The sequence below is a fragment of the Halichoeres trimaculatus genome, unplaced genomic scaffold (genome assembly GCF_033239565.1).
Source record: "Halichoeres trimaculatus isolate MK-OKI-2021-1 unplaced genomic scaffold, fHalTri1.1 fHalTri1_scaffold_10, whole genome shotgun sequence".
NCBI lineage: Eukaryota > Metazoa > Chordata > Actinopteri > Labriformes > Labridae > Halichoeres > Halichoeres trimaculatus.
Genome location: NW_027437187.1, coordinates 37,910,185 through 38,129,939, shown reverse-complemented (window position 1 = coordinate 38,129,939; position 219,755 = coordinate 37,910,185). Strand labels below are relative to the sequence as shown.

Sequence of the window (219,755 nt, the reverse complement as noted above, 5' to 3'; positions counted from 1 at the left end):
AGCTGGTGTACAGACGGTTAGTGGCATTGTTGAGTATCACCTTACGCTTACGTTGCTTCCAGCTGGCCTGCGGCTGCCAAAGCTCACTGAAATAGCCACCGTGTGTGTGTGTGTGTGTGTGTGTGTGTGTGTGTGTGTGTCTGTGCGTAGAGGAACCTGTGTGTACTTCTTTTTTAGATCAGAACACACACACACACACACACTGGTCAGAACATGCAGTGCTAACATGCAGACGTCTGCGTCGTAGCGTTTGGCGTCCTGACTTCGTGCTCTCACAGTCGGACAGAAAACAAACACACAGCTCTGAACCAGGAGGGACTACTTTTCCTGTCTGAGGCGGAGGGATCGGGGTGGGTGATGGCAGACTGAGAGCAGGTAGATCTACAGGAACGCTCCGTCTGATGGCGCCGGGTGTGCGTCTGATTCGTCGAGAGCTGATTCTCAGGATTAGCGCTGTGGGTTTTTGTTGCATGCACAGAGTTTTGTTTAAGTTTTTTTGTTTTGGCTAAAACACGATTAGATCCTTGAGCTGCTCGATGCAGAAGGCTGGAAACTTTACAAGACAGAAGAAGTTAATAAATGAAGGTTTTCTTTGTCTTAAAGCAGGGCTGTCAAACTCGTTTCAGGTCAAAGGTGACTCGTCACATATCAGACCAGTTAAACCAAAACTAGCTACTTCTTCTTTTTGCTCAAAGTATTTTTGACAGATTCAAATCATACCTACGAGTAAACAGATGGAATTACATGAACACAATACAACCCTATTTTCCCCCTTTCTGCTCAACAGAGCCCCATCCCTACAACAGTATTACTGTACCGTTAGATAATTAAATAATGATCTTATAAAGAGTTACTCTTGTTCTTACAAAAATAAAAGTAAGTTTAGATAACAGTCAAAAAATGAATAAATTAAATAGATAAATAAAAGTAAAATAATTACAATAACAGTCAAGATAATATGGAAGTATTTGGAAAATGATAAAAGGAAATAAAAATAGAAATAGAAAATATATATAAAAACAAATAAACACAAATGCATTTTATACATTTCAAATGTTAGTGTCATCTATTTTTTCTAAATATGTCAAAAAAGGTTGCCATATAGTATAAAACTTTTGGGCACACCCTCTTGTGGAGTAAAAAAAATTCTCTAACACCAAAACTAGCTACTTCTGAAAGACAACAAATCTGAGTTTTTCACCTTTTTCTTTGTGCAAAGTAATGAAGATATGTTATAAAAGTCTGCATATTTAATGACTGGTCTTCCTACAAAACATTTTTGAAAACTCTGGGCTCCTCCTCCTTGGCTCAGTGCCAGCGGCAGCCCACACCCACAGTCTCCGACCATGACTACATGTACGCACTTCAGCCCAGCAACCACTTGTAGCATCACGTTGCTACGTGGGAGAGACTCGAGAGCTGTGTACCTGGCTTAGCATGTTAGCACAAGCTAATCACCTGGTTAGCAGAAAGCTAACTCATGTTGCTCTTTGTCCCTGAAGCTTCACCCTCGTTTAGGAAAAAGCTTTATCTGTTTGTTTTGTTTCACTTTGTCTTTTTTTCTTCCTCCGTGCTACGTATGCTATCGTAGCTGCCTGATTAGCTTCTCCACACGCTAATCAACACACGAGGTCACTTGTTTTAAACAGTTTTTTTTTAGCATTTGAGTCACAAACTAGAGTCAAAACTCCATTAACTGTTTTAAAAGTGAGGACGTTTTTCCTGAAGAGCTCATTGAAGCTCACACTGCACCGTCTGATTAGCAACACTCACAGTAGAGCAGAAGAGGAGTGAGTGAGTGACAGGAGCACACGTAGAGAGAAGAAACTGAAACTTCACTATGGTCACAGATATGAGGCGCTGGAAATCAAAACATGATTTTACTTCAGTTTCCAGACTCCAGAGAAGTCGCTAAATTTGACGCTAGTTGCCCTAAACATTGTGACAAAGCTCCTCCTCCTTCTTCCACTGTGATCAAGGCCAAACGTAAAGTCCTCACTGAGCTTTGAGGTGAATCGAAGGAGAAAATCTTGACATGAAAAAGTGAATAAAAGTTGTTTGATCCACAGAAAAGTTTCAGAGAGTCCGGATTTTTTCAGATTATTGAGTTTGAAACTTTTTCCCTGAAGCTGGCTCCTCCTCCTGTCGACTTTTCTCCACTTCTGACGCTCAGCAGATCTCCAAATCTAATTCAGCCCATTACTGACACACGTCTCTGTCTGAGCTCTGCAGAAAGAGTGTGGAGGGAGGCGAGGAGAGAGGAGAGAGGAGAGAGGAGAGAGGAGGGAGGAGGGAGGGAACTGTTGTTTGGACGTTTGTGTTGGCGAGTTACACGTTAAAATATCGTAGACTACAAAGCTGAGTCTGGCACCTGCAAACAAACTGCTGGAGGAGGAGGAGGAGGAGGAGGAGGAGGAGGAGGTGGAGGGGGTTATGAATAGGAGGAGGAGGAGGGGGGGGAGCAGAGCAGGGCTGACTGACAGCTCTATCGTCGCACGGCGAAGTCTGGAGAGGGAAAAGAGAAAGAAAGATGGAGGAGGGGGGGGGGAGGGCTGTGCCAAACTTGATTGGTCCGGGAGGAGACAGTAAACGGTTGCGGGTCAGCTGGAGGCACGCCGTGCTGGCGGTGGGCGAGTTGTAACTGTGGTAATGAGCTCAATACGGAGTGGATTCAGAAAAAAGAAGTTGTTTGGAGCGTCACCATGGAAACGCTGGAGGGATGCAAGCGCCAAGGCGAGGCGAGAGCAGGCGGAACGAAAAGAGTCGGGTGTCTCTGAACTCAGAAACATACGTCCAGCAGCTCCAGCAGCGCCGACACACGCCGAGCGTTACACACTCTGCAGAGGAGGTCTCCGCCCCTCACACACTTTTTATAGTGATTAAACTTCTCTTTAATTAGTCGTCAGCCTCCTCTTTCATCCATCGACGCCCCGACGCGCCGCCTTTGTGCAGATACATTCATAAAGACCTTGCTTTGACTTAACTCCGCCGCCTGGAGTCAAGTGCCTCTCACTTTTTAGCTCCGCTTCAGACCTGGGTGAAAAAGCCACATAATGTCAAGCGTGTAATGGCGTGTAATGGCGTGTAATGGCGTGTGATAGCGTGTGATGCTTTCTTTTTAACTACTTCCTTTTTGTTGTTCCTACCTGAGCATCAGCTCCTGACGTCTCTTTAACCAGGCGCCTCCTGCGTGACGTGAAACCAAAGCGACAGGAGCAGCACAGTGCAGGAGGAGACAGAGAGGAGCTGGTGGTGTTTCCTCCAGGAGGCAGCCGTCCAGCGTCCGACCAGCGGGCGCGCACGCCAAACCTATTTCCATCAGGCCTAAACAAAGCAGAGAAAGCTCCTTACGGCGTCTGCCACGGGAGCTTTCAAGTCCACCAAAAGTAGACCAACCGCAGGGACCGTTTGCAGATTCTGACCCAGGTCTGCTGCTAATCTGCGTTTTGGATCGCTCTGCCTCTATTGATGCGAGCTCGCTGCTTTTTCCAAACTCTGCTGCTGCTGCGCGTTGGTTTTCCATCGCTCTCCTCCTGTTCAGCAGGAACATTTGGACACGTCCAACCGCTCACACACTGTTCTCCTCTTCAGGTTACTCAAACTCCACAAAGGAAAGGTGACGGCAGCTTTTTCCAGGTCAGGGGTCTGCAACTTTACCTTTCATAGGAGCCATTTTTCCTCAGCTCACCTGGATTAAAGTCGTTCAGGAGCCACAAAATCTACTTTATCTTCACTATAAAGACAAAAAAAGGTTAAAATTCTAAACACAGTAAATATCTAGTGGGTAGTTATCTATAAAATAAGTTTTTGTATTGATAAAATTGTACGTGTGAGGTCTTTTTTTTTTTTTGATACGTTTGCAAATATTTTCCAAAAAATTGAAAAACTGAAAAGTTAAGAAAATTTGCAAAATTTATGAAACCTTAATAAGTTACAAAAATTCCCAAATTTAAAATTTTCAAAAAATTCATTAATTTGCAAAGAAATAATTTTGAAAAATTTGCAAAATTTTCAAAAAATAAGAGAAAATTCTGAAATTTGAAAAAAAGGAATGAAAACATTAGTTTTTGCAGAAATAAAGAAAAATGTTAAAAAAAAAATTGAAAAAACAAAAATAGCAAAAAGTAAAGAAAATGATTTATTTCTGATTTAATTAATTTTCAAAGATGGAAATAAAAAAAATGTAAAAATAAAAAAGGAAAAAAAAATAAAATAAATTTGCAAGAATAAAAAAAAAGAAAATAGAAAAATTGCAAAAAAAAAAAATAAATCATTTTTGTCTGATTTTCATAATCAGCAAAAATTTGAAACATATAGAAAAATTTCAAAGATTAAAGAAAATTATTTATTTCTGATTTTAATAAATTTCCCAAAATAGAAATAAAAAATTACAAAAAATTAAAATAAATTTAAAAAGAGAATATAAAGAAAGCAAATAAAATGCAAAAAAATGAAAAAAAAAAAATTGAACAATTTGAAATATTTATCTTCCCAGGGCTGTAAAACTTGAGGTTAGCCACAGGTGCATGGAAAGTTGGTGGGCTGTTGATGTTGTAGGAGGTGAAGTAGAGCGGTGGCAGGCTTTATTGACAGATGGGATGAAGATTTAGTTCAACTAAATGTTAACACAGGATTTTATTTAGTGTCAGTGTCTTTAATCATCAATACCCTCTGGAAGAAAAATAACTATTCTTTATTTCAGTAATATTTTTAAAGCTAAAAAAGAGCCACTGCAGAGGAGTCAAAGGGCCACATGAGGCTCCAGAGCCACAGGTTGAACACTGATGGTCTGGAAGTAAAACTCTGGTCCTGAACTAAACTGGTCTGATGAGCAGGGACTGTTGTTTTCACCGCAGGCTGAAAAAAGTTCTGCCCAGCGCTTTATTCTGGTCTGAGGACGACTTTTCCATCCTCCTCCTCCTCCTCCTCCTCCTCCTCCTCTCTATCTCTCCTCGGTCCCTCCTTCCCTCCTTCTCTTTAGTCCTTTGTTAGGCGGTTGCTTCCTGCGGTGAGCATGGCACTGCCCAGGCACATGTTCTGCGGTGGGCCTGATTACAGCCCTGCCGTAGTGCTGACATTGGCCCGCGCCGACTCCTCATCTATAAACACACACACACACACACACACACACACACACACACACACACACACACACACACACACACAGAGCGGCCCTTAAGTTCCACCAGCTCTGCCAGCGGCTACCGCGGCATGACTTCACCCGGCAACCATTCCCTGCGTCAAACAAAATGCCTCTGTCACCAGAAAAAGGAGGAGAGCCCAGAGAGGAGGAGGAGGAGGAGGAGGAGGAGGAGGAGGAGGGGAGGGGAGCTGTGTGGAGGGCTCGATGTTTTCCACCACACTTTGGGAGCGTGGAGCAGTAATTTTAGCCGGACGGCCCCCAGAGGCAGCTGGCTGCGTGGAGCGATCCTGTCTGTGGAGTGGAGCAGGCAGACAGAGGATCAGAGAGGAGCTGACGATGATGATGATGATGATGATGATGATGATGATGACGATGATGAGGAGGAGGAGCACAGCCTTTAACTATGAGCGCTGGATTAAAACATAACAAACATCAGGTCTCGTTCACGTCAGGCGCTCAGAGACAGGAAAACAGTGACGCTGCATCCAGAACAGAGAGAAACAGATCTCGTTACTTCACTCTTTACGCCAGCTTCAACCCCACCATTAGTTTTACTGTGACTCAGTTTAAAGACGCCTGACATAAAGTCAGAAAGCTGAAAAATCGACTTTGGAGGCTTGGGGTCTTTTCCTTCACGTGCAGCGTCAGGTTGGTCAGGGGCCAGATGCTGCAGGGGGCGCCCTTCATGACTGAGGGCCCTGGTCTGTGTGGGAATAACTGGGTTTCAACAAGACAACGCTGCAGGTCACAACGGCCGCCTGACAAAGGACTTCTTCCACACCAAGGGTCTTCAACCTGTGGCTCTGGAGCCTCATGTGGCCCTTTGACTCCTCTGCAGTGTCTCCTTGTAGCTTTAAAAAAAATATTGACACAAAGAATAGTTATTTTTCTTACAAAGGGTATTAATGATTGAAGACACTGACACTAAATAAAATCCTGCTTTATAATTTTGTTGAACTGAGTATTCATCACCCCTTGCAAAGAAGAATTTAATCTTTTTTTTTTTTTTTTTTTTTACTTTTTAAAAATATTTTGAGTTTCAAATTTTGAAAATTTTAACAATTTTAGCAGAAAAAATGTTTTTTATTTCTGCAAATTTTTGCGCAAATTAAATTCTACTTTTAACATTTTTAATTTTTTTTTGAAAATTTAAAATTTAACAATTTTTTGAAAACTATTTTTTTACAATTAATGTATTTTTCTGCAAATTCATGAAATTTTGGCAAATTCTTGAAATTTCGAAAATTTAAATTTCTGCACATTTTTTTTTCATGTTTATTTTTTTTAAACTGGCCAATATTTGAAACATTAGCAACTAATTAAAACATTAATTTTTGGTATTTATAAAACTTTTGATATTTAATATATGTATATTTTTTTAATTCCTGCAGATGTTTTTTGCGAATAATTTAAAATATATTTTTTTTAATTCACCAAATTTTGAAATTTAACAATTTTTATTTTATAATTTTGCAAATACAGGAAATTTTGGCAAATTGTTGACACTTTTATAGTTTTGAATTATTTTTTTCAAATTTTGTAGTTTTTTTAAGACTTGCAAATTTTTGTAAAGTTTTGGAACTTATTGAAAATTTAAAACTTTTGCATATTTATGAAACTTTGATTTTTCACATTTTTTAAAAAGCTTTTTTTTTTTTTTTTTTTTTTTTAATATTAGCAAATTTATTGGAAATATAAAAACCTTAGACACCACACGTACAATATTAAAAATACAATAAATTTCTGATCTAGATAATTATTCCCTAGAGTTTTACTTTGTATAATATGTTAAATACTTTTTGTCTTTATGTGAAGATAAAGTAGATTTAGTGTCTCCTGAACAACTTTAATCCAGGTGAGCTGAGGAAAAACTGGAAGTAAAGTTTGCAGACTCCTGGTTTAGAGAAATGAGCTGACGCTTTGGGATCATCCTGCGTGTTCCCCTGGTCTGAATCACATTTTTTCCAAGTTGTTTCTTCTCATTTTGAGGCTGTGTTTACATCCTGATTACCACCTACCAGAGCCTCTTCTGACTTCCTGTCTCCGATCTGCTGGTCTCAGGATCTGGATCTGGGTGTCTGGATCTGGATCTGTCCCTGCAGCTCATGGTGCTGAACCTCTTGTGTCTTTCGTTGTGTTTCAGGAGCGGCTGCACTATGAGACGCTGAGCCAGCACCTGGGGAAGCTCGGGGAGGACGCTGGGAAGATGGTCCATCGAGTCATCGACCTGACCAGGCCTGAGGATCTGGACGGTGAGCCTCTTAACTTCCCATCATGCCTCATGTTTGCTTGGTTACGCTCTGAGCACGAGCAGAGGAGGTGTAGCAGGTCTGACGGCTGGAGCCTGGAGCAGCCGTTTCCTGCTCCTCTCGACGAGGAGACGACCTCCTCCAGAGAGCGGGAGCACGCAGGTATTCAGCGAACACAAATATTTATTGTGCTGCTCAGGAAGTCCGGCTGAAGGACAGCGGCCACGGCTAAACACGGTCCTCAGAGTCAACATTTAGCTCTCTTCAACTTTTATACTGTTATTATTCCTGCGAGGACACGGCGAGAGCCTGAACACGTCCAGTGTTTGTGACGCGGGATCTCATCCAGCACAAGAATGCAAACACTCGCTGACTGGACGAGCAGAGCATCTGCCGTCAGCCTCCAGAGTTTGGATCGGAGAAAACGTGAGCGTCCACCTGGTGGAGAGAATCCAAACCTCAGAGCTGGGTCTGACCTGTGACCCCGTTACTGACGAGGGCTGCCGGTCCCAGTCCTGACCCACCTGTGGCTCAAAGCTCCACTGTTAACAGGCAGCAAGGAGCAGGAGGAGCCACAGGAAGTGGAGAAAGATGACTGAATGAATGAGTGAATGACGTCCTCCTCTTTGTCTCTCAGGGAACAACGTCATGGAGGCGCGGGTGTTCAGGGAGGCGCGGGGCAGGAACACCAGCGAGCCGCACATCAAGCGGCCCATGAACGCCTTCATGGTGTGGGCCAAAGACGAGAGGAGGAAGATCCTGCAGACCTTCCCCGACATGCACAACTCCAACATCAGCAAGATCCTGGGTGAGTCCTGGTCTGAGCTCCAGACCCCACAGAGTCCCCACAGAGTCCCCACAGAGTCCCCACAGAGTCCCCACAGAGTCCTGACTGGCCCCACTGATCCAGGAAGACCTGGTTCTGGGTATCAGGACTTGCACCCTTGGTGGTATCGCTGGGTGACCCCCAGCCACAAGACCGAGGTCATGTGACTTTCACTGAGTTACTGCTGTGGGCCCAGGTGGTTCACTGATGTCATTGAAAGTGGGCGTGTTTTGCTGGTTTTCCCATCAGGCATTGGGTGTTTTCCACCCACTGTTAGTGATTAGGGGTTTTTATCGTTTATTTTTTGAAAATAAGGTAAACAAAAAGGTCCCACATCTACTCCAGAGGACGGTGTGTCAGACAGAGTCAGTGACGTCCAAGTTAATGAGTGAATAAGAAGTTCAGCACACAGACCGAAACATCCAGAGCGAAACATCACAGCCCACTGAGGAAACACTGGGGATAGGAAATAAACACATCAAACTACTGGAGATTAAAGTAAAAACATCAAACTACAAGAGAAAGATGGTAGAAACAAACTGCGGGATGTAAAAAGTAAACACATCAAACTAAAAAAATAGAAAAAAATAACATCAAACTTCAGGAGATATTAAGTTACGACTTCAAACTACAGTAGTTAGAACGTAAACACATCAAACTACAGGAGAAAGAAAGAAGAAACATCTAATCGCAGGAGATAGAAAGAAGAAACAAACTACAGGAGATAAGAGGAAGAAAAAACTATGGGAGATTTTAAGTTAAAACTTCAAACTACGGGAGAAAGAAAGTAAGTACATCAAACTACAGGAGAATGGAAGAACAAACATCAACTTCAGGAGAAAGATGGTAGAAACAAACTAGGGGATGTAAAAAGTAAACACATCAAACTAAAAAAAATAAAAAAAACCAACATCAAACTACAGGAGATATTAAGTTACGACCTCAAACTACAGTAGATATAAAGAAAACACATCAAACTACAGGAGAAAGAAAGAAGAAACATCAAGCTACAGGAGAAAGAAATAACATCAAACTACAGGAGATATTAAGTTACGACTTTAAACTACAGTAGATAGAAAGTAAACACATCAAACTACAGGAGATAGGAGGAAAAAAGACTATGGTAGATGTTAATTTGAAACTTCAAACTACGGGAGAAAGAAAGTAAGTACATCAAACTGCAGGGGAAAAAAAAAGAAACATCAAACTACAGGAAGTTGGAAGAAGAATCAAACTACATGAGAAAAAAATAACATCAAACTACAGGAGAAAGAAAGAAGAAACATCAAACTACAGGAGAAAAAAGAGAGAAACATCAAACTACAGGAGAAAAAAATAACATCAAACTACAGGAGATATTAAGTTACTACTTCAAACTACAGCAGATATAAAGTAAACACATCAAACTACAGGAGAAAGAAAGAAGAAACATCAAACTACAGGAGAAAGAAAGAAGAAACATCAAACTACAGGAGAAAAAAGAGAGAAACATCAAACTACAGGAGAAAAAAATAACATCAAACTACAGGAGATATTAAGTTACTACTTCAAACTACAGTAGATATAAAGTAAACACATCAAACTACAGGAGAAAGAAAGAAGAAACATCAAACTACAGGAGATAGGAGGAAAAAAAACTATGGGAGATTTTCAGTTGAAACTTCAAACTACGGGAGAAAGAAAGTTAGGGAAAAAAAGTCCATAGGGCTTGGAAAATAAACAAGTAATGAAAGGGTTAAAATATTACTGAATAAATCAATAGGTTAATTAAAATCTAAATAAAAGTTAATTAATTTAAACTAAGACGTTAGTTTAAAGTCGTATACGTGTCACATTCCCCTCGTCAGATCAGTGTTTAACGATGATCTAAAGCTGGTGTTGAAGGATGACTCTCATTTAGAGTCTTTGATAAACGAGCTCGTTAGTTCGTCCAAACGCCCTCTGCTGCCGTCAGGCTTCAACAAATCCATCTGTAGTTAAAATAAGCTCCATGAAAACCAGGCTGCAGACCGCCGTGCTAACAGGCTAACTAGTTTTACTGCCCTCTACAGGTCAGACGTAGTGCTGTAATGTTTGTTTTCCTCCGCACGCCGTTGGCCTGATCTGTGTGGTTCTTCGGGAACGCTCTGATGGAGAAACAGTTTTTCTCTCCATCAGCTCCGGCTCGTCAGGACAGTTCAGCGGGTTCTGAGCAGCAGGTCTGGGACTATAAGGGGGACCAGTGTGCTCTAAGACCTGGAGCAGTCCTCACACAGAGCCCTCTGTGTCCTCCTGACCGCTGTGATGGATGCATTCAGTTAAAAAGCAGCCGTGTTGATCCTAACAAGCCCCACACAGATAGCCATTCACGCGGCGCCCAGCGTGACGGTTGTTGGTGAAACGTTTCTTTAGACCTGGGCCGTCAGACCTGGGCCGTCAGACCTGGGCCCTCAGACCTGGTGCAGAGTTCACAGATCCCAGCTTTCTGAGGCGGGTCTGTGCTCCTGAGGGGGAAGTGTTTCTACCTCCATGTTTACGTCCTTCATCTGGTTTTGGCTCGCTCCACGCCGTTTTTATGGTCAGATCTGAGCGGTAGAAAGGTTTCACCTGTGGTTCTCTGAGCCCCTCGCAGAGTCCAGAGACCAGATAGACGGTTTTTAAGAGCCCGCTTGTGTACAATCCACGTCCCTCCAACATAATAACACAGCTGGACTCTGAGGAGTGGGTGGCAGGCTCAACAAAACCTCCCTGTGTTTCCTGTGTCACAGAAGTACAGAAACAGTTTGTGATGACCCGGATAAACAGAGCGACGAGGCCGTGTGTATAATCAGCTGTCGGACGGCGCCACAGATGTGCTGCGTTCCTGCGCTAATGGTCCTGGAGACCGAGCGGACGCTCATCTGAGCCAGGAAGACCAGGAGTACACAACGGACCAGTGTGGTCCTCACTTTTTAGAGCTGATAGACGGAGAAACAGCAGCAGGCGGGTGTTTTCTGGTGTGTGATGTCACGCAGCAGCGTGAAGCTGCGACGGGAAGCTGCGACGTGGAGCTGCAGACACAGACGTTAACGTCCTCACAGATTAAAAACATGCTCAGTCTCTGATCTTCATTCCTGAAACTCCTCAATCTGTGAAAGGCTCCAAACTCTGATGAGATGGGCCTTAATCACAAAGGGCTGCCCTTAGCCCCGCCCCCTGACAGGCCTCCAGAGGGCTGGCCAATCAGAGTGAAGGGGGTTTGTGGAGAAGGGAGTCTTAAAGCTGAAATAAGAGTTTTTCTTAAAACATAAAGTTGAGAAAATGAGGGATTATTTTGTTTAGAAAACTCTTTTTTTTTAATCTTAAAACTCAGATCCCAAAAATTAAAAATGTAGATTTTTTCCTCTTTATTTTAGCAACGTCTCATAAATTTCTCTCAAACCTTTAATTAATATTGTCTTTTCTACTTAACTTTTTTCTTATTATTTTTATTTTTTATTTCGTAATGTCACCTTGCATCTCACAATTTGCTTTCTTTTTTAAATTGTTTTACCTTTATGTCATTATTTCAACATTTTGATTCATGATTTTGACTTATCAACTCATTATTTAGACTTTTATCTCATTATTTACCTTTATTTCTTTTTTATTTTGGCTTTTTTTCCCGTCATAATTTTGTTTTACTTTTCATTATTTCAACATTTTGATTAATAATTTTGACTTTTTATCTCATAATGTTGACACACAATCTCATACTTTAGACGAATGAACTCATTATTTGGGCTTTTTATCCTCATTATTTTTCCTTTATCTTTTAATTTTGGCTTTTTTTCCCCTAGCAATTTTGTCTTTCATTATTTTGACATTTCAATTCTTAATTTTGACTTTGTATCTCATTTATTTTGCCTTTATTTCTTTATTGACTTTTCTTTATCTCTATTTTTTAATCTCATAATGTTGACTTGGAATTCCATACTTAAGACTTATTTGCTTATTAATTATTTAACTAAATTTTTAATCTCATATTTTTAATTTGTCTATATCATTTTGAAAACATCACTTTAAACTTTTTTTTTCTCAAAATTAAGATTTTCTTTTCTTAAATTTGACATTGTTTATCAAAATTTGACATATATATATATATATATATATATATATATATATATATATATTAATATAAATACATTATTATTATTATTATCATTATTATTATTACTATTAATAATATTTTATAATAATGATAATAATAATAATATTTTTTTTTTCATTATTAGTATTTATTTTATTTTTTTTATTATACAAGGGAAAGTCTCTTTTTATTTTTATATTACCAGCTGGACATGGCTTCACTACAAAATCAAATTTACTTGTGAACCTGGGGACAGTCTGAAGACATCCGGCTCACAGCCTGTTAGCTTGATGCTAATGTTAAAGGACAGTGAGCATATTCCACACAGAGAAACTGAATTCCCTCACAGTCTAAAGTGTTATCGGTCTCTAACAGCTGACTAACGCCTCCCTCCTCTGCTCCAGGCTCTCGCTGGAAAGCCATGACCAACCAGGAGAAGCAGCCATACTACGAGGAGCAGGCGCGCCTCAGCAAGATCCACCTGGAGAAATACCCCAACTACAAGTACAAGCCGCGGCCCAAGAGGACCTGCATCATCGACGGCAAGAAGCTGAGGATCGGCGAGTACAAGCAGATGATGAGGTCACGGCGCCAGGAGATGAGGCAGTTCTTTGTGGGGTGAGTGCAGACCTCCTCCTCCTTCCTCAGGCGTTTCCTGACGCGGGCTGGGACCTTCAGCTCCTCTGTCCTCGTCCTTTCAGAAACTCTTTCTCTGACTTTAGACATGCAGAGGAATGTCTTTGTCAGGAACTTCTCTGTAAAGTAGCAGGTAGCTTTTCAGACTCCGTCTGTTTAACGTACTTCCTCTTTGACGCGGCGCAGACGCTGTCAGGAGGAATTTCCAAGACGTCTTAAAAAGGATGATTGTGCATCAGCAGCGTGGAGCCTTGGTGATTGTTCTGCTCCTCTGTCAGACGGTCAGAGCGTCCACGGCTGTGTGTGCGGCCTTCAGCTGAGCGTGGACAAACAGCGGCCTGTGTGTGTGTGTGTGTGTGTGTGTGTGTGTTTGAGACCTGAACACAGTCAGTGAGGTGTCAGTGTGTGTCACATTTCCATACGGCATCGTGAGGACGTACAGCTCAGGAATTTCTCCAGCTTTTTGTCTGAGCGTGTCTTTCTAAACCACAGCAGCTTCTTTAAGGTTTCTTCAGGTTTTCTGCTGAGACCTCTTTTCCTCCTGGTTCTGGTTCTGAGCTGGTCCAGCCACTAAAAGCCACGTCTCTCCGTCTCTAGATAAAGTCTCCAAAGCGTCAGGAAGCTCTGGAGTAGATAACAAATCCACATTGATCTCTTTGAAGATGTTTTGTCTTAATGAAACACACGAGAAACTTTGGATCTTGTATTTTGGGTTGACTCTTTTAAATATCAGCCCACGCTCAGACGGAGCTGGAGCGCCTGATTTTCTAACCTTACCTCAGCACCAGGTCAGATGTGATCTGAGGAGCTGAAGCTACCAGGGTTTGGTCGTTAAAAGCAAAAAAAAAATTCTTGATTGATTTCAAAAGTTTGAAACAGAAAAAGAAAAACAATAACCTCAGCGCAGAGCAAATTGTGAGCAAGTGAATTCACAGCTTTAGCCTGACAATGACCATTAACCCCCCCCCCCAAACAGACCAGGATGAAGATTAAAGAAATTTACAAGAAATTAAAGAAATTCTGCTGCTTTCCCTGTCACTTTTTAATTGAATTTATTTAATATTTATATTTTATTTATTTATTTTAAATTTTATGTAAAGAAGGGGATTAGGGCTATTTTTGATGGAGACAATAATTTTGGGCAGGTCAAAATTAAAGTTGAAGTTAAAAAAATATATTTGAAAAAAAAAGCATTTTTTTTTTTTTGGATCTGGTATTTTTTTTTATTCCCTAAACATGACTTATTTAAAAGTAGAGGTGGGAGAAAAAAAAATCTATGTGTCGTAGTATCAATATATATATATTTAACTATTTTAAATCATGATTTTTTTTTCTTCATTTTTTTTTTTTTAATTTCCATTAAATGTAATAAACAGAAGAGGATTAGGGCCATTTTTATGGAGAAAATAATTCTGGCTGGTCAAAATTAATGTTAGAAATGCAAGAATAAATTTGAGAAATAATTTCATTTTGACTTTATCCTCGCAATTTCCATTTTATTCTCATCATTTCGACTTTAATCTCAACATTTTGACTCTAATCTTGATCTGCCAAGAACTGTTTCCACCATTAAAATGGCCCCAATCTTCTCCCATTAAAATACTTTAACAAGGTTTTTATTTATTTATCTATTTATTTATTTTTAGGATTTCATTCTAATTCCCTTAACATGACTCATTTGAAACTATTTTAAATCATTATTGTTTTGTTTAAAAAAAGTGGGGTTTTTATTTATTCCATTTGAATTTACTTACATTTTTTTTAATTATACGGTAAAGGATAAGGGCCACTTTTTATTATGAAATATTAGGAAATAATTTTGAGCAGTTCAAAATTAAAGTTGAAATTACAAAAATAAATTTGAAAAATAATTTTATTTTGACTTTAATCTCAACATTTTGAATCCAATCTTGACCTGCCCAGAGTTATTTTCACCATCAAAAATGGCCCGAATCCTCTTTCATAAAAATGTATTAATCCAGGAAAGACTCAGAGAGATTAAAAATCCCTTTTCAAGATTTTTTTTTTTTTTTAAATTTAGAATATCAGAAATTGTCATTTAATAACCCAAACATGACTTATTTAAAAAATAGGGGTGGGAGAAAAAAAAAAGATGGATCATAGTATCAGGATTTAATTCTTAATGATTTTAAATTATTATAATTTTTTTTTAGTTTTTAAAAGTGTTTTATTTTTGTTATCATTTTTTATTTTTATTTATTTATTTATTTATTTATTTTTTTTTACATTTAGGGCCTTTATTTCAGTCTTTGTTTACCAGCTAGGTTAAAAAAAGGCTGAGATGTCAGATACTCTGAGTAAATCCTGAAAATTGACTCACGGGTAATGCTAATTTTTTGGGATAAATTTCAATTTAAATCCAATCAGTATCCCCCCAAAAATCCTAAAAGAAAGAAATCAGGAGAAAATGAGATCATCCAGCCCTGATTAAAATCATCCTGTAAACGACACAGAGCCTGACGCTGCGTTGGAGCAGAGCGGTAAATCACAGCATCATCAGCGTAGAAGTTAAAGTTTGAGTTAAATTAATTAATAAAACTCGGTGTCATTTCTGCTTCTTTAACCCTGGGTCTGGACTCCTTTCCCCGGCTCGGTGAGGAGCTGGTGTGGCGCTGGAACCAGTTTTTCTTTGGTGGTCTAGGCCCTAAGAACTGGTTCCTGATCAGGGACTCTGTGGTGGAGGAGGGTTTATTGGATCCACTTCAGCAGCGCAGCCCTTTAAGCGCAGTCAGAGGAGCATTGTGTTGTGTTGGGGGGGGCAGGCAGTGCAGCCAGGGGAAAAACAGTGGCACTGTCATAATGGGAACCAGCTCTGGATGTGCTCGGCCGTCCCAGCAGCCCCTGCTTCAGATGGATCTACCAGAGGCCCGGCTGCACCAGGAGCCACTTTAATAGCTCGTCATTTATTAAATTAGGACAATGGCGGGCGCTTGCGGGCAGTGAAATTGGACGCAGACAGACGTGGTGGAATATGAAATGTAAGCAGATGTTTGAGTCGGAGCGAGGCAGACGTCACAGGCTCAGCGCCGCAGTTACTGCGTGTGGTCAAGAAAGGCAGAAAACAAAGAGAGCCTGGACTTTCAATCACAGCAGCAGCTCCTGGCAGCTCCCGACTCACTGAACGACTCCCCCAGAGCCGTGTTTAAAGAGTTTAATGTGAAAATGAGTCTGTCAGAGGGGGATTGTTCCAGAGCTGTGAGGAGAGGAACGTGACGGCGCTCCTCCTGCTCTCTGCGGCTCGCCGAGGAGCCAGAGGGCCCGTTTGACTGATGAGCGTTTAGCTTCATTCCACCTCCTCTGAACAGGTTATTTATCCGCTGCGAGCTGGCAGGGATCCGTGTCAGGACATGCTCCGTCAGATGAAACGAGCTGCCGGGTAAACCGAAGCGTCCTGAGAGTGAAAGTTTGGTTTGGAGCGGTTTCTTCAAAGGACGTCGCATCAATCAGTCAAACTCACATCTCTCCACTTCGCCGTATTAACTGCCGCTCTGACCAAATCATACAATTTTCTCATTACAAAACCATTTCTGAGTGTTTCAGTCAGTCAGTCGCTCTGCTGAGGGCAGAAACATCTCGGCAGTTCATCACAGATTCCCATGAATCCTGACCACCAGGCAAACGCCGCTGACCACAAACATCCGCCACTTCCCAGCGGCGTCACCGTGACGTGTCGCTCTGTGTCTGTGGAGGAATCAAAGCTAGAAAAGCTGAGGGACAAATGAGGTGAACACAGGCTTCACAAAGTGTTGTTTTAAGACTCAGGATGAGCCACACGTCCAGAAACACGTCTGACTTCAAGATGTGAAGAGAAAAGAGGACGCCTGGATTTAGAGATGACGCTTTCTGAAACATGTCGTTCAGTTTATCTGAGTCGGTTTGGAGCGTGTGTGTGTTCAGATCATATCATGTGCAGAAATCATTTGAAAACAGAAGTTAGACACCTGAAAATCAAAGATGGCGGCTGTTTCAATCAGTCAATCAATCTTTATTTATTCAGTGACAGATCATAACAAACATGATCTCACTCACTTTCCAAAAACATCCAGACCAGAGACAAGCTCTGCAGGAATCAAAGGGAGTGATAGACTCTGAGAAGTAAAGGTGCGCACTAAAACCATTTAAGGTGCTTTGGCTTGTCCTCATGGGGGAATTCTTCCTTCATATGGGGCTGTAACAGGAACTAAAAAGAGTCCTCCTGTGAACCATCCATCTTTGTAACCGTGAGAGAGGAGGGACGTGATGGATATGAGACCCTGCCCTCCTTTCAGATGTTGCGCTGGGGGCATTGGCTGTCTGTGCTCCACATGACATGGACTGGCTAATCGTCTTGTTACACTTCACTTTTAATATGGCCAACTTATCATCAAGACATCTCATTTATCAACAAATCATAGTGTTACAACCATCAGGTACGTGCCAGTTCGTGCCATCTGGAGCACAGACAGCCAGTTTGTGCCACGTGGAGCACAGAGAGCCAGTTCATGCCACATGGAGCAAAAAAATTTAATCAATGCCATGTGAAGCACAGACAGCCAATCCGTGCCGAATGGAGCACAGAAAGCCAATCCGTGCCGAATGGAGCACAGACAGCCAGTTCGTGCCATCTGGAGCACAGACAGCCAGTCATTGCCACGTGGAGCACAGACAGCCAGTCATTGCCACGTGGAGCACAGACAGCCAGTCATTGCCACTTGGAGCACAGATAGCCAGTTCATGCCACATGGAGCAAAAAAATTTAATCAATGCCATGAGAAGCACAGACAGCCAATCCGTGCCGAATGGAGCCCAGACAGCTAGTCAATGCCACGTGGAGCATAGACAGCTGATCAATGCTATATGGAGCACATACAGCTTGTGTGCAACACCTCACAGTACGTCAGGGTCTCATATCGTCGGTGTTCCTTTCTCACTGATGGTCGCAAAACGCCGTTACTACATCAACAACAACAACAGCTGCCCCTGCTGAGCCGTTCAGGTATGCCCACTCATTTTGTTTGCGTGGTTTGATCTGAGGATTAAAGACAAAGACATAAAGACTGTGGCAGAACAAGATTCAAGATTCAAGATTGCCTTTATTGTCTCAGAGTTAAATTTGTTTTGGGCCTTTCGCCCCTGCTGCAACCACATACAACAACAGAACCACGACTGTAAGATAAGGACAAAAACAACAAGAACAATGACTTGATAATGCTATTTTAAATACATCTACACTAAACACTTTTTGAAATATGAATAAACATTTGAATATTTGAGGGTGAGGATCTTCTAAAACCTGTTTTCATCAGCCCTTAAAGAACCACATCTTCCAAAAAGAGTGCTCTGTTGTGAAACAGTTTTTCCAGGAACCTTTAGTCTCACAAAGAATCCTTAAAGAACCCTGTTCTCTAAAAAAAGGGTTTTCAGAAGCAAATAGTTCTGGGTCATACTCCTACCTTTAACTCTAATAGTGTACCACACATTCATGTATGGGACACTTCCAGGTTTGGGTCACCTACATCCTGAAAAATGGCGGCCATCTTTAATTTACAAGTGTCCAACATCATTTTTCAAAAGAGTCAGAGAGTATTTGTGCCACATTTCATGCTAGCATCACTATTTTGAACTTTTTTTTTTCAGTTTTCTGCTCTAACAGCGAAAATATTTAACACAAGCTGTTCTCATTACCGTAACTCTTCAACTATTCGGGCAGGAGAAAAACCTGAAGCTGTCCCTGAGAGAAGAGAAGACGAGCTGATCTCTGACTCTGTTAAGACGAAGCGGTCTACGTGGTCTGTGTGAGACCTGGTTTTAATGGACTGGTTTCTCTCCTCAGGCCTCAGCCCCCCATCCCTCTCGGCAGCAGCCCAGGCGGAGTTTACCCCGGCGCCATCTCCATGGCCACGACAGCCACGCCGTCCCCACACCTGACCTCAGACTGCTCCAGCAACTCAGCCAGCCCCGAGCCCGCCATCCCCGTCATCCAGAGCACGTACGGGGTGAAGTCCGAGCCCGGCGGGGGCAGCAACGGCGGCGGGATGGGAGCGCTGGATCTGCCCAGCGACCCCGCCAACGGCGACGACGACATGGACATGTACGAGGACTTTGAGGACGAGCCCAAGTCAGACTATAGCAGCGACCACGAGACACGGGAGGCCGTCAGCGCCAACTGAGCGCGGGAAAGAGGAAGTGATGAACTCCTGCTCTCCTCAGAGACGGCTTTTAAAAAACACAGATTATCACAGAGACCGCCGCCGCCGCCGCGCTGGCTCTCAGGACATGCTGCGGCACGCACTGAGCATGCCCAGAGCGGATTCACTCTCAGAGAACATGCTCAGAAAGAGGAGGGCTGATGGGAAAAAAAGTGACCTGAGGAAACGAAGCTGGAGAGACTGAACCTCAGCTTCTGACAATCTGACAGAGCGAGCGCCAGGAGAGCGTGGGAGACGACGGCGAGGGACGACGGCGAGGGACACGTTGGTGTGTGGTTTGTAAAGAGCATGCATGGATTTTCAAGCATCAGGAATTTGGTCTTCAACAGCTCTTTGGTCTTAAATGTTTAAGGAGTGATTTAGTTTTTATCATCCTGTATTTACTTTCTGTGGGTTTTTATTTTCCTCCTTTTGTTTTTACGTTTTTGTTTTTTTCGTTGGACTGACGCTTTCTGACAGGTCGCTGCCTGGACGAACTCTGGACTGTCAGAACTTGAAATTTTAAAAAGTTTTAATATAAATCCTAGCTATTGTAATCTTATAGTCTTACTTTTGTTTCTTACCAACACAGAGCATCTGCATCTTTCTGTTTCCTGACAAACTGCTTACCTTACATGACTGTTTGTGTTTTTTTTAATATCCCAGCTCAGGTATGACGTGCCAGCTTGTGAATGTGTTTTTTTTTTCTTTGGATTCGTTTTCATACAAAAGGAGTGGTAGAAACTTAGACTGTCAGAGAACTAAAGGGAGCAAAATCCCTCCAATACCGTGTTATTATTATTATTATTATTATTATTATTATTATTATTATTATTATTATTATTATTATTACTGAGTCAGTGTGAACCCAGGCGTTGTACAAATTTTCTTCGATGTGCCAAACCTACATTCACATTCACTCCGGATGTCGTAGTCTTAACTTCCAATGCTGCAAAAGTCTTACACACACACACTCTGCTTTCTGGATCTGATCTGAACACACACTCTGCTTTCTGGATCTGATCTGATCTGAACACACACTCTGCTTTCTGGATCTGATCTGAACACACACTCTGCTTTCTGGATCTGATCTGATCTGAACACACACTCTGCTTTCTGGATCTGATCTGAACACACACTCATCTTTCTGGATCTGATCTGAACACACACCCTGCGTCGCCCCCTCCTTCACGGTGCTTTTCACGAACCACATTGCCCAGAGTTCCTTGCAGCCAAACATTCAGAAAGTTGTGGGAAAGTTACGCCTCTAAATAAAATCCTGAGACCAGCAGGAAGTGTGCAGAGTTGGCGTTTAGAGCTGGTGGATGGTCAGCAGGATGGAGGTCGAGCTCTCAGTAAAGAGGAGCTCCACAGTTATTTTAGAGGACATTCAAGAGTCAGGGCCCTCAGTCATGAAGGACGCCTCTTGCATCATCTCCACACAGCCAGATGCCTTTGATGCTGACCAACCCGAAGGAAAAAAAAGCCCCCAGTTCATGATGGCGCCCCCTCCAGGGTTTGAAGCCATCAGGGTGAAATCAAACATTATTACAGCCAAAAATAAAGCAGGAATGAAGTGGACAGCGTGACTCCACCTTTGACAGTTGTTGGGTTTTGAAACCATAATAATCCTGTCACAGGCGCCACCATCCTGCAGCCAGAGTCTGTGCATCTGAGAGGAGCCAGGTGACATAAATAATAATAATTATAATTAATTTATCTTCTAGATCAGGGGTCTGCAACCTTTACCTTCATAGGAGCCATTTTTCCTCAGCTCACCTGGATTAAAGTCATTCAGGAGCCACAAAATCTACTTTATCTTCACAATAAAGACAAAAAAGTGGATAAAAGTATAAATTAAAAAAAAGTAAAAATTAAATGAAAGATTATTGAAACAAGAAGTTTTTGCGTTAATAAAATTGTACATGTGATATTTAAGTTTTTATTTTTAATACATTTGCAATATTTTTAAAAAATAAAATCATAAATTTGATAAATTCACATTTTTTTCCAAAAAAGAAAAAATCAAATGGTTTTGCAGAAATTTACAAATAAAATCCCAAAATATCAAAAATTTGCAAAAAAGTTTAATAATTGTAATTTAAGAAAAATGGAACAAATAAAAAAAATTGCTAAATTCTCAAAAAAAAATTAATCCAAATAATTTTCAAAAATTTTAAAAATCAATCGAAATTTAAAAAAAAATGTGCAAAAAAAAATAAAAATTTGATGGCTTTTTTCTAAGATTTAGTTCAACAAAATGTTAACGCATGATTTATTTTTTAATTTGATGTCAGTTTCTTCAATCATCAATACCCTCTGTTAGAAAAATAAAAATTCTTTATTGTATTAATTTTTTAAAGCTACAAGGAGCCACTGCAAAGGAGTCAAAGGGCCACATGAGGGTCCAGAGCCACAGGTTGAAGACCCTTGGTCGAGAGTCTGATCTCTTCTTGTCTTTACGAGAACGTCAGATGTCAGTCATCGTTAAATGTGATGTGAAGCCTCCATGTTAACCTCTCATAACTATTGAAAATGAAACTTTTTAGATAAAAGAAAATCTGGAATGACTGGGGAGACAGAGTTTTTGACCTGTACTGCAGCCAGCCACCAGGGGGAGCAGTTTTTGTGAAGCCCTCCTAGAAACTGGGAATCTCTACCTACAACCTGCTGACCATCCAACAGGGACAAATGTGAATTCTTAAATTTTCCCTGGTCTTTAACTCTTGCTGAAAACTTGGACGTGAGCTCAGCGTCAGAGAAAGGAGGAAATGCAGAGCCTGTCTGCTGCAGGAGAAGTGTTTTTATCCCAGATCCCTTTACTGTATTTTCACATGTGTTTGAATCGGTACGAAAATCTACAAATGATGTACAAATGTTCTTATTTTTTATCAGCCCGTTGATATTTGTAAAGTCTCCTCAGCGTCAGAGTCAAACACCAAACTGAGTCAGAGGATTTCCTCCCACAGGTCTGTGATTTCGTAAAGGTACATTTTTCTACGCTGCGTGAACATTTGGAGGAAGTTATTCAGAGAAAACGGAGAAGAAACAAAAACTCTAGATCAGCCTCAGAAGTTTTTCCAGAGAGTGAAGTGAGACGTCGCCGTGAGACGCCGCCGTGCTCCACGCCGCCGTGCTCCACGCCGTGCTCCACGCCGTGCTCCACGCCGTGCTCCACGCCGTGCTCCACGCCGTGCTCCACGCCGTGCTCCACGCCGTGCTCCACGCCGTGCTCCACGCCGCGTCTGTGTTTCTGTTTCCACCTGTGACTCTTTCTTTTCTCTCTGACCGTGTCCACAGTTTCACCAGCTGGGACTGATGGATGGTTTCTGCTTTCATCACCTCTCACACACACACACACACACACACACACACACACACACACACACACACACACACACACACACACACACACACACACACACACACACACACACACACATCCTAAGCACTGGATATAAATTCTGTTTTTGTTTTTTAGAGTTGACTAATGTGAAGTTGTTGTTTGTTTTTCTAAATGATAAACTAGAACAGTCAAAAAGTCAAAGTCAGACTCTAGACGAGTAAATCGCCATTTTTCTAGAAACATTTCAACGATTGAAGCTTTTTTTTGTTTGTTTTTGTCGCCGCAGCAGCTCGTGCCGCCTGACGGGGGGGTGGCGTCACCTCTGATCTCTGAAAAAAAAAAAATTAACCTCATGCTCTCGTCAGTGGTGACCTGCAGACGCAGAACACACCTTTTTGTTTGTTTGTTTGTTTGTTTGTTTTTTTCTTCCTGGTCACGCTCATATTTTGTGATGAGTATTGTATTTGAAATTCAATTGTGCGTTTTAACATTTCATTGTATTTATTAGCCAGCTGTGGCTCTAAAACGTGTCAGTACAACTTGGTGAGAAAGACAATCAAAAAAATAAATAAAGAAATGAAACGAAGCCACTTCAGACTTTTATTTGGAGACGGAGACAAAACTTTAATGTTTGCTTTAATGTTTGCTGTTGAAGATAAATTTGGTTTGGGGGAGGGGTTTGGAGAGCATGATTTATATATTATTTGCATATTGTCTGTGAAGCACTTAGCTGGACCCCACAGGACTTAACAAGACCCCTGAGAGTAAGACGTCTACAGTTCACCTGGAGCTCTAAAACCACAGGTAGGTCAAGAAGTGAGTGGATCAAATGTTGGTTTAAAGAGGTCTGCTGGAACAAGCTAGCCAGTGTTAGCTAACAGGCGTTATCTAGCTAACCTGTGGCTAATGCTAACTCAGGATGAGTCCAGCTCTGAGGTGTCTCTCCAGGAGTTAGTGAGATAGAAAGGGCAGTGAATTGTAAATTTTCCTTGAAGATTTCAGAAAAATGGAAACAGCTGTTAAAATCTGCACTCAAATGTCAAATTTGAATCTCATACACGCTCTTTAACTTTGGCAGTATAAGGTCCCAATAAGTTTCGTCGACAGAGCCTCATAAACGTATCAACTTAAAAATATTCAGCAGCATCAAACTTCAGCTGCTTCACATCAGCAGGACGAAGATTATTACATCATTAAAAACTAACTTTAATCCACCTCACTTTCCAGTTAACAACAGAAGAGAGAAAAACAGACTGACTGAGGATTAGAAGCTCCAGGTGAACCTGTGGATGTCGTAGACCAACGGTCTTCAACCTGTGGCTCTGGACCCTCATGTGGCCCTTTGACTCCTCTACAATGGCTCCTTGTAGCTTTAAAAAATATATTTAAAATAAAGAATAGTTATTTTTCTTCCAGAGGGTATTGATGATTAAAGACACTGACACTAAATGAAATCATGTGATACCAGGTGATGCCAACTTGCGATCCAGCAGCTTCCTCACCACGATCTGCTGGTCAGCAGAAACCAGAGTCTTTGGGTTCCTGAGGGAGTGTGTTTTCAAAGCTGAAACCTAAAGGAACTGACAGAAGGGCGCCACCAGGAGTGGAGCCTAAGGCTAAATTTGACACAAGACGGGAACCTCACCCGCTCAGGAAGGATTGACAAATATCACACGTTTACATTTTGTTGGACTAAATATGCATCACATCTGTCAATTTCTTTTTTTTCTTTTTAGATTTTTCTTTAGTTTTCCAATATTTTCTGCATTTCAAATTTTGATTTTTTTGTCAAGTTAAGAACAAAAAAAAATTAAGATATTTTTGCAATTTTTTTAGTTTTTGTGCATTTTTTTAATTATTATTTTTTGGATAGTGCAAGTTTGGAAATTTTAAAGTTTTTTGAAAATATAACAATTTTTTTTTAATTAAATTTTTGTAATTTTTTGCAATTTATATTTTTTTATGATTGCATTTATTACTTAAATAATTTATTATTTATTACTTAAATAATATTAAATAATATGTAACTTTATGACATTTATCTTACATTTTCAATATTTTGTTCTAAAATATTTGCTAATTAATAATAAATAGAAAAAAATCTAAGACATCACATGTATGAGTTTATGTACAAAAAACTTCCTGTTTAGTTAAAAAAGTCTTAAGATTAGACTATGTTTAGAATTTTATTCACTTTTTTGTCTTTATTGTGTAGATAAAGTAGATCTTGTGTCTCCTTGACTTCAAAAACATCAGAACACAAAACTTTATAAAAACTGAAAGAATATAAAACATTTTATGTCTATGTTTCTGACTTTAGCCAAATGTTTTCAATACCATTTCCTGTTTTGATGCAATTATATTTTTTTTTAACACACATTCCCTGATACCAAATCTTGGTTTAACACTAAACATTGAAGTTTTGGTTTTGGCTCCACAGACGTGGTGTTTTGTCCCTGGAGGCTCCTGTAGCGTGGTGTCGAGCTACTCGAGCTCTGGGATGGAGCTCCAGGTAGAGCTGCACGATTTCTTCTTTCCACAGGAGCTGGAGCAGGAGCAGGAGCAGGAGCAGGAGCAGGAGCAGGAGCAGGAGATGAAGCGGGAGGTGGAGGTGGAGGTGGAGGTGGAGGTGGAGCGCCGTCTTTCCAGGAAAGTGAGACTTTCCAACACTTTCTGTTTCCAGCGCCGTGCTGTTCCACTCTGCTGCGTGTTCTGGTGGCCCATCACAGTAAATGTGGCCTATTGTTCCATTGTGTGTGTGTGTGTGTGTGTGTGTGTGTGTGTGTGTGTGTGTGTGTGTGTGTGTGTGTGTGTGTGTGTGTGAGGAAACACTCTGCCTGTGCTGTAGTGAACACGCCGCGGCGCCGGTGTTTGCTGCAGCCAATCCCAGCGTTTCAGGAGAGGAACAGAGAGCTCAGCCGCTCGCAGCCACATCATAAATCTGAGCCTAACTCCCAAATCAACGGCAGCGTCACCCTGAGAGGGGCGCCGGCGAGCGTGTGTGTGTGTGTGTGTGTGGGGAGGGGTGTGTGAATCATACTTGTGCTGCTGCCATGTTCGTCTCGTTAAAGAAGTCATCATAATTTACATTTCCTGCGCGCTCGCTGCAGGAGGAGCGGCTGTTTGCACGTTGACAGATTGTTCCTCGCCGTGTTCGCTGCAGCGGGAGCACAAGGAGCTTTCAGCGCCCCCAACCCAAGACGCTCCAGTTCACCACGGTGCAGTCGCAGCTTCAGACAGACTCGCAGGTAGTGACGTCAGCATCGGCTTTCCACGCTGTCTGCAGGATTCAGCGTTACCGGACGAGTTTCCAGAAGTTTTCAGGCAAATTTTCAGGCGAGTTTTCAGACGAGTTGTCAAGTGTTCAGGTGAGTTTTCAAGGTTTCAGGTGAGTTTTCAAGGTTTCAGGTGAGTTTTCAAGGTTTCAGGTGAGTTTTGTAGTTTTCAGGCGAGTTCTCAGGCGAGTTTTCAGGCGAGTTTTCAGGCGAGTTTTTCGAGTTTTCAGGCGAGTTTTTGAGTTTTCAGGTGAGTTTTTTGAGTTTTCAGGCGAGTTTTCGAGTTTTCTGGCGAGTTTCAGGCGAGTTTTCAGGCGAGTTTTTCGAGTTTTCAGGCGAGTTTTCAGGCAAGTTTCAAGTTTTCTGGCGAGTTTCAGGCGAGTTTTCAGGCGAGTTTTTCGAGTTTTCAGGCGAGTTTTTGAGTTTTCAGGCGAGTTTTTTGAGTTTTCAGGCAAGTTTTCAAGTTTTCAGGCGAGTTTTCGAGTTTTCAGGCGAGTTTTCAGGCGAGTTTTCAGGCGAGTTTTTCGAGTTTTCAGGCAAGTTTTCAGGCAAGTTTTCAGGCAAGTTTTCAGGCGAGTTTTCAGGCGAGTTTTTCGAGTTTTCAGGCAAGTTTTCAAGTTTTCAGGCGAGTTTTCGAGTTTTCAGGCCAATTTTCAGGCGAGTTTTCAGGCGAGTTTTCAGGCGAGTTTTCAGGCCAGTTTTCAGGCGAGTTTTTCGAGTTTTCAGGCGAGTTTTCGAGTTTTCAGGCGAGTTTTTCAAGTTTTCTGGCGAGTTTTCGAGTTTTCAGGCGAGTTTTCAAGTGTTCAGGCAATTTTTCTGGCGATTTTTCGAGTTTTCAGGCGAGTTTTCAGGGGAGTTTTCAGGCGAGTTTTTCGAGTTTTCAGGCGAGTTTTTGAGTTTTCAGGTGAGTTTTTTGAGTTTTCAGGCGAGTTTTCGAGTTTTCTGGCGAGTTTTCTGGCGAGTTTCAGGCGAGTTTTCAGGCGAGTTTTTCGAGTTTTCAGGCGAGTTTTCAGGCAAGTTTCAAGTTTTCTGGCGAGTTTCAGGCGAGTTTTCAGGCGAGTTTTTCGAGTTTTCAGGCGAGTTTTTGAGTTTTCAGGTGAGTTTTGGAGTTTTCAGGCGAGTTCTCAGGCGAGTTTTCGGGGCGAGTTTTTGGGCGAGTTTTCAGGCGAGTTTTTCGAGTTTTCAGGCGAGTTTTTGAGTTTTCAGGTGAGTTTTTTGAGTTTTCAGGCGAGTTTTCGAGTTTTCTGGCGAGTTTTCTGGCGAGTTTCAGGCGAGTTTTCAGGCGAGTTTTTCGAGTTTTCAGGCGAGTTTTTCGAGTTTTCAGGCGAGTTTTTCGAGTTTTCAGGCAAGTTTTCAAGTTTTCAGGCGAGTTTTCGAGTTTTCAGGCGAGTTTTTCGAGTTTTCAGGCGAGTTTTCAGGCGAGTTTTCAGGCGAGTTTTCAAGTTTTCAGGCAAGTTCTCAAGCGAATGTCAGGCCAGTTTTCACGTTCTCAGGGGAGTTTTCAGGCTGGAGTTTTTAAGTGAGTTTTTGAGTTTTCAGAGGAGTTTTCAGGCGAGTTATAAGACAAATCTTTTTCAACAGAGTGACAAATTTAAGGGGGACCATCCACCGAACCGGTGTCATTGGCTTGAAAATAAACTTCTTTCTTTCCTCAGCTCTAAATCTGATCAAACACAAATCAAACCTCTCTGAAGGAGTAGTTGCCCGTCTCAGGAAATTTTATTTCACTTTTTGTCCAAACTTTTATTTATTCTCAAAGAATCTGAGGAAGCATTCGATTATTTGTTTATCAAGTGTCTGTGATCTGGACGACACTGAAAATGAGGGTAAGCTCAATGTCTTTTCAAGAATAAATAAAGGTTTGAATGAATGAATGAATGAAAGAATGAATGCATTTTTAAAGTTCCTGAGCTGAAGATGGTCCCAGCAGCAACACGGCGGGAAATGCACAACCCGGAGCAGGTAGCAGTCGCCTTCATTTGCGCTTTGGTGCTTGACACTATTGTTTGACAATTTCCTCAACAATCGAAGGCGAGAACGTGAAGAAATCTGAGAAATTGGAGACATTTTTGTTGTTTAGTGTTGACTACAGTGACACCTGTGGACAAAATCGGTAGTGTTTTTCCAGGATAAAGAATAGTATAGAATATTCTTTAGTGATCCCCCTTGGGGAATTTTTTTTTGTCAGAAGCTCACAAAAAAGTGCAGTAATGCAATAAAAATGAAAATAGAATAAGGGTAATAGAATATAAAATTTGAATCTTGAAGAAATAAAAAAAATATAGAAAAGTAGAAAAATATTACTATTTACATATTTATACAAGAGCAAGATTGGTTCTTGAAAATGAAAATAAAGCATTAATAAAAAGTAATAATAAAGACTCTGTTTCCCATGAGCACCATCGCCCCCTGTTATAAAGATGTGACTCTTTCCGAAGACGAGTGTTTGTTTTAGAGAGAAGATCTTCTTCATTTCCCAGGATGCAAAGCAACAAGCTGTAAAACTGAGTCTGGTTTCCCCTGCGGTCAGAAAAAGGCAGATTACGTGGATTAAATAACGTCTGACCGCCGTCTCCACCTGCTGGATCAGGTGTTCCTCCTGTGAAAGGTGGAAACAGAAACAGCTCTTTGACTTCACCGCCCTCTTCTTGTGGTTTGGTGGGTGTCAGGGTGATGAGTTATAGCAGCACCTCCTCCCCCCTGCTTAGGAGCAGCACCTCCTCCCTCCTCTCCTTTCCTCTCTTCTTCAGGCCCTGTGGGCAAACTCCAGTTTTTGATTTTTACAAACAATCTTCAAGGGCACAAAGAAGAAACTCTCCCTTTTGGTCTCACCATCAGGCCTCAGATCACATCAAGAGGTTTTTAAATTGTTATTAGGGAAGAGGAAGCTGTCTTCAGACGGAGGGGGGGGGGCTCTTTCATCAGAGCGTTCAGGTTTGTGATCACGGAGGCTCCTCTCATTAAAACGCCACGCTGCCGTCCTCTTTGAGCTCCTCATGTTTCAGCAGTGAAAAGGTTTTGATATGACAGGAGTGTGTGTTTGACGCCTGCACTTCTTCATTTATCAAGTTAAACAATGAGTTTAATAATAAAAAGGCTAAAGGTCCTCTTAAGGTAAGAAAGATCAGATTCTACTTCCTCCACACGTTTTTTTGCTGCTCTATGTCTTCTTCAAATTTTGTCCAATTTTCACTTTTCTAATTTTAAACTATTCAGCGTCTTCAGGGTATGGGTGCTGTGACTTTTCCCATCTCTAACCCTTAAAATTTTTGATTTATTCAGCTTTTTCTGACCAAATCTGCCCCATTGAAATGAATGGGAAACTTCAGCTTTTTCGCCTTAATCTACCCAAACTTTGAGATGCTAAAACTTCAATGTACTTTCACTTACAGACTTCATTTTTGCTTTAAAATGTTCACAAAATTTCCAACTCTTCATGTATGATGTAACTTTTGGATATCTTTTATAGTTTTTGAGATTTTACCATTAAAGCGACACAAACTTTCACAGGAATCGCTGCTCTTAGAGTGTGTGACATCTTCAGTTACAGTAAAGGAAGCTCCCGCTGAGATGTTACGATTTTCTCAAACAAACTGCCACAACTTTCAGAATCTTCACTGTATAAACGTAAAAATACATAAAAGCGTTCCCTGACTTCTCATACTTCAAACAAAAGGAGAATCTTAGCCAAACGTTGTACTGTTTGGCCAAAAAATGCCCAAATATGAGACAAAACCTCATTTTCCTGTGACCTGCTGCAGTGTTATCGATGACCTACTTCTTCAGCTCAGCGTCATTCGTATCTACTTTTTAACTCGCTGTCCTGTGCTCATTTCTGGCTCTACACACATGAGAAACACATCATCGTGTTCATCGGAGTCTTCAGATTCTTACGATGTAACTGTTGGAAATTCAGACTCTGCTTTTCACTTGTTTCACAAACAGAAGTCATTAAAATCTGATGTCGTACCAGAAGCTGGAACTGGGAACAGATGGCGCTGTATTTTCACCGCTAGTCTTACGATGCTAATGAAATCAAAACATCCACGTCATGAAAATAAAAGTTGTCAATGTTTCTTAAACCACTTCAGTCTTCTGTTTTCCAAACCTTTAAATGCCAGAGTAGTTAAAGGAGACTAGTTGTTTGGTTGATTTCATGAAGGAAAAGCTTCCAGCTGCTGATAGCATGTGATGCTAACCAGCTAATGTATCAGATTTTTTTTTAGCATAGACTGAACACAGCTCACAGAGAGGCAGACATGAACCAAAACTGTGTCTGTTTTGTTTTGGTTTTCATCCTCTGTCTTCATTTCCTGCACATTCAGATTTGAATCTGGCAGAAATGTTTTCCTGAAAGCGCTGACCCGACAGGAAACCCGCTCTGTTTCCTTCTCAAAGCCCGCTATGAGACCGTTTTTCACTGTGCCAAACTTTGGGCTCTGAAAGTCTTTGATGGGTTTTTCAAGGTCTGTGATTGTATCAGAGGCATGTAAGCATGATCTCAGGGTTAACCAGGGACACACTGTGAAACTCTACACGGTATCAAATATCTAAAAAGAATAATTCAACCATTTCTTTGTATCATTCATATTGTATTACAGGGTCGCAGACACACTTTTCATTCACACTCCACAAAATCTGAGCTTTCCAGCTCCTCTTTGCTGGAGCACAAGACCAAAACTCACCCCAGTGACTTTAAGTCACAAAGCTCATATTTGCCAAACTTCTAAGACTTTAAAAATCCAGCGGAGGATCATGAAAATGTCACTGGTTTTGCAAGAATCTCATCAGAAAATGAACGATGATGGCATCAGATGAAAAGTCTTTGGAAGAGATCAGCGAAGTTCTGACAAATCCTCTCTAGAGGAAAATCAACGTCTGCACCAAATTTGATGTGAATCCATGAGAGAGACGAGAGATTTCTGAAACCACAAACGTTAACCTCATGTTGAGAGGAGAAGAAAGAGCAGAGGTCAGGAAAGTCAGAGGGATCGTTTGTAAGAATGATCAGGATACAACACAGAAAGAGACCACTGAGATAATCTGCCCCAAACACGAAGAATTAAACCATCAGAAAAAAAAACATGTGTTGGTAACGCTTGAGCTTTAAGTTCCTGTGAAAAGTTTCTGATTTTAAAAAAGTTTCCCTCCTCGCCTAACTGCTAGTAGAGAGAAATATAGCAGCTGCTAAACTACGCTACAAACTGACAAAGTTAGCTTGTTGTCAGGTTTTAAAGTGTAGCTCTACCTAACTGTTGATAAATACCTTACCTCGTGGAGCTGGATCTGGGAAAAAGTTAAATTGAATATTGTTCCAAAACAAAAACACACCTTGTTAAGAGTCATGTGTGCGCGTGAGACTCCAGGCCAAAGGGTGGCGCTGCAGTCCGATTAGAACAGATACTTTTCAAGGTATCTTTTGACTTTCATTTCAATTGTTTTCAATTTAGAATCTTTAAGTTTGAATAAGTTTCTCAGTTTGTCTCACTTTTAGTTTGGTATCTCACAATTTTAACATTTTTATCTTGCATATTTTAGTTTATCTCGTAATGAGTTTCTCATTGTTCTTAGTTTTATCTAATGTTTTTCACTTTTCAATCTGAAAATTTCCTTCTATTGTTACATAATTCCAGTTAAGTCTCATCATTTAATCTCAAAACTTTTTCTTGTATTTTCAACATTTTATCTCATATCATTGAAATTTTGTATCATACTTCAAATTGAGTAACTCTTAAATTCAGCTTAGTATCTCAATTTCTTTAAATTTCATTTAATTTTCTAAACTTTCTTTTTAAAAATTCGAGCTAGCATTTCATCATTTTGAAATATTTATCTCTATTTTTTCCACTTTCAATTTCACATTTTTGACTTTTTTTTAATCTCATAACCTTTTTTTTTCACACTATCAATTTAGTTAATTTTTTATTTTATTTAATTTGATTGAATTTAATCAATTTAATTTAATTTAAATTTACTATCTAAAATTTGTTGTATTTTGTCTTATAATTTTAATTAAGTACCTCAAAAATTTTTAACATTTTTTAACATCTTGCATATTTTACAATTTATCCAATATCTTTTGACTGTTTATCCACAATTTTATTAAGGTTTCACATTATTTTACATTTTCCTTTTTTTAAAATTTTTTTTGGATATGTAAATCTCACAACTTCAATTATATATCTCATAATTTCAGTTAGATTTCTTATAGTCACATAGATTTTACAATTCATCTCAGAGCTTCAATTTACCGTATATTTATGTCAGCAATTTGGGCTTTTATATCTTAATTTTGATTAGGTTTCTTAAGCATATATATTCCCTACCATTTTTTTCTCATTTTCTTGACTTTTAATTCACAATTTCACAACTTAGTCTTTATCATTTGGACTTCATGTCTCATAGTTTTTCAATCTGTTTTCACATCATATAATAATTCTTATTTAAAATATTTTCACCTCAATTGAATTTCACATGGTTTTAATTTTTTTTTTTTTATCTCATATCTTAATTAAGTATCCAACAGTTTGGACATTTTCATCTCATATTACTCTTTTTATCTCATAATTATAACTTTTTAAACTCATAATTGGACTAAGTATCTCATAATACTGAGATTTTATCTCATAGTTTTTTTTTTTTTTTTTTTTTTACAGTTATTAGGACAAGTCAACTATCAATTTAAATATGTTTTTGTTTTTTACCTGGTGTAAAGGGGCCTTTGTTGGTAGCCGTCTCTGGGTCTGAATGCCCCTGAAGGAGGGACAGTGACAGCTGAGGGATCCTGGTCTAACCTGAAGGAAACTGTCAGAGCTGTTTTCTTTTCAAACTGCCTGAACAGAGACAAAGACGGTGAAGCGTTTTAATGTTTCCTGAAGTAGAAGTGTTTATATTTGTGGACAGAAATCATGAAAAAGAGGGTGTTTAGAGGTGAACCTGAATAAAGTGGTAAACACTGGCTGCAGCCTGCTTTCAGATCTCAGCTCATAAAAGATTTAATAAACGCAGATCTTAAAGCGCTCGCTTTAATTAGAGCCTTCAATGAGTGAAATGCATAATGTGAAACCAGAGAGGGAGGCTTGCTGATAAAACTAAAGACTTTAATTTCTGAGATCGTGTCATGTACATTAGTGAGTGGATTATAAAACCTTACCTTGGATGTATTGTTGGAGAGTTTTTTGCACATTGGAAAGGATAACAATTATAAATTAAGAGGGGTCTTATTAGAAACCCAAGGGTCAGCAGCCTTGAGGAGCATTAAACAATAACTAAAAAGCTAAATGCAGCGCCTGAATAGAAAGGAAAGCACAGAGGAGAGGGCTCTGAATGGAGTTGCTTCAGCTGTGTCTGTGTTTCAATGTCTTTGAAACATTGCATAAAGGCCTATACTTCTTTTTTAATGCAATTAGAAGTGAAAGAAAGAATCTACAGCACTTTTTGGACTGGCAATGGACAAAAGGCCAATTTTTTCCCTTTTGAGGCAAAGTCCTTGGGTCTTTCTGAGTGCATTAGTCCGCTAATTAAAATATGATATGTTTAACGAAAAATGCACTTTGAAAAGCTGCTGGATTGTTTGACTCAAAGACACGGCTGCAGCCTTGATGAGCAGAACTGTGTGCGACCATGAGCAGGTAAAGAAGTGCATTGTTGTGGGTCCTCTCTCATTTCACCCGCCATAATCCCTCGGCTGATTTTACAATCACATTCTGCTTTGTGCCTGCCTCTTAGACAAAGACCCCCAGACACAGTTATGCAGAGGAAAGGACTCGTTGACATTGCATTCATCCATTCTGCGCAGCCTGATGTGCCAACGCATTGTACACCACTCAGGAGGCTTGAGGCTACCAGCTTGTTTACCAGACAAACGCGCGGCCTTGGGTTAAAACAACAGAGAGACGAGATGTTGGATCACACACACGAGCTCTGGAGCTTCAACGCTCTCCAAGCACCAGACAAGCAGCCAACATTTCAGCTGTTTACACACGACCAAACTGAGAACAGGAAGCAGGGAGAGCTGCGTTTGGTGGATTATTTCTTTGTTTATTGACAATTAATCTTACACGGTTAAAAAGCGTGTTTTTTCTTTCTAGAAAGATCCACATCTGTAAGGAACATGCATGAGCTGAGTCTGTGTTAGCAGCGTCTACAGCAGGGGCGGCGTTATGGGTGGGCCAAACGGTCCCAGGCCCACCCACTTTCTGACAGGCCCACCCTCAACATTACTTAGAAAAAAATATAAAAATATTTTTATTTTTTTTTTATTTTTTTTTAAATAATAATAAAAAAACATTTAAAGGGAATTTGTGTTAAATTTTTGTCCTTTATTATCTTCATTTTTTTTTTGTTACTTTTAGATGCCCTGTCTTTTTAAAATGAGCAGAGAGAGTCATTGTTTAAGCCTGTTGGGAAAAAATAGATAAAAATTAAAACAAATAAAAAACACTTGAAAGGTAGTTTTAATTTAAAAAAATTGTCCCTTTATTTTCTTCATTTAATTTACTTTTTTAGATGCCCTGTCTTTATAAAATGCACTGATTGGGTCATTTTTTAGCCTGTTAGGGAAAAAAAAAAAAAGACAAATAAAAAACATTTTAAGATGAATTTTTGTAAAAAAAAAATTAAAAATTAAAAATAAAAATTAAAAAACTAAACATAACAAAAAAAAACAAAAACAAAAAAACAAATCCCTCTTTTTTCTTCATTTTAAAAATTATTTTTAGATGTTCTGTCTTTATAAAATGAGCAGGTCGGTCATTGTTTTAGCCTGTTAAGTAAAAAAAAAAAAATTTTAAGTAATTTTGTTTAAAAAAAAAAAAAATAAATGTAATTTTGGTAAAAAAAAAAAAAAAAAAAAAATTCCCTTCATTTTCTTTACTTTATTATTATTTTAGATGCCCTGTCTTCATGAAATGAGCAGATCTGGTCATTGTTGTGGCCTGTTAGGAAAAAAAAGTAAAAATTAAAAATAAAACAAATAAAAAACATTTCGAAGGGAATTTTTAATTTAAAAAAAAAAATCCCTTAATTTTCTTCATTTTGTAATTACTTTTAGATGCCCTGTTTTTTATAAAATGAGCAGAGAGGGTCATTGTTTAAGCCTGTTGGGGAAAAAAAATAAAAAATACAACAAATCAAAAAACACTTGAAAGGGAGTTTTAATAATAAAAAAAATCCCTTTATTTTCTGCATTGGTTATCATTTTTAGTTGCCCTGTCTTTATAAAATGAGCAGATTGGGTCATTGTTTTAGCCTGTTAGGGAGAAAAAAAATAAATATAAAATAACTAAAAAACATTTCAAGGTGAATTTTTGTAAAAAAAATAAATAAATAAATAAATGAAAAAAAATCCCTTTATTTTCTTCATTTTTACATTTATTTTTAGTTGCCCTGTCTTTATAAAACGAGAAGAAAGGGTCATACTTTTAGCCTGTTCAAATTAAAATAAAACTAAAAAATAACCAGTATTGAAGTCCAGCTTCATATTATATTTATAGGACTAGTGAATGTTTTTGGGAAAGACTGTAAAGTTTTGTCTTTATTTAGCTGTGGCTAGTGTTGCTGCTCTTAAAGCCTGTAGCAAAGGAAAGTTGCGGTGGTGCAGCCTGCTGGTTGGTTAGAGCGCCACTCTTTGGCCGATAACACGGAGAGAAACTGCAGGAAGCAGGAAGGGAACAGTTTGTGAGAAAAATCAGACTTAGAGGATGTACCTGTGGCGTTGTGTTGTTCAGCTGTCTGGGAACTCTTTAGATTCAGCGTGAGCTCTGATGACGGCGGAAACAAAGTGGAGGATAAAACCACGAGTGTTGACAACTGAGAGACTTTGTTGCTACATTTAATAACTTTTCAGACCCCTCTGGAGAGTTTTTTAAAGAAGGGGAGTTTCTGGAGTTTGGAGAATCTGAGTTAATTTGTAATTTAGTGTCTTTTAGTTACTTCTGGGACAGCCAATAGTGACTTTCCTTACTGAGGAGCTGGCATGTTGAAACTGGCGATGTTTCCCTCAGCTTTAATGATGTTTGAAATGGAAAAACAGCCTCATTCTTTCAGCTTTTTCATGCCTAAACATGGCAGAATGGATTAAAATAATCTATTAATTTGCTTTAAAAGATAAAAGTAGCATTAGAACATATATATCTAAAGTTATCCACTAACTTTTTACTAATTAAAGGCCCACGCAGAGTTAGTTAGTCCCTGGTCTGAAGTCGCATGGATCGCCTTCACCCCACGTGACCTGAAGAAGTTCTTGAAAGAGCAGCGCTTCACTGAAATGCTAAACGCTCGTACACGTCTCTGCTCTCAAACCAAGAATGTGGAGCATTTGGTGAATTCAGTTAAGTATAAGTGCCACAAATAACTGTATAATACCTCTTCCTTTTTTCAGAGACTTGATTCTTGTAACCTGTTGCTGAAAAGCTTGAATTTTTGTCATTAGTGAGACTCAAACTGACAGAAAACTTCCAGAGATGCTCCACATTCCTCGCTGGGGTTCAGCAGACTGCCAGCTCTTCCTCACTCCTCTTCAAAATAACTAAACAACATGAAACAGAGTCTGAGGTAAGCGCTCACTAAACTCCACCTGGACTGTTCATCAGCTGCTGGTCGAAAGTTAAAGTTTGGACAAAGTTTTCCAAACTCCATCACACACCCTGCTGTGTGTTATTGTTCTTTACACAGATATAAAACAACAAGATTCTGCTGCTAAGAGCTTCTCATTGGTGCAGAACAGCTGCAGACAGGGTCGTACATGAAACCAATCCACGCTTAGCATTATGCTAACAAATAACATGGGAAATCCCATAGAGAAACGGTGAAGCTAGCAGAGTTAGCTAGCACCAAATATGAAAACTCAAATTCTTCATGAGCTCAGCGACTTAAACAGAGATGCTGATTTACAACACCTATAAACAAACATGGTGATGAGCTAGGCTAACGCTAATAAGCATCAAAGCTAAAGTATCTTAAAACCTCCAGAGCACATTTAAAACATCCTGACAAACACTTTAGGACGGCGTTAGCTACTGAATTTAACAGAGAAAAATATACAGCACCTGTTTGTGATGTGTGACATCACTCACCTGCTGGAAAACAGTGAGACACGCTAACAGGAAGTGGGTTTCCTTTCCTCATTTCTGCCAGTCTGAAGATGGGGGCTGTCAAACACACGTCTCAGCTGGAGGTTACGCCCCCTTGTGGCAAAGATTAAATCGGCTCTCTTAAGTCACACGACATCAAACTGAAATGAACCAAATAGACAAAAACAATGTTTCTTCTTTCTTTTCTATGCCCTTTCATAATTTCCTTCCTTCCTTCCTTCCTTCCTTTGCTCCTTCTTCCTTGTTCTGTCTTCATTTGGCCTTTTGCCTTCCTTTCCTTCTTCCCTCAATTTACTCCTTTATTCATCTTTCCATCCTTTCATACTTTCTTCCTTATTTTTTTCTTTCCCTTTTTCCTTTACTTCCTTCCTTTCTTTCCTTTTCCTCTTTTCTTTCTCACTTCCATCTTTCTTTTTTAATCCTTTTCTCCTTTCTTACTTCCCTCCTTTCCTATCTTCCATTGTCCTTTTTCTTTAATTTCTTTGTATTTCCTTTCTTTCTTTCTCCCTTTCTTCCTTCCTTCCTTTGTACTTTCTTTGTTCCTTTGTTGTTTTCTTCCCTTGTCTTCCTTCTGTCCTTTCTTTTTCCGCCCCTCCTTTTTTCTTGTCCTCTGTCTTTTACTCCATTCTTTCACTCTTTGGTTCATTTATTTCCTTTTCCTAATTTCCTTCCTTCTTCTCTTCTCTTCCTTCCTTCTTCCTCCCTTCCTTCCTTTGTTCTTTCTTCCTCGTTCTGTCTTCATTTGCCCTTTCCTTCCTTTCCTTCCTCCCTCACTTTATTCCTTTATCTATCCATCCTTTCATACTTCCTACCTTCCTTTTTTCTTTTCCTTTGTCCTTTACTTCCTTCCTTTCTTTCCTTTTCCTCCTTTCTTTGTCACCTACCTCTTTCCTTCTTACTTCCTTCCTTTCCTGTCTTCCATTGTCCTTGATTAATTGTCTTTAATTTCTTTGTACTTGCTTTTTTCTCCTTCCTTCCTTCCTTCCTTCCTTCCTTTGTACTTTCTTTGTTCCTTTCTTGTTTTCTTCCTTTGTTCTTTCTTCCCTTGTCCTTGTCTTCCTCCTGTCCTTTCTTTCTTCCTTCTCTCCTTTTTTCTTTTCCTCTGTCTTTTACTTCCTTCAATTTCAGGTTGTCTGCCTTTCTTTCTTACTCCATCTTTCCTCCTTTTTCCTTATTGTCCTTTTCTCCTTTGCTTCTTTTCTTTCCTCCCTTCCTTTTCAATATTTCCATACCTTTCCTTCCTTCCCTCATTTGTTCCTTCCTTCCTTCCTTCCTTCATTCCCTCTTTTATGTTTCCAGGTCAAAACAGTCTGAATCTGGAAGTCAATCCTGATCAAATCCAGATCCTGATCCTGCCATAAAACCATCCTGACATGTTTCCCCCACAGCGCCCCCTGATGGAGAACATGTTCCTTGGTCAGAAGCAGAGTTTGCTGATGTTAACGCAGCAGGTAACACTGCAGAAACTGACCTCTGATGATCAGGGACTGAGGGTATCATGACTTTAGAAAACAATCACCAAATCCAATGTAACATTTTAGTTTCACTGTAAACTCAAGTTGAAACTCTAAACTTTACAGCCCATGTTTTAAAGTAGATGAAAAGTCTTCAAACTTCTCTTTCAGAAATAAAAGAAGAAGAAGAGGAAGAAACTTCATGGTCTATTATTCCTTTTTCAAACTTGAACAGACTCTGACTACAACAGGAGTGAAGTTAAAAAGCAGCGGAGCAGCTGGGAAACCTTGGCCACGGTGGAGGGATTGTTCCTCTGATTTTTCCCTGACCAGAGGTCAAGAATGAAGTTTAGAATTTACCTCTGAATCCTCTCCTCAGGTGTCTCACTCATTTTCTCTGCTGGTGGCTGAAGACAGGTGTATTGTTGAGGAAACTCAAAGCCTTCGAAGCTGTGGAAGTGATTTGTGGCACTAACAAAAACATGGAGAGTGTTTCCAAACTTCGCTGAGCTTTAGGGAAAGTTTAGATTTTGGTTGAATGTTGTGAAGGTCGGTGCTGCGTGGAGCGACTGGAGAGTCCACATAATGTCTGAGTTAACTCCTTAATGCCAGGAGCGGGCTGCGGTACCTGTTACTGATTTTCACCTGTGTGAACACTCCTTGGAGGGAATCAGCCACATGAAACCCAAAAAGTCGACTTTGATCCCTAAGAGTCTCCCTCAGACAAAGAAACAGATCTTTCATCTCTAAACGTCTTCAGGCTCAGATCATTAAAGCAGCTCCTTCTGACGAGTGTGGAAACTTTTCATTACTCTGATTGTTTCTGTCTGCCTCCATTTATAATAATTACCCTCAACTGTGAGTGAAGTCTGACACTTTGATCTCCTCTGAATTATTAGGATAATATCTCCACACATTTACTGTATTTTAAAATCATTAATACAGGACCAGACTGATTTACAGCACGTCTAAGTCTCCATGACAACACCACGCCAGCTGATCAAGTTTATCAGAGAGAAGAGAGATCTGTGTTTTTCTCTGCTGAAAACGATTTCTGTGATTAATTTTGTAGTGATGGTGGACACTGGAGCCTAACTGTCAGACAGAAAAAGGACAGAAGAGCAGAAGAAAGAGAAACAGGAGAGAGATAGAGCACGAGCTAAAGGCTAACACAGGAGCTAAGGGTTAAAAAACTGGCTATAGAGTACAAGAACTACAGGCTAAAGCTAAAACACAGGCTAAGGAAACAAATCACACAGGCTAAAGCTTAATATGGGATGAACGCTAAAACAGGAGCTCAAGGCTGAAACATGAGCTAAAAGCTACAGCTTTAACACGAGCTAAAGGAAAGCAGAGCTAAAGGCTAAGTCATGGGCTTGAGGCTAAAACATTGCCTAAATGCCAAATCGAGAGCTTATAGCTACAACACAGGCTAAAGGCTAAAACACAGGCTAAAACAGGGGCTTAAACAGGCGCATAAGGTTAAAACAAGAGGTTAAAGGTTAAAACATGCTAAAGGCTTAAACGCAAGCCAAAAGCTAAAACATAAGCTAAAGGCTAGAATATGCTAAAGGCCAAAACATAAGCTAAAGGCTAAAACACTAGCTGAAGGCTAAAAGATGCTAAAATCTAAAACACATGCTAAAGGCTCAAACACAAGTGAAAGGCTCAAACATGAGCTAGAGGCTTAAACTAGGGCTAAAACACAGGCTAAAGATCAAAACACAGGCTACATGCTAAAGCATGAGCTAATGGCTAAAACATGAGCTAATGTCTCAAACAAGAGCTTAAGACTTAAACATGGCCTAAAGGCTCAAACACTAGCTAAACACTTAAAAATAAGCTAAAGGCTTAATAGGAGCTAAAGGCTAAAATTTCAGCTAAAGGCTTAAACAATAGTGTAAGGCTTAAACCAAGCCTAAAGGCTAAAACTTGAGCTAAAGGCTAAAACAAGAACCAATGAATTAAACATCAGCTAAAGGCTAAAACACTAGCTAAAGGCTAAAATACAAGCTAAAGGCTAAAACACAAGCTAAAAGCTAAAACAGGAGCTAAAGGCTAAATCCCTGGTTAATGTGTTTGTGCTAATGTTGTCTCCAACCCACAGTCAGCAGTTATTCTGCAGTGGTCTGTTCAAACTTGAGAGTCTATCAATAAAATGAAGAGCCAGGTTACGTTAGCTCTGCTTGGTGAGGTTGGAGTTGGTAGATGAACTCTGGTAGGACAGAACCAGGATTCACTAACGTTACATGTTACAGACACGTCTCAGAGCACCGGGCTGTGAGGAGAGAGAAATATAGCAGCTGCTAAACTACGCTACAAACTGACAAAGTTAGCTTGTTGTCAGGTTTCAGAGTGTAGCTCTACCTGTTGGTAAATACCTCACCTCGTGGAGCTGGATCTGGGAAAAAGCTGACTTGAACAAAGAAAAGTCGAGTTAAAAAGAAAATCTGATCTCCATTCATTTACAAAACAAACACACTTCTTGTTCAGAGTCACGTCTTCACCACAGTGTGTGAGACTCCAGGCCAGAAGGTGGCGCTGCAGTCTGATTCAAACAGATCCTCTTTTTTTTAATATTTTTTTATATATTTATATATAAATAAAATTTATATATTTTTTCACATTATTTACTGCCTGAGCCCACAAATGTGAGGTAATTGAAGCCTCTGATTTTTTCCCTTTTACAAGAAAAATAAGTTGAGAGCCTGAAAAAGGAATTGCAAAATAGAATATCTCAAGGTGTTTTTCTCATCTAAAAATCAAATCAGTAGAACGATCACTTTCGTTAGCATGAAGACGTGCTAAGCTAACATTTGGCCACTCCAAAACATGAGGTGTGTGAAGCCTATTTTTTTTGTCTTTGCACTTTTTAAGCAGCTTGACGCCACGTCTCCTGGCTCATAAGAGCCAGCCTTGATTTCCCAACCGTCAGAAATGACACCAGAGAAAAACAAGCCGCTTCTCTCAAGGACAGTGGGATGAATTATCACAGTATCTTGAGGAAAAAAAGATTTGTTTTCTTGTGACAAAAACAAGAAACTTTGAAAAAAAAAAATATTATCTGAAAGTTCTTTTTTTAATGCAAATTATTTTATTCTAAGTGATTTCCTCTTTTTTATTGTCACAGATGTAGATTAGTTGTTACCTTTTGATAATAATTTCACACTTTGTATCTCGATAAAGCACCAATAGCTGCTCGGTGAAGATGAATTAACTTGAGATCTATGTTTGTATGTCAAGAGGAGATGTTGGAGCTCCTTTCATTGACACGGAGCCGCTGCGCTGAAAGCAGGAGGTAGGAGCCTGTCGGCGCTCTGTGGAGGAGTTCTCGTCAGGTTACAGACGGCGGAGGGGACTCAGGGACACGGCGTCAGGAAGCTGCTCTCATAAATCAAGCCCTGCTTTCTCTGCAGGATTTTATTTGTTAGATAAACTGATTAATCTCTAATTCCATTTCAGCCACAGACACAGCACTGTGCGCCGGGTCATATGATGTTTACTGGACGTGGGTCAGGATCCATCTGCTGGTGTTGATCTGTGGTCACACGGTGAATAAATAATGGACCACATACGGTATCACAGCTAACTGCTGAACCTCCTCCTCTTCGACCTGTGGCGTCGCTCCAAGCAGCAGAATGAAATAATGAGTCTGTCGGTGTGATCGACTCGGTCTACAGCCGTCTGTGGGGAAATATTCAGACATGTTGGAGCAAGAAAAACACAAACTGTATCCATTATCATTTCACAGAGGTTCCCATCGTTAATCTTAAGGGGTAACCTGTCTTCAGAAAGGATTTACATTAAGTTTCTCAACATATTTTTTTTTGTATGTGTGTGTGTGTGTTGCATTTTGTTGATCTGTTGAATACATAAATAAGTCATTAGTGAGTTGACCTGACCTCTAGCGCCAACATCAGGCCAATCTTTTAAATCAGAATCAATGTATCTTAAAATGTTTTCTTACAAATCTTCTCAAATTTAATGACAGCAGTAGTGTATACTGGTAAGGTGGGCAGTGGTGGACGTATTTAGTCATGGCAGAAAGGCGTTCTTTCATTGATTCATTTTGCTGTTGATTGTGAGAGCTTTGTGAGACGTCCTTCATGCTGGTTTCACCTCCTCTGTCGAGGTTTCATCCCTTTTTAATGTGTGTGTGTAACACATTCCATTTTCCCGCCTTCAGTGAGTCACATGACCAGCTGCACGGAACTCTCAATCATTGTGACATCATCACCAACTGCTGCCCTCTCAGGAGTGAAAGTGACTGAAGTTTGGAAACCTCTCCTTCACAATTTCGACCAAATCTCTCTAAAAATCAGATATTTTTGTAGTAAATTCTGTCAGGAATCCATCCATGTCATTTTTAAAGCTGCACCAGGTTTTCCTTTTTTGTGTAGGGGCCTAACTGCCGCAGCTTGTGTGGAGCTGGATCCTCCTCTCCCATTCATTTTAACAGAGGTAGCTGAAAAGGGCTTCTTTAGGGTTCACTGACTTTAGGGGCTTGTTGTTCAAAAACTGTTAGAGAAACAACAAATTTAAGAAAAAAATAAATTTGTAGAGTCATAGATTTTATAAATTTGCAAAATGTATGAAATTTCAATAAGTTGGAAATTAAAAAAAAAAAAAATCAAAAATTTGTAAAATCAAAAAATGTAATTTAAAAACGTGCAAAATTTTAAAAAAGCTGAAATGTCATACATTTGCAAAAAAAAAAAAAACAACCCTCAATAATGCAATTTCGAAATTTTGCCTAATTTCCAAAATTTGTAAAAACTTATATATATATATATATATATATATAAATATAATCAATATTTGCTAAATCTTAAAAAAAAAATGTGATACTCTTTTTCCTAATTTGCAAAAATGAAAAAAAAATTGAGATAAAAAAAAATTAAAAAAAATTAAAAAAACTGCAAAAAATCACAAAAAATTAAAAGCTTTGTTTCAAGAGGCGATGCATTTTTAGTAAAAAAAAAAAAATTATATTATGTTTTTTTACTTAGTGTCTGTGTCGTTATCATTAATACCCTCTGTAAGAAAAATATTAAAAGACCTTTGTTTTAATGATAATTTTAAAGCTACAAGGAGCCACTGCAAAAAATTCAAAGATAAGGCTCCAGAGCCACAGGTTGCAGACCCCTGACTTAGGAGGAGACCATTTTTGTTCAGGGCCTTAAAATTTGGTTAAATTTTATTTTGAAAGGCATATCGACAGCTTCCTGTTTGAGATTGGTCAAGGGTGTCAACATATATAATTTTTGTGTTTCAATGAGACAAACATTTTGACTTTGGTTTGATCTCTCTACGACATTCCTACTGCTATTGAGAGCCGTTTTAGTGAGCCTAGGTGGCGCTAAAGAGCACATTTTGGTATGTTTGGGGTCAGTTATTGTACAGAATTTTTGGCTGAATCTGAGGTATGTACTGACTTTGGTGAGTTTTTGAGCATGTTAAGGGAATAATAAGAAAGAAACAGACTAAATACAGAAGTGTCCTCTCCCTTAGCATGAGGATGCTAATTAGCGTGTTTTGGCTCCAAAGAAGGCACTACAGCACATGGTTTTAGCCACAGTTACAGCCCCCTCTCTGTGCACACCACTGCAGCTAGCACAGAATCTCAGTTGCATTAAATTTCCTTACACATTGGTATGAAATCTTTAACATTTATTCAGAAATTTTCAAACATTTAGCCTCCATGTTTAAATAAAATTAGCGAGATGTGTCCCAGCCTGGTAGATCTGAAAGAATCTGGAGTTAGTGGATTATAAAAACCTGTCAGGGGTTTGACAGTTGATGAAAAGCAGATTTAAAACTTTATTCCTCAGGACTCAGAGGTTAAACTAACGCTCAGCACGCTAAAGTAAATAAGTCAAAGTGGAAACTTGTTTTCCATCAGGTCTGTGGCGCACACTGAATAAGCTCTTGAATAATCATCTTATGGCTTTTATAATCAGGCTGCGTTTGTGTGGCTTCATGCGACTCTGCTAAATGTGGGAACCATTAATGTGTTGCTGGCGTGAGCGTCGTCCCTCCGAGCCAAACGGGCTTATCGGCAAACTGGCTGTGGCAGAGCAAATATTTCAAAAATCACAGTGATAGCAAAACATGTGAAGTCAGCCTGCAGCCTGCAGAAACAAACAATGGGAAGCACACTGAGACGCTCTCTGCCTTCACCGGGGATCTGACCCAGGAGGATCTGGAGCTCTCCTTGGACTCTGCAGGGTCCAGTTCAAGGTCTTGGGTTTGTTAACCTTTGTTTTTCAGCACACAGTCAGTCTGAAGTATTCCTCTTTCTTCTCAAAGTAGTAGTTGAGGCGTGCCATCGCGTATCTGTGAAGAAGTTACAGAGATAAACCAAAGATCAGTTTCCAGTCTGTGTTAAAGTCAGAGTCTGTTTCCTGACACCAAACCAAAAGTCCGTCTCACCAGGATGGTTTGTGGCAGGATCAGGATCTGGACATCTCATAATTCCAGATCAGTTCTTTATAGTCTCATCAATTTTTTTTTCACATTTTTTCAACATTCAATCTCCAAGCTTCAGTTTTAGTTCTCATGATTTAAGTGTTTTATCTCGTAATTTTTGGTTTTTAAATCATAATACGAAATGAAGTTTCTCATAATCTCAACCTAACATTTCTGATTTTTTTATACACTGTATCTCATTTTCTCAACTTTAAATTCACAATTTCAACTAAGTTTTTATCTCATATTTTTGACTTTTTATCTCATAATTTGAAATTTTAACACATATTTCAAATTAAGTTTCTCATAATTTCAACAAGGTTTCTGTAATTTTATGACATTTATGTCATTATGTCAATTTTGAAACTCAAAACCCAAATTTGGTAAGCGAAAGTTTATTTTTTTTCCCCCCTCATATATTAAATTAAGTATCTTACAATTATTGCAGTTTTTTCTAACTTTTTTTTTTTTTTTTATCTCATAAGTTTACTTTTTTTTAAAACTCACAATTGGACTTGGTATTTTATAATTCTGACATTTTATCTCATAGGTTCAGATTTGTAATAAATAATAATTTATTTATTTATTAATTAATTAATTAATTAATTAATTTATTTATTTATTTATTTATATATTTTCTTTATTATTATTTTTAAAATTATTATTCTTACATTTTTTCATTTTCATTTAGTAGAAGCTTTTGTCCAAAGTGGTGTTAAACACAGTTTTATTATTTATTTATTATTATTTTTTTATTTCCTTTTTTTTTTTCTTCTTTTGTTTGTTTCAAAGGCTGCTCTCAGGAAACCTGATCTAAACTTTTTTCCTTCCTTTTTTTAGTCTGTACGATCGATTTTCTTTTCTTTGGATGAACTTTTAGCTGTGTTTCAGGAACCGTTTCAGAGTCCTCTCTAAGTACCCTCTAGCTCCTGTTTTGAGGTCAGACTGAAGGAGGCTCTCAGAGACCTGCTCTTAGTTTTTCACACACTCAGCGTTCAGGTATCCAAGTCGTCTGTAGCAGCGTAGACCTCTTTCAGTGCCGTGTCAAACTACCCTGATGGGTCTTTTTCTTCTTCAGGCATCAGCTCTGAAAAGTTATCAACAGAGAGTCTTCAGAAATCTGAATCCAAAGGACGTCTCTCAGTCAGAAAATCATTTTCTCAGATTGGATGGACACGTTTTTGTTTGTTCCACCAAAATGAGTCGACTGGTTCTGTTTGTAAAACAAAGGAAAGGGCTGTAAGTCACAGAGCCTCAGGAAGTCAGAGCGTTAATTATGAAGTCGTCTTTATTCAGTGTTAACTTCAGGTAATTAAAGCACTCTGAGTCCTTTTGACCACGTCTGACCTTTGACACGTCGTGACACTCGACGGCGCTCTGCTCTCAGCCGTGGAACATGTTTGTTGTCATTTTACAGAGAAAGGCTCAGGCTGTGCATCAGGTTATGTCAGTGCCTTACTTTCAGCGCCTTACTTTCAGCGTGGTATAAAAGAGGAGAGGAATAATAGCGTACATTTAGCAGATACAGACTCATAACGCCGACCATAATGTGTCTCTGGTTTCCTGCGCTGTCTCCGGGTCAGACCGCCAGCCCTGTTAGCAGCTCGACGTGGGCAAGGTGTTTTTTTTTTTAAATTATTCTTGTGTTTGTTTCTTTGGTGAAACTTGCATTACAACAAAGCATTAAATGTCTCTTCAGTGGAGCGGTGAGTCTGAAAGCTGCGTCAAAGCCTCGCTGCGTTTCAGAACTTAACTGTGAGGAAAGTGGTTTTGTATTTGTTCAAACCATATTATCGAAGGCTTCAATAAATCTGATGTCTGAGTACGCTGTTGCCCTTGGCCATTATACTATCCCCTTTGAAATGAAGTGAAGTTTGAAAAGCAGAGAAAATGGAGGCACAGAGAGGAGTTTGTCCTTTAATCAGTGCTTTCACTGAGCTGCTCAATGCCAAATCAGTTTTCTCTCTCTTACCGCTGGCGGAGACAAAAAGAGAATCCTGACACATGCCTTTTAGTTGCTTGTGTTCCACCACTCTGTTCCCCACCTGTATCTCTGGGCAAAACTGCTCTCTAATTATTGTGTCAGAGTCTGCCTGCTGTTGTCTGCCGCTCTGCTAAGAGACGCTTCGTTCCTCCACTTTCTCAGCGTCACTCTCGGCCCTACTTTACAAACTGGAAACAACACCCGCAGCTTTCTGTTAGCCAGAGGAGCTACGTGTGGAAACAACACCCGCAGCTCTCTGTTAGCCAGAGAAGCTACGTGTGGAAACAACACCCGCAGCTTTCTGTTAGCTAGAGGAGCTACGTGTGGAAACAACACCCGCAGCTCTCTGTTAGCCAGAGGAGCTACGTGTGGAAACAACACCCGCAGCTCTCTGTTAGCCAGAGGAGCTACGTGTGGAAACAACATCCGCAGCTTTCTGTTAGCCAGAGAAGCTACGTGTGGAAACAACACCCGCAGCTTTCTGTTAGCCAGAGGAGCTACGTGTGGAAACAACACCCGCAGCTTTCTGTTAGCTAGAGGAGCTACGTGTGTCTGAGCTCTCTCTGAAATCTCATTTTTCTTTTTATTTGATTTTTAAAAAAATGTTTGAATTCCATCATTTTGCAAAATTCCGTAGGTATTTACAATTTTAACGCACATTTTTAAAAATTACACTGTTAATTTAATTCTTTTTGGAAATTCATGAAATTTTGGCAAATTTTGTCAATTTCAAAGTTTCGGGATTTTTTTAATTATTATAATAATTGTAAATTTATTGAACAATTTGCAAGATTTTTTTTTTTTTTAAATTGAATTCTTTGCCAATTTGGGAAAAACAAACAATTTTTTTGATGATTTTGCACATTTTTAATTTTTTTTTCCAAAGTTCATTTTTTTATTTGAATTTTATCAAATTGTTTAAATTTCATTATTATGCAAAATTCTGTAAAAAATTGAAATTTTAACATTTTTGTAAAAAAAATCGCAAATTTTTGAAATTACACTCTTTATTTATATTTTCATTGTGCAAATTCATAAGATTTTGGAAAATTTGCAATTTCAATTTTTTGGCATTTTCATTATCATTGAAAATTGTTGAACTATTTGCAAGATTTTTGATTTTTTTTTTTAATGGAAATCTTTGCCGATTTGGGAAAAACATTTTTTTTTTTAAAGATTTTGCACATTTTTTTTAATTTTGGAAATTAAATTATTTTATTTGAATTTAATGAAATTGTTTGAATTCCATTATTTTGCAAAATTCTGTAAATATTTGACATTTAAGCATTTTTGTGAAAATTTTGCAATTTTTTGAAATTACACTCTTTATTTGTTTTTTTACTTTGCAAATTCATGAAATTTTGGTACATTTTTGGGAATTTAAAAGTTTTTGAAATTTTTGCAAATTTTGGCACATTTTTTCAATTTAATCTTTTCAAGATGACTGCATGTAAAAATAGCCAGTGTCATCCAGACAGTTTTATCATAAGCTACAGCCGTCCTAAAGGGGCTTTAAAGCTCCTTTAAAGATACTCAAGGGAGTGTTGATTCTGGCGCCCCCTTTTGGATGAAGAAATAGCTCCTACTTATATATATTGTAACACTTTAAATGTAGCACTAACGATGGTTGCCTGGTTGCCAGTTTTCAGACTTTAAAGCTCACCACATGAGCGTGATCAGTCCTCACAGCCAGATAAAAACTCCTGACAGGAGCTTTAATGACTCGAAGTGTTTTAATGGAGGTCTGCTCATTCAAAATGAGAAGAATTCAACACAAGACCAGAAAGAAAACAGTGTTTCTGGTGACGGTTGAACCCACACCCGTCTGAAGTCAAATTATGTCTGAGTACACTTATTTTAAAGACCAACATCCTTCAGAGGGGATCCTGTCCGTCTGTTTCTTTATTGGAGCTGACACCAAACCTCAGCGCGCTTCACGGTTCCCGTCCTCAGACGAGAAACCGAGACGTTTCCCTCTTTAGCAGAAGTGGGAGAAAATGAAGCCGCTGCAGAGCAGGTATTCTGTTTCACAATGTGCTTTTGTGCACAATTCCCCAAATTTAACAGCCGGGCTTCTCCAAACACAGGGCCTCCTCCTCCTCCTCCTCCTCCTCCTCCTCCTCCTCCTCCTTCATTTCCTCATAATAATGTCTTTGTCAAATAGCGGCTCACCTCGCCAACGCGTCCACAAATCTAAACCGCTGACTCGCAGACACTTTCAACACACGAATAAAATCACATAAAGAAAAGTAAATAACGAGAGCAGAGGGAGGGAAGGAGGGAAGGAGGGAGGGAGGGAGGGAAGGAGGGAGGGAAGGAGGGAGGGAGCGCTGCATTCCCCCTGTGGCTCCCTATTGTCACTTCTACATCTGGCTCTGGTTAAAGCACAAGGCCTCAGCGACGCCTGTCACTCGTTGGGAAGTCGGCGAGGATTTGGCTCAGGGGGAAAAACACACACACACACACACACACACACACACACACACACACATACACACACACACACACGCACACACACATATTTTCAGTTAACTTCCTATCTCTCTTTAACGGGTTGTCATTTTTCTCTGAGGTTGTGGTCATGACGAGTTAATTATGGTTGAAGCTGCATTCATCAGCGTTCTCGGCTCAGGTCATGTGACTGACTTCAGAGTTAGAAAAACACAGCTCACCTGCAGCGACCAACCAGAGAGGGAGATTTGATGACAAACTGTTTGCTTCATGCTAACTGCTGTGACACCGTGTGTGAGCAGAGAGCAGGCAGGTGGTGTTTGAGATGCAGACTGCAGGGACGAACGGCTCAGCCTCACAAAGAGACGGTTTCTCTATGAGGAGGTCACTCCTCAGCCAGTGACAAACACAGACTTTCTGAAGGGCAGGGCGAATGGAAAATAAAGCACATACAGCGTGTTCTCACCACTGAGGGGGGCGCTAAATCCTGCATGTTTACAGGGCACTTTAGCACACGTTAGCCCCTGAAGAGGGCACTTTGCACAAGTTTGGCTTCAAAGAGAGACCTACAGCACAAGTAAGACTTGTAAAAGAGCACTTCAGCACATTTAGCTCATCGGCTCAGAAGGGGCCGCTTAAGTGCATGTTTTTTAAAACAAAATTGAGCACTTTAGCACAAACAAAATGGCACTTTAGCACAAATTGGTCTCCCAAGAGAGCACTTTAGTACACATTCTGCTCCCAAGAGAGCACTCAAGCTCACATTTGGCTCCTAAAAGAATATTTTAGTGCATGTTTGGCTTCCAAGAGAGCTTTTAGGAAGTTTGAGGCTCCAAAGACGGCACTTTAGCACACATTAGGCTCCCAAGGGCGCACATTAATGCACATTTGGTGCCTTGGACAGCACTTTAGCGCGTGTGTTTTGGCTTCCAAAATAGGAGCTTTAGCAGTTGTTATGGACCAAGAAGGCACTTTAGCACACATTTGGCTCTGAAGGGCACACATTAACCAGCTTTGGTTCCTAAGAGAGCTCTTAAAAGCTCATATGGATCCCAAGGGTACACTTGATTCAACGGGGCACTTTAGTGCACTTGTTTTGGCCTCCAAAATAGGAACTTTCGCAGTTGTTTTGGACCAAGAAGGCACTTTTGGACACACTTGGCTCCCACTAAGGCAAATCAGCACACATTTGGCTCCCAAGGGCACATATTAACGCACAACTGGTTCCTATGAGTGCACTTACAAGCACATATGGTTCCTGAGAGTACACTTAACTCTTAACTCTTAACTCTTAACTTAAGGAAGCTATTTAGTACATGTGTTTTGGCTTCCAAAATAGGAGCTTTAGCAGTTGTTTTGGACCAAGAGTGCACTTTAGCACTAGTTGGGCTCCCAAGGCAGGACTTTAGCGCGCATTTGGCCTCAAAGAGGGCACTCTCGCACAAATATTACACCCTGAAGAGGGCACTTCAGCACACATTTGGCTGTCAAGGGCGCATATTAACACACATTCGACGCCTAAGACAGCACTTAAGTGCACTTGACTTGACCAAGAGTACACTTGACTCAAGGGGGCACTTTAGCGCACCTGTTTTGGCTTCCAAAATAGGAACTTTAGCAGTTGTTTTGGACTAAGAGGGCACTTTAGCACAAGTTGGGCTCCCAATAGAGCATTTTAGCGCACATTTAGCTTCAAAGAGAGCACTTTGGCACAGGCAAGGCTCCCAAGGGGACACTACTGCACTTTTTTTGGCTCACAAGAGGACGCTTAAGTGCACGTTTGCAACCCAAGAGAGCACTTAAGCGCATAAATGGCTCTGAGGAGGGCCCTTTGGTAGACATTTTAACTTAAAGGGGGGCTTTGACACAGGTTTTGGCTCCTAAGAGGAGGTTTTTCAACCACTGGGCCAAAAAGTTGGGCAACTGCCCCTGGTGCCCCCCTCCTGTACACACCACTGGCATGAAGAAAAGTTTTGACTCATCTCTGAACTTTGATTCACGTTTGTAGCTGCCAACAGGATGAAACTGTTCAGTAGCTTTTCGATCTAAAAAGGGCAAATATAGAAACAGGAGAAGGTAAGTCTTTAGAGTCATGAAGACCAAGTCTTTGATCTGACTCGAGTCAAGTCATGTGACTGGAGCCCCCTCCTTGGGATACTATGGTCCAATATTTCTCTAATGAACTTCTTTACGAGCTTCATGCAGACAGAGCAGGGTTCAGCTGAGGCTGATGGGAGCAGGACGGGGACGGAGGGTCAGCGTAAAGAGGAAACCAGCGTGAGACTCTGAACCGTACCCCTGAAACCAGCAGAGTGTCAGAGGGAGGAGCAGACGCTGAAGAGGTCTTCCTGTAACCATCCTGTCAGAGACAAAGCCAGCTGTGATAGACCAACCTCGCAGCCTCGGCTCTCTTCAGCTTCTCTCCTCTTTTGTTTCTAGCGTTCATCAGGTCTGAAGACAGAAAAACACCTTTTTAAAGTCGACAAACTCTCTGACTGGAAAGTATCAGTCGGTTGGTGATGAATCCCGGCGTGACCTGGCCTTTACGCATCCAATTAAACTTCCTGTGTGAGGCCTTTCACAGAAAACAGGACGCCGTGTTTCTTCCCGCTCTGCCAATGAATTTAAATGAAGCAGGTTGCTTTGTGCGCTTTAAACAAACAGCAAGGACGGCGTGCGAAGATGATGTTCTGATGTTCGGCGGCGTGCGCTGTGTTGATGTATTTCACATGAAAGCGTGAAAGCCGGGGCAAACTTGACCGTTGGCATCGGCACTGTCTGCTTCTTTACAGTGAGACAGTAACCAGCGCTGATGGCGGTCTGTGCAGATGTAATTATGCAGATCTGTGTGTGTGTGTGTGTGTGTGTGTGTGTGTGTGTGTGTGTGTGGACCTGGTTCACCGTCAGAGCTGTTGTTTTCCGACCTCCTTTCAGCTCAGCCCCTCGGCTCAGAAGAAAGGTAACCCGACCCTCACGGTGCACTTCAGGACGACCTCAGCCGGCGGCTTAGCGCAGCAGACGTCTCGCAGGCGCATGTGGCCCAGCCAGGGATGAGGGACGTATATGTAAGGCAGGACCGACGGCGAGGAACAATAGCCCCTCTGTGCCTCCGTACCCCTCTGGATCACATTTCCTCCGGGGTCCGGATCGAAATGAGGCGGGGGCCCTGTCGCTGATGTAGCGAGCGTGCAGGGAAAGCCACACAGAGGGAGGGTGCCGTGTGTCAATAGTGATTAGGATCACCATCACAACTGTGGCGGGGAGGAGGAGGAGGAGGAGGAGGAGGAGGAGGAGGAGGGGAGCTTTCTGCCCTCCTGAACTTTATTGTCTGGCTCCTGGAGGAGAGGAATGCCTCCTCCTGGATCTGTTTAAAGATCCTTCACCCCGCGCCGATCAGGAAACACATAAAACAAAGAAACTCACTTTTAATTCTTGCTGAAGTTTTCCTGACAGCGGGAACTTTAAGCTCAGACGTTAACGTCTCTGTAACACTCCATAAATCTGCTCCCAGAAGAAGAAGAAGAAGAAGAAGGAGGAGGAGGAGGAGGATGAAGGCGCGCTCCTCCTCAGATTTTAATACTGGTGGAAAAATGTGAAACATGATGAACAAAGTTCTCTGTGGTTTCACATCTTTCAGCGTTAATCATCTTTCTGAGGCGGCGTTAATGTGGAGCTGGTGTTTCATGTCAGCAGCGTGTGAATTTGAATGTTCACAGTTTGTCAGGAGCAGAGCTCTGCAGGAAACTGAGACGACGATGATGAAAAGTGACACACAGACACACACCTCTGACCACGGACACCAGGAAACCACGAGAAGACCAGATCTGCCTGACCTGACCACGGGTCTGAGACCTTCAGCCTCAGCTCTCCTGGTTTAAAGTCATTACAGAGCCACAAAATCTACTTCATCTTCATCATAAAGACAAAAAGTGTATAAAATTCTATTCATAGCTAAAAACTAGGGGATTATCATCTTAACAAGAAGTTGTTTTGTTTTTATAACACTGATTTTTAATTTCATAAAATTGCAAATTTAATGAAAGTTTATTATGTTGCCACTTTTTTTTTTTTTTAAATTGACACTTTTAAAAACTTTGAAAAATTAAGAAAAAAAAATCACAATTAAAAAAATCACAAGCCACACAAAGACATTATGAAATTCTAAATTGGCCATGAAAAGAAAAAATTAAAAATTTAAAAAATTAATACAAAAAATTTGCAAAATCTTCAAAAAAAGAATTAAAAATTTCAAAATTTGCTAAATTTCAGAATTTGATAAATTTTTAATTTAAAAAATAAATAAATAAATTTTTAAAAAGATTTTTTAATTGAAAAAAAAAAATTCAAAAAATTTAGAAGATTTGCAAAACTTTGAGAAAAATAATTCAAATAATTATCAAAATTTGCAGAAATCAAAAAATGAAATTTGCAAAAATTAAGAAAAATTTTTTTTTTTTTTTGCAAAATTACCAAAAGAAAACTTGAAATTGTATTGAATATATGCAATGCATATTCTGCATTTTCTAAATGTTCAGGCATGAGTTTATTTATCGTCAGTGTCTTTAATCATCAATACCCTCTGTAAGAAAAATAACAATTCTGTATTTGAATAATATTTTTTAAAGCTACAAGGAGCCACTGCAGAGGAGTCAAAGAGCCACATGAGGGTCCAGAGCCACAGGTTGAAGACCCTTGGACCAGAATTTTAAGATATTTCTGTACTGACCTCTGGAAGTCGAAGTCGATGGAGGAGAAGCGTGACTGCAGGATGGCCCAAAGACCCCAGAAGAAGTTTGAAGCCTGAGGGGAGAAAGTAAAAAAAATATCAGGACATATCAATCACTTCCTGTTTCTAAAGTGGACTGTTGTGTGTTGAGCTGTCTCACACTGAGCTGCATCATTAGCCGGGGATCAAAACTTGTTTCCTTTCTTGTATGAAGACCAACCAAAGTGAAACAAAACTCCAAACAGATAAAGATTTTTCATAAACGAGGGTGAAGCTCGGCTCAACTTTCACTTGCTTTCAGGAACTTGGAGAGCAACATGAGACAAAGAGCGGCATGAATTAGCTTTCTGCTAACCAGGTATGTGTTATAACACGTGATTAGCTTGTGCTAATATGCTAAATCTCTTGAGTCGAGTCTCTCCCACGTAGAAACGTGATGCTACAGGTGGTTGCTGGTCTACAGAGTGTGTTCATGTAGTCATGGTCAGAGGCTGTGGGTGTGGGCTGCTGCTGGCACTGAGCCAAAGAGGAGGAGTCCAGTTTGGATGTTGTGTTTACTAACAAGTAACAAAAACTGCTGCAGATTTTACTTTAAAAAAATAAAAGAGAGAGCCAGGAGAGGTTCTCCTGAGACAATCTGACCTGACCACATTTGAAACCGTGGATCATAAACAGCAAATATATAAAAGTTTGACTATTTTAAGATCTCTTTTAAAGTCCTGATGGTGTCTTCAAAGTCCTGCTAATGGATCCCTAAGTAACACAAGAAAACACAGAGCAAATAAAACAGTCTGAGGTGTCTGCTGTTTGTTGGGTTAAATCTACTTTTGTCCCTGAGAAGGAGTTACCGTCACGTTGGAAATCCGACTTTATTAAAATCAAACCTCTTCTTCTTCCCTACGCTAATCCTCTGACAAATAATCCCCAATCTTCACCAATTAAACTGTAAAATGTTCAGAATGTTCAGGAGAATTGTGTGTGTATAACTCAAACTTCTAACTCTCTTACTTTTCAAAATATTCCACATTAAAAAACAGAAATTAGCCCATAGAAATGAATGGGAAATGATCTGTCGCTATGGAAACCAGACAGTCCCTTTATCGTTGCCTCTGTTTGTTTACATTCAAAGTCAACGAACAGAGGTTAGAGACAGGACTGTGGGAGAGTCGAGCCGTGCTCCCCGTCACCATGGAAACCACACAGCTGATGATGTCATAAGGTGTTCCGGGTTTATAAAGAGGATTGGTGCAGCTAAAGATCTTTCTCCTGCAGGTGATGATGTCATAAGGGGTTAGACGGTTAGGGCTCAGCATTTCAGCATCCAGCAACTGCTCCAGAAACGCAGATTTTATTTACTTGTTACAAAAATTCAGACCTCATTTTGTCTTTGAATAACCTGAAATCAGACATTTTTCTGGACTGCTCAGGTGAATTTGTCTAAAAAGACATTTTCTACTGAAAAAAAGACAAAATCACTTGATAGGATTTCAGTTTTTGCAGTGTAGCTCCAGTTTTAGCAGGAAGTTGAGTGACGCGCTCGTCTGATGTTCCTCCATGATCCTATTAAGGCTGGAAACATTTCTCCCTCCCTCCCTGCAGGGAGGAGGTCACAGCGGGGTCAGATGTTTTTACTCGGGGCCAGAGAGTGAACTGCTGCGCTCTGGTTGAATAACAAACCCATAAATAACAACATTTATCTTGTCCGTGATGCTCCAACAGGACGGGGTGTAGCAGGAGTGAGCAGAAAGAAGTGGGTTGAATTGTCAGGACGGGAGTTTTCAGACGCTCAGGTTTGGGGTTTTTGGGATTGTGTGCTGTTTCTGTGGCACAGAGCGGAGCTGTAACAGTAGGGTGACCTCCAGCTGGGGTGTTAGAGCTGCTGCTGCTGCTGCTGCTGCTGCTCCTGCGCTGCGTCAGGATGACAAACCTCCGTATTGAATGGTTCCCTCCTTAATGGCTTTGCTCACTTAGGCTTGCGGACTTCCATGCCTCCATAAATTTCTGTTGTTCTCCACCCTTATTGTAAATCTTCATGGTAGGACCACTAATAGCGAGCCCTAATAAGATCCAGACAGGCCTCTGTTCTGCGGCCCAGTGATATAATCACATTTTTATTTGATAATCAAATAAAGGGCGGAATGAAATACTTGAAGAGCGATGTGCGGTTTTCCCTTGGCGCTCTCCCCTCGCTGGCAGATTTTCATCTCTAATCTGTGTCTTTAGCTGCAGGGAGGGATGGAGCGTGTTCCCATTATGATTAATAACTGCTCTCCATTAAGACGGCATTAGTCTAACACTAAGCAGAGCCCCGCAGTGACAGGGAGCCATTGAGAAAAACCCCGATGAGACGTGTGGGGGGTGACATCACAGCCACAGGCCTCAGACCCCGGAGAGGAGGGCGGCGAGGAGCGAGGGGGATTCCTGAGCGAGCGGTAAAGACCCCACTGCGACTTGGCAGAGCGTGCCACAGATCAGGATGTGAGGGAGCAGCTTCACGCCGCACAGCGCTGGCTCCTGGCCAGGCTCCAGCGCCGACGCTCCGTGCACTGGATCCTGATTCCTCCACCTCTGGGACTTCACTGCAGCCGGGGCTCAATGCAGATTAATTATTACAGGCAATTAGAGGAGGAACGACAGAGACACACGAGACAAACGCCATTTCAGCCCATTCACAGGAGGAGGAGCACAACAATGGTCCTCAGTGTGAACAGGATCAGGCTGAGCGTTCGTTAAGGCAGATCTGGAAACGATCCAAACACAATTACTGAGAGCCAGCGACGACGACGACGCTGCATCATCTGGGTCTGCCAGATGTGCCGAAAACTGCACTGTAAAAACTTCAGTGTCAGTAATTTAAGTTATTTTACAGTGTATGTTCTTTGATTTATCACAGCTCACACAGGCTGTCTCCAATTAAAGTGCAGCGCCTGGAGGGGTGTTCAAAGTTAACTGAAAATTAATAAAAAACAACTCAGTTTAAGTTTTTCTCCATTTCAAAATTGTCTGACACACTGTAAAAATCATTGGGTACATGGTCGGTGTCATGTTGAGAACAGACAGCCAGTCTATGACATGTGAAGCGCAGAAAGTAAGTACATACCATATGGAGCCTAGACAGCCCTGTCATGTGGGGCACAGACAGCTAGTCCATGCCATGCAGAGCACTGACAGCTGGTCTTTGCCATGTGCACAATCAGCCAATGGAGCGCAGACAGTCAGTCTGTGCCATGTGGCGCACAGACAGCGGGTCAGCCAGTGTAGCAAAGGCAGCAAGTCCGTGCCATGTACAGAACAGACAGGGGGTGAATGCCACATGAACAGACAGGCAGTCCATGCCATTGGAAACAAAGATAACTGGTCTGTGCCATGTGGAGAACAGACAGCCAGTCCCCAGTGTAGCAAAGGCAGCAAGTCTGTCCCATGTGGAGAACAGACAGGCGGTATATGCCACGTGCACAGACAGCCAGTCCGTGCTATTTGAAACATAGATAGCTGGTCTGTGCCATGTGGAGCACAGACATTTGGTCTTTGCCATGTGCATAGTCAGCCAATGGAGAGCAGACAGTCAGTCTGTGCCATGCGGAGCACAGACGGCTGGTCCATGCCATGTGGAGTACAGACAGCCAGTGTAGCACAGGTAGCAAGTGTGTGCCATGTTGAGAACAGACAGGCAGTTTGTGTCACATGAACAGACAGCCATTCTGAGTCATTTGAAACACAGATAGCTGGTCTGTGCAATGTGGACCGTAGACAGCCAATCCATGCCATTTGGAACACACAGCCAGTCAGTGACATGTGGTTTTTGCCATGTGGAGCATAGAAATTTGGTCTTTGCCATGTGCATAGTCAGCCAAGGGAGAGCAGACAGTCAGTCTGTGCCATGTGGAGTTCAGACAGCTGGTCCATGCCATGTGGAGAACAGACAGCCAGTCAGCCAGTGTAGCACAGGCAGCACGTCTCTGCCATGTGGAAAACAGACCGGCGGTATATACAACATGCACAGACAGCTAGTCCGTGCCATTTGAAACATAGATAGCTGATCTGTGCCATTTGGAACACACAGCCAGTCAGTAATATGTAAAGCACAGACAGCTGGTCCATGCCATGTGGAGAACAGACAGTCACTGAAGCACAGACAGATTGTCTGTGCCATTTGAAACATAGATAGCTGATCTGTGCCATATAGAGCACAAACAGCCAGTCAGTGACATGTGGAGCACAGACAGATGGTTTGTGCCATGTGGAGCACAGACTGTCTGTATTGTAACATCTCAAATGTTTTACAGTGCTGCTAACTCGGTCTTTAACGATGGTTCCTGCCCTCTGCACAGTGAACTTTAGCTCCGCCCCTCTGACGGAGGGCCCTGCTCCCAAAGAGCAAAACGAACACTTTAAAACCAACAGTCGCCTTATTTTACACACATGTATTTAAACATTTCTTCTATATCTGAGCTTTAAACTTTACCCTCAGCGTTTTTCAGAGCTGCTGCTTTACTGAGTTTTTAATTCTGATCCTAATGGAGGCTGCTTCACCCTCTTTTTATGTCTGTTTCTGCTCTAACGATGAAACCTTGAGCTCTTTAATGTTTAATGTTTTATCTTTGTCTCTAACGTCAGGGAATGGATTCTGTTTCCTCACTGACTGCAACAATAATCCACCTACAGGTGAAATAAAGTCACCTGAGCCTGAACCCAGAGGAAAGTTTACTTAAAATTAAAATATTTGGTCTACTTGAGGAACTAAACCAGGACATTTTTTTTGACCTATTGGGAGTTTTTTTGTTTTTTGTTTTGCTTTGAGCATTTCAGGCATCAGTTTTTACTTTTTAACATCTCAAAATGTCTTTTTTCCATTTTTTTGTGGACAATACAGAAAGTGTGTCAATTTTTAAAAGATTCAGCCATAGGAAAAAAAAATGTATTTCCTTCTCCTGCCTCTAAGTCGTACATTCTTTTTTTATTTTATCTAGAATTCAAAGATCATGAAGTACATTTAATTTGATTGATTTCTAAATCTAACACTGAAAAAATGCTTCATCTTATTAATTTAGATAGTTTAATATGGGATTTGTTTGATATAAATAAAAAATGTCTGATAGCCTCTGCAGGTTTTTAATGTTTCTGTTAATTATTGGAGAAAGATGAACAAATGAATGAACAGAAACATATTTATTATTGTTTTTTTTCAGTATATTTTAAAAACCAAATTATTTTTTTTCCAGCTGATTTTTTTTATTAATAAATGAGCAGAAATAAAAAGATGACAGCTCTCTACAGCAAACCCTGACGCTCTGTGCACAAACACGAACCCGTCAGGCCAACATGGCGGCGTCGTTGCTCCCTCAGACGCTGAAAGTCGACCCTGTTATTTTCCTAATTAACGGCTCACTCTGCCTCGTTTTGACGCGCCGCCCGTCAAAACGAGCGGGGCTGGAAACTTGGCTTGTTAAACCTGAGCGATCAGTTCCTCCTCCTCCTCCTCCTCCTCCTCCTCCTCCTCCTCCTCCTCCTCCTCCTCTGTTTGAGTCGTCCTCGGTTTGTCGGAGAAAATCTGATTTCAATCAACGTGATGTTATCGCCTCTCTCCTCCATTCCAGGCGTTATATCGCTCCCCTCCTCTGGCTCCCGCCTCTCTGGCCGGGGCGCCGGTTATTTTAAAAAGTAATATGCTTCCTCATCATTTCTGGGCTATTTCCAGAGACACTCACACCAGCCCAAATTGGCGGCGGAGCATTGTGTGGGTCTCTGAGCGCGCTCAGAGTGCGCTCTGAGGCTGATGGCCCAGCACCACTCCAGCCACCCAAGAATGAAAATTGTGGTCATGAGAAAAATAATTTTGGCTGCTGTCTTTCATTTTTCCTGCTGCAGCTTCTAATCAGCTCAGATGGAGTCCATCAGAGTCTGCTCTGGTCTGTTTCTGGAGCTGGGAGAGGAAACGGTTAAACGGTGATGGCGAGGTGATGGCGAGGTGCAGCCGGCGTCGGTTCACGCACACACTGAGCTCATCACTCTGAGAGGTTTAAGGTCTGCACCAGAGCAGGACGTTCAGAGAGGAAACGAGCTGAGAGCTTTGTCTCTGAGGCTCTTCATCACCACACAGTCAGGCTTTCAGCGTGAGCGTGGGCGTGGCGTGAGCGTGGCGAGGGTGCTGTCCGTGTCTTACCAGCGAGAACTTGCAGACCTGGACGTAGAGCTGCGTGACCTCAGCCTCAGTAACAGTGACTTCCTGTCCCGAGCTCTGCTTGTAGCTCTCCAGATACGCCGTCAGCCAGTCGCTCTGCAGCTCCCGGCTCGGGTACAGGCTGTAGTCCACCTCCTTCACACCTCGGACAGGGGAAACACACACACACAGGGACACACACACACACACACACACACAGGGACACACACACACACACACAGGGACACACACACACACACACAGACGTTAGTGGATCCACTGTCAGTGTGTGAATCCTCTAAAAATCTGTCAGAGCTTCAGGATCTGAGCACAGCTGCTTCACATCAGCTAACCCTCTCTGTCAACACGTGTCAGTCAGAGAGCTCACACACACACACACACACACACACACACACACACACACACACACACACACACACACACACACACACACACACACACACACACACACACTACATCTCTATTTAATGACATTTTCTGTCATAAAAAACATCTCAGCTGATTTTAACTCAGAGACTGAGAAAGTGCAAACAAACCGACGTGATACTCTGCTAAAAACTAAAAAAACTTGAGTGTTTTTGTAATTTTTTTTCAGGAGAAAGAGTTTTTTTAGACTCAATCTGAGCCACATTCACCTGAACAGACCAGAAAAATGTCTAATTTAAAGTTAAACTGTCTTAAGAGAAAAGTTGTTCTTGTTGCATTTGCAGATTTTTTTTACCAATACAGAAATTCAGAGCTCATTTTGTCTTTAAATACTCAACTCAAACTTTATTTATAGAGCACATTTAAAACAACCGAAGTTGACCAAAGTGCTGTACAAACACAAACAACACATATGGCTTAAAATATCTAAAACATAAGCAAAAGTCTGTCTGTATTCATTAAAATACATTAAAACAAATAAAAAATAAAACAAAACAAAATAAAAATAAAAACGAAGATGTGCTCTCAACTTTGATTAAAAGCCAGGGAAAAAGAAGTGAAAATAACTAAAATCAGACATTTTTCTGGACTGTTCAGGTGAATGTGGCTCAGATTGAGTCTAAGAAGACATTTTTACTTGAAATGAGACAAAAACATCAATCAGATTTCAGTTTTTGCAGAGCAGCTGATGGTTTATGTGTTTGATTTAAATCAGACAGCTTAATAAAAACTTTAGGAGAGTGATCTAATTCAGCTCATTTAAATCGAGTTTTTAACTGAGGTTTAAAATCCTCTGAGTAATTAAGAGAAAAACAGACCTGTTCAGGCTCAATTTAAGATTGTCAAAAGTTTTACATCAAGGTGAAAAACCAACATGTCTAAAGGAAAGTTGAAATCTTGATAACGACGAATAATCTGCAGTCTGTGATTTTTAACAACAACATAAATTAACATAAATCAGACGTGTGTCTGTACTGCAGCAGTGAATCAGGCTCACATACGTCTAAAGAGACATCCACAAGTGTATCAAGTGTTTTTGCCTTATTTTTCAGTTAAAAAAAAAAAAAAAAAAAAAAAGACAAAAAAATCATTTTTAGACTCAATCTGAAGCACAATTAAAAAAAGGTAAAAAAAAAAAAAAAAAAAGAAAAAAGAACAAAAGAAAACATCTTCTTTGGACTCAATCTGAGCCATTAAAAAAGAAATAAGAATAAAGAAAACAGAAAATATCTTTAGACTCAATTTTAGCCACAATTTTTTTTAAAAAAAGGAAAAAAAAAAATTTAGATTAAAATTGTTCCTCGTTTACAAAAAAAAGGAAAAGAAAAAAATGGTCTTTTAGACTCAATCTGAGTCAAGATTAGATAAAGGTAAAAAAAAAAAAAAAAAGAAAAAGAAAGAAAGAAAAACACGTTTAAGACTCATTCTGAGCCACAATTTAAAAACTAAATAAGAAAAGAAAAAAACATTTTTTTTTGACGAAATCTGATCCACAATTTAAAAAAAAGAAAAAACATGTCTTCTTTGGACTCAATCTGAGCCATCAAAAAAAAGAAATAAGAATAAAGAAAACAGAAAATATTTTTTAGACTCAATTTTATCCACAATTTAAAAAAAAAAAAGAAAAAAGGGAAAAAAATTTTTTTAGGCTTAATTTGTTCCTCGTTTAAAAAAAAAGAAAAAAGAAAAAAAAAGTCTTTTAGACTTAATCTGAGCCACAATTAAAAGACAGGAAGAAAAGAAACAACCTCTTTTTAAGATTTATTCTGAGCCACGATTAAATTAAAGAAAAAAAAACACTTTTCTTTTACTCTGAGCCACAATCAGAAAAAAAGAAAAAAAAGAAAAGAAAAATCCTCTTTGTAAGACTCAATCTTAGCCACAATTTTAAAAAGGAAAAAAAAAATCGCCAGAGGATGACAGAAAATCTCTTCTTTTATGACATTATTGTAATTTCTGGAAACTTGGTGATTGAACTGTTCTTACACCTGTTTTTTTTTTCTTTTATATAACTTTTTACACTAATTCAGATTTTTTTTTCCTCTTTAAATAATTTTAACTCAGAGAGTTTTTCTGGACTGATCAGGTGACTGTGGCTGAGACATCCTGGTACTTGAGACAAAACGACCACGACATGTGACCCACGCTCTGACCTCCTGAACCAACTCTGATAAACTACAAACACAGTTCCTACCAGTTTAACGAAGAAGCTGAATTTATGAATTTGATCAGGACGGTGGAGTTCAGCAGAGCCTCATATCAGAGTTTACAGCAGACACTGACGCGCCTCTGACAAACCAGGTCAGAGCATGAAAACCTCTTTATTTCATGGAGAACTCACTATCACTCAGTTTTCTGAAGTGTACCCTGACTCAGCCCATGAGCAAACACCCGACACACGTTCATACAGTTAGCAACCGGAGCTTTAGCATAAACGGAGAGTGATGACGCTAACACTGGAAACAGACGAGTGAAGCTCTTCTTCAGGAAATCACTGCAACAAACTGGAATCTCTTTAAAGAGTTTTTGTCTTTTTTTCCAGTAGAAAATAACTTTTTAGACCCGATACGAGCCGAGAGAAAAGTTGAGACATTTTTCTAGTTTCAAGCTAATTTTCTCTTCCTCCATTGGCAGATTGTATTTTACCCAAAACAGAAATTCAGAGCTCATTTTGTCTTTAAATAAGTTGAAATCAGACAGTTTTCTGGTCTGCTCAGGTGAATGAGGCTCATGTTGAGTCTAAAAAGACATTTTCTACTGGAGAAAAGACCAAAACACTTGATGAGATTTCAGTTTGTTGCAGCTGGTTTGAAGAAGAATGAACTCTGGTTTTAATGTAAAGTTTATTTTGCAGGAGGACTGAGGGTTTCTTTTAATTTGTGAGTAAAGTTATGAGATATTTTACTAATAAACGACAAAAACACTTCAGGTTTGAGTTTGTTGCTGTGAATTGTGAGGCTGCAGATTTATTTCTTCCATTTTTCTTTTTTTTCTTTGTCTTCTTTTCGTTTTTTAACGCAGCAGAGAAGATTGGAGCATCATTTGTGAGAATTTAAGAGCCGGGGAATTTCAATTTCTGCCCTTCGTGATTAAAATTCATTTATTCAAAGTCAAATTCAGCGAACATTTTCCTGCTTTTCACAATTTTTTAAACACAGAGCTCGACCCTGGATTCCTCCTCCGCCCTCCACATACCGTGGATTTATTAGCACCTGATGAGAGTCTCTGACGTTTCATCAAACTCACAACGCTCGGATGAAAAGTGAGCGTGTGACGGACTCATCCATCCTCCGTCTGAGCCTCTGTTCGTCTGTCCAACCGCAGGAAAACAGCTCCTGCTCGGCTCAGTGTCAGGGTCACAGGAAGTTTGAATTGCTCCAAAATTTCCTGCACAATCATCCGAGGTGTGTGAAGGTGTGTGAAGGTGTGTGTGTGTGTGTGTGTGTGTGTGTGGATGATTGTTCCCCAAACGGTGGCGTTAACCCTCGCCGCGCTGCGTCAAAGACACATTCATCAGCCTGAAAACAGCAATTTGTCCTGCTGCAGCGGAGAGGAGACATCAGAGGTAAATGATATCAGAGCCGAAGAGGAGACACACACACACACACACACACACACACACTCCTCCGAGCTCGTCTGCCTCCATCAATACGCCGCGTTAGGAATAAAGAGAAATCAATATCTGGAGGCAAATTGAGGTTATTTTCATCCAGCACAGACCTACCAGCAAATTCATTGAAGTGATTGCCAATATCGAAGGCCTGGTAGTTGTAATCGGCGTACTCGTAGTCGATGAATTTCACCGCTCCTGGAGGAGGAGGAGGAGAGGGGAGAAGAAGCAGCCGTTACCAAGACAACCTGAGCGACTCTTCCCGGGCGCAGGGCTCCGACAGAAAGCGGAGGAGTCTGCGTCTGTTTGTGGAGACAGAGCAAAGCCTTGTGGGAGTCAAAGCGCCAAGGAGGCTCTTTGACGCCGAGCGGCCCCGGGCGTCCTCGTCGAACACGAGAGAGAAACGAGAAGCTGAGAAAAGAATCCTGCAAATGAGGTGAGACGCCTCACAAAGCGGCGAGGTTTTGGAGGAGCAGAGGTCGGCGTGCGTGTGCCACATAAAGGAAGCAGACTCTATGCGCGGCTTTATGCCGGGCCCAGGGAGGGGGACTGGATCCAGACTCAGCTGCTCCAGTGGAAACCAGCACAATCACTACAGACCTCTCAGCTCTAAGACTAGGAGACCTGACAGCGCCAAACGCCGTGTCCTCACCCTCTGTGTGGCTGTAGATGATGTTCTTGGTCAGCAGGTCGTTGTGGCAGAGCACGGTGGGGGAGTCCAGGTGGGACAGGTGTCTCCTCAGGGACTCCATCTCCTGGGACAGGGTCTGGACACTGGGGACGTCTGGACCAGCTGTAGGCCTGAGGACAGAGGAGAGACGAGGCGTTTTCAGTTTTATTTTTTAAAGGTTTATAAACGTCTGTTTGCTCTAACACACTCTGACTTATACAGGTCTTCATGGTGAAGCAGATTTTAAAAACCAGGATCAGGATCAGCCTGAGACCTGAGACCTGAGACCTGAGACCTGAACCTGAAGGCCGCTCAGAGCTCCAACATCTCTGAAATCAAATTGAGCTTCACTGATCTTTCTGTGTATTTATTAAAAAACTTAAAGTCATTTCATTTTAATCTTTAAGAGTTAAAATATATTTATTTATCTTTTTTTTAATCCGTTTTATCTTATGATCTTTTTAAATTCTCTACTTTAAAGTTTTAGTTTAACATCTGTTTCTCTTTTACGTCATTGGTCTTTTAGTATTTTATTATCTCCTTTGTTATCTTGAGTTTTAACATCTTATTTCACCCTCAGTGTTTCTGCAGATCCTCAGTTCGTCAGCTCACAGTTTAACCCTCAGTGTTTCACTTTAATTTACCGACCTCTGTGGACAAAAGTGTCCTCTAAAAAATAGTTTTACCTACCTTGATTTATTAATTTATTTGTTACTTTTATTAATAAATCAATTTGATTAATTATTTTTAATTAATTTATTTATTTGTTTGATTTATTGATTTATTTAAATAATGTATTAGGTTTTTGTTTTTTAATTTCTATCTATTTTTTTTATTTACTGATTTATCAAATTAATTCATTTAGTTTTTGTTTTTATTATTTATTTATTAATTTATATTTTAAACCTTTAAATGCCCATTTGTATTGTTGAAGCTTTTTTTTTCAATTGAGAAAAGCAGGTGTGTTGTGTTCAGATGTCAGTGTTGGCTTTATTTATATCACACATATAAAACAACCTGCTTGCTTTAGCAATAAAAACTCAGAAGCAATAAAACAATGAAAGCTATCAAACAATGAAACTTAAAGCATAAAACATATAAAGCAACTAGACATAAAAGACCACAATGTACTGAGGACAAACTGTCTCATCCCACAGTAAACAGTAAAAAATTATAAATTGAACTATTTTATTCCAAAATAAAAAAACCTGACATTAGAGAACAGAGGATCAGACTGTGCTTTAATAAACTGTTTTAACGACAGGACCACGCTGTAAAGTCTAATTTTAATCCTTACTTTGAAGAAAGAGTGATTGTAACTGGTGTCTGCTTGATTTGTTGACTTAGACTTACTCAGTCCCAGTTTACACTCAGCTACAGTAACTTTCTGTTAATGAACGTAATAAAACTCATCAGGCTGAAGTTACTTTCACTGAAATACTGTGAGTGAAGATCAACCATCATCAAACTCCAGAGAAACACAAAGGAAACCGTCAGCTAACAGGTCAGTAAGAGTTAGCAGGTCAGCGTTAACATTATATCGTCAATTTAAGACTGGACGTGTGTCAAAAATTACACTGTAAAATAACAGTAAAAATACTTTACTGTTCTACAGTAAAGTAATTTATGGTGTTTTATAACCGTGAGCGAGGCGGGAACACAGTGCATAGAAGACCCTGCTGAACATTGAGAGGTTACACTGTCTGTGCCCTGCAGCACAGACCAGCTGTCTGTGCTCCACATGGCATGGGTACATGTAGTTAATGAGTAGTGATTTATGCAGTATGCTCAGTTTTAATGCTAATAAACAAGATGTGTTGATGGGTTCAGCTTAGGACAGACAGGACAGCTGGTCTGTGCCATGTGGCGCACAGACAGCCTGTGTCCTCTGTGCAGCAGGATCTCATATCCACCGTGTTCCCTCCTCACTCACGGTTACGACATGCATCACCACAAACATCACCATCTGAAGTCACATTTTATAGTTAACCTAACAACTGGTTTTCTGTCAACTACACTCGAGGTTCGCGCCACAACACAAGTCGTCTGAACACAGATCTTTTCAGTTTTAACAACTTCAAATTAATGATCTACTTTACTTTGTTTTTTTGACCTAATCGGTTTCCTAATTTTTTCAAGTAAAATCAACAAATAACATTTTACAGTGCAGATGGTGCATTTCTGTTCTCTAAAGTTTTCAAAGGGTCAGAAATTAAGAATATGACACTGAAAAAAAATTACACTTTAATGTAAGTTTCCTCAGCCCTCCAACATTTATCATATGAAAACAACTTATTTTATTTATTTATTTATTCATTTATGTCCCATAAAAACAGCGACATCATTTGATCAAATGATGATTTCATTTAAAGGGTTACAACAAACAAAAAGTAATTTTACAAAAGGAGCTCAACAAAAAAAAGTAGAAAAAAGTATTAATGTGTTTTATTTTTTTTTAGAATTTTTTGGTAGAGGACATTTTTGTCACACGAATTTTAAGATTTTTAATGAAAAAGAAAAGAGGATTATTTATGGAGTTTTTTACAGTTGACGTGTGGAAAAGAATCACTGAGCATCATGTTTGTGTTTTTCCATGTTGCTGTGAAGGAAAATTAAACCAGCGTGTTTGAATTTTAACATAAAGATAATCAGAGAGGGTTAAAACGTGTTTTCAGGATTCGTGATCATCCAGAAAAGAGTCAAACTGCTCCACTAACGACTGAACGACTCTTTCACCAACACGATGTGGTTAATAAGCAGCAAAGACAAATTTAAGACTTTTATGACTTGATTTTATTTAACCCTGCCCTTTAAAAGCTCCACACACACAGAGGAGTGAACGCGTGTGGAGACTAAAAGCCTCTTTGTCAGACGTCCTCTCTTTCATCGCTGAATGTTTTCTTATTGGCTCCGTTCTCAAATGAATCAATCTGAATAACTAACATTTTTTATATTAATGAATAAGCCACAGTGACTTTTCTTCACCTCCAGCTCAGTTTGTCTCCCGACGCTCAAACTTTAGACAAATCATCTCAGCGGGCGTTAAAGAAGCAAAGTAAAGTTCCTGAGTCTTCCTTCAGAGCGCCTGACGGTGACGACTGAGCACAATGACACGCCAGCCGCGCCCTGGGTCTCTGCTTCACTGAAAGACGCCGTGGAAACACGCTGACATATCTGACTCCTTTATCTGCTGTGTGTGAGTGTGTGTGTGTGTGTGTGTGTGTGTGTGTGTGTGTGTGTGTGTGTGTGTGTGTTATTCAGAGAGAAATGAGTCAAAGGAGCTAAATCAAAGCCATGTTGGACTTTCCTCTTGTTTGAACGTGAAGCGTGAGGAGGTGGATGACTGTAAAAAACGACTGATAATTTATGAGGAAAGTTCAGCCGTAAAATGATTTTAAGTTGGACGGTCAAATCAAAACCGTCGTCCAGTTTTGTTTCTGTCACTTCAGGTGGTTTGCAAAAGTCAGACCCTTTTTGTCCTCTTTGGATCACTGTAGTACGCTTTATGTTGGAGTGAGTCAGTCCCAGAAGTCACGGCTTTCCACTGGTACATGTACCAGGGGCGGCGTTAAGGGGGGGGCCCAAAGGTCCCAGGCCCACCTGAAAAATTTCTATTATTTTATTTTTTTCAATTTTCTAATTTAATTTAATTTAATTTAATTTAATAATTTGATTTAATTTAATTTATTTAACTTAATTTAATTCAATTTAACTTAATTTAATTCAATTTAATTTTTATTTTATTTTATTTTATTTTATTTTATTTTATTTTATTTTATTTTATTTTAATTTAATTTAATTTAATTTAATTTTATTTTATTTTTCTATTTTTTTTCTTTTGTATTGGTTTAAAATTGTGAGAATTATATCGCTCCATGTTTATTTTGTTAGTGATTGTTAGTGTTTGTTAGATGCTCTGTCTTTGTAAAAGGAGCCATGATTTTTTAGCATGTTGGAAAAAACAAAAACAGAGTTAAAATTCACTTATCTCCTTGTAGGTGGGATCAAAATATTATTTTTGGAAAGAATGTAGATTTTTGTTTTTTCTATTTAACCCTAGTTAATGTCCCAGCTCTTACAGCTCATAATAAACGTCACATAGTGGTTTTGGTCAGTACCATGGAGAGAAGGGAGGAAAACCTGTCACATTTAAAACAATATGGTACTGTACAAATTTTTAGTTCTGTTTTGTGTTTATGTGGTAAAAAATATCATTTTTTAATTATAAAGGATTATTTTTTTCAATTTAACACTTTTATTCTTTAGTGTTTAACCATATAACGCTGTGTTCATGTCCAGCATGGAAAATCTCCTACTCTTCCACTCCCTCACAGTCACAAGGATGCGTTCAGGTACCTAAACGTGAAACTTTAGATTTTACATGAATCAGTAGTTTTGGCAGAATTTGGTTGATACCATAGACTGTTTATAGAGTGGACAGCGTGGCTCAGTCATTTACCATTTCACGGTTTCGAAACCAAAACTCCCCCGTTGTTCAGCCAGAGTCTGAGCAGTAGAGACTGTGAGGGATTCTGGGAGAATCTGAGTGGAGCTGGGTGACAAAAATAATAATTATTTTTTTCTTTTGAGAGTCTAATCACTTCCTGACTCTACCTCCAGACATATTTTACAATCCCTGAAAAAAATACACAAGAACATCAGCTGTCAATCATCGTTAAACGTGACGTAAAACCTCGTTTTTAACCTCGTATAACTAATGAAAACAAAACTTTTCAGAAAAAAGAGGACTTGGATACAAGACAGCCAAATGATATCTTCAAATCACCACAACAATCAGACGTGAGAAACATTTCTACCAGGTGGATTAATTTTTTAAAGTTTGACCACAGCCCATCTGGAATGACTGGGGAGATGGATTTTTTGACCTATACTGCAGCCAGCCACCAGGGGGAGCAGCTTTTGTGGAGACCCCACTTTGAGCCGAGCAAGATGACATCCATTTTTTTTACGGTCGGTACCTGTAACAGTACTTGGTTCAGTGGAGAGTGGCTGCAGGTTGATCTGTCTGATGCACAGAAGAGTTAGAAAAATAGCGACTAAATCATCCTTAAAACCTCAGACAGAAACAGTCGTTTACTGTCAGTCATTTTTATTTATTACATTATTGATCTACAAACTTTTGTAACTTAAGGCCCAAATAAAATGTGTCTGACTGACCCAAAACTGAGTCTGTCTCTGTCCCTGACGTGTGCTGCAAAAAACTGAAATCTCATCAAGTGTTTTTGTCTCATTTTAGGTAAATACTGTCTTTTCATACTTGATATGAGCCACATTCTCCTGACCAGTCTGGAAAAATAATTTATTTTAAGTTATTTAAAGACAAAATGAGGTCTATAATGCTGCAAAAATTAAAAAAAAAATCTGCCAATGAAACAAGAGAAATTTGTTTGAAACTAGAAAAATGTCTTAAAACTTTTACTCATTACAGTAATTCAGACCTCGTTTTGTCTTTAAATAACTTGAAATAAGACATTTTCTGGACCGTGTTGACTTATGTGGCTCATGTTTAGTGTAACAAGACAGTTTTACTTGATAAAAGACAAAAACACTTGATAAGATTTCAGATTTTGCTGTGCAGCTCATAATTTATAAATTTGTTTTAAATCGAGCACCTTTATGGTTTTACTGAATCTGGAAAAAATATTTTACATCAGATTTTTGGAGATAAATCTAATTTAGCTCATTTTAACTGATTTTTTAACTGTATCTTTAAATCTGCTGACTAATTTAAAATAAAAACCTCTTCAGGCTCAGTCTGAGATTGTAACTTTCAGATGAACAAGTAAAAAGTTTTAAAACAAGGTGAAATATCTAACATGTAAGAGTTTAAATAGTCTGTGATTTTTAATAAAACATTTTGCTTATTCCCAGAGGAGTCAACTTTTATTAAGAAACATCTCTCATCCTGAATCATTTTAATCTAAGTTAGTGATTTATTTTCCTGCTCTTTGGCTTCACGTGCTAAAATTAAGAGCACACAAAAAGAAAGAAATTAGAAATTTTTGCTTACTCTCAGTATGTTTCAATCATTGCTGGGCTCCAGGAAGTTTGTTTACAAGAATTTTAATCTAAAAATGAAGATTTCCTCCGTGGTTTAATGCGTGGGAAACTTCTCAAAGCCCATTTTTACTGGGTTTAAATATTTACTTTAAGATTTCTGGTAAAGTCAAATGATGTTGCTGCGTGGACAGATAACTTTTATTACATCTTCTCGTCATATTTCATGTTTTTATTTTGTTTAGAGGCTCCCTCTTAGCAGGGAAGAGATGAGCCGTCAGCTCTGAACTTTTCTCCCCGTGTCGTAAACTGCAGCAGCTCAGCGCTCCTCTCTTTCCTCCTCTCCTTCCCTCGTCTCTTTCCCTCCTCTCTTTCCTCCTCTCTTCCCTCCTCTCTTTCCTCCTCTCCTTCCCTCATCTCTTTCCTCCTCTCTTTCCTCCTCTCTTTCCCTCCTCTCGTTCCTCCATCCATCCATCACGCCGCGGATCGGCCTCGGAGCAGAGTGCGCCTGGAATAAACGCTGCGCCAGCGCCTCTGAATTAATTTTCATGTTTCCTTTGGAGTCGTCTGGCCACCGTGAGAGGCTCATTTAGACGGAGTAATCTGAACACCGGCTATTTATCCAGGGGGACAAACAGTCGCTGCGCTATGATACACACCGCTGATTTAGAGAGGCCCGTCAGGAACGCAGGAGGAAAGCAGAGGAGACTTGTTTAGAGTCTGCTCCTACGCATCAACACAGATCTTTATTTCCGTCAGGTCTGCTGTCTTCCTCTCTGCTTCACTTTCATCAAGATAAAATAAAAAAATTACTGCAAAAGTTAAAATATCTGAGCCTGCAGATAAACACAATATCAAATAACTGTAAATATGTGAGGAAATTTCATCAGTAAAATCTTGTTGTGTTTTAAAACATCACTGTAAAATATTTCACTGTGAAATATCAGTAAAAAAACTCTGCCATCCCTGCTGTCATTATTTGACTGTTGTTTTACAGCAAAGTGATTTTTGCTGTGATGGTGTTTGGTAACATTAGTAACAGTGAGAGAGGAGGGAACACAGTGGATATGAGACCCTGCTGTACATAGAAATGATACACTGCAGGGAGCACAGGCTGCCTGTGCTCCACATGGCACAGACTGACAATCTGTGCTCCACATGGCCAATCTATGATCGACATGGCTCAGACTGGCTGTTTGTGCTCCACATGGCAAAGAGCAGCTGTCTGTGCTCCTTATGGCACTGACTGGCTTTTTGTGCCTCAAATGACATGGACCAGCTGTCTGTGCTCCTTATGGCATTGACTGACAATCTGTACTTCACACTACACACACTGACAATCTGTGCTCTGCATGGCGGTGAGTGACAATATGTGCTTCACATGGCATGGAAAGACTGTCTGTGCTCCAAATTACATGGACTGGCTGTCTGTGCTCCTCATGGCACTGACTGACAATATGTGCTCCACATGACACGGACTGGCTGTTTGTGCTCCACATGACACAGAATGGCTGTTTGTGCTTCACATGGCACTGACTGGCTGTTTCTGCTCCTTATGGCACTGTCTGGCTTTTTGTGCTCCATATGGCACAGACTGGCTGTCTGTGCTCCAAATTGCACGGACTGTCTATCTGTGCTCCTTATGGCACTGACTGGCTTTTTGTGCCTCACATGACATGGACCAGCCGTTTTGTGCTCTTTATAGCACTGACTGACAGTCTGTGCTCCACATGGCATTAAGTGACAGTATTTGCACCACATGGCATAGACAGACTGTCTGTGCATATACTGGCAGGGATCGGCTGTCTGTGCTCCACATGGCACTGACTGACAACCTGTGCTCCTAATGGCGTGGACTGTCTGTTTGTGCTCATAGCCCAATGATTTTTACAGTCACTTTCACATACTGTAATCCAATAAACAACATTTATACTGTAAAAATAAATTACAGCATACGCACTGTAAAACAACAGGAAGTTACTGCTGCTTTTCTTTTTTACTGTTATTTCACAGGGAATTTTTTTTACAGTGTTGTATTTAAACAAACCAGGATTTTACTGTTGAAATTTCCTCATTAATTCACAGTATTTTTTACAGTGTGTGTGTGTTTACTTCTCTGCTTAAACTTGAACAGCTTTAAAGTGACTGATAAACTTATTTATCCGCGCTGCTGTCGGAGAAAAAGCAAACCCAGTTCATCTTCCTGAGCGGTGCACTCAGACCGATCAGCCTGAGATCTTTGTTTCTCCAAACCCTCCCCTCCCTCCCTCCTCCCTCCCTCACGCTCCATCCACCCATCTCCTCTCCAACGCGGCGTCAAACACAGCCCCCCAGGGCTGAATCACCCTGATTCCTTTTCAGGAACTGCTGCATGGCTTCAACTTAACAAAACTGACTTCATCACGCAGAGCCAGGAGCGCTGCGAGTCAAAAGCCAAATGAAAGACTTTCGCTGACTTGAAATGGAAACCTGTCGTCTTGCCATCAGATCTTTTCCTCTCTCTTCTCTGGCCTTTTCATGCCAAACAGAGCTTCGAGTGCGTTCGCCTCCTGCTCCTTGTCAAGTATCTGTAAGGTAATTAGTGGAATTTCCTCCTCTGGCGCTTCATTATCAATGCGCCTTATTTACATATGATTTCAAACACCAGCCGAGCTCTGCTGAGCCTTTTTCTCTGCTCCTCGCCGTTTTGATGCGATTATGAGAGAGCAAACGGGAGTCGCAGCAGGGGGCCTTTTAGAAGGAGAAGAAGATGCTGCACTCCTGCTTTTCTCTCCTTTCACTGCAGCTCTGACTTCTTTGGCTGTGCGCGCTCAGCCTCTCTCTGGGTGCACAGCGGGTGGCTTGAGAGCTGAAGACCTCCTCTGCAGGTGCAGCCTCTTCCTGCTTTCTGTGTCTCTGCGCCTTTTCTTCCAGCGTTTCCTCTGAAGATCACATTCAGAGCGCCTCCTCGTACATGCTCCAGCACAAAAGTTCCTCTGATGCCTGTTAAAAACCGCCTTTTCTGTCCTCTCTGTGTCTGCACCAGCCCGTGTGTGTGTGTGTGTGTGTGTGTGTGTGTGTGTGTCTCCAGAGACCAGTGAATATCCAAACAGACACACACTCTCAGAGATGTGAGTCTCTAAATCAGCCTCTCAGAAGTCACTTTTCCTCCCCTCGCTCCTCGTTTCCTCCAGCCTGTGTCTGACTCTGACGCCGCTCATTCACACACACAAGTCTCACAGCACAGCACCATCTATTGGCCGTCCTGATGAGGTGCAGGCGGCCTCTTCAGATGCTCTCACAGATTGGACCATGAACTTTACAGCGAACAGTGACAAATAAAGAGATTTAAAAACTGATGGATTAACGTTTCAAACTTTTTCTTTGCTCATGTTTTAGCCTGCAGCCTGTATTTTTCACCTTTAGCTCGTGTTTTGGCCTTTAGCCAGTGTGTTTTTAGCCTTAAGAGTGTGTTTAAGCTTTTAGCTAGTGAAGCCTTTAGCTTGTGTTTCAGGTTTTAGCCTGTGGTTTTAACTTTTAGCCCATGTTTAAGCCTTGAGCTTATTATTTAGCCTTTACCTTATATTTTTAACCTGTAGCCTGTGTTTTAGCCTGTAGCTCACAATTTAGCCTTTAGCTCTTTTGTAGCATTTTTATTGTGTTTTAGCATTAAGCTAGTGTTTTAGCCTTTTGCCAGTGTGTTAGCTTTGAACTATGTATAAGCCTTTTGCAAGTGTTTTAGCATCTAGCTTATGTTTTAGCCTTTAGCTTTTGTTTTACTCTATAGCTTGTGTTAAAGCCTTTAGCTTATTTTTTAGCCTTTATCTTGTATTTTTAACCTGTAGCTCGTGTTTTAGCCTTAAGTTCATGATAAGCTTGTGTTTTAGCCTTGAACTATGTCTTAGCCTTTTGCAAGTGTTTTAGCCTTCAGCTTGTGTTTTAGTCTTTAGCTTGTGTTTTAAGCCTTGGGCTTGTGTTTTAGCTTATGTTTTAGCCTTTAGCCAGTGTTTTAGCCTTGAACTATGTCTAAGCCTTTTGCAAGTGTTTTTGCATTTAGCTTATGTTTTGGCCTTTAGCTTTTGTTTTACTTTATAGCTGGTGTTTAAGCCTTTAGCCAATGTTTTAGCCTTTAGTTTGTGTTTCAGGTTTTAGCCTGTGTTTTAGCCTTTAGCTTATTATTTAGCCTTTACCTCTTATTTTTAACCTGTAGCCTGTGTTTTAGCCTTTTGCTTGTGTTTTAGCCTTTAGTTCATGTTTAAGCCTTTACCTGGTACTCTATCTCTCTCCTGTTTCTCTTTCTTCTGCTCTTCTGTCCTTTTTCTGTCTGACAGTTAGGCTCCAGTGTCCACCATCACTACAAAATTAATCACAGAAACTGAGACTTCAGCAGAGAAAAACACAGATCTCTCTTCTCTCTGATAAACTTCATCACAGCGTGGTGTTGTCATGGAGACTCAGACGTGGATGTAAAGTGTGGATCAGGATCAGGCAGATATCTAGAAGGAGACTTTTTCAGGATCACTGAGAAACTCCTCACAGAGACTTTAAAAATCAGCTTAAAGCCTGCCATCCAGGGTCTGATTTCTTGTTCCTGTAGAGGAACTTTGGAGCGGAGTTTTAAGCTTCTCTTGGATAAACTGGAGTTAAACGTTTTAACGTAGTGTCTCTGCCTTTTGTCCTGGTATCCAGGTTTCATTTCTCCTGGACTTTGGTCTCTGAGCATCCGGACCCCTCCTCCCGTCAGACTCTCTCCTCCACTTCCTCTCCTTAAATAGAGGAGTGACTCTGCTGCTGAACCTCTTCGTCCAGGAGATAAAACCCTCAAAGAGAAACTGCACATGTTCAAAAGCAACTCTCCGGCTGGCGTTTGGTGGACTTCCGACCTCGACACAAACATAAACAAGTCTGAACGTTTGACCGATAAGAGGGAGCTCTGCAGGAAGCTGCTGGAGCTGCTCTGTGTCCTCCTCCTCCTCCTCCTCCTCCTCCTCTCACCTTTCACCCCCTGACCCCGCTCAGAGATAATGCAATGTCAATGCCACTGAAACCACGCCCCCCGCCTCGTCCCTCTGACCAATCACAGCTCAGTGTGACCGGCTCCGTCCACATGAGGAGAGAGGTGAGCGTTCAAACGTGGTCCCAGCTCCGGCTGTGAGAGGTGGAGGATGGAGGATGGAGGATGGAGGTGGAGGTGGAGGAGGAGGCTGAAGGAGCTCTGCGAGCCTCTGTGATGAATGTGTTTTTTACATGTGAGAACAGGATAAGCCATGAGTGAAGTGCTGCTGCCTCAGAGATAAAGATTCAGAGCAGGCTGCTGGTTTCCATCAGGGAGGATGACGGCACGGAGCTGGCCTCCTCTCAGGCATGTGTGGAAACAATCTCATTGTTCCTTCTCCTCCTCCTTTGGTTGATCCTCCAACCCTCAGATCCTCTCTACACCTCTCTACACCTGTTAGCGTTCCTCCTCCACCGTCACAAACACTCTCAGGTATCGATCCCTCTGTCACACACACCAACACCAGCAGCTGCTCCAACATCACGGCCACGAGCTTCTTTTGTGTCACATCATCATATTTCAGGCTTTTGTTCCTCGTCCTCAGCTCTCTGACAGTGAGTAAAGCTGCTGAGTTTTCATTCAACTTTATCCTCTCAAAAGGTTCAACACTTTAAAAGGATCATTACACCCAGATTTTACTGCTTTTTAAATAGAAATTCCAGCATTTTAAGCCTGAGTCACCTGAAAAGGTTCGAACATAAGTGTTGAACTGACAGACCTTCAGGAAAAAGGTAAGGTTTCCCAAAACTAGGGATGAGAATTACCTCAATTACTCTAAATATCTAATCAACAAATACATGGTAACAAACCCCAGTATTCAAAAGGAAGAGAAAGAATTTTAGCAATTTTTTTTAAACACATATTTTTTTATATTTTGCAAGATTTTAAAAATATGAAGATTATCAAAATGTTTGTATATTTTTCAAATGTCATTTTTTGAAAGTTAACAAATATGTAAAATTTGATTTGTTTTAATTTTCACATTTCATAATAATTATTGATACAATTTTAATTTCTTAATTTCAATTTTCTACCATTTCTGCAATTTTTTGCTTTTTTTTTTCAATTTTTAAAAAAATTCATTTTTTTTTATTTTTCTTTTAAATGTAAACAAAGTTTGAGTTTTTTCCAGAGTTTTTTAGATTTCATTTTTTTTTGCAATTTTTTTGAATTATCAAATATTTAATTTAAAAAAAATCTTTTATATTTCAAATTTTTGCAAACTTGTTAATTTCATAATTTTCATATTTATTATTTATGTAACTTTAATTTCTGAATTTCCATTTTTTTACGATTTTGAAATTTTTGAATCACTTTTTTTATTTTTTATTTTTCTTATTTAATTTTTGACATTTCAAATTTTTTTATTTTTGAAATTTAAACTGAGTTTTTTTTTACCACATTTTTGAGATTTCAAAGGTTTTAAGTGTTTTTTTTATTTTAAATATATCATTTTTAAAAAAATCTGTTATATTTCAAAAAAATTGATAATTATTTGAAGTTTTTGCAAAATGTATTATAATTTTAAAAAACTACGACATCACATGAAATTTTTTCTAAATAAGAAAAAAAAACCTTTTGGTTTGATAATTATTTACTGGATTTTAACTGTGTATCAAATCGGATCCACTTTTTAGTCTTTATTGTGAAGATAAAGTAGATTTTGTGGCTCCTGAATGACTTTAATCCAGGTGAGCTGAGGAAAAATGGCTGTTATCAAAGAAAGGAGGAACTGGGAACAGAGCTGGAGGAACTTTCTGAGGAAGGTTTAAACCCCTGTGTCGACGCGGTGCCAGTGACCCAGAGTAAACTCTTTCTTCTCTACCATTTTTGTCTAACATCCCGACCCTCTTTGTGTCTCCTCCTTTCCTTTCCTCCTCTGGTTCCTTACCTCGTGGAGTGGGGCTGCTGGGCCGGGCTGCCGGTCTCGCTGCTCTGCACCAGCGTGAGAAAGTGGGACATCTTGGTCCAGAGCAGAGGCTCAACGGGCCGGCCGCGCTTTGGCTGGATGGAGTGGATCCTCCCCAGCTCTGCTGCGATCAATCTGCAGAGAGAAAACATTTCCTCACATGAGCCCGGCTGACGCTGTTATTGCACAAACAGCCATTATCAGAGGAGGAATACAGCTCCCCCTGCTCCAGCGCTCTTATCTCCTCCTGCTCCTAAAGAAGAGGAGGCCTCCGGTGACCTCTCCACGGAGTGAGAGCTCGTTCTCAGCCACACAGAGTCCTCCTGGTTTCACACACAGGCCGCAGCTGATGGATGTGTGTCGTGGCCCTCGCTGCTCAGCCTCAGCGCGCTGCGTGGCGTCCCGCCGTCCTGCTCGCTGAGTTACGACGCCGCATGTTATCATGATGAATGAAAGCAGGGGCATGGCTGAGCAGCATTGCTCAACATGAAACATGACTCAGCTGAAATAATTAAAACAAAACACCTGCATCAGCACAACTGAAACACACACAAACACACACACACACACACACACACACACACACACACACACACACACACACACACACACACACACACACACACACACACTTACGACAGAGCATTCACACACTCACACATGACCTCTGGAAAACACAGGGTATTATCTGAGACAGGAATGTTCAAGGTTTCTCGTCAGGCCTGGTGGACCTGCTGGATCCCTGAGAGACCGACACGGATCAGATCTGACTCTGTGCAGCCAGTCTGAGGAATCTGAGCAACAACCCTGATGGAATCAATCACAGACATTTAACAGACGTCAGAGATCATTACCAAGGGTCATGATTTGATAATTCAACACATGGTAAGTTTCACGGACCCTCAGATAAAGCCTTTCTGTTGGTTTTATATAGAAATCAACCACTATCCATATTTTTACAGTGCTGGAAAAAACAACAACCTGTAACCTTTACTTTTATAGGAGCCATTTTTCCTCAGCTCACCTGGATTAAAGCCATTCTGTACAAAATACAAAGTAAAAATATCGTGAATAATTATCTAAATGAGAAGGTTTTTGAGTTTATTTAATTGTACAGGTGATTTCTGATTTTTTTTTTTATTTTTGATAAATTTGCAAATGTTAAAAAACCTTGAAAAAGCTGTAAAATACTTTCATAAATTTGCAAAATTTAAGTCATTTCAGAAAGTTGCTAAATTTTTTAAAAACTTGAAATAAAAAACATATTTTTTTTAAAAAACAAAAGGAAATATAAAAAACTGTGCAAAAAAATGCAAAAATTCCCAAAATTTTAAATTTTAAATAAATTATAGTTTACAAAAAAATACAAAATTTAGAATAAAAAAAATAATAATTTGCAAAAATTTGTAAAACTTTAAAAGTATAGAATTTGCAAAAATAAAAAAAAATAAAAAAATGCAAATTCTTAATTTTTTTTTCTACATTTGAATAAATGTCAAAAAATAACAATTAACAATCAAAAGCAAAAATGCAAAAGTCTCAAGAAAAAAAAAAATAATATAATTTAATATAATATAAAATAATATAATATAATATAAAATAATATAATATAATATAATATAATATAATACAATATAAAACAATATAATATAATATAATTTAATATAATATAATATAATATAATATAATATAATATAAATATAATAAAAAATAATATACATTAACTATGAATACAAAAACCTATAAATAAATTATAAAGCTTTATTGACAGATGTGCTACATGTTTAGTTTAAATGTTAACACAGGATTTTATTTAGTGTCAGTGTCTTTAATCATCAATACCCTCTGGAAGAAAAATAAAAAAGAATCTTAATTTCAACAATTATTTTTAAAGCTACAAGGAGCTACTGCAAAGGAGTCATAGGGCCGCATGAGGCTCCAGAGCCACAGGTTGAACACCCTTGCTCTAAGCGAACCTTAAGTCACAGATGTCTTATTTTACCATGGCTGGTGTCTGATAAAGATTAATATGACAATATGTATCCTATTAAAGTTCCCTGTTTTGTCCTCTTCTCTACATCAGTGGTAGAGTTTGATAAACTGAGCCCATAGCGCCCCTAGAGGCCTGGAGTTCTCCTGATGAAGTGTCTAAATTCTCGAGTTTTGTCATTTTATTGAACAGAGACCGTATTAACAGTTAATAAAGGCTCAAAGTTTAAATAAGATGTTAATGAAGTGGTTTAAAAAGTGGGACTACACCTCCTCTGATCAAATCCACATCACAGTAGTCCCACACAGGGGGGTCAGGCTCAGACCTGTAGATGGAGGGCTGTCGGAGCAGCGTGTCGTCCAGCACCGTCCCCCTCACAAACTCGTAGCAGATGCCGTTCAGGAAGCTGCAGTAGATCTGTGGACCACATCCGTGGGCGTGGAGCACCTGGAACATTTCCACCTCCAGGTCCCGGTTCACGTAGAGCTCCGTCATCCTGCCGTAGAGCCGGACCAGGACGCAGCCCGGCTCCTGCAGCGAGCCCACGAAGCAGCCGATCAGCTGGTTGGTGATGCCCTCTGTGAAGGTCTGAAAGAAACACAACGACATGTATTCATTATCACCTCATCAGGAAGGGTCTGACCTTTCTGAATACAGGAGGTATGAATCAGAGCATGTCCATGTTTCAGATGTGGGAGTGGGTAACACCCCCTCTTTAAAACCAGGACCTGAGGCTGAGCGCTGGTTCATGAAGGTCGTCAGCTCTGACTCCACAGAGTCCATAAAAGCTGAACCAACTCTGAGAGGAGCGTTAACAGCTCCTTACAGGTGGTTCAAGGATAACACTGATAACTCTGTGACAACACAGCCTCCTGTAACAGAGGGACTGTCCCTTTAAGATGGAGTCTCCGCCCACTTTAAGTCCTGAAAATGACAGAAACATGAGGGACACTAACAGCAGAAACAGGTCACAGAAAGTGGATAAACCCCACTCCCACCACACACTGACACACACTCTGCCCAGAGTGTGTGTCAGTGTGTGTGTGTGTGTGTGTGTGTGTGTGTGTGTGTGTGTGTGTGTGTGTGTTTGTGTACACAACAGCACCGCAGTGACCACTGTTTGCCTGCTGAGGCCTCGTGGGGCTTCTGTTGTCATCCAGCGGTTTCTGAGCCTCTTTCTCTGCCACAATCCCCCAAAGAGCTCTGTGGGTCTGAGACCATCGCTCAGAACGTAATCAGGTTTTCATCCAGACCGAGAGAAAACACACACACCTTCACCTCCACATCACATGAAGGATTCATGTTCAGGACCAGGGTCTGCAACCTTTACTTTCATAGGAGCCATTTTTCCTCAGCTCACCTGGATTAAAGTCATTCAGGAGACACAAAATCTACTTTATCTTCACTATAAAGACAAAAAGGTGGAAAAAAAAAATCTGTGTAATGTGAAAATCTAGGGAATAATTGTCTAAACCAGAAGTTTTTTTTTTGTTTTTTGTTTTTTTAATCTATGAAATTGTTTTTTTTTTTTTTTTATTTCTTTTAAATATTTTTATTAATAAATCTGCAGAAATTAAAAAGATGTTAAAACAAAATGAAATAGCAAAATTTTCAAAAAATTCAAAACAATTTAAAATTTCAAATATTTGGAAAAATGTTGAAATTAAAAAAAAAAAAAAAAAAAAGAAACTACAAATGTCTGAAAAAAAATCGAAAACTTTTGAAATTGTTAAAAAAATTGCAAAAATTTTAGAAATTTTAAAAATTTGCACAATCTTAAAAAAACTGCAAAAATGTTCAAATCATATATATTTTTAAATAGAATAGAATAGAATAGAATAGAATAGAATAGAATAGAATTGAATAGAAAAGTGAATAAGTAATTTAAGGCTGAGGGGAAATTCAGGAAGAATTATATGATAATATAATAATAATAAAGAAGAACGATGTTGCTAACAGCTACTTTTAGACTTAGGATGTTTTAAGAAAACAGACCCTGCTTCTTTACCGCATCCAAACTCACACAGTAGCCATCTAGTGTCTCAAAGTGGTTATAGCAATGGTTTAAGTTGTTTGGAACCTTTGCGTCAGCCATGAGCCTTTCATTAGCCTGTTAGCTTTTGACGTTTGAAATTCTCAGTATTTTTTACAAAGAGTTGATGTGATATGTTTCTGTGATGAAAGCTGAAATTCTGAAGCTGAAGTTATACTGATGTATGCTAACTGCTAGCATGTTAATGCAGTTTCTCATATACGCTAGCATCAAGCTAGCTCTATTTTGTTATTTTGGTAAATAAGGTGATTTATACTATGTTGAATGTGCTGAATATGAATCTCCTGAGAGAGAGTGATGAACATTTCTTTATGAAGTCAGTTCTTCAAGAAAACTTCAGGCTGAAAATCCTGAACCAGAGTTTTCTTGGGAAACGTTAGCTAACTGCTAAGCTAAGCTAGCTGCAGCAGACTAGTCGACGCAAGGCCCGGCAGCTCCGGCACAATGTAAAGAATTAATAAGGAATCGTTAAGCACAAAGGCTAACGATATCCATGGATTGAAACATTTCTTATGGATTCTGAACATGAACCGGTTTTAGATTCCCATCCCTACAGATAGTTTGTAATAATTTTGGAGGACGTCTGCGTTTTTAATACAATGTGAATCGACCATATCTGTAATTTGTAAATTAAAACTCCAGGGCAAATCACCGACCACACTTCAGACTCATAAAGAAATGTAAATGTATACTTTACAATAAAATAAAAAAAATAAAGTGCCCAAAGATGCTGAACCTGCATTCGAAGGTTAATAAAAACAAAATAAAATGAAGTGAAGTGGACCCTGTCCCTGTCTGGTCTGTGTACCCCAAACTGAGGACCACAATCCATCATTAAAGTCTGGTTCTGGGTCTGAGCGCGGCAGGAAACAGACACTTCTCCTCCTCCTTTGTGTACATTTGTGGACCTGCTGTAGATTGAGAGGTCACCTTCCCGACGCGCCGTCACCTGACAAACAGAAACCCTATTTCTCTGACAGATTGGACCTTGTGTTTGCACATGGGACCAGAAAGAGTCCATTCTGCTCTCAACAGCTGCTCTGACGCCGCCGCTCATCTGCTCCCAGGGTTAAGACCAGGATAATAAAACCTGCTATTGTGTCCGGGCACCTTGGGCTTTCTGCTGGCTCTGAGAGGGGTTTTTCTTTACAGGGACATAAGAAGAGTTTCTATGGAGCCTTTTTCACTGTACCAGCTTTAATTTAGCTTCTCCTACAACACGCTTTTATTTTGAAAATTAGAAACATTTATTTTCAGTTTAGTAAATGTTTTCCTCAGTATTATTTGAAGACTATCAGGTCATAATTTAATAAAAAAAATCAACAATACTATATTTTGTTAAAGGTTTTGTGATAGCCTCCCTATTAATATATCATATATTTCATTATAGCTTGTCAAGCTTTCACCTCAAGGTCCATTGGTTTCTACAAACACTCCAATATTTGATTATTATTTATTTGGTATTTTCAGGAAGGATTATTACTGCCAACAGCTTCAGGGTTAATAATAAAGGGAACAATAGAAAGACTAGATAAAAAGATAATTAAGTATCCATTACCTGGAAAAAAAACACTAATCACTTCCTGACTCTACCTCCAGACATGTTTTACAATCCCTGAAAAAAATACACAAAAAGGTCAGTTGTCAATCATCGTTAAACGTGACGTAAAGCCTCGTTTTTAACCTCTTATTAAACTTTTCAGAAAAAAGAGGACTTGGATACAAGACAGCCAAATGATATCTTCAAATCACCACAACAATCAGACGTGAGAAACATTTCTACCAGGTGGATTAATTTTTCAAAGTTTGACCACAGCCCATCTGGAATGACTGGGGAGATGGATTTTTTAACCTATACTGCAGCCAGCCACCAGGGGGAGCAGTTTTTGTGGAAACCTCACTTTGAGCTGAGCAAGATGTCCATTGTTGTTTACAGTCTATGGCTCTGACCAATAAATTGCTATGCATAGAATTCTAACCCTAACTCTAACCCTTTGTTTATAAAATGGTACAAATGATGTACTAGTTTTATTTATTTATTTTTTTTATTGTTGCTATTTCAATAAATTTTCAACTAAAAAAAGTCAAAAAACTGCGATATCATAATTTCATAAATTTTCAAACTTAACATTTCAATAAGTTGTAACATTTTTAAAAATTTTAAAATATCAGAATTTTGCAAATTTTTAATTGAAAAGTTAAAAATAAAAACATGCCAAAATTAAAAAGATAAAAAATAAAATAAAATAAAATAATAATAATAATAATAAAATTGTCATTTCAAAAATTTTCGGAAATCTCATAAATTGGCAAAAAATTGTAATTTCACTTAATTTTCTAAATTTTCAATGAATTGTCAAAATTTCAAAAATGTACAAAACTTAAAAAAATGGAATTTAAACAATTTGCAAATGCAGAAGTTAAAAAAAATTGAAATTTGCAAGTAAATCAAAAAACTTGCCTTCAAAACATTTTCAATTTTCTCTTCTTTTCTTTAGTGTCAGTGTCTTTAATCATCAATACCCTCTGTAAGAAAAATAACTATTCTTTATTTTGATATTTTTAAAGCTACAAGGAGCCACTGCAGAGGAGTCAAAGGACCACATGAGGCCCCAGAGCCACAGGTTGAAGACCCCTGATCTGGAGATACAAAGACTGACTTGCCTTCATCTGAACGTCCTCTGCCTTCCAGTGAGGACGGAGTCTCCTGAGGAGGTCCAGGATCCCTCCCCGAGGTTCCTGCTCATCGATACGGATGTCCACGTGGAGAAGTGAGCTCTCAGACTGTCCGTCCATTCTCACAGATTAGATCCAAAATCTGCTCCAGAAACACTTCGAACACCAGAAGCCCTGACGTTACGCGACCTTTCCTCAGATTCAACAACTCATCGTTCAAACGTGCCTCAAGTTTCAGGACAGCCCCACAGATTTCATCCTGAGGCAACAGGAAGTCAAAGAGGAGCACAGACAGGTCCCAAAAATCCCCAAACAAGCTCTGAGACCTGCTGAGACTGTCCACACGTGTCCAGCGTCCAGAGCCAGCAGCACAGGTTGCTTATCAGGGGCCAATGTTCCTGTGGACATCTTCACGGACACGGAGCCCGTTTACACATTAACCACCGCTGGTCAGAGCTCTGCAGCAGGCGCGTGCAGCGGGACACACAGCAGGACGAGTTTACGGATCCTCTGAACTTCAGTTTACTGATCTAACTCTGACGCTCTCCTGAGAGCTGCAGGGAGAAAGTCCCAGTCTGGTAGTTTTTGTCAGCCCTGGTGGAGGCGCTCTGGTGAAACTTTTACACATCACTCATTCACAAACAAACACCACTGAAGTCTGCACCTTGATTAATTTATTACAACAGTCTCAGGTTTAAAAGTTAACTTCAGGAACATCTGATTAAAGGGGACTTATCATCCTGGTCTAGATCTCTGAACCCCAGTTTTTCAGGCCCTTGGATCGTCATCCGTGGCGTCAAAGCACATAACATCCCAGCTCTATCAGGACTCCTGTTTTTGCAGCATGTCTATGTCAGGTGTGTATTTACAACAACCAGATCGAGTTGGATAGAAACCAACTTAAACCATCTGATAATCTTCAAAATAAAACAGACAAAACCAGTCAAATTTTTGTTTTAGGTTTAAAAAGAATTGTGAAATTTTCCAAAATTTGACTTTTCAAAAATGTTTGAAATTAAAAAAAAAAAAAGAAATTTAAAAGTTGTAAAAAAAAAATCAGAAATAATTTAAATTTCACAAATCTGAAAAAAATCCTGAATTTTCAAAAATGTTTGAATCAAAAATAATAATTAAAAAAAACAAAAATGAAACTGAATAAATTTACAAAAAATATTTTTATTTTTATAATTTAGCTTTCTCAAAAAATACACAAAAATTTCAAAGTAAAGCAAAGAAAACCAGATGGTGTTTATTTGGACTTTAACAACCATTTTTTAAAAATAATTATTTTATGTAACCATATAACATTAAAATAAGGATCTCTTTTCTAAGAGTGACCTGGCTGGGAGGGCAGCAGCACTCAGGAGCCAGACTAGGGGCCAAAACAGGGGTCCACAGGTCTGAGGTTTTACAACTCCTCGGTCTGTTACTCCAGTAAAGTTAGCTGGTAAAAAAAAAAAAAAAAAAAAAACAGAATCAGAGTTTTCTTGGGAAACTGTTAGCTTACTGCTAAGCTAAGCTAGCTGCGGCAGAGTAGAAGAGGTAAGGTCCAGAAGCCCCAGCATAACATAAAGAATGGATAGCCCAGAGTCAAAAGTTCATGACAACAAAACTCAAAAACAGGCACAGCGACTGTGGAGGAGGTGTTAATGATGCACCGCTGTCATAAAACACAAAAACACAGGCAGCGTTGTAGCAGGCAGTGACGCTGTTAAATACGTCACAAAAGTTCCAATGCCGTTGTTATTTCTTCTTCGTGTCTCACTAAAGCCTTGTTACAGGTAGTAACAGCAACTCTGCCCCCACAGGTTTCCAGTGGTACTGCTTTGTTTGGTCCGTATCCGTACGCTTCATGGAAACGTGCAGAAATACGTACGAAATGAACGCAGAGCACGGACAGAAGGCGCCGTCTGTTTCCGTACGTTACGTTGAGCAGAAATGGGCCTTTAAGGCATAAAAAAATAATAAAATAACTTAAAAAAAGAAACATCTTGAGCTTTAGATTCACCAGCAAAAATCATGAAGTCTTGAACTTTAACGTCTGATTGATGAAGCTGTGAAGAGGGGACAGAGTTTGGGGGCGCACACGCTCAGTGCCCATCACAGGGATTAACATGGAGACAGTCACAGGAACAAACAGACTCACCAAGAAGACGCCATCGCCCTCAGAGCCAGCTGGTGGTCTGGATCACCCTCAGGAACCTGGAGGGTCTGATGATCCAGGTGTCATCATGGTCGGACGCCAGAGATGAAGTTGGCGTGAGGCTCCGCACATTTCCACGGTCGTTTCACTCTCGATACGTCTGAACTGTGCCGTGGAAAAGAGCGTACGCCACGTTCATGTACGTACGCTCTCTCTGTACACGAGGCCCTGATGTGTTTCTGAGGATGTTCGTACGTCTATCATCGATGGGAAACACTTCTTCAGAAACAAGGAGCCACTCCTCTGAGACTTCTGGAAACTTCCGCAGTCCGTGGTTGTATCCATAGACTTTATATAGAGTGGACAGTGTGGCTCCTCCATTTCCATCTGAGTGGAGCTGGGTGACAAAAAATAATAATTATTTTATTTATTTGGAGAGTCTAATCACTTCCTGACTCTACCTCCAACATATTTTACAATCTCTGAAAAAAATACACGAGAACGTCAGCTGTCAATCATGGCATTAGCCTCGTTTTAACCACTTATAACCATAAAAACAAAACTTTTCAGAAAAAAGAGGACTTGGATACAAGACAGCCAAATGATATCTTCAAATCACCACAACAATCAGACATGAGAAACATTTCTACCAGGTGGATTCATTTGTTAAAGTTTGACCACAGCCCATCTGGAATGACTGGGGAGATGGATTTTTTTGACCTATACTGCAGCCAGCCACCAGGGGGAGCAGTTTTTGTGGAGACCTCACTTTGAGCCGAGCAAGGGGACGTCCATTTTTTTTTTTTACAGTCTGTTTACCCGTTCAACGTTAGTCCTTCTGTTTTTTATTAACAGGGGATTTTTTTTCTATCTCGGGAGTTTCGAAGTTATTAGGATTGTTTGATTTTTCAATCAGAGACACAGCTCAGGTCACGTGACCCGCGGGCGCCCTGTAGCTGCTTGAAGACAAACTCATCTGGCGTCATAGCGAATGTGTCTGTGTCCGTGGATTGACTTCATTTCACGGTTTCAGGAACAGACGTTTGACGTCGCTGAGCTACGTCGTTGTTTTCTACGGTCTGAGGGATAAACTCATGAAACACAAAGATTAAACACGACCCCCCTTTCTCTTTCTCTTTCTCTTCTCAGTGTAAACTTCTCTTTGCTCTGATATCTGACCACGCTGCTCTAACGTCAAACCGGGCTCGCAGCAAACGGCGCTCACACGGGAACGCTGAGTTAGAGTAAGCACAGTAAAAGTGGCTCTGGATAAATCCTCCTGGGATGCTCTGGGCGGCGTGCAGCAGCCTGGGCAGAGTCCATTGTCTAAAACTCCTGAAGAGCCCTTTAACCCTCCTCCAATCAGCTGGCTCAGACACGACCTTCACTGCTCGCCGCGTGGCTCTGTAAACACGTCTGGTAAACACTGGGGCAGCGTGTTTTCAGCCTGCTAAATTATTCAGACGCTGGGCCAATGTTTACCATTTTGCATCATTACAGTAATTGCCTCGAAGTCACGAACGCAGCGATCGTCTTGAACCGAATACTTTGCAAGCTTTTAGACGCAAATGAAATCTGCTCGCCATCAAAGAGCGTCTCATCATCAAAGACGGCGAGCATTGAAAGGGAGCTGAGCGTGGAGATGAAAAATGTGAGGGTCAGGCTGCAGAGCAGAGCAGAGGAGTCAGTGTTTGCGTCGCTGCGAGCACCTTTCACAGGAAGCTGAGCGCAGGGGCCGCTCTGAGAGAGGAAGCAGACAATGCTCGCCGCGTGCATCAATCTGCTGTTCCCGCAGCTCTCAGAGGACTCGGCGCTCCGTGTTTGGCTCTCCTTTCTCGCCGCCTCCTCTTGATTGCTGGTGAGAAGAATGCAGACATTAACTTTTGGGCCTTTGAGCCTTGAAAATTAATCATTTATGAAAGGATCAACAAAGCAACAGTTGTGTTAAAGAGAGAATGAAAGAGTTACAAACTGAGTTAATGTTGCTGGAGTTTCTCTTGACTTCTTGACATCGCTCAGATTTTTTTTCACGGAGGTAAAGAGATAAAACCCGCGCGGCGTCTATTCAACAGGATGTGGAAATAAAGGGAGGGAATGGAGAAAAGCAGAGTGAACAGCTCAGCGTTTAACTAAGTGGAACTTACATTTTCTGGCTGGCAGATTTTCCTCCAGGATTTCATCTTTATTTCACTGAAAACTGTTTTTATAAAGACCACGAGAGTTCAGTCTGTGTGAGGCTCTGTTTGACTTTACACACAGAGAAACCTTTATTTTCCCAGGGTAGAGACTCTGTTTCCCATGAGCACCACCATCCCCTGTCAGAAAGATGTGACTCTTTTTCACAGATCTTTTTAATTCTTAATAATGAAGACAAAAAAAGTGTTTTAAATCATAGACAAAGAAAAAATCTAGTAAATAATCAACTAAAAAATTCTTCTTTTTTTCTGTATTTATAAAATCAGATATTTGATGTCTTGGTTATTTTTAATTTTAAAAAATATTATTTAAAATTATTTTTAAATTATATATATATATATATATATATATATATATATATATATATATATATATATATATATATATATATATATATATAAAATATTAAAAAAATTGTAATATCAAAATTTAATGAAGTTGCTAAATTGAATAGAATTTCAATAAGTTGTAATAATAATTTTAAAAACGTGAAAAATTAAAAAATGTAATTAATTTGCAGAAAAGAATTGTAATTAAAAAAACAGCTACATTGCAAAATCTTCAAAACATTTTTCTAAAATTAAAAAATGTGCAATAATATAAATTAAAAATGTTCCAAATTAAAAAAAAATGCAAAAGTCTCAAAAAAAAAATGTTTTGAATAGTTTAAAAATTTAAAAGAAATTGCTTGATTTAAAAAATAAATAAATAAATAAATAAATATTAATTATTTCTCAACTTTTGAAATAATTCTTGAATTTAAAAACATATATTGATTATATTGCTCAACTTTGATGAGGCTCCACAGCTGCAGGTTGCAGACCCTTCAGTGTAGGACAACTTTTCCCAGAATGCAAAGCGACAAAGTATTATATCACATTAGTAAATCCTGGTCATGTGCTACCATTGCTCATTTACCAAGTTTGAACAGACAGCTGCAGAGTAACTGCTGAACATTAACCTGAGCTTCACGCCTCAAATCCACCAGATCTGTGTGCCGTGCGACTCCTTTACATTGCGTGTTCAGTCCAAGAAGCTGAATGACTGACAGACAACTGGAGTCACAGACTGACAAATTCCCATGCTTCCCACTCCACGCACTCTGGCGTACGGCTAAGAGAGGATCTGGAAAGTATCTGCTGCAACCTGCCGGAGCAGGGAAGCAGCCGGACCTCGGCAGAGCAGATCCAGTGTGAGCTGACACAAAGACTTGGATAGAAACCAGCTGCTTGTGTGTCCTCAACAACCTCCACTCCTCACAGGATATGATCATAATGAAACGTGTCTAGAGTCAGAAAGAAAACATCGCTAACGTTTCTGAGCGGCTGTAAGAAGAGACGTTTCCCAGCGTGGAGACAGTTTTAATCAAAACACACGTGGAGCTCCTTGGTCAGCTGACTAACGACCTGAAATGATCCGTCCTTCGTGAGGATCCGTGGAGGTTAGGGTTAGGAAACACAAGCAGCGCTGCTCCTTGCTGTCTTTGAGAAGTTTCTGGAAAGAGAAAACGTCCTTTGACGAGGAGGCAAACAGTTGTTGGTGTCCTTTATCCGACGCTCTGTGAAGAGAGGAGCAGAGAGGAAGCCGCGCAGACATTTAACCTTTTCATATAGTCTTACAATTGGGGCTGTCAAGGCCTTTCATTTGTGAAGTTCCTGTGGAAAAAGCAGGGAGCGCGGGCTCATTACATCCAGCGGTACAGTATATTTATATTTCAGCTCCAATCAAAGCCGGCGATACGCCGTGCCCGTGTATTTTCTCCTCTGAGCCCTGCCTCCCCACTATAATTTTCACCGACATTTTGTGTGCAAATGCAGTAATAGACACATTTATCACATCAAAAGGGATTCAATTTTCTTTTCAATCAGCCGGCGGTATGAATAGCAGCACATCCTCTGCGGCCAACAATGAGGGGCCATTACCGTGAGCCAGAGGATGGCTCGCCGTCTCTTTGCATTCAAGGGGAAAGTGTGTCAAACTGTTTGTGCACGTTTGTTCTAGGCAAATGGAGACGGCTTTCAGACAGGTTAGCGTCCAATTTTATTGTCAGACAAATGTCATTTTTGTTTGGGCGGCGGTAATCACCGGGCTCGCGCTCCGGCGTTCCTCGGCGGTAAAGCCGGCAGTTAGTCCATTTAATACTCTAACTCTTCATGTCAGGAGCAGATCGGCCGTCCGCACTGACACCTGCCGTCTCTTCATTATGTGGAGAGTGGAGAGGGTGACACGCGGGACGGGGCCCGGGCGGGGGGGCAGGAGGGGGAGGGGCCTAATTGTGAAGACATTGTTGATCCACATGAGGAAGAAAATACTTCACAGAGCAATTAGCGCTGACGGATCGGAGCGGTGGACGGAGATTTCTCCACCTGTGTGTGTGTGTGTGTGTGTGTGTGTGTGTGTGTGTGTGTGTGTGTGTGTGTTACAGTCAGACATTAAACAGATGATTACTGCTGCACCTGTAGGAGGTTTCTACACACACTGCGCCATCAGGAGGTCAGACACACTCTGCACAGAGACGACACACACGTCTCTTTGAGGAGTTACTCGATGCTCACACCAACATGTTTCCTCCACACTTTGAGTTTTTTTATTCACAGACTTTGTGTTAATTCACGTTCAGACAGCAGGACGAACAGCTGATGTTTTTAATCAGGTAACCACCTGGGTCTCTAAATACAACAGGTTGAAATGAAAATACAATTCCTGTTTTTATTTTTATTCTTTTTTAAACTTACTTTGCCACTGGAAAACTGAAATCTTATCAAATCTTTTTGTCTAGTTTTAAATTTGTTTTTTTCTGTTATATTTGATATGAGCCACATTCACCTGACCAGCCCAGTTTTTTTATTTACTGATTCTTTTTTTGTACTTATTACAAACAATTCAAAATAACTTGTAATAAGACTTTTTTTCTGGGCTGATCAGTTGAATTTGACATAAACTAAATAGAATAAGACCATTTTACTTAAAACTAGACAAAAACACAACTCTTTAACTTTCACTTTTTTAATGTAGGGATATGAAATCAATTTAGATTTGTACCCGTCTTACCTTCTATCCCAAAAAAAAAGAGTTGATTTTATTTTAAATTGTTGAATGTCTAAAATCTTGAAAAAAAAAATAAATAAAAAAAATAAATAAAATAAAATAAAATTAAATTAAATTAAATTAAATTAAATTAGATAAAAATCAATAAATAGATAAATGAATGAATAATGAAATAAATGAATGAACAAAGAAATCAACAAACAAACAAATAAATAAATAAATGAATGAATGAACAAAAAAACAATAAATAAATGAACAAATAAAATCTATGAATAAATAAATAAATAAATAAATAAAAAATAACAGTTTTAAGCCACTAAAAACAATGTTTTTTGAAAACTCTGGTCAAAGCAAAAAATATGAAAACTCTGGTTTGATGGGTGGGTGTGGAATACAGTTTTTTAAGAAATGAATGAGAGGAGATATTTGTTTTTTAAATACCCAGCTACATGTGAACAAGGCCAAAGTGACGTTAAAAAAAACAAGCTCTACCAAACAGCTGAGCTGCAGGTTAAAGGGTTAATAAGATTTCTTTATTTGAAGCTTTAAAACAAGACTAATTTATTTATTCAAACAGTAGAAAATTAAAACTAAAAGAGTTTAAAATACTAACAGAAAACTGAAACATCTACTGACGTGTACCAAAGATATTTCATCCATCTCCTCTTTTTTCTTTTCACACTAATCAGACAAAAACCTCAGTCCCAGTGTGAACAGACTCTGAGTTAATGACTTCAGAGCGAAAGAGCCGGGGGGTTCTGTGTTATTTCCATCATTTCTTTTAAGGATAACTACGTTGCTGTGTTTTATTTTATTTGACTTCTGTCGTAGGTTTTATGCTGACTCACTTTGACCTCCTGCGCCTGCATGCTCAGCTCGTCGTTTGGAGGTTTTACTCTGTGGCGTTTGGTTTCGGTTTGACACAAAGTGCAGATTGATGCTGCGTTATAGGCAAACTGTAACTGCTGTTTTTCCAACTGTAACTCAAGAAAGTGAAGTCAAACTCGTAACAGATCAGTGTTCTCTGAGTTATGACTTTCCTCCTTTTTCCCTTAGAACTGCCTTAATCCTTGGTGGCATAGATTTAACAAGGTCCTGGAAACCTTCCTCAGAGAGTTTGGTCCATGTTGACATGATAGCATCAACAGTTGCTGCAGATTTGTGGTCTGAACATCCATGATGAGAATCTCCCGTTCCACCACATCCCAAAGGTGCTCTATTGGATTGAGATCTGGGGACTGCGGAGGACATTTGAGTACAGGGAACTCATTGTCATGTTGAAGAAAGCAGTCTGAGATGATTCCAGCTTTATGACATGGAGCGTTATCCTGCTGGAAGTAGCCATCAGAAGATGGGTACACTGTGCTCATAAAGGGATGGACATGGTCAGCAACAATACTCAGGACTTACCAGCTGACTTTTTTTTTCTTTTTTTTTTTTTCTTTTTTTCTTTTTCTTTTTCTTTTTTCTCTTTTTTCTTTTTTCCTTTTTTTTCTTTTTTCTTTTTCTTTTTTTTCTTTTTTCTCTTTTCTTCTTTTTTCCCTTTTTTCTTTTTTTTTCTTTTTTCCTTTTTTTCTTTTTTCTTTTTTTTCTCTTTTTTTTTCGTTTTTCTTTTTGTCTTTTTTCTTCTTTCTTCCTATTTTACTTTCTTTTTTCTTTTTTTTTCTTTTTTCTTTTTTTTTTCTTTCCCCTCTTTCTTTTCCTTTTTTCTTTCTTTTTTTCTTTTGTCCCCTCTTGTTTTTCTGTTTTTCTCTGTTTTTCTTCTTTTTCTTTTTTTTTTTCTTTCTTTTTTTCCTTTTTTTCCTTTTTTTTCTGTGGACTTTAAACCATGCTCAGTTGGTACTAAGGGGCCCAAAGTGAGCCAAGAAAATCTCCCCCACACCATTACACCAGCAGCAGCAGCCTGAACCGTTGATACAAGGCAGGATGGATCCATGCTTTCATGTTGTTGAGGCCAAATTCTGAGCTCCACCATCTGAATGTGGAGCAGAAATCCAGACTCATCAGACCAGGCAACGTTTCTCCAATCTTCTATTGTCCAGTTTTGGTGTTGCTGTGTGAATTGTAGCCTCAGTTTCCTGTTCTTAGCTGACAGGAGGGTCACCCGGTGTGGTCTTCTGCTGCTGTAGCCCATCTGCCTCAAGGTTGGACGTGTTGTGTGTTCAGAGATGCTCTTCTGCAGACCTCGGTTGTAACCAGTGGTTATTTGAGTTACTGTTGCCTTTCTATCAGCTCCAACCAGTCTGTCCATTCTCCTCTGACCTCTGGCATCAACAAGGCATTTTGTCCCACAGAACTGCTGCTCACTGGATATTTTCTCTTTTTGGGACCATTCTCTGTAAACCCTAGAGATGGTTGTGGGTTAAAATCCCAGTAGATCAGCAGTTTCTGAAATACTCAGACCAACAACCATGCCACGTTCAAAGTCCCTTAAATCACCTTTCTTCCCCATCCTGATGCTCGCTTTGACCTGAGCAGATCCTCTTCATCATGTCTACATGAATCAATGCACTGAGCTGCTGCCATGTGATTGGCTGATTAAAAATTTGAGTTAACGAGCAGTTGGACAGGTGTGACTAATGAAGTGGCCGGTGAGTGTTTATACACATAAAGTTTTTGTTATTATAAGATAAACTTTAAAAAGAGGAACTTGATTTGTTGTTGTAACTCTTAGTTCCTGGATCAGTTTCCTGGTGTTTGGACCTTGGAGGGATCTGGACCTTGGAGGGACCTGGACCTGTGTGTTTCCTGTCGCTCTCTGACTTCACTGCGTCACATGAAGCGGTTAAAGCTCCAAACCTCTGCCAGCGTCGGCAGCACCGGGCTCTTCAGCAGAAAACGTTTCTGTCATCTCCTGCCACAGCTTACACTCGCTCCCCCGCTGCCAAACCGCCACCGCCACATCTGATGAGGTCATCCACGCAGCCAGCACCGGACTTGATCTGACGGCGCTGGTGCAGCTCCATCTCTCAGCGCGGGGATTCTTCACGAGGAGCTAAATCTTCCTGTGCGTTTGAAGTCCGGTTAGGGAGCAGAGCGGCGGCGGTCGGGGAGCGTTTATAGAGCACGGCGGTAACGCTGAAACAATTTCAAAATGAAGAACGAGCCACAAAACCACGTCAGCGCCTGAGGCCGAGGCGGTCTGGCTCCTGGATTGAGCTGGAAGTGAAGGAAATGAAGGATCAGTGAGTCCGGTCTGCAGACTGAGGAGAAACCGTCGGATTAATCAAACACGGAGACGAAGAACACAACAGATGATTTATCCGTTTGTTTCTCAGGACGAGCCGCCACGCAGCAGATCCAGGATCCAGTCACAGACGTCCACGCTCGGCCTCTGCATTAAAAATGTACGGCGTGGGCCGAGCCGCTGACCTTGGCTGGGGAGAGCAACATTTCATCTTGGAGTGAAAAGCAGAGCGACGCTCGCAATTACAGCGCGTTAATTACAGATTCACTTTCATCTGCCGGGGAATCGCACAGAGCGGCCTCAGCGCTGCTGTTGGCGCTCGTTTGATGGAGGGAATAAAGCGCCGCGCTCGATTAGAGAAACATCTGTCGAGTGCTCCGGCTGGTTAATAACCACTGGTCCTTACCTGGCTCGCTTCCACGCCACACGCCACGGGAAACCAGGCGTGAAAACGCATCGAGTTTACGCAGCAGCTGAGGAGAGACACGTCTTTGTGAAGCTGAGAGGAAACAGAAACACTGACTTCACCTCCCGATTAAAGATTCATCTGACTCCAAGTGTGTCTGATGGAGGAGGAGGAGGAGGAGGAGGAGGAGGAGGAGGAGGAGGGGGTATTACACATGTTCAGAGAGGTTTACACGAAGACGCTGTGTTAGGTCGTTGCAGAGAGAAGGAAGAGGAGGAGGAGGAGGAAGAGGAGGCTTGAATGAACAGATTCATCAGGATGAGATTACACTGCAAAAAACTGAAACCGTATCAAGTGTTTTTGTCTTATTTTTAGTAAAAATTGTTTTGTTACACTGACCAGTCCAGATAAATGTCTGATTTATTTAATAAATGAGGTCTGAATTAGGGCCTGACCGATATGGAATTTTTGGGGCCCATTCAGATACTGATACTGGGGCAAAAAAAAGCCGATATCTGATATATCGACTAGGGGTGTAATGATCCATGGATATAGATCGATACATCGATTGGTTAAGCAATGATCCAATCACATCGATGGAAAGTCTAAACATCGATCAACATCGTGGTCTTTAATGTACGCCTTTATTTTGAAATCCTGACCGGACACACATATCCGTCTCCGTCCAACCGTGAGTCGTTGTGAAGTTTCCTCTCAGCCTCACACACTCAGTTAATGAGACACTCATCTGAACCTTTCCACTCTCTGACACGCCACGCCTGATATTTCTCCTGCTGTAAAATGTTCTGTTTAGCTCCCACCGAGTCACACCGCTGCAGGCTAACGTGTAGCAAGACGCTGTTAGCATCACAGAGCTAAAAGGGAGCCAGACATATCGGCCAATCAAAAAACAGCTCTCCTGTATCTGGGTAAGACACGGTCGACCTAACAGTTTTAATTTTAAAACATAATCAGATCATACAGATGGCTATAATCCTCTACAAACTGTCATACCCAAAGGTCAGCACCTCGTTCACATTTCAGTAATAAAACTATCAAATTGTTTTATATTTCTTTCTTGCCTCAGGTGAAATGTTGCTGATTGTGTTCAGTGAGGACATAATATCGTCTGAAATCGATCGAAGGCCCCTGAATCCTATCATATCGTATCGTATCGTATCGTATCGTATCGTATCCTATCATATCGTGACAGACTTTGTGATATCGGCAAATATCATATCATTGTCCAAAGAATCGATATCGTATCATATCGTCATGAAACTGGTGATTTACACCCCTAATATCGACCAATATTCAATGTATCGGCTGATGTATATAATAAATTCATTGATATACACAGGTTAAATACTGTATATGAACACAAATTATTACCAGCTATTGAAAAGTTCCATCTCCCATTTAATGCATGTGTAACCAGGTTATAATAAAAAACCTTTTTTAAATGTATGAAACATCACCAAATCCTGATATACATTGAAAGCTGTTCATTTTGTGGTGTTTTTTTTCTTGTTTTTATTGTTAATGAATCCAATTTGCCATACCTGTACTGTCTCTTTAAAGCTATGGTGTATGATTTGGAAGCTTTGAACATCTTAATAACACCGTTTATAGGGCTGTAATGGTCCAATCTACACAATATAAAGACCAAAAAGAACTAAAAAAAATCCATTCAGTATATCTGCTGCAAAGCTGCAAACTAGTTGACCAATCTGATTGGTCCGTGAGTCCATCCAATCCGTCTCCCTCGCTTCCCACTGTCATGCCCATGGTCCCACCTCGTCCTTCCCCACTACCCCTCTCACGTCAGCTAGCTGCTCGGCTACCGAAGCGTCATGGAGCCAGAGAAGACCCAAACCAGGAAGCTGTTACTGTTACCCTCCACAGGGAAGGGAAGAAAAGGAAAAAGTTTCAAGGAAAAGGCTGAAGCGAGGAAGAATTATGAGCGATACAGGTGCCACCGGAGAATCAACATTCTGTGAATCATATCAAGTGTAAAAAGATATTTTCTACTGAAAATGTAACAAAAACACTTGATGAGATTTCAGTTTTTCCAGTGTGAATGATGCTTTCGATGATACCAATAAAAAAAAAAAAAGGTTAAGAGAAAGAAGATAACATTACACATCACTGTTTGGATCTTTCAGTTTCCCGCTCTGAGCAGTTTTCTTATTAATAAATAACACATAACCACCGGTGTAAAAGGAAGTGATTTTCAGCCGTGATAGAAACGTGTGTCAGCTCCAGGTGGAGATGCTGAGAGCTGCTCATTTCTTTCTCTTTATCAATGAAGTTTATCACAACTACAGCTGATGGTTTCTGATTCAGCGAGTTACTGTAATCTGATCAATCCATGAGTCTGCATCAGAAATGAACAGCAAACACTCCTTGTCTGGTTTTCTCGCTCAGCTTCCTGTCACGACTCTCTGTCCTCCAGCAGCTCTGAAGCTAACGAGGTTTCCTCCTTTGTTTGGAGCCTCTTGAGTTTTATGGTCTGTGTGTAGACGCAGAGTTTATGTAACGGCTCTGCAGCGCCGAGCAGCCTGAGATGAGATATGTCTCAGTCAGTGAAGACACACACAGGTGCTTAAAACACTCAGCTCAGGTAAGAGGAGAGGAGAGGAGTCTGCATTTCACAAGAGGAAATAAAACCAGGACCACACTCCAAAAACCAGAGAGCTCCACCTGGAGGTCAGGGTGAGAATCAGTCTGTGAGCTTTGGTTCCTCTCTGTGGATCAGCTGCTCAGCCTGGCAGACTGCACGCTGACGTTTCTCTCAGTAAATAGCTTTAAAGAGGGGGCTCTGTGCTTTCTGAGTCTGTATTCTGTCCCTCTGGGGCCCCTGTAGCTTTATATGACAATCATTCGGACCAGTTCATGTTCTGTAAACTCTGAATCAAAGCTGTGAGCAGCAGAAAGTGTCTGGTTGTTCATTGCTCAGCTGTCAGAAACACTACAACACCATGGAGTCAACTTCTAACCCGTCACAGAGCTACAGGTGTTCTGGAGCAAAGAGTGACCGTGCTAACTGGAGACTGTCAGCTGAATGAGTCAGTGACTGTGGGCTAACAGTCACCAGTTAACAGGGAAACACTTTACACTAAAACACCAGCGACGTCTGCGGCTGCTATCACTGGATTCCTCCATCAAAAACGTCTGTCCTCTGAATGTCTTTCCTCTTAATTGTTTCTTGCTTGGCGCCGCCCTGTTGGCTATGGCTGCCTTTTGCAGCAGCTCTCTCTTTTTTGTCCATTTCTTGTAATTTTTTTCGTCTCTTTTTCGTCATCTTTGTATTTGGAGTGGATCATTACTTTGTATGGTTCATTGTTGGTCGTGGACACCAAACTTTTTGTGTCTTCAGTGATATTTTTACTATTTTTTCTCCTGTGTTTGTCTGGAGATCCTACATGTAACCATGGCTGCATTGTTTACATGTGAAATCAGCTGTTAGCAGCCTGTAGCATGTCAATGCTAACAGGTGCTAGGCCTGATGTTTCCCCACAAGGTGAGGAGAAGGAGGTGAGGACGACGTGCTGGTTCTCAGGTGTGAGCTAAGAAGTGACGACATGGACCTGTCCTTCATCCATCGTTATTGGGAACGTAAGATCTATCTCCAATAAGATGGACGAGCTAGCTGTGCTAACCCAGCAACAGAGGGAATACCAGAGGGCAGAGTAGCATCATGCTATTCACAGACATGGCTAACAGAGCTAACAGCAGACACCAAGGCCACATTGGAAGAGCTTCACCTGCTGTGAGCAGACAGGATCCAGGAGACAGAGACTGAACAGACTGCTGAAGAAGCTCAGTCCTGGACCCTGTGGAGGTGGAGGCTGGCTGACTGGACAATGATGGACAAGCTGTCAGCATCTATTTTCTTATGGAGCTTTTTACACTTTCTATACACTTTCTTACTTTGGTTTTCTTGATTGCTGCTGTGACTTCAATTTCGTTGTACTTGTTACAATGACAATAAAGTTCTGTTCTATTCTATTCTATTCTATTCTATTCTATTCTATTCTATTCTATTCTATTCTATTAACGTCTGTCCTCTGAACATCCGTCCCCTAAATCTCTGTCCTTCAAACATCTGTCCTCCGAGCGTTTATTTTTAGCCTCTGTTTGAAGATGTTGTCTCCTTAAGGCTCTCCGCTCTGAAAACCCCCCTCTTTCTGATTGGCCAGCCCTTTGGAGGTCTGTGAGGGGCGGAGCTTTGGGCAAACTTTGGTGTTTGAGGCCCACTTTTACAATGTGTCATGAATCAGGAGATCTTTAAGACGTGATGACGTCACTGTTTCAGCAAATCTCGTGAAAATCTGACTCTTTTTGCACACGCTCAGTCTGAACATCCAGCGTTTATAACATGGGAAAGCAGAATACCCCTCTTTAATTAAAAAAAAACATTTTTCTCCACAGAAACGATGTTTGTCCTGAGCCCTGCTCACACTGAGCTCCTCATTAGAAATGTTTAAAACTCAGAAACAAGCAGCGACCACAGCCACAAACGTTTCGTTCCCACATCGCACATTTTCCCAAACAGCAGTCAGTCACGGTCTCTGAGCGTGGAGCGCGTCCAGACGAAAACTCCAGCCCCAAATATTTAACCATGAATGCTGAGGAGGTTTGAGGACCGCGACCAGCTGGGAGAGGGTCAGAGTACACACACACACACACACACACACACACACACACACACACACACACACACACACACACACACACACACACACACACACACACACACACACACTCCAACATGTGATCAAAGGGCAGACTCCATCAGCCACCTGCCTCAATGTTTAACCAGGAGAGTCACATCAGGACAGGAGGTCACACACACACACACACACACACACACACACACACACACACACACACACACACACACACACGCGCCGCTGTTCACGTCTCTGCTGCAGGAAACTGAAACCAGACATTTTGTTGTTCCAGAAAACCCCGGACCTGAACGTGTCCCTCAGGTCATGAAGACCCCAGAGACCAGAAGAGGGACCTGCTGATCCCAGACCACATCTAACACACTGAGACCGGTCAGACACCGAGCAGCTACAGGCCGAGCGTCCTCTACATCATACACTCTGTCATAACTGTGAACACACACACACACACACACACACACACACACACACACACACACACACACACACACACACACACACACACACACACACACACACACACACACACACACACACGTCTGCAGCTTCAGGCAGACCCACAGAAAAACAAATACAGCCGCTCGTCTGCAGGAGAAACAATCTCTCCTCAAATCCCCCGAGACGCTGCGTGGAGCGAGAGGAGAGAGGAGGCTTCGTGTGTGTGTGTGTGTGTGTGTGTGTGTGTGTGTGTGTGTGTGTGTATGTGTGTGTGTGTGTGTGTGTGTGAGGGATGTGGAGGACCTAAATGCAGACGGCGTGCTGCGGTGGCTGGTTAATGGAGAGAAAGGCTCAGAGGAACAGAGACGGGAAGGAGTGTGTGTGTGTGTGTGTGTGTGTGTGTGTTCTTTTTTCAGTCTTTATTTTGTCCCTCTGGTGCCCCTGTAGAAGCTTTACATGAGCTACTAGCTCAGAACTATCTCTATTTTTCTCTCCCTGATGTTTTAGTAAAACCGGATTTCAGTGTTTGTTAGAAACACTTGATTTTAGCTGCTGTCTCTTTAAGGCTCCCTGCTCTACAAACCCCCTTTCCTCTGATTGGCCAGGCTCCTAGAGGCCTATCAGGGGCGGAGCTATGGGTAGAGACCCTTGGTGTTTGAGGCCTGACACTCCAGCGTGTAATGAAGTGGTAAGGATGGTGTGAAGATCTCATGCTGTGTTTTTTTAGGTAGCGTTCTGCTCAGTGTAAAGTACGGTGGCTGGGAAGCACAGACCACAATGACAAAGTTTGAAACACTTTTAAAAACTTAATTAATTGTAATTTTTTTCGTAAAACTAATAATTTACAAAAATGTTTTAAGATTTTTTAACTGTAATTTCTTATGGTAAAATTTGAAGTTTACAAAAATATTTCAAGATTTTTTTATTGTAATTTTTTAAGTAAAATTTAATGTGAATGAAAATGTTTTGAGATTTTTATTGTAATTTTTTTTAGTACAATTTAAAGTTTACAAAAAGTGTTCTGATATTTGTATTGTATTTTTAGTCAAATTTAAAGTTTAAAAAAAGGTTTCAAATTTTTTTTATTGTATTTTTTTTAGTAAAATTTAAAGTTTACAAAATGTTTCAAGATTTTTTTATTGTAGCTTTTTAAATAAAATTTAAAGTTAACAAAAATGTTCTGATAATTTTTTTTTGTTTTCTTAAAGTAAAATTTAATGTTGACAAAAATGTTTTGAGATTTTTATTGTAATTTTTTTAGTATAATTTAAAGTTTACAAAAAGTGTTCTGATATTTGTATTGTATCTTTCAGTCAAATTTAAAGTTTAAAAAAATGTTTCAAGATTTTTTTATTGTATTTTTTTTAGTAAATTTGAAATAAAAAAATGTTCTGATATTTTTTGATTGTTTTTATTTTTTGTTAAATTTAAGGTTAACAAAAATGCTGAGATTTTTTAATTTATATTTATTTATAAAATGTAAAGTTTACAAAAATGTTTCGAGAAATTTGTTATTGTATTGGTTTTAGTAAAATGTAAAGTTTACAAAATGTTTTAAGATTTTTTTATTTCCATTGTTTTCTTAAAGTAAAATTTAAAGTTTACAAAGTTGTTTTGCTTTTTTTTTGTGTGTGTTTTTTTTTTTTTTTTTTTTTGTAAAACCTGCTCAGTTCTAGTCTGAGTGTCCAGCTCTGTTACTCTAGCTCTATGTTAGAAACAGAGAAAAGCAGAACACCCTCTTTAATTTTCAGTTTTCATTACATAAATAAAAACAGGAACAGTTTTGAAGAGGAGTAAGTTTTTAAAAAGTTATAAAATGACTTGATTTGGGGTTTCTCTGCTTGTCTGATGGTGTTTTATTTTGGTATGTTCATTAATCTAGGATGAAGCTGTGATCTGGTCTCAGCCTCACTAAAGGTTTCTGTGTCTCTGCTCCTCTCTGCTGAAACTGCCCAGTCCCTGAGGAGCAGCAGCCTCCCCCTCTCTGTGTCTCACACACACACACACACACACACACTCACACACACATATATATTAAAAAATAAAAAAGACAGACTTAATGAAAACACTCTTTGAAACTCTCAGGACTGTGGCTGCTCAAATTTTAATCAGCACATTTCATTAATTCATTCCTTTTTTCTTCACCAGAGTGCCTCTCTCCGTCCAATCAGCCGCTGCACACCTCTCCACGCCACGCCACGCCACGCTCAGAGTCACGCTCAGAGTCACGCTCAGAGTCACGCTGGTGACAGGAAGATCCAGAGCGTTGGTTTCTGTGAATGAAGAGTTTCCTCCATTGTTTTTCTATCACCTTATTCCTGCAGAAATAAATTGCAGCCTTGAACAAGCCCAACGTGTGATCAAGGCTGCACGTCTCAGGACAGAAAGGAGCTGTTTGAGTGCGCGCACACACACACACACACACACACACACACACACACACACACACACACACACACACACACACACACACACACACACACACACACACACACACACACACACACACACAGAGCGACCTCCTGCTGTCCTGCCTGGCACAAACAGATTAAGGAGCACTCTGGGAACAATGGAGGAGTTGGTGAGAGGAGCGTTTGTTTTACCCTGAAGGTCAAAGGTCAAAGGAAGTTCAGGTTCAGAGAGAGAACAGGAAGATCCTCAAGATCCTCAAGATCCTCAAGATCCTCAAGATCCTCAAGATCCTGGTTCACTCATTTCATCAGGCTCTGAACTGAGGTTTCACTTCTATTTTTTATTTACTCTTTTTGAATTTATATTTTATGTCAAAATGTATAGAAATTTTTACCTAAGCCCTTTGCTTAATTCTTTATTGTTTGAGGAAGTGTAGTTTAAGTTTTTACTTTATATGTATTGTAGTTGATGTTTTTAATTTATATATCTCCAGTAGTTTGATGTTTTTATTTCTATCTCCTGTAGTTTGATGTGTTTACTTGAAATATTTCCTGTAGTTTGATGTTTAAACTTTCTTATCATCCGTAGTTTGATGTTTTTAATTTATGTTTCCTGTAGTTTGATATTTTTACGTCATATATCTCCTGTAGTTTGATGTTTTTACTTTAGATATATGTTCTGTAGTTTGATGTTTTACCTTCATATATTTCCTGTAGTTTGATATTTTTACGTCATATATCTCCTGTAGTTTGATGTTTTTACTTTAGATATATGTTCTGTAGTTTGATGTTTTACCTTCATATATTTCCTGTAGTTTGATATTTTTACGTCATATATCTCCTGTAGTTTGATGTTTTTACTTTAGATATATGTTCTGTAGTTTGATGTTTTACCTTCATATATTTCCTGTAGTTTGATGTTTTTACTTCATATATCTCCTGTAGTTCGATGTTTTTAGTTCAAGTCCTCTGCAGTTTGATGTTTTTACTTCATATATCTCCTGTAGTTTGATGTTTTTAGTTCAAGTCCTCTGTAGTTCGATGTTTTTAGTTCAAGTCCTCTGTAGTTTGATCATGTTTTTCATTAATTTTTCTCAGTAGTTTGATGTTTTTACTATATATATTTCCTGTAGTTTGGTGTTCTAATGTTCTAACCCCTGTAGTTTGATTTTGTTTTTGATTACTTTTTTCAGTAGTTTGTTTTTACACTCTAACTCTCTTTGAAGTTGTTTTCTTTTTATCTCCTGTATTTTGAAATTTTGTTTTACTTTCTAAGTTCAGTAGTTTGACTTTTTGTTTACCTAATCTCCTGTAGTTTGATGTTTCATTGTGTTTCTCCTGTAGTTTGATGTTTATTCTATATCTGTAGTATTTCCTCCACTGGGGGCTGTGATATGCTCTGTCTCATGCTGACCATCAGATGGCCAGGTGGTGGCGCCAGGTGCAGGCAGCCTCCTGTGAGTGTGTTTCCTGACCTGTGCTCAGACAACGAGTGTTTTTACAGTAACTTCAGTCAGGACCTAAAGAGGCCTGTGGACACTCAGAGTGACGAGCAGAGGATGACAGCAGCGCTGAGCTGCTTCTATAAACTTAAAGCAAACCAAAAGGAGAAACACACAGAGAAAACATCAAGCTCCTCAGGGAGAAACCAGGAGAAAAGGAGGGAAATAAAACTCTCACACACCTGAGTCGTCTTCCTCCTCCTCCTTCAGGTATTTCCAGCTGAATCTGACGACCCCAGCAAACATTAAAAAGTGCAGATGAAACACAGCAGAGCAGGGTTTGCACAGTCTGCAGCAGAGCTTCAGTATTTCCTCAGAGTCTTCTTCACCTGTAGACTTCAGGTGTCCTCCTCCTCCTTTCTCCTCCTCCTCCTCCTCCTCCTCTCTAGTGGAGCAGGTTTTTAACTCCTGCTTTGTTTCCCTCCAGGCTGAGGAGCCTCACTCTTCTTTGCTGCTGCATTTCCTTCTTCTGTCTCTCTCTGCACATTACTGCCCCCTATAGGTCAGTGCTGAGAAGTCAAGCTGGGTTCATTCTGGGCTTCAGGTTCCCAAAGATCCAGAATGTTCTGTGTGTGAGTTCAGCTCACATTTATTTACACTTAATTATTTTCACTTCGTTTACAGCAAAGTACAACTTAAGTATGGATGATATAAGTCAAATATGATCAACATTTAGCTCTTAAAACACAGGATATAGAATAGAATAGAATAGAATAGAATAGAATAGAATAGAATGTACTTTATTAATTACTAAAGGGACATTCAGAGTCACAGTAGCAAAACAAGAATATGGTGCAAAAAAATTAAGAAAATAAAATAGAATAATATAAAAAGAATCAAATATTAAAAAAAAAAAAAAGTCCATCAAAAATCCTTAAATGTGGCGTTTGTGTCCAGTGTTAGCTCTGTTGGCTATGCCTGTGATTAGCACGATGCTACTCTGCCCTCTGGTATTCCCTCTGGTGCTGGGTTAGCACAGCTAGCTTGTCCATCCATGGGTGGTTGATGTCATCACTTCTTAGCTCACAGGGCAGTACCAGCATGTGATCCTGGCTCACAGGGAACATTGGACCTAGCACTGGTTAGCACTGACATGCTACTGCTAACAGCTGAAACCTTGTGTGTTAACAATGTAACCATAGCTACACATAGAATCTCTGGACACACAAAGGAGCAAAAAAAGAGTAAAAACATCACTGCTGACACAACCAGTTTGGAGTTAACTGACAGGAAGTGGGACATAAAAATAACGACAGATACAACTTAAAATTAAGCTGCAAGCAGCGCTGGACAGGTCCTCACTCCGTCGCCAGATCTCTAATGCTGGTTTCACCTCCACTGTTGAGGTTTCATCCCTTTATAATGTGTGTGTGTTGCACATTCCATTTTCCCGCCTTCACTGAGTCACATGACCAGCTGCACGGAACTCTCAATCATTGTGACATCATCACCAACTGCTGCCCTCTCAGGAGTTGAATTGACAGAAGTTTTGAAACATCTCCTCATAGATGCTACAATTTTGACCAAATCTCTATAAAAATCAGATTTCTTTGTAGTAAATTTCATCAGGAATCCATCCATGTCATTTTTAAAGCTGTACCACTTTTATTTTTTTGTGTAGAGGCCTAACTGCTGCAGCTTGTGTGGAGCTGGATCCTCCTCTCCCATTCGTTCTAACAGGGGGAGCTGAAAGGGCTTCTTCGGGTTTTACTGACTTTGAGGGCTTGTTGTTCGAAAACTGTTTGAGAAACAACAAATTCATACACACATTTTATAAAGCAGGGCCCACTCTGTCATCACAGCAAATTTAAAGCTGATACCATTTATGGCCAGGGAGGAGATCATTTTTGTTTCTGGACCAAAAATGTGGCCTATTTTATTTTGAAAGGCAAACAGCTGGCTTCCTGTTTGAGATAGGTCAGGGGTGTCAGTGCATCATTTTTGCGTCTCAGTGTAACCAACATTTTGACGTTAGTTTCATCTCTCTGTTACGTTCCTACTGCCCACTACTGCCGTTTTAGTGTGCCTAGGTGGCGCTAGAGAGGGAATTATGGGATGTAGGATGTTGGAATGTACATCAAAAGATGTTTAATGAAGTATCAAAAAGTGAAGCTGTTTTTGATCAGTCATCATGGTGTGAGCATGTGTTAAAACATTTATAGGATATAAACTCTTTGAGAACAGAACTTTACCTCCGTCTGAGCCCAGGTAAGGTTCCTCTGAGGACCCCAGACCCCCAGCTATCTCTGAGGACCTGCTCTAACACTCTCTGTTCCTGTCACAGACACAGGATCCAGCTTTGAGTCAGGTTCACAGAGAAAGAGAGGGGGCAGGGGGGGCAGGGGGGCTGGGACCCAGAGGTCCACCTGTTGGTCCTCAGTGAACCAGCACAAACACTTTCTGTTTAGGCTCCAACTTTCTCCAGAAACAGCAGGTCTCACCGGGAGGAGCAGGCGGACAGAATGAACCAGTCATGGAGTGTTTCACACACACACACACACACACACACACACACACTCTTACGATGGCTCTGAGAGGCTCCGACCTGCTGCAGTCTCTCTGTAACGATGCAGCGAGTGTTTGCTCAGAAATCTGAGAGCCGCTCTGTAAAACTCGTCCTTTGTATTGTCACGTCTTTGATTAAAACATTCACAGGTTTTTTTTTTCCTCCACAGCCTTCCTCTCCTTGGAGAGACAATTGAGGGCCTTCTTGCTCTCTCTGTAGCTCGTCTTTCACCTGAGGGCACTTCTGCTGAGCCTGGACTTGTTACGCTGCAGCCCAGCGCTGAGACAATCGAGCTGCTTTGTGTGCATCGTCCAGCGTCCACGTGGGACCGGCTTCAGAGGCCTTTGTGATAGAATATGCTCCTGCCTGGCTTTGTCGAGGGCCGATGAAATATGGATCAGCTCAGAGGAGGACTAAACAGACGGCCTAAAAACACAGGTTCCTTTGATTCTGTTTTGGCTGGACCATCACGAGGGCACCGAGAGCTGCAGCTCAGAGTTTCTGCTCCTGAACTTTCACTCTCACTCCCTCCATCCTTCAGTGTTTCATCCACCCAAGCTTTACAGACAGGAAATGTGATCAAAACAAACCATTACACCGAGTTAAATCCAATACGTCCTCCAAAAACACAAACAGAGACGCCCCGTCCACCCCGACGCTTCAGCTCTGAGGAGACGCTCGCTAATGAAGCACTGAGCTGTTTTCATCCTCTCTGTCCCAAACCAGAAGTCAGACAAATCAGAGTTAGACCAGGATCTGAGGACACTTCTCTGGCTCTCTCCTGAGACTTTAATATTTAATGTGTCACATCTTTAACAGCCTGAAAAGTTTCCTCTGACTTTTAATATCAGCCAGTGGAAAACACTGAAGTTTCTTTTCTCTTTGAAAAAAAAAAAAAAAACTCTCAGAAGCTGAAAAATTAGACTCCACTTCTTTAAAACTCACAAAATATTCAGATGAGGATTATAACTAAAGAACAGATGACAGTTTAAATCCCACAGATTATATCAGACAGATTACAGGTGAAGTCATCTCCACATTTTGAGCTGAGATCGTGTTTCCTCCGTCACTTCCTGAAGGGCTGTAAGCTGTTTTTAATCTTGTTTTAACATTTAGCTCGTGGTGTAGCCGTTAGCCTGTAGTTAAGCCTTGTTTCACACCTGTGTCTGATTGCTCCCCTGTCTGTATAGAGCAGGGGTGGCCAACCTGTGGCTCGCGAGCCACGTGTGGCACTTTGTCTTTCAGTGTGTGGCTCTTTGATCCATTCATAAAAATATATCAAGTTATGAGTAGTGTGTGTGTGTGTGTGTGCCGATCAATCTAAACTATATATAAATATATATATATATATATATATATATATATATATATACATACATTTATATATGGATGCCAACGTTGGGTTCAGTGTTGATCAAAGTTTGGGTGTACAGATTGATGCTTAAGTTTCAGTTTCTCTTCTCTAGTACAAATTTTAACACACAAACACAACAAGCCTCGCTTTGAAAACTGGAAATGTTTTGATTTTCATTTTACGTCATTTCATTTATGTGTGAGAGGAAGTGTGTTTGTACTACCACGGTCATTTTTGTAGCTGTGGTCTCTGATTGGTTGGCCACCCCTGGTATAGTCTCTGTGTTTCCTGAATTCACTGTCAGTTCGTTGTCTGTGTTTCCTGTCGCTGGATGTTTGGTGTCTGGAGTCTTCTGGTTTCATCGTGTTCCTTGTGTGAGTTTCCTCGAGTTTTTGGTTTTTCTTTCTTTTGTAAGAATTTTTGAATTTTGAGTTTGGTTAAATAAGAACTTTTGGTTGAATCTGCAATAGTGTCCTCTACCATTTAAATATACCTCATACATACAAAGCTGCAACAACAAATCGATAAAATGGATAAAAATTGATTAGTAAAAGCGTCAACAACATTTTCCATAATCGATGCTCTGTGCTGTGTCATTACTGTATCAGTTTGTCTTCAGTTTGTCTTCTTCCTTTTTTTTTTTTTTTTTGGGGGGGGGGGGGGGGGATTGATTAGCAGTTAGAAAATAGCTGAAGGTGCATTACCACCACCTACTGGACTGGAGTGTAATTACCTGAGCTGTGGGCTGTGTGTGTCACATGTAAACAGATCAGCGTGGAGGAGGAGAAGCCGAGCCGGCAGGTGAGGGAAACAAGTAAACACATGAAAAACGGCAGAGCTGGAGAAAAATGTTTGTCCAAAAACTCCATACCACAGCTCCACTGCTCTCCTACGGACGTTACTCCTCCTCATCCTGCCCTGTTCCTGCTCTCCATCTTTCCTAACAGGCTCATAATTGTAACCCAGAGGACCATCTTAACCTCCTGACTACCAGGAAAAAAAAATACTGTCCAATCACAAAGATTTTAAGATTCCCTAATCTTTGTGAGGTTATTAGAATACTGAACACATTTTTTTGGAAAAAGAAAGTTTTTTTATATTTCAGATATTATGCATATTGCAAAGCATATTACAATGCTAAAATACAGTGAAAATTATTCAGACAATATTTAATGTGTTGTTAAGAGTCTCCTATAAAATATGCCACCAAAACTTCAAGCGAAAATTTGCTCATGAAAAAGTTATACACTTACTTTTCCTCTTCCCATAAAATGCACTTGCACTGATGGACGCCATTTTCCTTAATGAAAAAGAGAAAGGTACCAAAGCCCCACCCTTTAACATTTGGTATCATTGAAAAGCCCCAAATCTCCTCTGTAGACGGCATGGGGAGTTTACTCAGCAGTTTGAAGTAAGTGGAAGATATTTAGGTTAAGAAATGTCCTCCACAGAGGACAGATTTGAACTAGTGGTCGTCAGGAGGGTATGGATACGAACACAGGTTTTCTTCCTCTTCATGGACAGGAGTGACAGTCTGATCCATGTTTATCAATGTTAAACAGAGGCAGAAGCAGCGGGACTCGAGACTTGGTTCTGTCCGAGGTTTCTGCCTGTTAAAGAAATGTTGTTTCTCTCCATGGTAACTTACTAAATGCTGCAGAGCTCTGTACTCATGGTGGATTAAGATCAGATCAGACTCCTTATCTGGTCTTGATGTTGGGTTTCTGATAATAAATTTTTATTAACATTTACGGGTCTAGACCTGTAAATGTTTTTGTAAAATGCTTGAGATAACGTTTGTTATGATTTGGTGCTATACAAATAAAGATTGATTGATTGATTGATTGATTGATTGATTGATTGATTGATTGATTGATTGATTGATTGATTGACTGTGACGTCACGTTCAAATGCCGGTTTTTAATGCAGAAGTACAAAGACTCGCACTAAAACGTCTCCAGGAGACCCTGTGGTTTATTGATTTAGTCATTTCTTTCAGGATGCTGTTTCTAAGTTATTTTCCCATCAATTATTTAACAGTTGTCTTTAACCTTTCCTTAAGAGGAATAGTACGGTCTATGGTGTCAAAAGCTTTTTCGAGGTCTACAAAAGTGTCTGTTCAAAAATCTGTCCAGCCTGTTTACAAATCATTTTCTAATATTTCTGAGAACTGTGGAAGCAAGGATACCGGTCTGTAATTTATAATCCAGGGTCAAAAACCAGACAATCAGAGCTCAAACTGTTTACTGGCTGATTTTCTCGGTTTCTGTGGTCGAGCTGGAGGAGCGGATCAATTCAGGAGAGTAACCTGTAAGACGGGGAGTGAGATCTGACCTTTTTTTTCTTGAAGACAGAGATTTCTGTAATTTTTTGTGTGCTCCTGGTGGAGACTGGAGCTGGACTGAGGGCTCTTTACACTATACGCTCTGAGTGGACACAGGCCCTTATTTTGGGAGCAGCTGTTGATAGCTTGATGGTGGCACAGATCAGATCATCCTGATCCTCTGACGTCTGCGTGTGACGGATGGAGTGAAGCGTCTTCCTCTGCTCCGTCAGAAACACACACTCACACACACTCAGCGTTACACAGACGGCTGCCTTTATTCCATGCGTGGCATACAATAATTAAATAAAAAGCACTCCTGTAGTCAAAGTCCTGTCCAGTGGCAAATATGTTTGAGATTAATGGCAAAAAGTTTGGGAACAATGAGGGAGATATTTCACACCGTTAACGTCCTCATGGAGCCACATCCCAAAGGTTAGTGATTCAAAGCTGTCTGACTTTGGTATTTAGCTGTAAAGGGTCTGAAAACAGCAGCTAGCAGAGGACTGGGAGCAAACAGCTCGGTGTGCTGGCGCTGGATGCTTCAGACCGTGGCAGGAGTCAGGGACGTGCTGTTGTATAATCCACTCGTGTGAAGGAGCTGCTCGATCCTTTGTTACGGCGTCTTCAGAGGAAAAACTGTGTTTCTCCCTCTAACAGGTTAAACTTTGACTGTAGAAAATATCACTGAGAGTATTACTTCTTTAAATCCCACGAAGATAAAATAAAAAATCAGCTTCTCTCCAGCATCAAACCTTCATCACAAACTGTGACGACACCTCTCTGTGTTAGCGTACGTTTACGTAAAGAGGAGCTCAACCAGCCAAGCAAGTCCTGCTGTGCATCATCCTGTCCATGAGCGTGTGTGTGTGTGTGTGTGTGTGTGTGTGTGTGTGTGTGTGGAGGCCGTCATACAAAGCTCTCCTCCATGTTGGAGCACAGCAGGAAGGAGTCGACTAGCCGCGGTTTGATCAGCTGCTGGTGGTCTGCTGCCTCGATGCTGTCTGGACACCCTGCTGCCAGCCTCCTCAAGGCAGCCTGGAGACACACACACACACACACACACACACACACACACACACACACACACACACACACACACACACACACACAGAAACACACACCTCTGTATCAGTATGCATGTGCAGAAACCAGAAAACACGCTCTGTAAAACCAGTCAGAGCAGAAATGTCCAGTAGCTTCCTGTTGTTGATTTTTACAGTGTAACACTTTAAATACTGAGGAACCTGCTGACAGTAATTCTCTGTTATTTTACAGCAAAGGAACATAACACAGAGCAAACTAACTCCCTTCCTCTTACAGATTTTTTCTACACATTTGTAAATAACTCCCTCAGCAGGACTAAAGCAAAAACCACCTGTATGCAGACAGCCAATCAGAAAGCCTGCCTCAGTTGTGATCAACTGGCAGGAAAAATATTAAAAAAATACAGCTGAAATCAGCGATTTTGCAGAGATTATGTTCCGCGCTGAAGCTCCCTTGCCGTGGCCCCCGCTAAGTGCGGATAAAATCAGTTGGATCTAAATAACTTCTGAAGGACTCCGAGCTGCACGATGTTTGTCTGAGTGAGTATATGAGCATGCACACACCTATAAATAAGGTCCAGGTGTCAAAAAAACGGAGTTGCCCTTTAAAGGCGCCCGCCGCTTCGTGTTTCAGTCTGCGCGCGCGGCGTGCCAGGTATAAACAAACGCAGATAGTCTGCCAGGAAGAAGAGACACGATGAGAACTAGAGCCTTATTTAGCGGTGTTTTTGTGTGAAAGTAACGCGCTGAAAATTTTCTAAATAAAGTGTGAATGCAGACTGATATCAGATTTTTTCGGTGGGAGTCCGTTTATTTGTGTTTTTGGTCAAGTAAAATATGGCCCCGTCTGAGTGCAGAGGAAACCTGCAGAGGAGCAGGGAGGGGATGTTTGGTGTGAGCGCTCTGGGCTTCTGCTGCACAAAAACACTGCTGTAGGGGTAATTTCTGCCCTAAACCTTGTGATAGGACCCAACTTGTTCCATCCCAGAGTATCACTTTAATGCCCTGACAGTGGAAATAAGCTTTAATTTTGTATTTACATTTTGTAAATTTGATTTGCACTAAATATGTATAACTACTATTACTGTATAACAAGTACTGATTTAATGTTTGTGTGACAGATGTTATGGCACTTTCACAATGCGATTAATTATGATTAATCAGGGAAATCATGCGATTAATTACAATTGAAATCGATTTAATCGTTGCCCAGCCCTAATATTAATATAAGCAACTTCATTCTAAATAATAGGAGTTTGAGCTTCATTTCGCTAGGGGGTGCTGCAGCACCCACCGCACCCCTAGTTCCCACGGCCCTGGACATGACTGTGATCATCTCTCTCCACCTGTTCTGACTCCATCTGACAAATTTCAGCATCAGTTTATTCAGGTTCATAAAGAAGTCTGCTTGGCTCTGTGCTAAATGTTCCAGTTTGCAGTTTTGTGATGCAAATGTATCACTCTTTTGAACACAAATTGTTTTGAGAGGAAAAACGCTTTATTTTCGTGACCCCAGCCATGTTGCCGGACTACTTTCGTCTGGACCAAACAAGGTTATAATAGTTTTGGATTTGTCATTATAGTTTAGTTTTAGTTAGTTTTGACATTTTATTTTCCATTACAGTTTAGTTTTAATTAGTTTTAGAGAAGGCATTCTAGTTTTTATTTAGTTAGTTATTTTTGCAACAAGGCTTAGTTTCAGTTTAGTTTCAGTTTAGTTTTAGTTAAGTTTTAGTTTAGTTTCAGTTTAGTTTTAGTTTAGTTTTAGTTTAGTTTCAGTTTAGTTTCAGTTTAGTTTAGTTTAGTTTCAGTTTAGTTTAGTTTTAGTTTTAGTTTAGTTTCAGTTTAGTTTTAGTTTAGTTTCAGTTTAGTTTCAGTTTAGTTTTAGTTTAGTTTTAGTTTAGTTTTAGTTCAGTTTTAGTTTAGTTTTTGCTTTTTTTTAGTTCAGTTTTAGTTTAGTTTTAGTTTAGTTTCAGTTTAGTTTAGTTTAGTTTCAGTTTAGTTTAGTTTTAGTTTTAGTTTAGTTTCAGTTTAGTTTTAGTTTAGTTTTAGTTCAGTTTCAGTTTAGTTTCAGTTTAGTTTCAGTTTAGTTTCAGTTTAGTTTTAGTTTAGTTTTAGTTTAGTTTCAGTTTAGTTTCAGTTTTGTTTTAGTTTAGTTTTAGTTTAGTTTTAGTTTTTCATACCTTATTAACCAGGTGCAGGATAGAAAAAGGTCAGAGTAAATATTTTTTAATGCTGTTTATTTTCCAGTCACATAGAGCTCACTGCTCAGTCAATGCTGATACTGAACTGTTGGCTGCTGCCTTCATCACAAGAAAATAATATAAACTTTATATAAAAATATAAACATAAATTATATAAAATAATGTTCACATAAATCACATAAAAATAATATTAACATAAATTATAAAAAAACAATATAATATGAGCTTCAATAAATAAAAACTTGGACTCTGTAACAATTAAACTCTTACAGATGCTCTGATTTGTTGCTCCACTACGTTTGGTCTCAGCACAGAGCACAGCCAGTCAGTGCAGTAAACAAGCACGTCCCAGTACGTCTCTATAATGGTGCCGTACGGCGCTGACAACTGCTGAAAACTGTGGTAAAACTGTTTGGGAAAATGTGTCGGATTAATTTAAATCCTAAAGGCTTTTATATTGTCAGAAACTAAAACTAAGGACATTTAGTCTTTAATTTTAGTTAGTTTCAGTTAGTTTAGTGAACACAAGATACAGTTTTAGTTTACTTATTGTTTTTCTTTTCTTTTCCAGTTTTTATTAGTTTGAGTTAACTGCAATGTGTTTTAAATTTTAGTTTTCATTTTGAGTTTAGTTTTAGTTAACTATTATAACCTTGGGACCAAAACCGAACCAGATCTCTGGTCACAGGACGCTGACAGGGGTACGACAGCGCTGATGCACGTAACTACAGATGAGGATGCCATACAGGTTCATGTCAAAAAACCTGAACTCTCCCTTTAACTGAGAAGAGCCTGTTCTGATGTTTTTCCCACAGAGCGTCTGATTATCAGCGTTAACCCTCTCCAGCCTCGACATTAACATTTCAGATTACACACGATGTGAAAACTGGGCGTCCTTTGAAGGTAAAACCAGCAGCTACAGATGCTGGACTTAACCCTTGGCAGTGAGGATAAAATAGAATCTATTAATGTGAACAGAGTGATGAGAGCAGTCTCAGTGAAGACCAGAGCTTTTCTCAGCCCAATTAGGCTCCTCCTGGACGCCGCAGCGCCGGGCGCCCCTCAAAGACGGCCTCTTAATAATTATGACCAGCACGAGAGGAGCAGGCGATTATTCATGAGATGTACATATTAAAACCTGTTACGTTTGAGATGATGTGTCAGCTATCTGGACGTGGCTTCCACGTTGGGAGCGTGTGCTGTGTTTCAGGGCGTGGACATTGCCCTGTGGATGTAATTAAAGCGGAGAATCATCAGATGCTTCACGCGCAGGTTTGTGGAAATCAGAGGCAGGACAGAAACCGGCTGTTTGAATGTGGGAGTGAGGTATCTGTATGCAGGACGTGGAGGCTCATTAACACACACACATGGACACACACACACACACACACACACACAGGCGCGCTGTAAACCTACCAGGCAGGCGACCAGCACCGAGTCGCTGTTATTCCTCTCGGTGGGAGAGCGACACAGCTCAATGAGACGAGGAACAGCTGAAGATAGAGGAGGGACAAATCACTTTCCTCATTCTGACACTTTAAAAAAAACATTTGTGGCTGTGAATACACACACACACTTTTTAAGAAAATCATTTTTAAACACACTTTTCTGTTGGGTTTCCTCATTTCAGCTGAGCTAATCTCACACACATCAATTAAAGACAGATACACAAAACAAAACATTGCATTAAAGGCAGGGCCGGACAATGCTGTTGCAAAAGAATCCTGCAAAACATGACAATAACCTGAAAAAGGCCAATTTTCCTGCACTCAGCTTGACCCTGAAGGCAGCATGATCACAGCATCAACAAGGGATGGACAGGCAACTGATGCTGCTTGAATGATACACACTGACAGAACGCTAAATAACAGGTAAAATGTCAAAAAGCCAAAGTCTTCAGGAGAGGAGGAGGAGGAGAAACGGCTAAAAAGACAGAGGAATGTGTGTGATGTTATTTAGAAGTTTTACTCACAGTTATGCTCGTTACTGGTTTGTAGTCTAACTTCTAATAAAGTTAACATCAGTGATTTTCACTACTTTTTAATCAGGCAAACAAACATTTTTATTGGTGTAGATAAAATAACCAGGGGCCTGTCCTACGATAACTCTGCGACAACTCGCTGAACTTCACCAGCTCTCCTTCACCCAGATCTGCTGAACTACGAAGCTCGTCATCAACTCGATAAGTGAATCCTGCTGGGATCTGTGCGCGCACACATAAAAATACTTTACAGCGGAGGAGCAGCAAATAATCCTGCAAAAATACGAGGAGTACGGCAGTATAATCCAGGAGCAACACGTCCGCGGCCACGAGAAGCCGGAGGGATTGCTGGGAAAAAATCACCGACTCTGTGAAAGCGTAAATTTCCTAAATGCTGATATTAATAGACCTATCTCATCATGTGACGACACGGGCAGTCAGGTCCTTATTCATTCATGTTGCCAGTCAGTGTGTGTGTGATCAGCATCATATCCAACCTCATAATTAGAAAGAGTCACTTTCCTACAAATCCCAAGGAAAACGCTCGTTACAGGCAGTTTGTGTTGATGTTATAGCAGTGGGAAAAAAGGAGGTGGGTCAAATAAAAAATAAAAACATCCTTCAAAGTGCTCAGTATGAACGATTCCACTTTCACACATTTCTACTTTTCCCTGACGATGTCTCAGTGATGATGATCAGTCAGATGTTTGTTCACAGCCCATAAGAAAAAATGTTGGGACAGAAAGACAGGGGGCAGGGTGAGTAAATTGGTGACTGAGCGGTCTTTATGCCCTGAGAGAGCCGATTGGTCAGCGGGCAGCTCCGGACCAGGTTTGGCGTTCAGCATCAGTTACCGCGGCAACGTGTCTGGATAAAAAGAGATCCACATTCGTAGTACGGAAAACCTGAAACTTATCCAGGAAGTTATCTCTCTAAGAGCTAATCCAGCCTCAGAGTACAGACCCCTGGTATATAATCACAGTTTTGTTTTGTGAGGCAGGTATTAACATTAGCTTAGTAAGCTAACATTCAGCTGATTTCAAATATAAATGTTGTAATAAATAGTTTGAAGCAGACTTGCCCTGCTGCTCTGATGAAGAGAAAACAAACAGGGAAGCTCTGGAGTTAAACTTTTCAAACGTTTGCTTTATCATCAATAAATATTCGATGTGACTAACTGGATTTATTATTTATTGTATTTTGTTGTAGGTCTCTGTGATATACATATTTTTAAATCATCAATTTGCATTTATAGATCTTTGTATTTAACTTCCAGTGTGATATTTTATTGTTTTTTATTTTGTATTTATTTAAATGTGATTACAGTGTTTATTTGCAGGTTTTTCTTTTATATAAATAAAGTCACTTAAACGTAGAGCTGTATGATAGTTTTATTTAAGTAAGTAAAAATTGTTATTGGTGCTGGAATAGAAGGGCACAAAAACTTAAAACCTCTTCTAAAACTTCTCTGATAAAAAGATTTTATAACTGTGTGAATCTCTGCTCCTTTTTGTGTTTTTATGCATTTTTGCATTTAGATTTTTTTCATTTCTTGATGTTTGTGAAGTGAAAAAGGAGAAGCTAAAAGTCTTTTTTACCTTTCAGCTGGATGGCTGTTTGAGCCACATCAGCGTCTCTGCTCAGTCGGGCCAGAGTGACGGCCGCTTTCTGCTGAACACGCTCGCAAGCGGCGCCCTCTGATGGACTGGGGGAGGACGGCTTTTCTCCCAGCAGCAGGAGCAGGCGCTCAATCCCTGAGAAGATAAAACCAGACGGATCAGCTACGCAATAAAACACAGAACAAAGAAAAGAGAGCAGAGCTGAGGTAAGACCAGCAGAGAGTCTCATAAATTTAATCTGGATCGAAATCATCCAGATTTTCTGCTGTCCAGGATCAGGTAATCCCTCTTAGTTTTATGTCAGTTTTTCAAAGCAGCATTGGACTGGATCACCCTGATCCAGATACAGTTTCAGGGATTAGCAAACAACATATCAGGGTGTGAGCAACCAGCTCTGTAAAGACCAGCAGGGAGGAAAACCAACATGGACTCAGTTTGAGAGTTTCTGAGACAAAACACAGAAATAACAGAAACTTCCACCTCCAATAATTTCTTTATGAGCCGTCAGCTGAGCCACAGCAGACAGAAAACACACAAACATCAACAAACACATCCTGGATTTTTAAAAAAACATCTAAAATAAAAAAGGCAAAATGATTTTAACAAGGTCATCTCTGGATTATTTCATTTTGATCATACATGGATTTTATTTTATTTTATTTTACTGCTTCATTTAAAGCCTGTGTCTACTCTACCGCTGTAATAGTTAAAAAGTTAAGTGTTAAATTAAATAAAAGTATATTCACTAAATGACACAAATGTTGTATTTTATGACCAGTTTTTAAGGTTTAAGGCTTTTAGGATCCAGATCCTCCTGAAAAGTTTGGAAAACCACAAACTGAAGTTTTAATCCAGATTAAAACTGGGATTAGGGCTGCAACTAACGATTATTTTCATAATCAACTAATCGGGCGATTATTTAAATGATTAATCGATTAATCGGATAATGACACATTTTTGCTCTTTCCTTTACAATTTAGCTTAAAATTGTTTCAGATATTTTCTAAACAGTAATAAAAACAATAAAAACATTTTTCCTTCAGTAATATTTTATCACAGCTTTCTCTTTCTTGGAAGTAGAGCTGAATCTGCAAATATAACTGACCACTGACTCGTTTTCAGTGCATGCACACCTCTTTCATTAACCTACGGCAAGAGAGCAGGCTCATCTCCTCCAAATTAACATACAAACACCTGGAATTAGTTGCAGATTAAAATCGATCATTAAATTAGTTGCCAACTTATTTAATAATCGATTTTCATTGATTTAATGGATTAGTTGTTGCAGCCCTAACTAGGATTGGATTACATGATCTACACAACCCATTTTCAAAATTTGATCCAAAAAATAAAATCTGATCAGATCACCTTTGAACGACTGACTGAATGAGACTTTTAGCAGAAATATTTCAACAATCAAATGTCAGATATCTTCTTTGATCAATTGTTTTTCAGCAGCAACCGTCGTGTTTTTAATTTAAGGTGCACTTTTCCTCGTCGTATCAGGAAACTGTTTTTAAAGCCGGACTAAAGAAAAATCCAGAGTCACTGAGAGGAAAATATTTAAAGATCTGTAACAGGTTTTTTATCAGTGAACCTGAATTTGTTCTTCTTATTTACATCTTTGCCTCTCTCTGCTCCGTCTCGGTCCGTTCTCTTTAGGATTTAATCTGAGCGGATTTTAAAATGAAGGTTTGTATGAGTGGACCCCAGGAGGAGAAGTCGCTGCTTCAGTAGAGACTGACAGGATCCAAATAAACGATTAACATTTACTGAACACACTGTGTTAATGAGATGTGATACATTCAAAGACTGAAAATCCAGATTCTGTTTTCCTGGTCTGATCTGGATCAGAGTGATCCTCCCTGAAAAGCCTGACACAGAGTCTAAGATTGACTCAGAGCAGTGAGAGCACTGAGCGTCAGTGTCTCAGCTCCTCAGACAGTTTCTGTTTGACGGTTTTCAGATCAGGGTGAGGAGGATCTGAGGAGGATCTGAGGAGGATCTGAGGAGGATCAGAGGAGGATCTGAGGAGGATCAGAGGAGGATCTGAGGAGGGTCTGAGGAGGATCTGAGGAGGATCAGAGGAGGATCTGAGGAGGGTCTGAGGAGGATCTGAGGAGGATCAGAGGAGGATCAGAGGAGGGTCTGAGGTGAAACAAAAGGAGCAGAAACCTGGACTCATGAGGATTAACACACAAACAGGATCTTCAGAGAAAGATGAAGACGAAGTGAAGGAAACTAGGAGCGCCCGGTGCTCCTCACGTCACAGTTTGTCTGATGCTGCCATCTTGTGGGCTGAATAAGGATTGCATCAACGTGCCACATGAATTTCATGTGTTTCTGAAAAAGTCATGTTGGTTAACATTTCTGATCTACTGACTGTGTCTCTGTTAGAAGAGTCAGAGATTTAAACCCCAGGTCCCAGAGGAGCCCTGAGTCCGGTCTACAGACTGTCTTTGTTCAAAGTCCACCACCTGAAGACCTGAGGGTCCCCAGAGGCTGATATGATAAAAACAAACCTGAGGAACCAGGAGCAAAAGATCTTAAACAAAAAAACAAACTTTCAGATTAAGTTTGAAGCAAAAAAAAAAAAAAACTGCTGAAATGAACTCAAAGTCAGGTCTAAAAGCAAATCACTCTAAAACCAGGTCTATGAGCCAACTAACAGTTAAAATCACTTTAAGATCACTTTAAAATCATGTCTCAAAGAAAATAACACAAAACAAAACTCTAAAATAATGCCTTAAAGAAATTAAACCAATATAATAATTTCAATATCATATTAAAAATCAATCAACCCTTAACTATGAAAATCTTCAAAGTCTGACAGCCACAAAACAAAAAAACAAACAAACAATAAACTTTAAAATAAATACTAAAAGTCAAATCTCCAATTAAATCTTAAATTAAGTTTAAAGGCAAAAAAACTGATAAAAGTCAGAAAACAAAGAAGTAAGTTAAAAAATAGGTTTCAAGTTAGATTAATCTTAAGCAGTCTTCTAGAGATTAGACCAATGAAATCACTTTAAAATCACTTTAAATTATGTCTACAGGAAAATAAAACACACACTAAAAACCTTTAAAATCACACCTCAGAGATCATAGATCAATAAAATAATTTAAATATTATATTGAAGACAATCAACCTTTAACTTTCAAAATAAGGCTTTAAAATCAAGTCTGAAAGCCAAAAACAAAACAAGAAAAAATAAACTTACTCTAAAATGAAGTCAATAAACCAATATAATTTTTGAATTAAGTTTAAAGCCATAAAACTACTAAAGTGTAAGGTCTAAAAGCTTAAAAACAAAATAACTTAAAAATTAGGTCTCAGAGCAAATCACTCTGAAACCATTTATGATCCAATCAACCAATGAAACCACTTTAAGATCATGTCAAAAGGAAAATAAAACAAACAAAAAAACTCCTTTGAAATCATACCTTAAAACATAAACCAATAAAATAACTTTAATTTTCATTATTTTAAATTTCAAAAGCCAGTTAACCTTTACCTTTGACAATAAGTCTTCAAATCAAGTCTGAAAGCCAAAATGAAACATCAAACTTACTGTAAAGTAAAGTCCAACAGTCAATAAATCATTAAATCAGGTTTAAATCCCAGAATCTGGTGAATGATTAAATGAAGAATCTGAGGATGAAGAGGAGCTCACCTTGTTCCTGCAGCACCTCAGCAGCACACTGCTCCAGGACCGACAGGTTCGCCAAGATGGTCACCACCTGGGATCAAAACAGGAAGAGGGCAGGATTAAAGGCTGGACCCAGATCTGAGGGTCTGATCCAGATCTGAGGGTCTGATCCAGATCAGGGAGTCTGATCCAGATCTGAGGGTCTGATCCAGATCAGGTAGTCTGATCCAGATCTGAGGGTCTGATCCAGATCTGAGGGTTCGATCCAGATCAGGTAGTCTGATCCAGATCTGAGAGTCTGATCCAGATGTTTTTGAATCCTGAGATGAAGAACAGCGTCACGCGTCCCAGTACCTGGTCTTTGGAGTACGGCGTGTCCACCCTCTGGCGGTCTCTGCAGGCCTGCAGGAGGATCTGGATGGCGTTGAGCTGCAGCAGGATCTCACACGCCATGCTGTCGAAGAAGGTGATGTTCGCCAACGCCGCGGACGCCAGGAGGAAGACTTCGCCACAGGAGGCGGTCTCACACAGCTCTGAGAGACACACAGACAGAGAGACAGGTCAGGTCAAAGATCTACTTCAGGTCAAAGGTCAGTGCTTGGCAGCGTCTGTCCCGCCCACTCACTGATGAGCGCCGTCACGATGTCGTGCATGCTCTCCAGGAAGCTGGCGAGGTGCTGAGTGGACGTGTGGTGAGGGGAAGTGATCTGAGCCACGACGGCCGCCGCCTCCGCCCTCGCTGCCTCCACGCTGCTCTCATCAGTCAGGATTTCTGCCAGACACAGGATCCCGTCCACCTGAAGAGGGCGACAGAGCTACGTTAGCTAACACACAGGAAGTACGACGCTGATCATGGTTTTAATGTAGCTTCAGCCGATCAGACCTGCTCTGCTCTCAGGAAACACAGTCTGACATGAGAGCAGCTCAACCTGTCTGATGGAAACAATCACTACATTTATTTAAGAAAAACTCTGCCCCTTTGCTCTTTATAGTGTCAGCAAACATCAGAAAATAAATCAAAAAGCTAGCAGCTCCATGACAGTGTTGGTATGGAAGTCTGTTTTTGCCAAGTAAAAGAAAAAGGAAAAAAAAGACTTAACTCCCTAAAAAAACTAAAAGTTATAATGTAAACACTCACTCCACCCAAAATAAATGAACAAACACACAAGCAAAAAATATATAGTTAAATGAATCAATAAAACTAGAAGGCCTTGCCTCAAAAATGAAAAAAGGAGAAGCCTGAAAAAAACAACAACACTTGCTCTAAAACGGAAAATAAATAATAAAGAAAAAAGATAAAAATTGAGACTTTCCTCCAAAAAAGAAAAACAGGGACACCTGAAAAAATTAAAAGAAAAAAATATATAAAATAAAAATAAATAAATAAATAAATAAAAAAGAATAATGATGATGATAAAATCAGATAAATAAATGAATGACTGAATAAATAGATAATAAATAAATAAATAAAACTTGTTTTCTTGAACAAATAATTATAATCTTTGTAAAACTTTCCTTGAAAAGGGAAAAAAAAGAAAACCTGACTTTAAATAAATGAATAATGAAAGAAAGAAAGAATTAATGACATAAAAATTTTCAGACAAAAAATAAAATAAGAAGACTTTAAAAATGTTGTTGATAAAAAATATAACAGGAAGACTTTACCCTTTGAAAAAAAGAAAAGAAAGAAAGGCGTGCCAAAAAACAAAAAAAAAAAAAAAAAAAAAAAACAAGACTTTCCCTGTTAAAAAAAGGAAACATGACCTTCTAAAAAAAAAAAAAAGCTACAGATTGGATTACTGCCCAGCTATGAGAGCAAAACAAACAAACAAAAAAAAGATCACACAATACCTGGACATTATACGGGCATATCACGTTATAATGTGATAAAGACTTTTTTATTTTCCTGGCAGGAATGGGCTTCCATATCTCAGAGTTAAACAGATCTTTAAAGACATTTCAGATGTTTTCTTTAGTGGACTTTAATCCATGAGAACAGAAGAGGGCAGCTTTTAAGGATTTAGGTTCATAGTAGCTTTAAAACATACATTTTTAAAAAGAGGTCCAGGTTGGATTTTATTTCAGTCATCACACTGTGGCGCTGTCTGACTGACTGACTGCGGCGTCTCTGACCACACGGACGCACAGTGAGGTGTTTGAGCTGTCAGCTTGGCTGGAGCTCACAGCTCTGCCCGTAAAACCATCACTATTAAAACACAGCTCTCAGGTTTAACGGCCACCTCTGAGGTGAATCTGCTCCCAGAAGCCTCCTGGCAGCGACCCAGACGATGATGATGATGAGAGCATCATCATCATCGTCTCCCAGAGAGACGCTCGATTTTTAAAGAGCAGGAAGTTTTTACACCTGCAGGAAGTTTAACCAGGAGCACGAGGGCAAATCTCTCTTATATCTGAGCCTGAGTTTTCATGAGCGGGGAATAAAAAGAGCTCTGAATGAGGGAGATGCAGGGTGGATGTGTGACCACTTGGGGGCAGTGTTGAACAGGTTTTATCTGAGAGAAGTTCAGCTCAGCATCAATTAGCATTCACTGAGAAGCATGGAGGCTTTAATGGACTGAAGAGCTGTGCTGGTTGGATTATTTGTTACCAAAGAGACTTTTTGACCCCAGTTTTCATTTTTCTCATTAAAAAAATCATCTCAGTTGTTTTTCCCCCTCATCCAGCACCTTCCAGCACCTTCCAGCACCTTCCAGCACCTTCCATCCTTCCTGAAGTTTTTGCGTCTCTCAGGCGGAGCGAGGCGAGCCGTCAGCTCTCAGGCAGACACACACCTGTCAGTCTCACTCGCTGACGAGCATCAGCGCTCAGCTTCGCGGGGCGATTCCCTATTTTTGTCTCTGTGGACGTCAGCAGCAGTGTGGCAGCGCGACCCACTGACGCGGAACAATCCCCCCCCACCTCCTCCTCCTGTCCCCACCTGCACTCCCTCCTCCTCCTCCTCCTCCTCCTTAAAATATGATATTCCCCAACCCCTCATTTACCAAACAGCGGATGCTTCCAGTCAGGGCGGATGCCAAAGAACTTTTCTGCATTTTTAAGAGCGGAAACTTTACGATGCAGAAAGTTCTGGCTTGTTAGTTTCTCTGTGACAGAACAGATCCTCATCTTTGTTTCAGGATCTTCATCCCAAACTATATCTGTTATCTCTCCCACAAACTGACACAACATGAGCTGCATTTAAAGAGGGACCCGTCCTCTCGGGGAGAAGCCTCCAGAAAGCAGCTGTTCTCCTTTGTAAACATCTTGAGGAAGCACCTCCAGACCACCGTACAAGCATCAGTCTTACAGGCATTCACTCACTTATTCTCCTACACCCCTATAGTCTGGATTTGAGTTAGAAAAGCATGATCTGAAATATAACTTAAGTTTTGGATTTGTATTTTACCAACATGAAACTAGAATTTGGTATTTTTGAATTTAAAGATCAGATCATGCTTTTGAGATTCCATAAAATTATTCCGATTCAGTTTCTAGCGGCGCAAATCTCAGCTGTACCCTCTCTTCCAAGCTTTGTGCCTGTAAAGTCCCTCCTCCTTCTACGGCGTCCCAAAGATGTCATACACTGAACCCAAAGAGTATTTCCCACAGTGTAAATTTAAAGTACCGTTCCACCATAAAATAACAGTCAAATATTGGCAGCAGAAATGGCCAGAAATTTCCCAGCTGTCAGTATTTTACCCTTATTTTACAGCAAAGTGATTTTTGTTATAATGGTGTTTTTAAACCGTGAGTGAGGAGGGAGCACAGTAGATATGAAACCCTGCTGTACACTGCTGTGTTTTTTTAGTAATGACATTTGTAAAGCTGTAACACTTTTACTTTCTTATGTAGAGGCAGCTTGTGTGGAGCGGGATCCTCCTCTCCCATTCATTCTAATAGGGGGAGCTGAAACAGCGTCTCTGGGGTTCACTGACTTTGAGAGCCTGTCATTTGAAAACCGTTAGAGAAACATCAAATTCATACATAGCTTTTGTAAAGCAGGGTTCACTCTGTCATCTGAGCGAATTTCGAGCTGATACCATTTATGGCCTGGGAAAAGGTCATTTTTGTTTCAGGCCCAAAAATGTGGCCTAATTTTATTTTGAAAGGCAAATAGCTGGCTTCCTGTTTGAGATAGGTCAGGGGTGTCTTGGTGTAATTTGTGCGTCTCAATGAGACGAACATTTTGACGTTGGTTTGATCTCTCTATGACATTCCTACTGCTATTGAGAGCCGTTTTAGTGTGCCTAGGTGGCGCTAGAGATCACATTTTGGTATAAAATCGAATTTTTTGCCAAAACCGACTGTATGCTAATTTTTGGTGAGTTTTTGAGCATGTTAAGGGATCAAAGAGCAGAAAGCTTTATTTTACAAGGACTACATGATGTTTTCTCCCTCTATAAGACAAAGTAAAAATGTAAATCTGTAGATTTTCGAGCAGCTTTGAATCATAACCGTGTGGGTCGAGAATCCAGATTTACATATTCAACCTGCCTTCATACTGTTAGCACCCAGAGCTCCGGGCTGCGTACAGGAAGTCTGCTCCTGAGGCTCACGTTTGGCCTTGTGGGAAACCAAAGGGAAACAATAATAATTTAAATCTTTTTTAGAGTATTTAACTTTTCGAGCAGCTGTGTCTCAGATCAATCCTCTTTGCGCTCATCATCTGATGTTACATAAAGTTCCAGAGGGGATGAAACTTTAAGCGCGCAGTGAATCCACCAACGAGCAGCACAGATGCGTACCGGCCCTTCTCTCTGTCACCCCTCATCAGTGACAGGTGTGTTTCTTAAGCCTGAGCGGCGTCACTGAACGCAGCCTGACAGCGTCTCTCCCGGGATGACGTGCTAATCTGAGGCGGACTTTGGTTCCCGTTAAAGCGTTTTCACACTCGGATGCTCCTGGCTGTCCCAGCTGCTCCGTACGCGAACACAGACGCCGCTGTGGCTTCATTATTCGCCGCGTTCAGGTTTTTATTTGTCTGTCTGTGAACGCTCCATTGACACAGGTGTGTCTGTTTTATTTGGGCTGAATCCTCCACAGAGAACAAAAACAGGACAAACACGGAGGATGTGTCATTAGCTTCCTGTTTCTCCTCTTTCTGAATCAACAACACAGGGAGGGTCAGGAGGTCTGGATGTTTGACCCGTCAGCTCATCGTTAGGAGCTCTTACATAACGACCTCATGTCTGTAAACAGGGATCATCTTTCCGTCATGGTGACAAACACAGAATGAGGTGTGACTCTCAAGTTTGAGCAGACCACTGGAGAAAAACTGCTGCATGTGGGCTGGGATGAACACGAGCACAAACATTAACCTGGGTTTTGATTTTTTGGCCAGTGAGTTAGCCGCTGTTTGAGCCTGTGTTTTAGAATTTAACCAGTCTTTTACCCTTTGGCCCGTGTTTTACCCCTTGGCCTTTGTTAGAGCCTTTTGCCAGTGTTCTAGCCTTGGGCTGTGTTTGAGCCTTAAGCCAGTGTTTTAGCCCATTTTTTTTTTAGCTGTAAGCTATTGTTTTAGCCTTTAGCCTGTGTTTTAGCCTCTGTTTAAGTCTGTTTTTTAGCTGTTAGCTAGTATTTCAGCCTTAAGCTTGTGTCTAAGCCTTTAGCCTGTGTTTTGGCCCCTGTTTTAGCCTGTGCATTAGCTGTTAGCTAGTGTTTGAAACCCACTTTGATCCAGTGTTTTACCCTTTGGCAAGTGGTCAAACGTAAGGACTGTGTTTTAGCCATAAGCCTGTGTTTCGGACCCTGTTTAATCCCGTTTTTTTATCTGTTAGCCAGTGTTTTATTCTTAAGCCTGTGTTTAAGCCTTTAGCCTGTGTTTTACCCCTTAGCCAGTGTTTTGGCCCCTGTTTTAGCCTGTGTTTTAGCTGTTAGCTGGTGTTAAAGCCCCATTTTGATCCAGAGTTTTAGCCTTTAGCTTTAGCTAGTGTTTTAGCCTTTGTTTTAGCCCCTGTTTTACTCCTTAGCCTGTGTTTTGGCCCCTGTTTTAGCCCGTTTTAGCTGTTAGCTAGTGTTTTTGCCCCTTTGTAATCGAGTGTCTTATCCTTTAGCCTGTGTTTTACCCCGAAGCCAGTGTTTTTGCCCCTGTTTTGGCCTGTGTTTTAGCTGTTTGCTTGTGTTTTATCCCTATTTTGATTGTCCCCTGTTTTAGTCTTTAGCATATGTTTTAGCTGGTAGACAGTGTTTTAGCCTTTAGCCTGTCTTAAAGTTTTGGCCTGTGTTTTACCCCTTAGCCTTGATTTTGGCCCCTGTTTTAGCCTGTGTTTTAGCTGTTAGCTAGTGTTTTAGCCTTTAGCCTGTGTTTTGCCCTCTGACCAGTGTTTTATACTCCATACCTTGTGTTTTAGCCTTTAGCTTGTGTGTTAGCCTTTAGCTTATCACAGATCTCTGTTTTCTCTGCTAAACTTCATCAGCTGGCGTGGTGTTGTCATAGAGACTTAGACGTGCTGTAAAATAATCTTGTTCTGCTCGACCTGATCAGGAAGCTGAGAATTATCATTTAGGAATAACCTATATTGGTGCTGATAATCTCATTTTAAAGTGTGAATTAGGATCAGGTAGATTTCTAGAAGGAAACTTTTTCTAGATCACTCAGAAACTCCTCACAGGAACTTAAGGTAAAATCATATCTAAGAGCGTGTGTTTCAGAGGAGAACTGCAGAGTGAAGCAGAAGTTTGTGTTGCCAATTAAAGCAGAGGCTCCTCTGGTTTAAGACTCACAGAGATACAGAAGGTATTACTCTGGCCACAGGGGGCGCCAAAATCAAAGGAGTCATTTATCAAATGCTGCAGAAGGAGTCTGATCCTAACAATGATCTGCTCTGTTAGGGTCAGTTTTCTCTCCATCATCCTGAAACCCTTTCAGTAGACTTTCTTTCATCTCCTCCGTCCTCCAGACCTTTATTTTTCCTGTTGATCCTCCACTTTCATGATCACACGCTCTGTCTGCGCCGCTCCGTCTCCTCCTGCTGCCTCTGTAGGCTCACCAAACAAACTGGACTCCCAGTCATAACACAGGAGGGAGAGCTGGCCTGGATGTGTTCAGCAACACTTGGCTGATCTGGTGCAGACGTGTGGGCTGCGGGGAGCCTCGGTGGAGGTCGTCTGACTCTCTGTCTCTGCTTGAATCTGAAACACAACCACTGTCTGTTTTCCTACCACAACAAATCAGGACAAGTGTTGACGAGCTGCTTCCTGCTGTTTGTTTCTGCTTTATTCAGAGCACAGAGTGAGCAGTCACACCGGCCCAGGGTGTTTGAAGTCCAGCTTTAATCACAACCACCTCAGCTTTTGTTTTCCAGCACAGTCAGATCATCAGGCTACGTACGAGAAAAACAAACCTGAGAAATAAGCTGCAAGACACTGAGGGATTCAAAAACCAGTGAAAGAAATATAAAGTGGCTTTTATAAGTCATTTTTTGTTTGTTTTTACCAGTTATTTAAAGAGTTTGTGAGGAGGATTTATTTTAATCAGACTGCAGCGCCACCTTCTGGCCCGGAGTCTCACACACACTGTTGTGAAGACGTGACTCTGAACGAAGCGTGTGTTTGTTTTAGAAATGAATGATCAGATCTTCTTTTTAACTCTACTTTTCTATGTTCAAGTCAACTTTTTACCAGATCCAACCAAGCTCGTAGCTTCTGGTTTAGCCTTAAGCCACGGTTTAAGCTTTAGCTTATAATTTAGCTTTTAGCTCACTTTTTTTTTTTAGCTTTGAGCCCATGTTTAAACCTTAAGCCTGTGTTTTAGCTATTAGCTCATGGTTTAGCCTTATGCTTGCGTTTAGGCCTTTAACTTGTGGTTTAGTCTTAAGCTGTGTTTATAGCTTTTAGCTAATGTTTTAGCCTTTAGTTTGTGTCTTAGCCTGTGTTTGGCTCATGTGTTAGCCTCTTATGTTTTAGTCCTAAGCTCATGTTTAAGCCTTTAGTTGTGTTTTAGCCTGTAGCTTGTGTTTATGCCTTCAGCTCATGTTTTAGCCTTTAGCTTCTTTTTAGCTGTTTACCTGTTTTTTCAGCCTTTAGCTCACAAGTAAGCCTTAAGCCTAAGTTTTAGACTTTTGCTTATGTTTTGCTTGTAGCATGTGTATTAGCCTTTAGCTCATGTTTGAGCCTTAAGCTTGTGTTTTAGCCATTAGCCTGTGTAATAGCCTTAAGCTTGTGTTTTGCTTTGGCCTGTATATTAGCCTTTATACTGTATTTAAGCCGTTAGCTTGTGTTGAAGCCTTTAACTTGTGTTTAAGCCATTAGCTCATTTTTTAACCATTAGCTAACTTTTGTTTAAGCCTCTAGCTTGTTTTTTTTAGCCAATAGCTTGTGTTTTTCCTTTAGCTAGTGTTTTAATCTTTAGCATTTAAGCCTCTAACATGTGTTTTTTGTTATTAGCTTTTTTTAGACATTAGCTTATTTTTTAGCCTTTAGCTCCTGTTTTAGCCTTTAGCTTGTGTTTTAGCCTTTACATTGGTTTTTTAGCCATTAGCTTGTTTTAGTCAATAGTTTGTGTTTTAGCTTTAGCTCCTGTGTTTTAGCCCATAGCCAGTTTTTAAACCCTTAGGTTGTCTTTTAGCCTTTAGCTCATGTGTTAGCCTTTAGCTTGTGTTTTAGACTTTAGCTCGTGTGTTAGCCTTTAGCTTGTGCTCTATCTCTCTCCTGTTTCTCTTTCTTCTGCTCTTCTGTCCTTTTTCTGTCTGACAGTTAGGCTCCAGTGTCCACCATCACTACAGAATTAATCACAGAAATCATTTTCAGCAGAGAAAAACTCAGATCTCTCTTCTCTCTGATAAACTTCATCAGCTGGCGTGGTGTTGTCATGGAGACTTAAAAATCAATCAGGGAGCTGGAGACTTTTTTAAGATCTCTCAGGAACTCCTCACAGTCCTTTTAATACGTGACTGAAAACCAAGTGTTAGAGATTTTTGACACTAGCTGAAGTTTGGTGTTCAGTTTCACACATGGCGATGTAAAGCTGTGTGTCATCTGCAAAGTGATGGAGGTTAATAAAGGTCAAAAAGTGAGGGGCCTAAAATCAAACCCTGGGGTACACCACAGTTCACTTTTTGACATTATTCACCCTGACTCACACAGCGCTCTCTGCTGGTTATAAAGGATCTAAAGACTCCACCTTGTCCAGTTGGTTGATGCCTTCCTCCACGCAGCAGATGGAGGCCACAGTCCTCAGAGCGTGAGCGTACAGCTCTCTGAAACGGTCCTGTCTGCAGATCTTAAACAGGGCCACCACGGCTCCCTCCTGTGGGGAAAACAAGGATGGTTAGTAAAATCCACTCTGGAGGCCGTTTTCAAAAGTGTTAGGTCGACTAAAATGTTGTTTCCATGTACACAAGAGGCAGAAATGAGACAATACTTTTGCATTTCACCCCAAAACCATTGTTCTACCAGCTTAAAGACAGGGGTCACAGCTCCGACATCAAGAAGAGGGGGAGGTGAGGAGGTGTTTTGGGCATGTCCAACTGGGATGAGACCCCCGGGTAGACCCTAGACACGTTAGAGAGGTTATATCTCTCCATTGGCCTGGGAATACCTCGGTACCCCCTAGACGAGCTGGTGGAAGTGGCTGGGTACAGAGGTCGTTGGTCTTTGCTGATGACCTGGACCCTGATAAGAGGTGGAAGGTGGATGGATGGTGTTTTTATCCAGACTTCATCTTGTAATCAATCAATCAACCCAACTGAAACAAAGTGTTTGTGCTCTGTCGTCTCTGTGCCAGCAGAGATGATTCAATCTATGAGGAAAACTTCCCAGGCCTCACACTCAGCTTCATCACACCCCACACGTCACAACCAGCACACGTATGATTCTGCAGGAGGACGAATCAGATCGCTCTTTGCCGGACTCTGCAGAGCGACGCCAACAGAGTCCCGAAGACCCCGGGTGACCGATGGATTTGGCCGGCGTCGCTCAGCGAGCCTGCCAACCACTGCAGCCATCAAACAGCTCACACAATCCATCACGCTGCATAAAAAGAGCCAAAATATCCATATTTCATGAATGGAGGAAGAGATGATTTGCAGTAATAGCCGAGCGTTTTCTGAGGTAAACAAACAGAAATAGCTCCTGCTGGCTCGCTGTCTGCACTCGAGCACCTCGCTGACTAAAAACACTTGCAGGTATTGAATTGTATTCAGCGCGTGGATAGATAGAATTACCTGGAGGAAGACGAAGCCTGTAACTACCAACCATTATCCTAACAAGGCCATTATACTGGGCTGGCATGTCTCATACGCCGTGAAGGCCGCGCTGCCCGGGCTTGGAGTGAATAATCATCCTGCCCTCCAGCCTGACCGCTCCTCCCTGATCGCCGCCTACGCAGAATAACTCCGGCAGACCTGGAGAGGAGCGAGCGGAGATTTCAGACTCCACGTGGACACACAGGCTGCTGCGAGAACCGATCGTCATCAGACTGAAGTCACAGTGTTTCTTCACACCAGGACGAGTATTGATCAATGTCCTTATCAACTCTGCTTATTGATCTGATTCTTTATGGATTCCCTGATCAGTTCCAGTTGGACCAACTTAATTTAACTGCTAAGATTGGTCACACCTGAATGAATTAAGTTCTTTGAAATGAAGTTTATAAAGTCAATCAACACATTTGATTGGTGAGTCAAACTTAATATTTGAATTATTTTGAAATCAACATTTTGCATCAATCCAAGTTAAAGTTTTCAGTTGTTCCAACTTGACAATCTGCAAAACTCAAAAGGTGAAATCTAACAAGGTATTTTTATACACTGCACTGTAAAAATGTGAAACGTTGATCTTACATAAAACTATCAAACAAACCAATTGCACTAAAAAAAGTTAGTAAATGTAACTAATAGTCTTGAGTTAAGTTTACTTTATGTCTGCTTGTAAAGTTCACTTTACAGCCTGTTGTATTTACCTAATTTGAACCGTGAGTGAGGAGGGAAAGCAGTGGGTATGAGACCCCGCCACATTGAGACATTGACATGCCAAGGGCACAGGCTTTCTGTGCTCCACACGGCACGGACCTGCTGTCTGTGCCCTGTAGCATAGACCATATACCTAATGATTTCTTTTTTTTTTAAGCGCGTTTAATATTTTATAGGTTAATAAATGAGATGTGTTGATGATCTATGCTATGTTGGCCTATTTTAGAATTATGATTAGAAATGATAAATTGTTTTTTTTTTTTTTAGTTAAATTTAAATTACCATTACTGAGAGAGTATTTTAATTGAAGCAGGAACAGGCAGCCAGTCCGTGCCATGGAGCACAGAGAGGAAAGTGGTCTGTGCCATGGAACACTGTGAATATGAGACCCCGCGCAGCATCTCAATGTGCAGCGGGGTCTCATATTCACAGTGTTCCCTCCTCACCTACCGTATTTTCCGCACCATAAGGCGCACCTAAAAGCCTTCAGTTTTCTCAAAAGCCGACAGTGCGCCTTATAATCCGATGTGCCTTATATATGGATCAATATTGATTAATCATGGCTACTGTAGTCAGGGGGCGTCGCCGGAGTAACAGCGGTAAGCAGTAAGAACCAGTAAAGAGGAATTCTGCTAAGTGCTAACATTAGCTCACAGGCTGGCCCGGGCTTCTTCTCTTGTTTATTGTTAGAGCAATACAGCGCCCCCCAAAGGTTTGGCACTTGAACTGATCTCTGGAAACGGCTTTTGTGGACGGCAGAAACGGCTTTGTCTTTACAGCGCACTTTTTTTGAAAACGGCACAGAAAATAGTTGGATAGGAAAATGTGCGGCCCCGTGTTGATGTAGCCTGAGTTTGACTGACTTATTGACTGTTTTGTTGATATTCCCTTTAGCGCAGCTCCATCTAGTGGATGCATGATGCAACCCCAGCCACTACTGTATCTTCTACTCTATGCACCTTATAATGCGGTGCACCCTATGTATGAAAACAGTTTTCAAACAGGCCAGTCATTGAAGGTGCGCCTTATACTCCGAAGCGCCTTGTAGTGCAGAAAATACGGTATATTGTTTTCCTTTTGGGTTTTGTAGATTATTGAGTTGGAACAACTGAAAACTTTACGTTGGATTGATGCAAAAATGTTGATTTGAGAACAATTAAAATATTAAGTAGATTTAACCTTTTAAATTGTGTTAATTGAACTTATTAACTTCATTTCAAAGAACTTTATTCATTTGGTGTGAACAGTTGAAGCAAATCAATTAAGCTGGTCCAAGAATTTCCTTTTTTTTTTTTTTCCAATTATAGCAACATAGGATTTTAAATTGACATGGTTCCCTTTTTAAAGTGTGTGAATTTTCTCTGGATTAAAAGTAGCTTTACAGGTTTTTTGTGTCAACGACATTTTATTGAGTTTCAGTAAATAAATGTGAAACTTGTCACCGGATCTGAGCGCTAAAACATAAAAATAGGTAAAAATCACAAGTCACGTGACGCTGATCGACTGTTTTGTTAAATCCCACTGCGCCATGTGACGTTGAAATGACGTATAGTTAACGTCAATTTTGACGTCAGAATCAGGTCTCCTGAAGATGCAGAATGAAAGTTTTTATAACGTTTTTTTCGGATGTCGTATAAAGGTCAGATCAACGTCTAAAAAGGTCTGCTAATGACATCTGAACGTTTGGATCCATTTTGAACGTCTCATTGACGTCTAGATTTGTTCTGCAACTGACGTCCAAATGCTGAACGTCATAACAACGTCTAAAAAAGGTCAAATTTAGATTTCAAACTTTGTACCAATTTTGCTCTGACGTCTAAGATATGGTCTTCAACGGACCGACCTAATACTGACATGATCTGATGTCTCTCCGACGTCCGATGTTTGGTGGGATGTTATTGACTGAAGTAGGCCATCTAGTGCCTGAAGGTGGTTATAGCAATGCTTTGAGTTGTTTGGAACATTGGGGTTGCCGTAGTTATGAAGTCAGCCATGAGTGTGTCCGTTCCTCTTCCTGTCTGAAACATTTTCCTGTTTGTGTTTGGACATTTAGAGTTTTCAATGATCAATAAAAACTGGTTCAATCCATCGACATCAGGAACCACAGTCGTCTTCTTCTTCTTCTGTTTCCACCGACTTCAGCCTCAGATCACATTCATCCTCGCGCTCATGCGTTGTGGTTCTTGCTGCATAAATATAATCATGTGAAACTTGACTGCCCGACTAAATATAACCTCTCCTCTTTTTGTTTGTTTGCTCCAGACTCCACAGCGTGTCATTTCTTCCATCTCACAGATTTCTGAGCTGAACTCTGGGATCTGGCAGCAGCGCCGGCGGTTTGTGTGAGCTGGAAGAAGCTGCAGAGAAAAAACATCAGACTGTCTCTGAATCTGCTCGCCTTCTCTTCTAACACACCTGAGTTATCGCCACGTTACGTCCTCACATCCTGCAGAGGCCTCGAGACTCACACACACACACACACACAGTCCTGAGCAGCCTGGCAGCGCGGACACATTCAGATCAGCCTCCATCATGACAGGAAGGTAAACAGTCCGACAGCTGACCGGCTTCTTCATCATGACACAGCTGCTCTCTAATATTTCAGCAGCTGTCTGATTTACGGCGACCACGGCGCTGTGTCAAACTCTGACTCCTCACGCCACATCTCTGCGTTACTCAGCTTCTGCTTCCGAAAACTGAACGATTCATCCAAGGTCTGAGTCGTTTTTGCTTCAGGAAGAAAATTAAAAGGTTTTTAGGATCAATATGCAGAGCGTCCACCTCGCCGTTATGAGCGGGTCATGGACTGAAAGCAGCGACAGATGCTGTTCAACAACATCTGAGCGATCCGGCCCAGTCAGTCGTCTCAAATCAGTCTGGATCCCCACCCTCCAAACATACATTATGATGCACAGCAGAGGAATTAGACGCCGCGTGTTTGGGAATGAGTCATATAGAGACGACGAGGTGAGAGAAGTTCGCTCGTCTCGATGCTTCTCTGCACAAAGCAAACATCAGGAGGAGATAATTCCTGATTTTTCACGCTCAGATGGAGTTTAAGGCCAGAAAACACGTTTAATAACTCGTCAGAGAAACGAGCGCACGTTTCAGAAGTTTGGGACTGATTCAGAGCCGCTCAGGTGGGAGAGAAGACAAACCACAAACCAGAAACCAAAAACCAGAAACCAGAGTCTCTGCTTTTCTGACAGATTTACTTCAGGAGTTCTCAGTTTAAAGAGAAAATCACAGATCAAATCTTTAGTAAATTAACTCTGAGCATCGTCTGCTGACGGCTGGTGAATGAGTCAGTCTTTGATTTTATGTTGTACGATACAAAAAGGCACAAAGTTAGAGGAAGACGTGTCTGTTTTCAGTTTAACTGAATAAAATAAAATACAATTTGCTTGAAACTAGAAAAATGTGTTAAACAAGTTACTTATCTCTTTTTCCATTGGCAGATTGTTCTTTTTACTTGTTACAGCAATTCAGACCTCGTTTTTTGTCTATTAATAACTTGAAATAAGTCGTTTTTCTGGACTGGTCAGGTGAATTTGGTGAAGGAAGTGAAATAAGACAAAGGTTTCAGTTTTTTGCAGTTTGAGTCCACCTTTGTGCTCAGGACTTTGTTTCTGCGTTGGTCACAAAAGACACAGTTGTGTGTTTCACCCATTTTCTTGTCCTTTTTTAATTTTTTGATTTTTATTTATTTTGTTTTGTTTTATTTAATTTATTTATTTATTTTATTTATTTGTTTGTTTTTGGTGGGGTTATGCCTGTCATGAAGGTTTGTAAAAAAATTAAATTTCAAGTTTGCAAAAACTTGAAAAAAATGTATAATTTGAAAAAAAAGAAAATCAAATTTTAAAAACACCTGCAAATGTATTTTTTAAATTTCAAAAATTTGCCAAAACATTACAATAAATAAAAAATTAAATTTAACAAATTTGCAAAAAAAATCTTAGGAAAACCTGAATTTGATAAAATATACTGATATCACGCAACTCGTCATTTTTTGTTGTTTGCTAATTTCACATTAGCCACATATCAATCCTGTATATTAATCCTGCACATTAGCAGTTAAATGAATCCATCCTCACATAATTAAAATCTGTATTTTTCCAGATTGTAGCAAGTCCAAAATCTGAAATTTGTAAAAATTTCTAAAATTATTCAAAAGGTTCAAAAATTTGGAATTTGTATCCCAAATTTGTAAAAAAAAAAAATTACAAAAAAAAATTCAAAAAGTTTGCAAAAAGTTTAGGTACTAAAAAAATTCAACAAAAACAAACAAACTAACAAACAAAAATGTGCAAAATTTGTAGCAAGTCAAAAATTTGAAATTTATAAAAACTTCTAAAATTTTCAAAAGGTTCAAAAAATTGGAATTGGAAAAAAAGACAAAATTTTGAATTCAAAAAGTTTGCAAAAAATAAAAATACTTGAAAGTCTTAAAAAAATGAAATGTAAACACTACAGAAAAATCTGGAAAATTTGGACATTTAATAATTTGCCAAAAAATTTAAAAGAGGAATTTTAATTTTAAATAATTCTTGAATTGATAATATTTATTGGTTATATTTCTCAACCCTGCTTTTTTTTAAATCAGTATTTTCTTCCAGATGAGTCTTTTTGTAGATGTAGTTATCTTCCCAGGGCTGTAAAACTTGAGGTTAGCCACAGGTGCATGGAAAGTTAGTGGGCTGTTGATGTTGTAGGAGGTGAAGTAGAGCGGTGGCAGGCTTTATTGACAGATGGGATGAAGATTTAGTTCAACTAAATGTTAACACAGGATTTTATTTAGTGTCAGTGTCTTTAACCATCAATACCCTCATGTTTCAATGTCTCCAGGAAATCCTGTGCCTTCATCATTTGTGAATAGCTTTTAAAATATTATTTTGGAGTTATTTTCCTATAATTTTCTAAACAGCAGTATGCTGTTAAACCATCCTCCGTCTGATGAGCAGCGTTTCTCCAGGAAGAGCGTCTCTGACGTTTTTAATCCAGCAAAAACCTGAGTGAGAAATCCTGACGTCAGCCACAGTCAGCACTGATCCAATATATTCTGCTACTTCTCCACCCAGTCTTTGGCACGAGCTGCTTCCTTTGGTTTTAACTCTCCTCCCCTTTTATTCCAGAGGCCTCCACCTGCCATCAGCTCCACCTGTGACGGCGCTCAGACCTGCAGATATCTGTGTCCCTCCAAAAAGCTCTGACGGCCAGATAAGAGAGCAGACACAGAGCCTCAGGCAGACATTAGGTACTCATCTGCTTCCAGGATGCTCCTGATAAGACTCTTCCTGATGGCTCTCACACACACACACACACACACACACACACACACACACACACACACACACACACACACGCTCTCTTTACTGCCAGATTGTTGGATCAATACTGTCAGCTCCCATTAGGAGTGAGCATTGATCACAGGTTGCTCAGACATCTTTCCCCCTCAGCCCGCTCCACCTTTACCTCCCTGTGTGTGTGTGTGTGTGTGTGTGTGTGTGTGTGTGTGTGTGTGTGTGTGTGTGTGTGTGTCTGAGAGAGTGTGATGGACAAAGTGCTGCTGGCTAATTAATGGAGCTAACAGGTGGAGGACGTTTTGTATTGGGGATTCATCAGCAGCTACTGAAAGGAGGATTTACTCCCTCACCTCCTGAGGATCACACACACACACACACACACACACACACACACACACACACACACACACACACACACACACACACACACACACACACACACACACACACACACACACACACACACACACTCTTTACAAAGCAGCACATCCTCCAGCTCCTCTCACGGTCGTGTTTTATAAACACGTGAAAAACTGGAGACTCTGTCCTCTCAGGACATTTTTGCTCCATTTTTCTCAGAATTTTCTTTGGTTGTGTTTTTTTCACGTTAAATGTTTTTTTTTTATTTCTATCATGAAAAAGCTAAAAATTTTAAATTTAAAAGATCAACTAAACACTGAGGTCAAGTTATGACCCTTTGAGGACATAAGAGGACGGACACGTTCACAACCAAAAACTGATATAAGAAAAATAACAGATATTTTTCTACTTTTTTTTCTTTTCTTGCTCAAGACTTTCAACAAACTCTAATCCTAGTCAAAAACCCCAAATGTTTTATTAATTTTATTGTTTCAACTCTTTAAATGCCCACTTGATTACATGATGTCACTGTTTGTATCTAAAGATTAAATAAAATAAAATAAATAAAATGAAATAAAAATAAAACAAAATAAAATAAATAAAATGAAATAAAAAATAAAAAAAAATTAAAAAAAATAAAATGAAATAAAAATGATACGAAACATAAAAATGTTTTCATTTTGCACATAATAAATGTTGAAGTACTGGGGATTTTTTTTTTATACCAGTCTTGAATATTACTGATTTTGATGCATTATTTTTATTATTATTATTTTTGCAGTGTCAGAGTTTGCCACAGTTTATAAAAGCACAGTCATTACACAAATAATCCTAGATTCTCTAATATAAAATTTGTATTTTGAAGAAAAATAGAACAATTTATCATTTTTACTGTTTACTATGAGATTAGACAATTTTCCCACTGTACATCTGAACACAACACTCACATTTCTTAATGGGAAAAACTATTTTAACAATGAAAATGGGCATCTATAGGGTTAATAATAATAATAATAAATAAATAAATAATAATAATAGTTGAAATTTTTGAAAAGGACTGAAGTTGGTTTCAAGATCTTAGAGAAAAAAAAACAAACAAAAAAAAATCATCTGTTATTTTTGTATAGCAGTTTTATGTAGAGGGTGTTTTGTGTCCTCTAATGTCTTTAAAGGGTCATAAATTAAGAATCTGACATTACAAAAAAATATTTTTAAAAATGCACCAAAATCAATTTTCTCACTTATCTTATGTTTAAGTCTGATCTCTGGAAAAAATCCTCAGCCCTCCAACATTTAGTAAATGAAAAATGACTTCTGCTTTTTTTCTCATGTAAACAGTGAATGTAATCAAATGGGCATTTAAAGAGTTAAAATAATAAAATTACTAAATATTTTGTATTTTTGATCAGGACTTAAGTTGACTGAACAATTCAAGCAAAAAGCAGAAAATAATTAGTTTGAGCACAAAAGGAGTCAGGGTGTGGTACCTTGGCGATGATGCTGCAGAGCTGAGGCCCGTCCTGGGTGAGGGACAGCAGGTTGCTGATGGCACTGCCGATGGTGTGAACGTTGTCTGAAGACTCGATCTGTTTGATCAAAACCTGCACAGAAGAAAACGCCCGTCAAAACTTTTCCTTTGAATAATGTTTCTTTAAAGTCATTTTACAGACATGACCAAGGGTCTTCAACCTATGGTTCTGGACCCTCATGTGGCCCTTTGACTCCTTTGCAGTGTCTCCTTGTAGCTTTAAAAATATTATTGAAATAAAGATTTTTAATTTTTCTTCCAGAGGGTATTGATGATTAAAGACACTGACACTTAATAAAATTATGCGTTAGCATTTTCTGTAAATAAAGCTTCCGCATTTCTTGAGGGACAGTTTGCAAGTTTGAACATTTTGCTAATTTTGAAATTCCATTTTTTGTCATTTTTTCAAATGAAGAAAAACATTCTGATTTTTTGTAGACTTTTTTTTCAATTTTTAACATTTTTGGATATTTTATTTTTTATGAATTTCTTAAATTCTTTACATTTAATATTTTAGAAAATAATGAGCAAATTTTGGGATTTTTTTCAAATGTGGCATATTTTTGAAATTACAATATATATTTTTTAATAATTTTTACAAATTTATGGAATTTTGGCAAATTGTTTGAATTTTTAAAATTTTTGAACATTTTGCACATTTAAGAAAAATAAGAAAAAATGTGCAAGTTTTTGAAATTACAAAATTTTTGAAAAAATTTGCGACTTATTGAAATCTCATGAAATTTGCAAATCTTTTAAATTTACAATATCATTATTTATTTTTATTTTTTTCCAGTGTATTTAAAATAAAAAACTAAGACATCACATGTACAGTTTTACAAAAACAAAAAAACTTCTTGTTTAGATAATAATTCTCTAGATTTTTATTTATTTTTTCTTTATAATTTTTTTCCATTTTTTTTCTCTATTGTTAAGATAAAATAGATTTTGTGTCTCCTGAATGACTTTAATCCAGGTGAGCTGGAGAAAAATGGCTCTTGTTAAAGTAAAGGTTATAAGAAGTGTTAAAGTAAAGGTTTTAGACCTCTGATCATGATGATAAATGAAAGTGGACCTGTTTTTTTCTGTGCATCACCAGAGGCCAGATGTCTGCGATGTTTTTCTGCTGGATAATAAAAATAAAACCAGAGCAGAACATTCTTTCTAAGTTTGTCTTTTTGTTTTCATGTTCTTTGCTCGTCGTTTCCTCCCACAGAGACGCTCACACTCTAAAAACAAACAGACTATCTGATGGACGACGTGTGGAGGAGCCCACACAGAAACCAGAACTAGAGGAGGATCTGATGAGCTCACTGACCCGGATCTCGTTGGCCAAAGCCATGTCGATCATGTTGCTGAAGGAGTCGCTAACGTCGGTCAGGATCTCGTGGATGGCCTCCCTCATGGACTTCAGGAAGAAGTCGTCATCGGTGTGGAGGCAGCTGTGGGGAGGAAGGAGAGGAAGGAGAGGAAGGAGAGGAAGAAGAGGAAGGAGAGGAAGGAGAGGAAGGAGAGGAAGGAGAGCACAGTCCATAAAAACCATCTTTACATCAGGTCCAGTCTGATTCTCTTCACTGTGGGTCCAGTTTTACCGCTCTGTGATGTTGGTCAGCTCCATGCACTTCTCCAGCAGAGACTTCTCATACTGTCAGGGAAGAAAAGAGACACAAACTGAGATCAGAGAAAACACAAAACCAGGGATACGTTATCGACAGGAGCTGATTCTGCTTAGAGACAGCTCATGTTTCAGACTTTGCCTTGTGTTAGCCCTTAGCCTCTTTCACCCTTTAGCTTGTTATTTAATCTCCAGCTTGTGTCTTAGCCTTTGTCTTGGCTCCAACTTTTGTTTTAGCCTTTAGCTTGTGTCTAATCCTTTAGCTTGTGTCTATTCCTTTAGCTTGTGTTTAGTCTTTAACTTGTGATTAAGCCTTTAGCCTGTGTTTTAGCCTTAAGTTTGTATTTTAACCTTTAGCCTTTGTTTTAGCCTATATCATGCATTCTCACCTTTAGCACATGTTATAGCCTTTGGGTTGTGTTTAGCTTTTAGCTTGTGTTTTAGCCTTTAGCTTCTATTTTAACCTGAAGCCCATGTTTAGCCTTAAGTCTTTGTTTTAGCCTTTAGCTAGCCTGTGTTCTAGCCTTAAGATTGTATTTTTTGCCTTTAGCCTTTATTTTAGCCTTTTGCTTTGGTTTAGCTTTGGTTTAGCTTTTAGCTTGTGTTTTATCCTTTAGCCTTTGTTCTTACCCTAAGCTTGTATTATTACCTTTAGCTTGTGTTTTTACCTTAAGCCCATGTTTTAGCCCTAGCTCATGTTTCAGACCTTGCCTTGCGTTAGCCCTTAGCCTGTTTTATTCTTGAGCTTGTTACAAAGCCTTAAGCTTGTTGTTTAGCCTCTAGCTTGTGTCTTATCCTTTGTCCTTGGTCCAGCTTGTGTTTTAGCCTTTAGCTTATGTTATAATCCAGAAGTGACCGAGCAGTCATTTTATTTCAGGAGCAGATTTAATGTTTTCCTCCAGTAAACATGAAGAGTGTGATCTTTAGATTTTCCTCGTCACAGTCTGGTCGGTGTGGAGGGACGGCCTGGTTTGAACTTTAGCTCATCGTCCCACTTTAAGAAAAGTTTCAGAGTTTGACGTTTCACCTTCTGCATCTCTGGCGGCGTGCTGCGGGCCGTGCTGTACTCGTGCACCAGCGAGCGCACGTGGCAGTTGGCCCTGACAGCCGTGCTGTGGACCCTCTGCCAGCGGCCTTTCTCCAGACGCTGGAACATCTTCCCCAGCTCCGTGCTGACCACCAGGGCTCGGCGCAGGAGCGTCTGCAGGTTGTTCCTCGCCACGTGGTCGCCCGCGCCCACTCCTGAGGACACGATCAGCTCGCCCTGCTGGGAGTCCTCCTCCACGCCGATGGGTTTGGCCTGCAGGACGCACATACACTCCACCTCGGTCATGTGGCGGAGATCCTCCATCCAGCGCTGGACCGAGTCCACCTGGAGGGACTGCATACGGGCGCTGAGGGACACAGACAGGAGGAGAACCGGGTCAGAACACACACACACACACACACACACACACACACACACACACACACACACACACACACACACACTCTGCTCCTCAGGGAGGATTTATTGAGTGGAGCTGGGTGTTTTCCTTCTCTTTAAGCGCGCTCTGATATTGCTCTGGGACCGAGCAGAGGTCGGCTGGAAGCACAGAGGCTTCGTTGGTGTGTGTTCACTGAAAACAAAGGTTTAACGTCAGAGTGTAAACACCTCAAAGGCCGGGGTTAAAAACCCTCAACTAATTATCTTTGATCTGGGACTGAAGCGTGTTTACTGGAGATCACCTGTGAAGGTTTGATCAGGGTGACAGGAAGGTCTGAGCTGAGTCTCAGGAAAAAGCGTCGATCACATGATCCTGTATTTTTAGGAGTCAGAGAAAAGAGACACACACAAACCTGAAATGCCAAACTGGGAATTGTCAGTTACGCCATGAATGAGGCAAAATCTATGATCTGATTTTTTTTCCTGCTTATGGTTAAATTGTACACCAGTGCTTTCATGTTAAATGAGTTTAAGGATCAGACTCAAAGTTTTCACAGCACTAAAAAAATATTCTGCACTTTTTTCCAAGATTCAACCTCAGTTTTATGCATTTTTGTAAAACTAAGGTGTTAAAAAAGGTGCCACATACAAACAGCTCCAAAAGTCAACCAGGCTCCAAATTCAAAGGATTTCCATGAGGTGAAAATCTAGTGACTAATAACCTAATCAGGAAGGTTTTTTGTGTTTATAAAAATTGTACATGTATGTGTAAGTTTTTTTTTATTTTTTTTAAATAAATTTGAAAATATAAAAAAATGTAATAATTAATGATAATGATAGATTTAGTAATAATGCAAAATATTTAAGTTTCAATAGGTTGAAAAAAAATTCAAAATTTTTGAAATAAAAAAAAAAATCGCATTTTATTTTTCAAGAAAAGAAACTTAAAAATGTGCCAAAATTTTCTAAAATTATGAAACTTTAAAATTTGCCAAAATGTCATAAATTTGCAAAAATAATAATAAAATTATTTTCAAAAATTATTTAAAAAAAAATAGAAAATAAAAAAAAAACAATAATATAAAGATATTTAAATAATTTGCAAAATGTGCAGAACCTCAAAAAATACTGAAATTTCCAAAATATCTTAAAGAAAAATTGCAAAGTATTAAAAACAAAAAACAAAAAAAAAGCTTTTTGTGTTCTAAACTTGCAACAATTCTAATTTGACAGCAAAAGTTCATAGCCTTTTATAGTTTAGCTGTTTTGGCCAGGGTCTGAATCCAGCCTGTGGCTCCTTTCCTGCCTCTCACGTCCACTCTTAACCTGTTTCCTGCTGCAGCCACTGCCTCACTGTTACATAAAGGAATAAAAAGCTACAAAGATATCTGAAGAATTATTTTAGTCTTTATGGCTCCTTTCTTTATTTCTACACCTTTATTTTCAAGGGAATCCTTCAAACGGTGATGCAAGCCTGACATGTGGCACAGGTATTTTCTAAAGGCTCTTTGGAAAAAAGACGTTAGACACCTGGGTGCAGACCCAAAAGTGTGTTTCTGTGTTTTCCATCACTCTTGAGAAGTTTTTGCCATCTTTAGTTTTTTACGAGCCGTTGCCTTTTTCCAGAGGAGATGCATTCATAAATATTCAACCAACAAAAAGGTGACCATCTTTAAAGTTTGAGTGAAAACCACCTTTATCCCAAAAAGTTTCATTCAGAGAGTGTTGCCTAAGAATTCAATAATGATCCTTTTGCAATTCCTGATCTTGAGAAAATGGGAAAAAAAAATAATAATAAAAAAAAAAAATAACAAGCTACCACATTCATTCATATTCCCGGGTGGCGTGACCCTCAGTCACCGAGGGTCACTGCTGCGACGCCGTTCTTACATCTCCACGCGGGAAAAGCTCAATAATCTGACACTCTGCGCTCGTTTTACAGATTATTTGATCAATAACAGCCACGAGGGAGAAAATATCGAGAGGACGTGGGACGAAAACAACATCATTAGACGGCGGCTAACGTTAGCATTTAGCCTCCTTCTCTTTAACGAAGGGAGACTACGTGAGACTGAACTTCTTTCTCCAAAAACAGGAAGCTGAGGAGTCTCTCACACACTCACACACAGCGACTGCAGCTGGAGGTAAATATGTAAATAAAGTCAACACCCAGTCAATCATGTGTCAGGGAGGAGGTGGATTCAGACCTGCAGCAGCAGAGAGGGGGAGCTGTCCCGCCTCGTTAATCTGTTCATTTTGGGGAAGGATGGAGATGTAACGAGCTGTGGACGAGGACTTGTAAAAATTAACAGCACGCCGTCACACAGTGTAGAGATTAATCCAGAGATCGCTCTGCTAAGTGGGCTAATGGCTCTTTTTATTTCATCACAGCAGCGTCAGAGAAACAGGTGAAAGATGAGACTTTAAGTTTGGGTGATTGAAGAAAACGTCAGATTAAGAGAAATGAGGCACAAAAAGATGATGTCTGTCACGGATGGAGAGCGCTTGATTCTTAATTAGTGTCATTTTCTGAGACGTTTCACCCACTAACCTCCACAGGAAACATCCGGAAAGCTCCGCTGTGAGCACATCATTTCTGTTCTAACAGCACCAAAGTGTCTCTGAGAGTCTGGGAGGTAAAAACAAACAAAAAAAAAAACACCAATATGCAGAATCATGACCCACAGCGTCCATTTCAAACCGTCCCCACAGTTATATAACCGCCTGGTAAGAGGATCCTGATTTACACGCCCGTCAGACCACAAACCTCCCAGCCGAGGGGGAGAAAAGGGAGGATAATAATAGGCTTGTTTTCCAAAGGAGGGGAAGCGGTGCTCTCCAGCTCGCAGGGAACGACAAATATTTACATGCAGGGCCAGAAGAGGGTCAGGCCACAGCCGCTCCATCATCATCCAGGACGGGATCCTGGAGATGATGGAGCCCAGAGCGCACACGGCGACAGACAGCTGTCAGGAACCAGGATGACGACAACGCCGACAGAGGCGAACGTTTCAGAGGCTGTTTTCAGAGACGAGTCATTTTAAAGTCAAATAAAGTAAAACAAGCGTCATTCAGAAACACTGATTTTAGAAAACAAACTGCAGATCTATATTTAAATCACTGTTTTTCATCATATACCACCACCCTTTACTTTCCTTTAATCCTCCTCTTTGACTGTTTTACCTTTTGACCTTTTTCCCCTTCCTCTTTCTAAGAGCTGCTCTCCAAAATTTGTTAAAAAGAAGCTAGCTTTCCTCTTTTTACATGGAAACTGTTTCCACCAGTTAAAGGTCCCATACTCTGCAAAAATCTCTTTATTTAGCCTGTTAGTGAAATGTGTGGGTCTTTGTCTTTCCTCCCAGCCCACAAAATGTGATATTTAATGACCAAACCTGTTCTTAGTAGAGCTTGTTAATGTAAAATCCTGACCTAAAACCAGCTGTTTGGATTTTGGGGATTTGCCAACATCAAAGATTCCCTTTTTTGACCAATCAGGAGCAAGTCTGACCTGATTGGTCCACCAGAGCAGATAAGAAATCTCTCCAGCAGCGGGGAAGGGAATGCTAAAGTTGCAGAGCCATCACTGCTCTGTTTTTGGCTGTAAACAGCCACATAGCTCCATGCTCAAGCTTCCCATCTCAGAAGAAGACAGACTAAGTGTCTAGAGTTCATTTATCAGGAAATGTTCCAGCTACACTCAGTAAAACTGAGCATGTGTGTGCTAGTCACTTCACGGCCGACTGCTTTTCCAACTTTGGACAGTCCAACAGAGGGCTAGCCAATAGACTGGTCCTGAATCCAGGCGCATTACCAACCATCCTCCAACAAACCTGGGACCCTGGAAATGTGAGTATTTTAAATGCTGTGTGCTGTGGAGCAGATGGAAGAGCTTTTCCTCAGTGTCCCCCCTGTCTCTGTGTTAGCTTCAGGATGCTAACTTTAGCTGCAGTTAGCCTGTTGTTTTAGCCTGTAATGTTACGGTAAACGAGCTTCTCTGTTTTCTAAACATTGTGCACTCGGAGCTCGTGGCGCCGCTCTCAGTGACGTGGAAGAGCGGGGCGGTATCAGCGGTGGCTCATTTACATATGAAGGCCACGCCCACTAAATCAGAGCGTTCTGAACAGAGGGGCTATGAGAGCCTGGAAACAATGCTGCTGTGCTTGATTTATTGGCTTTTTGGACCAAAACATGTTACTACCATTTCATGAAGACATCAATGATCCAGATTAAACTGCAGGAAAGGAGCAGGAGATGGGAGCTTTAAAAAAATAATAAAAGTCATAATTTCAGCTTTTTGTCTCATTGTGACTTTTTAGGGTCCGTGTATGTTTTGGTAATTGGATTTTCCGTTTAGAAGATGATGTCAAAAAGAAAAAAAGAAACAAGTGATTGTTTGATTTTTGTTTTCAAATTATGAAATTAAAAAAAGGGAAAAAAGAAAAAGGTTCATATTCATTTTGTATTTCCAAAATCAAAAAATAAAATGTCAGTGAACAGAAAAAAAATACCCCACCTTTTTTTTCACATTGTTCAACTGGAAGTGACTTTCAAAGTAAGAGCGCCGGTCAGGACAGTGACACTTTTGGTTGCACAAATGAAAAAAATGCCTTTTTTTGTTTCTGACACTGGTATTTTACTTTATGTTTCTAGAAAAAGAAATGGAAAACCAACCATTTTTTTCAATTTTCATTTTTGGACTTTAAAACAAAAATTAAATATCACTTGCTTTTTATTTTTAAATATTGTTTTCTGAACAGAAAATCCATTTACCAAAATATATGAGGACCTTTTAGCCTCATAATGCTGACTTTTTATGTCATTATTATGACTTTTTAATCCCATAACACAATATTTATTTATTTTTTTGTAACTGGCAGAAATGGGCTTCCATAGTTTTGAGATCGTAGCAGTGAGAGCATCTGAATCAGTCGTTTAAATTCATCTGAACAAAACTTTTTTTTTCACTCAGGACCATCCACTCTCGTTAAAACTGTGTCATATTTGCACAAAATAACCTGCTCTATGTGTCACACTCCTCCTCCAAGGCAGGCAGAGCAGCAGCAAATACTCTAAACGGCTAAAACACACCAGACACCACAGCACAGCATCTGACCAGTTTCTGTTCAAGTCAACGTCAGCTCACCGCCATGAGCTGAACGACCTAAACTTTGAGGCCATGCTCGTTAGCTTCGTTTCTAACTCCAGAGTTTGTTTCCACATCCTGACGGTAAAAGGTTTTTATCCTGTCAGTAAAACTTTCCACATGCAGAAACTTTGTGTACGTACAGCAGCGTGGAGAGGCTCAGGACGTGTTGACAGTTGCTGGAGCTGCTCTTTGTGTGCGCTCTGTTTGTGTTCTCAGTAAAATAACATCTCACCATGGAAGAAAAACAACAACATGAAGAGAGATCTGACTCCTTTGATGGATTTATCTGACGGTTCAGCTCCTTTAATGGAGGAACATGAGGAACAGGACTCTGACAGGCTGCTGTGGATCAGGTCTGAATCCAGCTTTATGTAAGAAACCACGCCGCTCCCTCTTCCTGTTACACTTGAGGAGAAAATGTTCACTCCAGCTTCAGATGATTCACTTTCTAACTTTGTTTGAGGCGAGGATGAGTCACTGAGAGGCTGAGCTCTGACTGCTCCGCTCCGTAACCGTCTCTGATTCAGACCCAGGTTTATGAAACACAGAGGATACCCACTGAGCAGCAGGTCTGTGCCCTGGATTAAGCTGTGAGGTTATGCTGGATTAAGATTTTTATTTAGGGATGTATCTGAAATGATCGTTTGTAGGAGGCAAATTACATCACACTGTATAATATTCCCATATTACATCTTATCTACATGTATTGTTTCATATTCATCTCTTGTCACTTATCACACGTTCTAAACCAGGGGTCTGCAACCTTTACTTTGATAGGAGCCATTTTCCTCAGCTCACTTGGATTAAAGTCATTCAGGAGCCACAAAATCTACTTTATCTTCACAATAAAGACAGAAAAAGTGGAAAAAATTATGAACACAGTAAAAATCTACTGAATATTTATTTATCAAGAAGTTTTTCTGTTCGTAAAATTGTACGTGATGTCTGAATTTTTTTTTGTTTAAATAAATTTGCAAATATATTTTTGAAAAATTGGAAAAATTTGTAGTGCCATAAAAGTCAGAAATCAACAAAATTTATTGAATTTAATAAGTTACAAAACTTTAAAAAATGAAAATTTATAAGTGAGCAAAAATGTGCAAAAAATCCAAAAAACTACATAAATTTTCATAAAAAATGTTCAAGAAATTGCTTGATTTTCAAACTATTGTAAAAATTAAAAAAATTACTTTTTAATTCAAAAATGGATTTTGTATGATTTACAAAATTTGCAAGAAATTTTCAATACTGTACAAAATCTTTCAAAATGTTTTTTTTTCTAAATTTGATTAAAAAAAATGTCAAAACAATTGAAATTCAATAAATTTGCAAGAAGTCAAAAAAATTACAGATTTTTTCAAAACTTGATTTTTTATAATTTGCAAAATTTGCAGAAATTCAAAAAAATGAAATTTCCAAAAATGTACAAAATTTAAAAAAAAAATCAAAATAAAAAAAAAAAGTCAAAACACTTGAAATTCAATAAATTTGCAAGAAGTTAAAAAATAGCAAAGAAGTTTTTAAAAAATGAAACTTAATTGCAAGAGGGGATGCATTCCTACTGGAGCAAAATGTTTTATTTTGGTTATAATTAATCATGAATTAGACATTTTATTAACTTGATTATTTTTTTTAACCAGCACTTATTGTATCACATCCTATTTTATTGTATTGCATTGTGAATTGATGTGTGATGTGTATTTTACTAAACCATTTGGCATTGACCATTTCACTGAAATTAATATGTTTACACAGAATATGATCCAACATTTCAAAAGAAGCACAAAAGTAAAGCTTACACAGCTTTTATTTCCTGCAGTCATCACCCTAACAACCCTCCTGCTCTTCCTGAGCTGAAAACAAAGGGATGATTTGTAAAAAGACCTGAGAGAGCTGAGAAATCTCCTCTGTGACACACAGCGACTGTACAGATGGAGTCGTCTGCTGACGGATTTTAACACGGAGGGAAACCTCTGCAGAAACAAGAAACACACCGACAGAAACGTGGGCTCTGACTGAGCAACACCACAGGCTGTGAGTCAGTTTGTTTGAGGCTAAAAACAGCAACAACATCCGCATGACAGCGCTGAGCATTAATCTGTGAGCAGAGCTAGTCTGTTAGCATTAATCTGAGAGCGCTAATCTGAGGGCGTGTGCTGTCTGGGGCTCGTTAGCTAATCAAATCATGAAGATGAGGGGAATGAATGACAATACAAGTGTCCCTCAAACCCACAGCAGCAGCCCACTCTCTGTGGGGGGGCACGTCAGCAGCAGACCGGCAGCTCTCACAGCACCTGTTGTCACTCAGGTCCAGCTCTTATTGAACAGCAGGATGCACTTAGTCCTCCAGGGGGGTCTGAGCGTTACCAGACCTGTTTAAGGTTTCACCACAAGCTGAATCAGACTGAACGTACTCCACAGATCAGGAGCGCAGGCTACGCCACGTTCAGAGTCCCTCAAATCCCCTTTCTTCTCAAACCTCAGTTTGAGCTCCAGCAGCGCTGTGATTGGCTAATTAGCTGTTAGCTGTTAGCGAGTGGTTGAACAGGTGTATTTTTTAAAGAGGCCAGTGAGTGTAAGTGCTAAATCAGGGGTCTGCAACCTTTACTTTGATAGGAGCCATTTTTCCTCAGCTCACCTGGATTAAAGTCATTCAGGAGACACAGAATCTACTTTATCTTCACAATAAAGACAAAAGAAAAGAGGATAAAATTCGAAAAAAGTAGAAAATCTGGTGGATGATTTTTGTGATAATAAAACAAACATGTTATATGTAGGTCGTTTTAATAGAAATAAATTGGCAATAATTCTTTAAAAATAGAAAAAATATATATAATCGTGAATTTTCATCAATTTGCTAAATTGATAAAAGTTTAATAAGCTGCAAAACTTTTCAAAATTTTGGAAATTTTTTCAAAAAAAAAAAAAAAAAAGAGCAAAAAGTTTGCAAAAATTACCAAAATTTAAAAATTAAAAAATTTTAATCCTTAGCCAAAATGTCATGAATTTGCAAAAAATAAATGAAAACTGTAAATTTAAAAAGTTGCTAATTTTTTAAAAATTGCAATTAAAAAAAAAAAAAAAAATCAAAAATTTGCAAAAAAAAAAAAAAAAAAAAAAAAACAAACAAGGAAACCAATTTGGTTAAACCTACAAAAATAAAAAAATAATTGAGTATGCAAAATCTTAAAAACAATAAAAATGTTTTTTTTTTTCTCAATTTGGGAAAATTTAAAATTTTAAAAAATATGCATTTTTTTTTTTAATATGAAAGCTTTATTGTAAGATGTAAAGCATATTTAGTTCAACTAAATGTTAACGCATGATTTTATTTAGTGTTAGTGTCTTTAATCATCAATACTCTCTGTAAGAAAAATAACTATTCTTTATTTTAATGGTATTTTTTAAAGCTATAAGGAGCCACTGCAGAGGAGTCAAAGGGCCACATGAGGGTCCAGAGCCACAGGTTGAAGACCCTTGCTCTAACCTCTTGTCCTTTTTGTTGAGTAGCTTGTTAACTCCAGACTCTCTGCACAGATTTTCCAGATAAACTGATTAAAAATGTTTTCTGAGACTGTTTTAGTTCAGTGAAGAGTTTGGATCGATGCCTCTGAATGTTTTCAAACATCGTCGTCCAGTTCCTGATTATCCACAGACTTGTTCAGAATAACCAGCAGGCCATGGAGCTCTCTGGAGGAGACACAGAAACATGTGTCAGCTGCTCGTGCTTCATTTCCTGGGCCTGAATCGTCCTGTTCACTCTGTTCCCAACACGGCGCTCTGATACGGGAGGAATTCAGCGAGCTGTGAGCCGGATGAAGGCCGGCACTGTCGCCCAAAGTCTGCTTTTCACGGACATTGCAGTCTGACGCCTGATGTCACTTATGAAGAAATGGAAACTTCAGGCGAATACCACAACAGATCCGCAGCCCAGCGCGGTGGAGCGGATGGTAATGGGATGGAAATGTGGGCAGAATGAGCTGCGAGATGTTGAGGAGCCGACCATTGTGGCTTTGGCTTCACTGACGGAGGAAACAAGGACACTGTTGTCCCAGGAAGAATTAAAAATGGAGGCTGATCCACGCAGAGAGCACAGAGGATGAAAACTACGATCGCAGAGAGGCGACATACGAGCTGGAGGAAGGTTAAAGCATGTGGCTGACGGTACTTCTGGACGTGTAGGTCACGCCTTGATTTTCCGGGCGAAGGTTGAGTCTGCGCTCCTCCCGAAGTAGCGCCTGTTGAGGGGATGTTGAATCCTGGAAGCAGACGCTAACATCTGACGTCCAGATGTCTTCACGAGGAGCCAGGAGCAGACTCACCTTCCAGCTTTCTCTCCCTCAGATGGTTTTTATTTGCTCTCTGTCGCTCAGTCCCATCGAATCCGACTTAATTCAGTCTGTTGTTTGTTCTTTTTCCTGTTTGACTCACACGCCTGCTCTCACACGGGCCTGTCAGCACGACCAGAGCAAAACACCAACGTTAATCAGTCCCTCCAGGGTTTGTTGGCCTCGTGAAAAGCTGCTCATTTCAAAGTCTGTGTTTTTGACTTTGCCTTTACTCGATCAGACGGTTAGGGGAGCAGTACACACTCAGGAGATCGGGTCAACATGAGCCACGGGGTCAAGGGTCAGGAGGTGAACATGGGGTTGACAAATCACGGACTTCCCCCAGACTGTGTGATATTTGGACAAAGCTTCTGTGACATCATCCATCTGTTTCTGAAGCAGAGTTTTGACGCCTGTTGACAAGTTTTGAGCTTCTTTTCTTACAGCAACTGTGCTCGCCTGTCAGTCAGATCAACAGTCAGATCAGGGGGGTACCTCAGGGCTCTGTACTGGGACCACTGCTTTTTTCAATTTATGTTAAAAGACACTTAAAGAAAGGAGTTCCCTCACTTCCCAACTCAACTTCCTGTCCTGCTCATCCTGCCCTACAGTCATTTGACCCATGTGACCCATCACAGCTCCGCCATCGGGCAAAAACAGAGCCGGTACAATATAATTCTGCACATTTCCATCAAGCCTACAGAAACGGGCCAAACAGAACTGTTTGAAGAAAAACGTTAAGAGTTGATGAGGAGCTACTGCCTCCGTTTTTGTCTTTAATGTTAGAGGTCCATCAGTAAAACCTCCTCCACAGTCGCCATGTTTGTTTTGGAGTTTGTTGTTGTCTTAAACTTTGACTCTGGGCTGCTCCCCCTGGTGGATGTGTTGGTTAACAGCAAAGCCAACGTAAAGGACGACCTGGAAGTAGGTTAGCAGTGACAGTAACATGGTTTGGAAAGATGTAAAGGAAGGATACACGAGACATGGAAACCTACTCTGTGCTGGACTGGAGACTCATCTGGTGAATTTGGCTTGTTGGAAAGCAGGTGCGGGAAAAAGGGATTGTTTTTCCCTACAAGACACCTCCCCAACTTCAACTATGACGTGATGCTAGCTGCAGGAGTGTGGAAAAGGGGGTGGCAGGGGGTAGTCACCCCTTCTCATGGTCTGATTGTTCAAATGTGCGCTAAAGTGCCTACTCAGACTACATATTCATGATAAAGTGCCTTTTTGGGATCCAAATCCTGTGCCAAATTGCTCTCTTGGGGTTGTAATTCATGCTGAAGTGCCGTTTTGGGGTTCAAATTTTTGCTCAAGTGCCAACTTAGGATCCACGTTTCTGTTGAAGTGCTCTCTTGGGATCTAAATTCATGCTAAAGTACCAACTTAGGACCAAAATTCATGCTAAAGTGCTCTTTTTGGGGTTCAAATGTGCGCTTAAGTGCCAACTTAATATCCAAATTCAAGCTAAATAGACCTCTTGAAATCCAAATCCTGAACCAAAAAGCTTTCTTAGGATCCAAATTCTTGCAAGTGTCTTTTTAGGGTTGAAGTTCATACTTACATGTGAGGTTAGGATCCAAATCCTGTGCTAAAGTGCTCTTTTGGGATCCAAATTTTTGCTAAAGTGTTATTTTGGGTTCAAATGTGTGCTTAAGTGCAAACATGTTTCTGTTGAAGTGCCCTCTTGAGATCCAAATCCTGTGCCTAAGGGCTCTCTTGGGTCCAAATTCTTGTGAAGATGCCCTTCTGGGATCCAAATTAATGCTAATGTGCTCTCTTGGGAACCAAATCCTGTGCCAAAATGCATACTTAGGATCAAAATGCATGCTAGAGTGCCCTCTTGGGGTTAACATTTGCACTAAACTTTCCTCTTTGGAGCAAAATCCTGTGCCAAAGTGCCCTTCTGGGGTTCAAATGTGTGCTAAAGTGCCAACTTAGGATCAAAGTTCTTGCTAAAGTGCTCTTTTGGGACCAATATGTGCTATGGTGCCCTCTTGGGGTTACAATTTGCACTAAAATTTCTTCTTGGGAGCAAAATGTGCGCTAAAGTGACAGCTTGGCTGGATAAAACATGGTTTCAAACATTTCTAGAGTGCCCTCAAAAACACCAGGATCTTTGTGCCCTCTTTAATGGTAAGAACGAGCTGAAGGTGCCTTTTTCTCCTTATCGCCCCTGCCCTTCAAAAGTCTGAGCACGCCACTGGCTGAGTGTATCTGTTGGATGGAGGATGGTTTCCAGTTAAAGGATGGATCCTGGGGCTGTAGCCTCCATAAAGTGAGAACTTTGAACAATGAGCTGAAAGAGCATCGCTACAGAAACGATCACGGGATCAGTCAAGTTTTTCAGACTCAGGAGCAGCGTGAGAAACGTTTCGTATCCTCTCTGTTTTTAGTTTTCTTTTTGTTCAGTTTGTTTCCCCCCTCTTGCTACATACTCCCACCTACACACTCCCACATCCACAGCATGGAAAGAAACAAACAGCAAACAGGCGAGCGGCGTCAGAGGAACGTGGTTAACCAGCTGCTCTCTGAGCGCGCCCTCTCAGCCTGTAACCCGAGGCTCTGATTGTCCAGATAAAGGCGTCCCAGCGCAGCGCTGGTCCTGCTGCGTGTTTGCTCTGAGAGCATGTGTGTGCGCTCCATCTGTGTTTGCAATTTACCCTAATACAATCCAGTGGCTGCGCTGCTTTTATCGGTCGATTTACCGACTGTTCCTGAGCCATGTGCTGAGCAAATACAGCTCTGTCTGACTCTGTGTGTGTGTGTGAGACAAAGAGAGCTAGTTGTTTGTGTGTTTGCGTGTGTGTGCCTGAGTGAATGGCGTGACAGCTGTACTGATTTGATATCCGAGGGCATTCATTACGTGTTTTCTGCGGCGCTGTGTAAGCATTCGTGAACACACGACTGTCAGGAGATATAAACTCATATTTATCATCGATGACTGAAATAGACTGCAGCTCAGCAGCTGATGAAGAGGCATTAAAAGACCAAACATCAGCGTCTGACACAAACACATAAATCACGGCGCTGATCCCGGCCTCCTCCTGCAGATCTGTGACAAAGAGACTTTTCTGGAGTGTTTGTTTGGAGACCAGGAGCCGTGGAGGTTTGTAAACGCGCAGCAGTTTGAGGATGTGTTTCATTTGGTGAGAGGGGAGTAAATATAACAGCAGGAAAAACAGGGGAGGGGGAGGTCTTTTATTTTGAAGGAGCAGGCCTGCAGCTGCTGAAGCAGTCTGTGGAGCTGCCTCTGTTTTCCTTTTCCCACGTGTGCAGCAGACTCTGCAGACTCCTGCTTCACATTTCTGATGTTTGTGCGCTGACGTGCACCTCACATATTTTGGGATCTTGTGTGAGAGGGAGTGTGTGGGTGTGTGTGTGTCCCTGTTTGAGCTGCTGCTGAGGTTTTAACCTCTGCTCCTCCTGCTATCGATCGTTGGTGGAGGACCCGGCTGAGGCGCGTTTATTGGTTTGGAACAAACAAACAAACATCAGCTGGTCAAGTTTTTTCAGGACAAATAAAAAAAGGAGGTGAAGAGACTCAATCAGGATCCATAAAAACCTCTCTCTTCAGCACCATGTACGGTTCTTACACCTTCACAGAGGGGGCGCTGTGCTTTTTGCCCTTTATTCTGTCACTAATGCAGGGGTGTGCACAGACTTTTTGGAGGGCAGGGGCAAAAAGGAGGCACCCATTTGTTCTCCCTACCATGAAGGGCGCTAGTCTTGCATAATCCAGGGCAGTTTAGCAGCCCCTGAAGAGGGCACTATAGCGCACGTCTGGCTCCCAATGGGGCACTTTGGTATGTTTGTTATTGGCTCCTAAGAGGCCACTTTCTTCGGGTTTGGGCTCCCAACAGGATTCTTTGGAGGGCGTTAGGACTCAAGGAGCCACTTTCTAAAAACTTCACCCCCAATAAGGCACATTAGCGTATATTTGGCCCACCAGTATACATATGGCCACTTAAGCGTAGGTTTTGGCTCCCGACAGGGTACTTTGGCATGTTTTGGCTCATATGAGGCCACTTTCACATTTGTTTTGGATCCTAAGAGAGCACGATCTGATCACTTTTGCTCCTGAGAGGGCATGTTAGCATACGTTTGGCCCTTCGGTATACATTTGGTGCCCAAGAGGCCACTTAAGGGTATGTTTTAGCTCCTCAGAAGCCACTTTAGCGTATGTTTTGGCTCCCAAAGGGCCACTTACTTCAGGTTTGGGCTCCCAACAGGGTACTATGGAGGGCGTTACGACTCAAGGAGGCACTTTCTAATAATTTCACTCCCAATAAGGCATGTTCGCATACATTTGTCCCTTCAGTATACATTTGGCCCCAAGAGGCCACTTTAGTGTATGTTTTGGCTCCCAAGAGGCCACTTTCACATTTCTTTTGGCTCCTAAAGGGGCACTTTCTGATCATTTTGGCTCCTGAGAGGGCACGTTAGCGTATGTTTGGCCTTTAAGAGGGGCACTTCAGTGCTTCTTTATACACAGGTGTATTTCAGTGCATATTTTTGCTCTAAAGAGGCCACTTTCACATTTTTTTTGGCTCTTAAGAGGAAGCTAGTGTACGTTTGGCTCCTAAGAGGCCACTGTCCTTGCATTTAGGCTCCAAACAGGTAGCTGTTGACTCCTTTTTGACACTTTGTGATAATTTTCTATTCCAACAGGGCACGTTAGCATACGTTTGGCCCACCAGTATACATTTGGCTTCCAAGAGGCCACTCTAGTTTATGTTTTGGCTCCCAAGAGGCCACTTTCTTCAGGTTTGAGCTCCCAACAGGGTATGTTAGAGGGCATTACGACTCAAGGAGCTTGGAAATATTTCACTCCCAATAAGGCACATTAGCGCAAGTTTGGCCCTTCAGTGCACATCTGGTGCCCAAGAGGCCACTTTGGGATATGTTTTGGCTCCAAAGAGGCCACTTTCTGATCATTTTGGCTCCTGAGAAGGCACGTTAGCGTATGTTTGGCCCTCAAGGAAGGCCCTTTAGTGCTTCTTTATACACAGGTGTATTTTATCGCACATTTTTACTCCAAAAAAGCCACTTTCACATTTTTTTGGCTCCTAAGAGAGAACTAGTGTAAGTTTGGCTCCTAAGAGGCCACTTTCCTTGCGAGATCATAGGAAGACCTTGGTGTTTGAGACCCGGCTCTCTAACTTGTCCAGTGAGATGACCTCAATTTTTCAGGCAGACTTAAGGATTTCTCCAACTCATGGCGTCTTTCTGCCGCTCTTTGTTTCTGACGAGCAGAAATACGTGGGCGGAGCCTGAAGTGTGTCGGCTGCTTCTCACCTCATGGGGGATGAGGAGAGCGAGCTGCTCTGTCTGGAGCTGCTCAGAGGAGTCGCCATTCTGTCCGAGGCCGTCTCACTTCAGCTCAGCGCCTGAAACACAAAACGTAAACATCAGAGTTAGAAATCAGGGGTGGGGTGTGACGGTGGTTTTTGGAGGAGAATATTCAGAGAGGAGGAGACTTGACACTTTAAATACAATCTAACGAGGAGCTACAGGAAAAAAAAAACCTCTCAGAAATAACGTGCAGTACCAGAACCCAACAGAGGGGCAGCAGCTGCGTAAAGTAGACTGCATACAGTGCCTGACTGAGACGCTTACACTGGAATAAGTTTTGGCACTCATGGGGTGAACAGATGCCCACCCCGACTTTTTAAAAACAGAAGTTTACAGCCTGCTTTGATAGCCGGAACATATAAAACAAAGACAAGCTTTGACCTGTATGAACCCAGGAAATATAAATGAGAGCCTGAGGAAAGGCTAGATGTTTTTTTTAAAGCTAAAAATATTAATCAACAAGAAAAATGAAATAAAATTAAAATTAAAAGGCAATATCAATCAATCAATCAATCTTTATTTGTGCCAAATCATAACAAATGTTATTTCAAGACACTTTACAAAAACATTTACAGGTCTAGACCCGTAAATGTTAATAAAAGGGGTTGGGAGCAGAGAACAGGACAGCAGGTATAAAAAGACAGAGTTGAAACTGTTAATAGAATAATAAAATAAAATAATAATAATAGCGATGATAAAATAATGAACAAGGAAAAAAACAGTTAAAAAAAGCTAACCAAGGTAAGATAGAAATTAAAGGGATAAAAGAGAAAAGACAAGATAAAGGGCAAAAAGAGATGGTATCACATAAAAGCGAGCCCATAAAAGTGTTTTGTTTTTTTTTCAAATTAAAAGCTGTTGATAAAGTTTTTGATAACATAACGCATTTTTTATTAAAAATTAAGAAGCTACATCATTTAGCTTCTAAATACTGTAACATTAGCTTAGCATTTCCTAGCTTAGCTCTCTCATTATGATGAATAAAGTATGTTTATCTTTATCTTTATCTTTTATCATCACTCATGTAATGCAGTCCATGGTAGACACAGAAAACCTAGAAAAACGCAAACCATGACAAAAGTATCACATAAAAGCGAGACTATAAAAGTGAGTTTTTGAAATTAAAAGCTGTTGATAAAGTTTTTAACAAGGTTTTTAAAAATTTGTTCTGATGCAACTTTTTATTGACATTTGTCAGGTACCCCTTGCAGTACTCCCATGTACCCCTAGGGGTTACGAGACTCGCTGCGTTACGGTATTCAGAAGCTACATGATTTAGCTTCTGAATACTGTAACATTAGCTTAGCGTTAGCTTTTCCAAGGTAAGACAGAAATAAAAGAGATACAAGATAAAAGACAAGATAAATGACAAAAAAAGGATGGTATCACATCAAAGCGAGCCTATAAAGTAATTTTTTTCAGATTAAAAGCTGTTGATAAATTTTTTGATAACGTGACACAAAATTTTGTATTAAGAATTAAGACGCTACACATGTAGCTTCTAAGTACTGTAACGTTAGCTTAGCATTTCCTAGCTTGGCTCTCTCATCAGTCATGTAATGCAGTCCATGGTAGACACAGGACAAGAACAGAATTACAAAGAAACACAAGAAAACCTAGAAAAACCCAAACCATGACGATAGTATCACATAAAAGCGAGCCTATAGAATTGTTTGTTTTTTTCAAATTAAAAGCTGTTGATAAAGTTTTTGATAACGTAACACAACATTTTTTTTATTAAGAATTAAGAAGCTACACATATAGCTTCTGAATACTGTAACGTTAGCTTAGCTTTTCCTAGCTTAGCTGTCTCTACACTCATATAACACAGTCCATGGTAGTGAGGTCTGTTTGTTGTGAATGTGTCGCTCTAATCTGACGTCAGTTTATCGTCACTTTGTAAAAACGTGAAGAAACAGTCGCTCTGAGAACGACGAGAGGAGAGGACGCAGAGACCCTCAAACAGAGGATCCTCCTGGCTGCGTCTTGCCACTGCAGCGTTATCCACAACAATATCTCCTTATTGATCCTCCGAGCTGTCTATTCTTGTCTCGTCTTTTTTTTTCCTGCGAGTAATTTAATTATCAATAAAGCTCAGTGTTTTAAATAGCTGCGAGCTGCTGCGGCTGCTGCGAGCTGCTGCGGCTGTGCCAGTGGAATAATATTTCTTATCTCCTAATTTATTGGCTGGCTGCCATCCAGTGGCTCTCTCTGAGCCCTCCTCTGAGCCGCAGCAGGAGAGGCTGACGCTCTTAAGTGCCCGCAACTTTATCCCAGCGTTTTATTGATGTATCCCATTTAGATTAGTCCATCTTCAACCGGGAGACGCCGCGGACGCCCTCCTGCCCCGCGCACGCTCTGAGCCTTTTAGTTAATGATATCCTGCAGCGGTGTGGTCACAGATTTCATGTTTACTGTGCGGGGTAATTAGCAGGTAGTTACAAAGTGAGACTAAACACACACACACACACATGGAGTCCTGCAGGAGGTTTCAGACACGTCCTGCTTTTCATTAAAGCTGTTTCAGGAGGGGACCAAAGGAAGGCACAGGAGAGCGATGACAGGAGGTGTGAAGCACAGGAGACGTCACCGTCACGTCTGACAAAGAAAAACGACAAAAGAGTGGAAATAAAGGATGCACTTTGCAGGTTACGTCATCAGGAGCAACATGAGAACGACTCATGATGGATGAGGAAAATTTCACGAGGGTAGTGAGTGAGTGAGATGAACCCAGAGCGGTGACTTGGTGAAGAGATGGCCTCGTAAAAGTGAAGGAAACAGGAGCAAAAGCAGCAGAGAGCAGGAGGAAAAAAGTGCAGAGAGGAGGAGGAGGAGGAGGAGGAGGAGGAGGAGGAGGTCTCTCCGCTGCAGTCTTGGCAGGGCTCCTCCAGGCCCATTTTCACAGAAAGCTTTGCAGCAATCAGAAATTTCACCCATATTGTGCCAGGACCACGGCAGTCTGAGGATCCTGAGCAGCTCCGTCCCATCAAACGGCGGCGCTGTGATTGCTCTGTTAGATTATCACCGCACAGAGCTGCATTAATTGCATTGGCCCCATAATTGAGCTGGGGGTGGCCACCAATGAGACCCAGATCCAGCAGATTCCATTACAGGAGCCCAGCCGCTCTTTCCTGGATTACCATACTAATGGAGATGAGTTGTCCAATCAAGCATTTCAGTCCTGAGCACTTAGAGTGTGCCGCTAAGTGCCGTGTTAAGGACCATCGCGCTGAAAGTGATCTGTGTCATCCTGCGGCGGCGAGTGGCTGCTGACTGCAGAGACAGTGAGAGGGTCTCTGGAGAGGGGTCAGGGTCCACAGACGGCTGGTGGATCTTCAACCAGTGTTTCTCTAACAGCTCTGGGGACAGGCTTTGTTTTTGTTCAGGTTTCACTTCAGTAACTTCTGCAGCACAGACTCCACAGGCCGTTTAGATATCGAAGGTCGTCAGTAAACACCGGGTCCTCCCTGGTGGAACCATAAACCCTGTTTCCATCAGTCCAGCTCGGTACAGGTCGGATCAGTAAAGCCTGATCCTGTTTGTGTGCCCTTCTTAGCTGGATACTGATAGCCACGTACCACGATGAAGACATCCAGCAATTGGTCTTCTTTGTGCTCATCATGTGGCTCTTTGTTACAAAATACAATCAAGGTTGGTTTCAACATGTGTTATTAAATTCAAATATCTTTGAAAAATTTCAAACATTACACAAATTTATGAAATTTATTTTTTTCTATTTGTGCAGTGTTTCAAAATTTTAAAATTGTCTAAAAATTTTGCAATTTTTTTATTTCAACTTTTTATTAATTTTTTGAATTCCTTTAAAAAAATTGTACATTTTTGAAATTTCAAAAATGTTTGAATTTTTTTTAATTCAAAAAATATGGAGACTTTTTTTGCCATTTTTTTTTTATAAAAAAAAAATCTTGGGACTTTTTTTTGCAATTTTTTTAAATTTCAAAAAATATGGAGGCATATTTTGAAAAATTTTTAGAAAATTGCAAAAAATTTAGAAATGTTTGCATTTTTTTTCATTTCAACTTTTTATTATCTTTTTTAATTCCATTTGAAAAGAAAATTTGTACATTGGTTAAATTTCAAAAATGTTTTATTTTTATTTTAATTCTAAAAATATGGAGAATTTTTTTTTTGCAATTTTTTTTATATTTCAAAAAATATGGAGACCTTTAAAAAAAAAATGTTTATAATTTCACAAAAAACATTTAAATTTTGCAAATCCAAGAAAAAATATGAATTAAATCACATGTACAACTTTTTCAACACAAAAAACTTTTTGTGAGACTTTTTTTGCATTTTTTTTTTCAAAATTGCAAAAAATATGGAGACTTTTATGCAAATTTTAAAATTGCAAAAAATATGGAGGCTTTTTTGTGCATTTTCAGAATTTCAAAAATGTTTTAAAATTTTTGCAAATTTGTGAAAAATTATAATCTAAAACATTACATGTACATCCTTATAAACACAAAATACTTCTCATTAAGGTAATTATTCACCAGATTTTTTTTTAACTATGTCTGTATTGTGAAGACAAAAAGTGGACTTTGTGAAAAATGGTTCATCTGACATTTCTTTCCATTTCTGAAAATAACTACTCAAGAACGCTGGCTGTCAATCATCTTTAAATGTGAGGCCAAACGCTGGTTTTAACCTCTAATAACTAAAGAAAAATTAACTTTTCAGAAAAACACTACTCAGATTAGTAATATCTTCATATCCCCACAGCAAACAGGTGTGAGAAACATTTCTAACAGGTGTTTTAATTTTTTTAAGTTTGACCACAGCCCATACGGAATGACTGGGGAGACTGAGTTTTTGACCTAAACTGCAGCCAGCCACCAGGGGGAGCAGTTTTGTGGAGACTTCACTTTCAGCTGAGCAGGATGACGTCCATTTTTACATTTTTTTTCATTCTATGGTCAGAACTTAATGGTCAGAGAGTTTAAATAACACTAACTTTTAAAAAACAAGAGTGTGTTAATGATGTCGTAGGTTGTAAAAGTGTCGAATTTTATACTCTGTGCCATTGGTCTTTCCACCTGAGAGGTTTAGATTATCTCAGGTGTAACAAAACAAAGCCTTTCTCTTAAAGGTAGATCACACCTGCTTAAAGCTGCAGGCCCTGCTGTTTAAACACCCACCACAGCTACAAACGCCTCAGAAGCACCACTTTCCCATCAGATGTCCGGCTCTGACGAGTTCCTGGCTAATTTTCTTGCTGGGGTGGACATTTCTTTTCATGTCTGGGCTGAAACCCGAGTGGCCCTGTGGGTTTCTCCACTCGGGTTGCTGTGGAGAACATGTCGGTTGTAGGTAAGCTTAACAAAGGACAGCTCTGTCTCAGGCCTCATGTCACACGCCGGGTAAAATAACAAGCACTGGGTACGCTGTGAGTGGAAGGGAAACCGCTCCGCCGTGCTTCCTGATTTACAGCAGGACTTTATTCAGACTGAGCGTGCAGAGCGGCTTCGGTGTGTGCGCGTTTCTGTCACTTGGAGTTTCACTGAGATGTTTCATTTAATGTCTTTCCTGATGTTAGTCACGCTAACTCTCATGCACAGATCCCTGATGGAGTGTAAATGTCTTAATCTCATTTTTCTGAGAAGCTGAAGAACATACAGTGCATGCTAACACACCACCAAACATCCAGCCCGCGCTGACCTCACTGTCTGAGCGCTCCACGGCTGCAAAATCCCTCTTTAAAAATACATTTCCATTCCTTTTTATAATAATCTGCGGCGCAGCTGAATGCTTTTCACAGATTCTGGGTCAACCACAGAAAGAATACAAAGCTGGTGAGCAGAAAACAACACCGTGGCTCAGCTTCAGCTTCAGTTTCAGCTTCAGCGCTGCGCCAGAAGCAATGAATCTCTGCCTGAGAAAAACAGAAGGAGTCAACTGGAGGAAATCAGGAGAAAGAAGTGAAGCCACTCACCGTTTGGAGAGGCCAAACCATCTCTGAATCAGTGTGATGGAGTTCAGGATGAACCCAGGTGGACTCTAATATCCTTGCAGTTTCAGTGTTGCCTCTTTGTGTAAGCCATTCCTGATGGTTTGGCTGTGTTTCAAGCTGCCCAGCATCAGGGACTGACTGTTTCTGCTCCAGCTGCTGCTGTCCAAACTCACACAGACTAAAGAAAGCATCAGGCAGTCTCTGTACACCGGCCTTTAAAGACAGCGGACATGCTCTGTATCTGCTGGGAGCTCTGAGTTCACAGGAGGAGACGGCGGTCACAGTCCCACCACAGAGCCGTCATGTGAAGAGGGGAGCAGAGCATGATGGGTGCTGCTGTACGGGAGGCTGGGTGGGAACCAGCTGTGCTGAGACGCGGACCCGACATTCCCATCCCACACACAGAGGGCCGGCTCAAAGTGGGCCCTTGTCCTGGGACTCAGCGCGCCCCACAGGGCAGCAGATAATGTCTGGTGTGAGCTGCTACTGTTTGACATTTGGTGAGTCAGCCTGTACTTTTGTACCATGACGCGGCTGCTCCTCAGATAGTCCACTTATGAGTTCTTCACATGTTCTGTGGTCGGTATTCAGAGTTTGACCTTTCAGAGCCTCACAGTAACAAAAATTGTCATTAAAGTGGAAATATGATGCTTGTTACTCCTTTTCACTCTGCCAGACTAGGATGCCTGTAAAGCATTTCTGCCCTCAGTACAAGTCATTTAGTTCCTTCATTGCCCCACAATAGCGTTCTCAATATCCTCATTTTAGGCCATTCTGAAGATCTGGATGAAACGCTCCGTTTCCAGAATGACCTCCAGTAACCTCGCAACGTCACAGCCCTTTGTGCTCTGATTGGTCAGTTCTATCAGAGGGGCGGAGGGGGTAGAGCCAGGGGGCGGTTTTTGCAGCATGGCAGTATTTACAAAATCGCCATATTGGATGGAGCAGACCGAGCGAGTTTGCTGTTTGCCAAAACTTCAGCGTAAGGCATTGATAGCACTAATAAAATGGCAGAGTGTAGGATACGTCCTTTTGTATTGGACCCCGAGTCAGACCCGGATGGTTCTGCAGCTCAGGAGGAAGAAAATCCACCTGGACACAGATCATCTCAGGACGCTTCAGTGTGGTGAGTCAAACCGGTACTGTAACATGTATAGTTTATACGAGGAAATATAGGCAGACTTCACCAATAAACTATTTCTATAACAGGGCTCCATCCTGCTCCTTCACTTTTCTCTGTCTGTTTTATCCATCATGCTGAAAGTGTCGTCTAAAGATCGCCTCTACCGTCAGTTCCTCACTATGTTATTACCGCAGCATTATTGTGGTCCAGGTTCACAGTGCATGTCAGAACAAGCATGCAAATATCACAGTCTCACAAGTATTACCACGTCCGCTAAAACTACAGTGTTTTAACTGCTAATTCACCATGTAAAGCCGAGCTGCTCAGCAGAGCAGAGTCCCTGCATCCAGCACTCAGTCAGTCGGCTCTTGGTGGGTGTATCCCTCGGTGGCGGTTGTGTGACTAACTGACATCACAGAGGAGGAGCTGCTTCATCAGATTACTCCAATAAAAAGAAAGGATCCTCGTGTCGTCACAAAGGTCGAAATCTCGTGGCCAAATGTCAATGACCTATTTTCAGAGGCATCAAATCTCGTTCTAGGATATCAGAAAAAATACAATATCTCATTTTTTGAAAATTCAGGGGGTGAAAGGTCTTGTTTTCAAATTTATTATATTAAATGTAAGTAATAAATCAGGGATCAGCATGATATGTCCCCTTTAAAGCACAGGGCAGCTTAAGTAGTAGAATGCTAGCTTAAACGAGACATAGCACGAACAGCTGATGGCCTTAGACCGGTTTACTGACTTTTAAGAAAAATAAAACATAAAAAAATCTGACATACGTGTTATAAGAACCACAGTTTTGAACAAAAGGGGGTCTTTAGAGGGAAAATATAAGCTAAAAACAAGCTAAAGATGAACTTAATGTTGGCTAATTTAAGACTAGCCAAACAACAAAAAAAAAAAAAAGTAAGCTAACCATGTTAAATAATCCAATCAAGTAGTGTAAGCCTATGCTAACCAACACATTCTTAGCTAACACAAGCTTTGTAGTGTACTAAAAAAAGCATTCATACAAACAAACGAAAATGTAAGCTAACCAGGTAAATCAAATCACTTATGTAGCCTAAGCTAACGTACATCAACACTGTCTAAGCTAACTTAAGCTTCTTTTAGCTACTGTAGCATGAACCTGTAAAACTGCAACCTCACAATGTCATGTAAGCTAACCAGCTAATGCAAGCCAATTATGTAGCATAAGCTACTGCAAAACACTTTTTAAGCTAATGTTAGCCTTAGTAAGCTACTGGTCATTTTTTTCTTTTTTTGACTTAATTTTCTGTCTCCTGCCAAACTACTTGGGACTGCTCATATAAATTAGCTCATTGCTAACTGGTGTAGTCTGTTATATATCCTTGTAAAAAGGAATTGAAAAACAAAACTACAGTAGCATAAACCTGGGAAACAGTAACCTCACAACAAGCACATTATAAGCTAGCATAAGCCTTTGTGAGCTACTGTAACATAAACCTGTACAACTGTAGCCTCAAAATAAAGTGTAAGCTAACTCATAATGGGTACAAAAAGTAAGCCCACTGAGAGCTAAGGTTGTTGGCTAACATATTTTGATTAACATAATGTAAGCTAATGTAAGCTATCGTAGCCAACCAAAGAAAGAATTCACATTGATAAATGAAATGTAAGCTAACCAACATCAACAGACACATCCTAAACTAATGTGCTAAGAGTTAGTGAACTACTTTAACATTAAGCTATGAAATTTCAACCTAACATTATAATTTTAGCTAATCAGGTAATACAAGCTAATTATGTAGCGTAATCTGAGTCTCAGTCTCGGCCAACATAAATTAGCTCATGGCTAACTGCTATAGCCTGTTACATATCCTTATCAAAACAAATTAGAAGAACTAATCTGGTGCAGTAAAAATCTGGGAGAACTAGCAAACAATGTAAGCTAACCTGGTAATGCAAACAAATTGTGTTGCATAAGCTAACTGCATCATTAGCAAATCATGAAACATGAGCTATAAGCTACTGTTTTGTTTTGTTTTGATGTATTTAAGCTAATAGCTAGCTTAATTGTGTAGCATGTCCCTGTCAGAATTTAAAGGTGCAGCATAAACCTGGGAAACAATACCCTCACAAAGAAACTTAAGCTAACGTAAACAAACACATCTACGCTAACATAAGCTACTTTAGCATTAACCTGTAAAACTGTAGCCCAACAAAAACAATAAAGACGTTTTTTTTTTCACTTTCAGTCACAAATGTTGACTGATAAGCAAAGAAAGATGTTTGATACACATCTTTTTGCATTAAATACATTAAATTCAGATAAACTCGTTAGTCTGTCTCACCTACACAAAGCCAAACATCAGAGGGACGTACTCAAGCTCTGCAGACCAGAAAGCCCTCATGTCCGTTATCTCAGAGAGTCTGAATGTGGCACATTCCTCAGATAACACAAGCACAGCCACCTTATTTTAGACCATGTTAGCCAGACTATCACTTAGCTTAAATATGTGTTTGGTGTGAGTTAAATCTGTGTTATCCTGAGATCACGAGGACACAGGGACGGCTGGATCAGTCTGACCACTTAAAGGATGTTTAGGAAGCTGTGTACCCCTCCTTACGTCCAAAGCCGGCTGGGACCAGCTCCAAACCCTTCGCGACCCCGAAAGGGAAGCAGTGAAGCTAATGGATGGATGGTGACAGGAGACCCAAACATTAGACCTCTTTCTCAGCACTCTCCGACCCACACATCAACACTAATCCAGCATCACCTGAGAGTCCAGACACTTCTCCACAGCCCTCTGGTGGATCGGTCTCTGGCCCACTCAGATTTCCCAGCATGCCCTGAAATATGAACGACCCAATAAAGGAACTTCCTGGCCACAAGCCAGACCCTGAGGCCACCATTCAGAGCCTGGGAGGATACAACTTCCCAAGAAGAATGTCAGGACAAAGGCTGAGAGGCTGATTATGTTTACAGCACGGTGACTAACTTTGGAAACCACATCTCAACCCGGTATGTTCTGCACCCTGTATTCTTAGTTTTCCAGGCAACACTAAATCGGGACAGGACACCTTCACAGCTAATGGCGTGTTGTGGTGTATTTATAAGCAGCGGTGCCTTAATTCACCATTAAGGATGCAGGAGCCCTTCTTCCCAGCAGCAGCCATGTAGCGGTGCGGCTAATGATAGAGAAACAGTGTCTCCTCCGTCGTGACAGGCCGACGGTGACGGGACTTCAGGAGCGTCACGGCTTGGATTGTGACACACAGTGATGTGAAGAATAAGTGTGTAGGAGGACAGAGAGGAAGCATCCTGTTTCCATCATCGTCACTTTTTGAAAAACAGCCACTGTACGGCTTTGGGAAGAAAGAGCAACAGAGATTGGAGAAGGTGAGATAACGATGGGTTGTGTGTGAGACTCTCGTTCAGCTAAAAATGTCTGAAGCATGAAGGTTCAGAGCTGGTCCGGCTCCTGGAGCTGTGGGGGTTTGATATGAACACCAGCAAAACACCACATGATAACTTCACACGGTCAAATCTAACAAGAGGTTGAGTCCTGAGAGACCAGAGGACTAGGACGGACCAGGACGATCCAATCAGCCCCTGTTGTGTGAATACACTCCCAGGTCAACCCCAACAGAAAAAAAGAAACAAAAAGGCCTGAGGGATCTTTCTACCCGCCTGGTAGAAAATAAGACAATCTCTGGTCACATATCGCTGCGTTTCATGAGTTAATCTGCCTCAAGTGATATCGTCATTATCCTGGTTGTGTCCCCTCAGGGGTCTGTAACAATTAAATGTGAAAACTAGATCAAACATTTTCTGTTTGCATGGTTCATGTCAAATTAAACCTCTATTTCTGATTATGTTTTTAAATATAAATATTCAAGTTTAAAAGTGTATGAAATCAGCAATTTTAAACCGTTTGAGATGTATTGCAGCCGTTTGGGGTAATCATCTCATCTCGGCTCATCCCATTTCTCATCTCATCTCTTCTCATCTCTCATTGTATCATATCTCATCTCTCATCTTGTCTCTCTGCTCATCTTTTCTCACCTTGGCTTTTTTCATTTCATCTCTCATGTCATCTCACTCCTCATCTCCCATCTCTTGTCTCGCCTTGTCTCACCTCATTTCTCATCTCAGCTCTCCCCGTATCCCTTCTGATCTAACCTAATCACATCTCTAATCTAATCTCATCTTTTCTCATTTCTTCTCATCTCACATTTCAACTTGACCAATCTGATTTCTCATCACCCCTCTCATCCCTAACATCACCTCTCTTCTCATCTCCCATCTCTTGTCTCACCCCATCTGATCCTACCTCATCTCATCTCTTATCATATCTCCTTTCTGAACTCAACCCATCCCATTTCTCATCACATCTCATCTCTTCTTATCTCTAATTTTTGCTCATCTGTTCTCACCTGGGCTTTTTTCATTTAATCTCTCGTGCCATCTCTCTTTTCATCTCCCATCTCTTGTCTCCTCTCAGCTCATCTCATTTCTCATCTCATCTCTCTTCATCTTCCATCTGCTCTTACCTTATATCATCTATAACCTAACCTCATCTCCTCTTTTCTCATATTACCTCTTCTTATTTCCTATCTTGTCTCATTTCTTATTTCTAATCTCATCTCACCTTGTCTCTTTTCATCTCATCTCCCATGTCATCTCTATTCTAATCTCCTCTCACCCACCTCTTATCTCATCTTCCATATCATCACACCTCATCTTGTTTCTCATCACATCTCATCTCATCTCTTCTATCTTTGGCTTTTTCATTTTATCTCTCACCCCATCTCTCTTCTCACCACCCATTTCATCTCATCTCCCTTTTCATCTCTCATCTCTTGTTGCATCTCTTATCTCTTCTCTCATTTCTCTCCTATTTCTCTTGGATGAGGGTTAGGGTTAAGGTTAATCTCATCTCTTCTAATCTCATCTCACCTCATCTCTCTCCTCATCAGAAAATTTAAGAAGGGAGGCTGGCAGGAAGAGTTTTCTCTTTAGCTTTGCAAATTTAGCATCCTGAACATTTCTTAAAATGTCTTTTTTTTTTGCACATGTGAATAAAGTTCCAGATGATTTTAACAAAGTAGAAAGTTAGGCTCTGACCTTAACTTCTTCCTTTTCGCTCTAACAGTGAAAGTTTTGCTCAAACTGTCCAGAAATCCCTTAAACAAAAGGAAATATTAAAGTTTAATGTCTGTGTCTGTCTCACCAAGAAAGTCTCAGCCTGATTGATCCCATTTGCTCAGATTTGCCTTCATACAAACTTAAAGCAGACGTCCCACTGGCAGCGACTCCTTGTTTTAAAATCTAGAGAAATAAAACTGTTTTCTGCACACGCTCCCATCACAGCCGAGTGTCTGGACTCTCATAATCCATTCATAAAAGTCCCTGTGTCGGCTCAGAGTGACCGTGAACTAAACTCAGCTCAGCCACACACAGTGTGACATGAGGAATGAAGGAGTGAGAAGCAGAGTGAATAACAAAGTCTGAAAACTTGAGCCAGACAAAGTGCGGCTCGTCAGACAGTTAGAAAGTCTTTAAAAGCTGCTGGAGCTGTAAAAGACTCTGTGGAGTTTTATGAAGTTGATTGGCAGAGCTGTCTGAAGAATGGTCTTTTAATCAGTTTAATGGGTTTAAAGCAGAGGGACAAACAGCTCTGAGCAGCTCCACGCCTGAGCTGAGGGTGTGCATGAAAATGACCGTCTCTTTGATGGATCAGTGTCTGACTTTAAAATCTGTCTGTGATGAGGACAGAGAGAAACCATTACAGGTCGGCTCATGTCACCAGGTGACACGGGAACACGGCCTTTCTCAGTGAAATACTCCCCAAACGATGAATCTGACAGCAGCTCTGCTCCTCTTTGACTCTGTCCCTGCAGATGATCAGTGTGACCATCCTCAGTCAGAGTTTAGAGGAAAAAACGTTGTACCTGAAAAGAGATTTTCCCTCATTTTCAATTCTCTTCAACGGTCCCTCAGAAATACATCTTAAAGTGTTTTTTACGTTAGATTTGCACATTTATCTATGTCTTCTTCAAAGTTTCTTCAATGAAAAACAAGACAAAAGCCAAAAAAATGGACGTCATCTCAAAAAACTGCTCCCCCTGGTGGCTGGCTGCAGTATAGGTCAAAAAATCTGTCTCCCCAGTCATTCCAGATGGGCTGTGGTCAAACTTAAAAAATAAAACTTCACCTGGTAGAAATGTTTCTCACGTCTTATTGTTGTGATAATTTGATTTCCTTTTTTAATCATTTCTTAGAGGTTAAAAATGAGGCTTTAGGTCACATTTAACGATGATTGACAGCTGACGTTCTTGTGTATTTTTTCAGAGATTGTAAAATATGTCGGGAGGTAGCGTCAAAAATAGTCTAGACTCTCTAAAGAGTCCTTCATAGCCTTTACTGTGCAGACTCCAACTTTGAACTCCGCGGCTTTCATCACCACCGCTCACGGTTTATGCTGCAATCTGAAACTTAAAGGTCCCATATTCTGCAAAAATCACTTTATTAAGTCTTTTAGTGAAATTTGTGGGTCTTTGTCTTTCCTCCCAGCCCACAAAATGTGATATTTAATGACCAAACCTGTTCTTAGTAGAGCTTGTTAATGTAAAATCCTGACCTAAAACCAGCTGTTTGGAATTTGGGGATTTGTTGCAGAGCCATCACTGCTCTGTTTTTGTCTGTAAACAGCCACATAGCTCCATGCTCAAGCTTCCCATCTCAGAAGAAGACAGACTAAGTGTCTAGAGTTCATTTATCAGGAAATGTTCCAGCTACACTCAGTAAAACTGTGCATGTGTGTGCTAGTCACTTCACGGCCGACTGCTTTTCCAACTTTGGACAGTCCAACAGAGGGCTAGCCAATAGACTGGTCCTGAATCCAGGCGCATTACCAACCATCCTCCAACAAACCTGGGACCCTGGAAATGTGAGTATTTTAAATGCTGTGTGCTGTGGAGCAGATGGAAGAGCTTTTCCTCAGTGTCCCCCCTGTCTCTGTGTTAGCTTCAGGATGCTAACTTTAGCTGCAGTTAGCCTGTTGTTTTAGCCTGTAATGTTACGGTAAACCAGCTTCTCTGTTTTCTAAACATTGTGCACTCGGAGCTCGTGGCGCCGCTCTCAGTGACGTGGAAGAGCGGGGCGGTATCAGTGGTGGCTCATTTACATATGAAGGCCACGCCCACTAAATCAGAGCGTTCTGAACAGAGGGGCTATGAGAGCCTGGAAACAATGCTGCTGTGCTTGATTTATTGGCTTTTTGGACCAAAACATGTTACTACCATTTCATGAAGACATCAATGATCCAGATTAAACTGCAGGAAAGGAGCAGGATATGGGAGCTTTAAGTTACTCCAGTTGCTTATCAAAGCTTATGTTTCAGCCATTGTTTAGCGCTGTGATGCTAACAGCAGCTAACAGTTCAACTCCCTGAATTCTTGACCAGGATCTGACATGAGCCAATCAGAATGAAGCCTCTTACACAGCTGGAGGATCAATGGGAGCTGGGACTGGACCCCTGACCTCCAGATCCAGACACATAAGGGGATCCATCTGAAATGTGTTCAGGCTGGATCCACGGTGACTTAGAGATGGTCACGCTGGATACCGAGAGGAGCACCTCATCCGCTCAGGAACACAAAGCAGATTTTTAACCATTTCACTCGTGTTCCCTTGATGATAATCCCTTTGATTCAGGGATTTTTATTCTCAAATGAGCGCTTCCATAATCCCTGGATCCACCCAGAGTCACTCAAAGCTCAAAATCTTCACAAACAAACTCAAAAACGTTTCCATCAGTCGAGTTTCAGAGCTGAACTTTAGCTGAAAATGTCCCAGAAATCCTCCAGCAGATCCAGACTGCAGATCCAGTACAGCAAGAGTTGTTGTGTTTTTATTGTTCCTGCCTGGCGACAGGCTCCGTTTTATGAAATGTGGGTGAGTTTTATTGAAGGTCTTTGTGTTTTAATCTACAGAGCTACGACAAATCGCTATTCTTAGCCCAGCATACGGGGGAAACACTCTGTGAAAAGTTTACAGCAAATAAAGGCTGTTTTGGTTTGTGTAGCAGGCCGTAATGGTCTTCCTGACTGTGTGTGCACGCAGAGTTAGAGTCCGTCCTCAGCAGAGAAAGAAAAACAGACGTCTGGACCAAATATGAGCTTCCCTTGTAAGGCAGAAAACAGCCCAATCTATTCGTGTCTGGAAGCATTTTCTCCTCTGGCATCACGGTCTCAACGTGTCCTCACGGGGTTTCCAGGCAACCTGCGTGCACTGAGATGAGATCAGACGGGGTCAAGTTGCACACACACACTCACACACACACACACACACACACACAGGGCTCACAGCTGACCCTGTGCTCAGCCTCTCTGTCCACTGTCACAGTAAAAACAGAGGACACATCTCCACAACTCATCGCAGTCACACTTCAAGGCAGCAGTAATCTCACCCAGGCCTCATTCCTCACACGCCTGAACCCCCAGACCCTGAGACCCCCCCCCCACACACACACACACAGAAAGATGAACTCCAGCCGCACAAACCGGCACAGCGCTGCACCAGGAGTCTGCTAAAGTGAGCACGGAGGGCCCAGAGCTTTATGGTCCGCCATAAAATCCTCATTTAAGCCGAGCAGGAAAACATGATGGCAGCAACATACCTCCTGAGACCTCAAATAGCCCCGCCGTCACGCCAAGAGAAATATCCAAATGCATTTTGAGTTTCCCCGCTCCATCCACGGTTTGCTGAATAAACACGACGGAGAAACAACATCCAGCTCAGCCGCCACGGGCCAGGAGGAGCAGGAACTGGATCCTGGCTCGGGTTGTTCAGTGAAGGGGACCGCGCTGGTACCTGACACCAGGAGCTGCTTAATAATGGATGAGAAGGCCAGCAGAGAGGCACACACACTCACACACACTCACACACACTCACACACACTCACACACACTCACACACACTCACACACACTCACACACACTCACCACATGGCTAATAGGGAGTCACAGGTTCACAGTACCCTCAGGTAAAAGTAGAGTCTATGACTATAATCAGCAGGACAACAAAGTGCTGTGTCATCAGCCAGCAGCATGACACACACACACACACACACACACACACACACACACACACACACACACACACAGGGCAGAGCGCCCCACGTGTGTTTAGACTTTCACATAAAGTCATCTTGTCCCCTCTCAGAAAACATTCTGTTGAAAGAACATGCATCACCTCTGCTAATGAAGCTTTAAAACTTTGTTAAAAGTTTGCAATTGGAAAAAAAAGATTTTTTTTTATTTCAAGTTTTCAAATATTTTTGTGATTTTTTTTAAATAGTAGCAAAATTCAAAATTGTTTGAATTTCCACAACTTTTTGATTTATTTTTCTTTTTTTTTTTTTTTACATTTTTGCAATTTTTTTAAATTTTAGCAAAATAAAAAAATGTTCCACACCTTTTTAAAATAATTTAAATTCCAATTTATTAAAAAGAATCTAAATAAATTTTTACAATTTTAACAACTTTTGAAAATTTAGCAGTCTTTTTATTTACATTTTTCTTTCATTTTTCACACCTTAAAAAGATTAAAGCATTTCTAAATTTCAGCTTTTTTTTTAAATTGTGCTATTTTTAATTTTTTTTTTGGCATTTTTTTTAATTTTAGCAAAATTTAAAAATGTTAGAATTTTCACTACTTTTTCAAATAATTGAAATTCCAGTTTATTAAAAAATAAATAATGTTTTTACACCTTTAACAACTTGAAAATTTGGCAGTTTTTCAATTTAAATTTTTCTTTCATTTTTCACTACTCTTAAAATTTTAGCATTTTCAAATTTAAATTTTATTTAAATTGTGCTATTTTTTAATTTCAATTTTTCATCTTTGCAAATTTTTGCACATTATTGAATTTTATTTTTATGAAAAATGTTGCAAATTTTTTAAATTAAGTTTTTTTGAAGGATTCCACTTTTTGAAAATTTTGAAAATTTAATACAAAAAATAATAAATAAAAACTGCAAGTGTATTACAAATATAAAACTTAGACTTTACATGACAAAAATTATAAAATCCAAAAATAATTCTGTTTAGAAATTATTCTCTTGTTTTTTTTATTTTCTATAGAAAGTTTTACACTTTTTTGTCTTTATCATGAAGATAAAACAGACTTTTTTACTCCTGAATGACTTTAATCTAGGTGAGCTGAGGTTTAAAGGCTCCTATGAAAGTGTGTTGCAGACTCCTGGTTCAGACTTTTCTCAGAGTGATTCTGTACTGCCTCAGAAAACTTCCTTTTTTAGTTTTGGTGTAATCGTTTAAAAAGAGAAACATGACAGATGAAAAATCTGCAACATCAGTGGCTTACAAGCCTGTGTGGTGTTGAAAATAACAGGACTGCAGGGTGTTGTCATGTGTCACTTCACCCACATCCACACCCCACAGAAAACGAGCGGCTGAGGAGCTGGCCTCGTGGCAGAGGATCGGGGAAACCCAATCAGAGCAGAGCGCCGTCCAGCCCCGAGAAACTGGACCCCCTTTTTCCCCCCAAAGACACATCAGCTGAGTCACCGTGGAGGAGAAATCCACAGCTCTGAGGTCAGACAGGAGACAGGAGTGCATCCAGTTGGAAAGCTGTGGTTTCACCGACTGGGTCTTTGTGAAAACCCACACCGCGTCCACGCAGAAACCCAGAGTGAAGTGTAAACACGGAGCGAGGCGCGCTGTGGAAGAACTGTTCCCAAACATCATCAGAGAAATGTTTGTGCAATGAAATTACCAAAAGATTTCACAACAGAGGAGTCAGCAGCAGGGGAAGAAAACCCACCAGCACTCTGCTGAAGTCCTGAAAGGAGCGTCAGTGCTTCAGACGGTACACTGTAAAAAACTTCCTCGTAAAATACACTTTACCATTTTACAGTGGAGAAATTTTTGTTGTGATGGTGGATATGAGACACTGCTGAACACAGAGGTGTTACGCTGAGAGGGCACACGCTGTCTGTGCCCCACAACATGTGCCGTCTGTCTGTCTGTGCCATGTGGAGCATGAGGAGATCTGGTTTTATTCCTTGAACAAAACGTTTTGATCAGTTCACAGACAAATTCAGGGATTTCCACAGTACATGAATAAGACAAGGTGTGAAAGTCTGCACATGCTCAGTATGAACATGCAGCGTTGGTTTTTTTATGTCCATGTTTAAGATACAGTGAAACACAACACCCCCTCTTTAATACTTGATTCTGATTGGTCAAAACTCCATAAACTCCATTAAAAAAAAAACAGATTTAAAAGCACCTTTTGGGCCAAAGAAGCGCCATACAATTTTTTTTTTTTTCAATTTTAATGCCAGAGATAAGTATCTCTGTGAAATAATTAATGCATTAAAGAGACAAAATTTATCGCACACTGTAAAAAATGACCTAACATTTACGAGGAAATCTCAGCAATAAAATCCTGTTATGATTCAATACAGTGCTGTGAAAAATTTCTCTGTAAAAAAAGGGAAACCCTGCTGTACTTTGAGATATTACAGTGTGGGGGGAAAAGGTTGTCCGTGCTCCACATGACACAGACCATGATTGTTATGGTACGGCCACTCCGAAAGCGAATTTGCGTTGAGATTACATCGAAGTCAATGCAAAGACGCGCGTTTGGGCGTCAGACGCCTCTACGCTCAAGTTGAAAACATTGAACGTTCGAAGTTAATTTGCGTGAGGCTGTGCCGAAGCAGCCAATCAGTGATGACATTCCCCCATGACGTCATTGATTTGATGACGTTGAGGAGGGCGGCGTCACCAGCTCCAACTCCACCTGAAGATGGAGGAGAAAACAATCTGTGCAGTGTGTCATCATCCAGAGTTATAGGATACGACTATAACTATATATATGGTTGTGATCTCCAAAGCTTTCACACACTCTCCTGTCATGATGAAACCACAGCTCATTGTTTTTCAGCTGCTCTTTGGGTCTCTCCGTCTTTAAGTGAACTGGCTCTCTACATCAGACCCTCAGCTTGTCAAAATAGTCCAGCGTCCAGACTCAGGCGTTCACATTCGTGAATTCACCTTTGGCGTGGCCGCGGCGTTAGCGTGTGTTGGCTAATTTTAAAATGCAGGAAAACAAAAGCTGAGTTCATTATGGCTCTCTTTTTTTAAGATTTAACTTAAAATACCAAGACTGGGAAACTACAGCAGGGTCTCACATCCACCGTGTTCCCTCCTCACTCACGGTTTCAAAACACCATCACAACAAAAACTACTTTGCTGTAAAATAACTGTGAAATACTGACAGCAGGGTTGGCAGACTTTTTTTTTTCTTACTAATTAATTCAAATTCATGTACTGTAGTCCAATATACAGTATTATACACTAAAAGTAATTTGCAGTACATGCACTGTAAAATAACAGGAAATTACTGTATATTTTTGCTACCACACTGTAAAAAAAATGTTAAAAAATAAAATAAAAATATGGCTAAAAACGCTCTATTTTTATAATATTTTTTTTATTTTAAAAAATATTACACAAAACTGTAAAACTACAAAAAATATCTGTAAATTAACGTCCTGGATTTTTATTTATTTATTAATTTATTTTTTAATTTCAGAATATTATGTCAATTATGACATAATATGTTTATTTCTCTTTTTCTAATTTAAAAAAATCCTATTTTATCTTTTCTGCTTTCTCTGAAATCCCAGTCAAACAGATCCAAAATGACAATAATTGTCTGTAATTAAATTTGTAGCTTGTGTTTTTTAAAGCAGAACTCTTTGCATTGTCACTTTGTTGAAGGTGAAAAATCTGTTAAATAATTTTATTTTTGCAGAACTAAAATATTCTGTAAATGTGAATTAGCATATTTTACTTTATTTACCTTTTGTAACTGTTTTTTTCCTTATGCTCCAGTGATTTTTTTTTACAGTGCAGATGTTTCAGTCTGCAGCTTATTTTAAAAGGAACAGAGATGTTTGACTTTTCTTTGAGTTCATTGTTTCATTTTTTCCCCCATTCTTTGTTTTTCTGTTGAACACTCAATGATTTTAACACGTTTCGTGCGTTAGGATTGACCAACGCACCAAATCTTAATCCGATCCAAACCCGTCTTTTTTCAAACCGAGCCCAAACTTTTGAAGTGAGTGATAAATTCTGGAAAGATCCGTGTAATCATGCTCCAGGTCGGACCCCCGGCACGTGGCCAAAGCAATCCTTTGAAGCAGATTCCCGAAAGAGGCAGGAGCTCTCCACCCTCAGCATCACGGCCTGATCCCGTCCCGTCAATCGTGGCGAGGATGACCTCACTGGCATTAACGTCAGGCAGCTCCTTCAGTTAGACGGAGTGCTCTGGAAATGGCATTGGCCCAGTTACGGCCCACCTTTACATGTCAGGGAGAGACTACAAAACATGGCCGTTAGACCCGATCCATACCGGGATTTATGACCCGCTGTCCGTCTATCTGTCTCCGCCCACGGGCGCCCACAACTCATGATGTCACATCCAGCAGCCGGGCTGTAAATAAAGCCAGGAGGATGCTGGGTCGGGACAACGCTTGGGCTCAGGAAAGTGACCTGAAGTTTGGGGCCACACACGAAATAACAGAGAAAAAGAGCAGAGAGGAGGGAGGAGGACGTAACAGCAGCAATTCTGCAGAAGTCGACTCTACAGCTGTTTGACATTAGGGAGTAAAGGAGGGTGTGGGTGTGTGTGTGTGTGCGTGTGTGTGTGTGTGGAGAAGGGAAGAGTAAGAAGGTGGAGGAGACGTTCAGTGCCCAGATCTGAGCCCAGGAACACAGAGCACCACTTCAGGGCAGGGTGGAGCTTTCAAGGCGTTTTCCTCCCCGGCTGTTATTCCACCGCTCCACTGACGGCACATGCCGGGCAAATGGGACACACATGGGGTCAATGTGAGAAGTAAATATCGGCCGCAAAAATCGCAAGGCATGCAAGAAAAAGCTCCATATGTGCCCAGCCAGCTCACACGTGGCACTTCAAACGCCACTCCAGCGCTATTTTCTCCACGACGGGCACCGAAAGTAAACACGTGGGAGTTTTCAGGGTAATTAGGTCTGGATGAGAGTCGGTGACATGTCTCATTTCAGAAACACAGAATATTCAGTGAAAGAAACACAAAGAAGTGGGACTCTGAAAAGTGATGTGAAAGCCCAAATAATCCTGGCCTTAAACCACGGAGAAAAACGTAGAAGGGGAGCAAAGAAAAAACCTAAACCAGGTCTGACAACAGCTGACTCCAGCTTCAGGTTTATAGTTCAAGGAATACAAGTACAAGGAGTTTAACTCAAGTTTATAACATCAAAAATCGTGATTACTCTAAAAGAATTACTGTGAATTTATGAGGAAATCCCCTGTTACGCTGTAAAAAAAATTCTCTGTAAAGAAACAGTAAAATCTGCTGTCAGTATTTTACCGTTATTTTGTAGTAAAGTGATTTTTGCTGTGATGGTGTTTAGTAACCGTGAGTGAGGAGGGAACACAGTGGACATGAGACTCTGCTGTACACAGAGATGTTACACTGAGGAGGCACAGACTGTCCGTGCTCTACATGGCACAGACCAGATTTCTGTGCTCTACATATTCTTTCTTCTTCCTGTTGTCTTCTTTCTCACCCTTCCTCATTTTTTCTTATACTCCTTCTTTCCTTCCTTTCTTCTTTCCATCTTTTTTCTGCATTTCTTTCTTTAATCACCTCTGCTTCCGTCTTTCCTTCGTTCCTTACTTCCTCGATTGCCTAAATTCTTCCACCATTTTCCTTTATTTCTTTTACTTCCTTCCTTTCATTCTTCCTGCACTTTCTTTCCTGAATTCCTTTCCTAATGACCTTTTCCCCCTGCTTCTTTCCTTTCTTCCTTCTCTCCTTTTTTAGTTTGCTCATTCCTTTCTTTCTCCCTTCTACCTTCGTTTCTTTGGTCCTTTTTTTCTTCAGCCCGGCTGTCCGTGCTCTACATGGCACAGACCAGCTTTCTGTGCTTCAAATATTCTTTTACATCCTGTCTTCTTTCTCATCCTTCCTCATTTTCTTTCTTTTCCTTCTTATTTTCTTCTTTTCTTCATTCCTCCCTCCTTCCTTCTTTCGATCTTTTTTGTGCATTTCTTTCTTTAATCATCTTTGCTTCTGTCTTTCCTTCCATCTATACTTCCTTCCTTATTTGCGTAATTTCTTCCATCATTTATTTCTTCATTCCTTTACGTCCTTCCTTTCTTTCTTCCTGCCCTTTCTCTCCTTAATTCCTTTCCTCCTGATTCTTTCCTTCTTTTCTTCCTTCTCTCCTCTTTTAGTGTCTTTCTTTCTCCATTCCCTTTTCTTTTCTTTTTTCCACTTCTCCCTTCATTTCTTCAGACCGGCTGTCCGTGCTCCACATGGCTCAGACTGGCTTTCTGTGCTCTACATGGCTTGGACTGACTGCCTGAGCTCTACATATTCCTTTACATCCTTTCTTCTTTCTCACCCTTCCTCATTTTTTCTCTTTTCCTCTTTCTTTCCCTCTTTTCTTAATTCCTCCCTCCCTTCCTTCCTGACTTCCTTCTTTATACGCCTAATTTTTTCCATCATTTATTTCTTCATTCCTTCACTTTCTTCCTTTCTTTCTTCCTACCCTTTCTTTCTAATTCCTTTTCCCTTGATTCTTTCCTTCCTTCCTTTCTTCGTTCTCTCTTCCTTTAGTTCTGCCCTTTCTCCTTTCTTTTTTCTCCTTCTCCCTTCTTTTCTTCAGCCCGGCTGTCTGTGCTCCACGTGGCATAGACCAGCTGTCCGTGCTCCACATGGCACAGACTGGCTGTCTGTGTCCAACCACATGGCTGGCTGGCTGCTCGATGACAAGGACTGACTGTGTGTGTTACACATGGCATAGACCAGCTGTCTGTGCTCCATTTGGCACGGACCATGTTCTTGATGACTTTTAAAGTTTGTGGGTTAATTTTAAATTGGATAAAAAGATAGAATGAGTTGTTATCCACAGAGTTCCCTCCTCACTCACGGTTAATAAACACAATAAAAATGACTTTGCTGTAAAATAACGGTACAGCACGAGCAGCGGTTTTTACCGTTATTTAACAGTGACATTTTTCAAGGCGCTGTATCTAAATATCACAGGATTTCACTGCTGAATTTTCCTCATAAGTTATCAGTTATTTGTTCAGTGTTTATAGAAATGATTTGTTTCCACACGCTACGGCACAAGACTCCATAATGCACAAGTTTAAGAGGCCGACCGTCCTTCCAGCCCCAACATTCAGTGACATAAATGAGGTTAAAACACCAGAAGAGATCAAAAAATCCTTTTCAGAGCTGAAACACAGATTTACACTCTCAGTTGTCTCCTCCTTTAGCTGAGCAGTTCCCTGGAGGGACAGAAGAGCGAGGTCACAGAGGTTACCCAAACAGAAAAAGACACCGCTTGAGAAGAGGAGCAGTAACTCCTCAAGACTCCCTGAGAGGATTTCTGAAGGAGTCGGGACTTTTTTACGAGGAGGCCGGAGTGTCGACCTTTAAACCTCACCGCAAACAGAAGCATCAAAGCACTAAAGCCTCCGTTTCCTCTCATGACGTCCTCCACGAAGCGAGCTCAGGGAGAATACAGAGGATAAGAAGATGGAGACGACGGCCAAACGGAGCGACCTCGCTCCAATTAGTGGATGGAGATGGAGAGAAAAGGAGACAGCGAAGAAAGAGGTCAATGCACGGCAGCGCCACACCGACGCTCTAATTCAACCAGTCTCCTATTGATTTATCGCCCGGCCCAGGGTCCCGCAGCGGCTGCCATATTGGGTCCACCTACGCAAAAATTTATACCTGCACTCTCCTAATTGAGAGCCGGCACTGAGTCATGAAAGCTGTGGCAGTGATGTGTCAACAGCCGCCGGCCCCGCGTCAGAGACGGACACGTGATGCACACTCAGCGTCCGCATGTCGTGAAGGGGCTTCCTGACGGCTGCGGCTCTAACGCACGTCAAAAATAAAAACAGAGGAGAGGAGGTCTGAGGTATCAACACCTCAGAGCTTCACTGATTCTCTCCAGTCCAACAGTTTCCATCCTTTGGAAAAACAACGTCAGCCATTTTTTCTCCTCTTCCTTTGATCACAGCTGTCTGAAAGTCATAAAAAGATGTTTCCTCTGACTCTGACCGGTGTTGGAGACAGGCGGCTGGCTCCATGTGGAGGCTGATGTTGTCTGGTCTCCTCTGAGGTCAAAGGTCACAGACTCAAAGGTAGCAGCCCCAGTAAGAGCTGAGAAGATCTCCTGGAGGAAGATCAACGGCCCTCCCAGCTGACGTCTTTACATCAAAGTTTTTTATCAGGAAGTGAAAATAAGAAAGTTCATCAAACCCATCAGAGAAACCAGATCTTCCTTCCTTCTTTTCTCAATTCCCTAATTCCTTCTTCCCTTTTTCTTAGATTCTTTAACTTCCTGTCTTTCTTCCCACCCTTTCTCCTTTCCTTTCTTCCTTCCTTCCTTAATTGCTGAAAATCTTCCTCCCTATTTCCTTTATTCCTTTTCTTCCTGCCTTTTCTTTCCTTTATTCCTTTCTAATTTCCTTTTTCTCTAATTCTTCCCTTCCTTTCTTCCTTCTCTTCTCATTTTGTTTGTTTGTTCCTTAATTCCTTTTCCTTCCCTTCTTCTTTCCTTTCTCCTATCTCTTTTCGATTCCTCCCCTCCTTTCTTATGCCCTTCCTTCCTTCCTTCCTGTCCTTCTTTTTTTTCCTTCCTTCCTTTTTTCTCCCTTCCTTCCTTCCTTGGTTTTTTTCTTCCTCTTGCCTCCCTTCCTTACTTAATTTTTCCTTACTTCTGTTCTCCCTTCCTTCCTTCCTTCCTTGGTTTTTCCTCCCTTCCTTCCTTCATTTACCTTCCTTCCTTCTTTTTTTCTCTCTTCCTTTCTTCCTTCCTTTCTTGGTTTGTCCTTCCTTCCCCCCTTACTTCCTTCATTTACCTTCCTTCCTTCCTTTTTTCTCCCTTCCTGCCTTCCTTGGTTTTTCCTTTCTTCTTTCCCTCCTTCCTTCCTTCCTTGGTTATTCCTTCCTTCTTTCCTCCCTTCCTAACTACTTTCCTTACTTAATATTTCCTTCCTTCTGTTCTCCCTTCCTTCCATCATTTCTTCATTTTCTTCCTTCCTTCCTTACCTCTGTCACGCTATTAGGTCAAAACAGTCCTTTCTTATTTCCTTTTCCACCTGATTCTTTCCTTCCTTTCTTCCTTCTCTTCTTCTTTAGTTTGTTCCTTCCTCACTTTCTTTCTGTCTTTCTTTCTTCCTTTCTTTATGTCTTTCTTCTTTTTTTCTTCCTTTCTTTCTTTCCCCTTTACTTCCTCACATTCCTTCCTTCCTTCCTTCCTTTCCTCTGTCAGGTTTCAGGTCAAAACAGTCTGAAAATGAAAACCAGTCCTGATCAAATCCAGATCCTGATCCTACCATAAACCATCCTGACATGTTTTCCCCACAGCGCCCCCTGATGGAGAACATGTTCCTTGGTCTGAAGCAGAGTTTGCTGATGTTCACGCAGCAGGTAACACTGCAGGAAACTGACCACTGATCATCAGGATCAGAGACACCTGAGGGACAGGTGAGCTGTGATGTCATCAGTCTGTGATGTCATCAGTCTGTGACGATGGAACCAGGGGGTCTGAGCTCACTCAGGAAGAGGAATCGCTATGGTAACAGGTACCTACAGGTTAAAGGTAAATAAATATATAAAGGTGTTAACGACCCAGTCCACTCTGGTCTATCAGTATCTGGTGTTTCTGTCGGGCTTTAACGGTTGTGAAGGAGGACTGACGGAGCACTGACAGGTGATTCAGAAACACTCAAACGTAGCGATAGCCGGTGTTGTTTCTGCAGAACGTCCACTGATCGGGCGTCTGGATCCAAACAGTTCAGAAAAGGCAGAGACTGTCGGAGGAAAAGCTTCTGGGAAACCCCCCAGAACTGGACCGACCCGGCTCTGACTCCAGAAACAAAGGGATGGAAAAGGAGCTGCAGACAAAGACAGAAACGACCTCATCCAGAAGAAAGACGCCTTTGACGGAGAGTGACGGATGTTTGGCCTCGACCAGCGAGTGCTGGATCCTGTGGGTTGGTTTCTCTCTGAGCAACGATGAGTTTAACGGCTCTGATGAGAGCTGAGAAACGAGCCCAGAGACACGCAGCGCTCTGACTCCTCTGAAGCAGACTCGTGAGGAGGAAAGTGCAGCTTCATGTTTCCAACTTTAGCTGCGGTCTCAGAGTTCAGCCCCGCCCTCAGAGATGATCGCCGCTGCTCATCAGACTGTGCTGTCTCTGAAACAATGAGCGCGTGGGTGAGACTGAGACAGAGTCGAGCGGCGGAAACCCCGAGATGCCCCCGCCCGGGGACTGGAAACCTAATTAAACAGTGTGACGGCACGGGGGAGGGCCACACCTGCGCGTGCGGTCACGCCGCGCTCCACGCCCTGCTCAGCTGTGCACCAGGCCGGCCCGAGGAGAGGAGAGGAGCTCCGGTTTCTCCTCCACCAGTCGTATATTACACCACAGAAGTGCTGAGCAGATGTTTACTGGAAGTGTTTGTGCTAGCTTGTCATCTTCCTGAGGCTAAATGAGCCGTTAGCCCGTTTGGGGCATGAAGACTTCTAAAAGTGATGCTGGCCTATCATTTTCCTTCAGGAGTCAGAAAAGCATCCATCATGGAGTCCTGATGTGGGCGCGCGTTAAACCAGAGTGATGCTAACTTCACTGTGAAGCTGGTGTCAAACTTACAAGTCAGCAGATGTGAGTCGAGCTGAGGTGAAGGAAGCAGGACAAACAAAACAGGAAGTTTAAGCCGCACGCGAGTTCACTCAAGGTAACCCAGGTGACCTTCAGTGACCTTCAGTGACCTTCGGTGACCTACAGTTAGCTTTACAAAAGCTTTACAAGATCTTAAAGATGCTTAAACGACAACTTTATAACAACTTTAGATCTAGAAGACATCTTTACCATATCTTCACAAGGTCTCAACTACAACTTCACAACATTGACGTCTTTACGACATCTTCACAACGCCTAAATGATAACTTTATAACTTCTTTATATGTTAACATCTTTACAACAGCTTTATGTCATCATCCTAAGAACATCTTTTCATCTTACCATCTTCACATCTCAACTTCGACTTTGTAACATCAACTACTTTACAGCACCTTTAAGACATCTAAATGACAACTTAACAACATCTTTACAGCATTTTACAGCTGTTCATCATCTTTATAACAACCTCACAACATTTTTACATCTTCACATCTTTACTACAGCGTTGCAACATTAACATCTTTACAACATCTTTACAACATTTTTAAGATATCGAAATGACAACTTTATAACCTCTTCACATCTTCTTTACAACATATTTACATCTTCACGACATTATCAAACGTCCTCACACCATTTTAGCTACATCTCGTAACTTCCAACGTGCATCTTTACTTCATCCAAACAAAATTCTTGCAATTTTTTTTTTTGCAAAATCTTCACAACCGCTTTAAGAGATTTTTACATTTTCACATCTGTTTGACTTCTTCATAATATATATGACATCTTTCAACTTCTTCACGTTTCTTTACAGTAACTTTACGTCTTCACATCTTCACAAAAACTTTGCAGCATCTTTGTGACATCTTTAACGTTATTTTTAAGAAATCTTTATAGCAGCTTTACAACATCTGTACGACAATTTCCTCTTCACGAGAACTCTACATCTTAACGAGAATTTCAAATTGTCTTTACATCTTTGCCGTACCCTTATGACATCTCAACGGCATCTTCACACCAACTTTACGTCTTCCAGACATCTTAACAACAACTTTGCGACATTTTGACTGCATCTTCACTACTTTTTTACGACATCTCGCTACAGCCTTGAGAAATCTTTACAAAATCTTTTTTACAGCTTCACAACAACTCTAAGACTTCTTCATGACATCCTTATGACATCTTTTTGACATCTTTATAAAGAATTTGTATTCACGACATCTAAACAGCATCTTTGAAGATCTTTATGTCATCACAAATTAACAAGATCATGATGAGATCTTTATGTCTTCACAACTTTTTTAAGACATCTTTAAGACATCTTTATAAAATCTTTACAAAATCATAACTACAAATTTGTAACATCTTTACTGCATATTTGCAACAGCTTTACGACATCTTCGCAACTTTCTTGCAAACCCTTACAAAATATTTACAACATCTTTGAGATATCTTTACGACGTCTTCACAACATCTGTACAAAAATTTTTATTCATGTCATCTTTATAACATCTTTGAGACATCTGTACGACCACTTTTACGAATTCTTAATGAGATCTTCACATCTTTACATCTTCACAATAACTTCTTGACGTTTTTACATCATTTTTACAACAACTTTACAACAGCTTCTTAAGCTTCATCTTAACGTTATCTTTGGAGGCTTAGCTATAGATAGACCTTAGTGTTTGAGGTCCACCCCAGTCCATATGTGATGACCTCATCATCGAGTGAGTCTGGTACAGCCCTGATGTTTCTGAACATAGGGTTTCCATCAGCTCACAGACAGATTTAGGGATTTCAACGACACATGAGTATGGAGAAGTTTGAAAATCTGCACATGCTCAGTCTGAACATCCAGCTCTGATACTTTGATGTTTACATCATCCACAGATCACCCCCTTTTTAAATGCTTGGGTTCATCATAATAAGTGAAAGTTTTTCACTCGAGTCTTTGACTTGTTGGCCAATCACAGGACGGACAAAAACTATCTCGCCCATACTTCTGATCCTCTGAGATGATATTCCCGTCAGACTTTGAACAGGAACAGGAAGACATTCATTTTCATAGCTCACTAAACTTAGCATCACTCATCTCTGAGTGTTTCTCAGATAATTATACGGTACCTACATGACACACACGGCCACAGGCATTCCTCTGCTGGAAGCATCGTCCACAGCTTCAGACTGAGTTTACAGCCTGTTAAAGTCTGTTAAAGTCTGTTAAAGTCTGCAGAGGAGTCAGGATCAAACTCAGAGATCAGGCTCAGCGGTTTTGACTTTGCCGTAGAAAAGACACCAGGACACGTCTCTCTTGTAGTCTGTAATTGTCTTTCTAACACTCGCCTCTCGACGCCCACATGGCTCAGGAACAGGAGCGCTGTGGTGGCCGTATTCTCCTCATTGTCATCTTTGTTTTCCACAGTCTCCATCACTCCCACACAACCCAGATCAGCCCACTCCTGATCCTCCTCGTCCACACTCCTGTGACCTCCACGCCGTTCTGCTCCAACGTGACTCAGAACCAGAGCAGAATACTTTCCATTTGAGACCAGGGAGCAGGATCCAGATAGATCATTCAGAGAGGTTTCTGAAGCCACAATTAGAGGGTGCAGGTTCCCAATGAAGGGTGCTAATGGATGTTAGCAACATCAACTGACTGACTGACAGGAGCTGGGTTTAACTCGAGGACGGATCATTAGTAGGAACAGCCGACACATCTATCAAACTTCCACCACCAGGAAGGATGAAACAGGTGTTTCCTTCACACAGATCCCTGAACTTCTCTGGACCGTCCAGACACTGAACCAGGGTCAGACTGAGTTTACAAAGTTTGACTGTTGTCAAAAGCACGCCTTGGTAAGAGTCACGTCTTTAAGACAGGGGGTGCTCATGGGAAACAGATGCTGTGTCCCAAATCAGTAACGTCTGGCTCAGAATAGAAAGTTAGAAAAAACTGGGACAGTAAATGCTGATCTGTCCCGGGTTTAGTCAAAGGAAAAGCCACAGAATGCTTGCAGTAGAGAGACGAACTGAACTGAAGCGATTCACACCGAGGGGAAACGTCCAGTTTAGAAAGACTAAGCCTCTGCCGAAGTGCTAGAAGTTGCTGCTCAAAATTAAAAAGAACAAAGCTCCGATAATCAGAAAAGTGTTTTAATTTTATTTATTTTATATTATTATTATTTTTTTGCTAAAAAAATATTATTAAATTAAGACTATATATATTACATATATTATATATTTTATATATTTGATAGCTTTTTGCAAATTTTTAGGTGAATAGATTTATTTTACTGAGGTGTTGGATTGTTATACATGTTGGCAAGACATTGGCAAACAACAAAAAATGATAAATTGGGGCAATATAATCAATATATGTACCCAAATCCAAGTGTTCTTTTAAAAATTTGGATTTTTTTTCAATTAAATAATTTCAAAAAGTTTTTGGAATTTTTTACATTTAATTATTTATTTTTTTTGCACATTTTTATATTTCATTTTTTTATTATTATTTTTTATTTAAATTTATTTTGTTTTAATTTTGATCTTTTTTTTATTTATTTTGGGAAATTTTGTTATTTTTTTTCTTTCCTTTTTTTGGATTTTAAAAATAAAAATAAAAAAATAATAATTAAAAAACGTTGACATCACATGCACAATTTCATAACTTTGTATAGAATTTCATACCCTTTCTAATCTTGAATGAAAAGATTAATTAGCTTTTGTGGCTCCTGACTTCAATGAGGTCTGAATGGCTCCTAAGAAAGTGAAGCTCTCAGACCCTGATCTAGAAGAATGATACTGATTCCCTCATAAACCTGAAGTCTTGAAATAAAAAGATCCTGACGTGTTTTGTTTGGAAAAGTCAGATTTGGACGTCAGTCAGGAACACTTTATGAGTAAAGTCTGGGACGTGAGTGAAACTGGATTCAGATGCAGGAGTGTGAGCGCTGCAGGCACCTTGCAGGATGTGACAGCTCCTCACACGTCTGTCTGCTCCTGAATCCATCACTTCCTGAGTTTAGTTTGTTGTTTAGCTCCAGATGCACACGCTGCACAGTCTGTCGAGTTTCAGTATCTGAAAAAGTTTGAAGTTGAGCTGAAAAGAGTCTGAACTGGTTTCCAAACTTACCATTCTGTTCGTCAGCGACTGCAGATTAAGAGCTCCCAGGAGGGTTCATGGTCACAGCTCCTCGTCGTCTCCGCTGGAAGCCGCCTCGCTCTGCGTCTCCGTATCTCCGTCAGGGAGCCCAGCCGGGCCGACCAGCACCAGAGCCTGCCGGACGAGCACTGAGGAGCACTGAGCCTAGACGTGACTGGCCTTAAAGGTTTTCTGGGGAAGAAAAAAGCTCCACATCCCACTGTCAGTCAGGCAGCATAGTTTCAGCTGGGCCGCCGTCCAAACAGACATGAAACTATTCTATTTCGGTCTGCCATATGAGTGCGCCGGGCTGCAGAGGAGGGGTCGGGCTGGGGGAGAAGGGCTCTGTGGTGGAGCGCAGTAATTGCACAGTGACCAGCTATGGAGGGGTGTAATTGCAGACCTCATCAGATGAGGAGAAGCTGCCAACAAGACAAGGTAAAGGACTTTTAAATCAGACTTTAAAAAAAGAAGAAACAACACAGACCACATGAATAACTGAGGAGCTGGGTTCCAGATGTGGCAGCAGAGGGAGGAGGAGGGAGGAGGAGAGGAAAGGAGGGAAGGAGGGAAGGAGGGAGGGGCAGAAACAGAGGGCCAGATGAACTCACTTCAGCAGAAACCCCGTCTCTGACACGGCGAGCGGCTGTTTACCTTCCCAGGAACCGTGGCACATGACGGAGAGGGGTTTGGAGGAGGTGAGAGGACGCCGGGCCGGCCCCGTGTTGTTTCTGGAGCTCCACCGCCGTTTCTCCGGGGCGTCTGGTTTCACATCGGCCTTGGAAAACGACTCCCTGATGGAAAACTTGGGAGCTTTAAAAATGAGGAAGGAAAATGAAAATATAAACGGCGGTCGTCTGGTTCGCATTAAGAGCCCGGCTCAGCTGGTCCAACGACGTATTCATGGGTGAATAATTAACATGTGATTACGGGCTGGGGGCGGCACACAAGGCTTTGATACACAGAATAACACCAATAAATATTAGTTTGAGCTCAAATCTGAACGTAAACATCTAATTTACTCCAAAATTTTACCTCATTTCCTCAGAAACACAAGAGGTCTGTCACAGACGCTCCTTCAGAGGGACTTCATAAAGTCTGAAGGTTTTTCCACACGAGACCAATGAAGGCCTCATTAGTGACGGCCTGGAGATGCTATGTGTCACAAAACCCCAAAACTCTCCAAAACTCTCCAAAACTCAGGCGAGGAATCAGAAACAGCATCAGGAGACATGTGACACGGTACGACAGCAAACACAGACAGAGAAGTGACAAAGAACTGAAGAAACAGAGACGATACAGACAGGAGAGCAATCAAACACAGGTGTGAAACAAGACACAGGTGAAACACATGAGGAGCAATCAACAGGAGGGAAACACAAGGAGGAGTAAACCAAACACAGGGAGAAACAAAATGAGCATGAAACACAAGAGAAAACACAAGAATCACTGAGATAATCACAGAAAACACAAGACAAGAAACATAAGGAAAAACCAGAAAGAAACTCAGGATACACAAGAAAAGCCAAACTATGAACTCAGAGACCCTAACACTACCTGTAACCATGCACTGCAAAAAACTGAAATCTTATCCAGTGTTTTTGTCTTTTTTTAAGCAAAAATCATCTTATTATAATCGATATGAGCCACTTTCAACTTATCAATCCAGAAAAATGTCTTGTTTCAAGTTCTCAGAGGACAAAAATGAGGTTTGAATCGCTTGTAACCAGTAAAAAAAAATCTGCCAATGGAACAAGAAAAAATGGCTTGAAAATTTCCTTGAGATTTTTTTTTACTGGTTACGAGCGATTCAGACCTCATTTTGTCCTTAAATAACTTTAAACAAGACATTTTTCTGGATTGGTCATGTGAATTTGGCTCATATTGAGTCAAAAAAAAGGAATTTTCTACTGAAAATAAGACAAAAACACTTAATAAGATTTCAGTTTTTGCAGTGTGGTCGCATCGTTTACGCACCAGATTTCAGCTGTTAGCAGCCTGTAGCATTTGGATGCTAACCAATGCTGGACCAGGTGTTCTCCACAGGGTTCCTACAGCTCAAGGCAAGTTACATTTAAGACTTTTTAATGACGTTGGAAATTAAATTTAAAAGCAAGTCAACAACGAACCACAGTTGAAACAAAACAAAACTAACAAACAAAAACATCAGATGAATCACCTGGGTTAGAGGCAATTTTAACACAATGTTAATTTTACATAAAACATCACTTTCTACCTCTTTTTAACCCCATTTTTACAACTTTATGCCTATTTTGCCCCCATTCATCTTTTTTGGCCACTGTCACAAACATTTTTGGAATTTTTACATGTTTTTTGAAATTTAATTTCAAATTTAATTCTTAATTTTGCTGCCATAATCAATTTTCCTAAGCCACTGTTGGATTTTTTTTGCCAATTTTTCCTCATTTTGTTCTCTCTCCAGCCACCCTAGGTAGAACCAAGACATGCGTCTGCTTTAAAAGTTCCTGGTGCAACCACTTCACTGTTTTGTTAGTTCCACTGTTGTGATTACACGATGTTGCCACGAGGGTAAATCGGGAAATTATTTAGAAAAATGGATAAATGTTACTTAATATTTTTTTTACTTCAAACTAACATAAATCTTACCAATGTGTTCAAATTTTTAAGACTTTTGAAATTTGGATTTAAGACTTTTTAATGCCAATTCAGGCCTTATTTTTAGAATTATGAATTCAATGCCTTTCAAGACTTTTCAAGGATCCGTGGGAACCCTGCTCCAAGACGTGCTGATGCTGCTGTGAGCTAAGAAGAGACGTCATATCAGATGGACCTTTGACACTTACTTTATTTATCCATCCGTCCATCCATCTTCTACTGCTTATCCATGGTCGGGTCACGGGGGCAGCAGCCTAAGCAGGGAACCCCAGACTTCTCTCTCCCCAGCCACTTCGTCCAGCTCCTCCCGGGGGATCCTGAGGCGTTCCCAGGCCAGCCGAGAGACGTAGTCTCCCCAGCGTGTCCTGGGTCTGCCCTGGGGTCTCCTCCCAGTGGGACGTGCCCTAAACACCTTTTTGTTGTGTATACTTTCTTGTGCTGCTGCTGTGAATGAATTTACCTTTAGGGATTAATAAAGTACAAATTATACCAAGGATCTTCAACCTGTGGCTCTGGAGCCTCATGTGACTCCTTTGACTCCTTTGCAGTGGCTCCTTGTAGCTTTAAAAATATTTATTAAAATAAAGAATTGTTATTTTTTTACAGAGGGTATTGATGATTAAAGACACTGACACTAAATAAAATCATGCCTTAACATTTTGGTGACCTAGACATACTTCTCATCTATCAATAAAGCTTTAATTTTGCAATATTTTGGCAATTTTTAAAAAACTTCTTGCAAAATTTTAAATTTCATTCTTTTTATTTTTCTGAATTTAGAAAAAATAAATCACTTTTTGAAGATTTTGTTAATTTTTGTTAGTTATTTGAGTTTCCTTTTTGGAAAAATTTTGCAAATTTTTGAAAGTTTACAATTTTTTTTTAATTTAGCAATTTTTTTGTGAAATTTCTGAATTTATTTTTTGATGCAAATTTATGAAATTTCGGCAAATTCTAGAAATTTACTTTACTTTTTGTACATTTTATAAATTTTATTTTTTAAATCCAATTTATTAAATTTTGAAAAATTTTGAAAAATTTTGCAACTTATTGACATGTCATAAATTAGCAAAAAATTATTTATTTGCATTGCATTTTTTCTATTTTCCAAAGTATTTGCAAATGTATCAAAAAAAAAAAAAAAAAAGAACCTAAGACATCTCATTTAAAATTTTATAAACCCAAAAAATCTCTCCATTAGATAACTTTTCACTAGAATTTTACTTTGTTTAGATTTTTTTTTTCTTTTTTTGTCTTTATTGTGAAGATAAAGTAGATTTTGTGGCTCCTATGAAAGTAAAGGTTGCAGACCCCTGATCTGTTCTATTCTACTCTGTTCTACAGTAGAAAAGAACTATTTACTACAGTATATGACATAGAAATATTTCCCACGGTGTGAAATCAACCTCTGGTTTTTTGACATACCACTTCTTTTCAGGATGTTTCATGCTCCCTGGACCAACCTGGGATGAACGACTCACCTCTGTAAGTCTAACCCAGTAGAGTCAAGGAGCCCGTACGAACAGGGAGCCCGTACAAACAGGGAGCCCGTACGAACAGGGAGCTTGTACGAGGGGAACCTGAGTTTGGGTTTCCTCGGGCCGGGGTAACATCATCAGGGGTTCAGCGTCTGGTTGTGGAGCTGGATACGGTGTTGGAGGTGTTAATTGAGCTCCCTGTAAACACAGCTGGAGTCACACCTGCAGTGGAAGAGGTGAGGCTTCACTCACACATGCTTTTTGTTTGGCAGTAATGAAGTTAGTGAAGTTATTTCCTTTAACTGAGTGAGTTACAAAACTTTGGCACGCTCTGTCTCTGAAATCAAAATGATGCTTTAGCGTCAAACTCAGCAAAAAGAAAACTAAACTGTCTACAGCACCAATTCATCTCTGCTATTTTTAATCTTTGATATTTGAGAGAAAAAATCTCCAGGAGCTGTGGTGACAAAACCAAACTTTACATTTAGCTCTGCTTTACACTAAACTTTAAGCTAACGATACAGTATTCTAAATCATGTAGCTTCTGGATACTGTAACATTAGCCTAGCGTTAGCTTATGTAGCTAATGCAACTCCTGAATTCAGCTTATCTGTCTGATCCTTCATCAAATGCAGTTCATCCTAGTGAAGTCTGTTTGCTGTGAATGCTCTGACATCACTGTAGCTTTTATTAGCGTTAGCTGTAGCTATAGCAGTGTTAGCTAGATCGTTACAATGAGAGATTTCAAAATACAACCAACATTTCAAACATGGCTGATATTTACGTGGAGGAGTTTCAGCTCAGCTCCTGGTTTGTCTTTGTTTTTAAAGGCTGTGTAGCTCTTCACCGTTCACCTTACGGAGAACGACGACTTCACAGGATGAGCACGTGCAAAACCGAGGGCTGAGGGCTAAAACTGGGATTGGCCCAAAGTCTGCCAGAGCTTATCTTTACAGTTTTACATTCTTTAGTCTCATTTTTGTATAAAAGTTTTGATAAACATCAGTTTAACACATTTAGTAAAATGCATTTACTTACATTAATTTCTTTCCTGAAATGAAGCCAATCCACGGACGCAGCCACATTTGCTGTGACGCCGGTTACGAGTTTCCCTTCATGCAGCTACAGGGCGCCGTCAGTCACGTGACCTGAGCTGTGTTTCTGATTGGTCAATCAAACAATCCAAATAACTTCGAAACCGCAGAATTAAAAAAAAAATTCACTCTGAAAATGAAATCTGCTGTTTCTGAACCAGGCTGTAAATATGTTTTTAACGCTGTAAAAGTCTAAATGTTTAAAGCTGGGTGTGTACGTGACTTCCTGTCTTTCTGCTGCCAGCCTCAAGAGGATTCTCTATGAACAGTGACTTTAAGCACTTCAGCAATGGCTTCACTTTTACTGACCCGATGTTGCCCCTTGATTCAGACAAACTAAATTGTTTTTCAAAAAAAGTTCTAAAAAGTTTTTAATACAAAAATGTACTGGCTGTTTTCAAAGATATAAAAAGGTGACAATTGTGTATTTAAAGTGACGTTTAACGAATGAAACCACGATCTGGATCCTGGTGTTTTTGTCGTTTATATGTCGTACTGGATTTCTGCGGACGCCTCATTGGGAGGAAACAGGATGGCAAAAATACTACCGAAGTATCTCAAGTCCAAGGAAAACGGGAGGACCAAGCCTCCACAACAATCCGTCATACCTGGTCCTTCTGTTTCTTCAACATGGTTTGAAAATCCCAGAAACCGCCCAGGCAAAAAGCAGAACCTCATTTCTGGGCTAAAGTGGGTTTCACTGAACTTACAAAATATAACACACTCACCATAAACTTTTTATAAACTCTATGATAGTTAGGTCATTTTGGAGCGGAACGTGACCGCGGTGAGCAAAGGTCCGTTTCTCACTGGATTTGTCATCTAGGAGGGCTACAAAACAAACTCAGCCGGGGAGTGTTTTTTAAAATGGTGGGGAACATTTTTTGGAGTCCAAAATGATCTTTTTAAAAGCTCGACCTACAGTGATGGACAATACATGTTTTCAGACCTTAATTTTGTTAAGAAACACATAATACGTAATTTATGTGTAGTTTACACATCAACAAAGACTTTATTGACTTCAGATGTTATTTCTGTGATCTTTAACTGTATATTATTCAATTCATTCAATTCAGCTTCCATTTTAACCTTATAGAGACTCTGTAACAAAACAGAAATAAATGCCCCAGAAAAGTCAAAAACTACCCCAAAAAAAAACTTAAAAAAAACACCAAAAGTGGCAGCCATCTTGAAATTGAAGGTTAAAATAAGGTCAAATCATTGTGTAACCCTGAAATATGTATTTCTAATCTAAAAAAAGGTCTAAAAACATGTATTGTCCATCACTGTAGGTCGAGCTTTTAAAAAGATTATTTCCATGACAGTCATTTTGGATTTTGGACTCCAAAAAGTTTTCCATGCAGTTTTAAAAAATACACCCTGGCTAAATTTGTTTTTTAGCCCTCCTAGATGACAAATCCATTGAGACCTTCGCTCACCGCGGTCACTAATGAATCTGACGCCAAACTGACCGACCTCACTGGTGTAACCATGTCCGGGTCACGTTTAGCATATTTTACATTCTCTGTCCGTCAAAATTCTGCATCGTGTGAATTTGTTTGGACCTGGCTCCGCCTCTCATTCACAGTCTGTTTCTGGAAACAGGAAAAAGGCGGTTTAGATCTGGTTAAACACATTTGAAATAAAATAAAATGTATTTCGCCACTTAAATTTTACAATATTTTCTGAAATGTAAATTTGTTTGAAGTTTGTCGGCATGTTTCAAACTTTGTCACTTTGTTTTGGCCCTCCCAGCCACCGTAGAGCAGGGCCTCAGGCTGCAGACGAACAGAGAGGAGGTAAAGTGGTGTTTGGGCTGTGAGGGTTTACTGGTTTGTCTGGAGCACAGAGCGGGAGCTGACCACCCTGAGAGAGGTCACTCCGTGGCCTCCGTACGATGTTAACGGAGGAATAAATCACTCACACTCTCCTCTCTGGCCGACCGCAGCTCCTGCTTTAACGAGCCAAATCATATTTTTAATAACCAGAGGCATTTGGTTGGAGTTTGAGTCCTTGGCTGCACTTGGTGTCACGGACTGTTTTCCCCACTGGTGGACGCAGTTTTCAGGGAGTGACGCACTTTCCTCTGAAACATTTCAGAAGCAGCATCTTCCAAAGCCTCAGGTTTTCAGATTGGTTTGTGGTGAAGGATTCTGGGAACTGGACTTTAGCGGCACGTCCTCTCCCCAGAGACGGGGGCTTGAGTCTTTGGTTTCTCATACCAACCGTCTAATTTCCAACTGGAAGGCCCCCGTTGGAAGCAGCTGTGTGCCATTAGGGCCGCTCTTCTCGTTGGCATGGTGGGATTGTTAGATCACTGCTGAGAAAGACCGAACCGACCCACCAACCAGCCTCAGACCTCCAGTCCCCCTTAATTATCAGGACGTAAAGGAGGGGGGGCTTTTTTCCTCTACAGCCATGCAGGAGAAGTTTCCATGAGGAGTTTAGTGTGGAGACAGATAGTGAGCCGGGGAGAGAGCGTGAGTGGAAAAACAACTGACAGATGAGGCTTTAAGAGCTTCAGAGGGGAAGAGGATAAATCCTCCTCAGTTTAGCTTCGAAACCATAAGTGCAGCGATTTTTCATACGTTTCCTCCCCAGCACTCGCTTTAAATCCTGTTACGTTCAAATACACCAACGTAAAAAATTTAACTGTAAAAAAAAACAGTAAAAAACATCATCCCTGCTGCCAGTGTTTGACCGTTATTTTACAGCAAAGTAATTTCTGTTGTGATGGTGTTTAGTAACCGTGAGTGAGGAGGGAACACTGAGATGTTAGACTGCAGGAGGCACAGCCTGTCTGTGCTCCACATGGCTCAGATCAACTGTCTGTGCTCAACATGGCTCAGATCAACTGTCTGTGCTCAACATGGCTCAGATCAACTGTCTGTGCTCAACATGGCTCAGATCAACTGTCTGTGCTCAACATGGCTCAGATCAACTGTCTGTGCTCAACATGGCCCAGATCAACTGTCTGCGCTCCACATGGCTCAGATCAACTGTCTGTGCTCAACATGGCTCAGATCAACTGTCTGTGCTCGACATGGCTCAGATCAACTGTCTGCGCTCCACATGGCTCAGATCAACTGTCTGTGCTCAACATGGCTCAGATCAACTGTCTGTGCTCAACATGGCTCAGATCAACTGTCTGTGCTCCACATGGCTCAGATCAACTGTCTGTGCTCTACATGGCTCAGATCAACTATCTGTGCTCCACATGGCTTGAACTGACTGTCTGAGCTCTATTGCGCGGAACAACAGTCTGTGCTCCACTTGGCACAGACATACTGTCTTCACACCACATGGCATGAATCTACTGTCTGTGCTCTTCATGGCACCAACAGGCTGTTTGTGCTCCACATGGCATAGGCCAAATGTCTGTGGTTCACTTGACACTGACGGGCCGCCTGTGCTCCACATGACAGGGACCAAATGTCTGTGCTCTGTGGCACAGACCATGTAACTGATTATTTTTACAGTATGTTGGCAAATTTTAAAATGGAAAAAAAATAAACTGATTTTTTTTTTTCTGGTTTAAACTAAAATAGCATTACTAGGGCAGTGGTTTAATTGTAGCACAGACAGACATTGTCCCCTCAGCAGGGTCTCATATCCATAGCGTTCCCTCACTCATGGTTACAGATAAAACTGCTTTGCTAAAAAAAAAAAAAGGATTTGTTTTCCCCTAAGTTGGTTACAGAGAATTTTTCATTCGCTCTACTCTTTTAAATCCAGGTTGAAGACTCACCATTTTACAGCTGTCTTATATTAGAGCATTTTAACAAATCGTTTTAATAACTTTTCTTTTTATTTCACAATTTTGCAACTCTGCACTGCGTCTTTATCTTAAAATTGGTTGTAAAATCTGTTACATTTTTTTATTTTTAATTTAACTTTGTTTATTGTTTATTATTTTTAATCTGCTTTTTAATTGAATTTTAATTGTTTTTTTATGTTTTTTTCTGTAAAGCACTTTGAATTGCCTTGCTGAAATGTGCTAAATGTGCTAAAATAAACTTACCTTTCCTAAAAAGTTTGGAAACTTTAAGTAAGTTTGTCCAAATGTTGAGTTGGATTTGAACATGGTGATGGTTCAAAATGAAGTGAATTATTGAGCATGTGACTTTTATTAATTCAGCTTCTATTCGTCCAGCTTGAAACAGTTATTTGGAAAAAAAAAACATTTTTTTGCGTAAGTTAGACTGATTTTTTTTTTTTTTGTAATGTGTGTGGACTTTCCCACAGATGTTCCAGTAATGAACCAAGCGCCAGAATGATGAGGGCTTATTCGCTTATTCGCTGTGGACTGTTTAACTAAAAACATGTTGCTGATATCTCTGTTTCTCGATGTTGACCCTGTCAGGAATCCACAGCAGACAGGAGGTGCAGGACCCAAATGCAGATTAAGTGAAAAAAGGTTTTATCTAACTGAACTCAACATCCAAAGTTCAAATCAGAAACTTGTAAAAAAAAAGACACAAAACCAAAAAACACTGGAGTAAACTGATCAGAAAGACACAGGGATGGAGCAGACAGGAAACAAAGACGATGAAACTGACAAACTCAAGAGAATACAGAGAGGAGGGAGTCATCAAGCTCAGGTGTGAAACAAGACGCAGGTGAAAGACATGAGGAGCAATCAGCAGGAGGGAGACACAAAGAGGAGTAAACTAAACACAGGGAGAAACAAAACACAAGTAACACAGAGAATGAATAACTAAGATTAACACAGGAAACTCAGAAACATCATTTTTTCGTCTCTTTTTCATCATCTTTGTATTTGGAGTGGATCATTACTTTCTCATTTGTTGGTCATGGACACCAAACTTTTTGTCTCCAGTGAATTTTTTGCACCTGTGTTTGTCTGGAGATCCTACATGTAACCATGGCTGCATTGTTTACATGTGAAATCAGCTGTTAGCAGCCTGTAGCATGTCAATGCTAACTGGTGCTAGGCCTGATGTTTACCACAAGGTGAGGAGAAGGAGGTGAGGACGACGTGCTGGTTCTCAGGTGTGAGCTAAGAAGTGACGACATGGACCTGTCCTTCCATCCATCGTTATTGGGAACATAAGATCTATCTCCAATAAGATGGACGAGCTAGCTGTGCTAACTCAGCAACAGAGGGAATACCAGAGGGCAGAGTAGCATCATGCATCTATTTTCTTATGGAGCTTTTTGCACTTTTTATACACTTTCTTACTTTTGTTTTCTTGATTGCTGCTGTGACTCCTCCTGAATTTTAGTTTTTTTCCCCAGTTTTTCCCGTTATTTTACAGTGAGTGATTTGCTGTACATTTTCCCTGTTCTGTGTTTTTTAGACGTTTAACTCGACGGCGTCTCCGCTCCACGCCCTGACGGCTCTTTGTGCTCGGCTCGGAGACGCACTCAGGGACAAACATCCTGCATTTGCTCCAGCGCACACTTGGCATCCATCCATCCATCCATCCATCCATCCGTGCAGCCGGGGAGCACTGACTGCATCGTGTTTTTCAATTTCACCCCTTATTGAACGGGCTCATTATCCCCTCCATTTCCAGAGATACAGCTCTGATTTGTCATCCAAAAACTGCAGCAGGGCTTTGATTCATTATTTACCCCCTCTCCTGTCTCTCTCTCTGTCTGTCTGGGGTTTTCTGGAAGCTCTGCTCTTTAAATACTTTAATATATATATTTATGTATATTGATGCTGGCAGGAGGAGCAGGGGAAGTTATGACGGCACTTAAAGCTGCACTTCTGTGTTCACATGATGTTTCTCTGCTCGCGGCTCGACTGATGCACAGTTTGAGGTTTTATCTCCTGTTGCAAAGTATCAGTGGAGCGCAGGGTGACGTCAGCCTTTTCTCTGATGTTTGAGTCTTTATTTTCCTTTTTTTTTACCCAGAAACAATCACAGATAACGTGTCACAAGTTGAAGAGAAATTTTCCTTCTTTTCTTTCTTTTTTTGTCACTTTTACTGATTTTAAATGGTCTAAAAATCAAGCTGACCAAACTTTTCTTTCCTTTCTCTCTGAGATTTGAGGTTTTTATTTCTTTCCTCGTTTGTTCGACTCGTGACAGTCAGACAGGTTTGTGTTTTTATGCACTTACTTTCAGTTATTGTTAGCAACAAGAAGCATTAATTTTGTCTTTTCTTTTCACTTATTTTGTTTTTTTTCCTTTGTTTTCCTTTTTTTTGTTCACTTTATTTCAGTTTGAGCTTGTGAATTTTTGAAATTTCTTTCTTTCATTTATCTGAAGTTTTTTGCATCTGTAAACACTTGAAGAGGAAACTGTCGAGACTTTTTTTCATCGTGACTCTTTTGGTGACATGAAGACGTTTCTCTGGAGGATCTGTTTTGCAGTTTTTGCAAATTTTAATTGTGATTTGAGAAATTTGACAAATCCACTGAGAGATTTTTACCCAAACATGTAAAAAATCAAAGATATTTTTCTTTTTTCTCTCAGCGTCTGTCTCTGCCGAGCTCTAACGAGACTCTGAGACTCTGCAGGGCTCCTGTTAAACTTTTATGGAGGTATTTTTGTCGCCACCTGTTGGTGATTTGCTGTAAGAGCATCAGGATCTCTGTGTTTAATGTGACGTTTTGAAGGCGTGCTCCTCTGTGAGTGTGTGAAAGTTTCTCAAACTTTAGCGTGAGCCTTTCAGCGCCGCTAACGAAGAGGAAACCAGTCTGACGGCAGCTTCGTCTGCGCCGTGAAACACCAAACCTGAGTGAAAGTCACGGCGCGGGACACGCCTGAGAAAGCGTTTGAAGAACAACACAAGTACCCCAAACCCGAGTGTATCTAAAATACTTTTTAATCTTGCTGAAATTTGTTTTCACAATATCGTTTACAATATGAATCTGTGGTCGTCCTCCCCCTCCGTCCTCGCCGGGCTCCTCCTCCTCCTCCTCCTCAGCCAATCACAACTGTACAATCATGTTCGTGTAAATTGTTCTACATCAAGGCACAAGACAACAGCCGTTGTGGGGGGGCCTTGGGTAGGCGGATCTTTAATGGCGTCCCTCTGGCACACAACAGGGAACCCTCGGGAGCAGAGGGGATTGTGGGAAATGGGAGGTGGAATGAGGGAGAGCGGGGGATGTGCTCTGAGGAGGTGAAAGGAGGAGAAAATCAGGTGATGCTTCCACTTTATTTCCACTGACACTCATGTGTAAAAAAGAGTTCGCTTGGTTTGTTCGTTACAGAAACTAAAGTGCTTTTTTTCTGCTTTTCTCAGTTTGCTGAAGCCAAAGTTTCACTAAGAGGATGGAGATGAGAGGAGTCCTGAGGGGGAGGGAGGGAGGAGAGGGGAGGGGGCTTCTCTGGTCTGTCCCAGCAGGAGGGTGAGGATGGATAAAGGGCCACTTCTCTGTTTTTTATCTGCTCAATTCTGTTTTTGTTGGTTTTTGTTCTCAGGATGTTTCTGGTGTTTCCTCCGTGGGTTCGACCTCTGGAAGACACAAAGAGAGGAGTGAGCGCACGTTTCTGGAGACGCACTCATCTTTCTGGGAGTTTAAAACGCTCCACCTACCGTTTCCCTGAAGGCTTTTTTCTGGGATGCTCACATCTGGACGTTTCTCCTTCGCCGGCCGAAGGCCTTGGCGCCGACGTTGGTGGGGACGAAGTTGCTGTTGCCCATCCCCCCTGATCGGCTGAGGAAGTCCGCCAGGCGGTGGGTGACGCAGGTCGCCGTGTTGCAGGCTCGCTTTTGTGCTGTAACGCTGCTTCAGGAGAGCAAACGAGGGGTTAACGCCGCGCTCTGGAGCTGAGCGCCGTCAAAAGGTGCAGACAGGACGCACAGTTCACTGACACATCTTACCTTCGAGCTCGACGGCGGCTTCAGAGAAAACTCAGCTGCTCTAACATCCTAAACCTGCTTTTTTTAAAGTTTCTACATGAATGAAATGAGCTGCAGCTTCCTGGTAGAAAAATACGTTTATTGAACAAGAAACATGTGGCGCATTGGTGGATCATTTATTGATGCTTCCATGAAGTGATCGCTCTGAACCCTGTCGCTCTCTGAGCTGTCTGTGCACAGAGACGGCGTCTGCGCCAAAAACTGACTCTGACGGGAACTAATCATTCTCTGGCCAACAGAAGAGGGGGAGGAGACAAGGACGCACAGGTGGGCTGCAGGAACAGGTAACTTCTCATGTCAGTCAGGCAGATCAACATGCACTTCCCAGACGATGAGGGAGGAGGAGGAGAGGAGGGGAGGTAAGAGAGGAGGAGGAGGAGGAGGAGGAGGGTGGGGGTTAGATGCTGTCAAACGTCTCGCCGTAGCTTGCATAGCTGTCGCTCTCGGGCGCACTGCGCTTCTTGCCGGGCGTCCCCGCTCCCACGTTCGTGCGCGGGAACGTCTGCAACTTGTGCAGCTCCTGGGACAGTTTGCCCAGCACGCAGGTGCTGAGGTTGGAGCAGCGCTTGGCGAGGGGCCTGTCCATGCTGTCGGGGGGGGACACAGAGACACATGCAGAGAACAGGCTGATGGGAAAAAACACATGCAGAAAATTCACTTCAACTCTTTGTTCATCACTTCATCCACGCTGCGTTTCTCCCACATGCGCCTCCTTTTCATGCCCAGTAACACCCCACCACCTCCTGCTCCAGCTTCATGCTCCACCCGCCTCCTGCCACCATCCCCTCATGCACCACCCACCCCCACCCACCCTCCACTGTCATGCAGCTCCACTGACACCATGCAGACCCACTGGACCCGACCCCCCAGGCAGGCTGCGAGGAGTCCCCCTCAAACAAACCAAACTGATCCATGCAGGAGAGGGTCAGGACAGAGAGGTACCCCCCTAACGAGACCTCCCAGAGTCTGCTTCAGTCCTGGTTCTGATGGTTCACGTCCACGTACCTCTACGCCTGATTGAACCTGAGAGGGGCTACAAAGATGGACCTCAGTGGAGTCCAGACTGGATCCAGAAAGAGCGGCTCTAACGGCTTTAGATCTAACTTTCTGTCTCTCTCTGTCCTAGCGTCTGAGCTGTTCACCAGGATCTGCTAAAAAAAAAGGTTAGAAGAAGAAAGGTGGCGTGTTCCTCGTCTGTGTACCTGTTTCCTTCAGTCGCCTGCTGCTCCAGCTCCTCCGCCGTCATCTGCACAAACTCCTTGACGATGGCGTTGAGTAACCTCCGAGCCTCGTAGTCCGTGAGCGTGACTCGGTCTGACATGGACTCTAAACCCGGTCTGCAGAGGGGACGGGGTTTGGAGGACAGGATTAGATCTTTGGCTGGAGTTATCACCTGCAGTTAAGAGGATGGCTCCTGTGCGTGTGTGTGTGTGTGTGTGTGTGTGTGTGTGTGTGTGTGTGTGTGTGTGTGTGTGAGGGTGTGTGTGTGTGTGTGTGTGGAGGTGTGAGGGTGGGGTGGGGAGCCTGGATGGATGGATATGAGGGGGGGGGGGGGGGGGGTCAGGGGGTTGGCTGGGACGTCACCAGGAGGATGACGTCTGCGTTGGAGGGCCCCCGGCCAACACGGGGAAACAATCTGCTGAAAGTGCCCGACGCCAGCGCGGGGCGAGGAGCGGGGAGCGGGGAGCGAGGAGCGAGGAGGGAGGAGCGGGGAGCTCCAGATTTATGACTAAATCAATGGCTTCATGGGAGCAGAAAGGGGCGGGGCTTAACAAGGAGGGGGGGGTCATATAAATATATATAGATCTCATTCATCTCTCCCTGAAGTGAATTAAAACTTTTCCGTCGCGTTTTAGAGTTAAATGTTACACAGACACCTTCAGACCTGTAATCCAGATTTAACCCAGATTACACCAACCCCTTACACTCACTATCCGGACCATTAAACCAGCAAAAGAGCTGGAAAACAAATTTTATTACACACTAGGTTTCAGAAACTCACACTTCCACTTACTGACGCTTTAATGCTTATAAACTAAAAATAATATTTTTTTTTGCAATTTTTTTTTTACTTTTTATATAAAAAATATTTTTAATAAAATATATTTATTATTTTTAATTGTACTTAACTTGTTTTTTATTTTATTTTTTTTTCTTTTATAATTGATTTTTAATTGTTTTCCTTTAATATATTTTGCTGATCTGTGCGTTGCTGAATCTGCCATGTAAATAAAAAAAGTTGTAACTTTTTTTTTTGCAATCTGATTTTTTTACTTTTAAAATTATTTTTTAATAAAAATATATTTTTATTTTTTATTAAATTTTACTTGTAATTTTAACACAATTTTTTTCTGCCTTTTAATTGAACTTCAATTGTTTTCTTGTAATATATTTTGCTGATCTGTGTGTTGCTTAATTCTGCTGTAGAAATTTTGAAAAATGGTTTAACTTTGTTTTTGCAATTTGATTTCTTTACATTTTTTTAATTATTTTTTAATGAAAATATATTTCTCGTTTTTTATTGTATTTTACTTGTTATTTTCGTTTATTTTTTTTTTAATTGAATTTTAATTGTTTTCTTTTAACACATTTTGCTGACCTGTGCGTTGCTGAATTCTGCTGTATAAATAAAAAAAAAATTAACTTTTTTTTAATGCAATTTGATTTTTTTACTTCTTTAAAACTATTTTTTATAAAAATATATTTCTATTTTTTATTGCATTTTCCTTGTTATTTTAGTTTTTTTTTCTGCTTTTAAATTGAATTTTAATCCTGTTATTTATAATATTTTGCTGATCCATGCTTTGCTGAATTCTGCCTCGCCCTGATTTAAACCCTAAAAACCCTAAAATCCCAGTCTTGTGTGGAGTTTTCAAAGCTTATCTCACATTTTCCCTCACAAATAAAATCTAAAAACCCGTCCCGTGTGTGTGTTATGTGTGTGTGTGTTGTGGGTGTGTGTGTCTCACCTGGCAGGAGCAGCCTGTGAGCAGTACATCTGGCAAATGACCAGGGCGTAGGCAACGAGGAAAGCAGAGATCTTCAACATAACCATGGTCCCCCTGCACGGCGAGAGGAGAAAGACACGGCGCCGTCAGCTCCGTGTGCACAAAAGAGCCGCCACTCACACTCACACACACACACTCACACACACACACACACACTCTGAATTAACCTGGGAAATGCAGAAAGCAAACCAGCGACTCAGCTTCACTTTTTCTGTTTGCGCCTCTTGTTGAGCATCTTTCCCTTCACTTCAGAGTAAAGCTGAAACACACACACTCACACACACTCACACACACACACCCCTCCCACCCCCCAACCCATCCACCCCCTTCTTCTTCTGCAAAAACGAACTGTTCCTCCAAAATCTCCAGCCAAGAGCACAGGACAGGTAGTTCTGTCAGCGTAACCGCTGCACCTCCTCAGGTCTGACATTCCTGCAAGTGGGAGTGTGTGTGTGCATGTGTGTGTGTGTGTGTGTGTGTGTGTGTGTGTGGGTGAGTGGGTGGGGGTCCAGGACCGTGCTAAGCCTGTAGCTCTTGGTTGCGCTGGAAGAGGAGGGGTGACAAGGGGAGAAGGAGGGAGGGAAGGAAGGAAGGAAGGAAGGAGGGAGGACTTCAAGCCTGCCAACTCCCTAAGGGACCAGTGCATTAGTGTAATGAGCTGCCAGCTCAGTCTCCACACACACACACACACACACTCACACACACACACACACACACTCCAACCTGCTCCCTCCTGTCCATCTCTTCCTTCTGTCCCCCTCCTTCACTTCCCTTCCTCTGCTTCTCTTTCTGAGCCGTTGTTTCTCTCCGTGTCTCCGTCTCTGGCCTCCAATCAGCGGCTGGATCCTCAGCGCAGCGCTGCTCCTGCTGCTCCTGCCGCTCCTGCTGCTGCTGACCCCAGTGGTCCCACTCCAATCCCATTACCAACACAATCCCATCCCCTCAGACCCTCACACGCTCCGTGAGCCCACATGCAAGTCAAGGTGTGGTTAAAAAGCCTGAGAAAGGGAAAGTTTGCTCTTACCTTCAGCGATAATCTCTCAGGAAAAATAAAAATGATATAAATCTCTGAAATCTCTTTGCAAAACACAGGAAGTGGACTTTCCCTCAACTTGCAGGACAACTCTTGATTCTGTTGCATGCAGCGCCAACGCTCCAGCCTATATATCCCACCACTTGGATTTGTGCATTGACTGTGTAGGTGTTTAATTATCCGCCGGCGGCCAATCACGTCGCTCTGATGCCACGGCCGGCCAATGAGACGCCTCCTTTCGGTCCTGGCTCACTCATGAGGGACATGGCTTTTGCGCTGACGTCATTCCTAAGTCACTAAGTGCTCCATTCACAAAATCCACCAGTCATTTGGACCATTTGCTATCACCCCCCCCCACCCCACCCCACCCCCCCATTTGCATTGATGTCATTAATTAAATAGGAGGCAAAGCAAAGCAAAGCAAAGCGGTGGCCGAGGAGAAGCATCACCAGCAATAAATATTTGAAGAAGCTTCCAAAAAATGTTACCGTGCATGCTATATCTCAAACGCCAAATCGATACCCCCCCCTCCATCAACCCTCCCAGAAGCACTTGCAGGCGGGGCCATCTGCTGGGGAGGGATGTTCACTACACAGTGACGCACTCCCGGGCCCTTCATTCATTCATTCATAACACTGTTGTTTGGAGAACTTGAGCGGCGAGCGCACACTCAGCTTACGTAACCTGATTCCTGACACTTTGTGGTCGACTCTGCTCAAACGACTCCAGCGTTCGCCCGTCTCTGCCCTCTCTGACTCAAACTGTGTGTGTTCCTCCCGTGTCTCTCCTCTCTGAGCAGAAAAAATCCCTCAGCCAAGTATGACAGCATCCCTCCCCACTCAGCCCAGCATCAAACCATATTGAGTTAATAAAGTGGGACCACAGTCAGGCCAGTAATGATCACTGCCCCCCCGCCCGGCCCCCCCGCCCACACACTGAGTAAACGACTCGTCCTCGGCAAAGACCAATCGATGACAGCCTCCGACATGAGCCGTTTCTCAAAAGCAATTACACAACTGTTTGTCGTGCACCGTCCTCTCAATTCCCTGCCTCTTCATTAGTGTGCAGGGCGGCACGGCTCAGTGTGTGTGTGTGTGTGTGTGTGAGTGTGTGTGTGAGCACAGTGGACATAATGAACAGCCGTACAGTAGGTGTGTGTGTACATCTATATCTATGTTCAGGATGATATGGGGGGGGCTTGCCTGAGCTGGTCTGCGTCACAGAGGAACCCCATTAGACAGGATGAGCCTTTTAGTGCTATTGAGCCACCGGGCTCACCGAGTCCGACGCTAAATCACCGCTGAGCAGACAGCTGCTCCGTCTCAAGACATGTCCAAGAAGCTACTCCACTTCCTGCCTCCCCATCAGCCGCCCTGACGGTTTTATCACGCGCTGGGACACGCAAGAGGACCACGCTCTCCACTGACAAGTTTCTCAAAGAGCGACGACTTCCTGGCTCCTGATGCAAAACTTTGGTCTCAGGTTTTTTATCAGTGCAGGTCTTGAACCAAACTATCAGCTTGGATCAACTTTAACAAAACAGGTTGTCGAAAAAAGAAACAAGTCAGAATCAAGTCGCTCACACTATAACAAAGGACTGTACATGTACGAGAAAATTGCAGGGGGCACAAGCTGTCTGTGCTCCACATGACACAGACCAACTGTCTATGCTCCACATGGAACAAATCTGCTGTATGTGCCCCACATGACAAAGACCAACTGTCTGTGTATGACACGACACATATTGGCTGATATGCTATACGGGACACAGACATGTTGTCTGTGCTCCAAATGGCACACAAAAATTGTCTGTGCTCAACATGTCACAAACCTGCTGTCTTTCTTCAAAATGGCACAGACCACCTGTATGTGCTCAACATGACACAGACCAACTGTCTGTGCTTAACATGGCACAGACACGCTGTCTGTACTCCACAGGACACAGACCAACTGTGTGTGCTTCACATGGCACAAATCTGCTGTATGTGTCCTGCATGACTCAGACCAACTGTCAGTGTATCACATGACACAGACTAGCTGCCTATGCTTCATGTGACCAAGACAAGTTGTCTGTGCTCCACATGGCACAAACCTGCTAGTTTTTTTTCCAAATGGCACAGACCACCTGTATGTGCTCCACATGACACAGACCAACTTTTTGTGTATTAAATGACACAGATTGGCTGCCTTTGCTACATGGGACCAAGACAACCTGTCTGTGCACCAAAAGGCACAGACAGGTTGTCTGTGCTCCACACGGGAGAAACCTGCTATCTTTCTTAAAAATGGCACCAACATGGTGTCTGTACTCCACATGGCACGAATCAACTGTCTGAGCTCCACATGGCACAGACACACTGTTTTTACTCCAAATAAGATAGACAAACTGTCTGTGCTCCACAGGGCACAAACCAACTGTCTGAGCTCCAAATAAGATAGACAAACTGTGCTTCACATGGCACAAACCTGCTATCTTTCTTCCACATGGCACAGATGCTGTCTGTTTTCCACATGATATAGATAAACTGACACAGACAGGCCTTCTGTGCTTCAGCGGCAGGGGGCGGGGCTTAGCCATAGGTTAATAACTGGAGTCATCAAAGGGAGGATGAGTTTACATGTGTTTGTTCACAGGATCAAGAAGTTAAAATCAGCCCTTGTCTGTGTTTGCAGGTTAGAAAGTGGTTCACATCTTAAAGTCAGTGGGTGGTCGGGCTTTTCCTGATTCATTTTATATATTCTCTATGATATCTAACTGTGCTCTGATTGGCTGGTAGCTATGCTCTCCACTTTGCTCCTTTCCTCTCTCCCTCTGAGCTCATTTGCATAACTCCTCACCCCAGGGACCAGCTCCCACCGCCCTGACCCCTCCAAACTTTCCCCTGATGAAACTTTGAGCGTGGAGTCGATACACTAACCTTTGAGACCACAGCCAAGTCAACACAGCCACTGCAGCGTGAGTTATCAGCGCAGGCAGCGAGCCTGCTGCTTCTGTCGTCCTGCTGGACGTGGACATGTGATGCTATATGTCATCTTAATGGCTCTGCTCCGCTGGGCCGCTTTAGAAAGAGCTGCACCTGTAGGAACACACACACACACACACACACACACACACACACACACACACACACACACACACACACACACACACACACACACACACACGTGAGCTGTGTGGATGCTAATGGACACACCAGTCTGCTGTGCAGTGTGTCGGTGTAACGGCTGAGCTCGTTCAGGAGATGATGCATGGCCGTGCTTCCTCCCGTGCTCTAACAGCGTGGTTTCAGTGCCCAGGCTTGGATACAGTATGTGGTTTACTTTATTAAGTGTGTCTGCACTGAGCTGGGACTAAATACGTTTTCCTGAGGCTCATAATGGAGAAAAAAATCTTCCTGCTTTGAGCCTGTGTCTATCTCATAATGAAATGAGACTAACTGAGTGTTTTCAGATTATTTATTTGTTATTTATTCCTTTTTGGTTATAAAATTAAAATGCATGTGCATCCACTGTTGTTGACAAACAAATAACCCCTCCACAGAGCGTCAGCCTCTCAGTCAGCTGAGCTGTGTCTCTGATTGAACACACTCGCTCCACAAACTGCAGACTTTAACACTCCCACATCACCTCACACATAAAGACCAGAGGTTTCTGCTCAGGAGTTGCTCATACCCTCAGGTCTGCTGCTCACTTCATGAATAATTGTTCCTCCAAATGTGGCTCCTTTAAAAAAGTAAAGACAGTTAAAGATTTAGTGCCAGAGAGCATTGTTATGATAAATAAGTAATCTACCAAACACCACTTTCCTTACTTCCTGACTGACAGGCCTTCTCACTACAGGACCAGCTGACTTTCTGTCAAGTGGGCTTTCTGGCTAATGGTCTTTTGATTTCCCAAGCAACAAGCCTTCTGACTTACAGGCCTCCTGATTTTCTGAATAACTGGCCTTCTGACTTTCTGACTAATGGGCCTCCCAATTTTCAGACTAACAGACCACCTGATTTTCTGACAAGCAAGCCCTGCTGATTTTCTGACTAACTGGCCTCCTTGTTTTAGAACTATCAGACCTCATCATTTCCTGAATAACTGGCCTTCTGAATTTCTGACAAATGTCCCTTCTGATGTACTGACTAATTAGCCTTTAGACTAACAGGCCTCCCAATTTTCAGACTAACAGGGCTCCCGACTTTCTGACTAACAAGCCTTCTCATTTCTGACTAACTGGCTTCCTAGTTTTCAATGTACGGTACTGACTGTGTGACAATGTACTGACTAATTAGCCTTTAGACTACAAGGCCTCCTGATTTCCTGACAAATGTCCCTTCTGATTTGACTAATAAGCCTTGTAACTACAAGGCCTTCTGATTTTCTGACTAATGGGCCTCCCAATTTTCAGACTAACAGGGCTCCCAACTTTCTGACTAAAGGGCCTTTTAAATTTACTGACTGACACGCCTCCTGAATTTCTGACTCACTGGCTTTCTGGTTGTCCAGCTATCAGATCTCATCATTTTCTGACAAATTGGCCTTCTGATTTCCTGACAAATGTCCCTTCTGATTTACTGACTAATTAGCCTTTAGACTACAAGGCCTCCTGGTTTCCTGACTAATGGGCCTCCCAACTTTCAGACTAACATGCCTCCTGAATCTCTGACTAACAAGCCCTGCTGATTTCTGACTAACTGGCCTCCTTGTTTTAGAACTATCAGACCTCATATTTTCTGACTAATTGGCCTTCTGATTTACTGACTAACAAGCCTTTAGATTACAAGGCCTCTTGATTTTCTGACTAATGGGCCTTTTAAATTTACTGACTACCATGCCTCTTGAATTTCTGACTATCAGATCTCATAATTTTCTGACTAACTGACCTTCTGATTTTCTGACAAATGGCCCTTCTGATTAACTGACTAATTAGCCTTGAAACTAACAGGCCTTCAGATTTTCTGACAAACAGACCTCCTAGTTTTCCAAATATCAGACCTCCTGATTCTCTGACCAAAGGGACTTGGTTTTCCCACTAACATGCCTCCTGAATTTCTTACTATCAAGCCTTCTGTTTTCCTGACTGACAGGCCTCCTGATTTTCGAACTAAAGGTCTTCTGATTTACTATCTAGTCTCTAGCCAAAAAGGGCCTTTTCATTTTCTGACCTTTTGGCCTTTAGACTCACAGGCCTCTGGATTTTCTGACTAAAGGAGCTCCTGATTCACTGACTAAAGGTCCTCCTGATTTTCTGACTAAAGCCGCATCTCCACCAAGCAGTCCGGGTCGGTTCGTCTCGGTACGGTGCGCTTTAAGCGGCGTTTCCACCGACTCATCCCGGGACGGATCCCTAAAAACCGAGACGAGCCATCCCACTTTTTTGGGACCCTTTCGTATGGGTGCCAGACTGAACCGATCCGTTCTCGGGAGGTGGAGCAACACACTGCAGACAGTTGATTGGCCAAAAGAATCGTCACTTACCCCGACAGCGGCTGCATGTCTCCTTGCGGCTCACAGACTTCTCTGAAACAAAGCTTGATTGTTCTTTGTAACAGAGAGTTACATGAAAATCACAGAGAGGACGAAATGCTGCATGTCTTCCATCCGTGCTCTTTGTTTACTGTGTCGCGTTTTCTTCTTTGTTGGATTTAATCGCGGGGTGAGCTGCTACGGCGTCGCGCTATTGTTTACCAGCTGTGGCTTCCGGCATCCGGCTTACACGCCGCCCACCACGAGAGGGCACAGTTTGCTGTGGAAACGCAAACGGGATCAGACTTAACTGTCCCAAACCGTACTGAACCGACCCGTACTGCTTGGTGGAAACGCAACTTTAAGGGCCTCCTGATTTTCTGACTAAAGGGCCTCCTGGTTTTCTGACTAAAGGACCTCCTGGTTTTCTGACTAAAGGGCCTCCTGATTTTCTGACTAATGGGCCTCCTGATTTTCTGACTAAAGGGCCTCCTGATTTTCTGACTAAAGGGCCTCCTGATTTTCTGACTAAAGGACTCCTGATTTTCTGACTAAAGGGCCTCCTGATTTTCTGACAAACAGGCCTCCTGATTTTCTGTCTAAAGGGCCTCCTGATTTCCTAACTAAAGGGCCTCCTGATTTTCTGACTAAAGGACCTCCTGATTTTCTGACAAAAGGGCCTCCTGATTTTCTGACAAACAGGCCTCCTGATTTTCTGACTAATGGGCCTCCTGATTTTCTGACTAAAGGGCCTCCTGATTTTCTGACTAAAGGGCCTCCTGATTTTCTGACTAATGGGCCTCCTGATTTTCTGACTAAAGCCATCCTGGTTTTCTCATGTTGAGCTGAGGTGAATTGAGGACAGTTAAAGCAGACAGGACCTGTCTTTATCTCTGAGCTGAAGCCTGTAAACGTCTCGTTGTCTGACGGCCTGGCTCACGGCCTCTGAGTCTGGCCTGTCGGCTCAGCGCCCTCTCCGCCTACGTGAAACAATTAGGGTGAAGTTTGAAATTGGATATTGGATCCTCTGTGGATATTTGTTCCTTCACTTTCAGATCCACAGACTAATGAGAGTATTTTCCCGATTCTCGGAGACAGAAGAACAATTTAAAACCTCTGTTTTCGATAGCTGAAGTGACACCCACGAGGAACTGACACAGTTTACTCTGTACGGCCTGATGAAGAGCAAACCAGGGCTCATTAGTTCTGTCCTGAAATAACAGAAGACAAACGACATCGGCTAATGCTTTCACTTCAAAATGAAGTAAAAAATCCAGCTGTTTTTTTAATGTATTTAAAGCTTTAATGGTTGGTGAAGTGTGAGGGTGTTCAGTGAGATATCTATGTGGTAAAAAGTGGAAAAACAAACATGACGTTCCTGACACAGTGAGTGAAGGGCGAGAGGAAGTGAGCGCAGGAGGTTTCAGTGATAGACTGTGATGGTTTTCATGCTCAGGAGCCGTCGATCATCGTTGGGAGGACACCGAGTGTTGATGGGGTCAGAGCTGGCTGATATGATCTATGTGTGACACTGCTCCCTGCTGGGCGCCTCCGAGCAGGCTGAGCCCATCCAGATAAATCACTTCCTGCAGAGAAAGGAAGGCAAAACAGCACTTAAGTCATTATCTAACTGCAGCCCGCTGTAATGGCTCTCAATCTCCAAATCTAATCAGTGGCTTGCCACCACAAAGGAGGCTTGCACCTGATTAAATGCACGTTCAAGTGGAGGAACCGGCGCCACTTTGTGGTGTTTTACAGCCGCGAGAGGAAGGACTCTGTTTGAACACCTGGGACGGAGCGAGAGACGTGGCCTCCGGCAGGTGAGACGCTCCTGGACGTGTTGTTCCAGCACTTAGAGCTGGGGATAAGGAGCTGAGCAGAAGGTCGTGCTAACATTCGGGGACAGGTCATCCGTTAAGGGAGCGTGTAAAATGTCAAGGAGCACACAGGGAAGTCTAATTTCCCCAGCGTTTGCTGTTGTTCATTCCCAGGCATTAGGAAGATTACATTCAATCGTTGAGAGAGGGGAGCATCCATCAGGGGCCTCTGACACCGCAGCGTGGGCGGGATGTTGGCCCCCGGTCTCTGACATCACCGTCTGAACGGCCCGGCTCGCTTGTATCTACTTCACATCCATTCAGGAAAAAGCAGCAAACGAGAAAAAGAGACCGCTCAGCAATCCATAGCCAGACACTTACAAATGCTGCGGACGGGCCGAGCGGCACTCAGAGGAGTTTGTGTTTCCGAAAAGAGCCCGCCGGCCGCTCCATCCATCCACATTACGCAGGGAGGAACGAACCAACCTGACCGGGAGAAATACGCCGGGACTGGACTCCAGTCGCGCAGTGATTACACTCCCCTGCTCCAACAAACAAAACACTCTGAAAACCATCTGACGATTTGTTTCATCCACTCACATTTTCTGACAAACAGAGAAATCCTGCAGACTGAGACGCTGATGCTCTCCTCCATTCCTACAGATGAAGAAACACAGTCAGCTCACAAGCTCAGACACACTAAATAACAAGCAAGACTTCAACAAAACAGGGACAAACAAACAGTGTTCACTACAGAGCCCACCTTACTGTCAGAGAGCCTGTTAGTCAGAACGTCAGGCTGTTAATCAGAAAATTAGTTTGGATGGAGAATGTCAGCTGTATCCAAACTGATTATCTGACTGACAAGCCCTCTGGGTGGACTAACAGGCCTTCTTACAAATGGGTTTTCTGACCATAGGTATTCTGATTTCCTGACTAACAGGCCTCCTGAGTTTCTGACTAATGGGCCTTTGGACTAACAAGTCTCTTGATTTCCTGACTGAAGGGCCTTCTGACAAGTGTTTTTTTTTTTTTTTAATAACAGGCCTCCTTATTTCCTGATTAACAGGCTTGTTCGTCAAATTGGTTTTCAAACGCATAAGTCTTCTGATTTTCTGACTAACAGACCTTCTGACTAGTGTGTTCTCTGACTAATAGGCCTTTTGATTTTCTTTCTAACTGGCCTCCTGATTTTCTGACTAAAGGGCCTCCTGATTTTCTGACTAAAGGGCCTCCTGATTTTCTGACTAAAGGGACTCCTGATTTTCTGACTAAAGGGCCTCCTGATTTTCTGATTAACTGCCCTGCTGATTTTCTGACTAAAGGACTCCTGATTTTCTGACTAAAGGGCCTCCTGATTTTCTGACTAAAGGACCTCCTGATTTTCTGACTAAAGGACCTCCTGATTTTCTGACTAAAGAACTCCTGATTTACTGACTAAAGGGCCTCCTGATTTTCTGACTAAAGGGCCTCCTGATTTTCTGACTAAAGGGCCTCCTGGTTTTCTGACTAAAGGGCCTCCTGATTTTCTGACTAAAGGACTCCTGATTTACTGACTAAAGGACCTCCTGATTTTCTGACTAAAGGACTCCTGATTTACTGACTAAAGGACCTCCTGATTTTCTGACTAAAGGACTCCTGATTTTCTGACTAAAGGGCCTCCTGATTTTCTGACTAAAGGGCCTCCTGATTTTCTAACTAAAGGGCCTCCTGATTTTCTGACTAATGGGCCTCCTGACAAGTGGGGTTTTTGACAAACAGCCCTCCTGATTTCCTAACAGGCTTTCTTACAAATGAGTTGTCTGACTCATAAGTCTTCTTATAAGTCTTTTAGTCTGACAAGTCTCTTGATTTCCTGACTTAAGGGCCTTTTGACAAGTGTTTTTTTTTTTTTTTTTACTTACAGGCCGTCTGATTATCCGACTAACAGTCCCTCTGACTAGTGGGTTCTTTGACTTATTGGCATTTTGATATTTTTAATAACAGGTCTCCTGATTTTCTGATTAACATGCTTTCTGATTTTTTGACTCATGGGCCTTTTTACAAACAGGCCTACTGATTTTCTGACGAAAGGGCTTTTAGTCTGACAAGTCTCTTGATTTCCCGACTTAAGGGCCTTCTGAAAATGTTTTTTTTTTTTTTGACCAACAGGCCTCCTGATTTCCTGACTAACAGGCTTTCTTACAAATAGGTTTTCTGACAAATAAGTCTTCTGATTTTCTTACTAACAGGCCTCCTGATTTTCTGATTGTCATGCTTTCTGACTTTTTTACTCATGGGCCTTCAGACAAACACGCCTCTTGTTTTTCTGACTTAAGTGCCTTCTAATCAGTTTTTTTTTTTTGACTAACAGCCCTACTGATTTCCTGACTAACAGGCCTTCTAAGGAGTGGGCTCAGGTACTGAGGATTCGACCTGGACTCACATTCAGGTGAAGAGAACCCAACACTGTTTTTTTTTTTTTTTTTTTTTTTTTTTTTTGGTGATGTCTTTATCTTCACAATAAAGTGTAGAAAATTCTGTACATAGTTAAATCTAGTGAATAATTATCTATACAAGAAGTTTTTTGACTCTATGCAATCATATATGTGATGTCTTCATTTATTATTTTTAATAATTTAGCAAAAAAAAATTAAAACATTTTGAAATTTTGGAAAATTTGCAAAAAAAAAATTTAAAAAAACACAAAATGTTTGAAATTTCAAAACAATGCAAAAATTTCAGAAAAAATATAAAATTTCAAAAAAAGACTTTCAAAAATTGGCAAAAAAAATTAAAACTTAACAAAAAAATTGTTTGAACAAGTTTTAAATGTTAAAAAAATGAAAAATAAATAAACAAATAAGTAAAATTTAAAAAAGTTGAAATTTAATGATTTTTCAAAAATTTCAAATGTTAATCACGTACTTGGATTTGATAATGTATATTGATAATGTTTGCTTTACTCATAATTTTTTGTTCGCTAATGTCTTCCCAAATATCAATCATGTATAAAAATTCTTTATTTCAATAAAGGAGCCACTGCAAAGGAGACAAAGGGCCACATGAGGCTCCAGAGCCACAGGTTGAAGACCGTTGACCATAACAGACCAATCAGGATTGAGAATCAGAAAAACCTGATTGTAAATCACAAATGAAAGCTTCTCCTGAGAGTGATTCAGACTGGATCAGACACATTTCTGCTCCACTAAAAGCGTCATTTTCCAAACAGAGCTGTTGTTCCCGTCGTCCTGCGTATGAAAGCGCTCCGGGCTGCCTGAGTAACTCAGATGTGCCTTTAGAGGCAGAGCAGTGACTCAGGCTGGTGCCGTGTCAAAAGCTGGGCAGGGGCGAGCAGTTCCTCTCAAGTATCTTAAGGAAACTTGGCTCTCGTCGCTGGAGTCATTTCAGATTCAATCACACTTGATCAACTTGGAGCGCGGCCCGTAGTATTTATAGAAAGTTAAACGTTATGCGGTTATAAAGCCTGGCCGCGGCCCAAGAATCTGCCATCGTTTCTGCCTCTGCAGCAAAGATGAGGGCTGGAAATCTGTGTGTGTGTGTGGCTCAAAGACGGGGAAGTTAGAAGAAACCAAAGAAAGTGATAAAGATGAAGAGAGAGCTGCTCTTCATGTGTGCACGTTTCATCCCTGCATCATCCACTCTGTCCTCTTCTGTTTTGTTCTTGTACCTTTTTGCACCAAGTTTCCTGTGTCTCTGCAAAGAGAGCTCATCATCCCCTCGAAGAGTCTGTTCCCCTTCACGCTGGAAAAGATCTCAAATTGTCAGCCATCAAATCCCTGACCCATGACCCTCTTCGCTCTCTTGTTGACGTAATCCGGTCCACCGGTTAATGGTTAGGCAGACACGCTGATGAAATTAATCAGTCGATGCATTTTTCCCTCCTGCACCACCAGAAATTTTTCCAATCAGTCAAACGCCGTTAAAAGCGCCCTTCAGTCGCTGAAGCCATTACGGTGACATGATGGATCCTGAAGCACAAGAGGCCATTAAAGAGGTGTAATGAAGAGATTAGCCTGAGCAGCCAGGTGTCTCCAGCACAACACTTGATCACACGCCCACCCAGAGCGTCCCCCGACCAATCACAGCGCTCCTGCTCCATGGGTGGACGTGCTTTCACACGTCCTAACCTGGTGATTCTTTCCAACGTTTCATTTCTTTGTTTCTAAACTTCTGTCGTCCCAAAGTCTCCCCCTGTTCCTCTGTTTCCTCTTTGGCTCTGCAGGGCGTAGGATTCCTGCCAGACATCCAGACATGTCTGGACCGAAGCGTTTCATCGGTTTTCCATAAAGGTTCAAGAGTCAAATAGCATAAATATCAAATTGAGCCGACCTTTTGCTGTGAACCAGAATCCCTCTGTGTACAAACTGTTTGCTTGACTTCCTCCTCTGTGAGAGCATCGATCGGCAGGTTTCCCTGTCCTCAGTCTGCATGTCGTGAGATCTGCTCCATCACGATCCAGAGGTTTTTACATAACGCTGAGCTGACACCATCGGTCTGACCTGAGGATAGAGTCCTGGAGGTCGTTCCTGTGTCAGTGAATCAGTGAATCAGCGAATCAGTGAATCAGTGAATCAGTGAATCGGTGACTTCAGTGTGTGGAAGAGGGACTTTCAGAGGAACTATGAGCTCTTCAACCTCAGGAACCAGGGTCTAGATTAAAGCTTAGAGCTAATATTTTAGCATTTAGCCCATGTGTCAGCCTTAGCCAGTGTCTTAGCATTTAGCCCATGTCTTTGCCCTTAGTTCATATTTAAGCCTTTAGCTAGTGTTGTAGTATTTGGCACCTGTTTTGGCCTTTAGCTCATGTTTAGCGTTTAGCCCATGTTTTAGTATCTAACTAGTGTTCTAGCCTTTACCTCTTGTTTAAGCCTTTATATCTCACATTTTAGCCTTCAGCCCATTTACTAGCGTTTAGCACATCGGTCAGTGTTCAGCCCATTTTTTTTTAGCATTTAGCTAGTTGTTTTACCTTTAGCTCATGTTTAAGCATTTCGCTCATTGGGTCCATGTTCTAGCTTTTACCTTGTAAGTGAGCCCTTTAGCTATTATTTTAGCCTTTAACCCATTTTTTAGCTTTTAACCCATGTTTTAACCTTGAACTAGTGTTTTAGCATTAAACTTCTATTTAAGCTCTTAGCTAGTGCTTTGGCTAAAAGCTTAAATTAATAATTTTATTATTATTATTATTTAGCATTTAGCCCGTGTTTCAGCATTTAGCTTCTCTCCTTTAGCCAGTGTTTTATCATTTAGCTAGTGTTTTAGCCTGAAGCTAGTGCTTTAGCATTTAGCTTGTGTTTTAGCCTTTAGCTCTTGTTTTAGCATTCAGCTAGTGTTTAGCATTAAGCTGGTGTTTTAGAATCTAGCTAGTGTTTTAGCATTAAGCCCTTTTTTAGCCTTTAGCTAGTGTTTTAACATGTAGCTAGTGTTTTAGCCTTTTATAAGTGCTTTAGCATTTAACTTCTGTTTTAGCTAAAGGCTAAAATATTAGCTTTTTTCTTAGCCTTTAGCTAATATTTTAGCCTTTAGCCAGTGTTTTAGCATTTAGCTGGTGATTTAGCATTAAGCTTAAATTTTATCCTTTGGCCAGTGTTTTGGCATTTAGCTAGGTTTTTTTTTAGCAATTAGCAAGTGTTTTAGCATTTAGCTTCTGTTTTAGCTATAAGCTGGTGTTTTTAGCCTTTTGCTATTGTTTTAGCATTTAGCTTCTGTTTTAGCCTTTAATTAGTGTTTTAGCCTTTAGCCAGTGTTTTGGCATTTAGCTAGCATTTTAGCTTTTAGCTTGTGGCTAATTTGGTCAGATGACATTGTTCTCATAGAGATTTAGACATGTCATAAACCAATTTGGTCCTGATAAGGAATGTAGGATAAATTGCCAGTGGTTGGCAAATTATTTTAAAAAAATAATTTGTAATACTTTTTTCTTTCCCAAAAAAAGTAACTGAATTAGTAACTAAATTACTCCTTCCTAAATATAATAAGTTACCAGGGAAAGTAAATCTTCTGTTTCTTTTTCAAAAAACCTTTAATTTTACTAAATCAGTCATTTTTTGAGCAGGTGTTTCTCTGGGACGTAATGTTCATGTCTGTTTTTGTCTTTTCCATCTCTGACGGTGAAGTGGTGTTTGTTTACTCCTTCCTGAAAACAGTTTTAAAGTCATTAACAATCAGAGAAATGAAGAGTCTTTGGCCTTTTTTTGTTTCCTGATGGTCCGTTAACATGGTCCCACAGAATCTGGTCTGGCTGAAAGGTTTAGGACCCCCTGACCACAGACCACGTTTATCCCCAACATTTGATGCAGGTTTAAATTCTTAACAAAGGAGAGTAAGTCCTCGCTCACACTGAGGATCATGTGACCCTGATGATCTTCAGAAACTGGATGGACTCTTCCCAGGTCCAGCTGCCTTATTGGACCAGGCTGGGGATCAGGCTGACCCGGGAACCTTCAGACCATCAGAGCTGGATCTCTAACAGAGTGTTCACAGCTAACGAACATGACGGCGTGTGGCGTCAGCGTGAAGCTCGCTGAACTGAACTCACGCGAGTCAGAAACCAGTGGGTCTCTGTCACACCGTCTCTCTGCTCCTGAGTGACAGCAGAAACCAAGGAGTGACTCATGGCGAAGCCCAGCAGAGACGTGATCCCCCAAACTTCCTCCAGCGCCTCCTGTCGCCATGTGTCACCACGGGAAACCAGCGTGACTTACAGGAGCTGTGACGTTTGAGACGATCTGACACATCAGTGTTTTTTTCTGCTGTTCAATAATGATTAGTGAGTTTCAAACTGATCAGTGCGGTGCGGGCTGACAGGAGACCACGCTCCGCTCACATTAGTCTGGACCCAGACTGCAGAGCGAGATGAGAAGAGGCCATCAGGGCGGTGACGTCTGCTGAGAGCCGGAGCAGGGACTGGATCGGTCTGATCTGTGGGGTTGGCTCCATCAGGTGTTTGTGCATCGATCAGAGCAGCAGCTGACGAACCTGTGACTGATCTCAGGTTTGGTTAGCCTCAAAGGTCTGACACCTTCACACACCTGGAGTGGGTGTGAGCTGGTTTGGATGGATTGGGGCTGGAAGCAGCTGTGTGTGTGTTGGTCTTTTGGTCGAGTAGCTGCAGTTTAACCTTCATGGAGCTCTCTGAGGAAAAGCTCAAACTGAGGCTCCTGTTTTCTTTCTTTACTCATCACCTGGACCCGTCCTCCTCTGTGTTCC

The 219,755-nt window shown here is 40.9% G+C and overlaps 4 protein-coding genes across 9 annotated transcripts in view; 1 reads left to right on the top strand and 3 right to left on the bottom strand.

Moving 5' to 3' along the window:
• The window catches only part of LOC141796851 (transcription factor SOX-6-like), a 164,561-nt gene extending 144,362 nt beyond the window's left edge, over positions 1 to 20,199 (top strand). The window contains exons 13-16 of the mRNA XM_074678135.1: positions 7,287 to 7,395; positions 8,030 to 8,200; positions 12,710 to 12,923; positions 18,775 to 20,199. Of these exons, the coding sequence (XP_074534236.1) occupies positions 7,287 to 7,395; positions 8,030 to 8,200; positions 12,710 to 12,923; positions 18,775 to 19,111 (831 nt within the window). The 3' untranslated portion in view covers positions 19,112 to 20,199. The remainder of the gene's footprint in view (positions 1 to 7,286; positions 7,396 to 8,029; positions 8,201 to 12,709; positions 12,924 to 18,774) is intronic.
• Positions 20,200 to 43,998: 23,799 nt separating this feature from the next.
• LOC141796659 (ethanolamine kinase 1) lies at positions 43,999 to 104,889 on the bottom strand. The gene is made up of 8 exons (XM_074677893.1): positions 104,702 to 104,889; positions 80,091 to 80,353; positions 77,758 to 77,910; positions 64,796 to 64,944; positions 64,258 to 64,341; positions 60,090 to 60,250; positions 53,927 to 54,000; positions 43,999 to 44,633 (listed from the first exon to the last, which is right to left on the bottom strand). The coding sequence occupies exons 2-8, from the start codon at positions 80,258 to 80,260 to the stop codon at positions 44,564 to 44,566; spliced, it is 861 nt and encodes a 286-aa protein (XP_074533994.1). The 5' UTR covers positions 80,261 to 80,353; positions 104,702 to 104,889; the 3' UTR covers positions 43,999 to 44,563.
• A 6,074-nt stretch (positions 104,890 to 110,963) lies between these two features.
• insc (INSC spindle orientation adaptor protein) lies at positions 110,964 to 189,420 on the bottom strand. Of its 3 annotated transcripts, XM_074677227.1 has the most exons (15): positions 189,213 to 189,420; positions 188,789 to 188,971; positions 188,169 to 188,599; positions 157,120 to 157,211; positions 141,949 to 142,315; positions 140,899 to 140,951; positions 140,625 to 140,748; positions 139,266 to 139,379; positions 130,324 to 130,449; positions 121,828 to 121,999; positions 121,557 to 121,735; positions 121,227 to 121,293; positions 117,532 to 117,687; positions 115,369 to 115,445; positions 110,964 to 111,740 (listed from the first exon to the last, which is right to left on the bottom strand). In XM_074677227.1, the coding sequence occupies exons 4-15, from the start codon at positions 157,176 to 157,178 to the stop codon at positions 111,612 to 111,614; spliced, it is 1,623 nt and encodes a 540-aa protein (XP_074533328.1). In that variant the 5' UTR covers positions 157,179 to 157,211; positions 188,169 to 188,599; positions 188,789 to 188,971; positions 189,213 to 189,420; the 3' UTR covers positions 110,964 to 111,611. The 3 variants fall into 3 exon arrangements, with proteins under 3 accessions (XP_074533328.1, XP_074533330.1, XP_074533329.1); XM_074677229.1 differs by lacking the exons at positions 188,169 to 188,599; positions 188,789 to 188,971; positions 189,213 to 189,420 and adding an exon at positions 172,925 to 172,975; XM_074677228.1 differs by lacking the exons at positions 188,169 to 188,599; positions 188,789 to 188,971; positions 189,213 to 189,420 and adding an exon at positions 163,130 to 163,348.
• Positions 189,421 to 200,169: 10,749 nt separating this feature from the next.
• Positions 200,170 to 205,403, bottom strand: LOC141796589 (calcitonin-1-like). Of its 4 annotated transcripts, none has more exons than XM_074677802.1 (5): positions 205,264 to 205,403; positions 204,201 to 204,293; positions 202,434 to 202,568; positions 200,905 to 201,097; positions 200,170 to 200,823 (listed from the first exon to the last, which is right to left on the bottom strand). In XM_074677802.1, the coding sequence occupies exons 2-4, from the start codon at positions 204,284 to 204,286 to the stop codon at positions 200,935 to 200,937; spliced, it is 384 nt and encodes a 127-aa protein (XP_074533903.1). In that variant the 5' UTR covers positions 204,287 to 204,293; positions 205,264 to 205,403; the 3' UTR covers positions 200,170 to 200,823; positions 200,905 to 200,934. The 4 variants fall into 4 exon arrangements, with proteins under 4 accessions (XP_074533903.1, XP_074533904.1, XP_074533902.1 ...); XM_074677803.1 differs by having other exon boundaries at positions 200,905 to 201,094; XM_074677801.1 differs by lacking the exons at positions 200,170 to 200,823; positions 200,905 to 201,097; positions 205,264 to 205,403 and adding exons at positions 201,113 to 201,818; positions 204,407 to 204,557.
• Positions 205,404 to 219,755: the final 14,352 nt, after the last annotated feature.

What these genes read in the sequence shown, in the direction of transcription:
- LOC141796659 (XM_074677893.1), bottom strand. Translation starts at nt 80,260, where the DNA reads ATGACGGAGCTCTACGTGAACCGGGACCTGGAGGTGGAAATGTTCCAG. An exon ending in CGACAGCCCTCCATCTACAG is followed by an intron (nt 77,911 to 80,090) that starts GTCTGAGCCTGA and finishes TTCTCTCTGCAG; the next exon opens with ATTGATCGCAGCAGAGCTGG. An exon ending in CATCTACAGCCACACAGAGG is followed by an intron (nt 64,342 to 64,795) that starts GTGAGGACACGG and finishes CTCCTCCTCCAG; the next exon opens with GAGCGGTGAAATTCATCGAC.
- insc (XM_074677227.1), bottom strand. Translation starts at nt 157,178, where the DNA reads ATGGCGACTCCTCTGAGCAGCTCCAGACAGAGCAGCTCGCTCTCCTCA. An exon ending in CTCTCCTCATCCCCCATGAG is followed by an intron (nt 142,316 to 157,119) that starts GTGAGAAGCAGC and finishes TGTGTCCCTCAG; the next exon opens with CGCCCGTATGCAGTCCCTCC. An exon ending in CGCCGTACTCCAAAGACCAG is followed by an intron (nt 121,294 to 121,556) that starts GTACTGGGACGC and finishes TTTTGATCCCAG; the next exon opens with GTGGTGACCATCTTGGCGAA.
- LOC141796589 (XM_074677800.1), bottom strand. Translation starts at nt 204,286, where the DNA reads ATGGTTATGTTGAAGATCTCTGCTTTCCTCGTTGCCTACGCCCTGGTC. An exon ending in TCACAGGCTGCTCCTGCCAG is followed by an intron (nt 202,569 to 204,200) that starts GTGAGACACACA and finishes TCCCCTCTGCAG; the next exon opens with ACCGGGTTTAGAGTCCATGT. An exon ending in CAGGCGACTGAAGGAAACAG is followed by an intron (nt 201,819 to 202,433) that starts GTACACAGACGA and finishes CCCCCCCGACAG; the next exon opens with CATGGACAGGCCCCTCGCCA.